General features: G+C 44.4%; 4 protein-coding genes across 11 annotated transcripts; all 4 read right to left on the bottom strand.

The window, feature by feature from the left end:
* Positions 1 to 12,193: 12,193 nt before the first annotated feature.
* Positions 12,194 to 17,200, bottom strand: VAMP1 (vesicle associated membrane protein 1). 3 transcript variants are annotated; one of them, XM_073552728.1, is made up of 5 exons: positions 17,097 to 17,200; positions 16,278 to 16,377; positions 15,257 to 15,355; positions 13,464 to 13,515; positions 12,194 to 13,231 (listed from the first exon to the last, which is right to left on the bottom strand). In XM_073552728.1, the coding sequence occupies exons 1-5, from the start codon at positions 17,183 to 17,185 to the stop codon at positions 13,074 to 13,076; spliced, it is 498 nt and encodes a 165-aa protein (XP_073408829.1). In that variant the 5' UTR covers positions 17,186 to 17,200; the 3' UTR covers positions 12,194 to 13,073. The 3 variants fall into 3 exon arrangements, with proteins under 3 accessions (XP_073408829.1, XP_073408831.1, XP_073408830.1); XM_073552729.1 differs by having other exon boundaries at positions 13,213 to 13,313; XM_073552730.1 differs by lacking the exon at positions 13,464 to 13,515.
* A 9,230-nt stretch (positions 17,201 to 26,430) lies between these two features.
* MRPL51 (mitochondrial ribosomal protein L51) lies at positions 26,431 to 35,204 on the bottom strand. 5 transcript variants are annotated; one of them, XM_073552916.1, is made up of 4 exons: positions 35,065 to 35,204; positions 32,102 to 32,174; positions 31,018 to 31,128; positions 26,431 to 26,671 (listed from the first exon to the last, which is right to left on the bottom strand). In XM_073552916.1, exons 1-4 carry the CDS (start codon positions 35,077 to 35,079, stop codon positions 26,475 to 26,477), a joined length of 396 nt encoding a protein of 131 aa, XP_073409017.1. In that variant the 5' UTR covers positions 35,080 to 35,204; the 3' UTR covers positions 26,431 to 26,474. The 5 variants fall into 5 exon arrangements, with proteins under 5 accessions (XP_073409017.1, XP_073409018.1, XP_073409020.1 ...); XM_073552917.1 differs by lacking the exon at positions 35,065 to 35,204 and adding an exon at positions 34,972 to 35,064; XM_073552919.1 differs by lacking the exon at positions 35,065 to 35,204 and adding an exon at positions 35,015 to 35,042.
* A 23,064-nt stretch (positions 35,205 to 58,268) lies between these two features.
* Positions 58,269 to 77,323, bottom strand: TNFRSF1A (TNF receptor superfamily member 1A). The gene is made up of 10 exons (XM_073552914.1): positions 77,054 to 77,323; positions 70,407 to 70,614; positions 66,120 to 66,248; positions 64,914 to 65,060; positions 64,670 to 64,751; positions 64,361 to 64,419; positions 63,637 to 63,780; positions 61,593 to 61,618; positions 60,472 to 60,625; positions 58,269 to 59,511 (listed from the first exon to the last, which is right to left on the bottom strand). The coding sequence occupies exons 1-10, from the start codon at positions 77,072 to 77,074 to the stop codon at positions 59,252 to 59,254; spliced, it is 1,230 nt and encodes a 409-aa protein (XP_073409015.1). The 5' UTR covers positions 77,075 to 77,323; the 3' UTR covers positions 58,269 to 59,251.
* A 40,555-nt stretch (positions 77,324 to 117,878) lies between these two features.
* On the bottom strand, positions 117,879 to 240,557 carry SCNN1A (sodium channel epithelial 1 subunit alpha). Of its 2 annotated transcripts, none has more exons than XM_073552913.1 (13): positions 240,480 to 240,557; positions 203,569 to 203,877; positions 198,061 to 198,325; positions 196,396 to 196,586; positions 194,546 to 194,652; positions 192,247 to 192,410; positions 188,900 to 188,998; positions 186,111 to 186,228; positions 182,489 to 182,567; positions 150,242 to 150,299; positions 144,458 to 144,501; positions 135,832 to 135,907; positions 117,879 to 122,109 (listed from the first exon to the last, which is right to left on the bottom strand). In XM_073552913.1, the coding sequence occupies exons 2-13, from the start codon at positions 203,874 to 203,876 to the stop codon at positions 121,714 to 121,716; spliced, it is 1,905 nt and encodes a 634-aa protein (XP_073409014.1). In that variant the 5' UTR covers position 203,877; positions 240,480 to 240,557; the 3' UTR covers positions 117,879 to 121,713. The 2 variants fall into 2 exon arrangements, with proteins under 2 accessions (XP_073409014.1, XP_073409013.1); XM_073552912.1 differs by having other exon boundaries at positions 240,354 to 240,556.
* Between the last annotated feature and the right edge of the window lie 9,760 nt (positions 240,558 to 250,317).

Raw genomic sequence — 250,317 nt, 5'->3', positions numbered from 1 at the left:
CACTCGTGAGAAGGCCTAAGACTCTGCAGGTTTTTCAGCCTTTGTGTGGAATCAGGAATGATAGAAAGCAGAAAAAGATGGAAAACTGAAACACGAGTTACTTTTAATAACTTATTATACATTGATTAACCCCTTCTCACCTGTGCGTGTACTGTACAGCACTGTGTCCCAATACAGCCCCCCAGAGGGTAAATAAAGCATAAGGGGTCACACCTAAAAAATGGGCCTCTATTAAAGAGTAACTATTAGACTAATTCCTCAACCCATGTGTCACCTCGAATGAGTAGCTGTGCTAAGATTGAGACCATCCGGTACAAAAGTGCATGTGAGCAATCATGTCTGGGCCCCTTCTTGTTCTTGGACCCCATAGCAACAGTTTGATTCAGACAAAACAATTCTCAGGTTTCTGTTCACATTAAAAAAAAACTAAAATGTCCCTGCTGGCCCGAGGAAACGCCACCAGGACCATGGGCTGATGACACATCTCCCGGACACAGTACGGCAGACGTTTGGGGTACCTGCTGGCTGCTGCCCCTCCGGGATACACACCTTGTTGCTCCTTTTTTCCATTTTCATATAGTACTTGCTACTGTTGCACTTCAGGTCCTCATGAATTTCCACAGTGGCCGCTCCGTCTTCTAAGGGGTTAACACCTCGGTCAATATCTTTTTCCATGTCTTCATTCCTTATGTTCACAACCTGGAAAAAAAAATAATACCGAGGCTGGGGGACGGAGACAAACTGGTGGAGCGGGAAGAGGTGATGCATCTTATGGGTTCAAGGAGAACATCCTTGTGCTCATCTTCATCAGTAGAGGCGCATCATCTGCCAGTAGAGCATGTTTTCTAAGACTCCTTAAAGGGGGCCCAAAAAAATTATATGTGTTAAAGTGGTATCATAATATACTTCAATAAATGAAGATCTTCAGATATCTTCTCCGGTCCGGGGTCCCAACTTCTCAGCTTGTGTTCGACACACGACAACTTTTACTAAAGAAGTTAAAGGACCTGGTTGCCGTCTGCTGCCGTTTTCAGCGCTGCTCCGTTCCTCTCCTGCATCGCCTGACTGCAGCTCTGAATTGCCGTTCTGAATCTAATATAATTGGATTGAGAAACTGAAGACCGGTCCACGGAAAAGACGCTGTGTCACCAGGGAGGTTACAACTGTGGTCACGGGATGAAGTAGAGAACCCCAGTGGCGCTGCAAACGGCAAAGGACGGCAATGGGTAAGTGTGTTCATGCACTAGTTTTACACACATTGCGGATTGTTAACAATGAAGACAGTAAAGAAAAAAGCCGGAGTGATCCTTAAACTACTGAAATGAACAGTCAAAAAGTCATCTTTTACATTTTAAAAATTAACAAAAAAGGAAAATTGCCAAATGCAAAAGTTTGAGATTTGTGTGCTCAGATAACTGTGACCAAGGTTTCTGACCCTAATTAGCCTGTTAGGATGATGTAAATTTTTCAGCTTCATAACAACCCAGCCTCCTTTAATCTTATGTAAAAAAAAAAAACAGCAGCCCTGGGTTCTTCTAAGCAGCTGCCTAGCACTCTGATAATGGAAAAGGTGGAGGCCCACAAAGCAGGAGAAGGCTATAAGAAGATAGCAAACTGTTTCCAAGTTGCCCTTTCCTCAGTTCGAAATGTAATTAAGAAATGACAGTTATCAGGAGCAGTGGCGGCCAAGATAAGGTCTGGAAGACCAAGCAAAATTTCAGTGAAAGCTGCTTGTAGGATTGGTAAAGAGACAAATCAGAACCCCCGCTTGACTGTAAAAGACCTTCAGAAAGATTTACCAGACTCTGGAGTTGTGGTACATTGTTCTACTGACACCTGCACAAGTATGGCTTTCATGGAAGAGTCAACAGAAGAAAACCATTCCTGCGTCCTCAAAATAAAATTCAGAAGTATGCAAAAGATCATCTAATCAAGCCTGATGCATCTTGGAAAAAAGTCCTGTGGACCGATGAGGTTATAATAGAACTCTGGGGCCACAACGATTATAGCTATGTGTGGAGAAAAAAGGGCACAGAATTTCAGGGAAAGAACATCTCGCCAACCATTAAGCATGGAGGTGGATCAATCATGCTTTATGGTTGTGTTGCAGCCAATGGTGCAGGGAACATTTCACGGGTACAGGGAAGAATGGATTCAATGAAATTTCAACAAATTCTTGATGCAAACATAACACCATCTGTATAAAAGCTGAAGCTGAAAAGAGGAAGAGGAAGAGAATGATCCTAAACACACGTCACAATCCACAATAGATGACCTCAAAAGGCGCAAGCTGAAGGATTTACAATGGCCCTCACAGTCCCCTGATCTGAACATCATTGACAATCTGTGGCTAGACCTCAAAATATCAGAGGAGGCAAGACACCCAGGAATCTCACAGAACTGGAGGAATTCTCCAAGGAAGAAAGGAGGAAAATCCCTCAGACAAGAATTGAAATAGTCTGGCTACAAAAAGCGTATACAAGCTGTGATACTTGCAAAAGAGGGCGCTACTAGGTACTAAGCATGCAGGGTGCCTAAACTTTTACATAGGCCCATTTTCCTTTTTGTAATTTTTAAGAAGTAAAAAAACACATATATATATTTCTGCCTAAAATACAAAGGAAATGTGTCATCCTTAAGCAAGTTGAAGATCAAATGATCTAAAGTTAACTGTTCACAATAACAGTAATTTTGACCGGGGGGTGCACAAACTTTTACAGCCACTGTATATAAGAATTACAGAGTTTCCTCCTCCTTCCTCGCAGGCTGCGGTGCTCTCCTGTTCTCAGCAAGGCTGTGGATGGAGGATCATGTGACCAGAGCTGTCAGTCAGCCTCCTCCAATAGAAAAACACTGCACCTTGGAATCTGCCTTGCTATTGGAGGAGGCTGACGGACAGCTCTGGTCACATGATCCTCCACTGGCGGCCATTCTGAGAACAGGAGAGCAGCGCAGCCTGTGAGGAAGGAGAACCTGTAATACTTATATCACTCAGTGCCACACTATCGTGTCCCCAACAGATTTGTTAAAAGCAAAGTAGAAAACCCCTTAAAAAAAAAAAGCATTTTGATTTGTGCAGTCACCTTAACTCTAAATTGTATAAATACACCTCCTTAGCGCATTCTTTGCCATTTTGTATAATATTGGAATAAATGAATCAGATTAAACGAATAATTAAAATAGTAAATTAAAATATGTAATTTTTCCCTGGTGTAAAAGTCGCCGTTCTCCTGAATCCGGAGATGTTTTTTTCCGCTCCTGCCCCTCTCCATTCTTTAGATATGACCCTCTCTTCCCGGAATATATGCCTAGTCATATTAGCCAAGTGGGCGTGGTCATAAAAGCCCCCAGTTGAGGACCACACCCACTTGCTTAACAAGAGTAATTATATATAGGGAAGAGGCGGCCATATCTCAGGAACGGAGAAAACCAACGCCGGATTCAGGAGAACGGCGGCATTTATACCAAGTATAAAAAAAGTATAAAGCACAAGTAAAAAAGTATTTACAAGTGATGCGTTCTCCTTACTGAAAAATCTAATAAAAAAAAATCACATAAAATAATTGGTAAATAATTAAAAAAGATTATAAAAATATAAGTTACGTCACACGAGCACAATAAGTTAAATGTTCCTTTCCCTCTGTCGCTCATTAATATCACTGACCTGCACCTCGGGGCGTCACTCCGGTCTCTCCGGCTTTGTCCGTCTCTCCTCCGCAGCCGGTTATATACGCAGCCGTGACGTCACACCAGGATCAGTGCAGCCCCAGACTGCAGAGCCAGTGCCAGGATTCAAAGCGGACGCCCAGAGCTGCACATCATCAATTCACTTCACTGACAGCAGAAGATAGATTGACAGCGCCCCCTGGTGTAAAGAAGGCACTAACAATGCACATTGTGAGATCCAGCTCTGTGGCTTCAGAGCTGAAATATGCCAGTGTTGCAGGACCAGTAATGTAATGTGTGTACACAGTGACTGCACCAGCAGAATAGTGAGTGCAGCTCTGGAGTATAATACAGGGTGTAACTCAGGATTAGTAATGTAATGTATGTACACAGTGACTGCACCAGCAGAATAGTGAGTGCAGCTCTTGGGTATAATACAGGGTGTAACTCAGGATCACTAATGTAATGTATGTACACAGTGACTGCACCAGCAGAATAGTGAGTGCAGCTCTGGTGTATAATACAGGAGGTAACTCAGGATCAGTAATGTAATGTATGTACACAGTGACTGCACCAGCAGAATAGTGAGTGCTGCTCTGGTGTATAATACAGGATGTAACTCAGGATCAGTAATGTAATGTATGTACACAGTGACTGCACCAGCAGAATAGTGAGTGCAGCTCTGGATGATAATACAGGATGTAACTCAGGATCAGTAATGTAATGTATGTACACAGTGACTGCACCAGCAGAATAGTGAGTGCAGCTCTGGGGTATAATACAGGATGTAACTCAGGATCAGTAATGTAATGTATGTACACAGTGACTGCACCAGCAGAATAGTGAGTGCAGCTCTGGATGATAATACAGGATGTAACTCAGGATCAGTAATGTAATGTATGTACACAGTGACTGCACCAGCAGAATAGTGAGTGCAGCTCTGGAGTATAGTACAGGATGTAACTCAGGATCAGTAATGTAATGTATGTACAGTGACTGCACCAGCAGAATAGTGAGTGCAGCTCTGGGGGATAATACAGGATGTAACTCAGGATCAGTAATGTAATGTATGGACACAGTGACTGCACCAGCAGAATAGTGAGTGCAGCTCTGGAGTATAGTACAGGATGTAACTCAGGATCACTAATGTAATGTATGTACACAGTGACTGCACCAGCAGAATAGTGAGTGCAGCTCTGGAATATAGTACAGGATGTAACTCAGGATCAGTAATGTAATGTATGTACACAGTGACTGCACCAGCAGAATAGTGAGTGCAGCTCTGGAGTATAATACAGGATGTAACTCAGGATCAGTAATGTAATGTATGGACACAGTGACTGCACCAGCAGAATAGTGAGTGCAGCTCTGGATGATAATACAGGATGTAACTCAGGATCAGTAATGTGATGTATGTACACAGTGACTGCACCAGCAGAATAGTGAGTGCAGCGCTGGAGTATAATACAGGATGTAACTCAGGATCAGTAATGTAATGTATGTACACAGTGACTGCACCAGCAGAATAGTGATTGCAGCTCTGGGGTATAATACAGGATGGAACTCAGGATCAGTAATGTAATGTATGTACACAGTGACTGCACCAGCAGAATAGTGAGTGCAGCGCTGGAGTATAATACAGGATGGAACTCAGGATCAGTAATGTAATGTGTGTAAACAGTGACTGCACCAGCAGAACAGTGAGTGCAGCGCTAGAGTATAATACAGGATGTAACTCAGGATCAGTAATGTAATGTATGTACACAGTGACTGCACCAGCAGAATAGTGAGTGCAGCGCTAGAGTATAATACAGGATGTAACTCAGGATCAGTAATGTAATGTATGTACACAGTGACTGCACCAGCAGAATAGTGAGTGCAGCTCTGGGGTATAATACAGGAGGTAACTCAGGATCAGTAATGTATGTACACAGTGACTGCACCAGCAGAATAGTGAGTGCAGCTCTGGGGTATAATACAGGATGTCACTCAGGATCAGTAATGTAATGTATGTACAGTGACTGCACCAGCAGAATAGTGAGTGCAGCTCTGGAGTATAATACAGGAGGTAACTCAGGATCAGTAATGTAATGTATGTACACAGTGACTGCACCAGCAGAATAGTGAGTGCAGCTCTGGGGTATAATACAGGATGTCACTCAGGATCAGTAATGTAATGTATGTACACAATGACTGCACCAGCAGAATAGTGAGTGCAGCTCTGGGGTATAATACAGGATGTCACTCAGGATCAGTAATGTAATGTATGTACAGTGACTGCACCAGCAGAATAGTGAGTGCAGCTCTGGAGTATAATACAGGAGGTAACTCAGGATCAGTAATGTAATGTATGTACACAGTGACTGCACCAGCAGAATAGTGAGTGCAGCTCTGGGGTATAATACAGGATGTCACTCAGGATCAGTAATGTAATGTATGTACATGTGGCGCCCCTGAGGGTTCAGTCGCCACAGAGGTACTGCACCTCTTCCTGAGGTGTGGTATCCCACTTCCCAGATAAGATGGTGACACCTGACCAGACTCCAGCACCTGCATCCAGCACAGACACCTTAGAACAGCAGAGCAACCTTTATGGCAGATGCTTTGGTTCAAGAAGGGTGCTGGGTGGTGGGTGGAGCTTAGAGACACTAAGAGGGGAAAGCTGACAGGAAGTTAAGTCAGAATCTCCAGAGAGAGGAGAGAGACTAGAAAATCCCTGGAAGGGGATGGAGAGAGGACGTGTTTGCAGCAAGGAAAGAGGAAGAAGGATCAGTTGTTCAGAAGGAAGATAGATAAGAACGGAATGTGAGGAGAGAGACTGGGGTCGAGGGCTGGTGCAGAGCCCTTTCCTAAGTTTAACGCGCCAAGGCCGGCGCCGGTATCCGAGGTTGTTTGTGATGATACTAATGATCTTACAGCAGAAACCGGAGGGATAGAAGTTGTGACCGCTTTATTCCAACCTAAGACTCGAAGACACAGCAGCAACGCGAGTGTATGGAGTCCCTGAAGCAGGCTACAGCTGCCTGTTATACGAGTGGAGTTTAAGTAACATCAAGAAGGGGGAACTTGAGTGTAATTCATAACTACAAGAACTTCAGATTAGCGCTAGAAAGGAGACGTTCAGAAAAGGCACATTTGGAAGGGAGTGCTGGAAGGGTTAATCCATCTGCCTGGGAGTTGGCTGAGCCCCTGACCTGGAGGCTGCAGCACTGAAGCGGGCACCTGTCTGTACCAGAACCGTGAGTAAAAGAATTGGAACTGCATTCAGCTGTGTCATTGCCTTCTTCCTGCGCCAACCCACTCAGCACTGCTACATCTCGGTGCCTAACACTACATTATCTACCTCAACATCTACTACCGCTGCCCTGGGACAACAGCTCTACCTGTGGAGAGCTATTACATCTTTGCTGCGCCCCAACATCTGTCCCAGAGGATCTGCACTGTAGTGCTGGTCATATCTGAGCAGATACCACAGGTGGCGTCACAAACTACCTACATATAAACTCTATTTCATTTCACCTATTTTACATGGACACCCAGGGCCACGGACCGTGTCACTGCCACTGTGACCTATCCCTTTTACACAGTGACTGCACCAGCAGAATAGTGAGTGCAGCTCTGGGGTATAATACAGGATGTAACTCAGGATCAGTAATGTAATGTATGTACACAGTGACTGCACCAGCAGAATAGTGAGTGCAGCTCTGGATGATAATACAGGATGTAACTCAGGATCAGTAATGTAATGTATGTACACAGTGACTGCACCAGCAGAATAGTGAGTGCAGCTCTGGAGTATAGTACAGGATGTAACTCAGGATCAGTAATGTAATGTATGTACAGTGACTGCACCAGCAGAATAGTGAGTGCAGCTCTGGGGGATAATACAGGATGTAACTCAGGATCAGTAATGTAATGTATGGACACAGTGACTGCACCAGCAGAATAGTGAGTGCAGCTCTGGAGTATAGTACAGGATGTAACTCAGGATCACTAATGTAATGTATGTACACAGTGACTGCACCAGCAGAATAGTGAGTGCAGCTCTGGAATATAGTACAGGATGTAACTCAGGATCAGTAATGTAATGTATGTACACAGTGACTGCACCAGCAGAATAGTGAGTGCAGCTCTGGAGTATAATACAGGATGTAACTCAGGATCAGTAATGTAATGTATGGACACAGTGACTGCACCAGCAGAATAGTGAGTGCAGCTCTGGGGTATAATACAGGATGTAACTCAGGATCAGTAATGTAATGTATGTACACAGTGACTGCACCAGCAGGCTAGTGAGTGCAGCTCTGGAGTATAATACAGGATGTAACTCAGGATCAGTAATGTATTGTATGTACACAGTGACTGCACCAGCAGAATAGTGAGTGCAGCTCTGGAGTATAATACAGGATGTAACTCAGGATCAGTAATGTACTGTATGTACACAGTGACTGCACCAGCAGAATAGTGAGTGCAGCTCTGGAGTAAAATACAGGATGCAACTCAGGATCAGTAATGTAATGCGTGTACACAGTGGCTGCACCAGCAGAATAGTGAGTGCAGCTCTGGAGTATAATACAGGATGTAACTCAGGATCAGTAATGTAATGTATGTACACAGTGACTGCACCAGCAGAATAGTGAGTGCAGCTCTGGAGTATAATACAGGATGTAACTCAGGATCAGTAATGTATTGTATGTACACAGTGACTGCACCAGCAGAATAGTGAGTGCAGCTCTGGAGTAAAATACAGGATGCAACTCAGGATCAGTACAGGATCAGTAATGTAATGCGTGTACACAGTGGCTGCACCAGCAGAATAGTGAGTGCAGCTCTGGAGTATAATACAGGATGTAACTCAGGATCAGTAATGTAATGTATGTACACAGTGACTGCACCAGCAGAATAGTGAGTGCAGCTCTGGAGTATAATACAGGATGTAACTCAGGATCAGTAATGTATTGTATGTACACAGTGACTGCACCAGCAGACTAGTGAGTGCAGCTCTGGGGTATAATACAGGATGTAACTCAGGATCAGTAATGTAATGCGTGTACACAGTGGCTGCACCAGCAGAATAGTGAGTTCAGCTCTGGAGTATAATACAGGATGTAACTCAGGATCAGTAATGTATGTACACAGTGACTGCACCAGCAGAATAGTGAGTGCAGCTCTGGAGTATAATACAGGATGTAACTCAGGATCAGTAATGTACTGTATGTACACAGTGACTGCACCAGCAGAATAGTGAGTGCAGCTCTGGAGTAAAATACAGGATGCAACTCAGGATCAGTAATGTAATGCGTGTACACAGTGGCTGCACCAGCAGAATAGTGAGTGCAGCTCTGGAGTATAATACAGGATGTAACTCAGGATCAGTAATGTAATGTATGTACACAGTGACTGCACCAGCAGAATAGTGAGTGCAGCTCTGGAGTATAATACAGGATGTAACTCAGGATCAGTAATGTACTGTATGTACACAGTGACTGCACCAGCAGAATAGTGAGTGCAGCTCTGGAGTAAAATACAGGATGCAACTCAGGATCAGTAATGTAATGCGTGTACACAGTGGCTGCACCAGCAGAATAGTGAGTGCAGCTCTGGAGTATAATACAGGATGTAACTCAGGATCAGTAATGTAATGTATGTACACAGTGACTGCACCAGCAGAATAGTGAGTGCAGCTCTGGAGTATAATACAGGATGTAACTCAGGATCAGTAATGTATTGTATGTACACAGTGACTGCACCAGCAGAATAGTGAGTGCAGCTCTGGAGTAAAATACAGGATGCAACTCAGGATCAGTACAGGATCAGTAATGTAATGCGTGTACACAGTGGCTGCACCAGCAGAATAGTGAGTGCAGCTCTGGAGTATAATACAGGATGTAACTCAGGATCAGTAATGTAATGTATGTACACAGTGACTGCACCAGCAGAATAGTGAGTGCAGCTCTGGAGTATAATACAGGATGTAACTCAGGATCAGTAATGTATTGTATGTACACAGTGACTGCACCAGCAGACTAGTGAGTGCAGCTCTGGGGTATAATACAGGATGTAACTCAGGATCAGTAATGTAATGCGTGTACACAGTGGCTGCACCAGCAGAATAGTGAGTTCAGCTCTGGAGTATAATACAGGATGTAACTCAGGATCAGTAATGTATGTACACAGTGACTGCACCAGCAGAATAGTGAGTGCAGCTCTGGAGTATAATACAGGATGTAACTCAGGATCAGTAATGTACTGTATGTACACAGTGACTGCACCAGCAGAATAGTGAGTGCAGCTCTGGAGTAAAATACAGGATGCAACTCAGGATCAGTAATGTAATGCGTGTACACAGTGGCTGCACCAGCAGAATAGTGAGTGCAGCTCTGGAGTATAATACAGGATGTAACTCAGGATCAGTAATGTAATGTATGTACACAGTGACTGCACCAGCAGAATAGTGAGTGCAGCTCTGGAGTATAATACAGGATGTAACTCAGGATCAGTAATGTATTGTATGTACACAGTGACTGCACCAGCAGAATAGTGAGTGCAGCTCTGGAGTAAAATACAGGATGCAACTCAGGATCAGTACAGGATCAGTAATGTAATGCGTGTACACAGTGGCTGCACCAGCAGAATAGTGAGTGCAGCTCTGGAGTATAATACAGGATGTAACTCAGGATCAGTAATGTAATGTATGTACACAGTGACTGCACCAGCAGAATAGTGAGTGCAGCTCTGGAGTATAATACAGGATGTAACTCAGGATCAGTAATGTATTGTATGTACACAGTGACTGCACCAGCAGACTAGTGAGTGCAGCTCTGGGGTATAATACAGGATGTAACTCAGGATCAGTAATGTAATGCGTGTACACAGTGGCTGCACCAGCAGAATAGTGAGTTCAGCTCTGGAGTATAATACAGGATGTAACTCAGGATCAGTAATGTATGTACACAGTGACTGCACCAGCAGAATAGTGAGTGCAGCTCTGGGGTATAATTCAGGATGTAGCTCAGGATCAGTAATGTAATGTATGTACACAGTGACAGCACCAGCAGAATAGTGAGTGCAGCTCTGGGATATAATACATGATGTAACTCAGGATCAGTAATGTAATGTGTGACGTCGGCGGCCGTGCACGCCGCCGTCCCACCAGCACCGGGTCCCGCTGCTGCGTCCTCTTACCCGGCCGCATCCTGCCGCACTGTTCCCTGCTCACGCACGCTCCCACCTCCTCCTTCCTCCCGGTCAGCTGCGGTCCCGCGCATGCGCCTTAGGCCGCGAGCGTGCGCCCTGCAGATTTCTTAACCCTGCGGTGGGCGGCTTCTGTGATCACGGCCAGCCAATCACCTGCTGGCAGGGGATATATCAGGCGTCTCCCATAATGGGAGGACGCCTGGTTATCGTGTGCTATACCCTGCGCTAATCTGACCGCCTATAGCTTGTCTATAGTCCTTTCCTCAGTCTCGTGATTCTCCTGTCCATGCCTTCGTTTTCTCTGCCACTGTGTTCTATTACCTGCCTTCCTGCCCGTCATCCATTCCGCCTTGCCTCTGTTTTTCCAGTCTGTGTTTCCTCTGGTCTCCGTCTCGGTTCTGCCCTCCAGTGCCTGTCCCGTTCCCTGTCCTGTTCTCCTGCCTGTCTGTCGTCACATTTGATCCTGGTGCTAACCGCTCTGTTCCTCCCTCCGCGCTTAGTGCACAGAGTCCTGTGCCCTAGTACTGTCACCACCTTTTGGTACCTGCCGTCTGGTTCCTCTACACCAGTCCCCGTCCAGTACTCCTTGCTCCTATACCTTGGGTCCTGTCTGGTATCTCGGTCCTGCCTGTAGCCACTCCGGTCCATTGAGCCGCCCCTCTTGGTTCCAGCTGTCGCGGTGTCTGACCCCCGCAGGCGGCCCCTAACGGTCCCTGTATAGGGGTCGGTTCCACCTGGCGCGCTCGCCCCAGGGGATTCAGTTCCTCGACCCAGAGGGTCCACTCTCGGACGCTGTCAATCCCTGAAGCGTCACATAATGTATGTACACAGTGACTGCACCAGCAAAATAGTGAGCGCAGCTCTGGAGTATAATACAGGAGGTAACTCAGGATCAGTAATGTAATGTATGTACACAGTGACTGCACCAGCAGAATAGTGAGTGCAGCTCTGGGGTATAATACAGGATGTAACTCAAGATCAGTAATGTAATGTATGTACACAGTGACTGCACCAGCAGAATAGTGAGTGCAGCTCTGGAGTATAATACATGATGTGATCAGTAATGTAATGTATGTACACAGTGACTGCACCAGCAGAATAGTGAGTGCAGCTCTGGGGTATAATACAGGATGTAACTCAGGATCAGTAATGTAATGTATGTACACAATGACTGCACCAGCAGAATAGTGACTGCAGCTCTGGAGTATAATACAGGAGGTAACTCAGGATCAGTAATGTAATGTATGTACACAGTGACTGCACCAGCAGAATAGTGAGTGCAGCTCTGGGGTATAATACAGGATGTAACTCAGGATCAGTAATGTATGTACACAGTGACTGCACCAGCAGAATAGTGAGTGCAGCTCTGGGGTATAATACAGGATGTAACTCAAGATCAGTAATGTAATGTATGTACACAGTGACTGCACCAGCAGAATAGTGAGTGCAGCTCTGGAGTATAATACATGATGTAACTCAGGATCAGTAATGTAATGTATGTACACAGTGACTGCACCAGCAGAATAGTGAGTGCAGCTCAGGGGTATAATACAGGATGTAACTCAGGATCAGTAATGTAATGTATGTACACAGAGACTGCACCAGCAGAATAGTGAGTGCAGCTCTGGAGTATAATACAGGACATAACTCAGGATCAGTAATGTAATGTATGTACACAGTGACTGCACCAGCAGAATAGTGAGTGCAGCTCTGGGGTATAATACAGGATGTAACTCAGGATCAGTAATGTAATTTTGCGGCCCTTCTGCTCCACAGGAAGCTTTGGACTTTGTTTTCTTTAATATTTTGACATTGCTTATTATCTTTTTCATCCTTTCTGTTCTATTTCTTGTATTGCTGCGTCCATACATGATCACTGACAATCACAATCATGAACTGCAAAAAGTCCCATAACATTTCCCATTAGACAGTGCAATCTCCTGAGCAGACGACAGAGGAAGAGTCGGGCAGAAGTGTTGGCACCACAGGTATCACAGGCATCGGAGGTGCAGTAGAAGATTGCATTTTTCTTCCTGATGACATCGCTGCTCCTCCTGTGAAGCAATAGACTGGAAGGGAAACAGTCAATGAAGAATAAGAGATCTCCTGCATAGATCCACCATTACAGGGAGCTCAGGAGCTTACTGTTGGTTGAGAGAGCTAATTTGCATACATGTTCTCCCATGGCGCATTGCTGTAAGACTGCCTCATTACCGCCAGTTCATTGGGTTTGAAAAAGTTTGCTGGATTTTTCCACTATTTCTTCCCTGCTTTCCTGATACACAGCTCCAAATCCCCTGCTTGGACATACAAATAACAGTATCTCTGTATGCAGCCGGATCGCGAGCTCCCCCTAGTGGATGATTCCCTACAACAAAAAATGATTATGTGATCGGGGCTCCTGGGAGACAATAATCACTAATGTGGATGGAATGAGGAGATGATGAGAACTGGTGCAAGAAGGGATGGAGGAGAGGAAAAACGACAGGAGAAGATTATAAATAGAGGCTCAAGGAGCTGGAGGAAGAAAGTTCAAAATCTTCTGTCTGTAGAAACTCAGGAAAATATTTCTTTACATGAAAGTTGTAGATAAAACTCACCGCAAATAATAATGAGCAGCACCGCAGCGATCAGCCCGATCATCATCAGCATCTGGGATGAGAGCCACACATTGTAACAGAAGAAAAGTTTTCAGGTTCCGTCTGAAGGATCCGAGTGTGGGTGATAGCCGGACGTGTTGGGGCAAAAAATTTCAGAGGATGGGGGCTATTCGGGAGAAGTCTTGGAGGCGGTTGGGTGAGGAGCGAATAAGTGTGGAGGAGAGAAGGAGGTCTTGGGAGGACCGGAGATTACGTGAGAGAAGATATCGGGAGATTAGTTCAGAGACATATGGGGGAGACAGGTTATGGATGGCCTTGTAGGTCAGTATTAGTAATTTGAACTAGATACACTGAGGGAATGGAAGCCAGTGAAGAGATTTGCAGAGGAGTAGCGAGGATAGAGATGAATTAGTCGGGCAGCAGAGTTAAGGATGGACTGGAGAGGTGCGAGGGTGTTAGCAGGGAGGCGACAGAAAAGGATGTTGCAGTAGTCGAGGCGGGAGATGATGAGGGCATGCACAAGCATTTTAGTAGATTGAGGGTTGAGGAAAGGACGGATTCTGGAAATATTTTTGAGCTGGAGGCGACAGGAGCTAGAAAGAGCTTGGATGTGCGGTTTGAAGGACAGGGCAGAATCAAGGGTTACTCCGAGGCAGTGGACCTCCGGTACGGGGAAAGCGTGATGTTATTAAATACGATAGATACATCAGGTAAGGAATATCTGTGAGATGGGGGAAAGATGATCAGTTCAGATTTGTCCACATTCAGTTTGAGGAAGCGAGAGGAGAAGAAGGAGGATATGGCTGATAGACACTCTGGGATTCTGGACAGCAGAGAGGTGACATCTGGGCCAGAGAGGTAGATCTGAGTGTCGTCAGCATAGTGTCGTCAGCATAAGGCTGTGTGCCCACGTAAGCGTTTTTGAAGCGTTTGTCCCGGTCAAAACACTTCAAAAACGCATAAGAGAAGCATCCCATTCATTTTAAATGAATTCCGCACTTTTTGTGCACATTGATGGGCTTTTTTCCGCGCAAAAAACGCTTAGCGGTAAAAAACGCAGCGTGCTCATTAATTTTGCGGAAAAGTCAGCGTTTTTGCTATTTTCTATGAGTCAGAAAACGCGCGGAAAAAACACAAACGCACGGTTTTTAAGCAAAAAATGCGCAAAAAACGCGCGGAAATAAAACGCGCGTTTTCTGGGAAGGAGTCTGGTTTTGAAGCAGAAATTTTCTGCATACGTGGGCACATAGCCTCAAGGTGGTACTGGAATCCGTGGGACTTTATGAGTTGCCCCAGGCCAAGTGTATAGATTGAGAAGAGTAGGGGTCCGAGAACAGAGCCTTGGGGGACTCCAACAGAGAGAGGGTGGGATGAGGAGGTGGTGTGGGAGTGGGAGACGCTGAATGTGTGGTTGGAAAGGTATGAGAAGATCCAGGATAGGGCGAGGTCTTTGATGCCAAAGGAGGAGAGGATCTGCAGTAGGAGGCAGTGGTCAACTGTGTCGATTGCGGAGGACAGGTCTAGAAGGAGGAGTATAGAGTATTGTCCGTTTGCTTTGGCTGTAAGTAGGTCATTAGTAATTTTGGTCAGGGCTGTCTCAGTGGAGTGATGGGGGCGGAAACCAGATTGTAGATTGTCAAAGAGCAAGTTAGATGAGAGGTGGGAGGAAAGTTCAGCGTGGACGTGCTGCTCCAGGAGGTTGGAAGCGAATGGGGGCAGCGATATTGAGCGATAGCTAGACATAGCGGTTGGGTCGAGGGTTGGCTTTTTGAGGATAGATATCCATCTCATACCTTGTTATAACCTCCCCCGGATCCGGAGTCTGCTCCCTCCAGCTCCGAGACGTCCACCTCTACAACTCTGTGCACATTGGCCTCCATAATCCTCACAACCTGGAGAACGAAGAGACAGAGAGGTGAGATTAAGGAGGAGCGGGATGTGGCGACAGAGCAGCAGGATGGGATGAGGCGGTGCGGGAGGAGCGGGACGAGGTGGTGCGGGACGAGGCGATGTGGGAGGGGCTGGACAAGGATATGCGGGAGGAGTGGGGCGAGGCAACATGAAAGGAGCGGGAGGGACGAGGTGACAATTAAGGAGCAGAATGAGGTGATACGGGAGGAGCGGGATGAGGTGATTCAGGAGGGGCAGGATGAGGCAACACGGGAGGGCCGGGATGAGGTGACACAGGAGGAACGGGATGATGTGAGAGAAGAGCAGCGGGATGAGGTGAAATAGAGGAGTGGGACGAAGTGACATGGGAAAAGCGGGGCAAGCCAATTCAGGAGCGGAATGAGCCAACACAGGAGGAGCGGGACGAGGCAATTCAGGGGGAGTGGGATGAGGCGATTCAGGAGGAGCGTGATGAGGTGACACAGGAGTGGGATGAGGTGAAATAGAGGAACGGGACAAGGCGATTCAGCAGGAGCAGGATGAGGCGATACAGAGAGGCGCAGGATGAGGAGATACAGCAGCAGTGGGATGAGGTGACATGCGAGGAGCAAGATGAGGCAATTCAGGAGGAGTGGGATGAGGTGATATGGGAAGAGCAGGATGAGGCAACATGGGGGAGCGGGATGAGGTGACAGAAGAAGCAGGATGAGGCGACACGGGAGGAGCAGGATGAGGCGACACAGGAGGATCGGGATGAGGCCACACGGGAGGAGGACGAGGTGATAGAGAAGAGTGTGTGCTGATATAGATGTGATGATGACGTCTCTTGTTAGGGCAATGGCGGCCATGCTGCCAGTCACCCAGCTTCCCAGGCGCAGATATAATGAATGCTGGTACAAGACTCGGTCCTTTGCTCTTATCCACCTCGTCTATTTGCTCCTGTGTAAGTCTGATCCTCGGATTGGAGGTGACGTCGGTCTCCGGGGAGCTGTAACATGGAGTATATTGCGGAGAAGCAGGAGACCTGGGAGACGAGGGGGAAAAGAGAACCGAAAAAAGAAAACTTCCTGATTTCCTCTATATTAACCTCCTCACAATATGTATTTATATCTAACATCAATGCCAACACTATAGGTGTGCACAGGTATCAAACATGATTGGATCCTGTTACAAGATGGGCACAATAGCCCCCCCTACAGAGCAAGACACTGAAATTATCAATGACACATGGCAGATGGGCCCAGGAGCCGTCACCCATATATCTGACCAATATGGCAGCTACAGTCAGGAGAGAACGTGGAGCATAACCCCTCAGGTCACACATTCTCTTAGGGAATTGCCTTGTAAGCAATTCTCACATATAGTCATCATGAATTGATGCACAATGATGGCGTCCAGTTTGCATTGGTCATCATCATCATCTCAAAACATTCACCGGTCTGAAGTACAGTACATGAGGTCTGTATTACGAGGTGCAACAGCAGCTGGTGTGTCTATTATGATGTTCTGCAGCAGCTGAGATATTTAAAATACCGTGTCATAGAAGAAACTTCCCTTAAAAGTGATTTATGTCAGTCTAGGATACCAGGATTTCTACACTGCGGCTTCTCATCGTTATTGGATGAAGGTCCGTGTAATCATCGTCACTTCTCTCCATAAATGACAGATGACTGCGAGCCATAGCCTGCGATGTCGCCCGCTGGGTGATCGGTGACAGATCTAGTGCTGCGATGTGTAACTCACATGTCTCCGGCTGTATCTGCAGGCGCCGTCCAGCTCTGCAGCCAGATCCATACACAGTGATGGCGGCCCCCCACCCTGCAGAGCGACATCAGAAATCAGGGCAGATGTCCAAGGAGCGGCAAAGACAGCAGAATGTATGTGTGATATTAACCCCTTTACTCCCAAGTGTTATTTGCACCTTCATGACGGGGCCAATTTTTACAATTCTGACCACTGTCCCTTTATGAGGTCATAACTCTGAAACGCTTCCATGGATCCCGGTGATTCTGACATTGTTTTCTCGTGACATATTGTACTTCATGTTAGTGGTAAAATTTCATTCATATAACTTACGTTTATTTGTGAAAAAGTCTTAGTTACTCACCGGTTAACGGTATTTTTCGGAGTCCATGACAGCACCACCTGAGAGAGGGGATCCGCCCTTTAGGAACAGGAAACCTACAGATACAAAAAGGGTGGCACCTCTCCCACGCATCAGTTGGATTACAGAGCACAAGAGGACTTCCAAGGTTAATGCATGATTTATGTACAGTATTCTTATTATTATTATAAATGTTTATCACCAGTGGGCATATACAAGAGGAAGACGTGCACACCCAAACTAAACTAAAGGGAGGGAATATACGGGTGCTGTCATGGACTCCGAAAAATACCGTTAACCGGTGAGTAACTAAGACTTTATCGGTCGTCCATGACAGCACCACCTGAGAGAATTACAGAGAGTAAAACTATTTAGGGAGGGACTACAGCCTGCAGCACCCTTATACCAAAAGAGAGGTCTGTGGAAGCACCCAGGTCTAGCCTATAATGACTATAAAAGGTGCTCGGAGAGGACCAAGTAGCCGCCTTACATATCTGGTCAATGGAGACTTCTGATCTTTCGGCCCATGAGGTCGCCATGGCCCTGGTGGAATGCGCCCTCAGCTTCCCGGGTGGCGACCTGCCCTTTGAGGTGTATGCTATTGAAATCGCCTCTCTAATCCATCTGGCTAGTGCATTTTTCGACGCTCTACAACCTTTCCTAGGGCCTTGATGGGAGATAAATAGGGCATTATCTTTCTTCCAGGGGTCGGTGACTGCCAGATATTCTATGAGGCATCTCCTAACATCCAGGGTGTGTAGTTTCTCTTCCTTCTCGTTAGCTGGATTAGGGAGGAAGGATGGGAGGACTATTTCCTGTGTCCTGTGAAAGCTAGAAACTACCTTAGGTAAGTACGCTGGATCAGGTCTAAGTATTACCCTATCCTCTTTGAACTGTATATAAGGAGGACGCCTGGATAATGCCTGGATATCGCTTACTCTGCGAGCTGAGGTTAGAGCTACCAGGAAGGCTATTTTGAGGGACAGGTTTTTTATGGAAGCCGATGAGATAGGTTCGAATGGGGTTTCCGTCATAGCAGTGAGGACTAGGTTCAAGTCCCATGGCATGAATCTATCCTTCACTATTGGTCTGGTTCTGCCTGCCGCCTTAATGAACCTGCTGACCCAGTAATTACCACCGATGTTGCAGCTAAAAAGGGCCCCCAAGGCTGATACTTGTACTTTAAGGGTACTGGTGGAAAGCCCCATGTCCAGACCTTTCTGTAGAAACACTAATATCTGAATTATAGGTGCTGAATCCCCAACGACTACTCCTGAGTTTTGAAGGAATTTTTTCCAAATTCTAACAAATTTTCGTGGTAATAATTTTTCTACTTTTAAGTAGGGTGTTAATTAGGTCTGGGGAGAAGCCTTTCTCTTCTAGCAGTGACCGTTCAAACTCCACGCCGTCAGATGTAGGCCAGCCACTTGAGGATGGAAGACTGGGCCCTGGGATAGGAGATCCGGGATGTCCGGAAGAACCCAAGGATCGGATACCGACATGGTCCTGAGGCATGAGAACCATGCCCTCCTGGGCCAAAATGGAGCGATAACTATAACCCTTGCTCTGTCTTTTCTGATTTTCCTCATCTCATCACCAGGGGTAGTAGAGACAGAGGAGGGAAGGCGTAGGCTAGCCTGAAGTCCCACTTTATCAGAAAGGCATCTACCGCCAGAGGAGACTCTCTCTGGGATTTAGGGAGCAGAATTGTCTCAATTTTTTGTTCTCCTTGGTGGCGAAGAGATCTACCTCTGGATGTCCCCACTTTTGTACAATCAGGTTGAATATGGAGGTGTGTAGGGACCATTCTCCTTGCTTTAGCTGATTGCGGCTTAAAAAGTCTGCCATGATGTTGTCCTTCCCTTTTATATGTAGAGCTGTTAAAGATAGAAAATGCTGCTCTGCTAGTTGGAACAACCGCTCTGCTACAATCATCAGGGGTATGGAACGGGTCCCGCCTTGGTGATTGATATACGCCACGGTGACCTGATTGTCGGAGAACACTCACACGTGATGGCCCTGTAGATACACAAGGAGCTTTTTAGCCGCCTGTTCTACTGCTGTCAATTCTTTTAGGTTAGACGACATTCCTAACTGATGATGTTCCCATTGGTCCTGGACTAGCAATTCACCCATATGAGCCCCCCAACCGGAAGGGCTAGCATCCGTGGTGACTATGCGGGTTATGTTATACTCCCAGGGTACCCCTTTAGATAAATTATCCTTGTCTAGCCACTACTCTAGGGACTCCCTTGTGTTACGGGACAAGGTTAGCTGGCCCTCCAAGTAACCCCCAAGGACTTTTTGATGTAATAAAACCTCGCTCTGTAGTTTCCTTGCATGAAACTGGGCCCACTGGACTGCCAGGATACAGGCAAAAGAGAGAGCCTAGAAGGGACATGGCTTTCCTGAGGGACATAGTGGGGTTATTGGAGGCGTTCAGGACCTGGTAGTGGAGGCGAACAAGCTTCTCCGGAGGCAGACGGCATTCCTGTTTCTCAGAATCTAGGATTAGGCCCAAGAATTGTTGGACTCTCATCGGTTGCAACCGAGATTTTTTGATGTTCAGCAACCATCCTAACCGCTCTAGGGCAGACATTGCCTTTTGTAGCTGTTCCAAACAATGATTCGCCGTTTTGCCTACGATAAGAAAATCGTCCAGGTAGGGGACCACCAGAATGTCTGACTCACGTAGATGGGCCATGACCTCCGCTATCACTTTAGTAAATACTCGGGGGGCGACTGCCACCCCAAAGGGAAGGGCCGCATATTGGAAATGTCGAACTGACCCATCTAACTGAACCGCCACTCTGAGAAAACGCTGATGAGCTGCATGGATGGATATATGGTAGTAGGCGTCTTTTAAATCTAACACCACCATAAAGCAGTTTTGGAACAGCAATTTTATTATGGATTTAATTGTTTCCATTTTAAACGGACGTATGACCAGAAACTTGTTGAGGGCCTTAAGGTTTATTATAGTCCTAAATGAGCTGTCTGGCTTGCGGACCAGGAACAGAGGGGAGTAGAAACCCTTCCCCCATTCTCCCTCTGGAACCTCTGTTAGGACTTTCTTGCCGCACAGGTCATGAACCTCGGCCTCCAGGGCAGCTTGTTCTGAAGTAGAAGACCTGAGTGGGGTGATTTTAAATCGATCATGGGGGATCCTAGAGAATTCTAGTCGCAGTCCCACAGCTATTACCCCCAGTATCCAGATGCTATTAGAGATCAGCGACCAGGTTGGGTAGAAGGCAGCTAGTCTCCCTCCTACCGGGGCAACTAGTCATTGGGGCGGCTTTTTCGTGTCACGAACTGGACCTTCCTGGCGCCCCCCTCCTCCAAACATGAATCCTGTACCTTTCCTTCTTTTCTCATCCCATCTGCCCTGATCTCTGGACGGCCTTCTACGGAAATATCCTTTCCTGGTAAAGGGACGTCTATAAGAAGGATTCGGCAGACTGGAAAATTTCTTTTTGTCATCCCCAGCTTTTTCTAATAATTCGTCCAGGACGGGGCCGAATAGATACTCCCCCTCGCAAGGAATGGAACAGAGACGGGACCGGGCCTGAATATCTCCCGGCCAGCACTTTAACCAGAGCGCTCTCCGCGCTGCATTAGATAGACCCGCAGCTCTAGCCGCCATCCTTGCAGAGTCTGCTGAAGCATCGGCTAAAAACGCAGCGGCATTCTGGATGATCGGCAGATTTTTTCGAATGGATGCTCTTGAGGTTCTGTCTTTTAGCTCGGAATCCAGTTGATCTAGCCAGACCATCATGGATCTGGCTGTACAGGTGGCAGCTATCGCTGGTCTTAGTGCGCCTGCTGACATTTCCCATGTTCCTTTTAGAAAAGAATCTGCTTTTTTATCTAGCGGATCTTTCAAGGAGGCCATATCGTCAAAGGATATGGAGGATTTTTTGGATGCTTTGGCTACTGCTGCATCTAGTTTCGGGGCCTTATCCCATCTGCTTACTACTGGGTCATCAAAGGGGTATCTTCGCTTGAAAGCTGGTGGCATGGTGCCCCTTTTTTCAGGTCTTTTCCATTCTCTGTCTATCAGGCTCTGGACTTTATCATTTAATGGAAAAGCCCTGCGTTTTCTGGGGTCTAGACCCCCGAACATTATGTCCTGTGCTGAGAGTTCCCGTTTTGTGTCCGCTACCCCCATGGTGGACCTTATTGCCTTCACTAGTCTGTCCATTTGAACTAAGGGGAAGCAGAACTGGCTAGAGTCTTCATCCGAGGAAGACGAGGAGTTATCGCCTTTCCTAGGGGTGACTAAGGCCTCTGAGCCTGAAACACTAGCCTCTCTTCTTCTAGACGGTTCCCCTTGAGATAAGACTTTCATCTCCGACCTGATTATCTCCCTCAGGCTTGAATTGAAGTCAGGTGTCTCTTCCGCTACCTGCGTAAACGGGGGGAGAGTATAAGGGCCTGACAATCTACCCCTGGACTCCCTGTCTCTATCAACCCCTACCGTCTGTCGTATGCATGGCTGACATAACTTTTTAGCGTGGCCATCTGGTAGGGGGCAACTACAGAGGGCACATTCCCTGTGCTTCTGTTTTCCCATAGCTTTCTTCCCCTGCGAAAAGACATAAGGGAACCCTGCATCAGGGTACATTCACTGAGATCTCTCACCCATGCAGTTGAAGCAGGTACCGGATCACGGAGGGAGGCAGGGGGATCCTTTAGTCTGGAGGAACTTCCGTGGCTTTGGTCGCTTGTTCGTCTGTTTCTTTTGCTGGCCACTCGTATGTGGTTTTGTTGTGGCCTGTTTCTGCGGGCGCTCCTGCGCCTCGTCCTGCTGGTCTATGGGGGCTTCCGTTGTATCCATCGCTGGGCCCTTCGGAAGCACCACAGCAGTGTCCCCACCTGCCTTATATGGCCTCTTGGTGTCCGGGTCAGCAGGGATCTGGCCATGGCACCACCCACCCGGGATTCTCCCGTGACCTCCCCCCCCATGCTCCGGCCCCCCCCACCTTCCCGAAGCTGCCGCCCGCGACCCCCGGACAGGCGTGCACCCGCGGCGCTCATCGGAAACCGGCCGGCACCCGACTTCTGGATTCGGCTTCCCGGCTCCGCCCCTTCCGCCGCTCACCAGAGCTTTGCGGGAGCGCGCGCCGCCATGACCACCGACCAGGCGCCGACGTCGACCGGGAGGACCGGACCCGGGGGAGCGCACCAGGAGGGCCCGGGGCATACGTACCCGGTGCTGGCGCTCTGGAGGCGGTGTCCACCAGACCCTCTGCTCCACCTTCTCCGTCCACTACTGTGGTGACCTACCCGGCCCCACCGTGGCGCTTCCAGGGACCCCGCATTGACCGAGGTAGGAGACCCCCCCGCTACCTGGGTCGGTCAGCCGGCCTGGGAATCCATGACGACTCCATGACGGACGATCTGTAGGGAGTCCTGTCCTCTAGGAACAGGAAACCAACTGATGCGTGGGAGAGGTGCCACCCTTTTTGTATCTGTAGGTTTCCTGTTCCTAAAGGGCAGATCCCCTCTCTCAGGTGGTGCTGTCATGGACGACCGATAAAAAACGGAAATTTTGCCAAAATTTTGAAAATTTCGCAATTTTCCAAATTTGAATTTTTATGCCCTTAAATCACAGATACTGCACACAAAATATTCAATAAGTAATATTTCCCACATGTTTACTTTACATCAGCACAATTTTGGAGCCAAAATTTTTTTTGTTAGGAAGTTATAAGGGTTAAAAATTGACCAGTGATTTCTCATTTTTAAAACACCATTTTATTTTTAGGGATCACATCACATTTGAAGCCACTTTGAGGGGTCTATATGATAGAAAATACCCAAAAGTGACACCATTCTAAAAACTGCACCCCTCAAGGTGCTCAAAACCAGATTCAAGAAGTTTAATAACCCTTCAGGTGCTTCACAGGAATTTTTTGAAAGTTTAAAAAAACAAAACAAAAAAAAAAACACATTTGCATTTCACAAAAAAATTACTTCAGGTCCAATTTTTTTTATTTTACCAAGGGTAACAGGAGAAATTGGACTGCAAAAGTTGTTGTGCAATTAGTCCTGAGTACGCTGATACCTGATATGTGGGGGGAACCACTGTTTGAGCGCATGATAGAGTTTGGAAGGGAAGGAGCACCATTTGACTTTTCAACACAAAATTGGCTGGAATTGAGATCGGGTGCCATGTCGCGTTCGGAGAGCCCCTGATGTGCCTAAACAGTGGAAACCCCCCACAAGTGACCCCATTTTGGAAACTAGACCCCCCCAAGGAACTTATCTAGATGTGTGGTGAGAACTTTGAATCCCCAAGGGCTTCACAGAACTTTATAACGTAGAGCCATAGAAATAAAAAAAAAAATATATTTTTTTCCACAAAAATGACATTTTTGCCTCCAATTTATTTTCCCAAGGGTAACAGGAGAAATTGGACCCTAAAACTTGTTTTGCAATTTGTCCTGAGTAGGCTGATACCCCATATGTGGGGGTAAACCACGGTTTGGGCGCATGGCAGAGCTTGGAAGGGAAGGAGCAGCGTTTGACTTTTTCAACGCAGAATTGGCTGGAGTTGAGATCAGACGCCATGTTGCATTTGGAGAGCACCTGATGTGCCCAAACAGTGGAAACCCCCAATTCTAACTCCAACCCTAATCTCAGCCCCAACGTGAAAATGGAAATAAATACATTTTTTTTTATTTTATTATTTTTCCCTAAGGGGGTGATAACGGGGGGTTTGATTTACTATTTATGGCGGTTTTTATGTTTGGCGGCTGTCACACGCTAAAAGCCGCTTTTTATTGTAAAAATAGTTTTTGCATCACCACATATTGAGAGCTATAATTTTTCCATATTTTGACCCACCGAGTCATGTGAGGTCTTATTTTTTGCGTGACGAGTTGACGTTTTTATTGGTACCATTTTCGGGCACGTGACATAGTTTGATCGCTTTTTATTCCAATTCTTGGGACGCAGAATGAACAAAAACCAGCGTTTCATGAATTTCTTTTGGGGTGGTGTTTACACCGTTCCGCGTGTGGTAAAATTGATAAAGCGGTTTTATTCCTCGGGTCAGTACGGTTACAGCGATACCTCATTTAAGTCTTTTTTTGTGTTTTGGCGCTTTTATACAATAAAAACAATTTTAGATAAAAAAAATAATCATTTTTGCATCGCTTTATTCTGCGAGCTATAACTTTTGTATTTTTTCCCTGATGATGCTGTATGGCGGCTCGTTTTTTGCTGGACAAAATGATGTTTTCAGCGGTACCATGGATATTTATATCCGTCTTTTTAATTGCGCGTTATTGCCTTTTTTGTTTGGCGGTATGATAAAGCATTATTTTTTGCTTTCGAAGGGGTTCAGTAAAGGGGTTAACTTTTATAGGGTGGGTCGTTACAGACGCGGCGATACTAAATGTGTGTACTTTTATTGTTTTTTTAATTTAGAAAAAAAGAGTTTATTAGGGAATTTTTTTTTTAAATTTAAGAATTTTAAAATTATTTTTACAAGTGTTTTTTTGTTTTGTTTTTACTTTATTACTTTGTCCCGGGGGGGGGGGACATTACTGTCCTGTGTCAGATCAGCTATCTGACAGGCGCTGCTGCAGGCTTCCTCCGTCCCTACACTCAGCAGGCACTGCTGAAGCCGCCTCTGCAGGACCCCGAAGGCCCCCGCGACCATATTGGATCCGGGGACCTCTAGGGAGGAGGATACTCGGAGCGACGCAGCACATCGCATCTCTCCGGGGGTTGCAGGGAAGCACGCAGGGATTCTTCTCTGTGCCCCGGTACACTGTGATCATGTTTGATCGCAGTGTACCAGGGGTTAATGTGACACCTGGCCGCGATCAGCGGCGCTCGCCCCGTGAGCGCCGCTGATCACGCTGGACGTACTATTCCGTCCTTGGGACTTAGGTCCCAGGTCAAATGGACGGAATAGTACGTCCAATGTAGGTAAGGGGTTAAAGTTCACATGTCGCTCTTTGTTTTCATACAAATGGATCCAAAACTCTTGTGATTAAATCCATAGCACCGTATTTTCCAGATTAGAAGATGCACCCTAAAATGTGGAGGAAAATAAGGAAAAAAAATATTTTTAATAAAATTGTGATGCGCCTCATTGTCTGCTTTTACGGTAGCTTACCTGAGGGGCGGCGGTGGTGGAGCAGCGCCCAAGGAGGCAGGGGCGCTGCTGCAGGAAGCTGCCGGCGTGAGCAGTGGGGCGATTCTGGAGCCCCCACACTTGCCATGGTTTTTAATGCGGTGGACTTCGGATTATAAATCGCACTCAGATATTCCCTTAAAATTTGGGGGAAAAAGTGCATTTTAATCTGAAAAATATGGTGTTTTGTTATGGGGTTCAGGGGGCCTCAAATCTCCTGTATTATGTACTATAGCAAAATAGTTACATAAGAAAATTATTTCTGCCCACAGCCACTACTAGGGGGAGCTCGCTGTATACAGAGATACATGATAAGATCCTGTTTGCAGCCACTACAGGGGGAGCTCGCTGTATACAGAGATACATGATAAGATCCTGTCTGCAGCCTCCACTAGGGGGAGCTCCCTGTATACAGAGGTACATGATAAGATCCTGTCTGCAGCCTCCACTAGGGGGAGCTCCCTGTATACAGAGATACATGATAAGATCCTGTCTGCAGCCTCCACTAGGGGGAGCTCCCTGTATACAGAGATACATGATAAGATCCTGTCTGCAGCCTCCACTAGGGGGAGCTCCCTGTATACAGAGATACATGATAAGATCCTGTCTGCAGCCTCCACTACGGGGAGCTCCCTGTATACAGAGATACATGATAAGATCCTGTCTGCAGCCTCCACTAGGGGGAGCTCCCTGTATACAGAGATACATGATAAGATCCTGTCTGCAGTCACCACTAGGGGGAGCTCCCTGTATACAGAGATACATGATAAGATGGCACATTGCACCAGGTAAAAGAACAGAAAACAAGGCGACAAACCAATAACTACAGAAGAAATATAGTTTATTGAGTGGGCAGCAGACTGTGGGGTCACCGGTGTTTCCCGTAGCGGTTGAACCTTCTGTACAAGTAGTTGATCCTTTTGTTCAGTTTATGTCTCTCATCAAAGAACATCCGACGTCCGATCATCACCTTCTTCCTGATGCACCTCTGCAGCTCGTTCCCCCGCCAGCCCCGGAGCCAGGAAGGGCCGACGATCAGATGTTTGGGGTGCGCTTTAAAATCACCTGGAATTTACATCATAAAACATCAGATCGAATCTTTGAGACGCTTCGTTCTAATTCCTGGTTCCCTCCACATCACCACTTTATTTCTTTTCTGCCTTACTAATATCTTCTCATTCTCGGAGATGGGTTACTTAGCGGTATAAGAATTTTTTAATAGTAAATACAGTGACATCTAAAAGTCTGTGCACCCCCTGGCCAAAATTACTGTTATTGTCAACAGTTAAACGAGCTGAAGAGGAAACGATCTCTAGAAGGCCTAAAGTTACAGATCACACATTTCCTCTTTGTATTTTTGGAAAAAAAACGTAAAAATTTTTTTTTTACAAAAAAGCAAAACAAAAAAAAAAGGAAAGATATATATTATATATATTTATATTTTTTTTTTCACCACCCTTCCCTCCTTCTCGGGGCCATATCTTGTGTTATTTTTCCGTCAATATGGCCGTGTGAGGGCATGTTTTTCTACAGGACTAGTTGTACTTTTGAACGACAGCATTGGTTTTACCATGTCGTGTACTGGAAAACGGAAAAAAAAAAAAATTCTAAGGGCCATGAAATTGCGAAAAAAAAAAAAGAGCAATTCCACAATAGTTTCCCCCCCCCGCCATGTTCAGTAAATGCTAAAACTGACCTAGAAATATGATTCCGTCTCCATTTTTTAGGATCTGGGGGAGGGCTTATTTTTTAGTGCCGAGCTGACGTTTTTATTGATACCATTTGGGTGTAGATACGATGCTTGGATCGCCTGTTATTGCATTTTATTGGAAGGCTGCAGCAACCAAGAGACGTAATTTTGGCGTTTTTTTTTCTCTCGTTATGCCAATAATCTGCGGTATACTACTTTCTGGTATCACCTGCATTGAAGATACAGCATACCGATCAATCTATTGCTCAAACTATATATTCAATTGCACATGAATAATATTTTACCAAATGGATATACCTTTATACCTTGGCCATTTACATATTCATTACGGTTTTCATGTTTATTGTTTCTATTATTGTGCTGTGATATTTTGCTGTTTTTGCTCCCTCTTCATGGAGGTTTTAGCCCTGTCAATTTTATTACTATTTGAATTGGTTATTAATAAATATTGATTTTTTTATCATACTTTTGTTGGAATCACTTCTAGTCTAGTGGCCATGATGCCACATATGGACATCCTTTTTGAAATACATTGTTTGAAGTGACTAACAATTATCACCCATCGGACATATAGATATTTATGTTAAATACCGCTGTTAGAGACTGACAGCAGCATTAACATATTAACAGCCATGGGTGGATCGCGATTCCAACCGCGGCTGTTAGGGGCACATGTCAGCTGATCAGATCGTGTTTTTTTTTGTTTTTTTAGTATGTACATATATCCATTATGTACACTAGTCAGTCAGGTCATTGAGGGATCAGTGACCGGTCAGCAGTCTGCATTAGGGTACAGTTGTGGCCAAAAGTATTGACACCGCTGCAATTCTGTCAGATAATACTCAGTTTCTTCCTGAAAATGATTGCAAACACAAATTCTTTGTTATTATTATCTTCATTTAATTTGTCTTAAATGAAAAAAAAACACAAAAAGAATTGTCCTAAAGCCAAATTGGATATAATTCCACATCAAACATAAAAAAGAGGGTGGACAAAAGTATTGGCACTGTTCGAAAAATCATGTGATGCTTCTCTAATTTGTGTAATTAACAGCACCTGTAACTTACCTGTGGCACCTAACAGGTGTTGGCAATAACTAAATCACACTTGCAGCCAGTTGACATGGATTAAAGTTGACTCAACCTCTGTCCTGTGCCCTTGTGTGTACCACATTGAGCATGGAGAAAAGAAAGAAGACCAAAGAACTGTCTGAGGACTTGAGAAACCAAATTGTGAGGAAACATGAGCAATATCAAGGCTACAAGTCCATCTCCAAAGACCTGAATGTTCCTGTGTCTACCGTGCGCAGTGTCATCAAGAAGTTTATAGCCCATGGCACTGTGGCTAACCTCCCTAGATGTGGACGGAAAAGAAAAATTGAGATTTCAACGCAAGATTGTGCGGATGTTGGATAAAGAACCTCGACTAACATCCAAACAAGTTCAAGCTGCCCTGCAGTCCGAGGGTACAACAGTGTCAACCCGTACTATCTGTCGGCGTCTGAATGAAAAGGGACTGTATGGTAGGAGACCCAGGAAGACCCCACTTCTTACCCCGAGACATAAAAAAGCCAGGCTGGAGTTTGCCAAAACTTACCTGAAAAAGCCTAAAACGTTTTGGAAGAATGTTCTCTGGTCAGATGAGACAAAAGTAGAGCTTTTTGGGCAAAGGCATCAACATAGAGTTTACAGGAGACAAAAAAGAGGCAAAGAAAAGAACACGGTCCCTACAGTCAAACATGGCGGAGGTTCCCTGATGTTTTGGGGTTGCTTTGCTGCCTCTGGCACTGGACTGCTTGACCATGTGCATGGCATTATGAAGTCAGAAGACTACCAACAAATTTTGCAGCATGATGTAGGGCCCAGTGTGAGAAAGCTGGGTCTCCCTCCCTCCCTGGGTCTTCCAGCAGGACAATGACCAAAAACACACTTCAAAAAGCACTAGAAAATGGTTTGAGAGAAAGCACTGGCGACTTCTAAGGTGGCCAGCAATGAGTCCAGACCTGAATCCCATAGAACACCTGTGGAGAGATCTAAAAATGGCAGTTTGGAGAAGGCACCCTTCAAATATCAGGGACCTGGAGCAGTCTGCCAAAGAAGAATGGTCTAAAATTCCAGCAGAGCATTGTAAGAAACTCATTGATGGTTACCGGAAGCTGTTGGTCGCAGTTATTTTGGCTAAAGGTTGTGCAACCAAGTATTAGGCTGAGGGTGCCAATACTTTTGTCTGGCCCACTTTTGCAGTTTTGTGTGAAATGATCAATGTTTTGCTTCATTCTCTTTTGTGTTTTTTCATTTAAGACAAATTAATTGAAGATAATAATACCAAAGAATTTGTGTTTGCAATCATTTTCAGGAAGAAACTGAGTATTATCTGACAGAATTGCAGCAGTGTCAATACTTTTGGCCACAACTGTATGTGCACACGTTGCGGATTCTACTGCGGTGTACAGTACCATTAAAGTCAATCTAAAATCTGAAAAACGCTATGCACATGCTGCAGAAAAATCCGCAGCATAAACGCTGAGGGGTTCACTTCTGCAGCATGTCAATTCTTTGTGCGGATCCACAGACTTAACACCTGCTCCATTAAAGGAATCCGCAGGTGTCAAAATGCAGGGGAAATCCGCACAAAATCTGCACTAAATCCGCAGGTAAAACGCAGGTCATTTTACCTGCGGATTTAGCTAAATCCGCACAAAAAAAGCAGGGTGAACCGTAACGTGTGCACATACCTTTATGAGTACCTAATCACAGCACCACAAGAAGACCCCCCCAGGCCGCCCCGGGCACGAGAATATCATTAACTCAAAACTGAAAATAAAGATTACACAACAACCACAAGACGGATTTCATCACCTGGTATCCTTTTAATCAGTATAACGGCGCCGACCTGACACTGTCTGTAGGTTACTGTGCACAATCCTGCGGACAGGTTCCCATCTCAGACATGTATTGCAAATCCCAAAGATATTCCATACATATCTGAGGGGTGCAGGTCCTAGAGGTGGGACCTCCACATTTCTGAAGAACACAGTGCTATTTTACATCACCAGAAACGTAGTGTTGGTGGCAGATTTGGTGCTCTCTCCATTCACTTCTATGGGAGCTTAAAAAAAAAATAATTAAATCCTTTCATGGCAATTTTCAGCGCTCCCATAGACATGAATGGAGAGAGCTATAAGGTCACATTTCTAGCCCTGGAGGCACAAGACAGGGCCACTCGTGCAAGAGAGGTGCGAGGCTCAGAGCAGCCGTTTTGAGAACGAGGACGTGCACTACTGTTTCTACCCATTTCTATAGGAATTCTAATAATTGCCGTGCACGCTTCTTTTTTTGCCAAATTTCAGAACTCCCATAGAAGAGAACTGAGAAAGCTGCTGGGACGTCTCTCTATTCCTACGAGCGCATTCCTGGAGAGACGTGATGGTTCCCAAGTTAGTACCCTCAGCTTTCCTAGAGCTTAAGATTAAGGGTGAGCGGACCGGGGGATATTCGGGTTCGTCAGGTCGGGTACAGAACTCTACCCAAACTCCATAGAACTCAATGGAAACCTGAACTTTAGTCTGTGTTTGGAGATCAGCGGCGGCACTAGGTGTCCAGTACGAACCCTAAATTTTACAGTTCGGGTTTGCACATCTCTGCTGATGATCTACATTTTGGAGACCACCAATTTTTTTCACCACGTATCCTTGACTTACCCAGAATCCCGATATTATCATACACCCCAAACTGCGCTCTCTTTTGGTTCCAGCGGTCTACAATCTTTGGTGGTGGCAATCCGCTCCGATTCTGAGCGAGACTGCGGCTCCCTACAAGACAGCGGAGAAAGAAAGGTTACACAGCCGCATAATAAAATCCATAAATATCTGATTGCTGCGGCTCTGTTTGGTCTACTCTTGTATGCAGCCGACACAGACCACCACAAGCTGCAAACAGGAGATCAACAGACCCCCATTCTCCTGGTACTGCATGGACAATCCCTTCTTAAATACTGTAGTCCTCCAAGTAAGATATAAAAAAAAAAAACCTTATACTCAACTCCCACAATGTCAGTGCCAGGTCTTGCGGGGCTTATACTTTCCTGCAGCCAATTAGCATCCGCCAACTGGCTGCAGCGCTCACGTGACATGCCAATGTCACAAGACCGCCGGGAGACCTAATGCCGAAATTAATGGAACACCTTAACGTTATTCTGGGGGTCAGTAAGATTACTGCGATGCTAGATGTATAAAATGTTTAGCGTCTTTGAATTTTGCTAAAAAAAAACAAAAAAAAACAAAAATAAAACACAAAAATTTAAAATTTGATTTATGTTCCAATCATCAGAAACCCAGAACTTGTTTTGTGGATCTAGCCATAGTTTTATTGTTACCATCTTGAGGTACATGTACATGGGGGGGGGGGGGGGGGGCGGCGCTCAGTTTCAGCGTTCGCTCTCTACATTGGCACCTGAATGTAAGTACCTGTATGTCTCATGCTGGGAAGGGGTTAATCCCGACTGGTGGGTGGGGGCCCTATACAATGTGAATAAAAGGAGATGAGTGTTCCCTTTTGATAACATTATGGCATACCGACATGATATTCCATAACATTATGATGAGTAGAGGAGGGTCTGACCTCTGAGACCTCTGCAGATCCTGAAAATGAAGGGAGTGAGATCTCAGCCGTATTATCACTCACAGCAGCGCTCACTCGCCCTGTGGCCCCACTTATGAGGAAGTGATATCATCTCTATACAAACCATTGACCTTATTCCACCATATTGCTTTCAGAAAAACTTACCTAAAGAGAATGAGCGGGACGATTGTGACACCAGGGGGCCGCTCCCCCAGAGCAGCCGCGTCACAGCCCACATCTGTAATGAAAAATGACTGATGGTCACCGGAATGCAAGAGAAGAAAGATTTACCTCCCTCTTCCATGTCACCAAATGAGACCTCGAAGATCGGTCATATGACTTGAAAATCAAGCAAGTAAAAAACAAAAAAGTGCAAAAAAAAAAAAAAAAAAAATCCAACAGCAATAAGTGTTGTGTCTGCAGAGTTTTACAATTTATTATTATTATATGATGATTAAGCTTCATTAGCACAGACATGGGGAAAAAAAAGTATTTAAGGACTTCTTTAGTTTTTTTTTGCTTTTGTCCTCGCCTTCCAAGAGACATAACATTGTTTGTCCACCAAAAGAACCGTACAAATAACCTGATCTATTTTTTATTTTTTGCAGATGAGTTTGATTAGGGTTATACCAAATTAACAGATCTTTGTTTTACTAGTTTCCTTTTTGTAATTTTTTTTTTTTTTTAAATAAAAAATTTTGTTTTTGTCATCATTTCCTGAGACCCTTAACACTTTTTTTTCCATTGATGCAGCTGTGTGTTAGCTTGTTCTTTTACGGGAACAGTTGTAACAGTTTAACAGGCCCCATATTGGGGTATAATATATATTAAATATTCTTTTTGCTTACTTTTGGTTTTTATATGGGTGGCGGAAAGGGGAAAGGTGAATTAAAAAAAAAGGCAATTCTGTTCTTTTTTTCAGCATGCAGCATGTAGACAACTAGCATAATGATTTGTTAGTATGCATTTTCATGGATACAGCGATACCGAATATACATGCATTATTATCTAGATTTTTTCCATGTGATGGACGTAAAAAATGTTGATGATTTAAACGTGTATATATTTGTTTGTTTTTTTTAAACTTTAACTTAGGATAGGGGATAACTGGCTGATCGCCGACTGTCGGACCGCTGGGAAACCAGGCAATCTCAAAAACGGAGCATTGGAAGTCCCAGAATGGGACTCTGGAGACCCATCCTGAATACAGTAAAGGTGCAAATGTTCAGCTGGCGATTTATTAATTTTCAAGTACAGGGATCGGCTTTTTTCTTCCGTCTCTGAGGCTGTGTGCACACGCTGCGGAATCTGCTGCGGATTGATCCGCGCGGATTTTCAAAATCCGCAGGTGATTAGCCTGTGGTTTTGCCCCGCGGTTTGTCATCTCTACAGTGGAGATAGGAAACCGCTGGGGAATCTGCAGAATGAATTGACATGTCAATTCTTTCTGTGGTTTAGAATCTGCGGAAAATTCTGCAGCGTCTGCACAGCGGTTTCCATTTCCCATAGGGAATAATGGTACTGTACACCGCAGCAGAATCCGCAGCGTATGCACACACCCTGAGACAATAAATGGAGCAGAGCGCGAGCACGCGCCCCTCCACTCACGACGAGGCTGCCGAGTCCCGCTCTCAAGGACTTCTTGGGTATGTAGGTTCAGGCATCTAGTTTACAATTATGCCAGTGAAAATATTAAAAAAAGCAACCCTGCAAACAACTAAAAATGAAAATTAAACACAGAGAAATAGTATAACAAACGTGTAAAAATACTCTACTGTTATATATTTTTGTTACAACAAACAGCAAGTGCTAGTAAAAAGATGGTAACAACACGGTGTTTAGTTGATACGTTTTTTTGCAAAAAATGTATACTAAGCTGCTCTACCAAACGTCAAAGTATACCCATCTCAGAGCAGTCCCTAACCGATGTATTTAAAACCTGACCATGTGAACAGTACCTATATGAGCAGGATTCAGAAAGATAATGTCCGATGTGGACACGGCTGTATATGTGCACGGCCCATGCGTTTGCAATAAAAAGGAAATCAAGTGTTTCCATGGTGACAGACTACAAACATACATACATAGAGTCTCATCTTCTGATGCTCATGTGCGGGGACTTTCCCAGCCCCCCACCAGTCTCTGTTTATTGTCCCCTCTAAAGGCATTCCATCAACCAATCACAGGCTTTACCACCGTGGTCCCATGTGCCGTCACAAGAGTCAGAAGTATTGGGACCGGCCTCAGGTTAGCCTCAGCGGGTCAATATACCGATATATGGGGGGATTTGTTTTTATTTCCCTTCCACATAAAACTGTTGTGGAAAAAAAAAAAGTAAAAAAAAAAAAGAGAGAACCCTGTCTGGGGTGAGTTTACTGATGAATTTGCAAATCCGACCCCTGAGTACTGCCCCTATTCCTGCACTTGGGCGACTCCCCACCATCTGTGGCTCATCAGGAAGGAGAGGGGGGATGTTTTTTTTTTTTGGTGTTCAAAAACCTGAGTTTTCTAGTGGAAACTTACCAGGAAACGCTCCTCTTTGGGGAATATGTGGAGGATTCATTCAAAGGAGGTTTTTTTTTTTTTTCCTGTTTTTTGGAGCAGTTTTCATCAAGAAAGAAAAAAAAAACAGTCAAAAACTGAAAAAAAAAAAAGCAAAAAGTGGTTTTATAATAGAACAGGAAGAGTCTTTAAAACTTTTTTTTAGGTTTTTTTTTTTTTTACACTGAACTTGCTCCAAAAACTCTGCAAGAACATCGCTTTCCAAGACTGCGGGGTCCGACGACACCGGGGCCTGTCTGTAGTCTGTTACCACGGAGACAGGCATAGGTCTGCAGAGGCGCTGCGTACACAAAATGGCAGGGCAACTTTAAATCGCTTCATTTTATTATATTACAGAACAGGCTGCAAACTGTGGAGCTGCGAGTGCATGCTGGGAGTTGTAGTCCCACAATTACTGCAGAACCGGTGGACTGTGTAATAGTAACAATAAAAGAACATAATATCCAATAAGAGCGGACAGCGGAGGCTACAACCTGCATCCCCAGCCCGAGAACCGTCCCCGCAACACGCAGCTACCTCCCTCTGTCACACAGGTCACTCGTTTCTCATGGAAGTCGCCATCTTACCTTCCCAAGATGCATCGGGACCCCTAAACCACGCCTACCCTTCAAAGGCTGAAGAGAAACGTAATTAACCACGCCCTCTGCCGTTGATTGGCCAATCACTGCCCATCGAGAAGCGCCATGCTGAGTGACGTCAGCAGTCCACGCTCCTCCAGTCATGCGATGTGGAGTAGGAGTAGTGTCGCTGCAGCGAGCAGCGTGTGGTGGTCACTGCTTGGCGGAGTGCTACTGCGCACGCGCGTGGCCCCTTCTATAGCCCGTATGGTGGAGCAGTGTGGTAGAAGAGCCCATAATTCGGAGCCTCGCACACTGCAGCCCGGGTTCATCTTTGCTTTTGCGCCTTTTTCTAATTTTGTGAGTTTTGCGCCTGTTTTTTTTTGGCGCCATTATAGTCATCTTTCCACTTGGGCCTTTTTCAATTATCTGCTCTTGTTTTCTTTTAGTTTGTCGTAGTGAGAGAGTTTTAGGCTGAGTTCACACATGGCGTTTTTTTCGCGTTTCCGCGGCGGTTTTAACCGTGAAAAATAAGCATCCCATGCATTCCTATGGGATTCCGCAATGCTGTGCTAATGCTGCGGGTTTTTACCGCGGCGGAATCGCTTCACGGTAAAAAAACGCAGCATGCTTTTTAATTTCGCGGAATCGCGGCGATCCCGCACCCATAGGAATGCATTGTTCCGCTTACTTTCGGCATGTGGCTGTGCCCACCATGCGAAAAGTAAGCAGAACATTTGCGGATGGTACCCACGGTCCGGAGGAGAGGAGACTGTCCTCCGGGCTTTGGGTACCATATCCCTGTATAAATAGAATTTAAAAATATTGTTATTCTCACCTTCCGACATCCTGCGCAGCCTTCCCGCCTCTCTCCACGCTCCCGGTCCCAGTAAGCCTTTGCGAGCGATGACGTCCGTTCTCGCGGGATCGCGAAGTCTCTCGGTCATTCGCGCGACGTCGTCGCGGTAATTGTCGCAAAGGATTACTGGGACCGGGAGCGTGGAGAGAGGCGGGAAGGCTGCGCGGGACGTCGGAAGGTGAGAATAACAATATATATATATATATTTTTTTACATTCTATCTTTTACTATTGATGCCGCATAGGAGGCCTCAGTAGTAAAAAGTTGGTCACACTCGTCAAACACTATGTTTGACTAGTGTGACCAACCTGTCAATCAGTTCTCCAAGCGATGCTACAGATCGCTTGGAAAACGCTAGCATTCTGCAAGCTAATTACGCCTGCAAAATGCTAGGTTTTTCCTCGGGAAAATAGCCGGAATTTAAAATGCGATTTTCCCGCGGAATGGAATTCCGGAATTCTCGCGGTAATGTCTGCGAGAGTTCCGCTACGTGTGAACCCAACCTTAGGCTTTTCCCCGTGTTTTGGCCTGATTTATTGTATGCAACTTAAAAAGTTGCCAAATTATTTACCCAAATTTGCTTCGGTCATCCCCCGGAGGGATTTTATTTACATTGGTGATTTATTTGCCACATTTTGCTAAATATGATTTTTTTTATTTGGGGGGGGGGGGGGCGAGAAAGGTTTAAAGACAAAAATAAAGACTTTGCGTAAAATCAATGAAGCGCCTGCGCCATGCAGAAGAATAGAAAAAGAAAAGTGACAAAAAGAACCCTTCATCAGATATTACACGCTCAGCTGGAGAGATCGTGGCGGAAAATCGGAACAAAATGTGTTTGTTTTTACCATTTCTCATCTCTGTTGAGGTTATATTAGTTGGTAAACTTTATGTTTCCGCTAAAATGGTCGTCAGCAAAGATTCTTCTCTGGGGACGGTTCATTTTTCCTTTGTATGATTTTGGCCAATAAGCAGGAGGTGTCTGGCGTTCTCTGGGTGATATGGAAAGATTCATGTGTAACCAGGTGACTGACCTCACTGCAAGTGGCAGGGATATAACCCAACTTTTGTTTCCACTTTCAGTTCCAGTTAGGAACTTTCACCTCTCCGACGCCCCCCTTATCCTCAGGTCAGTCCGGGAACTGCACCTAGGATAAATAGTCGCCGAAAAGGCTGGCTTGTCGCGTACTGGCTATCGGGCACTCTGCAGTGAGGTCGGTATGTATATCACCAGGCTGGGAAGACACACATAAACATCTGATCTGTCACTGCCAGGGTTCCCCAACAACACCAGGACGCTACGCTGCCACCAGTTCCTCGTTTGATACTAAAACCTTATATCGGGTCAGGAAACAACTCCAAAGGTAGTGTGATTTGGCGCGGAGTACATGTCGGTTCTGTCATAGAGCAAGGAGAACTAAACTAGTAAATTTATATGTTTACTCCAGAAAATATCGGCAGTGTTTACAAAACTACATACGATATTACAAAAGGAGACAAAATACAATATATACAGATAGTTATAAAATAAAAGGGATTAAAATATGAAACTTACACTATCTCAGTCACTGGTATGACGTGTCGCTAAAGGGGAGGAGAGAATCCCACAGAAAAGATTCAGTCCACAGCCTGTTGCCTGGCTGTCTCTTCGGGGGTCTGAACCACTCTCAAAATGGTTGTTCTTTTATGGTTTGCCCATAAACTTAGGAACTCCCACCTTTGTTGACCTCGCATGTGGGCTGTTTCCGGGGGGAAACACCTATTTTGAAAAGTTATTAAATGCTTCTACTTGCCATATCTTTGGCTGGAGAGCTCACAGGGTGACGACAGGGACATTATATTTTCCCCGGCGAATCTACCTTTCTTTTGAGACCGAACACGGCATGTCTGTGTTACTGGGGGGCAGATGACCCCAGAGGCCGCAAAACATTGCCGTGCGTAGTCCCGATTATCCTGATCCTGGAAATCTACTCCTGTTTCTAGGTTTAATGGGAGTTATTAAATTTGAGTTTGAGCATTTTAGGATTGGGATAAAGGAAATCTTGGGGGAAAAGAAAACCAAGACTTAACTGGCCAGTGCAATAAAAGTGACCATGTGCTGAAGGGAGGGGGGGAGTGGATAGAATTTCACAGAGGCAGACTGAGGGGGCTTGAAGCTGTGTGTCTGCACACGGAGCTTAGGCCTCTTTCACACTTCAGTCTCTTGACGTCTGGAAATCTGCCGTTTTTAGAAAAAAGCGGATCCGCCTTTTTCTTTGGTGGAATCTGTTTTTTCTCATAGACTTACATTAGCGACGGATGGCTGTCCGTTTTATCCGTCATTTGATGGCTCCGTCAGCATTTCAGCGTCTGGAGTAGACGGACTTTGTAACGTTTTTTTGTCTGCGTTAAAAAGACGGATCGCGACGGATCCTGCGCCATCCGTCTTCGGCTATAAGGGAAGCCTATGGGCACAAGATCCGTCGCTGTCCGTCAAAAATGGAATCCAGTGACGGATTCCGTCTTTTGAAACAGAGCATGCCCAGAAGATTTTCTCTGTCTATTTTAACCCCTAGATGGCTTTTTCCATTCTGGAATACAAAATTCTCTCTCTCTCTCCAATCTTCACTGGATCCCTTTTTTTTCACACTTTGATGCATTTTGACTGACGCCAAAAGACTGAAGTGTGAAAGAGGCCTTAAAGGTGGAATCCACCAGAAAAAAAAACTTTGTGTGCACATATCCTAATGCGTAAAATTGAGTAGAAAGCTCAGAAATCTCAAAATATACACAAAGATTAATGCAAAAGGAATCAAATAATTTAGCGAATGAGGGGAACATTCAGAGGCTGTAAAGTCTCAGCACCACTAGAGCCGCTGACTCCCATTCATCTAACCAAAGCATCAGTCTGTAGCCGTGATGGCGAACCTATGACACACGGCCAGGTGCAGTAGCTGAGAATAGAGATGGGCGAACTCGAAGAGTAAAGTCAGGTTAGGCTTCCCGAACACTGGGTGTTTGTTGGGCTGTCATGTGCTTGGCAGCGCGGCAAACACCGCTTCTGATTGTTGGTGAAATCATCCCTGCCAGTCGGACAGCTGCGGTTCCCACACTGTCAAAAGACAGCATGAGAGCTCAGCTGTGATCGGAGGTCAACTGCTCCCATCATCCGACACCTGCTGCCGCTAATAACAGTGACAGCAGGAGCGGCAAATGGGAGTATTCATCAGTCGCTCCTGCGTTGTAAATAAATAATTTAAAAAAAACCCTGTGTGAGCTCCCCCTGTTATGAATGGGTCACCGAGGAGGAAAACAAGACCAAGCCAAGTCACAGAAAACCAGAGAGGTTGGTAACTACGCGGATTGCAGACCCCTGATCCTAACCACACAACTAACAGCAGCCGTGGAGCATACCTACGATGATCCTAGATGCCTCGTCACAGCTGGAGGACTAAATAAGCCTAAAGCAAGAAAAGGGGAAATCTAAACTGCCGCAGAACAGACCCCAAAGGAATAGACAGCCCCCACACATGTATTGACGGTGAGACAAGATGAAAACACGAACTCAGGAAGGAAAATAGGCTGAGTAAACGATGGGGCCCACACTAGCTAGAAAGGACAGGAAAGGAAAGATACTGTCTGCAATCACGCCAAAAAACCCTGCAAAAATGTCCAACACTTCTGATAGCAAAAAAATTCCCTGAAGTCACTAGACTTCTCCCACTATATCAGCACTCTGGCATATTCTGAGAACAGAGCAAAAAGAGGCCAATCTAATAAGGGACAAAAAGCAAACTGGCACATACAGTGACATAAGAGTGGAAATTCAGCACAGCCCCAGCCGGGGCTGGCTGACACAAAAAACTGAATAGACCAAACCAAATCAAATGTGAACATTAGCAAAAACAACTTAGCTTGAGAAGGCAGGAACTGAGCTGGAAACTATGACCTCAGGAGGCAGGAAAAAATCACCAGCATGGGAATAGGGAGTCAGCTGTCTTAAATCCAGTCTGAGGCTCCAGATGTCCAATCCTTTTCCTCATTATCAGGTGACAGGTCTCTGTTAATTAGATCAGCTTCACTACCTCCTGCCACCACCAGAGGGAGCCCGGAAAGAGAACTCACAACTCCTCTGGCAGCACAACCAGCTCCCTCACCAGAAACCAGAGGCAGACCAGAAAATGAATTCACAACATCCCCCCCTATTTTTGATAACTAGCCAGACAAAACTCACAGCTGGGGGCTGCAACCCTCAGCTGTCAGCATTAGCAAGGTTGGTTATCAAGAATAGAGGGGTCCCCACGCTGTTTTTAATTATTTAAATAAATAATTTTGAAAAACAGCGTGAGGTCCTCTCCATTTGTAACATCCAGCCTTGCTAAAACTCACAGCTGGTGGCAGTGGTCAGATCTGCATGGCCCCCTGGGCTGAGTATCTTTGACATCCACCAGTGTTGAAAGCCCCACTAATTAAAGGAATAAAGGGGCAAAAATGTTCCCTCTATGTCCCGGGGGCTCATACAGATCTCACCGCTGTTACCACTTTGTCACAGATGCCACCAGGAAGATCACGCAGATGTACCCTCTGTCACCAGGTTGTCAGGACAATGCAACTCTGCTGCCTCCAATCGACAGGGAAATTACACAACTGAGTGATGAGTGATGGTCGAGGCCGCGGCTGTTTCCACTACTAGGCCGGTTATTGAGGAACTCACAGTAAATGTTGGTATATAAACCTCTGATTCCAACGCATGGAATATACGTATATATACCCCAATATGATCACTGCCAACTCCAGAATACAAAAAAAACCTCTACTAGCTACCACCACCAATTTTTTATACAGGCTGACTGGACGCCCGTTACAAGTAGCATATGGCTTCAGGCAGAGGTGTATCTAGGCTTTCTGGCACCCGGGGCAAGAATTCGGTTCGGCGCCCCCCCCCAGCACATATGCGACTTGCCCACTTAGCCATGTACCCACGAGCTGCTCTCCCTAATGCTTTCAATGTTCAGTAAAAAACTGAAAGCAGGATGAGATGCTCGTTGTCACAGGACCATAACTATGAAAATCGCATATGAGTGAAATGTTCATGTGATGACTACTGGAACCTGCAGAGCTGAATCCTGACATTGCAGCTTCTGAATTCTCACAACGAATGCACTGCACACTTTTAGGATTCTCCCTTGCCGATGTACAGTAATGTCAGCACAGGTATGTGATTTGTATACTTTTGGCCACATTCCGACTAGACGTGCCCGGCCTCGCTCTGTTCATTTTCATTGAGTGAGGCCACACATGTCTAGTCAGCATGTGATCACATGTATGTAAATCACCAGCACGAGAGAATCCTGACAGCGTTCAGTGAGCACTGTGAGAATTCAGAAGTCTGCAGTCACATAGAATGACTGCAGACTCCGTACAAACCTGGAGAACCCCTTTAATGTTCCTAACATAAATAAAAACATGAGAATTAGTCGGTATCACAAATAACATTTACATCCAGGTACCTTATATATGACGTCTCTGGAGTCGTTCTCCTTCTTTTCTTCTTCTTGTCCCGACCCAATGATGAGTTTTCTCATCCACATCTCGTCTCTGCAGACTTCCATCTTCTCCGGTCTTCTGCAGCAACTCTCCACACGATGCCCTTAAAGATAGAAGTGTCATTATAATGCTCCTGAATAAAAATGTCTACACTATATTGTGGCCTCACACTATTCCCCTCCCTCCTCTAACATCCCTCTGTTCACCATACTGTCTCCTCTAACATCCCCTCTGGTCACCATACTGTCTCATATATTTACCCCCACACTCTCTATACTGTCTGCTCATACATACCCCTGACTCCCCATACTGTGTCTGTACACATCCCATCACCCTTACTCCCCATACTGTGTCCACATACATTTACCCGTTCACACCCCTTACTGTCTGCATCCATCCCGCAAACTGTTTCCTCATGCATGCCCTCATACATACATACTCTTCATTTTGTGTCCTCAAATCTCCCCACACACATTAAATCCCCCATCCCCACTCCAAATCCCCACTCCAAATCCCCCATCCCCAATCCCCCACACACATTAAGAAGCCCCATCCCCACTCCAAATCCCTCACACACAATAAATAACCCCCCATCCCCACTCCAAATCCCCCCGCACATTGAGTATCCCCCATCCCCACTCAATAACCCCCCGTCCCTGCTCCCAAATCCCCCCACACATTATGTACCCCCCCACACATTAACCCCCATCTCCACTCATTAACCCCCCACACATTAACCCCCATCTCCACTCATTAACCCCTCCACTCATTAACCCCCATCCCCACATTAACCCCCACTCATTAACCCCTATCTCCACTCATTAACCCCCCACACATTAACCCCCATCCCCACATTAACCCCCATCTCCACTCATTAACCCCCCACTCATTTACCCCATCCCCACATTAACCCCCATCTCCACTCATTAACCCCCATCCCCACATTAACCCCCATTTCCACTCATTAACCCCTATCTCCACATTAACCCCCATCTCCACTCATTAACCCCATCCCCACTCATTAACCCCATCCCCACATTAACCCCCATCCCCACATTAACCCCCATCTCCACTCATTAACCCCCATCCCCACATTAACCCCCATCTCCACTCATTAACCCCCATCCCCACATTAACCCACATCTCCACTCATTAACCCCTATCTCCACTCATTTACCCCATCCCCACATTAACCCCATCTCCCCTCATTAACCCCCACACATTAACCCCCATCTCCACTCATTAACCCTCCATTCATTAACCCCCCCACTCATTAACCCCCATCCCCACATTAAGCCCCATCTCCACTCATTAACCCCCATCTCCACTCATTAACTCATTTACCCCCCCACTCATTAACCCCCATCCTCACATTAACCCCATCTCCACTCATTAACCCCCCCACTCATGAACACCCCCCATCTCCCATCTTCGGTGGTTCTTCAGCTCCACAGAGGAGCACACTTACCACCAGTGTTCGCTCTGGGTGCCGGGGAGTGACGTCAGCAGCGTGATCACATGACCTGATCACGCTGCTGATGTCGCTCTGACCCGGCGGTCAGAGCTTCAATTGTCCTGGCGTCTGTATAGACGCCAAGTACAATTGCTGCCTGGGAGCCGGCGCGGCCTCCTTCTCTGCATCGGCTGTCAGCTTGACAGCTGACACAGAGAACAGCCGACACACAGGACGGGGGGTGGCAGAACGCAGCCGCCAGGGGGAGACACTGCGGACCGCTAGATTAGGCGGCCCGACTGCTCCCCCCTGCTGGCTGCGCCCGGGCAACTGCCCCGGCTGCCCCCCCCCGGATACGCCTCTGGCTTCAGGGGTGCGGTTTACAGAGCAAGAGGAACAGACCCACCTGTTCCGACAAGCCTACAGCCTGCAATGATCCTCGGTCTACTGAACCACCGCAAAACCAGCTCTACCCTCTCCTAGTGTATCCTCACCCATCCCTGTAGACTGTGAGCCCTCGCGGGCAGGCTCCTCTCTCCTTCTGTACTTGTGTGTCCCTTGTCTTACACATGTTTATTGTACTTGTTTATATTTCCCCTTTTCACATGTAAAGCGCCATGGAATAAATGGCGCTATATAAATGTATAATAATAATAATAATAATAATAATAATAATATATTTATTCTGGAAAGGTAGGCAGTGTTTATAAAAAATATACAAGGATAAATCAAAATGGGAATAAAACAATTCGGTGTATACAATGACATAGAATCATAGAATCGTAGAGTTGGAAGGGACCTCCTGGGCCATCTGGTCCAACCCCCTGCTCAAAGCAGGATTCGCTGAATCATCCCAGTCAGATGTCTGTCCAGCCTCTGTTTGAAGACTTCCATTGAAGGAGAACTCACCACTTCTCGTGGCAGCCTGTTCCACTCATTGATCACTCTAACTGTCAAAAAGTTTTTTCTAATATCTAATCTGTGTCTCCTCCCATTCAGTTTCATCCCATTGCTTCTAGTCTTTCCTTGTGCAAATGAGAATAAAGTTGATCCTTCTACAATGTGACAGCCCTTTAGATATTTGTAGACAGCTATTAAGTCTCCTCTCAGTCTTCTCTTTTGCAAACTAAACATTCCCAAATCCTGCAACCTTTCCTCATAAGACAGGGTTTGCAGACCGGTCACCATTCTGGTCGCTCTTTTCTGAACTTGCTCCAGTTTGTTGATGTCTTTTTTAAAATGTGGTGCCCAAAACTGGAAACAATATTCCAGATGAGGTCTGACCAAAGAGGAGTAGAGGGAAATAATGACTTCACGTGATCTAGACTGTATGCTTCTGTTAATACATCCTAGAATTGCATTTGCCTTTTTTGCTGCTGCATCACACTGTTGACTCATATTCAGTCTGTGATCTATTAGTATACCCAAGTCTTTTTCACATGTGCTGTCACTTAGCCCTATTCCTCCCATTCTATATATGGTTTTTTCATTTTTATTGCCCAGATGTAGTACTTTGCATTTCTCCCTGTTAAAAACCATTCTGTTAGTTGCTGCCCACTTCTCCAGTTTATTTAAATCTTTTTGAATCCTCTCTCTCTCTTCTCTAGTATTAGCTATCCCTCCTAGCTTTGTGTCATCAGCAAATTTAATCAGTTTACCCTCAATTCCTTCATCTAAATCGTTGATAAAGATGTTGAACAATACAGGGCCCAGGACAGAGCCCTGTGGTACCCCACTTGAGACATTCTTCCAACTGGATGTGCAGCCATTTACGACCACTCTTTGGGTCCGATCACTAAGCCAGTTATGAATCCACCTAACAGTTGCCTTGTCCATTCCATACTTAGTCATTTTTTCAATAAGGATTGTATGAGAGACTTTGTCAAATGCTTTGCTGAAGTCAAGATATACTATATCTACAGCATTTCCTTGATCCACCCAATCAGTGATACCGTCATAGAAGGAAATTAAGTTAGTCTGACATGACTTATTAGTTACAAACCCATGCTGACTCTGTTTAATCACTTCATTCTTATCCAGGTATTGACATACATGTTGTTTAATAATTTGTTCAAAGATCTTTCCTGGTATAGAAGTCAGACTCACCGGCCTATAGTTGCCTGGGTCCACCTTCTTCCCCTTTTTGAAGATAGGAACAACATTTGCTCTTCTCCAGTCTTCTGGCACTTCTCCTGTTCTCCAAGAATTTTCAAAGATTATGGAGAGGGGTTCAAAAATTTCTTCTGCTATCTCCTTCAGTACTCTGGGGTGTAATTCATCTGGACCTGGAGACTTGAATTCATTTAGGTTAGCTAAGTGTTTCCTCACTATCTTTCTGTTTATAGATATCCTGGATTCTTCTATTCCCTTAATAGGACAGTGAATAACAGTTGATGTTACATTTCCTTTCTGAGAGAAAACAAATGCAAAATAGGAATTTAAAAGTTCAGCCTTCTCAACATCCTGTCTTACCATTTCATCATTTTCATCCTGTAAAAATCCTATAGCATCTTTGACTTTTCTTTTACTTTTGACATATCCCCAAAATCCTTTATTATTGCTTTTGACATCTCTTGCAAGCCTCAATTCATTTTCAGCTTTAGATAATCTGATTTGTGCCCTGCAGGTTCTGCAGACAGCATTATATTCTTCTTTAGATATGCCTCCCTCTTTCCATTTTATAAACATTTTTTTCTTCCTTTTTAGCATGTGCTTAAGTTCTATGTTCATCCATCCTGGTTTCCTTAAATGCTTCCTATTCTTCCCTCTTTTCGGAATTGTTAACAACTGTGCTTTGAGAATTTCATTTTTCAAGATTTCCCATCCTTCCTGGACATTTTTGTCTTTTAGGATATCCAGCCATTGGATCCCTCCAATTATCTTTCTGAATCCCTTAAAATCTGCCTTTCTGAAATCTAACCTTGACGTCTGAGTCTTCACAGGTCTTCCGCCTCTAGTTATCCAAAATTCTAAAATAGCATGGTCGCTACCTCCTAGGGTCCCAGCCACTTTTACCTCCTCAACCATTTCCTCCCTGTTTATAAGGATTAGATCCAAGGTAGCAGTTCCCCTTGTTTTCTCCCTTACCTTTTGGAAGATAAAGTTGTCAGCAAGAGAGGATAAGAATTTCCTTGACCTGTTAGTTTTGCCTGAGAGAGATTCCCAACAAATGTCTGGATAGTTGAAATCTCCCATGACAACTATGTCATATTTTTTGGAGAACTTGGCCATTTGATGCATAAAGAGTTCATCCATATCTTCAGCTTGCACAGGCGGCCTGTAGTAAATGCCAACAATGGTGTCCTTTCCATTGTTCTGTCCTTGTATTCTTACCCAAACAGTTTCCACAGAACTCCCCGTCTCTGAAGCTTCAATCTCTGTGCAGATATACGCGTTTCTAACATACAATGCAACACCCCCTCCTCGTTTATCAAGTCTGTTTCTTGCAAATAAGTTGTATCCTTCTAGTCTTGTATTCCAATCATGTGTATCGTCCCACCAAGTTTCAGTGATTCCAATGACATCATATTTCTTTTCCTGTGTTAGTAGTTCCAGTTCTCCTTGTTTGTTGCCCATGCGTTGTGCATTTGTATAGAAACACTTTAGTTTGTGATTGGTTTCTCTTTCTCCAATATTTTTATTAATTAGATTCTTTCGTCTTTGTTCTTCCTTTCCACTTCTAATAGCAGAGTTCTCAATAGCATTTGTCAGGTGTATGGCTTTTTCTGGTCTTTTGCTTCCCTTCCCATGTTGTTCTAGTTTAAAGCTCTCCTTACAAGTGTAGCAAGGCGACTTCCAAATACATGCTTTCCAGTCTTCGTAAGGTGCACCCCATCTCTAGCAAGTAGTCCATCGTATAAGTAGTTCACTCCGTGATCCAGAAATCCAAATAGTTGCTGACGGCACCATTGACGTAGCCAGTTGTTCACCTGCAGAATCTTATTCCACCTCCTTGTTCCATGGCCATCCACTGGGAGGATGGAAGAGAAGACCACCTGCGCTCCCAGTTCTTTCACTTTCTTGCCTAAGTCTTCAAAGTCTCTGCAGATGGTTTCCAGGTCGTTTCTTGCGGTGTCATTTGTCCCCACATGTAGTAGCAGGAATGGGTAGTCATCTGTAGGTCTGAAGAGTCCTGATATCCTGTCAGACACATCTTTAATTTTTGCACCTGGAAGACAGCACATTTCTCTTGAAGTTATATCCGGTCTGCAGATAGCGGCCTCTGTTCCTCTCAACAGGGAATCCCCCATGACCACCACTCTCCGTTTCTTCTTCACAACATTTTTCTTTCTCCATCCAGGACGACTCTGAAGGTGTACAAGGTTGCTGTTTGTTGGCAAAGTCTTATCCTGATGTATTTCTTCATCGTTTTCCTGCGTGAGAGCCTGGTACTGGTTTCTGAGCAGTATGGGTGCTGACTGCCTCCTGATCCTCCTGCTTCTCTGGGTCACATGTCTCCATTCCTCTGTTTCTTCAGGTGCACTTCGAATTTCTTCTCTTTCTGTAACATGAAGAGATAATTCTGCTCTGTCCAAGAACTCTTCACCTTCCTTAATGATCTTCAACGTAGCTAACCTCTCTTCGAGATTTTGCAACTTTTCCTCCAACAGGGACACAAGCTTGCATTTGTGGCATGTGAAGTTTGGCTTTTCCACTGGTAAGTCTGTGAACATGTAGCAAGAAATGCAGCTCACCAAATGGCTCCTGGCCTCTTCCATCTTGAGATTTCTTAAAAACGATGAAAGATGAGTTTTTCCGATTTCCTCTTTTCAGCTGCAATGGCCAAAACCCAGTGATCGCTGAGCTCGCGGAGACTCTTCACTTATCCCAGAAGGCACTGGGAATATGCAAATGATCTCCTCAAGACTCTTCCCCTGGTTTTCCGATTTCCTCTTTTCAGCTGCAACGGCAAAAACCCAGTGATCGTTGAGCTCGCGGAGACTCTTCACTTATCCCAGAAGGCACTGGGAATATGCAAATGATCTCCTCAAGACTCTTCCCCGGTTTTAAAAATGAAAAGGAATAACGGAAGAGAATTACTAAACCTGATGTCGTAACTTCACACACAAATCTTGGTGTGTCTTTCCCAATAAATCTCCCTGCTGTAATTACCTGGCCACCGCAGGAGATCCATGCTTCACTGGTGATGGAAGTGTGTGGTCTCTCTCACTTCTCAAGTTATAATTAGTCTCTTTTTTCCCATGATATCCATTTTGACATCCACATGATAAAGGTGGTCTCATTACGATTAGCCGTGTCAGACTTTATTGTTTGCCACTCATGTATACCACTACAATATCAACCTATAACCAAATGAGCTGCGTAAACCATTTTTTCTCGTCTTTACCAAAATTTGCTGATACATTAAAAAAAAAATCAGAAAAATACCTTTATATCTGGACCAGGCTTTTGGTGACAGATTTTCAGTCCCCCCAAATATTATCAATCCTCTTTGTGAATATCTTCCCTTAGATCACCACTGTTCTATGAAACTTTAGTTGTCATCTCAAAGAGGTTTAACTGTCTTAATTTTTGTCCCCATTCACTTCCCCATTGCTGCACACACAGGGAGGTGGGGGAAAACGGGTCCAGAATCCCAGGGTTTTTTTTTGCAATAAATGGTTATTAATTGGATTTTACCAGTAAGTTGCATCCCTCCTAGCAGACAATGACCTAGACGCTGGACCAGAGTTCTGCAAATTGAACTGCTCATCCCTAATATTAATACATTCTTTTTTTTATTGCTGATTTCCCCTGTAACTGGGGCTAGTATATTGACCTCAGTTATAGGGGATTTTCAGCCTCCTCAATGTATAGCAGAGCTGACTAGGTCTCCAAGCTAATGCTTCCTTCTTACACTCAGTCATCATATGTTCACAGGGTCCAGAGGAAAAAGTAAGTCAATGCTACTGCTTCCTAATCTATTTACACAGTGCTGGTTCAGTTCTCTGTATACAGAGATGGAGAAGGTAAACATAGTAATAAACCATGTATATCTTGTCTCTGGGAAGTCTGGCTGTGTCTGACAAGGATATTTAGTGTTTATCCACAACGCGTTTCGACGGTACCCTGTCTTCAACCTCCACCTGATACAGATGGGGTACCGTCGAAACACGTTGTGGATAAACACTAAATATCCTTGTCCTGGTCTCATTCCAGTGCTCCTACGACCGTTTTTTTATTCTCAAGTCTTTGGGAATGATTGTCAAGTTAGTGCATTGTGAGGCAAAGCAGGAAATGTTTGCATTTAAATGTCCATGCTGGTTTATTACTTCTTCATAAACCAGCCATAGGCAAAGGGAAATATATACAGACTTTCAGCACAGGAAAAACAAAGTAAACCGATTTTTGACAAAGTCTCTTTAGAGCCAGTCTTGGTCACACAGGCTGGATAGCTTCCAGTATACTGTGGGGAAGGTGACTTGACGGACAGACGTGACTGGCAGTAGGAGGGGACGATTTGTACACCAGAGACGGAGATTGACAGGATAGAAGGGTGACAGCTAGGAAAGGCAGGATAGGAGGGTGTAGTACTAAGAAGTGACCACAAGATGGCAGGGGAGAGTAGTGTAGGACTATACATCAGCTTATGGCTCAGGATATGCTTAGTCATGGGGGGCGGGGAGATAGGAGCCCGGGTGGGGAATTCCCCTGTGAGAGAGGGGATAAATAGAAGTAGGAGGGGCTCGAGTTGAGTTTAGTCCCGGGAGGAGCTCAGAAGAAGACAGGGAAGAGAGAAGAGCTCGGCCAGGGGACGGGCAGAGAAGAGACAGTCAGGGGGGGTGGCCCTGACCCGACGGACCGCAGGACAGACGAGGCCCCGGGGGTACAGACTGGACGACGACCTCAGACAGGTGAAGTGCTGGGGGTAGATTGGTCTAGGACAGCCCCAGTGAAAGATCCGCGAGGTGCGTTACTGTGACTGGAACGAAGGTGCCGGTATCCGGGCCTGGAGACAGTGTGAAGAAGCTGCGGTGCATGTTTGGTGGTCGTCAGGAGGACGACGAATAAACCCGGAACTGTTACACATGAAATCTGTCTCCGCCTCGTCCTTTGAGTCGCCTGGTGTCTGCAGCGTCCGAACAGGGTAAGCAGTGGTCCACCCCCCAACCCCGGCCCCTACCACAATACCATCTAAGTCTGGATATAACACACAGGAGTCCTCCTCCCTCCACACACAGACCATGTGGCAAGCAACAGCACAGACCATGTGGCAAGCAACAGACTACACCCAGAGGTGGGGTATGTGTGCAACCATAGCGCCCATCTCTCAGGCTGCCCGTAAACCTAGCCCAGATAGAATCATAGAATCATAGAATCGTAGAGTTGGAAGGGACCTCCTGGGCCATCTGGTCCAACCCCCTGCTCAAAGCAGGATTCGCTAAATCATCCCAGTCAGATGTCTGTCCAGCCTCTGTTTGAAGACTTCCATTGAAGGAGAACTCACCACTTCTCGTGGCAGCCTGTTCCACTCATTGATCACTCTAACTGTCAAAAAGTTTTTTCTAATATCTAATCTGTGTCTCTTCCCATTCAGTTTCATCCCATTGCTTCTAGTCTTTCCTTGTGCAAATGAGAATAAAGTTGATCCTTCTACAATGTGACAGCCCTTTAGATATTTGTAGACAGCTATTAAGTCTCCTCTCAGTCTTCTCTTTTGCAAACTAAACATTCCCAAATCCTGCAACCTTTCCTCATAAGACAGGGTTTGCAGACCGGTCACCATTCTGGTCGCTCTTTTCTGAACTTGCTCCAGTTTGTTGATGTCTTTTTTAAAATGTGGTGCCCAAAACTGGACACAATATTCTAGATGAGGTCTGACCAAAGAGGAGTAGAGGGAAATAATGACTTCACGTGATCTAGACTGTATGCTTCTGTTAATACATCCTAGAATTGCATTTGCCTTTTTTGCTGCTGCATTTGCACCAAACAATCCTCTTACTACTATGTGCACTAGAGCAATACTCCAGGATTACATCACAGAGGACAACCACCTCTGTGATACATATCTCCCATCAGCTATGTGTCCGGTAGCCGCCTTACAGGACGGATTTATTCTGTATACAATACAAGATTCTACATTTTGGCCAAAAATGATGTTTGTAGAGAGAAACTGGAAATCTCTCAGGAGATATCAAGAAGATCAGAAATGAAAAACAGCAAAGAGGGCAAGAGTGAGACGGTTACTTATTATTAAATGATCTTCCGCGGAGAGTCTCCAGCATTTCTGCAGAATTTTTGTTTTGGTTCCATATCAAAACGCACTTACTGTATATTCCATGCAGAATTTGTTGAGAATTTCTCCCATTGAATGGCAGAGTGTGAAGCCGCACATCCTGGAGTTGACTGACAGGTCGTCTCTGGCTGTATGCACACATGGGGCACACATCGTGCAGCCCGGCTGCAATCCTATGGTTGGGCAGCATGAATCGAGCATCCGGTTCTCTATTACTGATCTGATGCTGTAGATTCTCTGCACCAAATACGCAACGTTTGCATCAGACCCATAACATGGCATGTGCAGTCCTTACAGGCCGAGCCTATAAATAACGATTTGCTTTATTTATTTCCTCTTATTTTTTGTTCTAAATTCAGTTTTATATGTCTAAAGAAATCTGGGAGGATCTGAACCCCACATTATTATGTCGTAGCCTCCTTGTTATAATGTTTGGGGGTGATGGATATAGTAGTGAATGCACTGAGCCTCTCGATTCCTGGTGCCACTACCATTTTCTATTATAAGGTGTTTGTAGGTCGTCTCCATCACAGCTGAAATTACTCTTTGTATTCCCCATAGATAAGGGTGGTGAATGTGAACGGACTCTGCCAGCAGATTTTTACTACTCCATCTGAGGGCAGCATAATATAGAAGGAGAGAGCCTGATTACAGTGATGTATCACTTACTGGGCTGCTTGCTGTAGTTTTGATAAAATCAGTTTTCTCTGCTGCAGATCTAGCAGTTCTCTGAATGCTGAGCAATGTACAACTCCGCCCACACTAATGATTGGCTGCTTTCTGTGCACACTGTGCAAAGGCAGAAGCAGCCAATCAGTGATGGGGGCGGAGTTGGACTACCTGGCAGTAGATTTACTAGTCCACTAGTGATAATCTCCTGCTGATAAAAAGCAGATTTTATCAAAAACTACACTAAGCAGCTTGGCAAGTGACACATCGCTGGAATCAGGGCCTCAGCCCAAACGTTATGCTGCCCTTAGATTAGGTGGCAAGTACCTGCATTAAAAAAATGCAACAATCAGAGCAGATGGCAATTTTGGTGCCAACACCTGCAGAAAAAATGCAGCATTTTACCAAGAGAGAACATGATTTCAGTGTTATGTTAACATTATTTTTAAGTCATACCTTAGGCAACTGCCTACAACTCCTACCCCTTGCCTGGTATGTGCACATTTGCCATAGAATTGAGTACATCTTTTAAAATTCAGATTTGCAAACTTTGGCAAATTTCCTCAAAACTTTGATTTGCTGCTATTTGTGAGTACTCCAATTGTCTTGAACGGCGTGTGTAACATCCTGAAGTCTCCTAGAACTGTATCCAAACCCTTTAAAGCTCTTTCACGCAATCACAGCCTTAGGCCAGTTTCACACGTCAGTGTCTCCGGTACGTGTAGTGACAGTTTTCTAACGTACCGGAGACACTGACACATGTAGACACATTCTAATGAATGTGTCTATGCACATATCAGCGTGTTTTCATGGACCGTGTGCAAAATGCGCTGACATGTCCGTTTTTGTGCAACAGCACGGATCACACGGACCCATACAAGTCAATGGGTCCGTGTAAACACGTACCGCACACGGATGGCATCCGTGTGCCATCCGTGTGCCGTCCGTGTGCGTTTTTAGGAGTCATAGGGTTAACATTGAAACCAATTTTTTCAATACACGGACAGCATACGGATCACACACAGATGGTACACATGGACATACGGATAGCACACGGATCACACACGGATGGCCTACGTATCCACACGGACACACGGACACGGATAGCTCCGGTACCGGAATTATCTGGACGTGTGAAACCGCCCTTAGTCAAAGTGACTTCAACATATGTAGTAAGGGATAAACAGATGGTAACTAGTGATGAGCAAACATGTTGGGATAAGGTGTTATCTGAGCATGCTCAGGTGTTAACCTAGTGTCTTCGGCTTGCTCAAAAAATATGTTCGAGTCCTCGTGGCTGCATGTCTGCCGGCTGTTCAACAGCTGCAACACATGCAGGGATTGTCTGACTAGCTAAAAAGACTTCAAGAAAACTTTTTAAGTCCTGGAAAACCTTTTTTAAAGATAATCTAAGTGAAAAGTACAGACATTGCTTTACCAGACAATTGCTGTTTTAACCAGATAACGATCAAGCGTCATAAAAGTTTTGGGCTTTAATTCCTGCATCATTTATCAATTTTCGGCACGGGGTTAAAGGTCCTGCTGCTGTAATCTAGCCTGCACCCTGAGAAGACAGAACTTGTTTATTACCGCTTCTGTCTTCTTTGCTGGCTACAGCTCAGCATATGGCGGCATTTTCTGGCTGATTCAGTATCTGGGGTTTTTTTTATTGGGAAAACATCATTTAGGAAATGGTTGTCCTTGTAGTGGACAAGCCCATTCAGGTCTGGTCACTAGGAACTGGGCCAAAATCCCCCTTTAAGAAGCTAATATTGTGCAATTTGTATTGTTAAAAATGGGCAAAAAAAACAAGCACGAACCAAATGTCACACAGGTTTGGGCAGGTAGAGAACAGTACCTGTAATCTTTATGGTAAATGTTAGATAAACACAACTAGAAAAACCCTAGAAGAGAAAAAAAACAAGTTCTGAAAATGTCATTTTCTTATTGTCACCACTTAACCTCTTCCTGACACAGGATGTCATGGCTGCCATGTTGGTATTCCTGTGAATCCAGCCAGAGGTAGGCTTATTAGGAGACTGAACACAAAAATTGAGCTTGGTTTGAGTTGGTATACATGCAGCACATAAACGCATGTTCACATCGGCCATAAAACATGAAAAACGTACAAAAAAACAAAATGAGCAAAAACCCTGCTGTAAGTAAATAAGTAAAAAGCAAAAGTGCATCTAAATAACACAGAGTTCTTAGTAATACTGTTTTTGATCAAAAATAGCATAAAAGCCATCCCACCGTCGACAAGGTGACTCTGATCGGGACGGTCCTACACTGTCTAATATTAAATCGCAGGAGGTCACAAAGATCTTAAGTACGGGGCTCTGAAATTCCCATTTGGCATGTGGCAAAGGTCACGCAGGCATACAACCACTCGATTCACTGCCTGAAATGAACAAGTAGGCAGCCTCAACGACAATCGAGTGGTGGTGTGACTGCGGGACCTTTGCTCCATGCCAAGTGGGTATTTCAGAGCCCCGTTTTCAGGATTGTTGTGCGATCAACAAGTTTGTATTGAGGGTTAAGTGAGTGCCCTAATCTCGGGATAGTAGGACCCTCTGCGAACAACAAGTTATCACCTATTTTGAAGATAGATAATAGTCTACTGGTTTGTGAATAAGACTGTATTCACATGGGTGTATTTCACAGTCCGCAACGCCTGCACTGACTTAACTTAAGCCTTTTGTGTCTAAGTTCAGGTTGGGGAGACCTGTGGTCAGTCCAAGCATTTCGGGCCTTGAAATATACCTATAAATATATTTTTATCTTTCCATTAGGGTTAGGGTTGGAAAGAGGGTTAGGCTTGGAACAAGGGTTAGCGTTAGGGTTGGAAAGAGGGTTAGGGTTGGAAAGAGGGTTAGGGTTAGGGTTGGAACAAGGGTTAGGGTTAGGGTTGGAAAGAGGGTTAGGGTTGGAAAGAGGGTTAGGGTTGGAACGAGGGTTAGGATTGGAAAGAGGGTTAGGGTTGGAATTAGGGTTAGGGTTTGAACTAGGGTTAGGGTTGTGGTTAGGGTTATGGTTAGTATTGGGATTAGGGTTAGGGTTGGAATTAGGGTTAGGGGTGTGTTGGGGTTAGGGTTATTGTTAGGGTTGGGGTTAGGGATGTGTTGGGGTTAGGGCTGTGCTGGGGTTAGGGTTGAAGTTAGAATTGTGGGGTTTCCACTGTTTAGGCACATCAGGGGGTCTCCAAACGCAACCATTGATTCCAGCCAATTTTGCGTTCAAAAAGTCAAACGGTGCTCCCTCCCTTCCAAGCCCCAACGTGTGCCCAAACAGTGGTTTACCCCAACATATGGGGTATCAGCGTACTCAGGAAAAATTGCACAACAACTTTTGGGGACTAATTTCTCCTGTTACCCTTGGGAAAATACAAAATTGGGGGCTCAAAAATTATTTTTGTGGAAAAAAAATGATTTTTTCATTTTCACGTCTCTGCATTATAAACTTCTGTGAAGCACTTGGGGGTTCAAAGTGCTCACAACACATCTACATAAGTTCCTTGGAAGGTCTAGCTTCCAAAATGGGGTCACTTGTGGGGGGTTTCCACTGTTTAGGCACATCAGGGGCTCTGCAAAAGTAATGACGACCGCAGACTATTCCATCAAAGTCTGCATTTCAAAACGTGACTACTTCCATTCCGAGCCCTGACGTGTGCCCAAACAATGGTTCCTCCCCACATATGGGGTACCAGCGTACTCAGGATAAACTGGACAACAACTTTTGGGGTCCAATTTCTCCTGCTACCATTGTGAAAATAAAAAATTGCAAGCTAAAAAATCATTTTTTGACGAAAAAAAATGATTTTTTATTTTCATGGCACTGCGTTATAATCTTCTGTGAAGCACTTGGGGGTTCAAGGTGCTCACCACACATCTAGGCAAGTTCCTTATGGGGTCTAGTTTCCAAAATGGGGTCACTTGTGGGGGTTTCCACAGTTTAGGTACATCAAGGGCTCTGCAAATGTAACATGATGCCCGCAGACCATTCCATCAAAGTGAGCATTTCAAAATGTCCCTACTTCCTTTCCGAGCCCTGACGTGTGCCCATACAGTGGTCATCCCTCACATATGGGGTATCAGCGTACTCAGGACAAACTGGACAACAACCTTCGGGGTCAAATTTATCCTGTTACCCTTGTGAAAAAAAAATTGCGGGCTAAAAATAATTTATTTTGAGGAAAAAAAATGATTTTTTATTTTCACGGCTCTGCGTTATAAACTTCTGTGAAGCACTTGGGGGTTCAAGGTGCTCACTATGCATCTAGATAAGTTCCTTGGGGGGTATAGTTTCCAAAATGAGGTCACATGTGGGGGGTTTCTACTATTTAGGCACACAGGGGCTCTGTAAATGTAACATGACGCCCGCAGACCATGCCATCAAAGTCAGCATTTCAAAATGTCACTACTTCCCTGCTGAGCCTCGATGTGTGCCCAAACAGTGGTTCCCCCCCACATATGGGGTACCAGCATACTCAGGACAAACTGTACAACAACTTTTGGGGTCCAGTTTCTCCTGTAACCCTTGTGAAAATAAAAAATTGTGGACTAAAAAATATTTTCACGGCTCCTGGGTGTTCAAAGTGCTCACTATGCATCTAGATAAGTTCCTTACAGGGTCTAGTTTCCAAAATGGGGTCATTTGTGGGGGAGCTCCAAAGTTTAGGCACACAGGGGATCTCCAAACACGACATGGTGTCCGCTAACGATTGGAGCTAATTTTCATTTCAAAAAGTCAAATGGTGCTCCTTCCCTTCTGAGCCCTGCCGTGCGCCCAAACAGTGGTTCCCCCCCACATATGGGGTACCATTGTACTCAGGACAAACTGGACAACAACTTTGGTGGTCCAATTTCTCCTGTTACCCTTGTAAAAATAAAAAATAGCGTGCTAAAAAATCATTTTTGAGGAAAAAAAAATATTTTTTATTTTCACTGCTCTACGTTATAAACTTTTGTGAAGCACTTGGGGGTTCAAAGTGCTCACTACACATCTAGATAAGTTCCTTAAGGGGTCTAGTTTCCAAAATGGGGTCACTTGTGGGGGAGCTCCAATGTTTAGGCACACAGGAGCTCTCCAAACGCGACATGGTGTCCGCTAACGATTGGAGCTAATTTTCCATTCAAAAAGTCAAATGGTGCTCCTTACCTTCCGGGCCCTGCCCTGCACCCAAACAGTGGTTTATGACCACATATGAGGTATTGGTGTGCTCAGGAGAAATTGCCCAACAAATTTTAGGATCCATTTTTTCCTGTTGCCCATGTGAAAATGAAAAAACTGAGGCTAAAAGATAATTTTTGTGAAAAAAAAGGACTTTTTTTTTATGGATTAATTTGTGAAGCACCTGGGGGTTCAAAGTGATCACTATGCATCCAAATAAGTTCCTTGGGGGGTCTAGCTTCCAAAATGGGGTCACTTGTTAGGGAGCTCCAATGTTTAGGCACACAGTGGCTCTCCAAACGCGACATGGCAAGCGCTAAATATTCCAGCATATTTTCCATTCAAAAAGTCAAATGTGCTCCTTCCCTTCTGAGCCCTGCCGTGCGCCCAAACAGTGGTTTATGACCACATATGAGGTATCGGTGTACTCAGGAGAAATTGCCCAACAAATTTTATGATCCATTTTATCCTGTTGCCCATGTGAAAATGAAAAAAATGATGCTAAAAGAAAATTTGTGTTGGAAAAATTAAAATGTCCATTTTTTCCTTCCACGTTGCTTTAGTTCCTGTGAAGCACCTGAAGGGTTAATAATCTTCTAGAATGTTGTTTTGAGTAGCTTGAGGGGTGCAGTTTTTAGAATGGTGTCACTTTTGGGTATTTTCTGCCATATAGACCCCTCAAAGTGACTTCAAATGTGAGGTGGTCCCTAAAAAAAATGGTTTTGTAAATTTTGTTGTAAAAATGAGAAATCGCTGGTCAACTTTTAACCCTTATAACTTCCTAACAAAAAAAAAAATTTGTTTCCAAAATTGTGCTGATGTAAAGTAGACGTGTGGGAAATCTTATTTAGTAACTATTTTGTGTCACATGCCTCTCTAGTTTAACAGAATAACAATTCAAAATTTGAAAATTGCAAAATTTTCACAAAGAAACGCAAAAATGATCAACCTAAATTTACCACTAACATGAAGCACAATATGTCACGAAAAAACAATCTCAGAATCGCAGGGATGCGTTGAAGCGTTCCTGAGTTATTACCTCATAAAGGGACACTGGTCAGAATTGCAAAAAATGGCCAGGTCATTAAGGTCAAAATAGGCTGGGTCATGAAGGGGTTAAGTCACCCTTATTTTCTACTTAGCCGAACCCAGTTAATGAACGATTCCTTTGTGTTTCCAATTCCAGAATAAGGCACAAGGATCGTTATGTGTAAAATATGTTCATAACTTAAATTTATTTGTACTCGGCAGTACATTTTTTTGCTTTAATTTGTTTACACCTTCATTAAAAAGCCTCCATCATATAAATTCACCTATATTTATTTTATTGTAATTATCGGTCAAAGAAACTGGCAGCAACGTACAGAATTCAGCTGGGTACAAAAATATACATCTACGCTCTCAAAAATATGTACATTGGATAGGGAGATTTTGATGTGTCAAGTAAAAAAGTCTTTAGATATCAGGATTGAATGTGCTGAAAAGGAATCTATTCTGGTCCTCCACTTCCGATAATGCATCCTCCTAGGTTGCATTCACATTTTCCATAAGCTTTGCACGTTTGTTGGTTGTACTCCAACAGTTATTTGATCTCAGGAATGGAAAATGGAATGAATGGACGCAAGGTGGAACCCAGGTGAAAACTGGAAACGATGCAGCAGAGTAAAATTTCAATGTGAAAATGGGTTCAGAATATAGAGATTCAATATCAAACCAAGGTCCTTCATGATGGGTGGGAAATCTATCTTGGATGGAGACAATGAAGATTCCAGTCAACGTCAGACCAAGGTTCATCATGATGTGTTAGAAATATACTTTGGATGGAAAGAATGGAGATTCCAGTAAACTTCAGACCAAGGTTCTTCAAGACAGGATCTATCTCGAAAACTAGATTATTTGACATGACCCATTGCCCATCTGTTTAGATTAAAACTTTTTTTTTCTTTGAATTATGGGTTGACATCAATGGAAGTTGATGCAAACAGGTTCCAAAATGGTAAATGGGTTAAACGTGAAGACATGTCCATGTGCTGGTCCTTGGTTGGAGCAAGTTATATCCCATTGATAAACTGATATGTAATGTAAAAAAAAAATCTATTGAGCTTAGTATAGATACCGCCACAGATATAAGTCATGGGAATTTCGAGAAGGCCAGGAATATATGTCTTAGGTGTAAAAATGGATAACATATAACTTTGGCCTCTTGCAAAAATACAAAACGCACAAGTAAAATGTTTTTTTTTTTAAAGTCCTATGTTCGTACATCCAGATTTAGCCAAGAGAATCGTCACCAGCTCTGCTCGATCCTCTCTATACATCCTCCCAAGTTCATCTCTCTCAACACTTTGAACATTGAGTCTTTTGACTCTCTAGATGAACCAACGTTTTGGACCCAAAATGAGAGCATTGCGTACTGAGCGTCCTTGCAATGTCGGTGGTCTTGTTCGGACATCTCAATGACGTGGTTAGTGACACCCAAACGACGAATAAACTCCTTCCAACGAGCAAAGGGAATTAATTCAATGATTTTGTAAAGGACTTCTGGACCTAAAAAACAAAAATATAAAATTAAAGAAACTTAAAATAAATATCAAAATGTTGCTCATCTGTAAAGATACATACATCCACTTCGACTACAGAAACGTCAAAGAGTAAGTGCTACAGTCCTAAAACAAGGATTATACTAGAGAAATTCAATGTATCACCTCACTGCCTTAACGTGGTCAAGAAAACCTTTACAGTAAAGCATAACTCCCGAAAACTTGGCCAAATCCTAAGCAAAGACAATATTTTTATTGCTTGCCTAGTTTTCACATCTATCTTCTCATTGAAAGTCCTCTGCACACTTCAGGTCCAGTTTTTTTTTCTCTTCTTGGTCGACCCTCTAACTGAACACAAAGTTTTTTCAGATGACAGATTCATAGCCCTGATGCAGTCCTCTTTGTGGTCCACCCTCTACCGGAATTTCCTCCATATTCCAAATTCATAGATGTGCCTTCCTTCTACCTGAAAGTATTCCAGTTGTCATATTTATAGCCCTGGCGCAGTCCTCTTTCTGGTCCACCCTCTACCGGAATTTCCTCCAGATTCCAAATTCATAGCCTCATCTTCCTTCTACCTGAAAGTATTCCAGTTGGCATATTTATAGCCCTGGCGCAGTCCTCTTTCTGGTCCACCCCCTACCGGAATTTCCTCCAGATTCCAAATTCATAGCCTCATCTTCCCTCTACCTGAAAGTCTTCCAGTTGACATATTTAAAGCCCTGGTGCAGTCCTCTTTCTGGTCCACACTTTACTGGAACATAAAGTTCTTGCAGATGACAGATTCAGAGCCCTGGTGCAGTCCTCTTTCTGGTCCACCCTCTACCAGGAAGTATTCTATATTACAGACCCTTAGCCCTGATTTTGACTTTTTTCTTGCTGCGGGTCTACCTGGTCTTTTCTAACTTTCTATCTGCATGAGTTTTGGCTGACTATGTATTACCCAGACCCTCATATCTTTACTTACTGTATAGACACGGGGTTATGGTCTGCAACGTGATGTCCGGTAATGGAAGTGTAGAGTTTTGAGCTTCATTTAGTTGTTGAGTTGCCTCTTCTTCAACAGAAACGATGTGTCCCGGAAGATAATTTGATTTATTCACTGGCTTTGTGGTTTCCATCTAAAGAAAAAGAAATTACTGCAGGTAACGTTTTATTTACTTTTGATTTCTTTAAGCCTTTTATAGGTCTGTGATGGGGTAAGTAATGGTGAATATGAGGTGTGAGGACCTCTGTACATCTTATTCCTAAAGCATGGGCATTAATGCGGATGTGTCCCACCACTTGGCACAGTATTTATTCTTCGTTGCCATAGGAAGGATGTCTAACAAGATTTTGGACTTTGGTGCACAAGAGCCCTACTGTGATCAGGTGAGGACGGCCATCATATTCCAGCCAAGACCGCCAAGTATGTCTATCAAATTTCTTCATCAGTACCATAAATGGTAAAAGGAGCAGTAGCGCGCATGCATGACCATTGGTCTAATCATATGGGGAACTTAGGACCTAGGACCTTTATTTTAATGATTAGTGGGAAGGCCAATGATCAGTAACTATCCTGTACCCTTAGGGGTTGTCCATCTTTGAGGACAATTTTTGTTTTTTTACTTAAATTCATGCATTTGAGGCAAAAAAAATTATATTTTTTTCAATTATGTTTCATTAATCATTTTGCACTGTTTTACTTTTATAGGCTCAAAGTTTGCCTGCAAAATTTTTAATGAAACCCAATTGAAAATATGATTTTTAGCCAAAAATACTTGCACTTAAGCAATAGTGAAAAAAAAAAAAAATGCCCCTAAAAGTTGACAATCCATCCTGTTGAAAATTGGGGCAGTTCCAGGAGCTTTGACCTCTTGTGATCAATTGCTCTTACTGCTGGGATCTGTAAACCTTTTCCCTGCAGTGACCTCTAGAGGAGAAGTGAGGTATTACATGGCAGCTATTGCCTAACATATAAGACCTGGTCGTGTTCAGTCCTCCAGAGAAGAAGACGCTCTTTATTAGAGGATATCTGGCCTAAAGAGGAAGACACTAATGGGACAAACCCTATCATTCCATCATTAAGGACAAACGTGTCATACATACCAGAGGATCTCTCAGTTGGCCGGTTCCTAGAAAAAAAATAAAAAAAATAAATACATTATAATTAACTCTTTTCTACCACAAATTCATGTTTCTGCATTTTTGTTTTTTCCTCGCCTTCTTCCAAGAGCCATGATTTTTCTATTTTTCTGACTACATAGCCATATTAGGGCTCATTTATTTTGAGAGTGAGTTGTACTTTTCACACCATTCACTTTACCAAATAATGTATGAAAACACAGGATAAAAAATTCCAAGTGCGGTGAATTTAAAAAAAAAAGCCCCGCAATTCTGCCAAAGCCTTTTTGTTATTCTTTAATGGTGCTCATTGTGTGGTAAAAATAGCCCGACGATATGATTCTCGGGGCCAGTAGGTTTTGGCGATACCAGACTTTTATATCATTTTTTTATTACATTTAAGGCTGGTTTCATACTAGTGTTTTTTAGCGCAGCGCATCGTGCGCGTCCATGCGCATGCGTCATGCGCACCTATGTTTAATATGGCGGGTGCATGGTCTAGCGTTTGCACACGTTCATATGCGTTTTCATGCACATGCCTTTTTTCGTCATGTGTGCCTAGGCGCGCCAGATGAAAACCTGTTGCATTTTTGGGTCCGTCCAACGGCGTAAAAAAAACGCTTGCGCACGGAATGCGACAAAATAACGCATTACAGTCTATGGGAACGCATGCATGCGCATGGACATGCGCACGCCTGTGTTTGAAAACGCATGCGTTTTAAGAGTTAACATGGCTAGAAACTGGTTAAAACGCATGCGCCTAAAAAACGCAAATGCATGCAAAACGCATGATGCGGTTTTTGCCTGCATTTCTGTTGCGCAGGAAAAAAACGCTAATGTGAAAGTAGCCTTAGTGATTTTGTGAAAAAAAATATTTTTGGCTTTTGTCACCATTTTTCGGGAACCTGTAACTTTTTTATTTTTCCATTGATGGAGCTGTGTTAGGGCTGTTTTTTTGGGTTGTAAGGTGACATTTTCATTGGGACTATTTTTTGGGGGAGTACATAGGTTGTTTGGCTCGCTTTTAATGGCCTTTTTTAGTGGAGGTTCAGTGGCTGAAAAATGGCAATTCTGTCCTTTTTGATTATTATGTTTTAGCTTTATTGTATTATTATTTGGATGAAATATTTTTATGTTTGGCTGGGTGAACTTTTGTGGACGCGGCGATAGCAGATGTTTATTTTTTTCGTCTCTGTATTATGAACTTTTTTTTAAAGTTTTGATATTCTTACAAAATGTATTTTTAGTCCCCTTTATCATCCTCTTAGGGGTCTTGAACCTTGTTTGCTGTGCCCCTGTGTAATCCTAGATGTGGCTGTACCTGAAAAGTAATATTACCACCAAATAGGGTGTCACATTTACAGAACAGCTCTTCATTCTGGTACATGAAAGGGTTCCTGCTCATGGAAAAAAAACCTCTCGTGCCGCCACCTAAAAAAAAGGTTTTCAAGTGTTCCAAGAACTTGATGCACTAAAAACTTGAAGCACTAAAAATGTCCTGAGCCACCACCTAAAGAACAGTTTTCAAGTTTTCCAATAACTCAAAGCACTAAAAACTTCCCGTGCCACCACCTAAAAAAAGGTTTTCAAGTGTTCCAACAACTCAAAGCACTAAAAACTTCCCGTGCCACCACCTAAAAAAAGGTTTTCAGGTGTTCCAACAACTCAAAGCACTAAAAACTTCCCGTGCCACCACCTAAAAAAAGGTTTTCAAGTGTTCCAACAACTCAAAGCACTAAAAACTTCCCGTGCCACCACCTAAAAAAAGGTTTTCAAGTGTTCCAACAACTCAAAGCACTAAAAACTTCCCGTGCCACCACCTAAAAAAAGGTTTTCAAGTGTTCCAACAACTCAAAGCACTAAAAATTTCCTGTGCCACCACCTAAAAAAAGGTTTTCAAGTGTTCCAACAACTCAAAGCACTAAAAACTTCCCGTGCCACCACCTAAAAAAAGGTTTTCAAGTGTTCCAACAACTCGAAGCCCCAATTCCAGAGCCCACGCTTCTCTACTATTTATTACATTCAATACCTGTTTCTTCGGGGATAGGGAGCGAGTTCCTTTTCTGTAAAATGGAGAGGACCTTCTTGCGATTCTTAAAAACAAGCACAGCTACCAAAGCCAGACAGGTGACACCCAAAACTCCAGCGAAGATCATCGATATAATGTTTGATTCTGAAATGTAAGAATATAAGTGTAAATTAACAGGACGAGCCCCCAGTATGGAGCCAGATTTAATGTAAAAAACCCCAAAAATGGAAACCAGTACAGACCAAAAACTTTCAAGAGACAAATTTTACTGATGGCAAGCAGAGATCTTAAAAATGTTGAGACATTGAAACAAAAGGTTGCAGGGCATTTGATTAAACAATGATTACTGTAAACTTCAGTTAAATAAAAACACTACTATGCTATATTTAAGTTTTTAAATTTAGTAATTTTAATTTTTAATCATTTTCAAAAGATCTAACATTTCCTAATATATATTGAATTTATAGTGGTCGGTACCAGATATATCACTCAATGATGGAATTCTATCACCACCAGGGGGAGCTCACCGCCGCACACTGTATACAAGTAACTCTTGAGCTCCCCTAGTGGTAGCTTCAGGTAGTCAGAATTTTTTATTATTTAGCAATTTAGGTATGTAAGCAGGGGATTTGGAGCTTTGTATCAGAAAATAGACAATAGAAAATAGACAACAAAAAACATGGGCTGATGATTAGTGGACATACAGATGTGATTTATCGCTTACCTTCTGGCTTTTTAACAGGCAAATGGCAGTGTTTCACACAGTCTTCTGCATGATTACACCTAAAATCATAAGTAATTGTTACTTAATGTGATCAAAAAACCCACAAATCCCGCAAATATTCCTGAAATAGAAAGTCTGCTTCAATTGTTCTCATTCTTCCTTCTAATATATGAATTCTATGGCCACAGTCCCACTACAGCGTAATTTTCCAGCTGCAGTACCAATTACTGCCACTGGGTGGCGATATAAGTAAAAACTGCAGAAACTAACCCTGACCCCATGTGTCCCTCGACCTCTGGGTATACTTACTCCTCACACGGGCGACATGCTCCAGTGCGGTCCAGATAAAAGTGTATATGGCACTGACACACAGTGTTACGGTCTGCCGTGCCTAAAAAAATTATTTTAGACACGGTGTTAAAATTTCTTTAATCCGGCACCTAATAACTTAGAATATCAGAATCTAGAATACAATGGACATCCAGTTACCTAGTGTAGAAATATCTGCCGGCAAGTATAAAAATGCAAGAGAAAAGTAGGGAGTGAAACTTACAGTGGTAGAGCGCCGTCCCGTTCTTGCACACGGTGCACTGCAGACACGTGAATTTCCGATCGCTGCTAGACTTGTACTGACCGGCCGGACATCCGCAGACGGTGTCGTTTTGCGTAGTGCAGGGTTGTGACGTAATTTGTCCAAACGCTGAAAGAAACACAATTAGTCCGATAACAGTCAGAAATGTTAAAGCTGTCGGACTGGTATGCCGGAGGGCCCACCAGTAACCAACTCCAGGGTCCCACTTTTCAGCTACATGAAAATGGGACATTATCCTCAATCCCAATTTTATATAGCAATAAATTCGGTAAATGAATAAGATGTCGCCTTTGTACATAGTGATTCATGTATATAGTGCCAAGTACAGCTCATGTAAGAGGGAGGCGGCCCACCGGAGGATTCTCCTGCTCTGCTGTGGGCCAGTCCCAGCCTGTGTCTGCTCTCCTGTGTAGTGCCTTATACACTGTGTATATATAGAGGGTCTGAGTATACACTCTGTGCACAGTTATTAGGCAATTTGTGTTTCTGATGATTAGTTTTATCATTAGACATCTCCAACGCTGTCGTCAATCCAAAAAGTTAATAAATACGATTATTTAAGAACGTAAAAAGTGCAGCTTTGTCTTATGAGAATATCTGTCTGTGTACAGAATTATTATGCAGCATAACGAAAAAAGAAAATTAAATTTTGATGCATTTTTTTCTGCTCTCTTTGGCAGTAAGAAATTTGCTGCAAAAACGCAAATTTGGCTTTTTTTTTTTTTTTGCATTTTTTTGCTGCCTTTTTTTCCCATGCTATATTTGTCCCTACTTCATTAGGTTTTGGCACAAAAAAATGCAGCAAAAGCTTATACAGTACCTGCGTTTCTTTCTGCTTTTTTTTTTTTTTGCACCACCCATTGCTTTCAATGGATGAAAACCGCTGAAGGAAGTGACATGCTCCATTCTGCAAAACCCAATTATTGCACAAAATACTGAGGACAAAAAAGATCATGCGCATCAGAGTTCTGATATCAAATAAGACTTTGCTGGTACTGAAAAACGCAGGTGAAAATTTGCAGTAAAAAAAAAAAAACGCTTCAGAAAATGCAACGTGTGAACATAGGTTTAGTATACCTTGGCACACAATGAGAAAGAGTAAGAACAGCCCTAATGCAGCACAGTGTCCCCATAGACCGGCAGGCAGGCGGCCCGCTCTATACTCACTGGGTAAGCAGGGACTACACGGAGTGCAGGATTTCGAGCTGTTGGGGGTTTTCCTGTGGCGATTCTGTTCACAGGGGGTACATTCGGTTTTCATTCCTTCTCCAGCGCAATCGGTGACCACCCTGCGACCTGCAGAGATAAAGCTCCGTTATATGGACGCAGACCTGATACAGTCGTATCATACAGCGAGAGCGGATATAGTGGGGTCAGACGGATCCTATATCTCCGCGCTGATATCCGGAGTGTGAATCCTGCCCCTGTGACTCCTCTTATGCCTCATCTTTTAATTCGCATGATTGCATCTTGTTTGAGCCTCTCCTATAATTGAAAAGATCGCACTTCCATAAACTGCTCACAAACTGCTGTTGACTGATCCGGCATCGCTTTCCGATATTTGGTAACTTAGTGCACAGTTGGGTTGATAAACACGCAAATACTTAAACAGAGATTTGTCACCCCCAACTTATGACCCCAATGCAAAATCTCCGAGACCCCGACGGCTACAGGTCGTTAATAGTTATGGTCTTCTTATCTTTTGGGCCCCTCCAGGCTCCAGTCCGAGGGACAACTGTCAACCCTTGCACCCACTATTGACACCAACCCAGACATTTTCAGCATGCTCACTTTTAGTAAAACATTGTATTCCCATGAATTACCATTTCTTTAAACCTTCCTTTCCATGTCTCTGTATTTTTGCCGATCCTCTATAATTCTCCCTAAATATTTACAAAATAATTGACAGGCGTAGAAAAATCGTGACATGTCACTCCCCTTAGAATCTTCTTATTGTTCAGAAGGGTTTTCTACATGTGTTTTATATCAACAGTTCCGTAATAGCATCACCAGAAACTCTCCCTTGAGCTGCAGCAGTTTACCCAGACGACAGACTGCCATCTGAATAACATTCCAGACCAAGTTATTGCGTTATTGATGCAAGCCTTGAGGGGGCGCTCTGTGACACGGGGATATAATGAATATGCTATGCCCTGTGAGGTTTTGTCCTAAGGCTATTTATTTTGCCCATTAAAGCAGCCTGCGTTCTTGATCGGCTGACCCCACGGGAAATGCGAACTTCGAGCGGGTTATCATCGGATCCTATGCTGTATCCCGGCAGGACCCCCGGCCATTACCCTGTAGCTATACGAGGTCTTTGATTGCTGCTAATGATCATGTTCAGGTGTCTGGGCCGACGGGCGTAGCCCGATGTGTCATCAGGTGATATTAGGAAATCTTGGCGGGTGGATAATATTCGCAGCGTAACGCTCGTTAGCTCTTTGTGTTTTTATTATTATTTCAGATTTCTGTTTGTTGTCATTTACTTCTATCTGGCATTAGATCAAATGCCCGAGGGGCCCGGGCTGCACTTACAGTCTCCCTCCTCCCAATTCCCACTAATCTTGGCAATCCAGACACATCCGGAGATGGGGCCAGGCATGTAAAAGAAAACACGTTCCTCGAGACGCCTGCAATACTTCGCTTCCCAGCAACTTTCCTGACCCTTTATGTGACAACTTTACTTCCCCCACATGTATGTTTCTGATTAGACTGATTTCACTTTTAGCATTATATAAAGCTGGGGCCGGACCCCCGGGAGCTGTGATGGCTGACATATTGTTTTTCACAAGGTTCCATGGAAGTGGTTGACAGAAGACAACGCAAACCGGGCCCTGCGGTGTCTCTGTAATGAGGACCCTGATATGGGGTCACTGCGGCTGTGTCTCATTCAGTCACTGTAATAGAAGCAATGAGACTGTCTCTCTTATAAGGGCACTGATATGGGGTGATTGACTGTCTCCTCACCAGGGCATTTTACGGGAGCACTCTGACTGCCTCTCCTATAGGGACACTGTTATGGAAACACTGTGGTCGTCTTTCTTAGGGGGGATTTTCACGGGAGCAAGCCGACTGCTCCTCTACACTGAGTTATGGGGGCAAAGTGGTTTGGTCTCTTACGGGAGCAGTACTACCGTAATTACTGTAGGGCCATTGTTATTCGGCCATTGCGGCGGTCTCTCTTATGGGGTCACTTCTATGGGAGAATTGAGCCTGCCTCTTTTATACGGCACTGTCATGGAGTAAAGTAGCTTGCTCACTCGTGGCAACAGGGCAAAGTGTCGATGTGTCTCGTGACATTCGGATCGCTTTAGCCTATTGCAATGTTGCATCTAATGATTTCCTATTGTGACCTGCGACCCACCGTGACTGAGATACAGAACTGTAAATCTTTCCTAAAGTGTTTGATTTTCTGGATCTGATTGCAAGTCGCATGCAACACACTTGCCATAGACTTCAATGCAAGTTGTAAGCGACTGAGACTTGCATACGACCACAATAGTCGTGCATGCAACAGCAAGCCGCGAACAAGTTGCACAAATGGTTTTGGTCATTCAACCTGTCTGAGAAATGCTGTTGTACCCTACCCTTATTGGGAGCACCGTGATTGATGCCCTTATGGTTACACTCTAGGGCGTCTCTGTAGGTGTTGTAGGTGTCACTTGTATATTGGCGCTATTGTCACAGTTCTGTGAGCATTGTGGCATTTTGCTGCCATTTTGGTCATCGCTGATACAGGAACACGGAGGTTGTCATTACTAGTTGTGGTTGTTACGGGGGCCGTCACTGTTAGAGAGGCACTGTGGTTGCCGTTATGGGGCACTGTACCTGGCATTGGGCATTGGCCAAGAATCTTACGCCTCATCTATTGTGTCCTTTTGTTGTATTTTATCCATGAATATTCTGCTTTAAAGGTAACCGCAGATATCATGACACTGAGATGAATTCTCATAACATGCCATCTATGACTTTCATTTTCCCCACTCTGCCTTAGTCATCACCACAATGTAGAGCCGAGTTACCGGCTCATCGCTCTGCTCTGATGACTACAGTGCAGCGAACCTCACAGGTGCGAAACCTCAGACCTAAGCCTACATGTGATCATCTATGCATGACTGCTTTAAATGTGGTTGCACACAGAAGACCTTAGATCTGCCAGTTAAAATGGCATTGTGTGGGGGGTGTGATGATAGGAGGAATGTCTTACAAAGGGCAGGGTGGTTAGCTCTGGTCAATTGGGGAAAATAGAGTGTGCTGGTCCAATAAAGGTCAACAAAGTTGGGCCCTTCAAGGGTTCCTCAAGCTGCCTCTAAAACCTAAAAGATAACTCAACTGGTCAAATGGAATTTTTTTTTACATTACAATATCTCAGAATTGCAAACTCATGAATTTTAATTTGCAAAACTTTTCTCCTTTTCCAACAGACCATGTCACATTTTTGACCCACTGAGTAGTCCTCTGAACACATCAAAGAAAAAGTTGTCCTTTTTTACTGGATGTCCAATCATCTGTGACATCTTTGAAATTTGTCGAATCTTCTCGGAGTTCAGTAGGTCTCACGTTTTTCCGAAAGTGAGACAGCAAAGAAAAAAAAGAAAAAGTTGTGCAGGAGGTCTTAATATGACATATAGGGAAATTTTGCAAATCTTTTGGAAATCTATTAGGTCTCTCCTTTCTCTGAGAGTCAAAGAAAAAACTGTGCTTATTTCCAGGAGGTCCCAATGTGACAACCAGAAAATTTGTGAGCAGTGTTGCAAGTCCATTAGAGCACCACTTTTTCCAAGATTTGGCAAATATGTAAGATCTGCTTTGGGGTGGACATAGATAAAAAAAAGTTCCCCAAAGCAGAAGTCAACATGGTGCTTCCATCTGATCTTCTGCTTGTTGTCATCACTTCATCTTTCCCCCATCCAAAACCAGGACTTCACCATCTTCATTGTACATCAATTCTTTATTGGAGAAAGGATCATCTGCCCAATCTCTCCAACCTTCGGTGGTTTAGTGGTGTGCCTGTTTTCATAATTGGTCATGAAATAACTGGAACTTGACCAAGTGATGGGTACATCTCCAACCTAAAAATATTTCTGGCTGAAGATCCCAATAAGCTTGGATCTTTAGGTTTTCCTTGGTCTACCTTCTTCAAATAATGACATCTCAGTAGCTTCCTGACACATGAAGTGTGAACCAGAAACAGATGTAAATATTGAAGCAGATTTGACATTTGCACAAAAGCCATGGCCCCTTTAACAACTGAGGTGCAAAGTGTCGGATCCCCACTGATCTAACATTGATGGCCTCTCTGAATTATAGGTAATTAATTTAAAGCTGGATGAATGCTTTAATTACCCCATCCATCAGGTCCCGTATTACATGTCAAAATGTTTGAAGTCATTTTTACAACTATCACATGACTGTTTTAAGCAGAGTTCCCTTTTTATATCCACACATACTCACCCGGCAAACACTTGTTGCAGCAGAAGTTGGCCTTTTTTGGTTTGTATTCATCATCTTTGCAGGTCACAGTTTCATTTGATGTTTCAGATCTCTTGTGTCTGTGAGACGATCTTGTGAAGCCCACCGGTTCACCTTTTATTAGCAGAGCCGACTCTAAGGGAATGTCCAATGTGTGACATAGGGTGGGAAAAATCCAGAAAAGAGAGATCTGCAAAGCAATAAGATAGCAGTCATTGGTGAGAAATAATACATGAAAATCCTGCAAGAAAGGATTCTCTGGGGGGTTACTTAGTTGCTTAAAGCTTAAAGATGTGACAACAGGGTGAAGCTACACCTTAGACTGTCTCCACAAGAAAGCAGCAGATTTTTATAAACTGCCAAGCATATGACTAACCTCCCTAACCCACATACATATGTATGGCCTGGCTTGTCTAAACATTATGTGCTCTGAACTGCGGGAAATTAAGCTACAGTTGGACATCTCTACTTGCAGCTAATCTCTTTGGAAAAAAAAAGTATAGGACATATTGAACTCCAACAGTCTGATCTCATGAGATCAAGATGTTAGGAGAAAGTAGGTAGACCATCATACACATTAAAGTATTCAGCCAGTTGGGCCGAAATTGTCAGATTTAGCTGACATCAGCTATGTCCACTCTATGATTGGTGCCCTGTACCCAATCAAGCCAACGGTTACAGCATAGAAGCCAACATTTCTGGAAGGGATGAGCATTTAATTCCTGCCCCAAGCCCGTTCTGTCCCCGGAATACCTCCACTGCTTTCAGAGAAGCCTCGATCTGCTCTGCCCACTTTTTCACCAAAGTGTCTTAGGGCCTACAGCCTCTCTAGTTGACAACTATGGGAGCTGTAGGCCTTGCTCAAGGCTCCATTGGCCAGGTACAGACTCTTAAGCTTAGATGACATCACCTTTATCTGTGTTTACTGCCTCACCGCTTGTCTGTTGTGTCCTCTTTCTTAAAATATTTCTTTGGGGTTCTGCCATTCTTGATAAAAAAAAGCTCAATGCAACCAAAACTGACCGCATTATACATGATTAGAGCCTCAAAAGATGCGATTACACATGGAATTGTGGAATATGGTGAGTTGTCCCTCTGTCCCTGGAGGTTGGGGGCATAACCTGCCTTCATTTGTATTAGTCCACTCAGAACACATATAAGGTTGAATCCAATGGTGGAGCAGGGAACAGTCAGCTCCTTCCTCCACTGTTCAGTCGGCATAGAGACTGTGGGTCCAACAAGAACTTTTAGATTATGTGACATTCTGAGGTGACATGACTGTCAGCAGAGATGAGGAGCAGGACATAGGCAAGATGTGTGTATTTTTGGGAATAAAAGGGCATGATACTGTGGGAGTGTCATACTGTGTGTGGGAGGATATGAGGGCATCATACTGTCTGTTGTGACACCATACCAAGTGTGGCAAGTTGTAGATACATCATACTTTGTGTGGTGGCATTATACTCTGTACAGGGGATTAGGCTATGTGTGGGGGCATCATACTGTGTGGAGGGGGGGTTGTGGGTGTATCATGCTGTGTGTGGAGGATCTATGAGGGCATCATAATGTGTCAGGATGATTGTCGGGGCATTATACTGCATGGGAGCCTGTGTGGGAGCATAATACTGTGTGTGAAGGCATCATTCAATGTGTGGGGACATTATACTGTGTGTGTGGCTTTTGGGGCAGCATACTGTTCTGGGGAGACTGTGGTGGGCATTATACTGCATGGGGATAGTGTGGGGGCATAATACTGTGGGTTTGTGGGGAATCATACTGAGTTTGCGGGACTGTGGGGGCTATGATACCATATGCGGGGACTATGGGGGTATTATACTATGTGGTGGGAATTGTGAGGGCATTATACTGTGTGGTGGGGACTGTGTTGGAATTATATCGCGTGGAAGGCATTGTCGGTTGTCATAGTGTGTGTTGGGGTATTATACAGTATGGAGGGCTGTGGAGGAATCATACTTTGTGTGGGGGAATGTGGGGGCATCATACTGTGTGGAGAGCTGTGGAGGAATCATACTTTGTGTGGGGTGATGTGGAGGCATCATACTATGTGGGGAATATATTGCGTGGAAGGCAGTGTCTGTTGTTCTGTTGTCATAGTGTGGGCTGGGGCATAATACAGTATGGAGGGCTATGGAGGAATCATACTTTGTGTGGGGGAATGTGGGGGCATCATACTGTGTGGAGGAATCATACTTTGTGTGGGGGGAAGTGGGGACATCATACAGTATGGAGGGCTGTGGAGGAATCATACTTTGTGTGGGGGGAAGTGGGGGCATTATACAGTATGGAGGGCTGTTGAGGAATCATACTGTGTGGTGGGGACTGTGTGGGGATTAGATTGCATGGAAGGCAGTGCCGGTTGTCATAGTGTGTGGGAGCTGTGGGGGCATCATACTGTGTGGGGATTATATTGCGTGGAAGGCAGTGTTGGTTGTCATAGTGTGTGCTGGGGCATCATACAGTATGGAGTGCTGTGGAGGAAGCATACTTTATGTGGGGGGGCATCATACAATATGGAGAGCTGTGGAGGAATCATACTTTGTGTGGTGGGGGCATCATACAATATGGAGAGCTGTGGAGGAATCATACTTTGTGTGGAGGGTGGTGGGGGCATCATACAATATGGAGAGCTGTGGAGGAATCATACTTTTTGTGGGAGCTGTGGGGGCATCATACTGTGTGGGGATTATATTGCGTGGAAGGCAGTGTTGGTTGTCATAGTGTGTGCTGGGGCATCATACAGTATGGAGGGCTGTGGAGGAAGCATACTTTGTGTGGGGGCAGTGGGGGCATCATGCAGTATGGAGGGCTGTGGAGGAATCATACTTTGTGTGGGGGGGTTGTGGGGGCATCATGCAGTATGGAGGGCTGTGGAGGAATCATACTTTGTGTGGGGGGTTGTGGGGGCATCATACAATATGGAGAGCTGTGGAGGAATGATACTTTTTGTGGGAGCTGTGGGGGCATCATACTGTGTGGGGATTATATTGCGTGGAAGGCAGTGTTGGTTGTCATAGTGTGTGTTGGGGCATCATACAGTATGGAGGGCTGTGGAGGAATCATACTTTGTGTGGGGGGCGGTGGGGGCATCATACAATATGGAGAGCTGTGGAGGAATGATACTTTTTGTGGGAGCTGTGGGGGCATCATACTGTGTGGGGATTATATTGCGTGGAAGGCAGTGTTGGTTGTCATAGTGTGTGTTGGGGCATCATACAGTATGGAGGGCTGTGGAGGAATCATACTTTGTGTGGTGGGCGGTGGGGGCATCATACAATATGGAGAGCTGTGGAGGAATGATACTTTTTGTGGGAGCTGTGGGGGCATCATACTGTGTGGGGATTATATTGCGTGGAAGGCAGTGTTGGTTGTCATAGTGTGTGCTGGGGCATCATGCAGTATGGAGGGCTGTGGAGGAAGCATACTTTGTGTGGGGGGCTGTGGGGGCATCATGCAGTATGGAGGGCTGTGGAGGAAGCATACTTTGTGTGGGGGGTTGTGGGGGCATCATACAGTATGGAGGGCTGTGGAGGAAGCATACTTTGTGTGGGGGCGTTGTGGGGGCATCATACTGTGCAGGGGCACTAATGGGCATCACTAGGAGCATATTTCTGTGTAGGCATATATACAGCACAGGGCGAAGTTGAGGTACTGTGTTGACGTAAAGCAAAAATGGCTGCAGAGCACTAAACACTGGGTGTCCCTCTTTCTTATCTTTCAGATTTGGGAAGTGTGATCAAATGTCTTTTATTCAGTAATCAAACAAGAAAAAAGTATGACAAGATCTAAAGCTGTTCGGCATCCATGTTGTCTCTATGGCCGACTTTAAGCTCAGGCAACAGCTAAAGTTAAAGGGGTTGTGTTTCACTTTTACCAAGAATGAAAGAAAACAAAACAATAAAAATAAAGCCCTTGATATAGTCTCCATGACAACAGAACCAGAACCACTCACTCAGTAGTGCAGCCTCAGGCTTTCGGCCTATGATTTTACCTGTTCAGATCTCAGCAGAGAAAAAAGATATCTGCAAACGGTTTTCACATTTTCAAAGTGATCGAAATAGTGAAATAACCGCAACTGATGCCATAAAGAATCCATGTGCGATTATATACAGTTGTGGCATCATGGCGTCTGTGGTACAATCATAGTCTACATGTAGCCCAAAGTCTGAGGAAAAAATCTTTCCATCCTGTTAGTATAACATACACGCCACGGTCTTTACACCAAAAAATGCCGCAAGTCCATAATGAATCTGTGTGAAGCCACAATGAGGCCATTGCAGCAGTGGTGGAGGAGGAGGAGAGTTGTAGTACAGTCTCAGTATTATACAACCAGGCTGTGATTCTGCAGTTTCCCGTAACACAGGCGGCTTTCCTAATCCAGGAAACACATTCTTGTCGCTCCACTGCCGTCCAACTGGAATGAACCTGACACTGACACAATCACGTATAAAGGTGTAGCAGAGCTCAAGTTACCACTCAAGTATTGGCTATAACCAGCAGTCCCATGCAAAAAATATACAGATTGCACATTGACATGTTACAGACTCAGTTCTGCTGCATCTGTACGTAGAGCGCAAAATGATGTAGCAGAGCTAAACTTGTTTCCTCACTTCTTCAGTGCATTGCAAAACTACCTGCTGTCATCTGGTATATTACGATAAATTGTGCTTAAACGCAAACTCATCTCTGCTACATCTGTGCGCCATTAATGTATACAGTACAGCATGTGATATACGAGTTTTATGGAGATGTAGCAGAGCTGGATTTGCCTTTTTTTCTATGCATCGTGCTAAATGCACATTAGTATAATTTGAGAAATTGGACCAAAATGCAAACTCAGCACTGCTACATCTAGAGCACACGGTGCATGTGCCTTACTGATGTAGCTGAGCTGAAAATGTAGTTCACCTCTCTTTTCTGTGCAGAATACTATCTTATTTTACATTGTTTTCAATGGAGTCATTTCTTTTATCGTAAATGTGCTTTTAAAGTCTATAGCAAATTGCTTTTACAATCTATAACGATTTTTTTTTGCTCAAAGCCTAAAAAAAAACCCAAAAAGAAATGTTACAAATACGCCATTTAAAAAAAATAAATAACATTAAAAAACAACAGCAACTCATGGCGCTTCATTAAATAAACTTTACAAACACTACAAAAGTCGCGGGAAACATTTATTATTGCACTTGCTGCAAAATGTCTGTGAAAATTGTGACAAATGGCTTTGATACCCAGAGCAATGTTTTGATTATTATTTTTTTTTTCAATACCTGCGTCACCACTTAAAAAATGTCGAGGAATGGGGGGTAGGAAATCCGACATATTTGCTGCCTTAAAAAAAAAAGGAGGAAAATAATACAATTTATGTTCAATCATAAAAATATGCAAATTCTGCACTCACTTGTGACATTTGACAATTTTGGTCTCCGGGTCTTGTCTAACATTGGGATTAAAAAGTTCTGTTGGCGTAATTTGCCCCAAATGTATCATTAATCTGATTTGATAAATATGGAGTTGCGTGGTTGCCGCCGGCTAGTGTTGAGCGAACGTGCTGGGATAAGGTGTTATCTGAGGACCCTTGGGTGCTAACAGAGTATCTTCGGCGTGCTCGAATACTATGTTCCAGTCCTCGCCGCTGCATGTCTTGCAGCTGTTCAACAGCCACAACAAATGCAAGGATTGACTAACAGACAGGTAATCCCTGCATGTGCTGCGACTGTCGAACAGCCACGAGACATGCAACTGCGGCGTCTCGAACATAGTATTCGAGCACGCCGAAAATACTCTGTTACCAACTGAGCATGCGCGGATAACATCTTACAAGACTGGTGAGTACACTAAGAGGAAGGGGAGATTTTTTTGTACGTCAGTTTTGCTTGGGTCAAATTTATCAATGTATCACACATTGTTTGATAAGTTTAGCGCATCTTAAAGATATTACACTGTCTTCAGTCTAGAAACATTCCTGTTTGCAATCTTTTCTGTTTGACATCTTTAAAACAAGCTGCAAGTTGATAAAAAAAAAAGTGACGGGAGAAAAGAAATGAGAAAAAAAAATGCCTTTTCTTGAAGAACTCAAAATAAAAATTATGGAAAATGCATTTTAGAAAAGAGTCTAAAAAGGAAAAAAATATTGGCCAAAAAACAGGCGGAAAACAAATAATTTCCCTAAATTATACATTTCCTTAAAATCTTGCGCAAGTTCCAGCTTTTTTCCTAAATGTCGGTCGGTGTGTACAGTAAGCGTTATCGATCTGATGACATCTCTGTGGTTCTCCTTCCACAAGCTCAGCTCCGCTACCTCCGCATGCCTCCTTCTGTTCGCTAAGTGCCGTAGATAGGGACATTTTCGACCAGTCCTAAATATGAGTCCGCCATGGAAATACTGTCAGTAAAAGTCAGATATTCTAAATTTAAAGGGCAATTGTCAAAAATCATTGAAACAAGTGTCAGACAGGCGGCCAGCCTCTCATGTGTATGGTGTCGGAGATCTATCTCGAGAGATTTCGGCACTGAAGGTTCCCTTAATTTAGATTGGACCATCGTAAAATAAGTAATGTGTCCATAAGCGCCGTGACATGGCGGTGATACGTATACCCCCGACTACTCACCGTATAGAAGAATCCGGCCATTTTTTTTATTTCCGCCGCACAGTTGAACAGTCAATTTTATTCATCTTTTTCCGAGACTTGTAGTCGAATATTATCCTCAGGGCAACATTGAGCTCTGGTCTTTGATCTTCTAAAAAAAAGTTAACTTTTCATATTTCGGAGTAGTGGATCTAGTCGCTTTAACCCTTACAGTCACAGGACCCCCCCACCCTCTTGTCAGATCCTAGGAGAAGTCTGCCTGTTTGCTCTCTTCTCTCTCCAGTATCCTGGTTCTTCCCCTCTACGTCACCTGCTCGCTCCCCTCCCCATAGCTCTGTATCCCAGAAACAGAGAAAATACAGAAGTCTGCAGAGAAGCTCAGGAAGTGACCAAACTACCGAGTCACCAGATGTGGGGGCGGATGTGCTGCAAGAGAGCGCGAGAGGGTGCAGAGGAGTGGAGGAGAAGTAGAGCCTCAACAGTATTGTTAAAGTTCACCGACGGTTAAGAGTAGCAATAATAAATAATAATTTTATTTCTATAGCGCTGACATATTCCGCAGCACTTTACATTATAGAGGGGACTTCTACAGACAATAGACATTACAGCATAACAATAATCACATAGATCAAAACAGATACCAAGAGGAATGAGGGCCATGCTCTCAAACTTACAGTCTATGAGGAAAAAGGGAGACACTAAAGGTGGGTGTTATCAATTGCTTTTATTGTTTGGACCAGTCATAGTGTAATAATTGGGTGTTCCTGTTGCTGCATGAACCAGTTAACAGTCTAAATATGTAACAGTACAGACACAGAGGGCTATTAAATGCATAAAGTATGTGAGAACATGATGCGAAGAACCTGGATATGATAAAAATTTTTGAATGAGCCACACAGGAATATTAGATTAATGCGTTGAGGCAGTAGGCCAGTCTGAACAAATGCGTTTTTAGGGCACGCTTAAAACTGTGGGGATTAATCGTATTAACCTGGGTAGTGCATTCCAAAGAATTGGTGCAGCACGTGAAAAGTCTTGGAGACGGGAGTGGGAGGTTCTGATTATTGAGGATGTTAACCTCAGGTCATTAGCAGAACGGAGGGCATGGGTAGGGTGGTAGGCTGAGATGAGGGAGGAGATGTAGGGTGGTGCTGAGCCGTGGAGTGCTTTGTGGGTGAGGGTAATAAGTTTATACTGAATTCTGGAGTGGATGGGTAATCAGTAGCAATGCGCAATCTGTGGTCCGTAGGTCGCACGAAGCCCACACCGCTGCCCACATCAACCTCCAATGGAAGGAGGGATAAAGACGTACCCCACTCTACAGACTTACACCCACATCTGTTACCCTAATGGGTATACACACGGTGGCAATTGAGGCTGTCAAAAACAGCAAGTTTTCAAGTCGAAAACCAATTCAGGAAACTGTCTTTTTTTGGAGAGTTTTTGTAAGAGTTTTCTTTACCTGAACAGTTTTTCCATCCTGATTAGACAGTGCCACTTTTTCCCAGCAGACATTTAAAAAAAATGCCAATAGAATGTCCAGAAAACTCCAAAAGCTAAGACTCAGACAACCAAAAATATTTAGTCCGCAATTCATCAAAGCTTTTAAGCCAGTATTGTGGCATTAAGCTTTGAAAAGACTCAAAAGTGTGGCGCAATGCAAAGCTGCTCAAAAAGCAACTTTTGGCATTTTTACACCATTTACGCCTAGTTACGACAAAGCTGTCAGAGGTGGGGCGTGGTGACCACTACTCGTCAAATGCATGATGACTAGTGTTGAGCGATACCTTCCGATATCGGGAAATATCGGATCCGATTGGATCGGACCGATACCCAAAAAGTATCGGATATCGCCGATTCCGATACCGGAAACCAATGCAAGTCAATGGGACAGAAATATCGGAATTAAAATAAACGCTTTCTTTCCTTGTAGGTTAATTCTACATGAAGGAAAACAACTAAGAATAATGTAGAATGTATTAGGGGAGGTGGAGGAGACATTAAAGGCATAGAGGTTTAGCCCAATCAAATGGAATAGCAGGAATAAATTTTTTTTTTAAGACGTTCGGAGTTACAAAGATATTGACTATGTTAAAGGGGTTGTGTAGCAATAGAGGGAGACGTTCAGAAAAGGCACATGTTGGCGGAGTGTTGGAACGGAGTGCTTCATCTAGCTTGGAGGCTGACTGAGCCCCTGACCCGGAGGACACGGCACGGATGCGGGCACCTGTATGCACAACAGACTGTGAGTAAAGCTTTGTAACTACATGCCCTGGTGTCCTCCAGTTATTCCTGCGCCAACACACTCAGCACTGCTACATCTCTGTGCCTGGCACTGCACCATCTACGTCTCTTCACTACCTCTCCATCTACACTGCCCTGGGACTACAGCCCTACCTGTGGAGGGCCACACCATCATTGCTGCACCTCACCATCTGTCCCAGAGGATCTGTCTGCAGCGTCGGCTTAACATCTTCATTGCCGAACACCACAGGTGGCGTCACGAATCATTTACTCATAAACTTTAATCATCATCCACACGTTCAACATTTCCCTTTTACAATGGACGCCCAGGGCCACGGACCGGGTCACAGCTACCGTGACATTTCCCATTGAAACCAACGGGCCAGGTTCCGAGTACCCCACCAGCCCTGGCGGGCGATCCAACTTGGTGGAAATACATAACAGAACAGGTTGTCCGGGCTTTTCAGATAATCTCAGTGCATATCTAGGCTGCAGAATGCTGACAATAAGTAATTTACCTTCTGTGGCTAGTCTGCACGGTTTCCAAAATATCATCTCTTGCTTCTAAGATAAACGTCCGGGGGGGTGTTCTGGCATTGAAATGAGAACTGGTCGTTTTCTTCTCCCTCACTAGTTTCACTTTCCATAGATCACTGTTCAACGTGTGTCTAGGGGAGGAGCAGCTGGGTGGTCTGCTGGCAGTCAATCACAGCCATGCCATTACTTAACATGCCTACATGCCTAAAAGGATGTGCCCACACTTCTTAGGATTCCTCATTGGCTGAATCAAATCAAACTGGCTCATTGCATTATGGGAACTTCCGATTCCGGTATTCGATATGCAAAAAGTATCGGAACTCAGTATCGGAACTCCGTTACCGCGAATATCGGCCGATACCCTATATTTGCAGTATCGGAATGCTCAACACTAATGATGACCTGTGGCATACGGTACACCACAGATCTTACTTCAGTCACTGACTGGCAAGCCACATAGAGGCAGATGCCGCTTTACACTTCATCTGATTCGTTAAGAGACGTCCTCCTTTTAAAAAATTAGAGACCCCATCTCGCTTCCCCAAGACTGGAGGGAAAAATGCTTGTCTTGATGAATTGGGGCATGCCATAAAATGGAGTGTCCTAGAATACTGTGCTGTTCTATAGCCTATTCCAAGGTATATCACTATATACTGGGCTAGTAGAATCGGAAAGAACACTTTTTGGCCTCCTTCAGATTTCGGACATACTTGGGCCATTTTGCCACATCCATGAAACAAGGATCATGTTCACATCGCAACACCGTGCCTAACTGCTGGATCTCCTGCCAGGAGTAATGGCCTCTTATATGCCTATGAAACAGATCAGTCAGGAGATCCGATGGTCAGACCCGATGTTGACCTGAAAGCACAATTCGACTTTTATGGACATGTGACACTGGCCTTAGAGTGTAAATCACAGGTCTTTCCTGATGTTCATGCTAACAGAAGCCATAAATGTGAGGTCAGCAGGGCTATCTGTTCTGTGGCTGGCAGTTATGGTGGGACTTAGTGTGTTGCGGGGGCACTGTGTGGTTTGTACTAGTGTGAGAGTACTGTGGGCTTAGCAACTTTTATGGGGCCACTTTGAGGCTGGTTCTGGCATGAGGGGCATTGGGTGTCTAACATTTTTTTGGAGACAACGGTTGGCACTGTTATAGAGGAATTGTGGGGTGAGTGCTGTTATGGGGCATTGTGACTGGCACTGTTATAGTGGCACTTTATAACCCACACTGTTATGGGACCGCAGTGGATGAGGTGTAATTTGGGTGCAGTCACTGTGTGGCTGGTCCTTAGGTGGTGGTATTATGTGTCAGGCACTATAGGTACTGGTGAGAGGGCACTTTGTGATCGGCGCTGTAATAAAACCGGGGGAAATATGTGGCTGGAATTGTTATGATGCCCTGTGTGGCCGGCAATGTTAGGGAGGCATTATGTGGCTGGTTTTATTATTAGGATAGGTACTGGTTGGCTGGCACTATTGTAACACTGTTATGAAGGTGCTGTTTGGCATGCACCATTATAGGGGCCCTGTGTGACTGGCATTGTTATAAAGGATTTGTGTGGCTAGTACTAATATAGTGACACTGTGTGGCTGGTATATGCTATATGGAGGGATTGCGTTGCTAGTACTAGTATGGGTCACTGCGTGGATGGCATTGTTGGGGAGGCATTATGTGGCTAGTACTAGTATGGAGGCACTGTGTGGCAGGCATTGTTGGGGAGGCATTATGTAGCTAGTACTAGTATGGGGGCACTGAGTGGCTGACATTGCTAGGGAGGCATTATGTGGCTAGTACTAGCATGGAGGCACTGTGTGGCTGACGTTGCTAGGGAGGCATTATGCGGCTAGTACTAGTATGGAGGCACTGTGTGGATGGCATTGTTGGGGAAGCATTATGTGGCTAGTAATAGTATGGGGACACTGTGTGGCTGGCATTGCTAGGGAGGCATTATGCGGCTTGTACTAGTATGGAGGCACTGTGTGGATGGCATTGTTGGGGAAGCATTATGTGGCTAGTAATAGTATGGGGACACTGTGTGGCTGGCATTGCTAGGGAGGCATTATATGGCTAGTACTAGTATGGGGGCACTGAGTGGCTGACATTGCTAGGGAGGCATTATGTGGCTAGTACTAGTATGGGGGCACTGAGTGGCTGACATTGCTAGGGAGGCATTATGTGGCTAGTACTAGTATGGGGGCACTGTGTAGCTGCCATTGTTAGGGGGCATTATGTGACTAGTAATATTATGAGGCACTGTGTGGCAGGCACTACTGTATTATGACACAGTCATGAGGATGCTGTAAAATTTTCACTTTTACAGAGGCATTATAGGGGCTATACTGTGTGGCTGGTGCTGTTATGGGGCACTTTGTGGCTGGTGATGTTATGGGGGCACTGTGTGGCAGGTGTTGCTATGAGGACACTGTGTGGCTGGTGCTGACATGATGGATCCTAGACGCAAGAAACATAATGAGACTGTGACATAAATACTCTCTATATGTGTCTCTTGACATGGAGAAGGACTTGGGGATCCTAGTTAATGATAAACTTACCTGGAGCAGCCAGTGCCAGGCAGCGGCTGCCAAGACAAACAGGATCATGGGGTGCATTAAAAGAGGTCTGGATAAACAAGATGAGAGCATTATACTGCCTCTGTACAAATCCCTGGTTAGACCGCACATGGAGTACTGTGTACAGTTTTGGGCACCAAAATTAATAAAGGGGATGGGGGAACTACAATACCCAGAGAGATTAGCAAAATTAGGATTATTTAGTCTAGAAAAAAAAACTGAGGGGCGATCTAATAACCATGTATAAGTATATAAGGGGACAATACAAATATCTCTCCGAGGATCTGTTTATACCAAGGAAGGTGACGGTCACAAGGGGGCATTCTCTGCATCTGGAGGAGAGAAGGTTTTTCTACCAACATACAGTAGAAGAGGATTCTTTACTGTTAGGGCAGTGAGAATCTGGAAATTCTTGCCTGAGGAGGTGGTGATGGCAAACTCAGTGGAGGGGTTCAAGAGAGGCCTGGATGTCTTACTGGAGCGTAACAATATTGTATCTTACAGTTATTAGGTTCTTTAGAGGGACGTAGATCTGGGGATTTATTCTGATGGAACAGAGGCTGAACTGGATGGACACATGGCTTTTTTCAGCCTTGCTAACTATGATCTACAATTAGTCCATGCTCTGTCTATGACAAGAAGGCTCTGATTCTCTCAGGTAGAAATAAAAGTGACAAATTAAGAATAAAAAAAGTTCTTTTACTGTAAAAGATGCTACATTTTGACTTTACCAATAGACATAAACATTTTTGTCCTCCTACACTTTTTGACTTTTCGAATGGCTTTGAAGAGTTGTCCTCACACCTCAACAAAAGCATTGTAGAGCGCCGTACCAGGGGGCAGGCAGCCCTGGCATCTTCCCAGGCTTGGAGAGTGTTTTTAATTAACCGGTTCTCAGGAATTCTTACATACTTTACATTTCAAGTTTTTCATCTCTTGCAGCGACAGGAGTTCACAAGGGTGTGAGTTTGTTTGGGATGTTTGCTGTTCTAGCTAAAAATATCTTGCGGAGAGCGATGACTGATTGTACTGATTCACCATCAATTACAGACACAAACCTTGCTAACAATATATTTCCAGCACACGACCTGCGGCTGTGAAGCGATCGGCAATACGCGTTTGGTCATCGCTTGTTTAGACATGTAGACCACAATTTTCATGCGAACTGAATGATTGGTGATCGATCAGTGCACTTAGGCTGCCATTGTTCTTTGATGATTTTTAAATGATTTTTAAACTTAATCAGCGTTCTCGGCAGCAGATTATCCCGTGTACAAAGGACATCAGCTGCCGAGAACGCTGATTAAGCATAAAAATCATTTCACCCAACGAATGCAGAAAAACTTTATCCTTCGGTGTCCATTCTCCTGAATCTGTTTTATTTCTGAATGTCATTTCCTTCTGGTTTTAATCCAAGAAGCTTTTATCTCATGGTTTCTTATCACTGTTGAAAAAGCAGTTGCCTACAAATTTTTTTTTGTGTTAATCTATTTCATGGACTTTTATAAAATACATCTCTTGTGATGTTTTGTTAGAGGTGTCGATCATTTATTTTAATAGATTTCTGGCAAGTTTATGATGATGTGGGCAGTAGACATGAGATAAATTTCCTCTCCGAACATCCTTCTTGACTCCACCAGCTTCATGTTTTCTTCAGTGAATGTGTTAAGCAGTTACGAGGCACAAGAGTTGCCTTCCTTTCATGGTGGACACCAATCACATGATATTGTTGGTGGATCTCTCCAAAATTGAAAGGATCTATGAAGAAAATTCTCATATTTACGAAAGGAAGCCTCAAGGGTTAGTCATTTACTGCCTAGAGAAGATCCAGTGGTCAACGATCTTCTCAAGAGTGACTGTAGGTCACAGTTCCTTTAAAGTTTTTTTTCCCATGGTAGATCATTTTTATATGTATGATCCTTGTACAGAAGGACTACACCAAATATAATGTATGCCTACATTTGAGCATGTAGATAATAGAGGCTTATAGTGTTTTCTCCTACAGATTCACAATTAAACTGGTTTTTCACATAAGAAAGTGTTTTCCTGAAAAATTGTTCACCAGTCATCTATCTCTCCCGTCTTCCCCATACAAAGAGGATAGACATGCAATGGAAGTAGAGGAGAAAGTCACTGGCAGACGCATCTGGTAGCATCCTACAGTGTGGAAAAAAGTATTTAGTCAGCCACCAATTGTGCAAGTTCTCCCACTTAAAAAGATGAGAGAGGCCTGTAAGTGACATCATAGGTAGACCACAACTATGAGAGTCAAAATGAGAAAACAAATCCAGAAAATCACCTTGTCTGATTTGGCAAGATTTATTTTGCAATTTATGGTGGAAAATAAGTATTTGGTCACCTTAAAACATGCAAGATTTTTGGCTCTCACAGACCTATAGCATCCTCTTTAAGAGGCTACTCTGTCCTCCACACGTTACCTGTAGTAATGGCAGCTGTTTGACCTTGTTATCAGTATAAAAGACACCTGTCCACAACCTCAAACAGTCACATTCCAAACTCCACTATGGTGAAGACCAAAGTGCTGTCGAAGGACACCAGAAACAAAATTGTAGCCCTGCACCAGGCTGGCAAGACTGAATCTGCAATAGGCAAACAGTTTGGTGTGATGAAATCAAGTGTGGGAACAATAATAAGAAAATGTAAGACATACAAGACCACTGATAATCTCCCTCAATCTGGGGCTTCATACAAGATCTCACCCCGTGGGGTCAAAATGATCACAAAACCGGTGAGCAAAAATCCCAGAAACAAAAGGGGGGACCGAGTGAATGACCGGCATTGAGCTGGGACCACCGTAACAAAGGCTACCATCAGTAACACACTACGCCGCCAGGGACTCCAATCCCCTGCAGTGCCAGACGTGTCCCCCTGCTTAAGCCAGTACATGTCCGGGCCTGTCTGGAGTTTGCTAGAGAGCATTTGGATAATCCAGAAGAGTATTGGGAGAATGTCATATGGTCTGATAAAACCAAAGTAGAACTGTTTGTTAGAAACAAAACTCATCGTGTTTGGAGGAGACAGAATGCTGAGATGCATCCAAAGAGCACCATACCGACTGTGAAGCATTGGGGTGGCAACATCATGCTTTGGGGCTGTTTCTCTGCAAATGGACCAGGACGACTGATCTGTGTACATGAAAGAATGAATGGCACCATTTATTGTGAATTTTTGAGTGCAGACCTACTTCCATCAGCAAGGGCATTCATAGAATCATAGAATCGTAGAGTTGGAAGGGACCTCCTGGACCATCTAGTCCAACCCCCTGCTCAAAGCAGGATTCGCTAAATCATCCCAGACAGATATCTGTCCAGCCTCTGTTTAAAGACTTCTATTGAATGAGAACTCACCACCTCTCTTGGCAGCCTGTTCCACTCATTGATCACTCTGTCAAAAAGTTTTTTCTGATATCTAATCTCTGTCACCTCCCATTCAGTTTCATCCCATTGCTTCTAGTCTTTCCTTGTGCAAATGAGAATAAAGATGATCCTTCTGCAATGTGACAGCCCTTGAGATATTTGTAGACAGTTATTAAGTCTCCTCTCAGTTGTGAGACTTTAAGAGGTACTCCTGGAGTGGACCCACTGGACCGTGGCAAGGAACCCCCCACGGGCGAGCTGACCAGGTGGACCACCCCCTATACAGGGAGTGTTAGGGGCAGACCCACAGGAGACTATCACCACGGCAGCTGGTACCCAGGGACAGACACAGGAGTCACAATGGGAGACCGGAGGAGCTGGCGGAGGACCACCCAAGGACAGGAACACGGATGGCGGACGGGGCTGGAAACACGGACAAGACAGCAGGATCCAGGCACGAACTGGAGGACACAGCTAGGACACCAGCACAAGACAGGACGGAGCCACGGACTGCCAGGCACTAGGAGAGAGGAGAACGGAGAGAGCGGATAAGATACAGGCAGGAACACGCACAGCGGGACGTGGGGCCGGAATCACTTGTTAGGCACAAATGATAGGCACCACCAGGAGGGAGAGGTGGCCTGATATAGGGAATGTGTCAAGGACTTCCGGGTCATGACCCCCCCAAGGCAGAGTGAGGAGGGCGCGCACCCTCAGGAGGGGCGGAGAGCGTGTGCGCTCCTAAACATAGTGTGAGCGCACCCGACGAAGAGCAGGAAGCAAAGCGGGAGCGCGCGCCCGTCGGAGAGCAGGCGACAGAGCGGGAGCGCGTGATGGGTAAGTGTGCCGGGGAGCGGAGAGCAGTGGTGAGACCCGGGGCGAGCGCGGCAGCTGCGTGGGAGCCGGCGGGGACCGCGGCAGTGACCGGGGCGGCCACGGCAGCGGCGTGGGAGCCAGCGGGGACCGTGGCGTGACAGTACCCCCCTCCTTACGCGCCCCCCTCCGCAGGCTGGAAAGAAACTTAGTCAAGATTCGAGGAGCCTGGATATTCTCCCGAGGCTCCCAGGATCTCTCCTCGGGACCAAAGCCTTTCCAGTCAACCAGGAAAAAGGTCCTCCCTCTTTGCTTTTTCATGGCCAAAATGTCCTTAATTTCAAATACCTCATCAGCGGAGACAGGCAGAGGTGACTGGGTAGCAAACAAGATTTCAAGGGCAGTGAACATATAATTATAGGTGGCCCTGACCCATGGTGACCACCCCATAACATGCACTAGCTGTGGAAAAACTCCCAATACTTTGTATACAAAAACACATGGAGTAAAGACATCCACCAAGGAAAATATAAAAAAAATAGTTTTATTCTGAAAAATTAATACTATAGACAATGAAGTACATAAAGACGGGTCACATAATAAAAGAGCTCCATATGATAAGGAATTCAGGTACAGAAAAAACAAACATGTAGCAATACTAACAGCAATGGAATATGTATAATAGATATGCAGAGATAAGTAAAGTGCCAGTGCTTAAAATCTTACTTTCAGATATCCAGAGAATCCCACAAAGTGACCCCCCCATAGTAATAAACCATCACAGCATAATAGCTCAAAATCTTAGTCTGGAGGCCACATAATGAAAAACCTGTTCAAAACCGCTTACCCATAGCTAATTAGTATGCCACACGTGTAGCCCCTACGCGCGTTTCGCGTGGGCTTCGTCGGGGGGCTATGATCATAGCCCCCCGACGAAGCCCACGCGAAACGCGCGTAGGGGCTACACGTGTGGCATACTAATTAGCTATGGGTAAGCGTTTTTGAACAGGTTTTTCATTATGTGGCCTCCAGACTAAGATTTTGAGCTATTATGCTGTGATGGTTTATTACTATGAGGGGGTCACTTTGTGGGATTCTCTGGATATCTGAAAGTAAGATTTTAAGCACTGGCACTTTACTTATCTCTGCATATCTATTATACATATTCCATTGCTGTTAGTATTGCTACATGTTTGTTTTTTCTGTACCTGAATTCCTTATCATATGGAGCTCTTTTATTATGTGACCTGTCTTTATGTACTTCATTGTCTATAGTATTAATTTTTCAGAATAAAACTATTTTTTTTTTATATTTTCCTTGGTGGATGTCTTTACTCCATGTGTTTTTGTATACAGAGGTGACTGGGTAGTAGAGGCATGGAACCGATTGAGAATGACAGGTTTTAAAAGGGACACGTGAAAGGAATTAGGGATGCGGAGCGAGGCAGGAAGCCGCAGTTTGTAGGAGACATCGTTGATGCGAGCCAAGACCTCAAAGGGTCCAATATACCTGGGTCCCAGTTTATGCGAAGGGATCTTTAAGCGAATGAACTTGGAGGATAACCAAACCTTGTCACCCGGATGATACCGAGGGGAGTCCAAGCGCCTCTTGTCTGCGTGTCTTTTGACCCTGTCACAGGCTAACTCGAGAGCGGTCTTGGTCTCCTGCCAGATCCTGGAGAAATCCCCGGGCAGAAGATCAGCCGCCGGTACACCCGAGACAGGAGGAACCGGTAGAGGTACACCCAGATGTTGCCCGTAGACGACAAAAAAAGGTGACTTGGCAGAAGATTCGCTGACATGATTGTTGTAAGCAAATTCTGCCCACGGGAGTAAGTCAGCCCAGTCATTCTGGTGGGCATTAGAAAAATGCCGTAGATAATTCACCAAACTCTGGTTAGTCCGCTCTGCTTGACCATTGGACTGTGGGTGGTACGATGAGGAGAAGTCAAGGGTGACGTTCATAGACCGGCATAGGGCTCTCCAAAATCGAGAGGTGAACTTGACTCCTCTGTCCGAAACAATATGCTGAGGCAGACCATGGAGACGAAAGATATGATGGATGAAAACTTTCGCCAAGTCAGGCGCTGAGGGTAACCCAGGGAGAGAGATGAAATGTGCCATCTTGGAGAATCTGTCTACAACCACAAGGATGACGGTGCAGTCTGTAGATCTAGGTAGATCGGTAATAAAATCCATGGCGATGTGTTGCCAGGGAGCCGAAGGAACTGGGAGCGGGTGTAGAAGACCAGAGGGCAGCTGCCTAGGGACCTTGTTCTTGGCACAGGACGGACAAGAGGCGACAAAACTTTGGACATCCTGGAGAAGGGTAGGCCACCAGTAGTAGCGGGACACAAGGACAAGAGTCTTCTTAAGGCCGACATGACTGCAAGTTTGGAGGCATGCCCCCAGCGTAAGACCCGTCTCCGGTTTTACTCCGGCACGAAAGTTTTACCAGGAGGTCGCGAAATTAGCGTGACAGGTGCCACTGTGATGAGCCTGGAAGGGTCCAAGACGTGCGTGGGTTCTTCCTCAGTATCCACAGACAAGAAAGACCTGGAGAAAGCGTCAGCCTTCAGGCTTTTGTTGCTGGGACGGAAATGAAGGTCAAAATCGAAACGGCCGAAGAACAGGGACCACCTGGCCTGCCGGGGGTTGAGTCTCTGTGCCGATCAAATCTAAGCTAGGTTCTTATGGTCCGTGTAGATTGTAAACGGATGTACGGCTCCCTCCAGTAAGTACCTCCACTCCTCCTGGGCTAACTTGATGGCCAGCAGTTCCCTGTCTCCTATGAAATAGTTCCGTTCCGAAGTGGAGAATGTCTTGGAAAAGAAACCGCACGTAACAAGCTGACCGGAGGGAGATTTCTGAGAAAGCACTGCTCCGGCCCGGTTGCCGAAGCATCAACCTCGAGGATGAAAGGTTTATTAGCCTCAGGGCGATGGAGCACGGGTGCCGTGACAAAGGCTTGTTTCAGAGACAGGAAGGCGTTCTCGGCCTAGGATGGGCAGACGTGAGGGTTAGCTCCCTTGCGGATCAAGGAGGAGATCGGAGCGGTCAAAGAGGAAAAATGAGGAATGAACTGCCAATAGTAATTTGCGAAGCCAAGAAATCGCTGAATTGCCTTAATGCTGTGGGGGCGCGGCCAGTTGAGCACAGCAGACACTTTCTCTGGATCCATGCATAAGCCTGCATCGGAGATGATGTAGCCTAGGAACGGAAGGGAGGACTGTTCAAAGGCGCACTTCTCCAGCTTAGCATACAGGCGATTCTCCCTCAGGCGCAGCAGTACTTGACGGACATTTCTCCTGTGGGCGGACAGGTCAGAAGAGAAGACGAGGATATCGTCCAGATATACTACCACACAGGAGTACAGAAGGTCTCGGAAAATATAATTTACAAATTCCTGGAATACTGCGGGGGCGTTGCACAAACCGAAGGGCATGACCAGATATTCATAGTGCCCATCTCTGGTGTTGAAGGCGGTCTTCCATTCATCTCCGGAGCGAATACGGATGAGATTGTAGGCTCCACGAAGGTCTAGTTTGGTAAAGATTCGCGCCCCCCGCAGCTGATCGAATAACTCTGGGATGAGAGGTAGCGGGTACTTGTTCTTGATTGTGATTTCATTGAGACCCCGGTAGTCGATACAAGGACGAAGAGAAACATCTTTCTTTTTGACAAAGAAGAAACCTGCGCCAGCGGGTGAAGACGACTTCCGGATAAAGCCTCTGGCCAAATTTTCCTGGACATACTCGGTCATGGCTTGGGACTCAAGGGGATTTAGAGGATAAATTTGACCCCTGGGAGGAGTAGAGCCTGGAACAAGATCGATCGGACAATCATATGTCCGGTGCGGGGGAAGGCTCTATGCCTTCTTCTTCTTGAAGACGCCGGCGAAGGCCCGATAAGCCAGAGGCAAACCTGCAGGCACCGTGGTGGGTGGTGAAGTTTTGAGAGGCTGCACAGGAAGGAGGCACTTAGTCTGGCAGGACTGACCCCAACGAAGAATGTCTCCAGAGCGCCAACCAAGAACAGGTTCATGTATCCTTAACCAAGGAAGACCTAAAAGAAACGTATGGGATATTGATGGCAGTACGAAGAAGGCTATCTTCTCTCGGTGCAAGGCTCCAATCTGTGACTCCACCTCTTCAGTGACCAACGAAATGGTCTCACGCAGGGGAGCATCGTCGACCGAAGCTAACTGCTTGGGAGTCTCCAAGGACCTGACAGGTATCCGCAATTTTTTTGCCGCCTCGAGCTGGATGAAGTTACCTGCTGCCCCTGAATCTATATAGGCCACCTCAGAAAAACGTTTGGCACTCAGGTTCAACAAAACGGAGAGGGTCAAGGGTAGAGCGGTATCAGTGACACCTAGGGAGGCTTCTCTTACCTGCCCTAGGCTGAGGCGTTTCCCAGCCTCACCGGACAGGAACGCAGGAGATGAGTGGCGCTGCCACAATAGAGGCAGAGACCTTATGGGAGTCTTTCCTGGCGGCGCTGCTCTGCTGGTTTGAGTCGGTCCACCTGCATGGGCTCCGGTGCTGAAGCCGCGGTGGAAAATCGCGGGCGGGGAGGACTGCGTGTAGAGGGGGACGAACGAGGCAGTCTTCTCTCCCTGGCAGCTTTGCGGGAACGCTCCTGGAAACGTAGGTCGATACGCGTTGCCAGGGAAATGAGGTCATCCAAGGACCTAGGTGTGTCTCGCCCAGCCAACTCGTCTTTAACGCGAGCGGACAAACCGTGCCAAAAAGCTCCTACAAGGGCCTCATTGTTCCATCCTAGCTCGGAGGACAACGTACGGAACTGGATAACGTACTGACCCACAGAGAGAGTACCCTGGCGGAGATTGAATAGGGACTCGGTGGTTGAGACCAGGCGACCGGGCTCGTCGAAGACTTTACGAAAAGTCTCCAAAAAAGTTGCAAGCTGGGAGACCAAAGGATCGTCTCGCTCCCACAAGGGGTTTACCGAGGCCAGTGCCTCACCCTCTAAGTGGGATACCACAAAGGCCACTTTGGCTTGGTCGGTGGGGTACTGCTGAGGTGACAATTCAAAATGTAGCTGGCACTGGTTTAGGAAGCCCCGACACAGCTTGGGATTTCAGCTATAGCGCAGAGGTTTAGCCAAACGGGGTGACGGATGCGGAGCCGCAGCCTGAGCCAGGACTGCGGCTGCTGTCTGGAGAGCTAGCAGGCAGTTATCCACCGAGGCCATGTAATTCAAAATGTGGGAATGAGTGTCGCATTGCTGGGCAAGCTCCTGCTGGAGGCCGACGATCTGGGAGGCACTCCCCGGATCCGAGGCCTGCAAAGACGACAGACGGGACTCCATGGATTTGAGGAACGACATTATCCTTGCCTGATTTTCCCGTAGGAACAAAAGTTCCTTTTGGGTCGGGGTTGGGGTACCAGCGGGATCCACAGTCTGACTATCCTGTGAGACTTTAAGAGGTACTCCTGGAGTGGACCCGCTGGACCGTGGCAACGAACCCCGCACGGGCGAGCTGACCAGGTGGACCACCCCCTATACAGGGAGTGTTAGGGGCAGACCCGCAGGAGACTATCACCACGGCAGCTAGTACCCAGGGACGGACACAGGAGCGCGCGACGGGTAAGTGTGCCGGGGAGCGGACAGCAGCGGTGAGACCCGGGGCGAGCGCGGCAGCGGCGTGGGAGCTGGCGGGGACCATGGCAGCGACCGGGGTGGCTGCGGCAGCGGCGTGGGAGCCAGCGAGGACCGCTGCGTGACATCAGTCTTCTCTTTTGCAGGCTAAACATTCCCAAATCCTGCAACCTTTCCTCATAAGACAGGGTTTGCAGACCGATCACCATTCTGGTCGCTCTTTTCTGAACTTGCTCCAGTTTGTTGATGTCTTTTTTAAAATGTGGCGCCCAAAACTGGATGCAGTATTCCAGATGAGGTCTGACCAAAGAGGAGTAGAGGGCAATAATGGCTTCACGTGATCTAGATTGAATGCTTCTGTTAATACAGCCTAGAATTGCATTTGCCTTTTTTGCTGCTGCATCACACTGTTGACTCATATTCAGTCTGTGATCTATTAGTATACCCAAGTTTTTTTCACATGTGCTGTTGCTTAGCCCTATTCCTCCCATTCTGTATATACTTTTTCATTTTTATTGCCCAGATGTAGTATTTTTCCCTGTTAAAAACCATTCTGTTAGTTGCTGCCCACTGCTCCAGTTTCTTTATATCTGTTTGTATCTTCTCTCTCTCTTCTCTAGTATTAGCTATCCTTCCTAGCTTTGTGTCATCAGCAAATTTAATCAGTTTACCCTCAATTCCTTCATCTAAATCGTTGATAAAGATGTTGAACAATACAGGGCCCAGGACAGAGCCCTGTGGTACCCCACTTGAGACATTCTTCCAACTGGATGTGCAGCCATTTACGATCACTCTTTGGGTCCGATCACTAAGCCAGTTATGAATCCACCTAACAGTTGCCTTGTCCATTCCATACTTAGTAATTTTTTCAATAAGGATTGTGTGAGATACTTTGTCAAATGCTTTGCTGAAGTCAAGATATACTATATCTACAGCATTTCCCTGATCCACCCAATCAGTGATTCTGTCATAGAAGGAAGTTAAGTTAGTCTGACATGACTTATTAATAATAATAATAATAATAATAAATTTTATTTTTATAGCGCCGACATATTCCGCAGCACTTTACATTTCAGAGGGGATTTGTACAGACAATAGACATTAAAGCATAACAATAATCACATACAGTAGATTATAACAAATACCAAGAGGAGTGAGGGCCCTGCTCGCAAGCTTACAGTCTATGAGGAAAGAGGTAGACACGAAAGGTGGGTGGTAACAGTTGCCCTGATTGTATGGACCAGCCATAATGTTAAGTGTGTAACAGTACAAACACAAAGGGCTAATGGATGCATAAAGCATGTGGGAACATGATGCGGGGAATCTGGTTATGGTAAAACTTTTGGCTGTGCCACACAGGGATAGATTTGGTTAATGTGTTGTGGCGATAGGCCAGTCTGAATAAATGCGCTTTCAGGGGACGCTTAAAATTGTGGGGATTGGGGACTAATCGTATTGACCTGGGAAGTGCATTCCAAAGAATTGGCGCGGCACGTGTAAAGTCTTGGAGACGGGAGTGGGAGGTTCTGATTATTGAGGATGCTAACCTCAGGTCATCAGCAGAACGGAGGGCGCGGGTAGGGTGGTATACTGAAACAAAGGAGGAGATGTAAGGTGGTGCTGAGCTATGGAGGGCTTTGTGGGTGAGGGTAATAAGTTTATACTGAATTCTGGAGTGGATGGGTAGCCAGTGTAATGACTGGCACAAGGTAGAGGCATCGGTGTAATGATTGGTGAGGAATATGATCCTGGTTGCAGCATTCAAGACAGATTGGAGAGGGGAGAGTTTGGTAAGAGGGAGACCGATTAGAAGAGAGTTACAATAGTCGAGACGAGAATGAATAAGAGAAACAGTAAGAGTTTTTGCAGAGTCAAAAGTAAGAAAAAAAAAACCCCATGCTAACTCTGTTTAATCACTTCATTCTTATCCAGGTACTGACATGCATGTTGTTTAATAATTTGTTCAAAGATCTTTCCTGCTATAGAAGTCAGACTCACCGGCCTATAGTTGCCTGGGTCCACCTTCTTCCCCTTTTTGAAGATAGGAACAACATTTGCTCTTCTCCAGTCTTCTGGGACTTCTCCTGTTCTCCACAAATTTTCAAAGATTATGGAGAGCGGTTCAAAAATTTCTTCTGCTATCTCCTTCAGTAATCTGGGGAGTAGTTCATCTGGACCTGGAAACTTGAATTCATTTAGGTTAGCTAAGTGTTTCCTCACTATATTTATTTATCTATTTATAGTTATCCTGGATTCTTCTATTCCCTTGATAGGACAGTGAAGAATAGTTGATGTTACATTTCCTTTCTGAGAGAAAACAGATGCAAAATACGAATTTAAAAGTTCGGCATTCTCAACATCCTGTCTTACCTTTTCTTCATTTTCATCCTGTAGAAATCCTATAGCATCTTTGACTTTTCTTTTACTTTTGACATATCCCCAAAATCCTTTATTATTGCTTTTGACGTCTCTTGCAAGCCTCAATTCATTGTCAGCTTTAGTAATCTGATTCGTGCCCTGCAGGTTCTGCAGACAGCATTATATTCTTCTTTAGATATGCCTCCCGCTTTCCATTTTATAAACATTTTTTTAGCATGTGTTTAAATTCTGTTTTCATCCATCCTGGTTTCCTTAAATGCTTCCTATTCTTCCCTCTTTTCGGAATTGTTAACGATTGTGCTTTGAGAATTTCATTTTTCAAGATTTCCCATCCTTTCTGGACATTTTTGTCCTTAAGGATATCCAGCCATTGGATCCCTCCAATTCTCTTTCTGAATCCCTTAAAATCTGCCTTTCTGAAATCTAACCTTTCATTGAAGATGAAACGTGGATGGGTCTTTCAGCATGATAATGTTCTCAAGCACACCGCCAGGACAACGAAGAAGTGGCTTTGTAGGAAGCATATGAAGGTCCTGCAGTGGCCTAGCCAGTCTCCAGATCTCGATCCCATAGAAAACCTTTGGAGGGATTTGAAAATCCATGTTGCCCAGCGACAGGCCCAAAACATCACTGCTCTAGAGGAGATCTGCATGGAGGAATGGGCCAACATACCACCACCAGTGTGTGCCAACCTTGTGAAGACTTACAGAAAATGTTTGACCTCTGTCATTGCCAACAAAGGATATATAACAACATATTGAGATGAACTTTTGCTAATGACCAAATACTTATTTTCCACTATAATTTGAAAAATAAATCTTGCCAAATCAGACAAAGTGATTTTCTGGATTTGTTTTCTCATTTTGACTCTCATAGTTGTGGTCTACCTATGATGGCAATTACAGGCCTCTCATCTTTGTAAGTGGGAGAACTTGCACAATTGGTGGCTGACTAAATACTTTTTTTCCCCACTGTATCTCCCCAGAGATCAAAGATTGTTATTACAATTACAATTTTCCTATCCTTCTTGTCTTAACATCATCTGTTGGGGGACATTTGAGAAGCCCCCATATACATCAGATGGTCATCAAGTCCTGGGAAAATTGGTGAGTTCAATAAACTTTTTTCTAACGTGTCTGGGGCACTTCGGGAATGTTATTCCACTGTTACATTATAGAGGTTTCTTCTCCAGAATAATTTTGTTTCTACCCACTTGACTTTTTGAATGATTAAACTTTATCCTTCTTTATGTATTTATTTATATTGGGTCAATGAAATAAAAAACAAAAATTTAAGAAAAAATCTGCTACTGTTTTGTGTATTTGTTTTCTATGATCCATCGTGTACGTCTTATACTCTACTATAAACTCCTTCTAATGTCGGCTACAGGATCTGACTAGCACAGAGATTGCTTACAATGGCGTAAACAGTTTTTTTTAAAAAGGAGGATAGCGGGGGAACCGGAAGCTTCTGGGTTGCAGAATCTGTAAATTGACCATCAAGTATCATGGATCATTAATAGTTGCAAAAGGGATCTGCCTAGGAGATCACAGTCTTTATACAGAACGGTCAACCAAGTTTCTTCCTGGATGTTGTTTTGCATCAATATCGGAGAAGAAAAAGTTTGGTATACCCCCAATTGGTTGAAGGGAAAATTTGCATCTTTATTACTTGGGGGCATAACTTTGAAATGGAGGGGCACAGAATAAAAAAAGTAAATCTGTTCCATAATGAGAGGAGAGGCGTCAATTGGAGAAGGTACTCAGTTTAAATAAGAAAAAAAAAATTCAGTGAAAGATCCAGTTTAAGAAGAAGCTCCAGGAAGCCAATGCAAAATTAGTAGGGCTTCCACCTACCAGGGTCCTTAGATGACTGCTACCTCTTCACCCCTTATAGCAAGGATGGGGAACCTTTTTTCTGCCAGGGACCATTTGAATATTTTTATCATCCTTAGGGCCGTACGAAATTATCAACTTGAAATTTATCCGGCTATATCTTTGTCAAAAAATTAATTATCTTCCCCCCTAATGTGATGGCTGGAGCTGCTTCTCTTTGGTGCGGCTGTAGCATTATCTGGTTTTCATGATGTTGCTACTCACAACTGCTTTTCCAGATTTGTGTTGGTGTGGAGCACTGTCGACTCTTTGCGATGAATTTTGAAAAGCACTCACAGTAGTAAGTGCTAAGTACAGTTATACAGTATATTACAGGCAAGTCTTCTCACAGTGGGAAACTCATCAACTCAAAGAGTGGGGGATCTGCAGGATATACATCACATAGGATACACCAAGAATGCTCTATATACGTCATATAGGATACACAGACTACTGTATATACAGTACATCACAAAGGAGACACAGGGGCTGTGTTATGAACATAACACACACTCAGTAGCGTGTAATTTAAAAAGAGAACATTTATTACAGGCAGACACCAAACCCACACCCAACTGACTCAAAAACACCACTTTGGACCTGTCTCCTTAAAAGGCAATGAAGGAATCAGAGGGGAGGCCGCAACACACTGCCAAGAAGAGGAGAGGAAAATGTGTAGAAAGATATGAAAACAAAGGGTGAGAAAATTTAAACAAGTTCATATAAAGTAAAGAAGGAAAGTTAAGGAGAGACAAAAAAATAAACGGAACAAGAATTACCTCCCAGAATCCTAAAGAGGTGAAAGAAAAGAACTGGGAAGGAAAACAAACAGACTCACTGCAGGAATTAAATTGATGTTTACCATACCAGGTAAACCCTTAGCTGAAGGGCTGGAACTCCTAAACCCAAGTCCACCTACAGGTATAGCCAGCAAGGAACTGCAGTGAAAAGTGAAAATATAAAATCCAGCCATGAATGTGTTAGAGCAAACCAAAGCTGGAAAATATAAAGCACCTGGAGAACAGCAAACGAAGAAGGGAGAGAAAATACAATTGGAACCATAAGGATTTGGACATTGAAAAAAAAGGCAATACCTCAGCAGACAGAGAAACCGACCATGGAGAAACAGGTCAGCGGATCAAATCCCCAAACCAAGCCATGACAGGCTGCAGCATAAACATCACACAGTAGACACTGGGGCTGCAGAATATACATCATATAGGATACGCTGTAGCTGTGGCATATACGGTGGGGAAAATAAGTATTTGATACACTGCTGATTTTGCAAGTCTCTCCACCTAAAAATAATGGAGAGTTCTGTAATTGTTATCATAGGTAAACTTCAACTATGTGAGACAAAATCATAAAAAAGAATCTAGAAAATCACATTGCTTGATTTTTATTTTTTACATAATTAATTTGCTCTGACTACTTTACATTGTTTCAAAGTGTCATATCTTCAGTGTGTTCCGTGAAAGATATAATAAAATATTTACAAAAATGAGGAGTGTACTCACTTTTATGATATACTGTATACATCACAGGAAACGCTGGGCATTTACATTACAGGAGGGGCTGGAGCATATACATTACAAGAGACACTGGGGTACATACATCACAGGAGACGCTGGGGCATATATATCACAGGTGGGGTTGGGGACATGTACATCACAGGAGATGCCGGGGCATATATATCACAGGACATGCCGTGGCACATACATCATAGGAGACACTGGGGCATATACATTACAGGACATGCCATGGCACATACATCATAGGAGACATTAGCGCATATAGATTACAGGACATGCCATGGCACATACATCACAGGAGATGCCGGGGCAAATACATTACAGGACATGCCATGGCACATACATCACAGGAAATGCCGGGAAACGCTGGCCATTTACATTACAGGAGGGGCTGGAGCATATACATTACAAGAGAGGCCAGGGCATATACATTACAGGACATACCATGGCACATAGATCACAGGAGACACCGGGGCATACACATTACAGGACATGCCATGGCACATACATCATAGGAGACACTGGGGCATAAACATTACAGGACATGCCATGGCACATACATCACAGGAGTTGCCGGGGCACATACATTACAGGACATGCCATGGCTCATAGATCACAGGAGACACCGGGACATATACATTACAGGACATTCAATGGCACATACATCACAGGAGATGCCGGGACATATACATTACAGGACATGCCATGGCACATAGATCACAGGAGACACCGGGACATATACATTACAGGACATTCAATGGCACATACATCACAGGAGATGCCGGGACATATACATTACAGGACATGCCATGGCACATATGGGTCGCCCTCCCAGGGCTGTGGGGTACTCGGTACCGGGCCGGTCTCTCAGAACGGAATGTCACAGCAGCGGTGACCCGGTCCGCGGCCCTGGGCGCCCAAGTAAAAAGGGGAATTGCAATAGTGGAATGTGTTGGATTAAATGAATAGTTCGTGACGCCACCTGTGGTGTTCGGCAAGTGAGATGTTAAGCCGACGCTGCATGCAGATCCTCTGGGACTGGTGGTGTGTTGCAGCGAAGATGGTGAAGCTCCCCACAGGTGGAGCTGTGGTCCCAGGGCAGTGTAGATGTAGGGTTGAGGAGAGGCGCAGGCAGTGTAGAAGCTGGTACCCAGATGTAGCGGTGCCAGGTGTGTTGGCACAGGAATAAATGGAGGACACCAGGGCTTGTAGTTCCAAAGCTTTACTCACAGTCTGTAGTACACACAGGTGCCTCTGCCCACAGGACATATATAAAAGCAAGACAATGGGACCCTCAGCCACACCCAACATGCCACCCAAGCCAAGAACCAGGAGCAGGAGAAGGCAGCAGACATCTGCAGCAGCAGCACCATCAGCACCACCCCAAATGGAGCAGCATGCTGAACAACGGGAGGGGAGTCCAGCAGCAGATGAGAGACGGTAATTATCAAATCCCCCATTCCTCCAAACTAGGGCTATGGAATATCAAGATATTCATTGGCCCTTTGTTTCTCTTTATTCAACAGCCGCCCAATAGATGCAGCAGCAGCAGCAGCAATGGCAGCAGCAGAAACACCACCCACAGCCATGGAGTCTGGCCATGAGGAAGACAGCACATCTTCTTCTGGGAGCCCTCCCTCGCATCGTCAGCGTTTGACGGTAAGTTTTTATTTCCAAAATCCATCATCTCTGTAATATATGTGTATTCATTGTCTTTTATTTCAAAACAGGAATCACAAGATGAAGAGGAGCTCCCAGAAGAAGAAGGAAGGTGTGACATCGGCGGCTATGTCCGCCGATGCCCCTTCTGTAGCAGCGCGCGCCGCAGCGTTTCCTCACCTGCGCGCTCCCGTCCGGGCGCGCGCCCGTCATCCACTCTCCCTCACGGCGGCTCCTGTCTCCCGCCCCCTGTCTCGTGCACGCCTCCTCCCGCTCTCTCTCTCCAGCGGTGGGCGGCGCTGAGGGGCTGGACTGGGGGACGCACTTCCGGGGGTTGGTCTATTTCAGGCGTCCTCGCTGTTAGGAGGACGCCTGATGATTGTGTAGTTCTCTGCACCCTCTGGCCGCCACTGTTCTCCTGTACCTTACCTTTCTCTGCCTTATCTCCCTGCCGTCCTCAGTGTCGTTCCCTTGCTCTCCTCAGTCTGCCCAGGCGCTGCTTCCTTTCCATTCCTGTGCCCGTCCTCTGTCTCCAGTTCGCCCTGGTCCTTTTCCTTGCCATTTCCATATTGTGTCTTTTCCTGTACTCCCCGTCCCTGCTTGTATATCAGTCCGCTGCCTCTCCAGGCCTTTTGTCCGTGGAGCCGTCCCTCTTGGTTCCGGCTGTCGCGCCTCCGTCCTCTGTGGTCCTGCCCCAAACGATCCCTGTATAGGGGTCGGTCATCACCTGGCGTGCTCGGCCCAGGGGCTCCGGATCCGCGATCCAGAGGGTCCACTCTCTGACTTAGTTTCTCGTCAGCATTACAGTATCATCAGGCCATGGACCCCGCCGGTGCCGCTCAAAAGGAACTGCTTTTCCTAAGAGAGAATCAGACCCGTATCAGGTCATTCATGAAGTCCATGGACACCCGGCTCTCCGCCCTGCAAACCGCTGACCCAGCGCATGCACCTCTCTTAGTCAGTCTCCAGCAGGAGCTTACGCAGCAGCGCGATGCTCAATCTCACATTTTGGGGTATATGGCGTCCGTGGATGATCGGCTGCTGTCTTTGCAGTCCTCTGCGGCCGCTTCTACCCAAGCCCGGGACGCTGTCTCTTTCCCTCCTCCCCGTCTTGGTAAGCCGCCTAGGTACTCTGGGGACCCAAAATTGTGTAGGGGATTTTTAAACCAGTGCAGGTTGCACTTTGATCTTCTGCCCCAACAATACCCCACGGATCGTGCTAAGGTGGCCTTTATAATCTCCCATCTAGAGGGGGAGGCGTTGGCTTGGGTGAATCCGTTGTGGGAGAGGGATGACCCGGTGGTGACTAACATCCAGAGTTTTTTGGAAACATTCCGTAAGGTTTTTGATGAACCTGGACGCCTTGCTTCCTCTACAGAGGCCCTTTTTAACCTCTGCCAGGGGTCCCTAACTGTAGGGCAATACGCCATCCGTTTCCGGACCTTGTCCTCGGAGCTGGGCTGGAATAACGAAGCCCTGGTTGGTGCCTTTTGGAGTGGTCTTTCTAGTAAAATCAAAGACGAGTTGGCCGGGCGTGACCTTCCTACAACCCTGGAGGATCTCATCTCCCTGGCTGCTCGTATTGACCTGCGTTTTCAGGAACGCTCTAGGGAGTCAGCCAGGGAGAGGAGGTCCTTTAGGTTATACCAAGCTCCCATTCCGCGCACTGTTGCTCTCCCTAGTAACACTGCTCCCGAGCCTATGCAGGTGGATCGCATCAAGCTGTCCGAACAACGGCGTAAGGAGAGGATGACTAAGGGACTCTGTCTATATTGTGGAGGGGCCAATCACTTCGTACGCACTTGTCCTGAGAGACCGGGAAACGCATCCGCCTAGGCCAGGTAGGAGAGGGCCCCCTAGGTGATCAGACCCCCTCTCTCCCACTTACTCTTTCAGCTCTGCTTATTACAGGTCGGGGGCGTAGCTCTTTGGAGGCGTATGTGGACTCGGGCGCTGCAGGCAACTTCATCCGCCAGGAGGAGGTTGACAAACTCCAGATTCCCGTGATCGTCTTAAGTAACCCTCGAGCAATCACCTCCGTGGATGGCAAACCTCTTCCTGGGCTCATCACCACGGTTACCATTGAAGTAAAGCTACAAATTGGCGCACTTCATTCTGAGAAGATTGCCTTCTATGTCCTGCCTCAATTATCCCATGCCATTCTCTTGGGACTACCTTGGCTTAGGCGGCATGAGCCAGTCATCAACTGGCGCTCCGGAGAGATCCTGCGCTGGGGGCATACCTGCCATGCAACCTGTTTACGTACCCTGGTTCGTTCCCATCCTCAGCTTAGGCCAACTGACCTCCCCGGCCTTCCTGTTCCATACCACGCCTATGCTGATGTTTTCTGCAAGAAGGAGGCAGACTCCCTGCCTCCGCACCGGTCCTATGACTGCCCCATCGACCTGATTCCTGGAGCGGTTCCTCCCAGAGGTAGAACTTACCCTCTTTCTCCTGCCGAGACCTCTGCCATGACGGATGTTAAATATTAATAATTCGTTAAATATTTCTTATTACACCCAGTTCTGTAGATTGCTTTAGCTTATATGACATAGGCTATTTTTAAGCTTGGCTCATGGTAGAAATGTCAGCTCACTACATATTTAAGTTTAGCCTTGAGGTAAATGTCAAACTCCATATATACCGAGATCACGTGCTTCAAGAGACGTATATAATTCATGGCTAACTGTAGAGGTCGCTGTCTTCTTCCCTCACCATCATGAGAGACAGACACGAAGATGTCGCCTGTGTTGGGCCATGACATGACATAACAGCTGGTATATTACTTGACGGCGATGTGAGAAGCCGAACTGAGAGACAGCAGCTATTTGCTATTCAGGATCTCGGAGAGAAGAAGAATACATGTTGCTTTGCTATGAACAATGGACAATCTCTCTTTCACTTATTTTTATTCACCTGTTTTTTCTGTAATAACCTTTCTTCCTTGGAAGAAACCAAATAAACCACTATATTTTTATCTGGTAACTAGTCCTGAGTATTTTACAGGATAAGCATTATTTTACATTGGAGAGCCAGCCAGATCTGAATTTTTGTACTTTTTTGCGGATTTCCCTCAACTTGCCCACAAGGGGGATTGGACTTTGCTAACGTCAAATCATATGTGCAAGTTATCGGGAATTCCACTACTTACAAGAATCACACAGAACCTAGAAGTAAGAATTGCCAGATAGATTGAGAAGTACTACAAGTGCCAAAGTGCCAGACGTGCTGAAGCCAAGACGTGTGAAGACAAGAGCCCAGCGTTGTCCATCAAAGGAACAAGCTGAGAAATTTCAAGGTAAGAGAAATGGATGTAATTAATTGTCTTGCTAAGCAGAGTAAATTGAAATTTAAGTCTGTAGACAATTCTAATTCAGAAGTTTTATGGTTAAGTTTATATGCCGAGTGTGAACTCGAGAATCAAAGGTTAGATTCTAAGTTTTTCAATAGAGAAAGAGAGAGATTAAAAAATATTCTACAGATGGTAGATATATTTCATAGATCTGTGTCAGAGAAATCCAAAAATGATTGTTGTGATGTTCTCAAGATTGGCTGTAAAGTTAGGGAGATTGACTGTAATCAAGTGTCTGTAGCGGCCATTGAAGGTGACCTTGCAGACGTGGAACAAGATGGAGAAGTAGGAGGAAACTTCAGAACTGACGTAGAGGACGTACAAGGGAAAGACGTACCACTAAAAATAGACGACTCACAGGCCCAAATCCGAAGGCAAGTAAGAAAAACTTTGCTAACGATATGCGAAATAATTCCTGCATATGACAACAAAATGCATGTTTGTAGAAACTCTGAGGTTTTTGAAAGTTGTGTTGACAAATTTGATTTATCTAACGAGGAGAAGAATCAGTTGTTCAAAATGTGGATCCCTGTAACCTTTTCCAGGAGGTTATCTTTAAAGTTATCTGGTGAAACACATGAGAATTTAACTGATAAAGACAGATTAAAAATTCTCATTTTTTGTTCATCAAATGAAAATCATCCAGATATTGATATTCTTCAAAAATTAAGGATTGGTCGGAAGGAATGTATTTTTACGTTCATGTCCATATATGAACGTTTGTATAGAATGCTGAGTGAGAATGTCAAAACACCGTCCCTCATAAGGAGTTTTGTAAGCAAATTTTGGTTTTTAAATCCTGCATCTTGTGTTATTGCGTCACAAAAAGATTCATTGTTTGAATGTGCGCAATCCCTTGATTTTGCCAGAAAACACGAGAATCGTGAGAGGAAAGTAAATTGTGCTAATGTTATAAAGACAGGCAGAGTAAAATCTTATCAGAAGCCTGTATTAGCAAAACCTTCTAAAATGAGTTTTCCCCAAAATCAAATATATGAAGAACAAAGAAAAAGGAAATCACATGTTTGTTATAAGCCATATGGAATGATGCAAAAGAACACCGAAAAGACACAAATTGAATTAAGAAAAATGATGAGTTTTGATCTTCTTTCTGTAACCAAGATGGCCGAATTTGACAGACAGAAACAGGTGGTGAGTGACATCATGGCCTGTAAACTGAATACTCTGCTCCAAGAATCTATCAGCTTTAAAATGGCAAGAACCTTTCAGGATATTTTTTGCAGAGAAATAAGTATGGGTTTAGGAATTGGCTAGAAAAAGTAATTATATATATATATTTTGTATAACAGTGTTATACAATTAGTGAGTTATATGTAATTATTTTATAGAGTATAATCCTGTAGTTTTATGGTTTGTGGATATATACATATTCATACAGTATATATAGAGTGTTTGTAGAAGTAGAAATAGTAGAACTGTATTTTTTAATGAAAATTAAAATCTACATCAGTAATAATATTTAGAATTCTGAATATGATATTAACCTTATCTTTTATGTTTCCTTAGAATTTTCATTTCAAAGCAGGACTTAATCGGGAAAAATTCTCTTACAAGGATTTATGCCTTTATTTACACAGGAAGTTGCAATAATTGCATGATTTTATATATCTAACCCTTAAAAGGAAATAACTAACTGCATTTTAAAATATGTTCTGTGTGTGTGCTTTTCTGCTGCATGGCTTGAATGACAACCACAGCGGTGAAATTTGAACCTTGTTCTAATAATACAAGTATAACAGTATACTAGGTCCCTGTTCTTTAGGAAAATAATTTTTAAGGGGGTCTCAGCTTTTGCAAAGCAATGGAATTTTTTTTTCCAGGCCTAAATGTCAAGTATAGCTATACATATATATTTATGTCATGTGTATTTGGGGAATATTCAAAGAAATATTAAGAGACTAAATTGAAATAGTTTACAATGCATTGATAATTAGGATAATTTGGGTTAAAATACGTGTATTCATCACACCTTCGTATGTGAGGTATTTGGTTTAAACTTAAATATGTGACACAGTCTGAGTGACAGTGACTGAGTGTATGAGCAGCTGCTGAGCGAGTGATGTGATACGTTTGTATGAGGCCTCAGGATTCTGAATGAGAGAAAAAAAAAAGGAAAAAAAAAAACCCAAAAGCCTTTATCTTTAGGAGAAATATGCAGATCAGTTAAATTATTAGAATATTAGGATATATAATGAAATATTATCTATACAACATATATTTCTGTATTTCTATAGTAATTATTTCTTGATTTAGTTAATTGTGGATAAGTGCAAAGTGCAATCGCACATCAAAATGGTTTATGCAAATTAATTTTTCCAAAGGATAATTTTTTGATATTCAAATTAATTTTAATGGTTACACATCTTCAGACAAATAATGGTATAAGCAAGTATAATATTTACACAATTTATAAATTAATTCTTTTTAATTTTGGTTTTGATAAATGAATTATTTCATAGAACAATATTTTTTTGGTATTAAGGGGGAAAATATGTTTTTGATCCTGACTACATCATCACATTTGATTAATACCTCTTCTTCACACATTTTAATAGGAAAAAAATATTAATAAGGTACAATGGTATAAGTATTGGGTATAATAATAAGTATTATAAAGAGTCATTTCTTTACAGTAAGAGGAATATTATATGCAAAGTTGCATAATTTGAATATTTTGGTAACACAAGTTTATGACAATTATGAAATAATCCAGATCATGGAAATATTAAGGGTATATGTTACTGAAGACATAACTACTCTGCATCAACATAAAGGCCTTATTCTTATTCTTATTTTTCATTATTTTTAATTCTTTCACCAATATTTAGTAAAGTAATATCTACTGAGAATATTGCTTCATTAAATATAGCAATTATATGGTTCTATTACTAAGTAAAATGTTTCACTTCTGAGTTATATGCAACAATTCTTTTATTCATTCATTCGCTCACTCATATATTCATATTTTGGTTCATGGCTATACATTCCTACATATTATTAGTATAATAAATATATTCCTTATTAATAAAGATGAAAACACTGGTTACATAAAACACAGTGACACCTATGGGTTGAAAAAGGTAATTACACCTATGACATAAAAATGTTCTATCACATGAAAAAAATGGATAATAATGTATTATCACTTATTATTGGTTTATTATTTCAAATATTGAAATCCATATATGGTACAAATTCTGATAATAATTATATGGATATTACTGATTGCTATGGTACGCTGTGATATTATAGGATAGGGAAATTACCAGATTTGGTATAGAATAGAGAATGAAGACTTCAAGCAAGATACTGAAATTACGTTAATAAAGACTTTTCATATTAAAATTGATTCTTATCAGTTGCAAGAAGAAGAATGTCGTTATCCAGAAGTCCCAGAAGGTAACAAAGCTATGACTTCTGAGAAATGAACTGCGTTAATCACAAGTGCAGTATCCACCACTGACAGTCACAAGTGCAGTATCCACCACTGACAGTCACAAGTGCAGTATCCACCACCGACAGTCACAATTAAAGTGTCTAACCTGACAACCAGAGGACGATGATCCTATGATGCTGAGATGAACTGTGTTATCACGTTCTTATCAAGTTCCAGAGGTTTTCAATCACCTGTAAAGCTTCAATGTAAAGCTGGTGAACAATGAAAGTAATTAACCCTGACATATGTCCTGTGCATTAGGACAAGGACTGGTTATGGTGCTATGTTTAGCAAGGAAGAGTCATTTTAACCCTTGCTTTGCTGACCAAAGACGTCACACCTGTTCAAAGACCAGTGCCGATGGAGGATTCCAGAATATCCAAGGCGAGCCAATGTAAGCCCAGGTTTATAAAGGTGACACTACACAGATATTAAAGCTGCATAGACTTTGTTTTCGTATTAACATTTGAATTTATGGACTTTGATTTGATACACAACACAATTTCTACAACATCTATATGCTAGAGAAAAACTGTGTTTTTAAAAGAACCAAGAAGAAGATAGAAGACATCAAAATGAAGACCAGATGACATCAGATGATGATGACTGGACCTGAGATGCTTCAATTTAGACTTAGGGAAGTATAATTATACATATTTTATATGAATATTGTTCACGGCTTACCATAACATGAATTCACATCAATTATGTCATTGAGTACTTATAACGGTAATCTGATATTATTATTGTTATTGATATTAAATTATTTTGTCAAAGAAGAAGAAAAGAAGAAAAAGATCTTGTTATATTTGAGGGTTCCAATTAATGTCTGTCTCCCTCAAAAGGGGGAATTGTTAAATATTAATAATTCGTTAAATATTTCTTATTACACCCAGTTTTGTAGATTGCTTTAGCTTATATGACATAGGCTATTTTTAAGCTTGGCTCATGGTAGAAATGTCAGCTCACTACATATTTAAGTTTAGCCTTGAGGTAAATGTCAAACTCCATATATACCGAGATCACGTGCTTCAAGAGACGTATATAATTCATGGCTAACTGTAGAGGTCGCTGTCTTCTTCCCTCACCATCATGAGAGACAGACACGAAGATGTCGCCTGTGTTGGGCCATGACATGACATAACAGCTGGTATATTACTTGACGGCGATGTGAGAAGCCGAACTGAGAGACAGCAGCTATTTGCTATTCAGGATCTCGGAGAGAAGAAGAATACTTTGCTATGAACAATGGACAATCTCTCTTTCACTTATTTTTATTCACCTGTTTTTTCTGTAATAACCTTTCTTCCTTGGAAGAAACCAAATAAACCACTATATTTTTATCTGGTAACTAGTCCTGAGTATTTTACAGGATAAGCATTATTTTACAACGGAATATATCCATGAAAATCTGTCCAAGGGGTTTATCCGGAAGTCCTCCTCTCCTGCGGGCGCGGGCTTCTTCTTCGTCCGGAAGAAAGACGGATCACTGCGGCCTTGCATTGATTACCGGGGTCTAAACAAAATCACCGTTAAAAATCGTTACCCCCTTCCATTGATTCCGGAGCTCTTCGACCGGCTGAGAGGAGCCCGGATCTTCACGAAGTTAGATCTGCGGGGAGCCTACAATTTGGTCCGGATCCGTGCTGGGGATGAGTGGAAAACGGCCTTCAATACCCGTGACGGGCATTATGAATACCTAGTCATGCCATTCGGTCTTTGCAATGCCCCCGCTGTGTTTCAAGAATTTATCAACGAGGTATTCCGGGATCTACTCTATTCCTGTGTGGTCATCTATCTAGACGACATTCTCGTTTTCTCGCCCGACTTGTCCTCCCATCGCAAGAGCGTACGCTTGGTCTTGCACCGCCTTCGAGAGAACCAACTCTACGCCAAGATTGAGAAATGCCTTTTTGAGCAGTCGTCTCTGCCCTTCTTGGGATATGTCGTCACCGATTCCGGTCTAAAGATGGATCCCGAAAAACTCAGTGCGGTACTCAAGTGGCCCCGTCCAGTGGGGATTAAGGCCATCCAGCGGTTTCTTGGGTTCGCAAATTATTACCGTCAGTTTGTGCCTCATTTTTCTACGGTTACCAAACCCATCACGGCCTTGACCCGCAAGGGAACGAAGCCCAACAGCTGGTCCCCTGAAGCTGAAGACGCTTTCCAAGCTCTGAAACGTTCTTTTGCGTCAGCACCCATTTTGCATCGGCCTGTGACCAGCAGGCCCTTCGTCCTGGAAGTGGATGCCTCCTCCACTGGAGCTGGAGCGGTCCTGTCCCAGCAGGCTTCATCCGGACGGCTGGTTCCTTGCGGCTTCTTTTCTAAAGTCTTTTCACCTGTGGAGTGCAACTACTCCATTGGAGACCGAGAATTACTGGCCATTAAGATGGCCTTGGCTGAATGGCGGTATTTACTTGAGGGGGCTGTACATCCCTTTACCATCCTCACGGACCATAAGAACCTGGCTTACCTGCAGTCTGCCCAAAGACTCAATGCCCGGCAAGCCAGGTGGGCCCTGTATTTCTCCCGCTTTGACTTCCAACTTCACTTTCGACCTGGTAATAGGAACATCAAGGCCGATGCCCTTTCCAGGTCGTTACAGTCATCGGAGAGGGATGAAGCCCCATCCTATATTATTGAGCCTACTAAAATGATCACTGTGGCCCCTGTGAATTTTGCTATTCCTCCGCCCGGCAAGACTTTCGTCCCTCAAGGCAGACGTACTGAGGTGTTGGACTGGGGGCATTCCTCCAAAATTGCTGGACACGTTGGGACTAAAAAGACTCTCTTGCTGCTGTCCCGGTATTACTGCTGGCCCACGCTTCGCCAGGATGTGATGGACTATGTTGCCTCGTGCACAATCTGTGCCCAGAACAAGGTGGCTAGGACTTTGCCCGCCGGTCTTCTTCACCCATTGCCAGTTCCTGAGGTTCCCTGGCAGCAGATCGCCATGGATTTCGTAACTGATTTACCCCGCTCAGCCGGATGTACCACCATCTTAGTCGTAGCAGATCGTTTTTCAAAAATGGCCCACTTCATTCCCTTACCGGGACTACCGTCCGCCCCGAAGTTGGCCGAGATCTTCATCCACCAGGTCTTCAGGCTGCATGGTCTTCCTCAGCGGATTCTGTCGGATCGGGGGGTCCAGTTCACCTCCCGCTTCTGGAGGGCTCTCTGCCGGCTTATGGGTCCATCTCTCGACTTCTCTTCCGCATACCATCCTCAGACCAACGGGTAAGTGGAGCGAATTAATCAAGTGTTAACCACCTACCTACGTCACTTCGCCAACGCCCATCAGGACAATTGGGTCGCGCTCTTACCTTGGGCTGAATTCTCGCACAATAATCATCCCAGCGAATCTACCACCAAGTCACCTTTTTTTGTGGTAACCGGTCAAAACCCAGGTATTCCATTACCTATCTCTACGTCTACAGGAGTACCCGCAGCCGATTCTCTTGCTAAAGAATTCTCGCAGATTTGGAGAGAGACCAGGGACGCGCTCAAGGGTGCCAACAACCGAATCAAAAAACATGCAGACAAAAGACGGAAGGACGTGCCCCCGTACCATCCAGGTGACAAAGTCTGGCTTTCAACTCGACATATCCGTCTGAGAGTTCCCTCTTATAAGCTGAGTCCTCGGTACATTGGGCCGTTTGAAGTGATTGGACGTATTAATGAAGTGGCTTACAAATTGAGGTTGCCTGCTTCGCTCCGGGTTCCCAACGCTTTCCATGTCTCGCTCTTGAAACCCGTAGTCCTGAATCGGTTCCAACCAGCTTCCATCGTCCCTCCTTCACCTGTTATCTCAGACAACGTCTTCGAGGTCAAGGACATCTTGGCTATAAAAAGAGTCCGGGGTAAGACCTTTTTTCTTATCGATTGGGTGGGTTTTGGTCCTGAGGAAAGGTCCTGGGAGCCTCGGGAGAATATCAACGCTCCCCGGATTCTGAAAAAGTTTTTGGCCAATCTCAGTAAGGGAGGACTTAAGGAGAGGGGTACTGTGACATCGGCGGCTATGTCCGCCGATGCCCCTTCTGTAGCAGCGCGCGCCGCAGCGTTTCCTCACCTGCGCGCTCCCGTCCGGGCGCGCGCCCGTCGTCCACTCTCCCTCACGGCGGCTCCTGTCTCCCGCCCCCTGTCTCGTGCACGCCTCCTCCCGCTCTCTCTCTCCAGCGGTGGGCGGCGCTGAGGGGCTGGACTGGGGGACGCACTTCCGGGGGTTGGTCTATTTCAGGCGTCCTCGCTGTTAGGAGGACGCCTGATGATTGTGTAGTTCTCTGCACCCTCTGGCCGCCACTGTTCTCCTGTACCTTACCTTTCTCTGCCTTATCTCCCTGCCGTCCTCAGTGTCGTTCCCTTGCTCTCCTCAGTCTGCCCAGGCGCTGCTTCCTTTCCATTCCTGTGCCCGTCCTCTGTCTCCAGTTCGCCCTGGTCCTTTTCCTTGCCATTTCCATATTGTGTCTTTTCCTGTACTCCCCGTCCCTGCTTGTATATCAGTCCGCTGCCTCTCCAGGCCTTTTGTCCGTGGAGCCGTCCCTCTTGGTTCCGGCTGTCGCGCCTCCGTCCTCTGTGGTCCTGCCCCAAACGATCCCTGTATAGGGGTCGGTCATCACCTGGCGTGCTCGGCCCAGGGGCTCCGGATCCGCGATCCAGAGGGTCCACTCTCTGACTTAGTTTCTCATCAGCATTACAGAAGGGGTGGACAGACACTTGGAGTGGGCTCACAATTGGTAAGTTTTTTGCATCAAACGCAGAAACACAACATCACACTACACACAACACATAGAAAACAATGTTCTGCAGACCACACACAGCAAACAAATGCCTACATCCAAAGACATAACATTTTTTGTTTTCTTCTCTAGTCTTCCCAATCTGGTGCTCGGCCAAGAGGTCCTCGCAGTGCCTCCCAGGGTCGTCGGCGACAGCAACGCGGCGGTCACCAGCGTGTAAGTATAAATATTTTTGCTTTGTTTTTTTTGCACTTTTTATTTCATTTCTTTTGTGGAGGCTAATTATGTTATTTTTGTCTTTTTCTTTCACAGCCTTCACAGCGTGCTCCCGACTCTGACGGTGAGGATGGAGGGATTGATGTGGACCGCCTCATCGATCTCGTCAGAGAAAGGGAGCCGCTCTGGAATATGGCTGACCGCCGCCACGCTGACCTGATCGTTACCCGACGACTCTGGGAGGAAATCTGTTCACTCCTTGTGGACCGCTGGGAGGACCTCGAAGCTCGGGCCCAGATTAAAGAGCGTAAGTATATACAGTACTGGTTGCTTGATTTAAACCAGTGTTTCCCGAACTCCAGTCCTCGTGGTCCCCACGGATCATGTGTTCAGGATTTCTATTTACTTTGGAAATCCTGAAAACATGACCCCTGGGGACCATGAGGACTGGAGTTTGGGAAACACTGATGTTGTATACTAACCACTTTGTCCTTTCTCGTTTCAGGGGAGAGAATTGTGAAGCGGTGGCGGTCTGTGAGGGATCGTTTCAAGAAGGAGTTCAATAAAGAGATGCGGGCCCCGAGTGGATCTGGAGGACGCAGGAGCAAGTACAAGTACGCACGAGCCCTGTCGTTCCTCCGGGAGACAATGCTCACCAGAAGGTAAATATTACACACCACATGTGACAAAACAATGTTTAGATGTAACTTTTTTTTTTCAGCCAGGGCCATACCATGTCACTATTTTAATTGTTTTTTTTTCTCTTTATTCCACAGCACGGTGAGCAGCACTCGGGAGCCTGCACGATTGGACCCTTCTGAGGCGATCCCTGAGGAGACCGGCACCGAGGGACACTTCGACCGCCCCGGTACATCTGCACCTTCCCAGCCTTCCCACACATTCGACCCATCTGTCCCATCCACCAGCACAGGAGCATCGTGGCCGCCTACATTACATGAAGCTGCTGGTGAGGAGATCGCTTTCCCTTTACCCCACCCTTCTGCCCCTGCCACCTCTAGTACACCTGCGGGTACTGTGCGGCAGCGGCAGAGGGGTCAGGAAAAGACTTATGCGCCAGAGTTCTTGCATCTGAATGCATCTTTCCAGAACTGTCTAAAAGTCTTGTCAGAGCAAATCTCCGCAGGCTATCAGCAGATCAACTCCAGCATTCTGGAGGTGAAGACACTTCTGCAAACCATGCATTCAGAAGCAAGATCTTCGCCAAACCACACCTTTTTCAGGTCTGTTGTGGAGCGCATGGAAACGCTCTCTCCTGCCCAGCAGATGCATGTAATGCATTCATGCCACGCTGCTCTCCAGCAAGTTACCTCCCAACCTCCTCCTCCCACCACAGTAGTTCCTCCACCTGCACCCCCTCCAGCCACTTTCCATCCTCCCCCTCCTATTACATCTACACCCCCTCCAGCCACTTTCCATCCTCCCCCTCCTATTACATACCATCCACCTCCCCAGCACCAGCAACCTCCCCAGCACCAGCAACCTCCCCAGCACCAGCAACCTCACCAGCACCAGCAACCTCCCCAGCACCAGCAACCTCCCCAGTACCAGCAACCTCCCCAGTACCTGCAAACTCCCCAGTACCAGCAACCTCCCCAGTACCAGACATCTCCCCACTTCCAGCAACCTGCCCCGTACCAGACATCTCCCCACTTCCAGCAACCTGCCCCGTACCAGACATCTCCCCACTTCCAGCAACCTGCCCCGTACCAGACATCTCCCCACTTCCAGCAACCTGCCCCGTACCAAACTCCTTCCCCATACAACTTGCCATCAACATCATCTGCTCCTACAGTCCCTGCCCAACCCTCCACTCCACCACCCACCACCTCTTCTGCTTCCCACATGTCCACCCATTCTGTAGTTTTTTCCACACCTTCACCTCTAACTGTTCCTTCCCCACCACGAACCCAGTCCTCTCTCCACACTCCCAGTGTCGAAGTGTCCCGCAGCCCCTCCAGCAGTATTTCCACCACACTACACAGATTTATAATATGTGTGTATTTAAGTAAAAATGACCAGTTTTATGGTTTCAAAGCTTTATTAAACAAGTTTATTAAAATTTTAAAAAAGTTTACTAAAAAAAACATTTTTCAATAAAAGTTAAATTATTTTACACTGGTTGTCTGTCATTTCTTTCTGCGGCGAAAAAGGTTAAATACAGGGTATTTAAAAGGTGAAATGGTATTCAAAACCAGGTATATAACTGTGGGTAAATTTTAGCTTTTTGCCACAGTTGTGTTCCTGGTTGTGTTTGAAGCAAAGTATTTCACCTAAAAAGTTGTGTTTATTGTTGGTGATTTCCTAACAATGTACACAACTTTTGTTAAAAGGTGAAATACTTTGCATAAAACACAACCAGGTACACACCTGTGGCCTAAAGCTAAAAATAGAGACCATGACAAGATAGCCAACTTTGGTTGGCAAAGGTATATACTGTTGGTACAGAAGGTACACAAGTTTGGTTAGGGCACAAATCTTTCACACTCTGTCATCCTGCCAGTGTACTCTGCCTTGAGGTGACATAAAGTATAGTGCAAAATTGTCCCTCATTACTGAAACCGTCACAGAACTTCTAGTGGTAATGTCATGGTAATCTTGCAAGGTGGTTTCTTCAGAGGTGTCCTCAATGGAAATGGGTTCCTTGCAGATAACAAAATTGTGGAGTACCACGCACGCTTTGATCACCTCGTCCACAGTTTCTGTCTTGAGGTTGATCGCAGTCAATAGGACCCGCCATTTGGCTGTCAGAATACCAAAGGTACATTCAACCATTCTTCTTGCTCTTGTGAGGCGGTAATTAAAAATGCGTTTTGGTCTTGTCAATCCTCTGCTAGAGTACGGTTTCAAAAGGTGTTCTGACAGCTGGAAGGCTTCATCCCCTACACAGACAAATGGCATAGGTGGACCAGATGTTTGCGGCAGCGGTCTAGGTGGTGGGAACTGGAAGGTGTTTCCATACAGTTTACGCCCCATGGCAGACAGTTTGAAAACTTGAGAGTCATTGGAGCGGCCATAGGCCCCAATATCAACAGCAATAAATTTGTATTCCGCGTCAGCGATGGCCATGAGGACAATTGAAAAATATTTCTTGTAATTGAAATATTCCGATCCCGATCCAGCTGGCTTTACAATGCGGATATGTTTCCCGTCCACAGCGCCCAAGCAGTTGGGAAACTGACATATCTGTTGAAACTTGTCAGCAATTTCAATCCACCTCTCTGTTGTGGGCTGTGGTAAAAACTCTTCAGCTAAGGAGTCCCACAGTGCACGGCATGTGTACTTCACAATTCCAGATATGGTGGAAATCCCGAGTCTGTACTGGAAATGCAGTGACGAAAGGGATTCTCCAGTTGCAAGAAATCTGTGGGGAATTAAAAAACAATAAATTAGTTTTAAATCACAGCATTACATACCAAAACTGAGCTATAACACTTGGAGATACAAACTACCACCAACAAGATTGCAGTGAAAGTGTGCTCTGATGCGATCACATCCAATAAATGTGGCTTACCTTAAAGTCACCATCAGACGCTCTGCGGGTGAAACAGAGAAGCGGCAATAGGTGTCCGCTTTTCTTATGAGGTGTGCAATGCGCTCCACCAAGTAATCAAAATTCTCCATTTTCATCCTAACATATCCAAAAAATTTATCCGGGTTTCGTCGAAGGTCCATGCAGAGTGTAGAATAGACCCCACGCGTCATTCTCTTGGCTGTGATGGGGTGGATCCACAAACGTCGTCTACGATGCCTGATGCGCTGCTATCTCGCTCTCTCCTTCTCCAGAACAATCACCCTCAAACGATTCGCCTCCGCTATAAAATCCGCCAAATTCTTCAAAATATTTCCAATGACAACATCCATCTTCGCCAGTAACTTGCTCTTCTCTTCAACCTGCACTTTCTCCTCTACAACCTGTCAAAGAAGGGCTGTAGGAACATGCTATATATAGTTTTCCAGTAGCCAATCCCGTTCGGAAGGCCACAAGGGTCAATTTTAAAAACCGGATCCGTCGAAAAACAGATAGAAAAACGGATGAACCGGATGAGACGGATCCGGTTTTGTCTGTCAAGAAAAAGACGGATCCGGCAGAAAACCGGATCCGTCACATCCGGTTTTACTAAACATTTGCCGGATCCGGCGTTCCGGCACGACGCCGGATCGTGCCTGACGCCGAAAACCTGATGTGTGAAAGTAGCCTAACCCTTCCCGCTCTTTTATGTATTCTAACTCCACCCGCCTCCCAGCACGTTTCGTGTTCTAAGCAGGGAGCCACCAAAGGTGCTCTGCTACACTCCAAGCAGGGAGCCGCAATGTGGCTTTGTTGAACTACTGTGTTGTGTGGGATGCAAGTGTTGGAGCGTGGCCGGGAGCCTCCAACTTACCTGGATGGTGGGGCACCACACCTCGGGAGGAGGTGCAGTACCTCTGTGGCAACTGAACCCTCAGGGGCGCCACACATACATCACAGGAGATGCCAGGGCATATACATTACAGGACATGCCTTGGCACATAGATCACAGGAGACACTGGGGCATATACAGTATATCACAGGTGGGGCTGGGGACATATACATCACAGGAGATGCCGGGGCATATACATTTCCAGACATGCCATGGCACATACATCACAGGAGACACTGGATCATATACATCATAGGAAACTCTGGGACCTATACATTACAGAAAGGGATGGGGACATACACATCATAGGAAATGCTCGGGCTGCTGTTGTCGCCGTTGGTAGGACTGGAGTGCAGAATGTGCTCACTGGGTCCACATAGGACATTCTGATGCTCGCACACATCAGGACGTAAGCCTTCATTACATACGCTACAGTGTTCAGTAGTGAAAGCTGCGTGCACGTGCGCACAGTGTCAGGAGCAATTAAAGAGCTGGGGTCCCACGGAATCTGCCTAGGGACCAGTCAAAAGGATGTTGTGGGCTGCAATTCCCCACCCTTGCCTTATAGCTACAGCCCTGTGAAACTTTCCAATCTTGGATTTGCCTTAGCTCTTCCAGGATTCGGAGGGCACTCAATAGAGAGCTTCTGCCTAAAAATGTTGAAAATGAGTATGAGGTTGGTAGATTATTTTAGGCAGATGTCCCCTTTAAACATAAGACAAGATTACAGCACCACAAATCGGTTAGTGGATTTTGTCACGACATATGATATATGCAGTTATTCCAAAGCTGTGTGCGCCCTAGTCTCTCACAGCACATCGTGTGACACGTGTAATTTCCCTCCCCTCTACACCTTGTTATTATCCTTTTTTAATTAATAAACTTTACCTTAGTCATCATTTTTGGACCGACACATTGTCTTCTTTCTTCTTTTTTTTTGTTAGAGGATGCAGTACTTAGTTTAGCGCAACTATTAAATGTTTCCAAATGTATCACCACCAGAGGTCTATGGTAGCTCCGAGCCTTGAGGAACAGAAAAATCTCAAGTTCAGCCAAGTTTGAGGATCCATAGGCTCTTGCAGTCCTAGAAGATGTACTGCAGTAACAAGATTTGCACCATTCCGTATTTAATATTTATCTGCAATTTTGGCTAGAACCAGATTTGATCTTCACAAATTGGTCATTTTGCGACCTATCGAGTCTTTTGAGCATTATGTCATGAAAGGATACAATTCAATATGGTTTTCTGAAGAGAAGGTCAAGAAAAGCAAAAAGTGCCTGCAAGCTCTTGAAACAAAAGTCTTCATCTTCTGATGTTAGTATTTTTTTTTTTGCCGGAGCTTTGAGCTGCAGAAGTTTAGCTAAATGGAGACATTGGCTTAACCTGGCCACGCATATTAGACTTAAGTCAGATGAACGCTCCAATATCGATGGGTTCGGCTGATGGTATAGTGTGTATTGGAGCACCAGCCAAACCATGGTTGGGAGTGATGTTGTTCAGGTATGTTCGACTTTGGACTGCCGATCGCGTTGCTCTCCTTGAGATAAGCTGCCATGTTGGTTGGTAGTTTTCTCATAGAGAACACAGGATCGCTATGCCGAAAGAGTTCTACTGTATATAGGAGATTCGTCCATGGTGGCTGTCCGCTGAATGATCTTTCAGCCGACAGCCTTAGTTTTACGACGTACACATTAAAACCTGTTGGCTGAAAGCTATCTCTCACCAATTCTTCTCCATAAACAGGATCATTTAGCTCGGCCGAGTACTTTGTGTTCTTTATAAGAGTGCCGCTTCCAGACTCCTCCGAATGTGGCTTATCTACCCAACCAACAAAAGGAAATTCCAATGGCCGTATCCTTCTCTTCCTCCAGAATAATCTGTCTGGTAAAAGTTAAGAGGTCGTAGCTGGCAAGCCGATCCTTCCAAAATTGGCCAGTTTGGTTGACTTTTTGGCATTTTCGCTAATTTTGCAATATTTGGCCAAGGACTGACCGTGACATCTCATTCATTTTGGATCATATATCTCATTGCAGACATGAATTAGGAATCTGTTTTTTTATAGTTTTATTTCAGTGATTACATATTAGTTGTACAGAAAATGGTGAAATTACTGTTTATTTGCAAATCGGATGAAAGAGGAGGAAATGATACTTGGTTAAAAAGGAAACCTCCACCCCCATCTTCCCGTCCCCTGTTCTTCAGCACATACGAGGTCAAGAACCTCGGTGTTATTACAATCAGCCCCGCATGTATTGTTTTGGAACGAGTTTACTAATCTGGATACATGAACATTACAGCCTCGTAGGAGCGGATATCACATTAAGTTCTCGGTTATTTCACAATCACTAAAAATAAAAATTACACTCATCAAAGGGAAAAGTATCATCAATACAAATACATATCAATCATTGATTTAAAGGGATGTTACCATCACGGTCGGTTCTGCTTCAATTGTACAATGCTCAATAAATTTAGAATTTTTTTTTTCCAAATGACCCTTTAAGCTTCTGGAAGGGGGCTGAAGTCCCAGTGTTGGGATCATATACATGAGGGTTTAAAGAGGCGGAGCTGAAGACGGGTGTGTCATGTGACTACTCTCAGATCTGCTGATTGGCTGGAAGGGCTTACACAGAAGAGAGCATTTGTAAAGTTTCCTATCACTTTCTTCTCTTTATGTTCTTTACCTGAACATTATAAAAGCTTTTCTTTTCCTCGTCAAACAAGTCGGTTGGCACTAATACCACCTTATGACCATCCTTGATTTATAACAAACCTAAAATCCACTATTGCTCTAGATCTGTGTATTTTGGTATTATTTACGCACTGAATGGCAGTATTATTTGGGCATTATATGGTTTTCTGGATGAAGGATTTAAAGCATATCTCCATTGATAAGGTGTTAGAGCAGGATGTGCTGACTCCTACTGTCCATTGTTGGTCCGTGCAAAATACCATAATATATCGATTTAGAAAAACAATTACACTGCACTATAGTCATTTTTCTTTTATACTTGGATGCCAACGTCAAGCATTATAAGGTGGTATTATTTGGATACTGAATGGCAGTGACACTATATGGCTGGTATTGCGCGGATACAGTATATCAGTAATCTTTGAAAAACTATATGGTGGTGGTATTTTTTGGGCACTATGTGGCAGTATTATATTATACAGTATATTATTATAACTCTGAAAGTGTAAAATATGTCATTAACATTTTTATCAATGATAGAACAATCCCAGTGATAGATTCCTTAATATCTTGATTAATGTTAATTTAGTAATATAAATAATCAGAATATATATAACTAAGGAATGGATTTTTATGATCGTTTTCTTTTTATTACATGGATTTTATGAATTTTTAAAAAATGCCTTGTGAATGGTGCAGTGTAGATAAAGCAACTAGTATATGTTTTTCCTGCTTTTTCTTTTATGGATTAAGTTCAGGAAACGTCTTCTTGACCACATTGTTCTTTCTTCCTGTCTCCGCAATCAAATTCCCTTTCCTGTTTCCCACGCCTCTTGCTACTTGAAAATGCTTATTTTTTTTTTATTTAAATGCTGTTTTGTTGACAAGATCTTCCTGAGCGAATCAGATGTCTCCCCACTTCTGCTCCTCCTCCCATCTCACAGCATGTGATGCTTTGATCCAGCCAGATGTCTCTCCACTTCTGCTCCTCCTCCCCTCTCACAGCATGTGATGCTCTGATCCAATCAGATGTCTCTCCACTTCTGCTCCTCCTCTCCTCTCACAGCATGTGATGCTCTGATCCAGTCAGATGTCTCTCCACTTCTGCTCCTCCTCCCCTCTCACAGCATGTGATGCTCTGATCCAATCAGATGTCTCTCCACTTCTGCTCCTCCTCCCCTCTCACAACATGTGATGCTCTGATTCAATCAGATGTCTCTCCACTTCTGCTCATCCTCCCCTCTCACAGCATGTGATGCTCTGATTCAATCAGATGTCTCTCCACTTCTGCTCCTCCTCCCCTCTCACAACATGTGATGCTCTGATTCAATCAGATGTCTCTCCACTTCTGCTCCTCCTCTCCTCTTAAAGCATACAATCCTCTGATTCAATCAGATGTCTCTCCACTTCTGCTCCTCCTCCCATCTCACAGCATGTGATGCTCTGATCCAATCAGATGTCTCTCCACTTCTGCTCCTCCTCCCCTCTCACAACATGTGATGCTCTGATCCAATCAGATGTCTCTCCACTTCTGCTCCTCCTCTCCTCTCACAGCATGTGATGCTCTGATCCAGTCAGATGTCTCTCCACTTCTGCTCATCCTCCCCTCTCACAGCATGTGATGCTCTGATTCAATCAGATGTCTCTCCACTTCTGCTCATCCTCCCCTCTCACAGCATGTGATGCTCTGATTCAATCAGATGTCTCTCCACTTCTGCTCCTCCTCCCCTCTCACAACATGTGATGCTCTGATTCAATCAGATGTCTCTCCACTTCTGCTCCTCCTCCCCTCTCACAGCATGTGATGCTCTGATTCAATCAGATGTCTCTCCACTTCTGCTCCTCCTCTCCTCTTAAAGCATACAATCCTCTGATCCAATCAGATGTCTCCCCACTTCTGCTCCTCCTCTCCTCTTAAAGCATACAATCCTCTGATCCAATCAGATGTCTCCCCACTTCTGCTCCTCCTCTCCTCTTAAAGCATACAATCCTCTGATCCAATCAGATGTCTCTCCACTTCTGCTCCTCCTCTCCTCTTAAAGCATACAATCCTCTGATCCAATCAGATATCTCCCCACTTTTGCTTCTCCTCCCCTCTCACAGCATGTGATGCTCTGATCCATGCAATCAGATGTCTCCCCGCTTCTGCTCCTTCCCTCTCACAGCATGCAGCCTCATCAACACAGAAGGAGGAAAGCTGCAGCCGCATCCCCCTCCTCCTTCTACTTAATTTTTTATTCTACTTCACTGATTTATTTAAAGATTTTTCAGCAGAGAATTCCCAGGAGGGAAACAAAAAAAATTGATTGCTAGAAGGTGAGAAAGATGTCACTTTTACTTTATTGTTCAAAGTTATTTGTATTATTATGAAGTATTGATTTTTAAACGTATAAAAGTTTTTCCAAATTAGAACGAGTTTTTGAGTTTTTTCATCATTATTGGGTTTTTCTCAATATATTTTTTTGTAATAAAAATGGGCTCATGGGAATATTAAAAAAATAATAGATGCTCATCTACCAGAGCCTGTCATTCTGCCGCACTGCTGACTGTGTTACCCGCCAGTCTCCTGGCTTCCGTTTCCGGTTGGTGATATCATGTGACTGCTGCAGCCAATAAGTGACCACTGATATTCTGCAGCCTCCTCATTCTCTCTGAGCCAGAAAATAAATTGTTTGTGATTGTTTCTCCTGGCTAGGACACAATGCTAACGCCGCAGCTAATCGGTGGCCACTGTTTTGCCTCAGTATTCACAAACGATCTCCCAGCTGGGAAGAAAAATCAGGATACCGGAAGGGGAATCAATTAATGGAGCGCTAGAATGTCAAGGGTTGGGTATGAGAGTTTTTATTCTGGTTTGTTTTTATTATAAAAAAGTAGTAGAGAACCCCTTTAAATAACCTTAATTTGCCTTTTTTTGGGGGGTGATATTGCAGTAAATTTTCTTGCAGTTCTGTGTATAAATGTAAGAATCATTTTTTAATTACCTTTTAAATCAAAACATTTTAGAATCAGGAAATCAACATTTTAACTTGTTTTGGTGACATTGATGACCTCAAAGAGAAATTAGGTCACGTTATAGAAGTTTGGTCATCGTCACTATAAATTCCCATGTCTTATTTCAGCTATTACCCGATTATCCTGCTCCTTTATATACTGATTCGATTCTATTTGGACTCTTTCTTTCTTCTCTTCTTATTCATCCCTCCATGGATCTTCTGCATGATGAGAAACACGACTACGAAGACTGGAATTAAGAGAGGATCCTCCACCCACGGATCTCAAGTCAAGACTATCATAAGCCGGAGGAGGAGTGATGTCGGCTACGACTCTCATTTGACTCTGTGAGGGTTCGTCGTTTGGATTCTGGGGGATTTGGTGTTCCCTATGTCCGTAGGAAGGGTCGGGTGTTGGTTCTCTTCCTGTCTCTTCCATTGTCTGGTTTGTTTTGGTGAGGTAACGAGCAGCAAGGATCATCGCGCTGATTATGATGACATCAAAGACTAACTCTACCAGCTCTATCACTGAAAGGACTGAGGAACCGAACCAAAGACTCCATTGGCTTCCCAGCAAGGATAAAAGCATCACCATCTGAGAAGAAAGAAAGATGGAAATCACTATTCTTTCAGTAAAGGAGCAATAGTAACCGATCTAAAGTGGATTTATAAGAGCTATCACAAAGTATAAGGGTACTAAATGCCACCAACTCATAATGTATCATGAAGACCAGCATACCAAAGACACGTACTTGGAAAATTTGGAAAATCATTGACATCTCCCCACATAATTAAGTATCAGGTAAAGTTAACCACATGGATGCCCTGATGTGCTCGTGTCATCAATGGAGGATCACTATGGTCTTTCCTGCCGATCAAGTCCTGGAAGTCCACAGTACAAGGATATGCCATCAATGATTACCTATTTCCTGGAAAACCTCTTTCGTGATCCTTATTTGTCATTCAAGAGCAAGCATACTCACCCATTACCTAATATAACATTCGAAGACTTGACACAAAAGGGCAACCAAATTTTCAATCCTCCTTCCAAAGGAACAGACTAATCAGTGATCATGTCTTTCAGGGTGAGTACACCCAGTTTGATCGGCCTCCGGCAAAAAGCTGAGATTTATAGGTCAAGTAGCAATAAAACGTTCATATGACATATACATTTATATTAAGAGACGTCTATGTCATGTTGACTCGACAGGTTTCAGATCTGTAAAAGGACTTGCTTCCTCTAACCTTCCTCCGTAATGTGACAATTCCTCTATGAACTCACTGATAATATAAATAATGATTGACAGAATTTTAAACAAGTCTTTATGCAAACTAGAAAAGGAAACTTTTTTTTTCTCTGAATCATTTTTTTTTTCCTGTAAATTTTACCCTATAAAATTATTCTGCAGCAGGTTTTTATTTTTATACAGGCAAATTTGGCAATTGCCTGGTGTTTCACAGGCATAGAAAGTCAACCACTGGGGCCAGGTTTGCCCTAATGTTGCAGACAACCTAGAACCCCAGACTAGATATGTAAATTAATTCAGACCCCAGACCAGACCCCTAATCAGATATCAGATTTCCAGATCAGAACTCCATGTCAGACCCCTAAATCAGATCCCAAGCCAGACTTTTAAATCAGACCTCCAAATTAAAGGGAACTTGTCAGTAAGTTTTTAGACCCCCAAAGAAACATCATCACAGTAAACCATCTGTAATGATGATTACTTCCATATCTGCATTTTTAATATCAATGCCTCCATTGTCTCATAATCCCCGTTTTTCCTCCCAGCTCCGGTCTCCTGCCAGTGATTGACAGGTCACTCTTTCGTGTGACCTGCTCAGTTGGTTGACATCTCACGCAGGTGCAGTCATAGTGACATTCAGATGACATTGCGAGTGCTGGACTATCCATCTCCGCATATGCTGCCTCCGGGAATGACATTGCCTGCGCAATATCTCAGGAGGAGGAGCAGGTCATAGAGACTGACATCTCGGGAAAGCATCGTAACTCCTTGGGCGACTCTTGCAGATAGATAGTCCATCACTCACAATGTCATCAGGACATTACTGCCCCCGTGCCCCGGGAATAATATTGGCTGTGCAAGATGTCGACCAGGAGAAACAGGTCAAAAAGAAAAGTGACCTGCCAATCACTGCCAAAAAGCCAACTCCGGGAGGGGAAAGAGGGAGCCATGCCCTAACATAAAAATTCGCAAATGGATCACAAAAAACTAAAGACACAGACTTATAATATAAAGGTATGTAAGTAAATCAAGTTGGTCAAAAGTGTTGTCCTCTATGTAAAAGAGGATGGTGCTCGAAGGAAAAGAAGTATAATATAGAACGGTAACCCTCGGCACGCAATAAGTCACAGAGCGATTAAGTTTCAAATGATTTCCAATTTAATATGCAGCCGACAAAGTAGGATATACAGACATCAATCCATCCAACGTTTCGGCATCATTCCCTTTATCAAGGGTGTCTGTACGGGATATATGCCGGTGTATTTCCAAAGCTTCAGTGCAATAAGGTAAAGACCGTGCCGAGTTGCAATATGCAGGAACAGCTGCAGTGGGTAAATGACGGAGTGCTTACGGTGTTCAGATGCGTTGAGGTCACCGTACAGACACCCTTGATAAAGTCAATGATGCCGAAATTTTGCATTTTGCATCAATTACTTCAGCAATGCGGCATGGCATGGAGGCAATCAGCCTGTGGCACTTTTGAGGTGTTATGGAAGCCCAGATTGCTTTGATAGCAGCCTTCAGCTCGTCTGCATTGTTGGGTCTGGTGTCTCTCATCTTCATCTTGACAATACTCCAGGTCAGGTGAGTTTGCTGCCAATCAAGCACAGTGATGCTGTTGTTTCTAAACCAGGTATTGGTACTTTTGGCAGTGTGGACAGGGGCCAAGTCCTGTTGGAGAATGAAATTCCTATCTCCAAAAAGCTTGTCAGCAGAGGGAAGCATGAAGTGCTCTAAACCACTAGACCTTGGAAATCAAGGTCCCAGAGTCTGGAGGAAGAGTGGAGAGGCCACAATCCAAGCTGCTTGAGGTCTAGTGTGAAATCTCCACAATCAGTGATGGTTTGGGGAGCCATGTCATCTTCTGGTGTAGGTCCACTGTGCTTTATCAAGACCAAAGTCAGCGCAGCCGTCTACCAGGACATTTTAGGGCACTTCGAGCTTCCCTCTGCCAACAAGCTTTTAGGAGATGGAAATGTCATTCTCCTGCAGAACTTGGCACCTGTCCACACTGCCAAAAGTACCAATACCTGGTGTAAAAACAACAGTATCATTGTCCTTAATTAGCCAGCAAACTTGCCTGACCTTAACCCCATACAGTATCTATGGGGTATTGTCAGGAGGAAGATGAGTGACACCAGACCCAACAATGCAGACAAGCTGAAGGCTGCTATCAAAGCAACCTGGGCTTCCATAACCCCTCAGCAGTGCCACAGGCTGATCACCTCCATGCCACGCTGCATTGATGCAGTAATTGATGCCAAAGGAGCTCCAAAAACCCATTGAGTGCATTTACTGAACATACATTTCAGTAGGCCAACATTTCGGATTTTAAAAAAATCATTTTTCAAGCTGGTGTTATAAAGTATTCTAATTTACTGAGATAATGACTTTTGGGTTTTCATTGGCTGTAAGCCATAATCATCAACATTAACAGAAATAAACACGTGAAATAGATCACTCTGTGTGTAATGACTCTATATAATATATGAGTGTCACTTTTTGTGTTGAAGAACTGAAATAAATTAACTTTTTGATGATATTCTAATTTTGCGAGAAGCACCTGCATATTTATAGCAGCACCTGAAAGTCTTCATGAACCACCAGGAACCTTGTGCCTATCTGGTGTCCGACTCCCAACTCAATTCCCATCTGTTGTGGTGCTTTTTTCCAGTATCAGAGTGGAAGATTTTCATTACTAAGCACAGACTTGCTTTTTGAAAGTGTTATTGAATTCTTTATCGCTCAGTCTATCACAGCCGGAAATCCTCATCACATGCAGATAGCGAGGTCATCACCAGATATGATCCACACATGAAAGCTCTTTGCAACTTGTGGTTGCAGAGACGTTCAGTAAAGAGGAGTACCTGACTGCAGACCACAAACCGGCTGCACAAGATCAATGAGATAAAGCTAAGAACTCACAATCTTATAGTCAGGAAAATGTCTTTGTTTCCCGGACAGTAAAAGTGTTTATCATGCTCCTGTTTAGGATCCAGGCACCATTCATAATGCATTTTGGCCCTTTCGTAGACTATGCTCTTATGCCAGTCTGAAATGAAAGACACCATTGGAAAAAATTGCAAATGGAGGTCATTTGAACGTTGCTTGTCTCATTGCACTTTATGGCTTCTTTGGAGGTTCAAGCCTGAATTCCTGAAAAATGAGAACAGAGCCCAACGGAAGTGGCAAAATGTTATGTAAATGGTGCATTGGACAGACTGTGGAACTGCTGAAGACTCATGAAGAAGGGGTCCTCATGTCCACTGCCCATAATTGGGGATGACCCTAGAAAGGCCTTTTCTCAACATGTCCACAATTAGAGCTAAGAAAAAGGAAATAACCTGAGAATCTCCTGTAAACCGACGCTCCCTCAATGATTTGTTTGCCGTGATACTGAGCCCTGGCGTCCAGGTGCACATTCAGTGACCGTGGATTAGCATTCAGATGGAGTATGGTTATGAAAAAAAAAGCACAAATCACATATTCTGGAAAATAATTTTGAAAAGTTAACAAGTATTTCTGAGGAATAAATGTTCTTTATGCTTTTGGACTGGAAAACTCTTCTGGGCAGGATGGTGTATGGCAGTGGTCCCCAACCTTTCTGACCTTGAGAGCCACATTCAGCTTAGAGAGAGAGGGTCGCAAGCCACATCCAGCGCCCACCCCCTTCAAAGTAGTGTTAACCAAAGCCCCCATTACAGATATAATGATAACCAAAGCTTTTCCACAGAAATCACTCCAAAGCAGTACACTGAGATCCAGGGGTTCCCACAATCCCCCCATTCAGTATTCTCCCATCAAGGACTCCCAACACACTGTTGCATCCTGCTTCAAGAACCTTCTCTAATAGGTAGTATCATAACAATAATAATAAATTTTTATTTTTATAGCGCCGACATATTCCGCAGCACTTTACATTTCAGAGGGGATTTGTACAGACAATAGACATTACAGCATAACAATAATCACATACAGTAGATTATAACAAATACCAAGAGGAATGAGGGCCCTGCTTGCAAGCTTACAGTCTATGAGGAAAGAGGTAGACACGAAAGGTGGGTGGTAACAGTTGCTCTGATTGTATGGACCAGCCATGATGTTAAGTGTGTAACAGTACAGACACAGAGGGCTAATGGATGCATAAAGCATGTGGGAACATGATGCTGGGAACCTGGTTATGGTAAAACTTTTGGCTCTGCCACACAGGGATAGGTTAGGTTAATGTGTTTAGGCGATAGGCCAGTCTGAATAAATGCGTTTTCAGGACACGCTTAAAATTGTGGGGATTGGGGACTAATCGTATTGACCTGGGAAGTGCATTCCAAAGAATTGGCGCGGCACGTGTAAAGTCTTGGAGACGGGAGTGGGAGGTTCTGACTATTGAGGATACTAACCTCAGGTCATCAGCAGAACGGAGGGCGCGGGTAGGGTGGTATACTGAAACAAGGGAGGAGATGTAGGGTGGTGCTGAGCCATGGAGGGCTTTGTGGGTGAGGGTAATAAGTTTATACTGAATTCTGGAGTGGATGGGTAGCCAGTGTAATGACTGGTACAAGGTAGAGGCATCGGTGTAACGATTGGTGAGGAATATGATCCTGGCTGCAGCATTCAAGACAGATTGGAGAGGGGAGAGTTTGGTAAGAGGGAGACCGATTAGAAGAGAGTTACAATAGTCAAGACGAGAATGAATAAGAGAAACAGTAAGAGTTTTTGCAGAGTCAAAAGTAAGAAAAGGTCGAATTCTAGAAATGTTTTTGAGGTGCAGATGACAAGAGCGAGCCAGTGATCGAATGTGGGGGGCAAAGGAAAGCTCGGAATCAAGTATGACCCCAAGACAGCGGGCATGTTGCTGGGGAGTAATAGTGGAACCACACACAGAAATAGCAATGTCGGGTATAGGTACATTAGTAGCGGGAGGAAACACCAGGAGTTCAGTCTTTGACAGGTTCAGTTTCAGATATAGTGAGGACATGATATTAGACACAGCGTTTAGACAATCGCCAGTGTTTTCTAGAAAGGCTGGCGTGATGTCAGGAGAAGAAGCGTATAATTGGGTGTCATCAGCATAGAGATGGTACTGGAAACCAAATCTACTGATTGTTTGACCAATAGGGGCAGTGTACAAGGAGAAGAGGAGGGGGCCTAGAACCGATCCTTGAGGAACCCCAACAGTAAGGGGAAGGTGAGAGGAGGAGGAACCGGCAAAAGAAACAGTAAAGGAGCGGTCGGAGAGATAGGAGGAGAACCAGGAGAGAACGGTGTCCTTGAGGCCAATGGAATGGAGCATAGTGAGGAGGAGCTGATGATCCACAGTGTCAAATGCTGCAGAGAAATCCAAGAGAATTAGCATGGAGTAATGACCATTTGATTTAGCTGTTAGCAGATCATTAGAGACTTTAGTGAGGGCAGTTTCAGTGGAGTGTAAAGAGCGGAAACCGGATTGGAGAGGGTCGAGAACAGAGTTTTCTGAGAGATAGCGGATAAGACGGGAGTGGACCAGGCGTTCCAGGAGTTTAGAGATGAAGGGAAGATTAGAGACAGGTCTATAGTTAGCGGCACAGTTTTGGTCGAGGGATGGTTTTTTAAGTAGTGGATGTATGATGGCATGCTTAAATGAGGAGGGAAAAATACCAGAAGAGAGAGAGAAGTTAAATATTTTAGTTAGGTGATGGGTGACAGCAGGGGAAAGGGACTGGAGGAGATGTGACGGAAATGAGTATCATCCTCCGTACCATACCTATAACATCTCTAAACCCCTAAGACCAGTATATGTGCATCCAGAGCTGCTCTTCTGTGCAGGGCTACTCACAAAATTCACCATTTTGAGATGTGCTCTTCATACCTGTTTGCTAGACCTGGAGCTAATGCACCAAGCTGGCAGACAGTCCCGAGCTACAATTCATGGGACTGCGAGCCACATGTGGCTCCTAAGCTACAGGCTTGGTGTATGGTATGGGGAAAACGAGTAATCAAGTAAGGTGGTAAGGGAAACCTAGTTCTTCAGGGTAGTGGAGGCCCCCAGGACTTGTGCCCTCCCTCTGTACTCTCCCTGTAATCCAGGCTTGTTATCTTAGATTTCTAATTCAGATGCAACTTTTTGTATTACAATTTTTTTAAGACCCTCGTAAAGATTTATTCCTTTGTCTTCTATAATAGTTTAGTGTTCTGCTGTGCCTTGTGTGCCGATAAGCTGGATGACAGAAAATATGGCCATAATTATACATTTCACAAGGCAAGTGATTACTAAGCCTTTTTCAGTTGGTACAGTGGCATGTAAAAGTTTGTGCACCCCTGGTCAAAATTACTTTTATTGTGAACAGTTAAGCAAGTTGAAGATGAAATGATCTCTAAAAGGCCTAAATTAAAGATTACACATTTCCTTTGGATTTTAGGCAAAAAAAATATATGCAGTATATATTCATATTTTACATTTTAAAAATTACAAAAAGGAAAATGGGCTGATTCAAAAGAGATTTGTGTGCTTAGATAACTTTCAAGTTGCCCTTTCCTCAGTTTGAAATTTACTCAAGAAATGGCAGTTAACAGAAACAGTGGAGGTCAAGATAAAGTCTGGAAGACCAAGCAAAATTTAAGTGAGAGCTGCTCATAGAATTGCTAGAGAGGCAATTCAGAACCACAACTTGACTGCCAAAGACCTTCAGAAAGATTTAGAGACTCTGGAGTTGTGGTAAAGTGTTCTACTGTCCAGAGACACCTGCACAAGTATGGCCTTCATGGAAGAGTCATCAGAACAAAACCTCTCCTGCGGCCTGACCATAAAATTCAGCATCAGATATTTGCAAAAGAACATCTAAACAAGCCTGATGCATGTGGGAAACAAGTCCTGTGGACTGATGAGGTTAAAATAGAACTCTGTGGCCACAATGAACAAAGGTACAGTGGGGAAAAAAAGTATTTAGTCAGTCAGCAATAGTGCAAGTTCCACCACTTAAAAAGATGAGAGGCGTCTGTAATTTACATCATAGGTAGACCTCAACTATGGGAGACAAACTGAGAAAAAAAAATCCAGAAAATCACATTTTCCTTTTTTTTTTTTTTCATTTTATTTGCATATTATGGTGGAAAATAAGTATTTGGTCAGAAACAAAATTTCATCTCAATACTTTGTGATATATCCTTTGTTGGCAATGACTGAGGTCAAACGTTTTCTGTAAGTCTTCACAAGGTTGCCACACACTGTTGTTGGTATGTTGGCCCATTCCTCCATGCAGATCTCCTCTAGAGCAGTGATGTTTTTGGCTTTTCGCTTGGCAACACGGACTTTCAACTCCCTCCAAAGGTTTTCTATAGGGTTGAGATCTGGAGACTGGCTAGGCCACTCCAGGACCTTGAAATGCTTCTTACGAAGCCACTCCTTCGTTGCCCTGGCGGTGTGCTTTGGATCATTGTCATGTTGAAAGACCCAGCCACGTTTCATCTTCAATGCCCTTGCTGATGGAAGGAGGTTTGCACTCAAAATCTCACGATACATGGCCCCATTCATTCTTTCATGTACCCGGATCAGTCGTCCTGGCCCCTTTGCAGAGAAACAGCCCCAAAGCATGATGTTTCCACCACCATGCTTTACAGTAGGTATGGTGTTTGATGGATGCAACTCAGTATTCTTTTTCCTCCAAACACGACAAGTTGGGTTTCTACCAAACAGTTCCAGTTTGGTTTCATCAGACCATAGGACATTCTCCCAAAACTCCTCTGGATCATCCAAATGCTCTCTAGCAAACTTCAGACGGGCCCGGACATGTACAGGCTTAAGCAGTGGGACACGTCTGGCACTGCAGGATCTGAGTCCATGGTGGCGTAGTGTGTTACTTATGGTAGGCCTTGTTACATTGGTCCCAGCTCTCTGCAGTTCATTCACTAGGTCCCCCCCGCGTGGTTCTGGGATTTTTGCTCACCGTTCTTGTGATCATTCTGACCCCACGGGGTGGGATTTTGCGTGGAGCACCAGATCGAGGGAGATTATCAGTGGTCTTGTATGTCTTCCATTTTCTAATTATTGCTCCCACAGTTGATTTCTTCACTCCAAGCTGGTTGGCTATTGCAGATTCAGTCTTCCCAGCCTGGTGCAGGGCTACAATTTTGTTTCTGGTGTCCATTGACAGCTCTTTGGTCTTCACCATAGTGGAGTTTGGAGTCAGACTGTTTGAGGGTGTGCACAGGTGTCTTTTTATACTGATAACAAGTTTAAACAGGTGCCATTACTACAGGTAATGAGTGGAGGAAAGAGGAGACTCTTAAAGAAGAAGTTACAGGTCTGTGAGAGCCAGAAATCTTGATTGCTTGTTTCTGACCAAATACTTATTTTCCACCATAATATGCAAATAAAATGAAAAAAAAACAGACAATGTGATTTTCTGGATTTTTTTTTCTCAGTTTGTCTCCCATAGTTGAGGTCTACCTATGATGTAAATTACAGACGCCTCTCATCTTTTTAAGTGGTGGAACTTGCACTATTGCTGACTGACTAAATACTTTTTTTCCCCACTGTATGTGTGGAGATAAAGGGCACAGGATTTCAGGAAAAGAACATCTCACCAACCATTAAGCCTGGGGGGTGGATCAAACATGCTTTATGGTTGTGATGCAGCAAAGGGCATGGGGAATAATTCACGGGTAGAAGGAAGAACGAATTCAGTGAAATTTCAACAAATTCTTGATGCAAACATAACACCATCTGTAAAAAAGCTGAAGGTGAAAAGAGGAAGAGGAAGAGGATGGCTTCTACAAATGGAGAATGATCCGAAACACACATCACAATCCACAATAGACGACCTCAAAAGGCACAAGCTGAAGGTTTTACAATGGCCCTCACAGTCCCCTGATGTGAGCATCACTGAAAATCTGTGGCTAGACCTCTAAATAGCAGAGGAGGCAAGACGACCAAGAATCTCACAGGACTGGAGGAATTCACCAAGGAGAAATGGATGAAAATCTCTCAGACAAGAATTGAAAGACTCTTGTCTGGCAACAAAATGTGTTTACAAGCTGTGATAATAATAATAATAATAATAATTTTATTTCTATTGCGCCAACATATTCTGCAGCACTTTACATTTCAGAGGGGACTTGTACAGACAATAGACATTACAGCATAACAATAATCGCATAGATCATAACAGATACCAAGAGGAATGAGGGCCCTGCTCGCAAGCTTACAGTCTATGAGGAAAAAAGGGAGACACGAAAGGTGGGTGGTAACAATTGCTTTTATTGTTCGGACCAGCCATAGTGTATGAATCGGATGTTCCTGTGATGCTGCATGGATCTGTTAACGTCCTAAGTATATAATGGTACAGACACAGAGGGCTATTAAATGCATAAAGCATGTGAGAACATGATGCAAGGAACCTAATTATGGTAAAAAAATTTTAATGGCCACACAAGGATAGTTAGGTTAATGCGTTGAGGCAGTAGGCTAGTCTGAACAAATGCGTTTTTAGGGCACACTTAAAACTGTGGTGATTGGGGATTAATTGTATTAACCTGGGTAGTGCATTCTAAAGAATTGGTTCAGCATGTGAAAAGTCTTTGAGACGGGAGTGGGAGGTTTTGATTATTGAGGATGTTAACCTCAGGAATTTAGCAGAACGAAGGGCACGGGTAGGATGGTAGGCTGAGACAAGGGAGGAGATGTAGGGTGGTGCTGAGCCATGGAGGGCTTTGTGGGTGAGGGTAATAAGTTTATACTGGATTCTGGAGTGGATGCGTAGCCAGTGTAATGACTGGCACAAGGTAGAGGCATCGGTATAACGATTGGTGAGGAATATGATCCTGGCTGCAGCATTCAGGACAGATTGGAGGGGGGAGAGTTTGGTAAGAGGGAGACCGATTAGAAGAGAGTTACAATAGTCCAGACGAGAATGAATAAGAGAAACAGTAAGAGTTTTTGCGGAGTCAAAAGTAAGAAAAAGTCGAATTCTAGAAATGTTTTTGAGGTGCAGATAACAAGAGCGAGCCAGTGATCGAATGTGGGGGGCAAAGGAAAGCTCGGAGTCAAGTATGACCCCAAGACAGCGGGCATGTTGCTGGGGAGTAATAGTGGAACCACACACGCAGATGACAATTGGCAATGTCGGGCAAAGGTAGGTTAGTAGAGGGAGGAAACACGAGGAGTTCAGTTTTTGACAAGTTGAGTGTGATACTTATAAAAGGGGGTGCTACTAGGTCCTAACCATGCAGGGTGCCCAAACTTTTGCATTGGCCATTATCCTTTTTGTAATTTTTAAAATGTAAAAGATGAAATAAAAACAAAAATATATATAACATCATCCTGAATGTGTGATATTTAAATTCAGACTTTTTAGAGGTCATTTATTTCATCTTCACCTTGCTAAACTGTTCACAATAACAGTAATTTTGACCAGGGGTGCACAAACTTTTCCATGCCGCTGTACCAAATGACAAAGGCTTAGTAATGCAGGCCATGTAATTAGGAAGATCTGCGCAGAGGGAGAGATGGGTGTGGGACGCAGCAGCACATCCATGCCTAGATAATAATTTAGGGACAGTCGTTTCTCAGATTCAGGGAGAACAGGTTATGCCACATCCGTATGCAAATAATAATGATCTTATTCATCCAGGCTCAGCTCCACCTCGCCTCCTCCCGATGTTCTTTATGACCCACTCAGCCGTGCACTTCCCTAATTATGTTCCTTACTCTTGTGTTACAGAATGCAAATTTACTGATGTCTTTACATCGTCATGTCTCCAAAATATTCGTCCCCAGAAACTGACACATAACATACATTACTAAGTATTCATGGCTATTTCACAACTATTCCCTTTTGTGTTCTTGTCTTTTGTTTTTAATGTCACTATATTAGGATATGTACATTGGATTATATAACCTTTATTCGTTTTATTTTTTTAGGTGGGAAGGTGGTTGGAGGCCAAAAAACAAAAAAAAACTCCACAGCAATTCTGACATTACTAGTTGGAATTTGTGTCTACCATGTCCAATATATGTTATAAGTAACCCAACTTTTTTTTCTCAAGGTCAGAACTATTATGTAATATTAAATGTATATAGTTGCTATTTTTTTTTACTTTTTCACTATAGAAAAAGTATATGTAATAATTTATTTTTGTGTTGCACTGAAAAAAAAAATAAAAATTCTTGATTGTAACTTTGTCAGGACTTGTTTTCTTGCCAGACGACATGTAATTGTTATTGGAGCCTTTCTGGGTCAACTTTTATTACGTTTTATTCTATTTTTCATTAGCAGGATATACAAAAATGCAAATTCGTATGTTGTAATAGTTTGTCAGATGATGGAAAGATTAATGTAAAATATTCATGGCATAGCCTTTTGTCAATGAGAAATACAAAACTGTTCCCAATAATAATAGCATGGTTGGTGCACAGTGGCTCAGTGGTTAGCACTGTTGATTTGGGGTTTTGGGTTCAAACTTCAACAAGGACAACATCTGCATTGTGCTGCACACTTGTCCTTGGTCAGATATCTGCTCCCTTAACCCCGGCTGGCTAAATTGTCTGGTGCTCCATGTTGGACTTTACAGGTGGCCCGGCATGATCCCATGTGGTTGCCTACCTAAGCCTATATAAGGCCTACCAAGACACACACCTATGCCTTGGTATTAAGACTTTTATTGTTTCTGAGTCCTGTGTGCATGCAGCCTGTTCCCTGTCTTCCAGGACCTCTACTACCTGTTACCTGTCTTCCAGGACCTCTGCTACATGTTCCCGGTCTTCCAGGACCTCTACTACCTGTTCCTGGTTTTCCAAGACCTCTGCTACATGTTCCCGGTCTTCCAGGACCTCTACTACCTGTTCCTGGTCTTCCAAGACCTCTGCTACATGTTCCCGGTCTTCCAGGACCTCTACTACCTGTTCCTGGTCTTCCAAGACCTCTGCTACATGTTCCTGGTCTTCCAGGACCTCTACTACCTGTTCCTGGTTTTCCAAGACCTCTGCTACATGTTCCCGGTCTTCCAGGACCTCTACTACCTGTTCCTGGTCTTCCAAGACCTCTGCTACATGTTCCCGGTCATCCAGGACCTCTACTACCTGTTCCTGGTCTTCCAAGACCTCTGCTACATGTTCCCGGTCTTCCAGGACCTCTACTACCTGTTCCTGGTTTTCCAAGACCTCTGCTACATGTTCCCAGTCTTCCAAAACCTCTGTTACATGTTCACGGTCTTCCAGGACCTCTGCTACCTGTTTCTCACATGTCTCAGTTGCTTGCTAACCTGACATGCATAGCCCGTCTACCCACCCGAACCTTGGACTTTAACAAATTGAGATTGTATGTTCTCCCCATGTTTGCGTGGGTTTCCACCTGGTTCTCCAGTTTTCCTCCCACACTCCAATGAAATGCTGATAGGGAATTTAGATCGTGAGCCCCAATGGGGACAGTGACGGTGAGTTCTGTAGAGCGCAGTGGAATATGATGGCGCTATATAAGTGACTAAAATAAATAAAACTAGTAACAAAACTGTATTCTTCACAGACTAATAAAAAGCTTTCATGGGGTACAAGGGATCCTTATTAACATATTTGATGAGGGAGGTCAATTAGCCACCACGTAAAGCAAATATGGATACGGCATTTATGGATATCTCATAATGGTATTTCATTCAATACCCCTTTATAGGTCATTGGACTGATATCCTTAATATTGAACTTATAGGCACAATTGCCTTAAATACTTAAATGGTCCTTTGAAAAGTTGGTTGTGGGTCTTGAAAATAATATATTGTATATGAAAATGATCATACAGGGCAGAATGGAAGGTTCCAGCATCAATATTTCCCTGTTCTTGAATTATTAAAAGGAGCTGGTGACTCTCCTTTCCATCACCCACTCATGTCTGGGTGGGCATACGGGTCATGGTCACCAGTGCAGCAGTTGAGTGTAGCACATGGGAAACAAGATTGTAGACTACATTACTGAAGACCTCAGGCAGATTGCAGTTACTGGAAACCACAGACAAATAAAAGTGACGCTCCCTTATACCTCAGAACATATACGATGTGCCTCGATTTTAGATTTTGATTTTTTTTTAATGTATTTTCTATCAACTTACATTAATTGTAGCAGATTCCTGGATCAATTTATAATTCATTTCTTCAAAGTAAATGTTGAGTTTTGCTACTCCGTCCCTGTGAAAACGAGAAACAAAAGATGAAACTTGAGCAAGGGAAAACTATGAAACCGATAGGGAGGGCACCAGGCGATAGTGATGTGGTTGAGAAGTGATGATTGCAAAAAAACTCGCATTTAGAAACACTAGAAGTATGAAAATAGTCAACAACTACAGCGATTTCTACTTCATTCTCCGACGGTCAACTCATCCAAAACTGTGAAGAATACATCAAGAATTTATACAGTATGTGTCCCAGAAGATGTGCCATTGCCACCTCCATTTCACAAAGCTCAGATCAGACTTGGCTGTAAGACTACTGTAGCAGGAGCCCTTCCCCAATTTTCATCCTGCAATCAGGCGCACTATCCCTTACCCCCATAACAAGCTCCATCTACGTGAACATTTGGAATGGTGGTTGAGACCAAACTGATCTGTCATCAATAACTGATGTGCTTTCCAAAACGACATCCGGGCAGGAGTCCTGCGCACAAGGCATCCCATTATTATTGCTATTAACGGCTTTCGAATTGATCTCGAGCAATGGTGCCTTGATGGATGTATGCTCTGTGGGAAGATCGATCTTGTACAAGCCTAGACAGATCCACCAGGATCTTCTCCGCCATTATCTTGATAGTATTAAGCCATCAGGTTGCTGGTCTTCCTCTTCGCCTTGTTCCTTCTATTCTTCCGACCATGATGTCCTTCTTCAGTGACTGCTTTCTTCATGTGATGCGTCCAAAGTAGGCAAGTCGTAGCTTGGTGATCATTGTTTCGAGTGACATGTCTGGCTTGATTTTTTCCAAAATTGATTTGTTTGTTCTTCTTCCCATTCATGGTATTGATAACATCCTTCTCCAGCACCACATTTTGAAGGCATTGATTCTTCTTCGGTCTTGTGTCTTTATCATCCAGGTTTCATATCAGAAAAGACCAGACTATGCATGAGCTCTTCTTCGTCGCCAGTGAAATGTTCCTCAATGTGAAGATCTTGTCCACTGACTCCATTGTTTATTTGCCCACGGCCATTCTCCTATTGATTTCCGGTGTCATGGTTGCATCTTGAGTAGAGTTGAGCGATACCGTCCGATACTTCAAAGTATCGTATCGGATGGTATCGGACGATCTTTAAAAAAAGTATCGGTATCGCCGATTCCGATACCGGAAGTCCCATTCAAGTCTATGGGACTTCCGGTATCGGAATAAGAAAAACCCTTTCCTGCCCTTGTACAGCCTCTCTGGGGTCTGTACGGGCCTTTCGGGGGGCTGTGCCGGCCTGCCAGGGGGTCTGTGCAGGCTCCGGTGGTCTGTGCCGGCCTGCCGGTGGTCTGTGCAGGCTCCGGGGGGCTGTGCCGGCCTGCCGGGGGGCTGTGCCGGCCTGCCGGGGGGCTGTGCCGGCCTGCCAGGGGGCTGTGCAGGCTCCGGGGGGCTGTGCCGGCCTGCCGGGGGGCTGTGCCGGCCTGCCGGGGGGCTGTGCCGGCCTGCCGGTGGTCTGTGCAGGCTCCGGGGGTCTGTGCAGGCATCGTCCGATGGGACTACAAGTCCCATCGGGCGATGCCTGCTACCATGACAGTGATTGACACATTAGCCAATGATGGGACAGTAGTAGTCCCATCATCCGGCTAATGTGTTAAATGTAAAAAAAAAAAAAATAAAAAAAAAAAAATTACATGCTACATACATACAACATGCATACTACATACATGCTACATTCATACTACATACTACATACATGCTACATTCATACTACATAAATACTACATGCAACATACATACTACATATATACTACATGCATGCTACATACATACTGCATGCTACATACATACCACATATATACTACATACATACTACATGCATGCTACATGCATGCTACATGCTACATACATAACACATATATACTACATGCATGCTACATACATACTACATGCTACATACTACATATATACTACATGCATGCTACATACATACTACATGCTACATACTACATATATACTACTTGCATGCTACATACATACTACATGCTACATACATACTACATATATACTACATGCATGCTACATACATACTACATGCTACATACATACTACATATATACTACATACATACTACATACATACTACATGCATGCTACATACATACCACATACATAACACATATATACTACATGCATGCTACATACATACTACATGCTACATACATACCATATACATACTACATGCATGCTACATACATACTACATGCTACATACATACCATATACATACTACATGCATGCTACATACATACTACATGCATGCTACATACATACTACATGCTACATACATACTACATATATACTACATGCATGCTACATACATACTACATGCTACATACATACTACATATATACTACATGCATGCTACATACTACATGCTACATACATACTACATATATACTTCATGCATGCTACATACATACTACATGCATGCTACATACATACTACATGCTACATACATACCACATACATACTACATACATACCACATACATACTACATACATACTACATGCTACATACATACTACATATATACTACATGCATGCTACATACATACTACATGCTACATACATACCACATACATACTACATACATGCTACATGCTACATACATACTATATATACTACATGCATGCTACATACATACTGCATGCTACATGCATGCTACATACATACTACATACATACTACATGCTACATACATACCACATATATACTACATACATACAATACATTCATACAATACATACATAGACATACAGTACATATAACATAGAGTAACATACTTACCAATACTTGTCACATTGTTCCCCGAAGCCATTGTCTTTTCCGGAATAAATATTAACATAACAAACCACAAAAATACTCACCCACGATCCGAAGCAGTCCACGAGTGTGTCCCACGACGATCTTGGGTAGAGAACGGCAGCATCAGCTGTTGCTGCCGTTCTCTACGGGCTGCAGGAATCCAATGACGGAAGGTAGGTATCCTTCCGCACTGTATTCCTCCGCCACTTAAAAAAAAAAAAAGTCCCTAGTCTCACTTTATGCCATTGCTGTGTGGGAATTTCCCACGCAGCAATGGCATAAAGTGAGACTAGGGACTTTTTTTTTTTTAAGTGGCGGAGGAATACAGTGCGGAAGGATACCTACCTTCCATCATTGGATTCCTGCAGCCCGTAGAGAACGGCAGCATCATCTGATGCTGCAGTTCTCTACCCAAGATCGTCGTGGGACACACTCGTGGACTGCTTCGGATCGTGGGTGAGTATTTTTGTGGTTTGTTATGTTAATATTTATTCCGGAAAAGACAATGGCTTCGGGGAACAATGTGACAAGTATTGGTAAGTATGTTACTCTATGTTATATGTACTGTATGTCTATGTATGTATTGTATGAATGTATTGTATGTATGTAGTATATATGTGGTATGTATGTAGCATGTAGTATGTATGTAGTATGTATGTAGCATGCATGTAGCATGTAGTATGTATGTAGTATGTATGTAGCATGCATGTAGCATGTAGTATGTATGTAGCATGCATGTAGTATATATGTAGTATGTATGTAGCATGCATGTAGTATATATGTAGCATGTATGTAGTATGTATGTGGTATGTATGTAGCATGTAGTATGTATGTAGCATGCATGTAGTATGTATGTAGCATGTAGTATGTATGTAGTATGTATGTAGTATGTATGTGGTATGTATGTGGCATGTAGTATGTATGTAGCATGCATGTAGTATGTATGTAGCATGCATGTAGCATGTATGTAGCATGCATGTAGTATGTATGTAGTATGTATGTAGTATGTAGCATGTATGTAGTATGTATGTGGTATGTATGTAGCATGTAGTATGTATGTAGCATGCATGTAGTATATATGTAGTATGTAGTATGTATGTAGTATGTATGTGGTATGTATGTAGCATGTAGTATGTATGTAGCATGCATGTAGCATGCATGTAGTATGTATGTAGCATGCATGTAGTATGTATGTAGCATGCATGTAGTATGTATGTAGTATGTATGTAGTATGTATGTAGCATGCAGTATGTATGTAGTATGTATGTAGTATGTATGTAGTATGTATGTAGTATATATGTAGTATGTATGTAGCATGTAGTATGTATGTAGCATGCATGTAGTATGTATGTAGCATGTAGTATGTATGTAGCATGCATGTAGTATGTATGTAGTATATATGTAGTATGTATGTAGTATGTATGTAGCATGCATGTAGTATGTATGTAGTATATATGTAGTATGTATGTAGTATGTATGTAGCATGCATGTAGTATGTATGTAGTATTTTTTTTTTTTTTTTAACATTTAACACATTAGCCGGATGATGGGACTACTACTGTCCCATCATTGGCTAATGTGTCAGTCACTGTCATGGTAGCAGGCATCGCCCGATGGGACTTGTAGTCCCATCGGACGATGCTTGCACAGACCCCCGGACATCAGCACAGCCCCCCGGCAGGCCGGCACAGCCCCCCGGCAGGCCGGTACAGACCCCCACAGGGTGCACAGACCACCGGCAGGCCGGCACAGCCCCCCGGCAGGCCGGTACAGACCCCCACAGGGTGCACAGACCCCCGGCAGGCCGGCACAGCCCCCCGGCAGGCCGGTACAGACCCCCACAGGGTGCACAGACCACCGGCAGGCCGGCACAGCCCCCCGGCAGGCCGGTACAGACCCCGGGCAGTCCACACAGCCCCCCGGCAGGCCGGCACAGCCCCCCGGCAGGCCGGCAGAGACCCCCGGAAGGCCCGAAATGACGGCGCATCATGATGCGCACACACCGCGCATCATGATGACGTCAGTCTGTCAATCAACTTTGAACTTCCGATTCCGATGCCGAATTCCGATATTGAAAAAATATCGGAAGTCGGTATCGGAATTCCGATACAGCAAGTATCGGCCGATACCCGATACTTGCGGTATCGGAATGCTCAACACTAATCTTGAGTGATCATTGGTCAGAGTAGATTGAAATCCTTTACAGCTACCAGTTCATCACTGTCCATCTCAAATGTGTCCCAGTTGTACCTGGCAGTAGTCAATATCTTCGTCTTCCCACTTCCCTCTAATTACGCAGCAACCAATATTCTTAATGTAAATTTTCATGTGATGTGCAGTTTATGCTTTAAACATTGAGTCAATATTTTTTGCTAAATATATTTACATTCCTAAATATCCCACCCAAATATATCTCACCTGGAAAAGGTTAATCATGCATGATCCTGTAACTCCCTTCTGGCACATTAAACACCTGCCCCTTCCAAAAATTTGTTCCCGTCACCCATAACATGTTTTCACAGGAGAAAATTATTAATCTACTCATTTATAGCAAGGGTGGGGTTTATGGCATAGCAAACACGAGAGCAATCCCCCCCTCCAGGGAAAGCAATGCGGAGTCATAACTACTGAATAATAAATGGGTTAAAATACATTTTTAACCCTATAAACTTTCATTGGTGTTCAAAAGTTAGTGAAGACTTTATGAATTGTAGCTCAGCTCCATTCAAATTGACTGACCACAGATGCAATACTATATACAACCTGTGCACAGTTGTGGCGCTGTTTTGGAAGCAGCTATGTTTTTCTATTCTGGGACAATCCCCTAAATCTTCATACCCCCATTTCCATCCTTTTCAACCCTCTTTTACTGTGAAAGTGCTATCGTACATGGTGGCTCAGTGGTTAGCACTGTAGCTTTGGGTTCAAATCCCATCAGGGACGACATCTACAAGGAGTCTGTATGTTCTCCACGTGTTTGCGTGGGTTTTCCTACGTTTTCTCCAGTTTCCTCCCAGACGCCAAAGACATACATAATTTATATTGTGAGCCTGAATGGAGACAGTGATGATAATGTCTGTACAGCGCTGCGGAATATGATCGCGCTATATAAGCGAGTAAAATTAATAAATGTATTAATAAGTAGTGATGAGCAAATCAATTTGGAGGACTCTGGTCCATTGGCCATGTCAGTAGTCCGTCGTATGCCGTAAAGAAACCCTGGGAACCTCGTCTTACCTACAATGACATTGTATTAGGCTCCCGTAAATTCCAGAGATTACTGAGATTTGCTCATCTATACTTATAAAGGGGTTGACCACTTCATCTTTTTAGTGCAGCTTTCCTAAAACGGACCAGCAATTTTGTCCATAAAATGGCTACTGATGGAGGGACATGTGACCAGACCAGTATATCAGCCCCAGTAGAAAAGCAGCTTTCCCATGTCCGGTGTTTTACAAGTAGAAGAGGCTGATGGACAGGTCTTGTCACATTATCTTCCACCAGCAGCCATTGTATGGACAGAGGTGCTGGGAAGGGTATGAGGAAAAGTGCACTAACAAGAGAAATCCATCCTCAATAATATATCCTAAACGTTATAATTGTTCCTTTAAGTTGTACATACACTTTAGATTAAAGGTGACCCTGTAAACTAATCTTGATGGATTACTTCCTTGATTTAATGTACATAGCATTAACCTATGCACACAATCCCTAGATGTGTAATATCACGATTCCTCCACTCGCTGTGTCCTAGGAATGGTGTGAGTGACAGCTCAGCCACCCTATGGATAGCAGGGGAGTGTTGGACTGTCAGTGCTGTGAGTGACAGCTCAGCCACCCCATGGATAGCAGGGGAGTGTTCGGCTGTCAGTGCTGTGAGTGACAGCTCAGCCACCCTATGGATAGCAGGGGAGTGTTGGGTTGTCAGTGCTGTGAGTGACAGCTCAGCCACCCTATGGATAGCAGGGGAGTGTTGGGCTGTCAGTGATCTGTTTTGGCTTCCCCTGGGTGTTTTCCTTTCTAGATAATTACCAGGCTATTTAACTGGCTCTCAATGTTAGATCATTGTAGCATTAGCTTAGTGATGTGATTACTCTGTGCTCTGTATTTGATCTTTTGTTGTCAGAGCTAGGATTTGCCTTTTGACTACCCGTTTGTATAACCCCTTTTGCCTTTGATGTATTCTGACTTTAGTTACCAGACCCTGAGCTTTGCCCCTGCCTATCCGTTTGTCTTATCTCTCTGTCTTTGACGTTCCTTCCCGGCTTTTGATCTTGGACCTCTTGACCACTCTGACTCACGGGTAATCCATGAGTAGTGACTAACGTCACATCTAAAAGTCCCTAGATGTCTGATAGAAGGGTAAACCAAAAGAAGCTAATTAAATGAGATATGTCTAAATTTAGATATTCCTGATCCTGTTCATTCTAGTTGACAACACTTTTCCACAGGTGTCTGGCATCCTCTGTTTCCTTTCTCTTCATTCAATAAACATGCATGGCTAAGCAAATCTTGCATATTTATGAGGGACTTTGAAGCCAAAAATGGTAGATCCATTCTCATTTGCATATAGCCAAACTTTTTGTCAGTAGTATCCTGAAATTTCTCCTACATAAATAGTTGTTTGGATCTCTTCAAAGTAACTGGCATGTGGGACCGTAGTGGGGTCTACATAGACACCAATAGCAACCTAGATTAATATATCTTAATTTGTCTTTCATGCCCTTTTCCACTGATGAGAAGCTTTATAACTGGTCTCTTTGCATTTTATATTAAGGTGAACACTGGCCATTAATTTTGGTGGGGTAAGCCCATAACTTAATATACATGGGGTTAGACTAGCAGTCACTGGCTGCCTGACATAAGGAAAAAGCAGAGGTTAGCTTATCTAGTTTAGATGTGTCACATGTTCTTTCTCCCAGTTGACAGCACATTCCTAGAGGTCTATAACATTGTCTGTTTCTCTTCCTCTCATTGCAAACAAACATACACAGTTGAGCAACTTGTGCACGTTTATGAAGGACTTTGAAACCCAAAGTGTGAGATCAGTGCTCATTTGTACATGGTTAGCCTTTGTCAGTATGATTCTATAATTTCTCCATCATGGATCGTTATTTGTATCGTATGAAATTACTCAGCATGTGGAACCATAGTGGGTGCTTAGTACATGTCTGTCTAAATATTTATAGAGCCTGTATAATCTTCAGGATTAATTAACTTCAGAATAATTAATAAGTACTTCCTCATTATCAAACCTCGGTGAAAATAACAATAATGAAGGAGTACTTAAAATAACTAAGAGGAATATCTCAGGAATTTGTTATTCTATAAAATGACTGGATTTCTTCAAAGCACAGAGAAAGTACCTTGAAATAGGCTTTTCTGATACATAAAATGGGTTTTAGTAAGGCTAAGACTCTGTAATATATGTGGATTCCGTCACACTGATCATGGGCTTCTTCCACAAACATTTCATAAAAGATTTAAAAACCTACATTTCGAACGAGACCCATTTATTTAATTTCTATGTTGACCAGATCGCTATCCTTACTGATATACCTTCCGACAGATGGCCTCTGCTAGACGACATGTCAAAAAGAATAGGGGGTGCACAAATTATAAATGGGGAAATCTGTTGTTAAAGGAGCCTCATTTTAGAATGAAAGTAGTGACATGACTCAATAATGTCTTAGCAAGACCCCATGCGACTTCTATAAGATCGTCGTACCTTTTGGTCGTATTGGAGTCTGACAATGTTCGAAGCACCCAGTTCTGTAAAGAGGAAATATTTTGGTTGTTATGATACATAAAAAATATCACACGAGGGAAAAGGTTCATGTGTAGCTTGTAATCATGAAGACACATAGATTTGCATGGAAGCAACATACAAGAACACTAAGGAATGATTATAATAATTGCCATCTGTAAAAAACTAATCTATAGCAATGGGCAGTAAATCTAATACAAGACTTGACTCACAATTTTTGCATTCGAGGGGTTCTAGATTTTATTAAACACCCACATCCAAGATCAGCAATACAGAGGGAGGTAAATTCTATGCCGTGAGAAAGCATAATCTTAGCCAGTGCTATAACAGCTATAATTCCATTCAGTGAATCACTACAGTGATATAATGCTATCACACATGAAAATAGAATTCTTGTAAATAGTTGACCTTACAAAGTAACTGAATAAATGCAAATATAATGTTAAATAAATGTTATATATTCCAGCAAAATTAGAGGAATTGAAAGGAAACTTTGATTTAAATCACAGGCAGAAGAGAAAGTGATGAACAAAATATGTAGCAAGTTATTTAATAAGGAAGGCAATATTAGTAAGGGTATCTTACTTTACACAATTCCTACATTTCAGTCAGATGGCCATATTACTCACGCGAGGATCACGGTACAATCCTTGGGCTGTGGTGTAGTATATAGAGGATGTGTCCCGTGTGGTGTAGTATATAGAGGATGTGTCCCGTATGGTGTAGTATATAGAGGATGTGTCCTGTGTGGTGTATCCCATGTGGTGTAGTATATAGAGGATGTGTCTCGTGTGGTGTAGTATATAGAGGATGTGTCCTGTGTGGTGCAGTATATAGAGGGTGTGTCCCGTGTGATGTAGTATATAGAGGATGTGTCCCGTGTGGTGTAGTATATAGAGGATGTGTCCCGTGTGGTGTAGTATATAGAGGGTGTGTCCCGTGCGGTGTAGTATATAGAGGATGTGTCCCATGTGGTGCAGTATATAGAGGGTGTGTCCCGTGTGGTGTAGTATATACTGTAGAGGGTGTGTCCCATGTGATGCAGTATCTAGAGGATGTGTCCTGTGCAGTATATAGAGGATGTGTCCCGTATGGTGTAGTATATAGAGGGTGTGTCCCGTGTGGTGTAGTATATAGAGGATGTGTCCCATATGGTGTAGTATATAGAGGGTGTGTCCCGTGTGGTGTAGTATAAAGAGGATGTGTCTCGTGTGGTGTAGTATATAGATGGTGTGTCCCATGCGGTGTAGTATATAGAGGATGTGTCCCGTGCGGTGTAGTATATAGAGGAGGTGTCCCGTGTGGTGTAGTATATAGAGGATGTGTCCCGTGTGGTGTAGTATATAGAGGATGTGTCCCATGTGGTGTAGTATATAGAGGATGTGTCCCGTGCGGTGCAGTATATAGAGGATGTGTTCCGTGTGGTGTAGTATATAGAGGATGTGTCCCGTGTGGTGTAGTATATAGAGGATGTGTCCCGTGTGGTGTAGTATATAGAGGGTGTGTCCCGTGTGGTGTAGTATATAGAGCGTGTGTCCCGTGCGGTGTAGTGTATAGAGGAGGTGTCCCATGTGGTGTAGTATATAGAGGATGTGTCCCGTGTGGTGTAGTATATAGAGGATGTGTCCCGTGTGGTGTAGTATATAGAGGATGTGTCCTGTGTGGTGTATCCCATGTGGTGTAGTATATAGAGGATGTGTCTCGTGTGGTGTAGTATATAGAGGATGTGCCCTGTGTGGTGCAGTATATAGAGGGTGTGTCCCGTGTGGTGTAGTATATAGAGGATGTGTCCCGTGTGGTGTAGTATATAGAGGATGTGTCCCGTGTGGTGTAGTATATAGAGGGTGTGTCCCGTGCGGTGTAGTATACGGAGGATGTGTCCCATGTGGTGTAGTATATAGAGGATGTGTCCCATGTGGTGCAGTATATAGAGGGTGTGTCCCGTGTGGTGTAGTATATACTGTAGAGGGTGTGTCCCATGTGATGCAGTATATAGAGGATGTGTCGTGTGCAGTATATAGAGGATGTGTCCCGTATGGTGTAGTATATAGAGGGTGTGTCCCGTGTGGTGTAGTATATAGAGGATGTGTCCCATATGGTGTAGTATATAGAGGGTGTGTCCCGTGTGGTGTAGTATAAAGAGGATGTGTCCCGAGTGGTGTAGTATATAGAGGAGGTGTCTCGTGTGGTGTGTATATAGAGGAGGTGTCCCGTGTGTTGTAGTATATAGAGGATGTATCCCGTGTGGTGTAGTATATAGAGGAGGTGTCCCGTGTGGTGCAGTATATAGAGGATGTATCCCGTGTGGTGTAGTATATAGAGGGTGTGTCCTGTGTGGTGTAGTATATAGAGGATGTGTCCCGTGTGGTGTAGTATATAGAGGATGTGTCCCGTGTGGTGTAGTATATAGAGGATGTGTTCCGTGTGGTGTAGTATATAGAGGGTGTGTCCCAAGTGGTGTAGTATATAGAGGATGTGTCCTGTGTGGTGTAGTATATAGAGGAGGTGTCCCATGTGGTGTAGTATATAGAGGGTGTGTCCTGTGCGGTGTAGTATATAGAGGATGTGTCCCGTGTGGTGCAGTATATAGAGGATGTGTCCCGTGTGGTGTAGTATATAGAGGATGTGTCCTGTGTGGTGTAGTATATAGAGGAGGTGTCCCATGTGGTGTAGTATATAGAGGGTGTGTCCCGTGTGGTGTAGTATATAGAGGATGTGCCCCGTGTGGTGTAGTATATAGAGGGTGTGTCCCGTGTGGTGCAGTATATAGAGGATGTGTCCCGTGTGGTGTAGTATATAGAGGATGTGTCCCATGTGGTGTAGTATATAGAGGGTGTGTCCTGTAGTATATAGAGGGTGTGTCCCGTGTGGTGCAGTATATAGAGGATGTGTCCCGTGTGGTGTAGTATATAGAGGATGTGTCCTGTGTGGTGTAGTATATAGAGGAGGTGTCCTGTGCGGTGTAGTATATAGAGGAGGTGTCCTGTGCGGTGTAGTATATAGAGGATGTGTCCCGTGTGGTGCAGTATATAGAGAATGTGTCCCGTGTGGTGTAGTATATAGAGGATGTGTCCTGTGTGGTGGAGTATATAGAGGAGGTGTCCTGTGCGGTGTAGTATATAGAGGGTGTGTCTTGTGCGGTGTAGTATATAGAGGGTGTGTCCCGTGTGGTGTAGTATATAGAGGATGTGCCCCGTGTGGTGCAGTATATAGAGGATGTGTCCCGTGTGGTGCAGTATATAGAGGATGTGTCCCGTGTGGTGTAGTATATAGAGGATGTGTCCCATGTGGTGTAGTATATAGAGGGTGTGTCCTGTAGTATATAGAGGGTGTGTCCCGTGTGGTGCAGTATATAGAGGATGTGTCCCGTGTGGTGTAGTATATAGAGGATGTGTCCTGTGTGGTGTAGTATATAGAGGAGGTGTCCTGTGCGGTGTAGTATATAGAGGAGGTGTCCTGTGCGGTGTAGTATATAGAGGATGTGTCCCGTGTGGTGCAGTATATAGAGAATGTGTCCCGTGTGGTGTAGTATATAGAGGATGTGTCCTGTGTGGTGGAGTATATAGAGGAGGTGTCCTGTGCGGTGTAGTATATAGAGGGTGTGTCTTGTGCGGTGTAGTATATAGAGGGTGTGTCCCGTGTGGTGCAGTATATAGAGGATGTGTCCCGTGTGGTGTAGTATATAGAGGATGTGTCCTGTGCGGTGTAGTATATAGAGGAGGTGTCCTGTGCGGTGTAGTATATAGAGGAGGTGTCCTGTGCGGTGTAGTATATAGAGGATGTGTCCTCTGTGGTGTAGTATATAGAGGAGGTGTCCTGTGCGGTGCAGTATATAGAGGGTGTGTCCCATGTGGTGTAGTATATAGAGGATGTGTCCCGTGTGGTGTAGTATATAGAGGGTGTGTCCCGTGTGGTGTAGTATAAAGAGGATGTGTCCCGAGTGGTGTAGTATATAGAGGAGGTGTCTCGTGTGGTGTGTATATAGAGGAGGTGTCCCGTGTGTTGTAGTATATAGAGGATGTATCCCGTGTGGTGTAGTATATAGAGGAGGTGTCCCGTGTGGTGCAGTATATAGAGGATGTATCCCGTGTGGTGTAGTATATAGAGGGTGTGTCCTGTGTGGTGTAGTATATAGAGGATGTGTCCCGTGTGGTGTAGTATATAGAGGATGTGTCCCGTGTGGTGTAGTATATAGAGGATGTGTTCCGTGTGGTGTAGTATATAGAGGGTGTGTTCCAAGTGGTGTAGTATATAGAGGATGTGTCCTGTGTGGTGTAGTATATAGAGGAGGTGTCCCATGTGGTGTAGTATATAGAGGGTGTGTCCTGTGCGGTGTAGTATATAGAGGATGTGTCCCGTGTGGTGCAGTATATAGAGGATGTGTCCCGTGTGGTGTAGTATATAGAGGATGTGTCCTGTGTGGTGTAGTATATAGAGGAGGTGTCCCATGTGGTGTAGTATATAGAGGGTGTGTCCCGTGTGGTGTAGTATATAGAGGATGTGCCCCGTGTGGTGCAGTATATAAAGGATGTGTCCCGTGTGGTGCAGTATATAGAGGATGTGTCCCGTGTGGTGTAGTATATAGAGGATGTGTCCCATGTGGTGTAGTATATAGAGGGTGTGTCCTGTAGTATATAGAGGGTGTGTCCCGTGTGGTGCAGTATATAGAGGATGTGTCCCGTGTGGTGTAGTATATAGAGGATGTGTCCTGTGTGGTGTAGTATATAGAGGAGGTGTCCTGTGCGGTGTAGTATATAGAGGAGGTGTCCTGTGCGGTGTAGTATATAGAGGATGTGTCCCGTGTGGTGCAGTATATAGAGAATGTGTCCCGTGTGGTGTAGTATATAGAGGATGTGTCCTGTGTGGTGGAGTATATAGAGGAGGTGTCCTGTGCGGTGTAGTATATAGAGGGTGTGTCTTGTGCGGTGTAGTATATAGAGGGTGTGTCCCGTGTGGTGTAGTATATAGAGGATGTGCCCCGTGTGGTGCAGTATATAGAGGATGTGTCCCGTGTGGTGCAGTATATAGAGGATGTGTCCCGTGTGGTGTAGTATATAGAGGATGTGTCCCATGTGGTGTAGTATATAGAGGGTGTGTCCTGTAGTATATAGAGGGTGTGTCCCGTGTGGTGCAGTATATAGAGGATGTGTCCCGTGTGGTGTAGTATATAGAGGATGTGTCCTGTGTGGTGTAGTATATAGAGGAGGTGTCCTGTGCGGTGTAGTATATAGAGGATGTGTCCCGTGTGGTGCAGTATATAGAGGATGTGTCCTGTGTGGTGGAGTATATAGAGGAGGTGTCGTGTGCGGTGTAGTATATAGAGGGTGTGTCTTGTGCGGTGTAGTATATAGAGGGTGTGTCCCGTGTGGTGCAGTATATAGAGGATGTGTCCCGTGTGGTGTAGTATATAGAGGATGTGTCCCGTGCGGTGTAGTATATAGAGGAGGTGTCCTGTGCGGTGTAGTATATAGAGGAGGTGTCCTGTGCGGTGTAGTATATAGAGGATGTGTCCTCTGTGGTGTAGTATATAGAGGAGGTGTCCTGTGCGGTGTAGTATATAGAGGATGTGTCCCGTATGGTGTAGTATATAGAGGGTGTGTCCCATGTGGTGCAGTATATAGAGGGTGTGTCCCATGTGGTGTAGTATATAGAGGATGTGTCCTGTGTGGTGTAGTATATAGAGGGTGTGTCCCGTGTGGTGTAGTATAATGAAGAGATTGCATCGGATGATATCAATTTTCTTACCTCGCTGACTTTGGTCGGCCAGCGGGAATATCCGGCGTTAATACGATAGTCCGTCAGCCTGATGGGAATAAAACATTTAAAAGTATTGGAGATTTTTTCAGCAAAGACTGAATGATAAAAGTGCAGATCTTGTTTTATAAATGACCTATAAAAGTCCATCGTTGAGCAGCAGAACTACAACACTAAAAGGTTTGATCAACTTTTTATTTTTGTTCTTTTTTTTTTTGTACTCCAGGTCTGGAGTATAATACAGGATGTAACTCAGGATCAGTAATGTAATGTCTGTACACAGTGACTGCACCAGCAGAATAGTGAGCGCAGCTCTGGAGTATAATACAGGATGTAACTCAGGATCAGTAATGTAATGTATGTACTCAGTGACTGCACCAGCAGAATAGTGAGTGCAGCTCTGGAGTATAATACAGGATTTAACTCAGGATCAGTACAGGATCAGTAATGTAATGTATGTACACAGTGACTCCACCAGCAGAATAGTGAGTGCAGCTCTGGGGTATAATACAGGATGTAACTCAGGATCAGTAAAGTAATGTATGTACACAGTGACTGCACCAGAAGAATAGTGAGTGCAGCTCTGGAGTATAAAGGCCCAGTCTCACTAAGAAATCTCGGTAGCGAGATCGCTGCTGAGTCACAACTTTTGTGACGTAACAGCGATCTCACCAGCGAGATCGCTGTGTGTGACAGCGATCAGCGAGCGGCCCCCCTGCCGGTATCGCTGATCGCTGGAAGAAATCTCTGGACATTTCTTTGGTCGCTGGTCTCCCGCTGGCCAGCACGCATCGCTGTGTGTGACAGGCGGGAGACCAGCGATCAGGTGTAAAAAATAATTAAAAAAATAAAGAATATAGTTATTCTCACCTTCCGACGTCGCGTTCAGCCATCCCGCCTCTCTCCACGCTCCGGTCCCAGTGATCCTTTGCACGAATGACCGCGAGACTTTGTTATCCCGCGAGACTGTGACATCTTGCGGTCATTCTCGCAAAGGATCACTGGGACCGGAGCGTGGAGAGAGGCGGGATGGCTGAACGCGACGTCGGAAGGTGAGAATAACTATATTTTTTATTTTGATTCTATTTTTTACAGGATGGCCAGCGATGCTGGGCCCTCGGCATCGCTGTGCTGATCGCTGGTGAAGCTGTCTGTGTGACGGCTCACCAACGATCACATAGCGATTTACCAGCGATCCTGACACCTTCATATCGGTGTCGGGATCGCTGGTAAGTCGCTTAGTGTGACGGGGCCTTAATACAGGATGTAACTCAGGATCAGTAATGTAATGTATGTACACAGTGACTGCCCCAGCAGAATAGTGAGTGCAGCTCTGGAATATGATACAGGATGTAACTCAGGATCAGTAATGTAATGTATGTACACAGTGACTGCACCAGCAGAATAGTGAGTGCAGCTCTGGAGTATAATACAGGATGTAACTCAGGATCAGTAATGTAATGTATGTACACAGTGATTGCACCAGCAGAAGAGTGAGTGCAGCTCTGGAGTATAATACAGGATGTAACTCAGGATCAGTAATGTAATGTATGTACACAGTGACTCCACCAGCAGAATAGTGAGTGCAGCTCTGGAGTATAATACAGGAGGTAACTCAGGATCAGTAATGTAATGTATGTACACAATGACGGCATCAGCAGACTAGCGAGTGCAGCTCTGGGGTATAATACAGGATGTAACTCAGGATCAGTACAGGATAAGTAATGTAATGTACATACACAGTGACTGTGTAATGACCCGAAGTCCGAATAAGATCCAGTAGTTCACAAACCGAGACTGAGGCAAAAATCCCAAAAGAGTCTTTACTCAAACAGCAGATAAAGTAGAACTTAGTATACGGAAGAAACAGATTGAAATATCGTTATACAATACACTCACTCAGCCGGAGCTGAAATCACCATGCCAATCCAAGGTTCCCTGAGGAGTGCATTACACAGGGATTTGAAATAAATTTACCTATCATAAAGGTCAATTCAGATACTCAGAGAACATGTGTAAATCAAATGTAGTGATATCAAGGGACCCCTTGAATGGCACACTGAGTATAACTTACACAAATCTACAATAACAATACATATAAATATAATACAAAGGTCCTTAAGCGCTTCAACTAGGGATACCCGGGTATTTATGACTATGGTACCTTTAACCTGAGGTGAGTCTCCTTTCAGGCATATAGATTGCATCGGCTGCAACCAGTGCCAAATGTTCGGCGCCAATCAGTTGCAGCAACACAAGGTTCCTCATCTTGTTGGCCGATACCGGGTACTTATAGTTCTGTAGCCTCAAGATGCCGTCTCTCCTCCTGTAGTCCTCACAAATTCTCCTAGAAGCAATACGCCTGTTTCAGTATAAAATGTCTGTCCAATATTGCTTTTCAGCTCATCACAACAAGGACTCCACAGAGCTCCACGGTCACACATCTCTCAGGAACGCTCAGTCTTTGTTCCACAGCAAGGTCTCAGGCTCCCAAGATGAAGGGTTGCAGTACACAGTCTCTTACAGAGTTCAATCTCTTTGCTTCTCATAAGCAGCTCCACACACACACACAGTGTCTCTCAGGGCAGTCTCTCTTCTCCTTCTGGAAGCTTCCCTTACAGCTCTAGACAGCTGACACTAGGCCCCACCCCCAGCACACACAGATTCCTGGGCACTCACAGCACCTGCTCTTAGCTGCAGCAGGCAAAAAACACAGGGTTCTAGTGCTCTCCTGGTGTAATCACAGTTCACCCTCTTACATGCCAACCAACTAGAGGTTGGCGTCCCCGACATACCTCCCTACTCAAAGTCGTCCTGAGCATATCGCTGGTGTGATATTCCAGCCGTAGATTGGGTAGTTCTCCTGAGACCTACTCCAACAGGCGCAGCTCCAGAGGGAAGCCTCTTCCGTGAAGTTGCCAGAGGGCACCATTGAGGTTGCCTCCTCCTGCGGCACGGCAATAGAGGACTCACTGCAACCACTGAAGTGTCTTTTCACTTCCAAAGGGTGCCCCCTTCTCATGCGCCTCGCGAGCAACCACCGGACCCAACAACACAGGGATTATCAGTTGGTACCGGTGCTGCAGCTTAGATGGTAGGTACACCTTGCGATACAAAAGGCCCCGTTCCACACACAACTTGTCCCATTGTCACAGTAGTTTCATTCCTTCTGTGGACAGTTGAGCCTTGTCCTCTGCACTGGGCCAGACCTCGTTTTGTACCCAACGGAGCACAAATGCAATGTCCGGTCACTCATCCTGGACCTTTGCCCAATCTGAGGGCATTTTACCCAGGACACAGGGCATCCCGGTGGCAACCCCATTTGAGTGTACCACACTTCGGAAGATAGGTATCTGCCCCAAGGCTGAGTTTCAGTGTCCTCAAGTTGGTCATCAACATCTTCCCCCGAAGACCCAAGGGGTACCCTTGACAATGCATCTGCATTTCTGTTTTCTTGGCCAGAGTGGAATTTAATGCAGTAATTGAACTTGGCAAGGTGGGTGACCCACCACTGCTCCAATGATCTCAATTTTGCTTTCTCTAAGTGAGCTAGCGGGTTGTTATCTGTCATGACTAGCACCTCAGCATCTGTTAGATACTCAGCAAAGCGTTCTGTCATTGCCCACACCAGAGCCAGCAATTCCAGCCAGAATGAGCTGTAGTTAGCCGGATTTCGCTCGGAGTCTCTTAAAGACCTGCTGCCATAGGCAATCACTCACTCTTGGCCTTCCTGTACCTGTGCTAGTTCCGCCCCCAATCCATGAAGACTACAGTCTGTGTACAAGAAAAAAGGGGTGGAAAACCGGGCATATGCCAACAACGGGGCACTCGTTAGGGCGGTTTTTACTTCATCAAACGCCTTTTCCTGCTGGGGCCCCCATTAAATGGGGCAATTTCGAGGACCCAGCGCTGTCCCTTTTAAAAGTTCGTTTAGTGGACCCACCACTTGTGAGAATTTAGGCACAAACCGCTGATAGTATCCTGCTAGGCCCAGGAAAGCCCGCACTTCTCACAGGTCGCGAGGAGGTGGCTACTCTTGTACCGCCTTAACCTTAGTGGCCACAGGTAGCACCCTGTCCGGGGTCACCAGGTGCCCCAAATACTCAATCTGGCTCCAGAACAGTTTTTGGCTTTATTTTCAGGCCTTAGTTACAGATTCGCCGGAGAACTTGACGCAGCTTTTCAAGATGATCTTCAAATGAGGTCCCGAACACCACAATGTCATCTAGATATATCAGGACTGATTAAAAATTGATCGCCTAAGCAATGTTCCATCAGACGTTGGAAGGCTCCCGAGGCGGTAGTGAGGCCGAAGGGCATCCAGTTGAACTCGTAGAGCCACATTGGCAAGAAAAACGCCGTCTCGGCCCGATTTTTTTCGGCCATTGGGACTTGCCAGTAACCACTTGCCAAATCCAACGTCGAGAAATACTTGGCCCGACCCAATGCCGGCAGGGATTCTTCAATACGGGGTAAAGGATATGTGTCCTGTACCATGTGGGCATTTAATTTTCGATAGTCCACACAAAATCGAATTGTCCCATCCTTCTTCCGGACCAAGACTACAGGAGCTGCCCAGGGACTCTGGTCTCTCGGATCATTTGATAATCCAGCATACTGGCCACTATGCTCTTCACCTCTTGATAGAGCACCGGAGGGATTTAAAGATATCTTTCCCTAATGGGAGGAGTATCCTCCGTGGAGATCTCATGCTCAATCGTCCGGGCACATCCGAAGTCCTCCCCATGTCACGAAAAGGTCTCTTGATGCTTCCACAAAACTCTCTCCAACTGCACGGAGGTCTGTTTCTCCCGATCCACTCCCATCTGTTCCATGATCACACGACCATTCCATTCTATGGCAGGGGGCTCAGTCCGGCCTACCTTGACTGCCAATGTCCAGGAGGACTGTTGGTCTGGGCGCAGTTCGAATCCTGCCTTGTCAGGCATCTTCTCCACTGGCACAAACAATTCAGCCAGAATGGTCCCAGCGCGTTAATTGTAACAGCCTCATGTAAAACATTGATGCATCGGACCGGCACCTGTCCATTCTTCACAATCGCCAGAGACCGGGCCACATGTGCCTTGGCAAATGAGGACTTCTCTTGGGCTGGCTCGAGTAGTATTTCAAGCCCATTCAATCTCTGTGCAGCTCCCACTGGCAGCATTAACAGTTCCTCTTGTCTGGGTGCTAGCAGGATCGGGGTCCGCAGTTGCACTTGGACCAGGCCCACCCAGCCCCCTGGGATCGCACTTTTCAGCAAGTCGCAGCTCAGCACTAGATGGTGTAACATTTTCTGTGTGGGTCGGTGGCTTGTAGCACATGTCCAGTATCGGGTCCCTCACTGGCATACATCTGGTGGTTCAAATCTCGTAGCACGTTCATTCCGAGCGTCACCTCCATCCCTCTTCTGGAGGGGGGGTGAACCACCAGCACTATCCATTTCTGTCCCAACAATTTTAGCTGCATCCACACGATCCTCCTAACCGACAGTTGGCCATTATTAGCGGCGGTAAGTCGTATCACTTGGCCATCTTCTGGAACCACTAGTTGACTGAAGTATCTCTCATACACTTCTAAAGGCATTATAGTACATTCGGTTCGCGTGTCGATGGAATACCACGGCCGCTGGGGGGTAGCCTCTTCGGCCGCTCCAGTACTCACTGTGCTGGAGGCTGTTCCATCTCCAGGTTGCTGTTCACTTTTGAGACTCAAATGATTGCAGCAGACAGAGGCTGGAAACAACTTAAACAGTTCAACTTTATTCTCTTCAGGGCACAGCACGTCCACAACGGCTTCAGGGCTCTTTACACGGTACCAGCAATACATCTTCATCTACAGCAGCACTCTACTTCCTCTTCTGTTGGCACAACACTGCGCTTCCCTGCTCAGGATGGCTGAGAGACTCTACTACACTTCGTGTCTCAATCAGCCACACTTGACACACACATACATATGACATACATACTGCACACAAACATGTAAGGAACATAACAAATATATACTTCTACAGGGCTAGGCCCTGACCTCCTTACATCGATTAAGCACCTCATCTTCCGCCCTTCAAACTCTGCTTCCATCGCTGGACTGCATGCAAACCAATCTTGCTCATCCCGTCCAGGGCTTTGTGGGGGTGGGGCCGCTGCTGCTCGCCCTCCCAAGGCAGCGGCTGTGAGTTTAAAGCTGGCGATGGGGCCTCCAGGGGTTATGGAAGATGGTCCCCCTGCGGGGGTAGATATCGGCCCAGCTCTAAGTTTTGACACTTCCAGTTTCAGCTCCTTCAACTTGGCACGCAGAGATTGTACCACGCTTACCAACCCTTCTCCTCCTGACACTGGCGACTGGCTTCCCTCCAGCTGGGTACTGTGCACTGACCCCTCGGGCACCAGGGCAGACTCATCCTTCCTTTCCACCGTGGCTCGATAAATCTGCTACAAAGATAATTCCGATGCAGTCCGGGCCATCTCCATCAGTTTGTCTCTGAGAAGTCTATTGGCTAACCCTGTGATGAATTGATCCCGGAGCAAGCGGTCTACCTCTCTGAATGCCCCCATGGCCCCTGGGTCTAGTTGCTGCACCTCATTCAACGTCTCTTGCAAGATATTAGAGTACTGCATCATTGACTCACTTTCTTTTTGGGGGGGATTAAAGAATAGGGACCGAAGCTTGGTCACATGAGCTCTGCCTCCCAAACTCCCCTCTACTCCGGACCCTCACGGCCCAATCCTGCAACACCATGTTGCGCCCATCATATTTCGGCATGTGCTGAAGTAAAGCTCCTACAAGCACATACCCTCCTGGAGTCGCCGCAGCTGCCAGGGGACCCTCAATCCCCGAGGGGGATGCTGGTGCAGCGGGGTCATTTCTTTCCTCGCCTCCCTCCATGAAAAACACTGGATCCTGCCGATTACGCCAAAAATGTAATGACCAGATGTCCGAATAAGATCCAGTGGGTCACAAACCGAGACTGAGGCAGAAATCCCAAAAGAGTCTTTACTCAAACAGCTGATAAAGTAGAACTTAGTATATGGAAGAAAGAGATTGAAATACCCTTATATAGTACACTCTATCAGGCAGCGCTGAAATCACTATGCCATTCCAAGGTTCCCTGAAGATTACATTACACAGGGATTTGAAATAAATTTACATATCAGAAAGGTCAATTCAGGTACTCAGAGAACAGGCGTAAATCGAATGTAGTGATATCAAGGGACCCCCTGGAATGGCACACTGAGTATAACCTACCCAATCCTACAATAACAATACATATAAATATAATACAAAGGTCCTTAAGCGCTTCAACTAGGGAACCCGGGTATCTATGACTATGGAACCTTTAACCTGAGGTGAGTATCCTCTCAGGCATATAGATTGCATCGGCTGCAGACAGTCCCAAATCTTTGGCACCAATCAGTTGCAGCAACACAAGGTTCCTCGTCTTGTCAGCCGGTGCCAAGCCCAAATGCCGGGGACATATAGTTCTGTAACCTCAAGATGCCGTCTCTCCTCCTGTAGTCCTCACAAATTCTCCTAGAAGCAATACGCCTGTTTCTGCATAAAATGTCCAATATTGCTTCTCACCTCATCACAACAGGGACTCAACAGAGCTCCCAAGTCACACAGCTCTCAGGAAACGTCAGTGTTTGTTCCACAGCAAGGTCTCAGGCTCCCAAGATGAAGGGATTGCAGTAAAGTCTCTTACAGCGTTCAATCCCTTTGCTTCTCACAAGATGCTCCACACACACAGTGTCTCTCACAACAGTCTCTTTTCTTTTTCTGGAAGCTTCCCTTACAGCTCTAGACAGCCAACACTAGGCCCCACCCCCCACACAAACAGTTTCCCCGGCACTCGCAGCACCTGCTCTTAGCTGATGTAATCACAGTTCATCCTCTTACAACTGCACCAGCAGAACAGTGAGCGCAGCTCTGAGGTATAATGCTGGATGTAACTCAGGATCAGTACAGGATAAGTAATGTAGTGTATGTACACAGTGACTGCACCAGCAGAACAGTGAGCGCAGCTCTGAGGTATAATGCTGGATGTAACTCAGGATCAGTACAGGATAAGTAATGTAGTGTATGTACACAGTGACTGCACCAGCAGAATAGTGAGTGCACCTCTGGGGTATGTGATGCAGTAACCTCTGTTACAGCTAGGGGGCGCTGTGTATGCGCTTCAGGCATAATTATAATGGTAAATTAGGGACTGGCAATATTGTAAATGGCCGGTATGTGTCGCAGAGGTTCTCTGCACTGTAAGCCCAAAATGATATGGTTATGCCGGGACTTATAGTTCCACAAGTGTTTGTGTATTACTTATAAGGGTGGCTTATAGGGTTAGTTAGAGAGCTGGGTGGGAATTGACTAACCACACATGTACCGCCCATCCATGGGGGTAGTTACAACCATATAATGTGACTGAGGTCTGGTCACATGAACAGAGTGTGTGTACCTGAATGGTTCAGGGTGCAAGGTCCTGGAAGGTCTGTGTTGGAAGATCCTGGGAGTAGGATCTGATTCCTGGAGCACGTGGTGAGACCTTGGACCTGGTGGCCTGGGTGTTGGACAACTGTCCTAAATAGCATCCGGGCAGGCCACATGTGTGTGCACAGCCTGGGACGGCCACACACTGAGAAAAACGCTGTCCTGTTGAGGACCTTAGACTGACGAGGATTCAGCCTGTGGAACAGGAGCTCCTGAGAGGTAACCCCGGGTATGGGGAAAGAACTTTGTGCATTGACAATGGTCTGTTACTGAACTGTGCGGTCACCCGGTGACTGGAGAGAGTCCGGCGAGTCTAATGAATGCTTTGTAAAGCCACACGTGATGAAGTAATGGACTATGTGTAAGCCGGTGATGTGAAACCTGGCTTATGGTGCAGTTTATGACGTTTCAATAAACCGTATGGACTGTTTTGTGTGAAAAACCATGCCTGACTACGTTAATCCGCTGCCAAGCGAGTGTCCCCCAACACACATAGAAGGCGCTACGCCACAGGTATAATACAGGATTTAACTCAGGATCAGTACAGGATCAGTAATGTATGAAATATTTCTTATGACTGTAAATTACATTAAGCAACTGGCATCAGAGAAGCTATTTCTCCTACAAGATACAGAGCAGGACACTTGGGATTTCCCCAGGAAGGCTGGCAGTGCCCCGGCCGGTAAATTAATGATTCATTCCTGAGGTTTCTGTTGAAATATTTTATATTTTAGCCGGTGTGGTTGAATGATTTTGCTTTTTTGCACTAAAATTTCCCAAAATGTCTCACAGCTTGAGCTACATCAGGTTTTGTTAAGGTCGCTACACGGAAGCAAATACATTTCCTACATATCATTGTTGCAAAGTCAAAGGTTTTGACACAGATTACAGGACTCAGGCCAGTTGCACTCTGTCAACTGGGCGGATAAACCCCTCACATGGTGGCATCTGCATACTTTTCTATTTAATAGGACCAAAAAAGGACACGGTTTATGCAAAATCATTTAGGAAATGGACATTTTTTAATGTCCCCCTACAATTGAGAAGCCGCTTTCCCATGGGCACTGTTTTTCACTTGGGGGAGGCAGATGGACAGCTCTGGTCACTTGCTGCTCCATTATGCATTGTGAATTCTGTATCCGTTCATGAGCTGAATCTCAAGAGAAGGTAAGTCATGCAGCAAGACAATGACCCAAAGCCACAAGATGTTCTGTAAAGAATGGTTAAAGAAGAAAAAAGGTAAAGCTTTGAAACGGCCAAGTCACAGTTCTGACCTTAATCCTATAGAAATGTTCCGCATGGAACTAAAGCGAGCAGTTCATGGGAGAAACCTCACCAACATTACAGAGTAGAAACTGTTTTGTAGGTGACGAATTGGCTAAAATTTCTCCAAGCCAATGTGAGGGACTAATCTATAATTACTGGAAACTGCTTACATGCTGTCATGGGAATACTGCAACAGAGAGGGGCCAGAAGATTATGACGTCTCATTTTACAAACTCCTGCACTAGTTAGAAGTACTTCACCATTTTATTAAACAGTGCAGTTTTTTACTTATTGGCAGTGCAAGAGTTAATCTGTTCAGGTGAAACTCCTGGAGCATTTCTACTTAGATTGTCTCAGCTGTTCAGTGTTGATCACTCCCCTCTGCTATATATGCTCGCTTCTGACTCTTAGGAATTGCCAGTGTTAGCTCTTACTGCCTGGTTAGGAGTTGGAGGTGTAGTTTGTGATTGGAGTTGGCATTTGGAGATTTGTTCAGGAGATTGTTGCTTGGAGTTTTGTTTGTGTGCAAATCCTCATCCTCTCCTACTTGGTTTCTCCTTCCTTTTACTCCCCTGCATCCCACTCTGTTTTTTGGTGTGTGTATTTTGTATAGTTGGTATTTTCATTTATCCCAGTCCGTCTTCCCTTGTTTGTTTGGTTAGTGTTATCCTGTACATTTGAGCTTTCCACCATCCTGGGTGGGGGAGGGGACAGATAATGATTGCTATAGGAGCATGGCAAGGCACGTGAACCCGGCGTCTCCACCTTCAGGAGTAATCTGGAGGACAGGGATAAACTAGGGAGCCCCTAGTTATAAGGACCTGGTTAGCTCCCATGGTCCCAAGGTACATTAACACTGCCCCATACCTTTCTCGATCCATCATTGATCCAATGGCTGCTCTGTCAGGGCAACTGCAGCAACTCAGCCTGGAGGTGGCAAACTTGAGCACAGTTGTTTTGCAGCGCCCAGACACTTTAGTCTTAGGGCTCGCGGCTTTTCGGCATACCCTTGCTGAGACCAAGATGGCTCTACTGGATAGGTTCTCTGGCAGTTGGGATAAGTTCGGTGTTTTCACAGAGGCCTGTAAACTCTATTTTAAATTATGTCTTCACTCCTCAGGTACCGAGGAACAACGGGTGGGGATTCAGGGTGACCCCCAAGCCTGGGCATTTTCTCTCCCGTCTGACACTCGCTGTTGCTTCGGACGGTTGAGGATTTTTTTCTGGCTGTGTCATATATAGGACAACCCGGACTGCATCTCTCTGGCTGAATCTAAACTACTGTATGTCCGCTTCAACAGGTAGACTGGCCAGCGGAGGAGTATTGCTTTTAATTACTCAGCTGGTCCATGGACACTAAGTGGAATGACTCTGTGATCCGTAGTCAGTTCTGTCAGGGGCTTTCTGTGAGGGTAAAGGATGACTTTGAGACCCTGGTTTCCCTGGAGGAAGCCATGTCTCTGGCTATCCATGTGGACCACCGTCTTCACCATAGACATAACGAGACACCTCAATTTTCAGGGAGCCCGGGGTCAAGGAAACTGCTGGAAAACGAAGCAATCCGGGTTGTGGGGAGGTTAGCAACCTGGGTATACATATTTCCTCTGTGGGTATGTCACAATTTTTTTTTACCGGTGAGATCTATTTTGGCAAAAGTAAGGTGATTATTTCAGCCTTTCTGGACAGTGGGATGGTGTTTAATCTGATTGACGTCAGGTTAATGCAGGACAAGGGTCTCAAGCCACATAAACTGTGAAGACCAATACCCATATCCGCCATTGACGCAGGTCGTTTGAGTGATACATCTGCAGGTAAGGCCATGCACTCGGAATTTAACGATTGTCGTGTGCTAGAGGGCTTGCCCTCTCATGTGTTTCTAGGAATACCTTGGCTTATGATTTATGCAGAAATATGAAAAATTTTGAAGGGTTCACAAACTTTCAAGCAGAGCTGTAGATGCAGGGAGCTCTAACTGCTGATTCAACTTGCTGGCACCCAGCACAACATATTTTTCTGAAGCGTTTGATTTTTGGGTAGGTTTCGGAAGCCTTCGTCAGCAGTTGAGAGATTTTCCAGGAGTCTGTGAAGTCTCTCAGACTTCCAGGAAAAGTTGGCCAGTATGTTTTTCTGTGTTGAACCCAAGGGAACCATAATTAACTCAGAGACCACCAACTGCACTATCTTAATGGGAAATAACTGCTTTGTGTGCTAATGAGAAGTGGAAATAAGCATCTGTCTGGTAGTTTCCCCTCCACATAATGGCTGAATGGGGAGCAGGATGCCGGCTTTAACATTCCTCATTATTGCTTTTTTTTTACAAAAATCTAAAGCACAATTTTCACTTGTGTATCTTTTTTTTTAGTGTAAAGTGGCATCTTTTTCAATTTCCAGCACTTTCTAGTCTCCCTACCACCTTCCTACAGGCTATTTATAAATTAAATTAGAAAAATTACCAAAAAATGAGCTTGAAATGAAGCAATATATAATATCACTGTGTAAGGGGGTACAGAAACTCTGGTTCATTGTCTATATTTGTATAATTGTGCATAGATGGTTGGCTCGTAATAATGTGTACAAAATCTGCCATGTAGATATGTATATAATTAGGGAAAATGTAGTGTACAAGTTTGGTCACTAGATGGGGTATTATACTTGGTGTAAGTATACATGTAAATGGTTAACATTAGGAGTGGTTAGCTGTGTTTAATGCAGGGATAGTTTCTGGTAAAGTGAGGAGGCCTAGGTAGCCCGTAGTGCTCGGGTGGGCTAAATGCCCAAGCTGCTCAGTTCCCCGCAACTTTCAAGGAGGAACCCAGCCATCCAGAGTCAGTGGGACAGCGTAGCCTCAATAAGGGCCAAGACAGCATCTACAGGAACTTGGGACAGAGGTGAAGTCACAGCAGCACTGCAGGGCAGGTTGCTCGCCATGTGGCAGGTCATTGCTTGGGCTGATGCCCTCAGAACCGGGGCAAAACGGCTGAGGGAACAACTGTATGCAGTGAGGCTGACTAGGGAGGACGCTGAGGAGCTGCTGGAAATGGTTCGACCCAGGAACGTGCAGTGTGACAGGGAGAGGAGAGCAGGGAAAGATGAAGTAACGTGTAACATACAAGCTGTTGAAAATGTTGTAACAGATCTGGATGTGCTGCAAAGTCATGAAAGCAAAGTTCTACGCTATGAGTTCAACCTGGACTGTGTATTTGTTTATTCAGAGGCGGCTGGAAGTGACTATAAAGGATGAAGTACAGACCCTGATGATGCAGGGGATAGAGAGGCCAGTAAACTGCCAGTGGAGTGTGATATTCATGTATTGGGAGGCCAGGGCATACAAAATATGATGCATTCATCCACAACTATGGCCCTGACTGACCTCTACAGCCACATGTGCTCCTGGGGTTCTGCGCATGGTGCAGAGGAAGCTCGTGCCTTACATACAAACTAACTTCCTAAAAATAAGTCACATGGATTTTTTCTAGCTTGTGACACCGGCCTTGTCTCCATACTGTTGAGACACTGTTAGAAACGAGAAGTTTCTTAGTATTTGTGTGTCACTGAAGGTGTAAAATGGAGAAGTTACTTGGTTAGTTTGCAATTTATTATAGGGTGTCATAGTTGGGGGGAAAGTGTATCCACCATGGCCGGAGGCCAAGTGGCTGCCATGGGACCCTTGCCAAGAGGATGTCCCAAGTCCGCTGCCTTTGTGGACAACCTGTGCTGTGCTCTAAATGGAATCTGCCTTGCTAAAAAGTGATTAAATGGCTACAAAAGCCCTAGGGGAGGAAACAAAACACTGGAGCCATCTGTTCTGGGAAAAAAACCAGTCCAATGGATGGCTCACTGCTCAAAGTAAAACCAATAAAGCGTTATGCCTGGTAAACACCTGTGTCATTACGGCCTCTACTAAGCATCACACAGTGCATTTTTCTATTTGGAGTTTCTTTTTAAAGGGAACTTGCCATGTCTCCAAACGCTGTTAACCTGCAGATACGGGGTTAATCTGCAAGTTAATAGTGTTAGAAAGGTGCCAGGGCGCAGTACTGGGAGAAAACGAACTTTTTCCCTCCGGGGAGCAAGCACAGCTACAATCACCACCGTTCAGTACTCTGTGAGCAGCGGATGGTGGAGCATCCCGGTCCTTTGATTGACAGCTCACTCTGCACATGCACTGAGCAAAGATATAAAAGAAGACGTTACAAGTTTGGTATCGCCGTAATCGTACTGACCTGGAAAATCTTACCATACAATTAATGTAGTATAAATACTACCCAAAAAGTAATGGTGGAATTACATTTTTATGTTTTATGTTTTATGAGGCAGCATGGTGGCTCAGCGCTGGAGTCCTAGGCTCAAATCCCACCAAGGACAACATCTACAAGGAGTTTGTATGGGTTTCCTCCGGGTTCTCCAGTTTCCTTCCACATTCCAAAGACATATTGACAGGGATTCTAGATTGTGAGCCCCAATGGGGACAGCACCAATAATGTTTATCTGTCCGTCCTCCTCATAGACCTCTGTTAAGAGGTTATCTGACCTCCTCATAGACCTCTGTTAAGGGGTTATCTGACTACCTCATAGATCTCTATTAAGGGGTTATTTGTCCTCCTCATAGATCTCTGTTAAGGGGTTATCTGTCCTCCTCATAGACCTCTGTTAAGGGTTTATCTGACCTCCTCATAGATCTCTATTAAAGGGTTATCTGTCCTCCTCATAGACTTCTGTTAAGGGTTTATCTGACCTCCTCATAGACCTCTGTTAAGGGTTTATCTGACCTCCTCATAGATCTCTATTAAAGGGTTATCTGTCCTCCTCATAGACCTCTGTTAAGGGTTTATCTGACCTCCTCATAGACCTCTGTTAAGGGTTTATCTGACCTCCTCATGGACCTCTGTTAAGGGGTTATCTGACCTCCTCATAGATCTCTATTAAGGGGTTATTTGTCCTCCTCATAGATCTCTGTTAAGGGGTTATCTGTCCTCCTCATAGACCTGTTAAGGGTTTATCTGACCTCCTCATAGATCTCTATTAAGGGGTTATCTGTTCTCCTCATAGACCTCTGTTAACGGGTTATCTGTCCTCCTCATAGACCTCTATTAAAGGCTTGCCTGACCTCCTCATAGACCTCTGTTAACGGGTTATCTGTCCTCCTCATAGATCTCTGTTAAGGGTTTATCTGACCTCCTCATAGACCTCTGTTAAGTGGTTATCTGACCTCCTCATATATCTCTGTTAAGGGATTATCTGACCTCATAGATCTCTGTTAAGGGGTTATTTGACCTCCCCATAGACCTCTGTTAAGGGGTTATCTGACCTCCCCATAGACCTCTGTTAAGGGCTTATCTGTCCTCCTCATAGACCTCTGTTAAGGGGTTATCTGACCTCCTCATAGACCTCTGTTAAGGGGTGATTTGACCTCCTCATAGATCTCTATTAAGGGGTTATTTGTCCTCCTCATAGATCTCTGTTAAGGGGTTATCTGACCTCCCCATAGACCTCTGTTAAGGGCTTATCTGTCCTCCTCATAGACCTCTGTTAAGGGGTTATCTGACCTCCTCATAGACCTCTGTTAAGGGGTTATCTGACCTCCTCATAGATCTCTATTAAGGGGTTATTTGTCCTCCTCATAGATCTCTGTTAAGGGGTTATCTGACCTCCTCATAGATCTCTATTAAGGGGTTATTTGTCCTCCTCATAGACCTCTGTTAAGGGTTTATCTGTCCTCCTCATAGACCTCAGTTAAGGGCTTATGTGTCCTACTCATAGACCTCTGTTAATGGGTTATCTGACATCCTCATAGACCTCTGTTAAGGGGTTATCTGACCTCCTCATAGATCTCTATTAAGGGGTTATTTGTCCTCCTCATAGATCTCTGTTAAGGGGTTATCTGACCTCCTCATAGATCTCTATTAAGGGGTTATCTGTCCTCCTCATAGACCTCTGTTAAGGGTTTACCTGACCTCCTCATAGATCTCTGTTAAGGGTTTATCTGTCCTCCTCATAGATCTCTATTAAGGGGTTATCTGTCCTCCTCATAGACCTCTGTTAAGGGTTTATCTGTCCTCCTCATAGACCTCTATTAAAGGCTTGTCTGACCTCCTCATAGACCTCTGTTAAGGGGTTATCTGACCTCCTCATAGATCTCTGCTAAGGGTTTATCTGACCTCCTCATAGACCTCTGTTAAGGGGTTATCTGACCTCCTCATATATCTCTGTTAAGAGATTATCTGACCTCATAGATCTCTGTTAAGGGGTTATCTGACCTGCTCATAGACCTCTGTTAAGGGTTTATCTGTCCTCCTCATAGACCTCTGTTAAGGGTTTATCTGTCCTCCTCATAGATCTCTAATAAGGGATTATCTGTCCTCATAGACCTCTGTTAAAGGTTTATCTGTCCTCCTCATGGACCTCTGTTAACGGGTTATCTGTCCTCCTCTAGACCTCTATTAAAGGCTTGTCTGGCCTCCTCATAGACCTCTGTTAAGGGGTTATCTGACCTCCTCATAGATCTCTGTTAAGGGTTTGTCTGACCTCCTCATAGACCTCTATTAAGGGGTTATCTGACCTCCTCATATATCTCTGTTAAGGGATTATCTGACCTCATAGATCTCTGTTAAGGGGTTATCTGACCTCCCCATAGACCTCTGTTAAGGGGTTATCTGACCTCCCCATAGACCTCTGTTAAGGGTTTGTCTGTCCTCCTCATAGATCTCTGTTAAGGGGTTATCTGACCTCCTCATAGACCTCTTTTTAGGGGGTATCTGTCCTCCTCATAGACCTCTGTTAAGGGGTTATCTGACCTCCTCGTAGACCTCTGTTAAGGGGTTAACTAACCTCCCCATAGACCTCTGTTAAGGGGTTATCTGACCTCCTCATAGATCTCTGTTAAGGGGTTATCTGACCTCCTCATAGATCTAGATTAAAGGCTTGTCTGACCTCCCCATATATCTCTGTTAAGGGTTTATCTAACCTCCTCATAGATCTCTATTAAGGGGTTATCTGTCCTCATCATAGACCTCTGTTAACGGGTTATCTGATGTCCTCATAGACCTCTGTTAAGGGTTTATCTGTCCTCCTCATAGACCTCTGTTAAGGGGTTATCTGTCCTCCTCATAGACCTCTGTTAAAGACTTGTCTGACCTCCCCATAGACCTCTGTTAAGGGGTTATCTGTCCTCCTCATAGATCTCTGTTAAGGGGTTATCTGACCTCCTCATAGATCTCTGTTAAGGGGTTATCTGATCTCCTCATAGATCTCTGTTAAGGGGTTATCTGACCTCCTCATAAACCTCTGTTAAGGGGTTATCTGACCTCCTCATAGATCTCTGCTAAGGAGTTAACTTACCTCCCCATAAACCTCTGTTAAGGGGTCATCTGACCTCCTCATAGATCTCTTTTAAGGGGTTATCTGACCTCCTCATAGACCTCTGTTAAGGGGTTATCTAACCTCCTCATAGATCTCTGTTAAGGGGTTATCTAACCTCCTCATAGATCTCTATTAAGGGGTTATCTGTCCTTCTCATAGACCTCTGTTAAGGGTTTATCTGTCCTCCTCATAGGCCTCTGTTATCGGATTATCTGTCCTCCTCATAGACCTCTGTTAAGGGTTTATCTGTCCTCCTCATAGACCTCTGTTAAGGGGTTATCTGTCCTCCTCATAGGGCCCCGTCACACATAGCGATCTCGCTAGCGAGATCGCTGCTGAGTCACAAGTTTTGTGACACAACAGCGATCTCACCAGCGAGATCGCTGTGTGTGACAGCGATCAGCGACCGGCCCCCCTGCCGGTATCGCTGATCGCTGTAGGAAAGCCCAGGACTTTTCTTTGGTCGCTGGTCTCCCGCTGGCCAGCACGCATTGCTGCGTGTGACAGGCCGGAGACCTACGCTCAGCTGGTAAATAACGTACACATCGGGTATCCAAGGGACACATGTCCCTTGGATACCCGATGTATACGTTAGTTACCAGCTCCCTGCACAGCGCGCTGGTAACTAACGAACACAGCGACGCCGCGCGCTCGGCGTTGCTGTGCTGATCGCTGGTGAAGCTGTCAGTTTGATAGCTCACCAGCGATCACATAGCGACTTACCAGCGATCCTGACACGTAGATATCGTTGTCGGGATCGCTGGTGAGTCGTTATGTGTGACGGCGCCTCAAACGCAAAAATATTTCCCGAATCCGCTCATTCCTCAACCACGAAACCACAAAAACACTAGTGCATGCTCTTATCATCTCCCGCCTCGACTACTGCAACCTCTTACTCTATGGCCTCCCCTCTAGCACTCTGCCTCCGCTCCAGTCCATCCTACACTCTGTTTCCCGACTAATCCACCTGTCTCCCCGCTATTCCCCAGCCTCCCCCCTATGCCAGGCCCTTCACTGGCTTCCTATCGCCCAGAGGCTCCAATTCAAAACCGTAACCATGACATACAAAGCCATCCACAACCTGTCTCCTCCATACATCTGTGACATGGTCTGTAGGTACCTACCCGCACACAACCTTCGATCATCACAAGATCTCCTTCTCTACTCCCCCCTTATCTCTTCTTCCCACAACCGCATACAAGACTTCTCCCGTGCTTCCCCCATACTCTGGAACTCCCTGCCACAAACATCAGACTCTCACCATCAACAGAAACCTTCAAGAAGAACCTGAAGAGCCACCTGTTCCGACAAGCCTACAGCCTGCAATGATCCTCGGTCTACTGAACCACAGCACAACCTGCTCTACCCTCTCCTACTGTATCTTCACCCATCCCTGTAGACTGTGAGCCCTCGCGGGCAGGGTCCCCTCTCCTTATGTACTTGTGCGTGCCTTGTCTTACACATGTTTACTATACTTGTCTATATTTCCCCTTTTCACATGTAAAGCGCCATGGAATAGAGTTGAGCGACTTTTGGTTTTTTAGGGTCGCGTTTCGTTTCGTGAAACCCGACTTTTCCAAAAGTCGGGTCGAGCAAGATCGTCCGATTATAGGGAAAAGTCGGGGTCGTCCCGAAACACGAAACCCAATGTAAGTCAATGGGGAATAAAATTCGGCAGTGAGAGGAGGACAGGAAACACACCTACAGTGCCCATTTGAATGCCAAAAGCATCAATTCTTCTTACTTAAGCTTTTCAACCTTAATTAACTTCATAATACAAGTTATGCACTGAAAAATGGGGGTTATTTGGCTAAAGTTGTGGGGGGGGAGGGCTGGCTGCAGGTTTTCATGTGCCCTGGGCGAAAGAGCACCCCTTTAACACATACCACAACTCATCATGCTCCGATACGGCAGAGAAATAGCGGTATAGTACAATGAAAAATACCTCACTTTTTACATCTCATGACGAGGCCCATCTATTTCTCCATACAGAATCATTGGTCCCATATAATGTTTGAAACAGTATATGATGAGCTCCACATAATGCTACAGTATATGTTGGTCCCCATGGATGAAGCTCCACTGTCTTATGGGCCCAAATAATGCTCCAAACATAATGGGCCCCATTTCTAATGCTCTAGTGTATAATGGGCCCTGTAAATGCTGCTCCAGTGTCTGATGTCCACCTTTGGAATGTTCCAGTGTATGGTGGGCCCCATCTATCATTCTCCAGAGTATAGTGCTCCCCAAAAATTGCTGTCCCAACATTGAAAACAATCAAATAAGTCTCCTCGCTTGGGAATCCCTGTACTACTCTGGACTCCTCGTCGTCCCCATCTTCCATCTCACTGCACAGTATTTCAACTTTGCAAGTGCTGTGATCCTGAGCAAGCAGGGGGGGCCCACTCGTTGGCGATGGCACTGGCACAGGGCCCCTGATAGTACGGTGGTGTGTCTGATGGCGGGTGGGCCGAACCTGCACTTTCATCTGCATCTTCCTCTTTGTCACCGTGTAAGATGGAACTGTATATGGGAAGGGTAACCTGAGTTTCATCAGGGTCAGATTCAGGCCGGGTAGCGTGCGAGGGGAATGTAGTGGTCTGGGTCAATGTACCAGCAGATTCATCGAGCAGTGGCTGGGCATCAGTGCACTTGTGTAGCCCCCAGGAGTACGGTCGCCACAGTGGCATTACCTTCCTCCTAGGGAGTGTGATGTCATGCTTGGGAGCAACGAACGATCTCTCTAGCAGGTTAACTGATTGGGCGGCGTTATTCCCACGAGTCATGACCCTCCAAACAGCGTTCATGAAGGCAAAGTGTTTGTTTTACGTGGGCAGTATGGTTGCAAAGCTGAACCTTAAAGGAATGTCCAGAAGGGCACCACCAGGAGTGGAGCCTACGGTTAAATTCGACTCCACCTGGGAAACCTCAACCATGCCAGCTACAGAACAGATGCACACATTGCAAGCTTAATTCCGTTAACGAACGAGACTCCGTCATGCCCCGCGGTCCGAGTCCGGCTTACTAGAGGGACACGTGAGGCTCTGGCACATGAGATTGGCCAATAACTGGTGTGTCATGCCCTTACATGTCCGTGGCTGCATGTGCGCTACACTGAAAAGGCCAGCGTTTGTCGCTTACAGGTGCAGATAACCCGCTGAACAACGTTAGTGATGGGCAGGGCCGCCATCAGGGCATTACTAGCCTTACTGGTGTAAGGGGCCCCGGGAGCTGGAGGGGCCCCATCCTCAGAATTTTCATAAACCGGCGTTCTGTGTGTGTGGAGGGAGCAGGAGTCATTGTGACAGACAGCTGGGAGAGGCAGCCAGTGCTGAGCAACAGGAGGGTGGGACTTTCCAGCAACCAATCCTGGCTGAGCGCGGGCTTACTGCAGTGCAGTTATAGTATTCTCCCATCACACAGTCTGGAGCGAGTCACTGAGCAGCAGTGCAGCCCTCAGTCCCCCCCGGTGAGTGTCTGAGCCTGTGTTGTTTAAGTGTATGGCCAGTGTCTTGCCAGGATCTACTGTAGTCCAGCCCCTGTAGCAGATGGATCCTCAGTGAGTGGGCTGTGTGCTCAGTGACAGCGTCAGTCACACTATCAGCACAGCAGCCGCTCACCAAGGAAGGAAGCTGCGATGTCCTGAGTCTGACCCCTGCCTGTATCAGCTATAGACCAAGATAACAGCAGAGCTGAGTGCCCCCTTCACCTCCTACAGAGAAGCATAAGACCGCTGAGCAGCACAGCCTGCCCCCTGACAGGACACAGCAGCCCCCTCTCAGGATTCCCTGCATTTACTCTCCAAACTTATGTAAAAAAACTTCAGTCTTCAGAATGGAGCTGTGGTGTCCTGTCAGGGGCAGAGGGGGCACAGCAGCCTTATCCTTCTCTGGAGGGGACAGGGGGCCAGGACACTGCTCATCAGGATTTATAGCATCTCCCAGAGATGTTATGTAACACAACCACACACTATAATCACAAACACAGTATATGTTAGGGTATATGCACACATGGCAGATTCTGCTGCGTTGTACCCTTAGGCCATGTGCACAGATTGCGGGTTCTGCTGCGGATCCGCAGGGGTTTTGGCTCTGGAACCGCAGCTAAGCTGCGTCGTACAGTACCATTGTTTTCAATGGAAAATGAAAAACGCTGTGTGCATGCTGTGGATTTTTCCGCGGGTTCAAATCCGCAGCATGTCAATTCTTTGTGCGGAATCCGCAGTGGTTTCACACCTTCTCCATTGTGAGGTGTGAAACCGCAGGGCTAATCCACAGGTAAACCGCAGGACTTTTGACCTGTGGATTTTTCCAAATCCGCACAGAAAAATCCGCAGTACGTTTCACTACATGTGCACATAGCCCAAAAGTCTATCTAAAACCAAAACTGTTGTGCACATGCTGCGGCTCTAAATCTGCAGCATGTCAATTCTTTGGCTGATCCGCAGCATTTTTACACCTCTTTTATTATAGGAATCCACAAGTGTAAAAACGCTGTGGAAATCTGCACAAAATCTGCAGAAAATCCTCAGGTAAAACAGGTCATTTTACTGGCGGATTCAGTGAAATTTGTGTGGAAAAATCCGCAGCAGAATCCGCAACATGTGCACACACCCTAAAAGTATGCAAAAATTCCACAGTATTACAGAAAAGTAACTGAGGCCGGACTCCAGCATGAGAGGCTGATGAGAAGATCTGCAGGGGGAATGAAGGGTTTTAGTCCTCGCTCACACAAGCGTATAACATGGCTGAGCGCTATGTGATGTTTTATTGCATAACACTCAGCACAGTGTTATACTATGGGGCATCGCAGATCTGTGATTTTTTTCTACAGACCGAAATCGTCTGTGGAAAAATAATCTGCAGCATGCCGTGAGTGGCTTTGGAATTCGGATCACACGGACCCATTGAAATCTATGGATGCGTGTGAACCATCAGGCTGCACTCAGCTGTCAGCTGAGTGCAGTCTGAATCCACGACCTCAGACAATGGAGAAGATGGAGAAATTAAGTTCCCTGTCTTCTCAATGTGCTCCGATTATTTCATGCAAGAGAATCAGATGACACTTGGATGAGAGTTTGCGCTGAGTGTCAGTAGCATAATTAAGCTGATTCTCTCACATGAGAGAATCATCACTCGTGTGACCCCGGCCATACACTTTTTTCAGCTGGACAATTCTTTTATATACCTTAATAATTCCTAATATTACCAAAAACTTTATAATATAAGTATCCTTCCCAAACCCACTGACCTAAGCAGGGCCGCTATCAGGGCATTACTGCCCTTACTGGATGGGGCCTGATGAGCAGAGTGGGCCCGGAGTGGGGCCCCGGTCACTATGTGGTGGTAAAATATGGTCTGGTCATGGCGTGATGGTATTTGCTCCTTGTATATGGGATTTTAGTTCACCATGTGGTGGTAATATGGTGGCTGGTCATGGTCCGGTGGTATTTGTCCCTTGTATGTGGCATTATTGGTAATTTTTAAAAATGGAAAAATAAATAAAAATATTCCGAAATTGTATTGGATATTTTAGCAAATGTTTAGTAAGTTACAGTAGAGTAGGGCCCGACCAAAAGAGTCTACTTTGTCGTGGTGGCGGATTAAAAAATCTTTTGGCCAAAACAAAAGCTGCTGGCTATGTATGTGGTGATGGGAACTGTTAATGTGTGATTTGTGAGGACATGGTGCAGAAGTGGAGTTGTTCCAAGAGAAAGTGGTGGGACTTTGGAAGGTTCGAGGGGTGGAGACGGGGCTGGGTAGAGCCTGGGCGGAGTTTCAAGGGGCCCCGAAAATTTTGCCAGTATGGGGCCCCGAAATTCCTAGTGGCAGCCCTGGTGATGGGGATCACTGATTACAATTATTACCCGCGAACAATGATTTCCCAGTAAGTGCAGGTCAACCGCAGTTCCGGAATTAGGCCTAACCGTCATTCCTGAAAAAATGAAAAACTTACGTGTGCAAACCACAGGTGCTGTAGCTTGCTTAACAGCTCGCCAGCCGTTCTCACGCCCAATATGGATTACACGTGATTGCACAAAGGTGAGAAAGGGTACCGTATCCCCGGATAACATGTATGGATAGCGTACACATTCAAAATATATGTCTATACATCAGGAGGCAGGCTCAGACGGTGTCAGGCCCAGTATGGATTGCATGTGATTGCACAAAGGTTAGAAAGGGTACCGTTTCCCCGGATAACATGTATGGATAGCGTACACATTCAAAATATATGTCTATACATCAGGAGGCAGGCTCAGACGGTGTTAGGCCCAGTATGGATTGCACGTGATTGCACAAAGGTGAGAAAGGGTACCGTATCCCCAGATAACATGTATGGATAGCGTACACATTCAAAATATATGTCTATACATCAGGAGGCAGGCTCAGACGGTGTTAGGCCCAGTATGGATTGCACGTGATTGCACAAAGGTGAGAAAGGGTACCGTATCCCCAGATAACATGTATGGATAGCGTACACATTCAAAATATATGTCTATACATCAGGAGGCAGGCTCAGATGGTGTTAGGCCCAGTATGGATTGCACGTGATTGCACAAAGGTTAGAAAGGGTACCGTTTCCCCGGATAACATGTATGGATAGCGTACACATTCAAAATATATGTCTATACATCAGGAGGCAGGCTCAGACGGTGTTAGGCCTAGTATGGATTGCACGTGATTGCACAAAGGTTAGAAAGGGTACCGTTTCCCCGGATAACATGTATGGATAGCGTACACATTCAAAATATATGTCTATACATCAGGAGGCAGGCTCAGACGGTGTTAGGCCCAGTATGGATTGCACGTGATTGCACAAAGGTTAGAAAGGGTACCGTATCCCCAGATAACATGTATGGATAGCGTACACATTCAAAATATATGTCTATACATCAGGAGGCAGGCTCAGACGGTGTTAGGCCCAGTATGGATTGCACGTGATTGCACAAAGGTTAGAAAGGGTACCATATCCCCAGATAACATGTATGGATAGCGTACACATTCAAAATATATGTCTATACATCAGGAGGCAGGCTCAGAGGGTGTTAGGCCCAGTATGGATTGCACGTGATTGCACAAAGGTTAGAAAGGGTACCGTTTCCCCGGATAACATGTATGGATAGCGTACACATTCAAAATATATGTCTATACATCAGGAGGCAGGCTCAGACGGTGTTAGGCCCAGTATGGATTGCACGTGATTGCACAAAGGCTAGAAAGGGTACCGTATCCCCAGATAACATGTATGGATAGCGTACACATTCAAAATATATGTCTATACATCAGGAGGCAGGCTCAGATGGTGTTAGGCCCAGTATGGATTGCACAAAGGTTAGAAAGGGTACCGTATCCCCAGATAACATGTATGGATAGCGTACACATTCAAAATATATGTCTATACATCAGGAGGCAGGCTCAGACGGTGTTAGGCCCAGTATGGATTGCACGTGATTGCACAAAGGTTACAAAGGGTACCGTATCCCCAGATAACATGTATGGATAGCGTACACATTCAAAATATATGTCTATACATCAGGAGGCAGGCTCAGACGGTGTTAGGCCCAGTATGGATTGCACGTGATTGCACAAAGGTTAGAAAGGGTACAGTATCCCCAGATAACATGTATGGATAGCGTACACATTCAAAATATATGTCTATACATCAGGAGGCAGGCTCAGACGGTGTCAGGCACAGTATGGATTTGACGGCCCAGACTACACAGCGGAGGAGCAGGGAGAGGTAAAGATTGCAAATGCTGGGGCCCTGCCCAAGCAAGGGGGGCCCACTCCTGGGCGTCGGTACTGGCACTGGGCCCCTCATAGTACGGCGGTGTGTCTGACGGCGGGTGTGCACCACCACCGTCAGAGACACTTGATTGCACTATGAAGGACCCTGTGCCAGTGCCCGCGCCCAAGAGTCGGCCTACCCACCTGTCCAGGGCAACGGCACTCGCACGGTGTCGTGCGCTAGGTGGTGACCCCAGCCATGGGGGGGGGAGGCAGCACAGTTAGGGAGTTTTAGAAAGTGGCATATGTTGATGTTGGACATTCAGCTGATGCAAAAGGTGAAATAGGTCAAGTCCCAGGAAGAGGTGGACCAAAGCAAGCCATTTTTCTGTCACTCTATGTGTCATCAGGGGAAGGTGGGACAAAATCCTTGGAAACCCATGCGTGGTTCATTTTAATGAAGGTTAGATCATCCACATTTTGGGTTGACAGACGGGTCCTTTTTTCTGTCAGGATTGATCCAGCTGCACTGAAGACTCTTTCCGATAGCACACTTGCAGCTGGGCAAGCGAGCTCCTGTAAGGCATATTGTGCCAATTCAGGCCAGGTGTCCAGTTTAGCGGCCCAATAGTCAAAGGGGAATGACCTGTGTGGGAGAACATCGATATGGGAGGAAAAGTAGTTTGTAACCATAGTTGACAAGTGCTGTCTCCTGTCACTTTCCATCGATGCAGTATTACCAGTTGTGTGAGCGGTACTTGAAAAATCAGTCCACAACATTGTCATGAAACCCCTGTCTCCAACGCCACTTCTGCTGTGTGCACCACAAACACCTCTGCCAAGCTGCCCCCGGCCCGTACGGCTCGTGTGAGAACCATCACCGCTGCTGTGTGCTGGGAATGCCTCAAGCAACCGAATTACCAGAGTTGCTTGTTTATTAGCCACTATTAGGTCAAGGTTCTCCTGTGGCATGATGTTTTGTAATTTGCCTTTATAGCGTGGATCCAGGATGCTGGCCAACCAGTAGTCGTCATCGTTCATCATTTTGGCAATGCGTGGGTCCCTTTTTAGGATCTGCAAGGCATAATCTGACATGTGGGCCAATGTTCCCGGTGTCAATGATGCACTGCGAGTGCTGGTTGGAGAAGCACTTTCTGGCAAATCCACATCTCTCCAGTCACGCACAAACCCTGTACCAGACCTTGCCACGCCAACATTTTCACTTGCCCCACGAGATGCATCCTCCTCCCCTAGTAATCATCCCCATCATCCTCCTCCTCCTCCTCTTCTTCCTCCACCTCGTCCAGGAGAGGTCCCTGAGCAGACAATGGCTGAATGTCATCAAGGATTCCCTCCTCCTCTTCCTCCTCATCAACATTGGCTGCAGACGCCTGCTCCTTAAGGTGCGTCAAAGTTTGCATGAGCAGACGCATAAGTGGGATGCTCATGCTTAGGATGGCGTCGTCTGCGCTTACCAGCCGTGTGCATTCCTCAAAACACTGAAGGACTTTACAGAGGTCTTTCAGCTTTGACCACTGCACACCTGTCAACTCCATGTCTGCTCTCAAAGTGCCTGGTCGTGTATCCTCCCACAAATGCATTATGGCCTGCCTCTGCTCGCACAGCCGCTCCACCATGTGCAGGGTGGAGTTCCACCTTGTTGCAATGTCGATAATGAGGCGTGGTTGGGAAGGTGGAGCAATCGCTGCAGCTTCTGCATACGAACGGAGTGTACAGGCGACCGGCGGATGTGCGCGCACAGTCTTCGCACCTTCTGGAGCAGGGCTGTTAACTCCGGATAATTTTTGAGGAAGCACTGCACCACCAGGTTCAAGGTGTGAGCCAAGCAAGGTATATGGCTGAGTTTTGAAAGGGCTATGGCTGCCACAAAATTACGGCCGTTATCACTAACTACCTTGCCTGCCTCAAGATGTACACTGCCCAGCCATGACTCAGTTTGTCGCTTCAAGTACTCGGCCAGCACCTCGGCGGTGTGTCTGTTGCCCAAACACATCATCTGCAACACCGCCTGCTGACGCTTTCCACTAGCTGCTCGATAGGGGGACACATCATGTGCAACAGTGGCAGCTGCAGATGGAGTGCTCGTACGACTGCGCTCTGTGGACGAGCTTTCGCTTCTGGAGGAGGAGGAGGAGGAGGGTCGAACGCCTACAGCCAACTGTTTCCTATACCGTGGGCTAGGCAGCACTGTCCCACCACCGCTGTCCCCTGTGGACCCTGCATCCACCACATTAACCCAGTGCGCAGTGATGGACACGTAACGGCCCTGGCCATGCCGACTGGACCATGCATCAGTTGTGAGGTGCACCTTTCCGCTCACTGACTGCTTGAGTGCATGGACAATGCGGTCTTTCACATGATGGTGGAGGGCTGGGATGGCTTTGCGAGAGAAGAAGTGGCGACTGGGTAGGTCATAGCGTGGTACTGCATAGGCCATGAGTTCGCGGAAAGCTGTGCTTTCCAACAACCGAAAGGGCATCATCTCTAACGAGATTAGTTTGGCAATGTGGCGTTCAAACCCAGTGTACGTGGATGAGAGACTGAGTACTTTCTTGACCTACTCATAGTGTCTGGGAGGGTGAGCTGGACTTGAGAGCTGCATATGGTGGAAGTAGCGGTGGACAGGGCGGACTGAGAGAGGGTTGATGATGGTGATGGAGTTGGTGTTCTTTCTGATGGCCTAGAATCAGTCTTTCGTTGATATAACAGTGGGATTCCCTGACTGCTGTGGCCTTGCAACGACACCTCAACATTTGCTGCTGTGCTAACCGGTGGGCTTACAGTGGGGGAAACAGTGTAGCATTGCTGACTACCTTCGTTGTGATCAGTTGCACATGTGGCACTTGAGGTTTGGTGTTCTGTCCACGCTTGCAAGTGCATGCTGGTTAAATGTCTAAGCATGCAACTGGTATTCAAGTTTTTCAGATTTTTCCCTCGACTAAAGGTCTTTGCGCACTTCTTACAGATAACCTTGGCCTGATCATGAGGATTTTGGTCATAAAAGTGCCACACTGCACTCTTCCTACTTTGGCAGACATTTTGCGGCCTAGCACGCTGTGATCTTTTGACCCTCTGGACAAGCTGTCCAGCAACTCTTTTGATGTTTGCAACCTGTCTTTGGAGTGCTCCGGGCCTGCCAGATAACAGCTGTTGCGATGTCGATGTCTGCTGTGGATGCTCCTCATCTGAGCTATTGGAAGCAGCACCCTCTTCCCCCAATGGATGCCAATCTGGGTCAACAACTGGGTCATCCATCACCTCCTCTTCTATGTCATGTGCACCTTTCTCTGTGTCACCGTGTATGGTGGTATAGTGTGCGGGAAGGGGCACCTGAGTCTCATCAGGGTCAGAATCTGGCTCTGTACACTGCGAGGACAATGTAGTGCTCTGAGTGAATGTACCAGCAGAATCATCCATCAGCGGCTGTGCATCAGTGCACTCCATGTCAGATTCATCTTGGCCTGGGTAATTCACCATTTGACTTGATAATCCAGGCATGGTATGTGAAAACAGCTCCATGGAGTAATCAGTAGTATGGCCTGCGTCATCCTTCAATCTTGGTTGGGGTGAAGGACACAAGGAAAGGTGTGGTTCATGAACATGAGCCTCCAATGACGACTCAGTGCTTTTACTTTTTACAACTGAAGAAGAGGAGGCGATAGAGCTGGAGGCTGAGTGAGCAATGTAAGACAAAACTTTTTCCTGATGCTCTGGCTTTAAAAGCGGTTTGCCAACTCCTAGAAAACTAAGCGTTCGAGGCCTTATGTAGCCAGACGATGACGCAGGCTCAACACCTCCTGCATTCGGTCCTATTTTGCTCTTGCCACTACCATCAGATCCACCACCAACACCATCATTACCAGCTGCCAACCCCCGCCCAATTCCATGGCCTCTTCCACCAGCCTTCCTCATTTTTGGTAGAAATGTAGACAAAATCCAACAAACTATATAGTAATGTAAAACAAGGTACAAGGTGTCTATAGGACAGGGGAGATTTTGAATTTCTGCAGACACTTGTGGACACTGGACACTTTTGGATTGTGTGAGGCCCACTGATATCTGAGCGCTATGTCACAGGCTCGATGGCACAGCTGTGACAAAAGTGACGAGAGGATAAGGGAGATTTTGAATTTCTGCAGACACTTGTGGACACTGGACACTTTTGGATTGTGTGAGGGCCACTGATATCTGAGCGCTATGTCACAGGCTCGATGGCACAGCTGTGACAAAAGTGACGAGAGGATAAGGGAGATTTTGAATTTCTGCACACACTTGTGGACACTGGACACTTTTGGATTGTGTGAGGCCCACTGATATCTGAGCGCTATGTCACAGGCTCGATGGCACAGCTGTGACAAAAGTGACTAGAGGATAAGGGAGATTGGATTGCTTTTAAAAAAGCAGTTTGCAGAGCAGTGGGTAAACAGCAATGCCAGCCTGTCAGGAAGCCTTAAAAGGCAGCCCAACAACCAACACCACTGATACACCACAATATAGCCTCCCCTTGCACTGCACACACAGTGACTGGTGTGTTGTGCAGGCCAAATCACTAGCAGCAGAAGCAGTTTTTTTTTCTTCTCAGCAGGACAAAAAAAAAAAATTGGGATTGCTTTTAAAAAAGCAGTTTGCGGAGCAGTGGGTAAACAGCAATGCAGGAATGTCAGGAAGCCTTAGAAGGCAGCCCAACAACCAACACCACTGATACACCACTATATAGCCTCCCCTTGCACTGCACACACAGTGACTGGTGTGTTGTACAGGCCAAATCGCTAGCAGCAGAAGCAGTTTTTTTTTCTTCTCAGCAGGACAAAAAAAAAAAAATTGGGATTGCTTTTAAAAAAGCAGTTTGCGGAGCAGTGGATAAACAGCAATGCAGGAATGTCAGTAAGCCTTAGAAGGCAGCCCAACAACCAACACAACTGATACACCACTATATAGCCTCCCCTTGCACTGCACACACAGTGACTGGTGTGTTGTGCAGGCCAAATCGCTAGCAGCAGAAGCAGTTTTTTTGTCTTCTTCCCTGCGTAACGCTCTCCCTACAGAATCAGCAGTAACCTCTCCCTATACTGAGATCGGCAGAAGTAAGATGGCGGTCGGCGTGCACGCCCTTTTATACCCCCTGTGACGCCCACCAAAGCAAGCCAATCACTTGCATGCCCTTCTGAAAGATGGTGGTGACCCCTGCCTATGTCATCACGTTGCCGACAGTGTCCGTGGATCCTGATTGGCTGAAAAAGAGCGCAAAACAAACTTTTGAAATGCGACTTTGGCGCGTAAGTCGCCGACCTCGTGGCCGACCTCATCCTAGGGTCGGGTTTCGTTTCATGAAACCCGACTTTGCCAAAAGTCGGCGACTTTTGAAATTTTTCGACCCGTTTTGCTCAACTATACCATGGAATAAATGGCGCTATATAAATGCATAATAATAATAATAATAGACCTCTATTAAAGGCTTGTCTGACCTCATAGACCTCTGTTAAGGGGTTATCTGTCCTCCCCATAGACCTCTGTTAAGGGTTTATCTGTCCTCCTCATAAACCTCTGTTAAGGGGTTATCTGTCCTCCTCATAAACCTCTGTTAAGGGGTTATCTGACCTCATAGATCTCTGTTAAGGGGTCAACTGACCTCCTCATAGATCTCTGTTAAGGGGTTATCTGTCCTCCCCATAGACCTCTGTTAAGGGTTTATCTGTCCTCCTCATAAACCTCTGTCAAGGGTTTATCTGTCCTCCTCATAAACCTCTCTTAAGGGGTTATCTGTCCTCCTCATAGACCTCTGTGAATGGGTTATCTGACCTCCTCATAGACCTCTGTTAAGGGGTTATCTGACCTCCCCATAGACCTCTGTTAAGGGGGTATCTGACCTCCCCATAGACCTCTGTTAAGGGGGTATCTGACCTCCCCATAGACCTCTGTTAAGGGGGTATCTGACCTCCTCATAGACCTTTTTTAAGGGTTTATCTATCCTCCTCATAGACCTCTGTTAAGGGGTTATCTGACCTCCTCATAGACCTCTGTTAAGGGGTTATCTGACCTCCCCACAGACCTCTGTTAAGGGGGTATCTGACCTCTTCATAGACCTCTGTTAAGGGGTTATCTGACTTCCTCATAGACCTCTGTTAAGAGGTTATCTGACATTAGAAAAAACATGGCTAACTAACTAACTAACACCACACCTTACTCAGGTTCAGCCCCACGATGCCAAACTGCAATACCAAACACGACATGAGATAAGGTGTGACACTGTTTCTAGAAGAAAGGCGACGCCATGTTGTACTAATTGTAATGACCCCTTTTAAAATCTCTATTGATAGATATTTGTATCCAGAGCTGAGTCATTAGAGATTGAAGTTACAGATGGCCTCCGTGAAAGGGAACTTCCTTATTGTGAGGAAAAACAGGAAATTAAAGAGGAAGTGGAAGAAAAAAGTATAAAGTGGACGTAGATTCAAAGTTTAGTCATAGTTACCAAATACTAAGGCTTTATACTAATAGCTACGATTCATAATAAAAAAGTTGCAAACAACTTTGGATTTTTTTTTAGATGTTCACAAGTGTTCTAAATAATATATTCTTCCTATTTATACATGTACCGTATTTAATTTTTATTATCTATATATATATATAAATGCCAGGCCGCAACCAATCAGCAACAGGTGCAGTGCGCAGGCGCAGTCCGCAATTAGCAGGACGCACGCCACCGCTACCGTGCCGTCTTGAGATCAGCGGCGCAAAGCAGTACTGGAAACGGAAGATGCCGGGAACGTGGAGAGGAGGGACAGATTCCGGGGGCCGTCGGATGGTGAATATATCACATTTTTTATTTTAATCTGCCGCTGGCCATATTCTAGAGTACCCGATGCTTCAGAATCAGGCCAGCAGCTAGTTACCATATGTTTAGAATTTTTTTTTATATTTTTTCTTTTTTTTTAGTTGCAGCATGCATATGGTTTAACTCCGTGTAAACTGACCTGCGGTACATGTTTCACTTAGGCAAACGTTGGTCTCTTTAATGTGCAGACTTACCCATTTGAATTGCACAAGATGCAAAAAATCCGCAGGTAAAAAAAAAAATAAAAAAAACACGTAGCATGCGGATCAATGCACTTGATATTTGTCAAAGCCAACTATCCAGTATAAAAAAAGTAACTTTATTTAAAGTATGACAAACCAAAAAAAGAGGAAAAACCTCAGGGTCAAAAACACTAAAAATAAATGTTAGAAAAAAATCACTCAAAAAAGTAGTAAAAAAAAAAAAAACCTGATTCACTTAATAGGAGCAGAAAATCTGCAACATAAAAACTTAACAAATATTCATCATGGGAACATAGTCTAAGTCGTCACCCCCCCCCCCCAGCTCACGAATAATGCTCCTTACTGGCATGGTTTGCGGCACTTATCGAAACAACCCAGCTTGTGTAAACTGAATTCTTTATCCAGTTTGTAGTAACAGTGACCTGTTGGGACATTAACAAAACGTATACATTAATAAAAGAATGTTACCGTAATTATAGTGCTAAAATTACCATGAAAACTGCACAAACAAGCGCCGGTCAATTGAACTCGTTGTTGCACCCTCTGGTATTAAAGTGCACTGCAAGTATTTAAAGTCAGGCTCTTTCCATGATTTATTTTCTCTAACATTAAATAGATAGATAGAAATATAGATAGAAAATCCTACCATATATGAATTTTTGATTCCTAGCATAACTCTTTTTCTGTTTAGTACTTTGAATGCACAAGGGTGGTGTCATAGGGTTGTCTTAAATGGTTTTGTGTCATTTTGTTTAGTACTATGAGTACACAAGGGTGGGGTCTTAGTTTGCTTTGTGGCATTTTATTTAGTACTTTCAGTGCACAAGGGTGGTTTCTGTTGGCATATGCAATAGTTGTGGACTTCTTTATGTAAAGGAGGACTTTATGCTGATCTGACAATAGATGGCGATGCTGTGTAAAGTTTCCTTGCTTAATGTATTGTAAGAGAAAAGGTCTTTTTTGTTAGTTTCAGTTTTGTATTTACTTCTTCCTGATGCAGCATTATATGACTGTGCATTTTTCCTTTACCTCATGTTCTGACAAGTAAAAGCTTGTTATCCCATGTAATCTGCACTGTGAAGTTTTCTACAGCAACTGTGGGTATCCAGGAGCTATTCAACTAGCTGTGCAACAGTTTCAAGAGATTTTATGTCATTTTGTTTAGTACTTTGAATGCACAAGGGGAGGTCTTAATTGGCTTTATGGCATTTATTATATTTAGTACTTTCAGTGCACAAGAGTGGTTTCAAATGATTCTAAGTAATTTTGTCTAGTACTTTGAGTGCACAAGACTTGTCATAACGGGTTTTGTGTCCTTTTGTTTAATACTTTGTGTACACAAGGGTGGTCTTAATGGGCTTTGAGGCATTTTATTTAGCACTCTCAGTGCACAAGGGTGGTTTCAAGTGATTCTATGTCATTCTGTTTAGTATTTTTAAAGCATAAAGATGGTCTTAAAGGATTTTATATAATCGTATTAAGTACTTTCACCTCACAAGGATGGTCTTAAAGGGTTTTGTGTTATTTTCATTAGTACTTTGAATACACAAGGGTTATTTGAATGGGCGATGTGTTCTAGGCTCAGTAAAGGGGTTGCCTCATCTACATCATTTGTTGACCTTAATAAGAATATTTAATTTTTGAGACCCCCCTTTATCAAACATATATTATATGACCACCTTTTCATGCTAAATCCACTAAAGTCAACTGGTTGCCAGATTTTGTGGATTTAGATAAGGGGGCTATCTTGCTGGACACCATTTGCCATCTTAAATGCAGTCTATCAGCCTAAAATGACTGTTCAAACCTCGCACAAGCATTTGGGACAAGTAGTTCAGCGCACCTTCCTTGCTATCTACTCTTTATTTCTGTCCACCTCTTTCTTGATTGACAGCTCTGGTTTTACAAGAGCTGAGGTGGATGGAGATAGGTGGAAAATAAGTAGGTAACAAGGTGCAATGAGCTAGTTGGTGGAAAATAAGTAGGTAACAAGGTGCAATGAACTAGTTGGCCCTGCTGATGATGCACCAAGTGCCTGTGCTTGGTTTGAACAGTCAATAAAAGTCAGTGATATGCGGTCATGAAGGAGCGCTTAGGAAGCAACCCAGGGATGGACAGGATGTCGGGTCTCCACCGCAACTCCAGCCGAGAACCTCCGATGGAGACCTGATGAAGACGGATCCTCCGTCGAAACGTGTTGTGGTTTAATCCCATCTCTTGTCTGGGTCTCTTTTCTGCGCTCCTGTCACGATAATGTAAAATATCATGTTTGATTTTCTCTATTAACATACTTTCCAGAACTTTCTGCTGCACAAAGACCAGCGACCCCCCTCCTTTTCTCCTTGTCAGCCTGTCAGCAACTGCAGCTGTGTGCTCTCCTTAGCTCTGTAACCTGAACCTCCAGCTCACTCGCTCCTTCCTGGCTTCATCCTCCCCCCTAAGGAATGTTAATAAGTAGAGAGAATTTCCTTTGTTCAACATGTGCTTCATATATATATATATATATATATATATATACACTGTATATATATGGGAGATAGTAAAGAGGGCATAACTCGGGCCCCGTCAGTGACAGCAATATGAAAATAACATATTGAGATGTGCTTCGACAGAGCCTCACTACAGTGGTTTTTGCTAAACTATAGCTCCAACAGAGCCAGAGAAATGGATTTCTCTTGAACAGAGGTGAATAGCCAGTCCGAGTTTGGACTCATTAGAAAGCTAACTTCAAAATAAGATGATTGATGGTTCTGCCGATATTCTGCTAGGTTCTCAAGCCCAGTTATGATCATTATAAGTTTTCAGAACCAAATCTGTAACTCTGAGCTGTGGGAGGGAGCTGGAAAACCAGCCCCTTTAGTGATATCACAAGCCCAGACGTATAAGTTAATGCAACTAAACCCTCCTGTTAGTTGCTGCATGGACGCTGTTGTCTCAAGACCCCCTCATGCATGGGGATGCGTCGCCCATCCCCCCAGCCTGGCTTGCCTGAGATGATCTAAGTAACATGTGAGTTTATTTCTGTTTTAATCCTCTTTTATTTGTAATTGCTTTGTACATATTTTAATTGTCTCATTTTGTAAAATCTTGTTATACCTTCTGTAAACACTGCCTACCTTTTTTGGAGTAAAATATAAAATTATTAGTCTCGTATCTCCTTGCTCTATGACTATTTCACGTGCCTAAAAGTTAATTGCGTTACTAATTTGGGTTGACTTCGTACCCCTTTGTTAATTTAAATATTGATAGAGAAATTGGAAGCTGGTGGCAGCGAAGTGTGCACTGGGCTAGGTGGGCTAGCTGGCAGTGACGGAAGGGGTTTTATAAGCTGATTGTCTGGCTGTGGCCAGAGCTTTTATAATTCCCTTGCTGCAGCAGGCCTAATAGCCAGTGAACAACAAGTAGCCCGTCCAGCGACTAATTATCCTAGGTACAGTTCCCTGACTGACCTGAGGGTAAGGGGGGCACCGGAGAGCTGCAAGTTCCAAAGCGGAAATGGAAAGTGGGATATACATAAATCCCGGCAGTTTGTAACACATTGTGGCAGTGGTGGGATAACTAAGATAAGCCCCCCCCTGCACATGTGATAGCCGTGTGCAACCAAAGGTCATATACCCCATATACCCCCAACCGTGACAGCTCCTAAGACCTTTTCCATTTTCTCATGGTTTGAACAGTCAGTCATTTTGTGCTGGTAATGGAGAAACGAGTGGGTTAAGTCTGTGAAGCCATTTAGGAAGGATGAGAGATGCCAATCTGAGTACGAGTGGTTTATTGGTCAACGCCTTTCGAAGTATACGTACGGTACTTCTTTTTCAGGACAAATCTCTGTTATTGCGTTCATATACGGAAACATTAATTGCAAAGAAACGGTTCACAAAACGTAGTGCAAGAAATCCTAAATTGGAAAGCACAAGTATTTTGCAAACCGTTAGATTAATATCCTGCTGCTGTCATCGTCTTACCCCAGCTCGTGTGCTTCTCATAGTCGCAGAACTCTGCTCCATCAGGAAGAGGATAAAAGGCGTAAGCACAACCGCAACGCTGCACCATGATGGTCTGAAAGCAGGAGCGTACACAGACCTAGAGGAAGAGGGATGTAGTCATTAGTGATGAGCATACGTGCTCAGAAAAGGTGTTATCTGATCATGCTTGGGTGGTAACTGAGTAACCTCGGCGTGCTCAAAAAATATGTTCCAGTCTCCGCGGCTGCATGTCTCACAGCTGTTCAACAGTCGCAACACATGCAGGGATTAGCTGTTTGTTAGACAGCAGAAGGAAATTGTGCAAAAAAGTGGACTTTTTAGTCCACTTTTTTGCATAGTACTGGAGTGCTGTCTCTATCTATCTATCTATCTATCTATCTATCTATTACCTATCTATTTATCTATTATCTATCTATTTATTTATCTATCATCTATATATCTATTATCTATCTATCTTGTCACGGGGTCCTTCTCTGATATCACACAATCAACAGAGCGAGGGAAGGATGAACAATCCCAAGACCTTTATTACAGGCAAAATTAGAAGGTCCATAAACAATCCACCACACTGAGGATACAATAGTCCAGAACAAGAATGTAGTCCAGTAACAGGATAAAATGTCCAGGGAGATGAGAGTCCAAAACTCTAGCACCAGAGGTAAAATGGGTCCTTCTTTCTGAAGTGCAGTCTTTACACAATCCTCTCCACACAGGAACTGACTTGACCAGCTCCTGTCCTCCCCACCCCCTTCCTTGTGTCCAGAGGTAGTCAAACAGGTTGGGGCGGTTTCCAGGCCTCCCAGAGGAGAACAAAGGAGGCTTGGGGATTAAAGAACTACAGGGGGTCATCAAAAGACAGATGCAGTCAGGCTATAGACATACAAGAAAAACACTATGAAAATAAGTGAAATAGAAATATACACAAAATGATATCCACATAGCCTATCACACCATCACAACCTCTCCCCCCATAATAAGTGAGCACGCTATGAGGTCTACACAGACCTCTGGCCTGCTCACTTTAGTCCACATTGCTCAACCATTTATAGTTCCTTGTACAGTGGCAGGGGTAGGTCGGCCTGGGAAACCTATGGTTCTTCTTGTCGAGACAGACCATCGACGTTCTGGTGTTGGCTTCCCCACTTGTATTGGATGGAGAAGCTGTAGGGTTGTAAGGACAAGCTCCACCGCAGCAATCTTCCATTGTCCCCTGATACGCGGTTCAGCCATGTTAGGGGGTTGCGGTCTGTAACAATTGTAAAGTCTCTGCCATGCAAGTAGGGCTGCAATTTTTTTAGCGCCCATACGATGGCAAGGCACTCCTTTTCAATAGTGGTATAGGCAACTTCCCCATCCAGTAGTTTCCGACTGGCAAAAGCAACAGGATGTTCTTCTCCGGCGGCGTTCATTGGCTAAGTACTGCCCCAATCCCAAAGGTGGATGCATCTGTCTGCACGAGGAACCTGTGGTCTTTAACGCTGAAAAGGCATCCTCGCATGCAGTCGTCCTCGTCACATTCCTAGGCATGTTCTTGCGGGTCAGGTCGGTTAGGGGCTTGGCCAAGGTGCTGAAGTTAGAAACAAATTTGCGATAGTAACCAGCAGCTCCTAAAAATGCAAGTACCTGCTTTTTAGTCTGGGGTCTACACCAGTTGCTAATGGCTTCCACCTTGGCAGGCTCAGGCCTTAGGGTCCCACCCCCTATTCTATGCCCGAGGTACTGCACCTCAGCCATCCCTATTTGGCACTTATCAGGGCGAATGGTCAGTCCTGCAGTAAGGATACAGTCTAGCACTATGCCCAAGTGTTTAAGATGTTCCTCCAAGGTTGTGCTAAAAATGGCGATGTCGTCTAAGTAAGCACAGGCAAAGTCCTGACATTGTTGTAACAGTCGATCTACCAGTCTCTGGAAAGTAGCGGGGGCAGTTTTCATCCCAAAGGGCATTCCCAGGAACTCAAAAAGCCCAAATGGAGTAATGAAGGCCGAGCGCTCCCGAGCGTCCTCCGTTAGGGGTATCTGCCAGTACCCCTTGCTCAAGTCTAACGTGGTCACAAATTGGGCACTGGCCAGACGATCCAATAGATCACCAATCCTGGGCATGTTTTTTTAGGCAAAAAAAATATTTCCATCTTTTACATTTTAAAAATTATGAAAAGGAAACAGGGCCGATGCAAAAATTTGGACACCCTGCATGGATAGTACTCTCTTTTGCAAGTATCGTAGCTTGTGAACGCTTTTTGTAGCTGGACAAGAGTCTTTCAATCCTAGTTTGAGGGATTTTCATCCATTCCTCCAGTTCTGTGAGAATCCTGGGTCGTCTTGCCTCCTCTGCTATTTGGAGGTCTAGCTACAGATTGTCAATGATGCTCAGATCAGGGGACTGTGAGGGCCATTGTAAAACCTTCAGCTTGCGCCTTTTGAGATCGTCTATTGTGGATTGTGACGTGTGTTTAGGATCATTCTCCATTTGTAGAAGCCATCGTCTTCCTCTTCCCCTTTTCACCTTCAGTTTTTTTTTTACAGATGATGTTATGTTTGCATCAAGAGTTTGTTGAAATGGAATCCATTCTTCCCTCTACCCGTGAAATGTTCCCTGCACCATTAATATTTTTAAGCTTCGCACATTTTTGGTGTAGGTTTCTGTCGTTATTGACTGCAGCATCTAAGGGTTTAATCTGCAGGGATCAGTCCCATTGCATGTCAGCTGATCGCGGGGGGCGGGGGTACCATTATAGACATCAAGGGGATGAATTTTAACTTCTTATTACCTGTTGAGTGTAGTCACTATTGTATAAATTCACCACACCGACATCGCTGCCGTCTTCTGAGCAGTCACTGTAGTCTCCACCGAGGCGGCTCACCGTTTCCTGTTTTGAGAAGATAAATTAAAGACACATTTAAAGGGGTTGTCAGGACTGTCATATTGATGGCCTACTCTTCCGTACATTGCTTATATCCAGCCACTACGTACAGTAAGTAGTAATCTAGTAGTCAGCTGATCGGTGGGGGTGCCGGGTGTTGGACCCTGGTCCCTGACCCATCTCGAATTGATGACCTATTCTCTAGATAGGGCAACAATTTTTTAGTTCCAGACTACCTCTGTAACCAGAACTATGACATTGACAATGTGAACGACATATTGGAATTTCCAATGATATTATCTGTATTAGGCCACGTTCACATGTTGAGTATTTGGTCAGTATTTTAAAGCCAAAATCAGGAGTGCGTGATAAATACAGAAGTGGTGAAGTGTTTCTATTATATTTTTTGTCTCCTGATTTTGGCTTACAAATAATGATGTAAAATACTGAACAAATACTGAATGTGTGAACGTGGCCCTTATACATCAGTTTTCTTTTGTTATACAAGACAAACGGACTGATATTCGTCAGTGCTCTGGATCCGATAATCTTTCATTTTTCCTCTGCTTCCATTTTTTACCAGCCGTGAGCATTGTGTCAAATCCATGCCCATTCTTACCCACCAGTAATCTTAATGCTTTTAAAGGAATGAATTGTAAGACGATATATGATTTAAAGAGAAACCAATATTTTAGTTTTTATTTCATAAATCAATTGTGCAAGTGAAAAGAAGAAGCTTTGTAATAGATCTTATCAGAGAAATCTGCTTCTTTCTCCTCCTAGACTGATCATTCATTCTCAAAATTCTCAATTCCCAGGGAAAATCTGTATTCATTGATAAGAGATTGTTACATTACTGAAATATATGACAGTTGGTGCTTTAGAAACTCTGTGAAGAGGGGAGGAGCTAGAGGCCAACACAGACATTCTAGCGACAAGCTAGAGGCTGACACAGACATTCTGGAGAGAAGCTAGAGGCTGACACAGACATTCTGGAGAGAAGCTAGAGGCTGACACAGACATTCTGGAGAGAAGCTAGAGGCTGACACAGACATTCTGGAGAGAAGCTAGAGGCTGACACAGACATTCTGGAGAGAATCTAGAGGCTGACACAGACATTCTGGAGAGAATCTAGAGGCTGACACAGACATTCTGGAGAGAAGCTAGAGGCTGACAGACATTCTGGGGAGGAGTTAGAGGCAGGCAAAGACATTCTCAGCAGCAGCTAGAGGCAGGCACAGACATTCTAGGGAGAGGCTAGAGGCAGGCACAGACATTCTGGAAAGACGCTAGAGGCCGACACAGACATTCTGAGGAGGAGCTAGATGATCACACAGACATTCTAGGGAGGAGCTAGAGGCAAATACAGAGGTTACGGGAAGGAGCTAGAGGACTACACAGACATTTTGAGGAGAAGCTAGAGGATCACACAGACATTCTGAGGAGGAGCTATAGGGTCACACAGACATTCTGGGGAGGAGCTAGAGGAAAGCAGACATTTTGGGAAGGAGCTAGAGGAACACAGACATTCTGGGGACCAGCTAGAGGCCGACAAATACATTCTGGGAAGGAGCTTGAGGCCAACAGAGACATTCTGACAAGGAGCTAGAGGATCACACAGACATTCTGGGAAGGAGATAGAGGCCAACACAGACTTTCTGGGGAGGAGCTAGAGGCCAACACAAACATTCTGAGGAGGAGCTAGAGGAAGTCACAGACATTCTGGGGAGGAGCTAGAGGCCAACACAGACTTTCTGGGGAGGAGCTAGAGGAAGACACAGACATTCTGGGGAGGATCTAGAGGACTACACAGACATTCTGAGGAGGAGCTAGAGGACTTCACAGACATTCTTCTGCATGTTCTCCTGAAATATCAGTTACAATACTCCATAGAACTTTACAAAAACCTAATATCATCTTTTATCTCAGTAATGGGAAAATTGTTATTCATTAAGACCCATTTTGCCTCGGAATTCAGAATTTTGAGAATGAAAGATGCATCAAGGGGAAATAAGCAGATTTGTCTGATATGACATATTACAAAGTTTCTCGTTTTTACATGAACTGCTGATCTATGGAAAAAATAAAATTAAAAGATGATTACTCTTTAAAGCAGATTCTAAACCTCGCAAGACTAGGTAATTTTTCATTTTTTGAACTTTCATTTTTGTACTCCACTTCTAACAAGAGCCTGAACTTTTTCTTATTTTTCAGCTGATTTGAATGTATGAGGGCTTGTTTTTAGCAGGACAAGTTGTAGTTTTGAGTGACAGCATTCACTTTACTATATAATGTACTGAAAAAAGTGACAAGTCCTCTGAAATGTTAAAGACAAAAAAACTATTTCAACATTGTCAGTACGTTTATGGTGAAACCAAACTTTTTTTTTAGATTTTCATAGTTTAAAAAAATGTAAACTTTAAAAAAATGTGTTTTGTGTCGCTGTTTTTTTTTGCGACCTGTAACTTATTTTTTTCATGAATAGACGTGTGTGAAGGAAGGCCCATACAAATTAATTTTTGCAGGTTGAGCTGAAATCAATATCATTTCTGGGGTACATGTAACGTTTTGATCATTTCTTATTGCATTTTATAGGGAAATTACGTGCCGAAAAAAATAATTCTAGCTTTTTGATTATTTTTTCCATTTTAACAGCGACTGTATGGGAGAAATATTTTTACATTTTATTAGTTCACCATATTTAGTGTTTATGACAATAGAAAATATGTTTATTATTTTATTACTTTTTTTTTTTTTACATTTTTCTTGACAGCAGCACCTAAGAGGTTAAAATGATGCGATCAGAGCTAGAGCTGATTAAATTGGATACTGTCAACTGCCAGCTATGTAACAATGATGGTCAACAACACTGCATGGACCAACCTCAATTGCTGAGCCCACTCCATAAACTAATTTTTTTGTGTGACTATATAAGTAAAAGAATATTTGAAATATTCTAGTTTTCCTACTGGTCAATGAAATGACATTTCTATGTTCTGAAGCTAAATTGTCAGCTTTGCTGTATAGATTGTGGTGAATAAGCAGAGTCATCTCATTATTATTAGAGTATTTAAGTTAAGGAGGATATTCACTTTCACCAAAAAGTTTTCAAACAACCGAGCATGTAATTGAAAAACGGTCTTTTTGCCTGTATTTTATTGCCATATTATTAAGATTCCCCCCCCCCTAAAAAAAAAATTATGTTATATGCCTTTTTTATTTTTATAAATGTGATTCTTTAGCATTCTACCTACTTGTTTCATGCCAATAGAGGTCTCCACACCTGGCTGGATGTTAAACCCAGCATCATCCATGAAGGCTGGTTCCCTGTGACCATGGACTAGGACACGTGCTCCAGCCACAGATGACAGCAATGGAATATAATCATATTGCTCTATGCGAAGGACGAGGGTTAATCCTGAAAGACATTGAAGGACACTTTCAGAAGTGAAACGAACAATTACTGTATTCTGTACCTCACATTTCTGGTGTTTATTTTAGACGTAGTTTTTTAGTGCATTTTACCATTTAGAGAAATATTATTGATATATTCATGTACATAGGGGTCAGTATTATAGTAGTTGTATTCTTGTATATAGGGGCAGTATTATAGTAGTTATATTCCTGTACATAGAGGGCAGTATTATAGTAGTTATATTGTTGTACATAGGAGCAGTATTATAGTAGTTATATTCTTGTACATAGGGGGCAGTATTATAGTAGTTATATTCTTGTACAAAGGGGGCAGTATTATAGTAGTTATATTCTTGTACATTGGAGCAATATTATAGTAGTTATATTCTTGTACATAGGAGCGGTATTATAGTAGTTATATTCTTGTAGATAGTGGCAGTATTATAGTAGTTATATTCTTGTACATAAAGGGCAGTATTATAGTAGTTATATTCTTGTACATAAAGGGCAGTATTATAGTAGTTATATTCTTGTACATAGTGGCAGTATTATAGTAGTTATAGTCTTGTACATAAAGGGCAGTATTATAGTAGTTATATTCTTGTACATAGGGGCAGTATTATAGTAGTTATATTCTTGTACATAGGGGGAAGTATTATAGGAGTGATATTCTTGTACATAGGGGGAAGTATTATAGGAGTGATATTCTTGTACATAGGGGGAAGCATTATAGGAGTGATATTCTTGTATATAGGGGCAGTATTATAGTAGTTATATTCTTGTACACAGGGGCAGTATTATAGTAGTTATATTCTTGTACATAGGAGCAGTATTATAGTAGTTATATTCTTGTACATAGGGGGCAGTATTATAGTAGTTATATTCTTGTATATAGGAGCAGTATTATAGTAGTTATATTCTTGTACAGAGGGGGCAGTATTATAGTAGTTATATTCTTGTACATAGGGGCAGTATTATAGTAGTTATATTCTTGTACATAGGGGGCAGTATTCTAGTAGTTATATTCTTGTATATAGGGGCAGTATTATAGTAGTTGTATTCTTGTATATAGGGGCAGTATTATAGTAGTTATATTCTTGTACATAGGGGGCAGTATTATGGTAGCTATATTCTTGTACATAGGGGGCAGTATTATAGTAGTTATATTCTTGTACATAGGGGGCAGTATTATAGTAGTTATATTCTTGTACATAGGGGGAAGTATTATAGGAGTGATATTCTTGTATATAGGGGCAGTATTATAGTAGTTATATTCTTGTACACAGGGGCAGTATTATAGTAGTTATATTCTTGTACATAGGAGCAGTATTATAGTAGTTATATTCTTGTACATAGGGGGCAGTATTATAGTAGTTATATTCTTGTATATAGGAGCAGTATTATAGTAGTTATATTCTTGTACAGAGGGGGCAGTATTATAGTAGTTATATTCTTGTACATAGGGGCAGTATTATAGTAGTTATATTCTTGTACATAGGGGCAGTATTCTAGTAGTTATATTCTTGTATATAGGGGCAGTATTATAGTAGTTGTATTCTTGTATATAGGGGCAGTATTATAGTAGTTATATTCTTGTACATAGGGGGCAGTATTATGGTAGCTATATTCTTGTACATAGGGGGCAGTTTTATAGTAGTTATATTCTTGTACATAGGGGGCAGTATTATAGTAGTTATATTCTTGTACATAGGAGCAGTATTATAGTAGTTATATTCTTGTACACAGGGGCAGTATTATAGTAGTTATATTCTTGAACATAGGGGGCAGTATTATAGTAGTTATATTCTAGTACATAGGAGCAGTATCATAGTAGTTATATTCTTGCACATAGTGGCAGTATTATAGTAGTTATATTCTTGTACATAGGGGCAGTATTATAGTAGTTATATTCTGTACATAGGAGCAGTATTATAGTAGTTATATTCTTGTACATAGGAGCAGTATTATAGTAGTTATATTCTTGTACATAGGAGGCAGTATTATAGTAGTTATATTCTTGCACATAGGGGCAGTGTTATAGTAATTATATTCTTGTACATAGGGGCAGTATTATGGTAGATATATTTCTTTACATAGCAGCAGTATTATATTCTTGCTTTACATTAAATTCTAACAAACCATTTTTCATCCCCGGCATAGAGGAGTTCCATGTTTCACTTTCAGAACGATTGTGGTTGAAGGTGTAGCAGTTTCCGTAGATTGCATGGTGAAAGCGTGAGAAATTCCTAGTGATACGTAGAAAGAAAATCTCAATTTTTGAAGTCGCATACCTTTTTTGTTGCTATGCAGCGGATTATATATGACTCAGCTGTTATTGCATGGAGCAACATGATGAATAATCTCTTTAACATTTCTGCAGTCATTTTCCATTCATTGAAAATCAAAATTACCAGCAAATACAGTGCCTTGCGAAAGTATTCGGCCCCTGGAACTTTTCAACCTTTTCCCACATATCATGCTTCAAGCATAAAGATACCAAATGTAAATTTTTGGTGAAGACTCAACAACAAGTGGGACACAATTGTGAAGTTGAACGAAATTTATTGGTTATTTTAAATTTTTGTGGAAATTAAAAAACTGAAAAGTGGGGCATGCAACATAATTTGGCCCCTTTACTTTCAGTGTAACAAACTTACTCCAGAAGTTCATTGTGGATCTCTGAATGATCCAATGTTGTCCTAAATGACTAATGATGATAAATATAATCCACCGGTGTGTATTCAAGTCTCCGTATAAATGCACCTGCTCTGTGATAGTCTCAGGGTTCTGCTTGAAGCACAGAGAGCATCATGAAAACCAAGGAACACAACAGGCAGGTCCGTGATACTGTTGTGGAGAAGTTTAAAGCTGGATTTGGATACAAAATGATTTCCATAACTTTAAACATCCAAAAGGAGCACTGTGCAAGCGATCATATTGAAATGGAAGGAGTATATGTGGGAAAAGGTTGAAAAGTTCCAAGGGGCTGAATACTTTCGCAAGGCACTGTATAAATCCTCAAGTAATTCTCTTTTTTCAAGTTATTATAACCAGACTTGCGCTACTTAAGGACAATTGCAATATGTTCTCTGTGCACAAACATTACATCCCGAAGACGGGAATGCAACTTAAACTGTACACCTCCCAATGTATCCCACGAGAACACCCTTCTTGCACCACATGGCCAAAAGTATGTGGATACCTCTTCTTGACCTTATCTTATTCAAAACTATAGATGGCAAAAACCAACCTTCTCATTTCTTTGAAGACTTTTATAAGATTTTTTCTATGTCTCTGGGAAAATATGTGCCCACTTAGTCAAAAGAGCATTAGAGAGTGAATCATAAAATCATAGAATGTTAGAGTTGGAGGGGACCTCCTGGGTCATCGTGTCCAGCCTCAGAGTGACTAAACCACCTCAGACAGGTGTCCGTCCAGCCTCTACTTGGAAACGATCCGGAGCACAATGGGCATCCAGTTCATACCAACGGAGTACAGTGGCATTGAGGTTTAGACTTCTTGGCTTGGTGATCTTGGGCTTATCTGCCTGACCATGTCATGAAGCTCCTGATGCACAGTTCTTGTTCAGATGTCATTTCCATGGAATTTGGTAGTATTTGAAGTAGCGCGTTGTCTACTACTTAGTGACACTATTTTCTGACTTTTTATGATCTACATAAGCTGTGTTACTACTAGACGCCTCTACTACACAATAGTAGTAAGTACACGGCAGATCAGAAATGTTATGAAATGACTTTTGCCAAAGATGTATCATGGCATCACCTTGTCTACATCATGATCCACACCAATACTAACGCTTGTCTGTGGAAGCTACATGATTTTATGTGACTGTTTGCAATGTGGTTGAAAAGCCTAAATTCGATCATCAAAATGGTGTCCACCTACACTCGTCCAATTAATTACAAAATGTAAAGAAAGACATCCTACACATTGATAGCATTGGATTCCTTCATTACTGTGCCACTTACCTATTGTTCAGACAATGCTCCTCATTAAATCTGCAGGATAATACGAAGCTCTCCAGCTGTTCCTCCTTGATGTCTCCTTCCTTGGGCACTCTGGCCAGGATATTAATGTATTGAAAACGGTACCATTCCTGGATGGCGTCCACACCCGAGCTGTACGTCTTGAAGAAACAGTCTCCTCCTGTTTCATTACACTATAGGGAAAAGTTATTTACATTTATAGAAAAAAGTTCCTCAATATCTCAAAAAACGTTAGCTTCTTTGATTATGGATCTAAATTGTGGGAAATATCAATTGTAGTTTGCCTTTCAATTACTGCCTTGGTTTAATGACCAAGCCCATGTCTGCAGTCTTCCTAGGAAGCTTTCGGGGTTTATAAAGATTACTATGAAATATATAGGTGTAATACTTAGATTAAATTCTCTAGATTGGAGATTCTATAGATCAGATGCATTAAATTAGGTACTGTAGGTCAGATTTTCCAGATCAGACATTGATGTTCCTACAGTTTAGATCAAGCACCCAAAACCGGGCACTACAGACCAAGAACTTTAGATTAGACACTTTACATTAGGCACTCTAAATCTGATACCCTTGATCAGTTATTCTAGATTAGTCTTTTTTTTTTTTGCCATTCTCTGTACATTTGAAATTCTAGATTTGGCACCTCAGATTGGGCACTCTAAATTAAGAATTCTAGAGTGCAGATTTTAGATTAGGTGACCTAGATTTTGCACTCTAGATCAGACATTACAGATTAGGCACTTTTGATCAGGAGTTTTAGGCTTTAGGATTAGGCACTCATGATTGTTATCTATAGATCAGACACTTGAGATTAGGCACTCTAATTCAGATACTGTTGATCTGGCAATCTAAATTGGAACTTTTGATTGTATATTCTAGATAAGGCACCTAATATCATGTCCTCTAAATTTGGCACTTTTCATCAGATGCTTTATAGCAGGAATTTTAGATTAGACATTTTAAATTAGACACTCTAAACTGGACGCTATATTAGGCACAGATACTGTTCATCATCCATTCTATTAGATAGTTTAGTTTAGGCAATCTAGATCAAACGTTATAGATCAGGTTCTTTGCGCGGGGGTCAGGTGGCAGTGTTGTGGTTTTATGGCACAGTGTAAACCTGACCTGAACGTGGCCTTAAAGGGATTGTCCAGTTTGAAATGCCACCAGACTGCTGCATTAGGTATATTTTCCCTCTGCACCATCGCCGTTCAGCCACTCTGAGCCCTACGTCCCTATCAGCCACATCGGAGGCTTATCACTGCAGCTGTCAAGTGACTATCTCTGTCACTGGACTGGTGGGGGCACAAAGTGCAGACCGGCTGAACACACGTTTCAGATGTAATTATATTTATTTTTTTATTTAAAGATGTTTTCAGGTCATAAAATTAATATTGAGCTTAATTACGGTAGGTTTAATTGATTGATTCGTCCCTCCACAAATATCCCAGTTCCTCACGTGGCCCGTTGGGAAAGTTAATTGTCTACCCATTCTTTAGATCATATGCTTTATATTAGGCTCTCTAGTCAAAATTAGACATTGGATAGGGGGTAAGTCCTTGTAAAATCAGCCAAAGACAGTGCGGAAGCCAAGAAGGAGGAGAGAGGAATGTCTTTGGAGTCAATCTGGATAAATCTTACCAGCTTAAAACCGAAGTTCCAGTCTTGACGTTTGACTTCCATCTCTTCACTTTCATTCGTGTTCACACTTCGAATGTTCCTATGATGACTGTCTATAATAGGTATCTTCTCCAGAGGGTACGGGAGTGGTGCTTCAGCTTCACGTCTTCTCCTACCGGCGGGGACTCTTCCTTGGATCCCAGTACTGTTGTACCCATAGAGGTTTAATAGAGTCTCAAGTGTGTCTCTATCCAGTTTTTCCAGGTCATCTTGGATGGACTGATATCTGGGAAACCCATATAATGTTAGTTACTTATAGTTATTAAGTAAGCAAAATATCATTCACATTCATAGGGGCGGCCATAGGTACTGCTCAGTGTATTGTAGTGGTTTTTGGTGGCACTCATTGGCTTGTTTATCTTCTAGCTGTGTATGGAGTCTTATTGATAGTTCTCAAAGGAAAAAATGTTCTCAAGGTCTGTTCCCAAAGAACGCTAAAGAATAATCTCACCATGAACCCTTAGGAGATGATACTTGTCAGGAAAATATGAGTTATTGTGTAAATAACCGAAGCATCCATCCAGAGCTGCCGCTGCATCTCCTTGGTTTGTGAATGACATGCTACATTCCCCCCCCATGGAACTGCAGCCCCCCCTCCCTATTTCCCCTGTTGGAATGTCCACTTGTCCCTTCCTTCAGGTAAACAAGCTTTGTGTAATGTGAGTTCACGGTCTGTCGGGCTCAAGCAGGAAGTAACTGGCAGGAAGTAAAGTTTTCCAGCCACATGTTCCTTTGTTTATTTCAGATCGAATTTAATAACACACAATAAGCATAGAGACAGGAAATCTATATTTTTGAGATCGGCATAATTAAAGCTACACGTAGCAGCGCTTTGCGACTTCTGCATCTACCAGAAACCAAGAAAAGGGTATATGCCTCCCAGTAATACACAGACATATGATGTTTGGTATCTAAAGAAAGATAAATTCATAACCGAACATATGACACCCCTGTTGTCACTCTGCAAGCTCCCGAGCCAGAGATATATCAACTACAAGTTTTTAATAACTTTCCAAAAGGGGCAGGCCCAGCCCACCAAGTGAGGTCAGCAAGGGTGCGTCCCTTGGTTTTGGGCAAAGGTATAAAGCTCAGATGCTCAGTCTGGAGTGCATTCAGATTTGGAGAAGACAGCTATCTACCATCCATGCTGTGGACCAGGGATGAGCAATTAATTTTGTCGAGGGCCAACATGAGAGACCATGACTGTTGTGGAGGGCCGAACAAATAGCTTGAAATTCATTCTACTCAATATTAAATTATTAATATTAAGTGTATCACTTAATATTGAGCAGAATTAAGTATGCCGACACCCCCTTATATATCTTTGAACCCAAGCACAACCCCTTCTGTATATCATATGAACCCCTTATACACAGCATGAGCCTCAAACAGCCTCCCTATATACAGCGTGAGCCTTAGACAGCCACCCTATATACAGCATGAGTCTCACACAGCCTCCCCATATACTGCATGAGCCCCACAGTTTCCCCATAAACTGCACGATGCCCCGCACAGCCTCCCTATATATACCGCATGAGCCCCATAGTCTCCCCATATACTGCATGAGGCTCCACACAGCCTCCCCATATACTGCATGAGCCCCACACAACCTCCCTATATACACTGCATGAGCCCCACACAACCTCCCTATATACAGTGCATAAGCCCCACACAGCCTTCCCATATACTGCATGAAGCACCCATAGCCTCCCCATGTGCAGCATGATATCCCCATAGCCTCCCCGTGTTCTGCATGACAGCCCCATGTCTGTTGTGGAGGGCCGAACCAATAGCTTGAAATTAATTCTACTCTATATTAATATTAATTGTATAACTTAATATTGAATAGAATTAAGTATGCTGACACCCCCCTATATACAGTATCTTTGAACCCAAGTACAACCCCTTCTGTACAGTATTTCGCTTGAACCCCCCAGAGCCTCTTATATACAGCATAAGCCTCACACAGCCTACCCATATACAGCATGAGCCCCACACAGCCCCCCCATATACAGCATGAGCCCCACACAGCTTACTCCATATGCAGCATGAGCTCTAAACAGCCTTCCCCATATGCAGCATGAGCCCCATGTAAGGAGGAGTACCAGAGCAGGGGTACCTTTTACACGCTGGTTCCAGAACTGCCGGGACTGTCACCCATGTTGCAGGGAAGAAGGCTAAAAGTGCAGGACAGACCGAGTCATGTGACTAATATAGCCGAGGCGGGACTATAAAGCGCTGCGCGCAGGAAAAGTGTCGGAGCCCGTTCGGGAAAGCCAGGTGTTGGGACAGGGACTGTGACCGTTGTTAAGACAGGGCATCACGTTGGTCCGGGCTGTCCCGACAGAACCCCTGAAGAGAGACCCATCGCTGTTGGGCGACCAGTAAACAGTTCCCCGCTTCTCACCTTGACAGGAGGTGACTCAGGGCTGACACCACAGACCGCAATGCTAGTAGAACGCAGTGAGACTCTCCTGGCTAGGCCAGGTCCCAGTGATCAATGACTTGCATACACCGTGGAGTGAAGGCTCGTTCCGGCAGTTCCGCACATTGGATGCAGTACCGTGCCAGACACCGTGAGGTACGGGAAATCTACCTGATATTCAGAGACTGCGTTGAGACATCAAGTGTCGCTGTTGTTGGAGCCACCGTTGGATCCCTGCCTGTCACAGCATTCGAGAAGACGACCTGCGCCGCTGATGTCGGTGCCACCGTTGGAACCCCGAGACTATATATTGCATGAGCCCCACACAGCCTCCCTATACACTGCATGAGCCCCACACAGCCTTCCCATATACAGCATGAGCCCCACACAGCCTTCCCATATACTGCATGAGCCTCACACAGCCTCCCTATATATTGCATGAGCCCCACACAGCCTTCCCATACACTGCATGAGCCCCACACAGCCTCCCTATACACTGCATGAGCCCCACACAGCCTCCCTATACACTGCATGAGCCCCACACAGCCTTCCCATATACAGCCTGAGCCCCACACAGCCTTTCCATATATACTGCATGAGCCCCACACAGCCTTCCCATATACTGCATGATCCCCACACAGCCTCCCTATATATTGCATGAGCCCCACACAGCCTCCCTATACACGGCATGAGCCCCACACAGCCTCCCTATACACTGCATGAGCCCCACACAGCCTTCCCATATACAGCATGAGCCCCACACAGCCTCCCCATGTACTGCATGAGCCCCACAGTCTCCCCATATACTGCATGAGCCCCACACAGTCTTCCCATATACTGCATGAGCCCCATAGTCTCCCCATATACTACATGAGCCCCACACAGCCTACCTATATATCATGCATGAGCCCCACAGTCTCCCCATATACTGCATGAGGTGCCGCACAACCTTCCCATATACTGCATGAGGCCCCCACCGCCTCCCTATATTTTGCATGAGCCCCACACAGCCTCCCTATATACTGCATGAGATCCACAGAGCCTCCCTATATACTGCATAAGCCACACACATCCTTCCCATATACAGCATGAGCCCCACAGTCTCTCATATACTGAATGAGGCTGCACACAGCCTCCCCATATACTGCATGAGGCCCCCACAGTCTCCCCATATACTGGATGAGCCCCACATGGCTTCCCTATATACACTGCATGAGCCCCACACGCCTTCTCATATACTGCATGAGGCACCCATAGCCTCACCATGTGCAGTATGTCACCCCCATAGCCTCCCCATGTGCAGAATGATACCCCCATAGCCTCCCCATGTGCAGAATGATACCCCCATAGCCTTCCCATGTGCAGCATATTACCACCATAGCAACCCCATGTGCAGCATGACAACCACATAGCCTCCCCATGTGCAGCATATCACCACCATAGCCTCCCCATGTTCTGCACGACAGCTCCATAGCCTCCCCATGTGCAGCATGTTACCCTCATAGCATCCCCATGTTTTGCACAACAGCCCCATAGCCTCCCCATGCACAGCATGTCACCCCCCATAGCCTCCCAATGCGCAGCATGTTACCCCCATAGCATCCCCATGTTTTGCACGACAGCCTCATAGCCGCCCCATGCACAGCATGTCACCCCCCATAGCCTCCCAATGCACAGCATGTCACCCTCATAGCCTCCCATGTTCTGCACGACAGCCCTACAGAATCCACATGTTCTGCACGACAGCCCTGTAGAATCCCCATGTGCTGCATGTCACCCCCCCATAGAATCCCCATGTGCTGCATGACAGCCCCATAGCCTCCACATGTGCTACATGTCACCTCCATAGCCTCCCCATATTCTGCACGACAGCCCCATAGATTTCCCTTGTGCTACATGTCACCCCATAGCCTCCCTATATTCTGCACGACAATCCCATAGCCTCCACATGTGCTACATGTCACCCCATAGCCTCCCCATGTTCTGCACAACAGCCCCATAGCCACCCGTGGGCCGCACTTTCCCCAGGTTTGCTGTGGACTGAATCTTTGTCCTTGGGGACTCCCCTCCCCTCATCAACACGTCATACCAGTGACTGAGATGTAGTAAGTTCTTACTTTAATCCTCTCTTATTTGTAACTGTTGTATATATCGTATTTTGTCTCCTTCTGTAATATCGTCTGTATTTTTGTAAACACTGCCTATATTTTCTGGAGTAAATCTATAAAATTTACTAGTTTTGTTTTCCTTGCTCTATGAACGAACTGCCACGTCCTCCGCGTTAAACTACACTGTCTTGTGGGTGGGCTCCTGACCCAATATTGGCTTTAATGTCAAATGAGGAGCTGGTGGCAGCAAAGTATTCTGGGAGATTTGGGAGACCCTGGCAGTGACGGAATGGAGGTTTATGAGTGTATTTCCGACCTGAGACTGGGGATATACATACCGCCATCACTGCAGAGTGCCCAATAGCCAGTACATGGCAAGGCAGCCTTTCTGGCAACTACTTATCCTAGGTGTAGTTCCCTGAATGACCTGAGGGTAAGGGGGGGCGCCAGAGAGCTGCAAATTCCTAACCGGAACTGAAAGTGGAAACAAACGTTGTGTGGGTTTACATATCCCATGACCATATATATATATATATATATATATATATATATATATAAATAAAATAGGCACATTTTTAACCTTTGGGGGCAACCTTCCCCCTAAACCTTGACATATTTGTGTCAGCGGTGGGATAAACAAGTAAATCCCTAACAGTACTGCAGTATCAGTCACTATGTCTATTACTTTTTGCCTGACACTCGTTTATATGAATGGCCATAGCTGGCACTACTATAGGGTCACACAATCAATTTGATGCATTTTTAGGGGTAAGACTTTTGTCTTGAACAAATTTTCCACTTTTTACGCCGCTCCCCTACTTGTAAGAATTTGTGACATAAAAGTGTCAGGTCATAAATATGCCTAAAACTATGAATATGTCAGTAAGTTGCCTATTTTGACGAGAAGCTCAGCTAAGTGGTCTCCTCTTTCCTTACCTGTAGGGGTTCAGGGTGCACACAGTCACTGCCGGGAAAAGAAGTTTGTCTGAATTGACATTTACGGAGATGCTCACTGGGTAACTGAAATATTGTCCGAAGAGAAGCCCAAACTGCCAGTACAGAAGTCCAAAGGTGACCAAGAACAAGACAATCCAGAATGCAGTTTTCATACGGTTGTGTCGGGAACATACCAGCCGGATGGTGCCATGAATGGTTGTATTGTTGCAGAAGAACTCAAACATTTCCCGATATGAGGAATAGAACTCAATGAGTCCTTCCTTATCTGTTTTCTGTTCAGGCAACATCCTGGAAAACAAAAACACACAAAGAATTTAAAATGTTGGAAAATGAGTAAAATATCAATTAATAAAGCAAAGAACTTTTGGGCAAATCAGGGAGACGTTGTAGTCCTGTCCAAGGAGACATCAGGGACCACATTATTTCTACAAGAAAAACCCATTTGTGAGCAGAGCTTTTGTAAACTCTACACACCACCATATGGTGCTTGATACATGTATTTGTAAGAGGTGTACCTGGACTAGTTTATGCACCACTCCCCTTGTTCGTGTTTCTACGTCCCTGAGAAGCTGGTATATATTTAATATTTTATACTGTGAACTGTAATATATATTTAATATGTCTGATATGTGTAATATGTATATCCCTTGGGTGGTATAATTGTAGGGAAAGTGTAGTATCTAGATTAGCCCACTAGATTGGGGCACAATAGGATAAGATAAACTAATAATAAGATTCTAGCTAAGTTAGGAGGGGCCAACTGGGAGTAAGTTAGTGAGTTTCCTGGGTTTTAGTCAGTAGGGGCTGGGAGCCCAGACAGGACAGTTGAGTCCTACATCGTTTAAGCAAGGAGCCCAGCCATCCAGGGCCTATGGGCTGACAGTCACACGGTAGTGGAGGAATACAGGGCAGCATCAAGATGGTAGCAGCTAACTTCGTGGGAACAATCCCAAATGTCTGGGGCAAAACGGACAGGGGACCTCTGAAGCGGGTTAGTATGACCAGTCAGGAAGCTGCAGTACCGAAGGCGACGGTACGAACCTGCAAAACCTGGAGGAGTGAGGGACAGCACAGGGAAAGGAAAGGCTATGCTCTGTGAAGAATCTTGTGCTGTTTCTGTGACTAAACTGAACGAGCTGTGTAAAGAACTGAGTAAAGTTGTTTTGTTGGAACTAGATCTGGACTCTGACTGTCATTGCGTGGTACTTAAAGGAAGAAGGCCCCAGCAGACCGGAGTGGACTCTGATGTGCAAGTAAGTGAACCATCAAATGCACAACAGAAGGGACAATGTATTTATGTGACGGAGGGCCAGGGTGTGACCGAGCAGTCCCTGTTTGCCAAAATTACAACAGCCCTGGTCGCCGTTACATATACATCTAACCACCACAAAAGAAAACGCGGACGGCACCGCTGTTACCGTGTACTTGCTGGTAATGTCCGGCAATCAGTGAACCAACACATAGATCCCGGGTGCTTGACATCGAAGCAATCACGTCTGAAATCCTTGAAGAAAACAGGTCGCACTCCATGGGATGAATTATTCAAATTTATTGACACATATACATTACATGTCAGGGTCGGGAGGGTGACATCTAGAGTGCAAAAGACTGACAACGGCCGTTTCGCGCTGCTCAAGCGCTTCAACAGGTCAAACATTAGAAGGAAGTGAAGGATTCATATGTGAAACACGTATGACAATCCCTCCTCCTTACACAGCTGCTGTCTAATGACATGAGTGAACTAAAAACATGTGAGAGTACTTTTAAGCTTCCACAGAACATACACTATAATAACAAACATACATGAATGAATATCATGGCTATGGAGATTTATGAATGCATTACTAATTTATCGAAATAACAAATTGCGGGAGAATATCTCTTATTTTCACTCAAAAAACATGCTGCCGCACAAGGAAAAAGTGCCTTTATATAACATTATCCAATAGTTGACACTACAAAGGGAAGATTATTACTCCACACTTCACTTGCATCCATTTTTAATTGTAATTCTATTATTCATATTATGCAGAACAACCTAGAAACAGGTGTTCAATTTCTATATGATATTAGCAATATGAATACATGAATATTTAAAGGAAGATATTACTACTAAATCTCCACTCAATGAAGGTGAAGAGAATAAAGGATATGATTCATATTCCATAAGTACACCATTCACAGGAGGAGTATCTTCACAGTATATGCCTCCAATATCACCGGGTAACTTAATTGACATATTTGATAGGCAAGTTATACAAGATATTGAAGCAGTAGTATATCCGACAGTGCCCTCTAATTTGACAGTATTAGAAAGACAAGCCATGAAAGAGATCAGAACATGGTCAGATACGATAGTGAGACCTTCAGATAAAGGTGGCAATACAGTATTATTACCGAGAGAGATGTACATGTCAGAAGCACATCGACAACTATCTGACACTGTTACATATACAGAGTTAAAGGCAGACCCCACATCAAAATACATTAGAGATTTGAGGAATTAACTTAGAAAATATGTTATACATCATGTAATATCTGAGAAGAAGGCGGAGAAACTAATACCGGAATTTCCTATTCGTCCTCATTGGTACCATGTACCTAAATTACATAAAATCCCCCTCCTGTCCTCTGGGTCGCCCTATCGTATCCGGGATAGGATCGGTTACAGAGTCTTTATCACAATATGTAGAGTGGCTATTGCGACCATTGTTAGTCCAGATCCCTTCATATATAAAGGATACAAAAGCCTTTTTACATGAGATACATAACTTTACATGGCAACAAGGCTTTTGTTTGGCATCTATAGATGTCGAGAGTCTCTACACGAGGATTCCCCAGAGATTGGGTGTTGACACAATTAGAGAGATACTCGAGACGACAGGAAAAGAGCAGGGCTTTATAGAGTTTGTTTGTGATGCTATGAACTTTATATTAACGCATAATGCTTTCACATTTGATTCTACATGGTACCGGCAGAATGTAGGTACTGCAATGGGTACCCTGGTATCATGTACATTCGCGAATTTATTTTTAGGTGTTTTTGAGGAAAGATACATCTACAATGTAAAAAATTTTTTCAACACATCAGACTCTAGCTTAGATATGTAGATGACGTGTTCATAATCTGGGAAGGCTCCAAAGAAATTTTTGAGGAATTTGTTAGCTATCTAAATACAGTCAATCAAATGAACATGTTTTTCACTTATAATTTTGGGGGGGATGAAATTAGAATTTTTAGATGTACTATTAGAGATATGAAATAATCAAATTTGTACATCAGTATATAGGAAACCGTTAGCAACTAATTCTATATTACGCTATGACAGTTTTCATCCATCATATACAGTTAATTCATTACCATATAGTCAGTTTTTGAGAGTTCATCGACTAAATAATACTGTAGAGGGTTTTGAGAAACAATCTAGAGAAATGTATAATAGGCTTCAGCAACGTGGTTATCCTGATTCATTATTGAATAGCACATTGGAAAAAGTGAAATCCCAACGGGAAGTGGCTAATAAGGGAATGGTGTTTCAGCAATGTAAGAAAGTTCAGAAAGAAAAGAGATTTACTTTTTGTTTTCGTTATGGTTCTATAGATCGTCAGATAAGATCGGCAATAAGAAAGAATTGGCACATATTAGAACAAGATAGAGATCTTAGTGACACAGTATCGAGAGGACCTATTGGGACGTGTAAACGCAGTACTAGAATTCGAGATATACTGGTAAAGAACCGGTTAGTGACAAAACGCGATACTTGGTTGAATAAAGCAATCCCTAAAGGGAATTACAGGTGTGGACACTGTCCATACTGTAGATATTATTGTATTGACCGTACACTTCAGATGGCTGCAGTTCGACATACGGTTTCGGACTTAATTACATGTAAAACGGATCATGTAGTTTATGTAGTTTTTTGTACATGCCGTTTCTTCTATATAGGTAAAACAATACGTCCCCTATATGTTCGATTTCGGGAACATTTTAAATCGATTAATACAGGGAAAGGGGTTCCACGTTTGATTAATTATGTGAGGGAGATACATGGGAAGGATCCTAGTGTTCTTTCCTTTGCTGGTTTAGAAAAGGTAGTGTTACCTCCCCAGGGAGGGAATTTGAATCAAATACTATTGAGACGAGACTCTAGATGGATTATGGACACACAAGCAACAGGTCCGTTAGGATTTAATGATAGGATCGACATGGCTATTTTCTTGTAAAAATATTTTTATGATATGCACAGTTGATAGCGAGTTTGGAGTTTTCTTGCATGTTTATAGTTATCTGACAGTTTTTCTATTCACAGAGTTCGGTGAGAAGATATAGATAAAGATATTCCCATTAGATTTGTAATCTTCAAATGATGTTTTCACTTGCATTAGTTTTGTAGGTGTATGGACACATGAAGTGTTATTTGAGTGGAGATTTAGTAGTAATATCTGCCTTTAAATATTCATGTATTCATATTGCTAATATTATATAGAAATTGAACACCTGTTTCTAGGTTGTTCTGCATAATATGAATAATAGAATTACAATTAAAAATGGATGCAAGCGAAGTGTGGAGTAATAATCTTCCCTTTGTAGTGTCAAGTATTGGATAATGTTATATAAAGGCACTTTTTTCTTGTGCGGCAGCATGTTTTTTGAGTGAAAATAAGAGATATTCTCCCGCAATTTGTTATTTTGATAAATTAGTAATGCATTCATAAATCTCCATAGCCATGATATTCATTCATGTATGTTTGTTATTATAGTGTATGTTCTGTGGAAGCTTAAAAGTACTCTCACATGTTTTTAATTCACTCATGTCATTAGACAGCAGCTGTGTAAGGAGGAGGGATTGTCATACGTGTTTCACATATGAATCCTTCACTTCCTTCTAATGTTTGACCCATTGAAGCGCTTGAGCAGCGCGAAACGGCCGTTGTCAGTCTTTTGCACTCTAGATGTCACCCTCCCGACCCTGACATGTAATGTATATGTGTCAATAAATTTGAATAATTCATCCCGTGGAGTGTGACCTGTTTTCTTCAAGGATTACATATATATCTGTTCATCTTGGAAAAGTGTTTACCACAAGTTTGACTGACAGTACAGCTCCTGCAGGGATTGTCATTCAGCTATACTTGACAACTTTTATTGATGACCTTCAACTGAAAGTCATGTGCAGAGGAAAACATTTTCCCCAAAGCCACACCTGTTTTCAGCTCTGTCTCCTTTACGGTACTTCCATGCCTCCTGAATGTGCACTCGGATGACAGGTCTTCATTTTACACTTTCCACAAATGCTGCTTTTTGGGAAGTCTCAGCAGCACCCACAAGATATGCAAACTCTTCTGGGAGTCACAGGAATCTCCCTTATTTCTGGGAGTGTTTTTGGACGTACTAGAAGAGTTGGGAAATAGGTTTCAGTTTTTTCTAGATCTCTTAATGGACAACTGGCTTAGTTTTGCAATGCAACCCCAGCCAGGTGCAGGAGTTCAGGTCATTGGGGGTTGAGGCTTTACCTGTCTAAAGAAAGTGGGGGTGGGGATTTGTCTTTCTACAGGAAGTGAAGGAGAGGCTTTGGATCTATACAGGAAGTGTTGTGGGTCTTTGTTTCTCTAAAGGAAATGGGGAAGATTTTTGTCTATATACAGGAAGTGGGAGTGGGCTTTGTCTTTATAAAAGAAATGTGGGTAGGGCTTTGTCTTTATGTAGGGAAGTTGGACTGACGGTCAGACCTGCCTGTAGTGAGAGGCAGAGGTGTAGTGCGGCATCGGTGTGGAACCGCTGAGAAAAAGAGAATGGGTGCCATATTATAGTTTGACCATTAGAGGGCAGTGGAGAGTGTAAGAGTGGGGCTGAATAACTGCCATTGGTCAAAGAAACTGTCAGGTGATGGTGGGTGGAGTTACCAGGACTGGGAGTATAAAAGGCTGATGGAAGGTTCTGGAAGGTCAGTTAGTGATAGGAGCACAGTAGAGAGGAAATTCTGCTGAGGAGAAAGAGACAGTAGAAAGGCTCTGTAGGGGACTGACAGTTGAGGTGGTCACGGGGGGTGGCCCAGAGGACAGTAGCCGCATACGAAGACACCCTGGGGGTACCAAACGGACTGCGTACTCAGATTGGTGAAGCGCTGTGGTGGATGTGCCTAGGGCAGCCACAGTGAAAAGAGCCACGAAGGACGCCACGACTAGAAAGATGTGAAGGTACCCGGGCCTGTCTACAAGAGAAGTGTGAAGCTGCTGTGGTGAATTGCTGTGGTCGTCAGATAGACGGCCAATAAAAATAGACCTGTTGAATACAAATTCTGTCTCAGTCTCGTGTTTGTCTGCGGCAAGAAGTGGGTCACCCCCCATGTCGGTCACCCCTACATTTACAAGAAGTGGGGGTGAGGCTTTTCTCTTTAAAGGAAATGTGGGCATATTTTGTTTCTCTGAAGGAAAGTGGGATGGGTCTTTGTCTCTACAGAAAGTGGGGCAAGACTTTATTTCTCTAAGGGAAAAGGGATGGGGCTTTGGTTCTCTGCAAGGAATGGGGGTGGGCTTTATTCTGTCTACAGGAAGTGAGGAAAGGTCTTTGTCTCTCAAAGAGAAGTGGGTCCGGATCTTGTCTTAATCCAGGAGGTGGGGCTGGATCTTGTCTTACTCCAGGAGGTGGGGCCAGATCTTGTCCTACTCGAGGAGGCGGGGCTGGATCTTATCTTACTCCAGGAGGTGAGGCTGGATCACGTGTTACTCCAGGAGGTGGGGCTGGATTTTGTCTTACTCCAGGAGATAGGGCCGGATCTGGTCTTACTCCAGGAGGTGGAGACGGATCTGGTGTTACTCTAGGAGGTGGGGCCAGATACTACAGGAGGTGGGGTCGGATTTTGTCTTACTAAAAGAGGTGGGACCGTATCTACAGGAGGTGGGGACGGATCTTGTTATACTACAGGAGGATGGGTTGGATATTGTCTTACTACAGGAGGAGGGGTTGGATATTGTCTTACTACAGGAGGTGGGGCCGGATCTGGTCTTACTACAGGAGGTGGGGCCGGATCTGGTCTTACTACAGGAGGTGGGGCCAGATCTGGTCTTGCTACAGGAGGTGGGGCCGGATCTTGTCTTACTCCAGGAGGTGGAGCTGGATTTTGTCTTACTCCAGGATGTGAGGCCGGATCTTGTCTTACTACAGGATGTGGGGCCGGATACGGTCTTGCTACAGGAGGTGGGGCTGGATCTTGTCTTACTCCAGCAGGAGGGGTCGGATCTTGTCATACTACAGGAGGTGGGGCCAGATCTTGTTACACTACAGGAGGTGTGGCCACATCTTGTTATACTACAGTAGGTGGGGCTGGATCTAGTCTTACTACAGGAGGTGGGACGGATCTTGTCTTACTCCAGGAGGTGGGGCTGGATTTTGTCTTACTACAGAAGGTGAGGTCGGATCTTATTATAGTATGGAAGGTGGGGCCGGATCTTGTTATACTACAGGAAGTTGGGCCGGAACTTGTTATACTAGAGGAGGTGGGGCCGGATCTTTTAATACTACAGGTGGTGGGGCCGGATCTTGTTATACTACAGGAGTAGGGGTCAGATATTGTCTTACTACAGGAGGTGAGGCCGGATCTTGTTATACTACGGGAGGTGGGGCATGATCTGGTCTTCTACAGGAGGTGGGGCTGAGTCTGGTCTTACTACAGGAGGTGGGGCTGGATCTTGTCTTACTCCAGGAGCAGAGGTCGGATCTTGTTATACTACAGGAGGTGGGGCTAGATCTGGTCTTGCTACAGGAGGTAGGGCCGGATCTGGTCTTGCTACAGGAGGTGGGGCCGGATCTTGTCTTACTACAGAAGGTGGAGCTGGATTTTTTTTACTCCAGGATGTGGGGCCGGATCTTGTCTTACTACAGAAGGTGAGGCCGGATCTTGTTATGCTACAGGAGGTGGGGTCGGATTTTGTCTTACTAAAAGAGGTGGGACCATATCTTTGTTATGGAAATGTATAGGTATATGTATTTCATATAGATCTCACTTGCCTGCTATAGGCTATATACTCCATATACTGCTATATACTTATATACTCTTATATGCACACAGATACATATTTACAGTTTGAACTCTATAACTAGTTGGTGGAAATGACCTCCTGCCCCCCCATGAGAGAGTCTGGGGAGCTGATGTGATCTCATGATAGCATTGTCTTGTGACATTTGTCCCAGACACACACACAAGAAGAAGTTAGGACAGATGGTCAAAGCCGATACTGGAGTCTTGCTGACATCGCAAGTAAATCATCTGATGCTTAAGTAACCCCATGCCGGACACCCATACATGTTCATGTATTTAAACTGACCAATTAGATAAGAAGTTCAGCGTTTATGTTAATGAGTAGCCACTCCTTTGTACGAACTGATAAAACCAAGTATATTCAATAAAATTTCCAGAGTTTTGCTGGAAGGTATTGCTGCTAACCAGGTGTGGCATCTTTCCTTCCTTGAGCGCTCAATAGGACTCTGTCTAATTTGGGCAGGCCACAGTACACACAGGGGTAAATCTACCCATATAAATTTCCATGTCATCTTGTCTTACTACAGGAGGTGGGGACGGATCTTGTTATACTACAGGAGGAGGGGTTGGATATTGTCTTACTACAGGAGATGAGGACGGATTGGTCTTACTACAGGAGGTGGGGCCGGATCTGGTCTTACTACAGGAGGTAGGGCCGGATCTGGTCTTACTACAGGAGGTGGGGCCGGATCTGGTCTTGCTACAGGAGGTGGGGCCGGATCTTGTCTTACTCCAGGAGGTGGAGCTGGATTTTGTCTTACTCCAGGATGTGAGGCCGGATCTTGTCTTACTACAGAAGGTGAGGCCGGATCTTGTTATACTACAGGTGGGGCCGGATCTTGTTATACTACAGGAGGTGGGGTCGGATTTTGTCTTACTAAAAGAGGTGGGACCGTATCTTGTCTTACTACAGGAGGTGAGGCTGGATCTTGTTATACTACAGGAGGTGGGGTCAGATTTTGTCTTACTACAAGAGGTGGGACCGGATCTTGTCTTACTACAGGAGGTGATGCCAGATCTTGTTATACTATAGGAGGTGGGGCTCGATCTTGTTATACTACAGGTGGTGGGATCGGATCTTGTAATACTACAAGAGGTGGGACCGGATCTTGTCTTACTACAGGAGGTGAGGCCGGATTTTCTTATACTGTAGGAGGTGGGGCTGGATCTTGTTATACTACAGGAGGTGGGGCTGGATCTTGCTATACTACATTAGGAGGGTCGGATCTTGTCTTTCTACAGGAGGTGGGGCCGTACAGGAAGTGGGGCCGAAATTTGTCTTACTCCAGGAGGTGGGGCCGAAACTTGTTATACTACAGGAGGTGGGACCTGATCTTCTCTTACTACAGGAAGAGGGGTCGGATCTTCTCTTACTCCAGGAAATGAGGCCCGATCTTGTCATATTACAGGAGGTGGGGCCGGATTTTGTCTCTCCTGTCTGTCAAACTGCATACAGGAATAACAGAATGGTAGGCTTTTGTTTCAGAGCAGGGTAGGAAAAAAATGGTACTTAGAAGTGAGTAGAGAAGGGAGTTCCAACACCTATAGTGCTGATATAATGCAGTGCAGATGAAGAGGTATTGCTCATTCAAAGACAATGGATGTCAAGTTACAGAGGCTGAGAATTGGGACAGTTCTTGGATATATTAGACTCATAGGTACACAGGTACCTGGGGTCGATGAGGGCAACAAAACCCTGCTTCTCTAGAGGTTTTAGGTGAAAGAATAGGAACATCTTAAATAGAAGCAGGAGTATTTGTCACCAGAATAGGATGTAGGACAACATTTTCCACGTGTTGAAAGGCGGCATCTGCTACATCACAGTAAGTGGACGGGCAGGTTATTACTGATGAATCATCCAGAAGTAACGTGTTCCCAATGCAACATACGACAGAGTATATCATTACTTTATTTATAGAAACAATATCAGCTTGGCTGGAGACATCCGTCAGGCAGCTCAGGTCCCGGATAGACAATGAACACATGAATATAATCAGATTATTTCTCCGGTGTATTATCAGGTCAAGAGGTGACACCTGAAGCTCCCGAGTTCTAATTCAATATCTGATAAAGAGCCATCACCTACCATGTCCATATTACAATATGTCCCATTTGTCCCACCTCTGGCTCCAATAGGGCTCGATCACCACCAGAATGATGAGGCGACTGCGCATGCCGTTCATTTCTAGTGCATGTTCCTTTGGATATCATTTCGATAAAAATGTCCAGTGTACAAATTCCCAGGACCAGGATGCAACTACATTCCCTTCTCCCCTAATATTTAGCTTCTGGTAAAATGCCATATAATTGCCATTGATTCAAGCATTCTAGCTGCCTAGTCATCATGACAAGGGTATTGTAGAGACAGTTCCACTGCTATGACCTATAATAACCCCTCTATATTTTCTCCAAATAATAGACACCATGCTGAAAGTGTTGTCCAGGCTTTAGATAAAAGTCTGCCGTCACTCTATGTGAATCCTGTGGTGCGCACACTGTCAGGATTCTCCTGTACTGCTGTGTGACAGGGCGGTCATGTAAGAAAAGTGCTTGTCCTCTCAGTGCGCCTTTACTGAGAGAAGATGAACATATCTAATCGGCACTTGATTGCTTGCTCGCATTGGCAACACTGGAGAATCCTGACAGTGCGCACTCGGCATGCTGTCAGGATTCAGAAGTCACATAGAATGCCTGCAGACTTTTACCCCAAGTCTGGACAACCAATTAAATACTATTCATCATAGCCTCACTACTAAGAGTAAAGAACATAAAAAGTAATAAAATACTCTACAACACATCTACAACATCATACTTGTAGGTTGGAGAATCCGTCTGCCACAAAATAATGTCTTTATGCCGGCAGCGATCACTGTATCACTCCACAGTTGCACAAAACTGACCAAATATATTGGGGTGCTGACACAAAAATGTTTTGAATTTGTTTCCCTGAGAACAACGCCAACTATCAAACACAATCTGAACACCGTGGGGTCAATTCATAAGTTTTCACAAGAATTCTGGTGTAAAACATTGATAAGTTACAAAATTGTTGCACAATTCATAGTTATGCAATCATTTTGCAACTTTTGAAGCTTTTACGCCAGTCCCTTGAAGCTCTGACAACTTTTTTAACTTAGAGGGGGTATGACCGAGCACGGCCGCCACCTTCATCATCATCATCATCATCATTTAAGTGACATAAATGACACCAGAGATGTTCTCCACTCCCTGACTGCAGGATGTTTCTTGCTCGGCAGCTGAAAGATGCCCCATATTCCTTAAGAGGCGCACATCTTTTAATGAACTTGGACCATTTTACTCCAGCGCACTCTTCATCAAGATTGGTGAACAGAATGCCTCATATTTATAAGGCCGCTGTGGTTGAGAAAGTCAGTGTTACACTTGATTTGCATCATGGCCAGATCACAATATGAGATGTCATTTTCTCAGATAAACTAATTGACTCTGTACAGTTCAAGATATGACCAAGATAAGATTTTCCACAGTTACTTTCTGCTACATATATCCTGAAGCAAGTTTTGAAGTATCTTGTCAACTACCTGTTCTCATCCTGAAAGGTGGCCCTCATTGCTGTCACAAATTGTACCCAATCCAGTATTTTCCAGCTCCTCTCTCCTCAGCCACCTCCAGGGCATTTTCATCAAACTTTTCTGCATTTTTTTGTTGAGATCAGAAGTTCAGAACCCTAACACAATAACTTTATCTCTAATTGCAACAGTTTTCTGATAATCTTTTTTTTTTTTAAAAAAAGTATAGTAAAAAATATAACTATATAAAAAAAGTTTTACGTAAAAATTACCGTAGTATACTGCTGGCATCCTATGGCACAACCTCGAAACCGGGAAATATGGCAAAAGTATTTTTTTTCTTAGGGTGTCAGTATGAGGAATCATAAAGGGCGAATTCATACAACCATGTATTTAGACTTCACTATTTTCTGAATGAAAGATCAGAGACCCTTGTGTTCCAGGAATTACTTTACCTTCTGACCTGAGCACTGAGCTGTCGTTTATGCCTCAGAAGGTAATTGTGCCCAGAATGATGTCTGTTTGGCATCTTCAGTTCCTTTTGATGATATTTAAAGTTAGAGGATATCTAATATCCAACTACAGTTGTGGCCAAAAGTATAGACACCCCTGCAATTCTGTCAGATAATACTCAGTTTCTTCCTGAAAATGATTGCAATCACAAATTCTTTGGTATTATTATCTTCATTTAATTTGTCTTAAATGAAAAAACACAAAAGAGAATGAAGCAAAAAGCAAAACATTGATCATTTCACACAAAACTCCAAAAATGGGCCAGACAAAAGTATTGGCACCCTCAGCCTAATACTTGGTTGCACAACCTTTAGCCAAAATAACTGCGACCAACCGCTTCCGGTAAACATCAATGAGTTTCTTACATTGCTCTGCTGGAATTTTAGACCATTCTTCTTTGGCAAACTGCTCCAGGTCCCTGATATTAGAAGGGTGCCTTCTCCAAACTGCCATTTTTAGATCTCTCCACAGGTGTTCTATGGGATTCATGTCTGGGCTCATTGCTGGCCACCTTAGAAGTCTCCAGTGCTTTCTCTCAAACCATTTTCTAGTGCTTTTTGAAGTGTGTTTTGGGTCAGTGTCCTGCTGGAAGACCCATGACCTCTGAGGGAGACCCAGCTTTCTCTCACTGGGCCCTACATTATGCTGCAAAATTTGTTGGTAGTCTTCAGACTTCATAATGCCATGCACACGGTCAAGCAGTCCAGTGCCAGAGGCAGCAAAGCAAGGGGAACCTCCACCATGTTTGACTGCAGGGACCGTGTTTTTTCTTTGAATGCCTCTTTTTTTCTCCTGTAAACTCTATGTTGATGCCTTTGCCCAAAAAGTTCTACTTTTGTCTCATCTGACCAGAGAACATTCTTCCAAAACGTTTTAGGCTTTTTCAGGTAAGTTTTGGCAAACTCCAGCCTGGCTTTTATATGTCTCGGGGTAAGAAGTGAGGTCTTCCTGGGTCTCCTACCATACAGTCCCTTTTCATTCAGACGCCGACGGATAGTACGGGTTGACACTGTTGTACCCTCGGACTGCAGGGCAGCTTGAACTTATTTGGCTGTTAGTCGAGGTTCTTTATCCAACATCCACACAATCTTGCGTCGAAATCTCTTGTGAATTTTTCTTTTCCGTCCACATCTAGGGAGATTAGCCACAGTGCCATGGGCTTTAAACTTCTTGATGACACTGCACACGGTAGACACAGGAACATGCAGGTCTTTGGAGATGGACTTGTAGCCTTGAGATTGCTCATGCTTCCTCACAATTTGGTTTCTCAAGTCCTCAGACAGTTCTTTGGTCTTCTTTCTTTTCTCCATGCTCAATGTGGTACACACAAGGGCACAGGACAGAGGTTGAGTCAACTTTAATCCATGTCAACTGGCTGCAAGTGTGATTTAGTTATTGCCAACACCTGTTAGGTGCCACAGGTAAGTTACAGGTGATGTTAATTACACAAATTAGAGAAGCATCACATGATTTTTCGAACAGTGCCAATACTTTTGTCCACCCTCTTTTTTATGTTTGATGTGGAATTATATCCAATTTGGCTTTAGGACAATTCTTTTTGTGTTTTTTCATTTAAGACAAATTAAATGAAGATAATAGTACCAAAGAATTTGTGTTAGCAATCATTTTCAGGAAGAAACTGAGTATTATCTGACAGAATTGCAGGGATGTCAATACTTTTGGCCACAACTGTAGGGGTTTCTGAGCTAATAGTGGGTGTCCTCCCACCCTAGAGTCTTCACTTCTCTTTGTTGGACAAAACACCTTCATGATTTACTAAAGTTGAGCAAAAAAGATTTTCTGGTCCAGTGATTACTTCATTAGTCTGTGGCTGCCGAACCAGAAACGTTCAAATCTTCTCTGACCTGCTGGCATCCTCGGGTCCTCTTATTCTGATTAGTAGGTCCACTGCAAGGTCATCATTGTTTATGGCATCACATTGGAACAAATACTCATAAGAGGCACTAAGGAGTAACAGTGGGTAAGAGGAGGTTTACAGGGTTCTTGTCCAATGGTTATGGACTACCAACGTGGCCGCTGGACCAGGGTTCTGAAAATCATTTTGCTCAACTCTATGAATTACAGTGGGGCAAAAAAGTATTTAGTCAGTCAGCAATAGTGCAAGTTCCACCACTTAAAAAGATGAGAGGCGTCTGTAATTTACATCATAGGTAGACCTCAACTATGGGAGACAAACTGAGAAAAAAAAATCCAGAAAATCACATTGTCTGTTTTTTTTCATTTTATTTGCATATTATGGTGGAAAATAAGTATTTGGTCAGAAACAAAATTTCATCTCAATACTTTGTGATATATCCTTTGTTGGCAATGACAGAGGTCAAACGTTTTCTGTAAGTCTTCACAAGGTTGCCACACACTGTTGTTGGTATGTTGGCCCATTCCTCCATGCAGATCTCCTCTAGAGCAGTGATGTTTTTGGCTTTTCGCTTGGCAACACGGACTTTCAACTCCCTCCAAAGGTTTTCTATAGGGTTGAGATCTGGAGACTGGCTAGGCCACTCCAGGACCTTGAAATGCTTCTTATGAAGCCACTCCTTTGTTGCCCTGGCGGTGTGCTTTGGATCATTGTCATGTTGAAAGACCCAGCCACGTTTCATATTCAATGCCCTTGCTGATGGAAGGAGGTTTGCACTCAAAATCTCACGATACATGGCCCCATTCATTCTTTCATGTACCCGGATCAGTCGTCCTGGCCCCTTTGCAGAGAAACAGCCCCAAGGCATGATGTTTCCACCACCATGCTTTACAGTAGGTATGGTGTTTGATGGATGCAACTCAGTATTCTTTTTCCTCCAAACACGACAAGTTGTGTTTCTACCAAACAGTTCCAGTTTGGTTTCATCAGATCATAGGACATTCTCCCAAAACTCCTCTGGATCATCCAAATGCTCTCTAGCAAACTTCAGACGGGCCCAGACATGTACAGGCTTAAGCAGTGGGACACGTCTGGCACTGCAGGATCTGAGTCCATGGTGGCGTAGTGTGTTACTTATGGTAGGCCTTGTTACATTGGTCCCAGCTCTCTGCAGTTCATTCACTAGGTCCCCCCGCGTGGTTCTGGGATTTTTGCTCTCCGTTCTTGTGATCATTCTGACCCCACGGGGTGGGATTTTGCGTGGAGCACCAGATCGAGGGAGATTATCAGTGGTCTTGTATGTCTTCCATTTTCTAATTATTGCTCCCACAGTTGATTTCTTCACTCCAAGCTGGTTGGCTATTGCAGATTCAGTCTTCCCAGCCTGGTGCAGGGCTACAATTTTGTTTCTGGTGTCCTTTGACAGCTCTTTGGTCTTCACCATAGTGGAGTTTGGAGTCAGACTGTTTGAGGGTGTGCACAGGTGTCTTTTTATACTGATAACAAGTTTAAACAGGTGCCATTACTACAGGTAATGAGTGGAGGAAAGAGGAGACTCTTAAAGAAGAAGTTACGGGTCTGTGAGAGCCAGAAGTCTTGATTGCTTGTTTCTGACCAAATACTTATTTTCCACCATAATATGCAAATAAAATGAAAAAAAAACAGACAATGTGATTTTCTGGATTTTTTTTTCTCAGTTTGTCTCCCATAGTTGAGGTCTACCTATGATGTAAATTACAGATGCCTCTCATCTTTTTAAGTGGTGGAACTTGCACTATTGCTGACTGACTAAATACTTTTTTGCCCCACTGTACATGTGCAGTCCACTAACTTCAAAGAAAACTGTGTAATACTTGATTGACACTGGTTAGACGGTACATTAGAATTAAACAGTTGCTTAGGAAAGGGAAGAACCCATGTTCATCTAAATACTGCAGACGACCCTTTGACTTTATGCTTTGTTGTCCATGCAGCTTTGACCCCTCTTTTCATTTTAAGGGCAACATGATCACCATTTTGAGGAGACTGCTGAAAGAGAGAATACTTCAACCCGCATGGTCTCCTCTAGCAAGAATTTTAGGTTGCCTAATGGCTACAACAGTAACTCTACAGCACTAAGGTCCTGGATAAGTTTGCATGTTCTCCACCTATTTGGTGGGTTTCCTCCTACACTCCCGATAGATTTTGTTTTTGACTTTTATTTGTAAGTCTGAAACAGGTGATTGAGACTATGAAAGTCTGAAACAGGTGATTGAGACTATGAACCCTAAAAACACAACAGACCGATGTCAGTAGTCATGATCTGTGTCTAGCCATGTGGAAATGAGTTGGTGCCAATCAATAAACATGGTGACAGTCAATAAGTCTTTTGATTTCTTTTGTATATTTCCGGGATACTTTACTCTTTCAACAGGTTTCTCACTCGGTGGATGGACGATTGAAATTCTCTGTTGACAGTTCCCGTCTCGAGACAATGCACAGCATGTTGACAAGTAGATTATATACAAAGTTCAATTCTCTTCCTTGTGATATCACATTACCGTTTTTAGAGGTGTAGTTATTATACTTACTTATATAGCACCAAGAAAATGGAGAACTCAGAGAAAAATCCTTGTAATGTTACTACAAGAGATGCGCAAATTTGTTTGTTTTTTGTCCCCGAATATGATTTTGATATATTCGTGCCGTATTCGAACACTATTTGTGCCGAATGTATGTTTGATGACCGGTTCCGAACATATTCAGTAATCTCTACTCCTATTGACTCTAATGACGTTCGGCTGTGTTCAACAAATATTGCAAAAACAATATTCGATGCCAATCGTGTTCGGAACCGAATCCGAACAAATTCGCTCATCTCTAATTACTACTCAAACTTGACCCTGTTATCAGTCAAGGTACAAAGACCCAGTTCCCATAGACCACTATTAGAGATGAGCAAATGTTTTAAAATTCAAATTTGCTGATTTTGCCGAATTTTGCCCCCAGATTTGCTTTTTGGCAAATAAATTCACATGAATTTCAATAAAGGAAGAAGAGAGAGAGAGGACCCCTCTGTCCATAAGAGCTTACACTCTACAGGAGAGAGAGAAAGAGAGGACTCTACTGTCCATAAGAGGTTACAGAATAGAGGAGAGAGAGGACCCCACTGACCATAAGAGTTTATTCTCTACAGGAGAGAGAGGACCCTGCTGACCATAAGAGCTTACACTCTACAGGAGAGAGAGAGGACCCTACTGACCATAAGAGCTTACACTCTACAGGAGAGAGAGGACCCCGCTGACCATAGGAGCTTACACTCTACAGGAGAGAGAGGGGACCCCACTGACCATAAGAGCTTACACTCTACAGGAGAGAGAGAGAGGACCCCTCTGATCATAAGAGCTTAAACTCTACAGAATAGAGAGGACCCCGCTGACCATAAGAGCTTACACTCTACAGGAGAGAGAGCGGACCACACTGACCATAACAGCTTACACTCCACAGGAGAGAGAGGACCCTGCTGACCATAAGAGCTTCCACTCTACAGGAGAGAGAACCCCACTGACCATAAGAGCTTACACTCCATAGAAGAGAGAGAGGATCCCACTGACCATAAGAGCTTACAATCTACAGGAGAGCGGGGACCCTGCTGACCATAAGAGATTACACTCTATAGGAGAGAGAGAAGACCCCACTGACCATAACAGCTTACACTCTACAGGAGAGAGAGAGAGGACCCACTGACCATAAGAGCTTACACTACAGGAGAGAGAGAGAGGACCCACTGACCATAAGAGCTTACATTCTATTCTACAGGAGAAAGCGGAACCCGCTGACTATAACAGCTTACACTCTACAGGAGGGAGAGAGGACCCACTGACCATAAGAGCTTACACTCTACAGGAGAGAGCGAGGACCCACTGACCATAAGAGCTTACATTCTATTCTACAGGAGAAAGAGGATCCCGCTGACCATAAGAGCTTACACTCTATAGGAGAGAGAAAGGACCCCACTGACCATAAGAGCTTACACTCTACAGGAGAGAGAGGACCCCACTGACTATAAGAGCTTACACTCTATAGAAGAGAGAGAGGATCCACTGACCATAAGTGCTTACACTCTACAGGAGAGAGAAAGGACCCCACTGACCATAAGAGCTTACACTCTACAGGAGAGAGAGAGGACCCCACCGACCATAAGAGCTTACACTTTACAGGAGAGAGAGAGGATCCCACTGACCATAACAGCTTACACTCTACAGGAGAGAGAAACTTACCCACTAACTCTGGAGATGGATAACTACTTTGATGTACAAACTGTGCTCCACTGGAGACCGCTGATCTGTAATAGCCCAGAGGTGTGATAATTAGAGTTGAGCGAAACGGGTCGAAAAAATTCAAAAGTCGCCGACTTTCGCCAAAGTCGGGTTTCATGAAACGAAACCCGACTTCAGCGTGAGGTCAGCCACGAGGTCGGCGACTTTAGTGCCAAAGTCGCGTTTCAAAACATGCTTCAGCGCCCTTTTTCAGCCAATGAGGAAGAACGGACACTGTGGGCAACGTGATGACATAGGCAGCGGTCCCCACCATCTTTGAGAAGGGCATGCAAGTGATTGGCTTGCTTTGGGGGGCGTCACAGGGGGTATAAAAGGGTATGCACGCCGACCGCCGTCTTACTTCTGCTGATCTCAGTATAGGGAGAGATGCTGCTGCTGCAGATTCTGTAGGGAGAGCATTAGGCAGGGAAGAAGAAAAAAATTCTGCTGCTGCTGCTAGCGATTTTGCCTGTACAACACACCAGTCACTGTGCAGTGCAAGGGGAGGCTATATTTTGGTGGATCAGCTCTGTTGGTTGTTAGGCTGCCTTATAAGGCTACCTGATAGCTGCATTGCTGGTTTCACACTGCTTTGCAAACTGCTTTTTTAAAAGCAATCCGTTTTTTTTGTCCTGGTGAGATACTGAGCGTGCATTTTTTCACACCGTACAGCGGTGTACGCTGCTCTCTCAGTACCGTGTAACGGCTGTTATCACGGCCACAGTGAAGCTAAGGGTGTGACTCTGTAAGGATAAGTCGAGGAGTTATTCCGTTCTTACAGACCTCCACCTTATAGTTTTGTCTGTTTTTCAAACAGTCTAGTCTATTTGCTGTTTGATTACATTCAAAACTATAGAGAGACAGCGTGTGTCAGTCCGTATACTAAAAAAACACGGAGCTTGACAATTTAACATACACCGGACAGCGGTGTACGTGCACGCTGCTCTCTCAGTACTGTGTAACGGCTGTTATCACGGCCACAGTGAAGCTAAGGGTATGACTCTGTAAGGATAAGTCGAGGAGTTGTTCCGTTCTTACAGACCAACACTCTAGGGAGATTCCAATCCTGCCCTGTCCTATATAACATTTTTCACACCTGCCAAATTCTTCCTGTCATACAGCGGTGTGATATACACTGGGCCTGACACAATACATCAGTGTCCAGAAGTGTGTAAGGACATTTCATTCCTCCCATCCTATATAACATTTTTCACACCTGCCAAATTCATCCTGTCATACAGCGGTGTGATATACACTGGCCTGACACAATACATCAGTGTCCAGAAGTGTGTAAGGACAATCCATTTCTGCCGTCCTATGTCACATTTTTCACACCAGCCAAATTCAGCCTGTCATACAGCGGTGTGATATACATTGGGCCTCACACAATACATCAGTGTCCAGAAGTGTGTAAGGACAATCCATTTCTGCCATCCTATGTCACATTTTTCACACCAGCCAAATTCAGCCTGTCATACAGTGGTGTGATATACATTGGGCCTCACACAATACATCAGTGTCCAGAAGTGTGTAAGGACAATCCATTTCTGCCGTCCTATGTCACATTTTTCACACCAGCCAAATTCAGCCTGTCATACAGCGGTGTGATATACACTGGCCTGACACAATACATCAGTGTCCAGAAGTGTGTAAGGACAATCCATTTCTGCCGTCCTATGTCACATTTTTCACACCAGCCAAATTCAGCCTGTCATACAGCGGTGTGATATACACTGGCCTGACACAATACATCGGTGTCCAGAAGTGTGTTAGGACATTCCATTTTTCCCATCATATATCACATTTTACACACCAGCCAAATTCAGCCTGTCATACAGCGGTGTGATATACATTGGGCCTCACACAATACATCAGTGTCCAGAAGTGTGTAAGGACAATCCATTTCTGCCTTCCTATGTCACATTTTTCACACCAGCCTAATTCAGGCTGTCATACAGCGGTGTGATATACATTGGGCCTCACACAATACATCAGTGTCCAGAAGTGTGTAAGGACATTCCATTTCTCCCGTCCTATATAACATTTTTCACACCTGCCAAATTCATCCTGTCATACAGCGGTGTGATATACATAGTATTAGGAAGAGTGCAGTGTGGCACTTTTTTGAACAAAATCCTAATGATCAGGCCAAGGTTATCTGTAAGAAGTGCGCAAAGACCTTTAGCCGAGGGAAAAATCTGAAAAATTTGAATACCAGTTGCATGCTTAGACATTTAACCACCATGCACTTGCAAGCATGGACGGAACACCAAACCTCAAGTACCACATGTGCAAATGCTCCCAAAGAAGGTAGTCCGCAACGCTACATTGTCGTTGCAAGGCCAAAGCTGTCAGGGAATCACAATGTTATATCAACGAAAGACTGAATCTAGGCCACCAGAAAGAACACCAACTCCATCACCATCATCAACCCTCTCTCAGTCCGCCCTGTCCACCGCTAGTTCCACCATAGGCATCTCTCAAGTCCAGCTCACCCTGCCAGAGACTATGAGTAGGACAAGAAAGTACTCATCCTCTCATCCGTGTACACTGGGTTTGAACGCCCACATTGCCAAACTAATCTCGTTAGAGATGATGCCCTATCGGTTGGTGGAAAGCGCAGCTTTCATCGAACTCATGGCCTACACAGTACCACGCTATGAACTACCCTGTCGCCACTTCTTTTCTCGCAAAGCCATCCCAGCCCTCCACCTTCATGTGAAGGACCGCATTGTCCATGCACTCAAGCAATCAGTGAGTGGAAAGGTGCACCTCACAACTGATGCATGGTCCAGTAGGCATGGCCAGGGCCGTTACGTGTCCATCACTGCGCACTGGGTTAATGTGGTGGATGCAGGGTCCACAGGGGACAGCGGTGGTGGGACAGTGCTGCCTAGCCCACGGTATAGGAAACAGTTGGCTGTAGGCGTTCGTCCCTCCTCCTCCTACTCCTCTAGAAGCGAAAGCTCGTCCCCAGAGCGCAGTCGCAGCAGCACTCCATCCGCAGCTGCCAGTGTTGCACACGAGGTGTCCCCCTATCGATCAGCTAGTGGAAAGCGTCAGCAGGCTGTGTTGAAGATGATGTGTTTGGGCGACAGACACACCGTAGAGGTACTGGCCGACTACTTTCAGCAACAAACAGAGTCATGGCTGGGCAGTCTACATCTTGAGGCAGGCAAGGTAGTCAGCGATAACGGCCGTAATTTTGTGGCTGCCATAGCCCTTTCAAAACTCAGACACATACCTTGCTTGGCTCACACCTTGAACCTGGTGGTGCAGTGCTTCCTCAATAATTATCCGGAGTTAGCAGGCCTGCTCCAGAAGGTTCGGAAACTGTGCTCGCACATCCGCCGGTCGCCCGTACACTCCAGTCGTATGCAGAAGCTGCAGCGGTTGCTACACCTTCCCAAGCACCGGCTAATTATCGACGTTGCAACAAGGTGGAACTCCACCCTGCACATGGTTGAGCGGCTGTGCGAACAGAGGCAGGCCGTAATGCATTTGTGGGAGGATACCCAGACAGGCACTTTGAGGGCAGACATGGAGTTGACAGGTGTGCAGTGGTCAAAGCTGAAAGACCTCTGTAAAGTCCTTCAGTGTTTTGAGGAATGCACACGGCTGGTAAGCGCAGACGACGCCATCATAAGCATGAGCATCTCACTTATGCGTCTGCTCATGCAAACTTTGACGCACATTAAGGAGCAGGCGTCTGCAGCCGAGGTTGACGAAGAGGAAGAGAAGGAGGAAATCCTTGATGACAGTCAGCCATTGTCTGCTCCGGGACCTCTCCTGGACGAGGTGGAGGAAGAAGAGGAAGAGGAGGAGGCGGGTGATGATGGGGATGATTATTTAGGGGAGGAGGATGCTTCTCGTGTGTCCAGAGAAAATGTTGGCGTGGCAAGGTCTGGTACAGGGTTTGTGCATGACTGGAGGGATGTGGATTTGCCAGAAAGTGCTCCTCCACCAAGCAGTCGCACTGCATCATTGACACCGGGAACATTGACCCACATGTCAGATTATGCCTTGCAGATCCTAAAAAGGGACCCCCGCATTGCCAAAATGATGAACGATGACGACTACTGGTTGGCCAGCATCCTGGATCCACGCTATAAAGGCAAATTCCAAAACATCATGCCACAGGAGAACCTTGACCTAATATTGGCAAACAAACAAGCTACTCTGGTAAACCGGTTGGTTGAGGCATTCCCAGCACACAGCAGCGGTGATGGTTCTCACACGAGCCGTAGGGGCCAGGGGCAACTTGGAAGAGGTGTTCGTGGTGCACACATCAGAAGTGGCGTTGGAGACAGGGGTTTCATGACCATGTTGTGGACTGATTTTTCAAGTCCTGCTCACACGACTGGTAATACTGCATCGATGGAAAGTGACAGGAGACAGCACTTGTCAACTATGGTTACAAACTACTTTTCCTCCCATGTCGATGTTCTCCCTCACAGGTCATTCCCCTTTGACTATTGGGCCGCTAAACTGGACACCTGGCCTGAATTGGCACAATATGCGCTACAGGAGCTCGCTTGCCCAGCTGCAAGTGTGCTATCGGAAAGAGTCTTCAGTGCTGCTGGATCAATCCTGACAGAAAAAAGGACCCGTCTGTCGACCCAAAATGTGGATGATCTAACCTTCATTAAAATGAACCATGCATGGCTTTCCAAGGATTTTGTCCCACCTTCCCCTGATGACACATAGGTTGACAGAAAAATGGCTTGCTTTGGTCCTCCTCTTCCTGGGACTTGAACAATTTCGCCTTTTGCATCAGCTGAATGTCCAACATCAACATATGCCACTTTCTAAAACTCCCTAACTGTGCTGCCTCCCCCCACCATGGCCGGGGTCACCACCTAGTGCACGAAACCGTGCGAGTGCCGTTGCCCTGGACAGGTGGGTAGGCCGATTCTTGGGCGCGGGCACTGGCACAGGGTCCCTCAAAGTGCAATCAAGTGTCTCTGACGGTGGTGGTGCACACCCGCCGTCAGACACACCGCCGTACTATGAGGGGCCCAGTGCCAGTACCGACGTCCACGAGTGGGACCCCCTTGCTTGGGCAGGGCCCCAGCATTTGCAATCTTTACCTCTCCCTGCTCCTCCGCTGTGTAGTCTGGGCCGTCAAATCCATACTGGGCCTGACACCGTCTGAGCCTGCCTCCTTATCTATAGACATATATTTTGAATGTGTACACTATGCTATCCATACATGTTATCCGGTGATACGGTACCCTTTCTCACCTTTGTGCAATCATGTGTAATCCATACTGGGCGCGAGAACGGCTGGCGAGCTGTTAAGCAAGCTACAGCACCTGTGGTTTGCACACGTAAGTTTTTCATTTTTTCAGGAATGACAGTTAGGCCTAATTCCGGAACTGCGGTTGACCTGCACTTACTGGGAAATCATCGTTCGCAGGTAATAATTGCAATCCCAGATCCCCATCACTAACGGTGTTCAGCGGGTTATCTGCACCTGTAAGCGACAAACGCTGGCCCTTTCAGTGTAGCGCACATGCAGCCACGGACATGTAAGGGCATGACACACCAGTTATTGGCCAATCTCACGTGCCAGAGCTTCGCGTGTCCCTCTAGTAAGCCAGACTCGGACCGCGGGGCGTGACGGAGTCTTGTTTGTTAACGGAATTAAGCTTGCAATGTGTGCATCTTTTTTGTCGCTGGATGGTTGAGGTTGCTCGTGTTGAGTCAAATTACGCCCAGCCACTGCTCGATGAATCTGCTGGTACATTGACCCAGACCACTACATTCCCCTCGCACTCTACACGGCCTGAATCTGACCCTGATGAAACTCAGGTTACCCTTCCCATATACAGTTCCATCGTACACGGTGACAAAGAGGAAGCTGCAGATGAAAGTGCAGGTTCGGCCCACCCGCCATCAGACACACCACCGTACTATCAGGGGCCCTGTGCCAGTGCCGTCGCCAATGAGTGGGCCCCCCCTGCTTGCTCAGGATCACAGCACTTGCAAGGTTGAAATACTGTGCAGTGAGATGGAAGATGGGGACGACGAGGAGTCAAGACTAGTACAGGGATTCCCTAGCGAGGAGACTTATTTCATTGTTTTCAATGTTGGGACAGCAATTTTTGGGGAGCACTATACTCTGTAGAATGATAGATGGGGCCCACCATACACTGGAACATTCCAAAGGTGGACATCAGACACTGGAGCAGCATTTACAGGGCCCATTATACACTAGAGCATTAGAAATGGGGCCCATTATGTATGGAGCATTATTTGGGCCCATAAGACAGTGGCGCTTCATCCATGGGGACCAACATGTACTGTAGCATTATGTGGAGCTCATCATATACTGTTTCAAGCATTATATGGGACCAATGATTCTGTATGGAGAAATAGATGGGCCTCGTCATGAGATGTAAAAAGTGAGGTATTTTTCATTGTACTATACCGCTATTTCTCTGCCGTATCGGAGCAGCATGAGTTGTGGTATGTGTTAAAGGGGCGCTCTTTCGCCCAGGGCACATGAAAACCTGGAGCCAGCCCTACCCCCCACAACTTTAGCCAAATAACCCCTATTTTTCAGTGCGTAACTAGTATTATGAAGTAAATAAAGGGTGACAAGCTTCAGTAATAAGAATTTATGCTTTTGGCATTCAAATGGGCACTGTAAGTGTGTTTCCTGTCCTCTCACTGCCGACTTTTCTTCCCCATTGACCTACATTGGGTTTCGTGTTTCAGTCGGACCCCCGACTTTTCCCTATAGTCGGCCGATTTCGTTCGACCCTTTTTTTTCCAAAAGTCGGGTTTCGCGAAACCCAACTAGACCCGAAAAAAGGCAAAGTCGCTCATCTCTAGTGATAATACATAAGATGACACAGCTGCAGGATATTATGGTGAGGTTGTGCGGCCATGCAAAATTACATTATCCCGCTGTGAGAAATGGTGCCAGGTATTTTTTTTGTGAACCACAAATCGAATCTCAAAATGTTCAAAATCACGTGAAACCTCGAATTTCAGGAAATTCAACTCCTTTGCAAATCAACCCTTCATCTACAACCACTATTATACACATCGCATTGTGGCTGGGGCCCTTTTTCAGATTTTGCACGGAATCCTAGGAGTCACGTCTGCACTAAAGGGTCCTAAATTTTGCAAATGGTATACAGAAGCCAACACAATCTTTCCAGCTCACTGAACCGAAACGCTAAATTACACAGTCATAGCTTTATCTTATGAAGGGATCTTACAAATATTCCTTTGTTGCCCAATTTTCTCATAAAGCATTGACCAGGCCCTGAGGGCTTATCGCAAAGGGCCATAATTGGTCGCGGCACAATGGCTGAAAGTTTACAAATTAATTTGCAGATCTGGCTTATGGAGTTAACCAGGAGCTGAAATCATTTTTATAATTCTTGGAGTAGAAATGTTCATGCAAAACCCGACACCAAGCTAAATGAATTGTTCAAAATCACTGAAAAAGGATTTGCGATTTTCCAAAACTAGCACCACTCTTGTCAATGTGTTAACCCTCAAAACAATCTATGACAAAAATGTACAGTACGTCATAGGTGGTAGTTAACGGGTCTTCATAACACAGCTTTTTCCTAGCTTTAACTGCTGGGAATGGAGATAACTCCGATTCCGCGAGTTTTACCCCTGAGATGTTACTAGAAACCACCACTAGATGACAAAAGCAGAGCCTAGTTGACGGGCACAATACACTGAAAACATAACACCGGTTTTGGCAGATTGACCCCTAAGATAGAAAAAAAAAGTTTAACAAAATGTTATAAGATATAAAAAATATGTTAAGAAGACACCAAAAACCGTTGTTCTGTTCTTCGATAACATTTTTTTCTTTTTCCAGAAAATAAAGCAAAGAAAAAGTATAGCTATAGTTCAGGTTGTTGCGTCTATAACTACTTGAACTACAAAATAATATTTGGCCAAAATGATGAACGTCTTAAAAAATAAATTAAAAATAATGCCAGAATTACAGTTTTTAGGTCACCTAAAAAATAGAATGAAAACTAATCAGTTACATCGAAAAATAATACAGTTTTGGCTATAAGAATGTGGCTACAAAAAAATTATATTTTTAAAGTAGTAAAAATATATATATAAATTTGGTATGGCCGTAATTGTAGTGACCCATGGGAAAAAAAATGGTTGATTTAATTCATAAAAAAAAAAAAAAAACATTTTTGAATTTACTGTGCATTTTTTTGTCCCCAAAACAAAAAGTAATTAAGTAACTACCATGTACATGTACAGCACAATGATGCCATTAAAAAATAAAACTCATGCCAAAAAAATACAAGCCCTCATACAGATACATTCATAGGAAAATATAAAAGTTCAAGCTTTTGGGATACAAAATTAAATAGAAAAATATTGTCAGTTCCCAAAGGCCCATATTATTAGTAAGGGGTTAAATTATAGAACTTCAGAAATGTAGGGTGATAACAGGTGATTTTATAACAAGGTGTGATGTGGAAAACCCAGTTTAATCTATTAAGGCATTTTGAGTTAATGGAGAAAGGACCTTGTTTGAGACCACTATCAATTTGCCGTAGATGAGAACAGTTACAAAGCGCATAACTGTCCATAAAATTGTATCATATAACTACACTGTCATGGTTTGAACAGGGTTCTTGCCCTGCACTCACAGGGTTAAGTGTTCGTGGCCTCTTTCTGGATCTGGGAGGGGTATTTATGCTCACTCTTTACCAGGGTTCTCTGTCAGTTATACTGTTGTTTTGGTGTGTTTGACCCCTGGTGTGCGTGTATTCTGCGTTGCTTGTTTTCTTCCCGTGTATGACCCGGCCTGTTCCCTCACTCTGTACTCCGTCTCTCGCTTTGGTACTATTGTGTTCTCCAGTTCTGACCTCCTGGCTTGGCTATCGTTACTCCGCTACAGTTTGTCCCTATTGTACCGTCTATTGCCCGTTCTGGTTTTCTGACCTATTGCTATGTCCTGACTATCCATTCTGTATAAACCTTTGGTACTGTATTGCTATCTTGTGCTTTGACCCTGGCTTCATCTGGTTTCTGTCTCTGTCTATTCCCCTTGGTAACATTGTCCCGTAGTTACCTTTCTAGGAGTTTCCCTGCAGCTCCTAGATCTGTGGAGCGAAGGCCACGCCCCCAGCAGTCATGTGCTCAGGTCCTGATACTCTGAAGCACGCATTGTCACCGCTGCTGCCCTGCTCCACAGGTATCTTTGAGCACTGTCTTTGTACTCAGGACACCCGCACTGGCTCAGTGAGCAAGTGCAGTGCGGGGCTCCTGACATTATAGCTGACCATTTCAGTTGTTTTTTTTTCCTCTGAAGAAAAAAAAAAAGTGTTATCCTCATGGATCCCATACAAGCTTTGGCTGATCAGGTCAAGCACCTGACCCAAATGTTCCACAAACTTCCAGAGTTCCAGAGGGTGGGGGTCGTCATTTCCCTACTTCGGGGGGCTCCACAGGCATGGGCTTTCTCTCTCTCTTCCTCCGCTCCTGAACGTATGTCTGTGAATTTGTTCTTAGAGGCTCTGGGGCACATTTATGATGAGCCTGATAGAGTGCGTCTGGCAGAGGATATGGTGATGAGTGTGACACATGGGAGGAACTCTGCTGAATGGTTCTGCTCTGAGTTCAGACGCTGGGCAGCGGAGGTCTCCTGGGATGATGCTGCCCTCCGGGGTTTGTTCTGTAGAGGCCTGTCCGAACGTTTGAAAGATGTCCTAGCCCTTCATCCTCCACCGGATTCTTTGGAGAACGCCATGATCCAGGCTGTCCGTATGGATCGTAGGCTGCGGGCAAGAGGGGTCATGCTGCAGGAGACCCCTTTATTCTCCAATCTGAGAGACTCTGCATCTAGTCCTGAGCCCATGGAGGTTGGTGCCACGTCATTGGAGGAAAAAGAGAGGAGACACCGAAGAAACAACCAATTGTGCTTTTACTGTGGATCCGCTGGACATTGGAGAACGAACTGTCCTTCTTGCCTTCTTCAGTGAAGCCATCAGGAAAACGACTGAGTCTGGGTAACAATCGAGGAGGTTGCCCAGACTCCCAGGTACCCTTTTCCTCACTTACTAATATTCTGCTTCCGGTGGAACTGGAACTTACAGGCGGTCCAGTTGGGACTACCGCCTTTGTTGACTGTGGTTCTTCTATTAATCTGATCGATGCCAAAGTTGTGACTTTTCATAAGATAGGGACAGTCAGGTTAAAAGATCCTGTTAAAATCGTGGCAATTGATTCTTCTCCTATCACCCAGGAGGGAATTTGTTTCATGACTGATACCTTTTCTCTGAAAGTGGGTTCCACTCACGTGGAAAAATTAAGGTGTTTTGTTATATATAATCTGCCGGCTGGACTGGTACTGGGTATGCATTGGCTTCAACGTCACAATCCTACTATTGACTGGGTCACGGGGGAGATCATTCAGTGGGGTTGTATGGCTAACGGTCTATGTTGTAACTTGACAACTCTTGTCACCCCAGTAAAATCTGTGTCAGTGTCGTCTGTCGATCTGGAAGGTATTCCGGAGTACCTGAAAGATTTTGAAGACGCATTTTGTGAAAGTGAGGCTGAGGCGCTACCACCAGATAGACCCTTTGATTGTGCCATTAATCTAGTCCCTGGAGCCAAGTTACCCAAGGCTCGCCTGTTCAATTTGTCCGGGCCCGAACGTCTAGCCATGAAGGAGTACATTACAGAGAGTCTCCGCAAAGGGCATATTAGGCCTTCTGTTTCTCCTGTGGCAGCGGGCTTCTTTTTTGTTAAGAAAAAAGATGGTGGTTTGCGGCCGTGCCTCGACTTTCGGGAATTAAACAAAATTACTGTGAAAAATACATACCCTCTCCCCCTAATTACTGATCTATGTAACCAAATCACCGGGGCCAAGTGGTTCTCTAAACTGGATTCACGTGGGGCGTATAACCTTATAAGAGTCCGGGAAGGGGACGAATGGAAAACAGCATTCCTGACGACTGAAGAGCTGTTCGAAAACTTGGTTATGCCCTTTGGTCTCACCAACGCTCCTGCTGTTTTTCAGAATTTTATTAATGCAATTTTCTCTGATTTAATTGGTCATTTTGTGGTTATCTATTTGGATGACATTCTGGTGTTCTCGGTGGACAGTCAATCTCACTTGCACCATTTGCGGATGGTTCTCATGAGACTGAGGGAGAATCATTTGTATGCCAAGTTGGAAAAATGCTCATTTTTCATGCAAGAAGTATCCTTTCTGGGGTTGATTGTGTCAGGGGAGGGGTTCCGCATGTATCCTAAGAAGGTCCAGGCTGTTACGGAGTGGGTGCAGCCTCATGACTTGAAAGGGTTGCAGCGATTTTTGGGCTTTGCCAACTTTTATAGGAAATTTATTAAGGGCTTCTCGCAGGTGGTAAAGCCTCTAACGGACCTCACTCTCAAGGGAGCTGATGTAAAAAATTGGTCTGTAGCTGCAAAAAATTATTTCATGACATTAAAAAAGTGCTTTTCTTCAGCCCCTGTATTGGTACAACCCGACCCGTCAAGACCTTTTGTCGTGGAGGTTGACGCCTCGGAAGTAGGGGTGGGGGCAGTTTTGTCTCAGGGCCCACCTACCCTTACTAATCTGAGGCCTTGCACCTTCTTCTCTAAAAAATTTTCCTCTGCCGAGGGAAATTACAATGGCGGCAATAGAGAGATGTTGGCGGTAAAGTTGGCTTTTGAAGAATGGAGGCATTTCCTGGAGGGGGCTGTTCATCCCATTACAGTCAACACTGATCACAAAAATTTGGCCTATATCAAGTCTGCCAAGAGATTGACCCCCAGACAGGCTCGATGGGTGCTTTTTTTTCTCGATTTCAGTTTACCATCACATTCCGCCCAGGATCTAAAAACATCAAGGCTGATGCCTTATTCCAAAGCTTTGACTCGGTGTCCCCTCCAGAACCTCCCTCCTCCATTCTTCAGCCAGGAGTAGTGGTGGCCAAAATCTCATCTGAGTTACAGAGGGATTTTGGGGGCTCGGGCTCCTGGTGGTAAACCCCCGGGTAAATTGTTTGTACCGGAACGTTTCCGTCTCGGACTTATGCAGGAATTTCACGATTCTGTGTTGAGTGCTCATCCTGGGATTGCAGCTACCCGGGGGGCAATTGCGAGGGATTTCTGGTGGCCCTCTATGGTAACAGATATTAAAAAGTTTGTGACTGCATGTGGGGTGTGCGCTCGTTCTAAAAGTTCTTAGGTCCGGCCGGCCGGGGAATTGGTGCCTTTACCAATTCCGGATAGACCATGGACACATTTGTCCATGGATTTTATCACAAATCTTCCTCCTTCCAGGGACAACTCGGTGATATGGGTGGTGGGGGATAGGTTTTCAAAACAAGCTCACTTTGTAGCTCTCCCCGCGTTATCATCTGCTGAAACCCTGGCCCGCTTATTTATGCAGCATATAATTAGGTTGCATGGAGTGCCTATGAATGTGGTGTCAGACAGAGGGGTACAGTTTGTAGCCAGGTTCTGGAGGGCTTTTTGCAAAAAGCTGGGGATTTCGTTGTCCTTCTCCTCTGCCTACCACCCAGAGTCTAATGGACAGACGGAGCGCACGAACCAATCGTTGGAGCAGATTCTGAGATGCTTGGCCTCTTCCAGGCAGGAGGACTGGTGTGAGGTATTGCCCATGGCAGAGTTTGCATTCAACGGTCGTGTGAGTCAATCTACTGGGAAGTCTCCCTTTCAGGTCAACTATGGGTTTAACCCACATTTTGGAGAGTTTTCCCACATGGATTCAGGTTGTCCTGGTGCTGAGGATGTGACACAACGTCTTAGAATTCTTTGGAGGGAGGTTCAGAGGAATATTTCCAAGACCCAGGAAAAGTATAAGCGGTTTGCTGACAGGAGGAGGGGGCCAGGTCCAGAATTTGCAGTAGGGGAGAAGGTGTGGCTATCCACCCGCAATATCAAGCTTAAGATACTATCTATAAAGCTGGGCCCCAAGTTTATTGGCCCATACAAAGTTGTGGAGGTTGTTAACCCAGTAGCCTACCGACTGCAGCTGCCCACCTCCTTTAAAATTTCTGATGTCTTCCACAGGTCCCTGTTAAAGCCTGTGGGGACGGTGAGATAGGATCCCTCATCAAATGCTCCGCCAGTGCTGGTAGAGGGGCAGCTGGAGTATGAAGTAGGGCGCATTGTTGACTCCCGGTGGGTGCGCCGGAGACTCCAGTATCTGATACACTGGAAGGGGTACTCTCTGGAGGATCAGTCATGGGTTCTGGCCAGTTCGGTGCATGCCGATCGTCTGGTGCGGGCTTTCCATGCCAGATACCCAGACAAGCCTGGGGGTCCAGTGGCCCCCCGATAAGAGGGGGGTACTGTCATGGTTTGAACAGGGTTCTTGCCCTGCACTCACAGGGTTAAGTGTTCGTGGCCTCTTTCTGGATCTGGGAGGGGTATTTATACTCCCTCTTTACCAGGGTTCTCTGTCAGCTATACTGTTGTTCTGGTGTGTCTGACCCCTGGTGTGCGTGTATTCTGCGCTGCTTGTTTGCTTCCCGTGTATGACCCGGCCTGTTCCCTCACTCTGTACTCCATCTCTTGCTTTGGTACTATTGTCTTCCCCGGTTCTGACCTCCTGGCTTGGCTATCATTACTCCGTTACAGTTTGTCCCTATTGTACCGTCTATTGCCCGTTCTGGTTTTCTGACCTTTTGCTACGTCCTGACTATCCATTCTGTATAAACCTTTGGTACTGTATTGCTATCTTATGCCATGACCCTGGCTTCATCTGGTTTCTGTCTCTGTCTATGCCTATGCCCCTTGGTAACATTGTCCTGTAGTTACCTTTCTAGGAGTTTCCCTGCAGCTCCTAGATCTATGGAGCTTTGGCCACGCCCCCAGCAGTCATGTGCTTCAGGTCCTGATACTCTGAAGCATGCATCGTCACCGCTGCTGCCCTGCTCCACAGGTATCTTTGAACACTGTCTTTGTACTCAGGATACCCGAACTGGCTCAGTGAGCAAGTGGAGTGCGGGGCTCCTGACATACACATTTTAGTGTGGTTGAGAAACTTGGTGATATCAGTTTGTGTCTTAGTATGGCTGCACATACAGTTGAGTGAAAAAGTATGATTTCCTATTCTTTTGTATGTTTGTCACATTTAAATGTTTCAGTTCACCCAACAAATGTAAATTTTAGACAAAGATAACACAAGTAATCACAAAATGCAGTTTTTACATTAAGGTCTTTATTATTAAGGGAAAAAGATAACCAAACCTACAGGGCCCTGTGTGAAAAAGTGATTGCCCCCTTAAAACATAATTTAACTGTGGTTTATGACATCTTTGGGAAGCTGGGCTCAAATTCCCTAGCCACACCCAGGCCTGATTACTGTCACACCTGTTCTCAATCAAGAAATCACTTAAATAAGACATGCCTGACAAAGTGAAGTAGACAAAAAGATCCTCAAAAGCTAGTGTTTACTTGTGTTATCTTTGTCTAATATTTAAATTTGTTTGGTGATCTGAAACATTTAAGTGTGACAAACATGCAGAATATTAGGAAATCAGGAAATGGGAAAACACTTTTTCACACATTGTAGATTGTAGCCATAGGAGAAATCTGGCCATATACATAAGAGAAAAGACAACCAAACCTGTATGGAGCCTTCCAACTCTCTCTCAACAACAAATGTCAATGGCAAGAGGGATTAGGAATTTTGGATTACAACTTGCTTTCACCTTTATTCCCTCTTATGATAAACCTTAGCCAGATAGCCGCAGTTAATTTACCTCTCTTGGGAGCTCGGAGAAAGATGTTTCTTGACAGTTAATTCATCTCCATGGTTGGCTTGTTCGGAGGGTGTAGTACTAATAATAAGAAGTTATGGGTAACTGAGGGGTTGGATTAGACCCCATGGCCATCCCTTATCTCTTTTAAACACACCTAACCATAATAACAACATTACTTTATTAGTAATAATAATATAAACACAATTCCTGTAAGCCACGCCAGAGGTTAAAATATTTTAATCTAAGTCTATCCGGAGTCCCTTTACCCTCTTTACAACCCATGACATAAGTCTAGAACAGAGGTCTCAAACTGCATTCCTCAAGGCCCGCAAACAGGTCATGTTTTCAGGATTTCCTTGTATTGCACAGGTGATAGTTTAATCACCTGCACAGATAATGATTCCAGCACCTTGTGCAATGCTAAGGAATTCTTGAAAACACGCATGGTTTGCGACCCTCGAGGAATGCAGTTTGAGACCCATGGTCTAGAGTGTGTAATGGGTGAATTTTTAATAATTCATCCTTATTACACAGTATATCACAGTATATCTCCAAACTTAACTGCCAGGAATGTAAATAAATCCAATCCCAGCAGTTTAACCCCTTAAAAACCTCAAGATGCCACCATTTTGATGTCAGAATCAGGACCTTGAAGGATGGCTGAAAGGCACAATACACTACAGTATCTTACATAAGTAATTAAGTGCATACAGATTACTAAGTAGGACAAAAATGGAAAAAAGTTAAACAAAAGGTTTAACCCTTTTCCGACATGGGGCGTAATAGTACGCCGATGTCGGACTCCCTCTCTTTGATGTGAGCCCACATCTTTCCTGGCACATATCAGCTGTTTTGAACAGCTGACAAATGCCCGCAATAGCCGCGGTTGGAATTGCAATCCACCCGCAGTTATTAATCTGTTAAATGCCACTGTCAAACGCTGACAGCGGCATTTAACAAGCGCTTCCGGCATGCGTGCCGGAAATCTGCCCACCGGTTACCCGCGTCACGTGATTGCGGGTTACCGGTGTGCTGGCATGACAACTGGAGGTCTCCTGGAGACCTCTATGGTTGTCAGTGCCGGCTTGTTGTGAGCACCACAAAGTAATCGGCGCTCATAGCAAGTGAATAATTCTACTACATAGAGGCAAACTGATCATCGCCTGTATGTAGCAGAGCCGATCAGTTAGTGGCAGCTTCTAGTTCCCATGGAGACTATTGAAGCATGCCAAAATTAAAAAAAAGTTTTTAAAAATATAAAAAAAATAAAAAAATATAAAAGTTCAAATCACCCCCATTTCATCCCATTCAAAATAAAACAATAGAAAAAAAATCAAACATATACATATTTGGTATTGTCGTGTTCAGAATAATCCAATCTATCAATAAAAAAAAGGATTAACCTGATCGCTGAACGTTGTAGCGAGAAAAAAAGTCAAAATGCCATAATTACATTTACATTTTTTTTGTCACTGCGACATTGCATTAAAATGCAATAACAGGCGATCAAAAGATCGTATGTGCACCAAAATAGAATAATTAAAACTGTCAGCCCGGCACACGAAAAATAAGCTCTCAGTCAACCCAGGATCACGAAAATTGAAGACATTATGGGTATCAGAATCTGACACAATTTTTTTTAGCAAAGTTTTTTTTTCACCACTTAGATAAAAAAGTCATAGACATGTTTGGTGTCTATGAACTCGTAATGACCTGGAGAATCATAACGGCAGGTCAGTTTTAGGATTTAGTGAACCTAGTAAAAAAGCCAAACAAAAAACTAGTGTGAGATTGCATTTTTTTTTTTTCGCAATTTCACCGCACTTGGAATTTTTTCCCCGTTTTCTAGTACACGACATGGTAAAACCAATGGTGTCGTTCAAAAGTACAACTTGTCCTGCAAAAAAACAAGCCCTCGCACGGCCATATTGACAAAAAATTAAAAAAGTTATGGCTCTGGGAAGAAGGGGAGCAAAAAACGAAAGCACAAAACCGAAAAAAGCTCCGGGGGTTAAGGGGTTAAAAATATGACAAAAATTAAAAAAGCACAAAACTCTTAGTTCTTTCAAAACAATGCTTATTATGGGAAAAAGTAAAAGTATACATGTATTGTCGTGTCTGTAACAACCTGAACTGTAGCATGGTATTTGGCCAGTATGATAAACATCTCTAAAAAAAAAAAACAATGCCTAAATTGAAGTTTTTAGGTAACTCATCAGCTAAAGTATTGTCATGGTCTAATGTCGTCAATGATTATAATGATTTTTATTTTGCTTTACTACAGTTAATGGGCCTCCTTATAAATCTAAAATAGCAAAGTGCAAAGACTGGCAATATATCATGTATAGCTAATGTATTCAAAATGCACCATGGCTCAGTCCACATGGAATTTCCATGTGACATATTGGACCTCACATAATCAGCCATTAGAAAATACTAAACCTAAAGTTATAAGCTCGTAATAATACAGCAGCGTTATAGGTGGAGCAGCAGACGTCAATCACATAAATGTAAATGTCTCTGGACGTTTTCAGAACTGCAGATAGGTGACAAAACATAGTGGGTGTAGCAGGGAAGTTTTATTGACTTCCTATAGGTAATTCCTTACAATTAAGATAGCAGACTGAAAGAGCTGATAACAGAGAACAATAGATTATAAATTGTACAGCAAATAGAATGAAAACAATTCTAGGTATAGTGTTCCTTTAAATCACTATATGATAATTATCAGGCCTTTTACACGTCTCTTTCACCCTTCTACTATCCAGTCGTTCTGGTTTCACCTCGTTGCTCAAGCGTACAAAAATTCCTTCGCTAGTGTAATAGAAAATGCACGCTGATCCATTAAGAGATATGTACATATTCCGAATATGTGCTGTCACTTTGCCAGGTGTCAGGAGGGGGGAAGCGGTTACTCAAGGGGGCAAATCATTTGTAAAAAGCCCAATGTTTTAGTATTGCACAACATGACAGCTCCAGTAGCCATTAGTGTTAACTGTTAAGCAATAACCTGTAAATATAATTCTTTGAGGACTTGTATCATTTTTTAAAACATATTGTTTTTAGTTTTATGTTTTTGCAAAACAAGGGGAAAACTCTTATCATCTTATCATTAAAGTTAAGGGGGTGGTTTAGACCCCATGGCCATCCCTTATTTTTCTAATCTATCGATTATTCCAAAAGAGATATAGGAAGAAACAATAAAAAGTGCAGGTACAAGACACAGAGTCCTCACTTCTGCATATATTAAATATTAAATGTCAGCAGTCTCATTTAATAAAAGTGAAAAATAGTATTAATTGCATGTGTACATTTATCTATTTACCCATCTATCCATACTTTAGTGTTCTTTATAAATATAAGTTACTGAGAATGTCTTAGTTGTGTTTTCATAAAATAAATTTAATACCCCTTTCTCCCCCAGTACAGTTGTCGTGCTCTTTGTTTCTCAGCTTTTCAGGCCTCCTGAATGCAAATTCTACATCCTTATAGAACAATACATACCTTCATTGATGCATACTAATATAGTATTACAATTCGGGAGTCTAGAAAAGATGGGTGACAACTCAGTAGGAACTGTAACAGTAGCCACGTTGGTTGTCAGATACAGATAAAACCATGAAATGGCTATCACCTTCACTGTAGGCGACAGATCACAGTATTCTTTGGGTGTAGTATAGGAACATTTATATGAGAAGTCACAAACATGGGTCCTTGTGCAGGAGAGGAGCACTTACTTTACATCAGGGCTTTTTCAGTTTTTTAGTTGTCGGACCAATGTCCAGCTTTTCTTTTGGCGTTTTCTTGCCAGCTTCTTCCCCAGTGAATGCACCTTGCAGTCTCTACAGCTCCCCCCTCCTCACCTGTTGGCTGTTTCTCTCTCTCTTGCTCCCGTCCCCTCCCATACAGTTCACCTGGACCAGGTAGAGCTTGATCTGGTTTTTTTCCAGTTGTATCTGGCAGTCTGGTACCTGTGTACCTCCCCAGTCCCTCCCTCCTGCTGAGAACCTGGGAAATACAGCTTTGCTCACATCCTTTAACAATGGCATTGAAGCTTCCATATTTTGTAGTAGATCTCATAACGGAAAACCCACTGTCAGATTATCTGCTTATTAGTGAATTCTGAGTTGCTTCAGAAAGTTGTTGATTCAGGACCCTCATCTATTTTTCAAGACAAGAAATAACATATTTTATGCTGGAGGAACTGACATGTCCACACATTACATGGACAGCCCATTCATTTTAAGGTGACATGTGACACTTTATTTCTCCAGCAGTGGAGCTGCAAGGAAAATGAACAGCTGTTGGAGGACCCAATAATGTCCTGGGGTCCTGTGATCAAATGTTGTGGATGATCGTGTTCTAAAAAAAAGGACTGTCCCTTTAAACTGTCCATATTTCTCAACTCATAAATAAGTGATTAAGATTCAGAAACTATGAATAGTATGTGTCTGTCTTGATATATGAGATTAATTTAAATTACTTATGCAAGACATGATTCTCCAATTGCACAAGTGTATTAGCAGGGATGCCAACAGGCAATTCAGGGCCCCATGCTGGCAACATTTTCACACCCCCTTGAGACTCTGCCCAGGCTCCACCCCAGGTCCTCCTACACCCCTTGAACCTTCCACAGTCCCACTGCTCACTCTTGAAAAAACTCCACTTCTGCACCACATCCTCACCAATCACGCACTAACAGTTCCCATCGAACACCAGATCACATATATAGCCATCAGCTTTTGATTTGGCCAAAAGAATTTTTAAGCTGCCACCACGACAAGGTAGACTCTTTTGGCCGGGTCCTACTCTACTCTAACCTGTTAACCCCTTTCCAACATCGGGTGTACATTTACATCAATGTCGGACTCCCTCCCTTTGATGTGTACTCTGGAGGTGAGCCCACATCTTTCCTGGAACATGTCAGCAGTAGAGTTGAGCGACTTTGGTTGGATCGGGTTTCGTGAAACCCAACTGAAACAAAATTTGTTTCAGATGAAACTGGTCCGACTAGGGCAAAAAAAGTCGGAGTTTCGTCCGAAACCCGACCCCAATGCAAGTCAATGGGAAATAAAAGTTGACATTGAGCGGATGATATAACCTGAAAGATCAGAAAAAAGTTAGATTATACTCACCCGGGGGGCGCGGTTGGGTGCGGTGGGTGTTGTGGTCCGGTCCGGCGCCTCCCATCTTCATACGATGATGTCTTCCTCCTTGCTTCTCCCTCGACTCATGCGCAGGCATACTTTCTCTGCCCTGTTGAGAGCAGAGTAAAGTACTGCAGTGCGCAGGCGCTGGGAAAGGTTAGAGAGGTCCTGCGCTTGGGCAATGCAGATAAAGTACGCCTGCACAGGAGCCGAGGGAGAGCAAGGAGGAAGACATCATCGTATGAAGATGGGAGGCGCCGGACGGGACGGCGACACCCATCGGACCGGACCGAATGCCAGGGTGAGTATAATCTAACGTGTTTTTCTTATCTTTCAGGTTACATTGGGGGCTTATCTACAGCATTACAGAATGCTGTAGGTAAACCCCTGATGGCTGTGGCCGCATCTTATAGGCCAAAAATGGGGTGACAGACTCCCTTTAAATACCTCTGTCAAACGCTGACAGAGGCATTTAACATGCGCTTCCGGAAGTTGCGTCTGAAATCCGCCCACCGGTGACCTCTGTCACGTGATCGTGGGTCACCGCTGAGTTGACATGACAACCGGAGGTCTCCTGGAGACCTCTATGGTTGTCACTGCCGGCTTGCTATGTACCTCACCCAGTAGTCGGCACTCATAGCAAGTGAGTACTACATAGAGGTAATGTGATCGCCGCCTGTATGTAGCAGAGCCGATCAGGTTATGGCAGCTTCTAGTCTCCCATGGAGGCTATTGAAGAATGCCAAAAGTAAAAAAAAGTTTTTAAAAATATAAAAGAAATAAAATAATATAAAAGTTAAAATCACCCCCCATTCACCTCATTCAAAATAGAACAATAAAAAAATCAAACATATACATATTTGGTATCGTCGCTTTCAGAATCGCCCGATCTATCAATAGAAAAAGGATTAACCTGATCGCTAAACGGCGTAGCGAGAAAAAAAAGTGAAAATGCCAGAAGTACGTTTTTTTGGTCGCTGCGACATTGCATTAAAATGCAATAACATTCGATCAAAAGATCGGATCTGCAGCAAAATGGTATCATTAAAAATGTCAGCTTAGTGCACAAAAAATAAGCCCCACCGAACCCGAGATCACGAAAAATGGAGACGCTACGGGTATCGGAACATGGTGCAAATTTTTTTTTTTTAACAAAGTTTGGATTTTTTTTAGCCACTTTGATAAAAAAGAACCTAGACATGTTTAGTATCTATGAACTCGTAATGACCTGGTGTAACATAATGGCAGGTCAGTTTTAGTATTTAGTGAAACTAATAAGAAAGCCAAGCAAAAAACAAGTGTGGGATTGCAATTTCACCGCACTTGGAACTTTTTTTTACCATTTTCTAGTACATGACATGGTAAAATCAATAGTGTCTTTCAAAAGTACAACTCGTCCTGCAAAAAACAAGCACCCACATGGCCATATTTACAGAAAAATATAAAAGTTATGGCTCTGGGAAGAAGGGGTGCGAAAAACTAAAATGCAAAAAATGAAAATTCCTCCTGGGGTTAAGGGGTTAAACATGTCTTAAAATATCCAATACTTTTTAAATATGTTTGTATTTATTTTTATTTAAGTGAATGCATCACATACATTTTTTTAAAATGACCAATAATACCACATACAAGTAACAAATACCATCACATCATGGCCAAACCACATATTACCACCATATAGTGACCGAATAATACCATATACAAGGAGCAAATACCATCACACCATGGCCGAACCACATACAGTATTACTTTCACATAGTGACCAAATAATACCATATACAAGGAGCAAATACTGCCACACCATGACCAGACCACATATTACTACCCCATAGTTACCGATTAGTACAATACTGATCATTAATAAAAAAAAATCCACAATATTAACATTACCATAAGTGCCATTATACACAGGACCTCTGTACATAGTGTCAGTTTACAGGTAATATTGTGATTACAGCTGACATTGTGCACTGGAGCTCTGTATACAGTGTCAGTATACAGTTAATACAGTGATCACCACTGACATTATACACAGGAGCTCTGTATATAGTGTCAGTGTACAGGTAATACAGTGACCACCAGTGAAATTATATACAGGAGCTCTGTATATAGTGTATAGTGTACAGGTAATACAGTGATCACCAGTGACATTATACACAGGAGCTCTGTATACAGTGTCAGTGTACAGGTAATACAGTGACCACCAGTGAAATTATATACAGGAGCTCTGTATATAGTGTACAGGTAATACAGTGATCACCGGTGGCATTATACACAGGTGGGCTGTATACAGTGTCAGTGTACAGGTAAAACAGTGATCACCAGTGAAATTATATACAGGAGTTCTGTATATAGTGTATAGTGTACAGGTAATACAGTAATTACCAGCGACATTATACACAGGAGCTCTGTATATAGTATCAGTGTACAGGTAATACAGTGATCACTAGTGACATTATACACAGGAGCTCTGTATATAGTGTATAGTGTACAGGTAATACAGTAAATACCAGTGACATTATACACAGCAGCTCTGTATATAGTGTCAGTGTACAGGTAATACAGTGATCACCGGTGACATTATTCACAGGAGCTCTGTATATAGTGTCAGTGTGCAGGTAATACAGAGCTCACCAGTGACATTATACACAGGAGCTCTGTATACAGTGTCAGTGTATAGGTAATACAGTGATCACCGGTGACATTATACACAGGAGCTCTGTATATAGTGTATAGTGTACAGGTAATACAGTGATCACCAGTAACATTATACACAGGAGCTCTGTATATAGTGTCAGTGTACAGGTAATACAGTGATAACCAGTGACATTATATATAGGAGCTCTGTACATAGTGTCAGTGTACAGGTAATACAGTGATCACCAGTGACATACACCGGAGCTCTGTATATAGTGTACAGTGTACAGGTAATACAGTGATCACCCGTGACATTATAGACATGAGCTCTGTATATAGTGTCAGTGTACCGGTAATACAGTGATCACCAGTGATATTATACACAGGAGATCTGTATATAATATATACTGTAAATGTGGGGAGGTTGACCTGACAGATGAATCTGCTTTTGGTAAGAAGCAGAGGGAATAGCTCAGTGTAGGAATAGAAGCACTGAGATGAAGAGAAAAGGGTGCCGTACTGAGTGTGACCATTAGAGGGCAGTGGGGAGTGAAGAAGAAAGTGGTTATGTAACTGCCATAGGTCAAGGTCACTCTCATTGGTCAAAGGTGACTGTCAGGTGATAGTGGGCGGAGCTACCTAGGCTGGTAGTATAAAGGCTGAGGGAAGGTTCCAGAAGGTCCAGTCAGCCAGGGGAGCCCACAAGATAGGAGGGCCTGCTGTGGAGTGTAAGGCAGAAGAGTGTCCTCAGAGAGAACCTAACAGTAGAGACAGTCACGGGGGGGGTGACCCAAAGCACAGTACCGTCAGGCGGAGACGGTCTGAGTGGAATAAGTAACGGTGTACTTTGAATGGTGAAGCGCTGTGGTGGAAGTGCCTAGGGCTGCCACGGTGAGGAGAACCGCAGAGGACACCACTACGGTGACACAGAGAAAGCTGAGGTACCCGACTCTGTGTAAAGAGGAAATGTGAACAGTCCTGTATTGAAGTGTGAACATCGGCAGAAAGTTGGTGAATAAATACGGACCTGTTAAACTCAAGTACTGTCTCAGTCTTCAGTCTGTTTGCGCTAAGGAGTGGGTCACCCCCCCAGTTCGGTTGGATCAGCACACCTCCCCCGCCTATCAGCATCAGCAGCACCACCTAATTACCTTTCCTTGCCACCCCTACATAAGTGCACAACACACTGACTCACCAGTGATGTCTCTAGTTGAAGTCCATCTTCTTCGCTTTTCTTCATTCAGCAAAGACATCCATCACTTTATCCAGCCAGGAAGCGTTTCTGCACAAAATAACACACAGTTATCTTGAACACCACTCCAGAGTACATTCCCCACTTTTTCCCCCAACTTCTACTCTTTGTCAGATGAAAAAAAGCAACATAATGCCACCCTGCACAGTAACAGGACCCCCTTCAATTCATTATTTCCGCTGCTCTACCCTCAATTCATCATCATTTACTCACCCCACCCCGTCTCAATTCATAATCATTTTCTGTCCCCCCAGTCTCAATTCATCATCATTTACTGTCCCCTATCCCAAGTCTCAGTTCACATCATTTAATGTCCCCCACCTCCCGGTCTCAGTTCATCAACATTTGCTGTACCCCACCCCCCTGTTTCAATTCATAGTCATTTGCTGTCCCCCATCACTCAATATCAATTCATCATTTACTGTCCCCCACCTCCCGGTCTCAGTTCATCATCATTTGCTGTCCCTCACACCCAAGTCTAAATTCATAATCATTTGCTGTTCCCCATCCCACAGTCTCAATTCATCCTTATTTGCTTCCTCCCTTCCCACACCCATTTACTTAATTTTATTGAAAAAAAAAGTTTCATACTTATCTCTCATACGATACCCTGCAGGCGCAGTTCTACTTCTGCTATTTTGGTGAGTGGTGTGCGCACATGCTGGCCCATATACGATAATGTCGTGTAAATGGCATCTCCAGCACGTCACAGAAGAGGCAGAGGGAGCAATGGAGCTGCACTGCCATTTTCCTATGATGACTGTGCAGTATCAGGAAAGTTTGTTGCATTGAGATGTGCGCCGCTGATGGCAATGCATAGTACATTATTATGCCCTGGGGCCTGTCAGAAGCAAAAGAGGTGTGTGTGTGTGTGGGTCCCGGACTACTTCTGCTCTCCGGGAACCAAACAGCAGTAAGGGCAGTAATGCCCCGATGGCAGCCCTATGTATTAGTAAAAAGCAGTGCAGAACTATAGAGGAGGCTCAGGTGTGACTAATAGCTACTTTGAATATAATGTTATGTGGCAAATTTTTATTACGTATGACATAAGTAATGTAAAACCCCCAGAAACCTTGACATTTTCACATTGGCCTTTTCAGCAGTCTCATTATCATCACAGCCAGATTTACAATATCTGATAATACCTCTATGTATAGTAGATATATATTGCAGATAACACATAATAGGTGATGTCACAGCTCACCTCCTCCTCCTGTACAATGACTGATATCACCTCTATATACAGTAGATGACACAGGATCCATCATTACTAGGGAGTATTCTGATGTAGGTGCTGTGTTTCAGTTGTGACAGATGTCTGGCGAAATGTGCATCACCGCATCACTGGGAGAATGGATGGAGCTATGCACCGTAAAATCCTGAGTGACAACCCCCTTCCCTCCGCCGGGACATTAAGAATGGGTCGTGGCTGGGTCTTACAGCAAGACAATAACCCAAAACATACAGACAATGAAACAAAGGAGTGGCTCAAAAAAAAGCACATTAAGGTCATGGAGTGGCCTAGCCAGTCTGCAGACATTACTCCCATAGAAAACTTATGGAGGGAGTTGAAGCTCCGAGTCAACAAGCGACAGCCTCAATATCTTAATGATTTAGAGATGATCTGCAAAGAGGAGTGGACCAAAATGCCTCCTGACATGTGCGCAAACCTCATCATCAACTACAAAACACATATGACTGCTGTGCTTGCCAACAAGGGTTTTGCCCCCCAAGTATTAAGCCTTGTTTGCCAGAGGGATCAAATACTTATTTCTCACTGCAAAATGCAGATAAATTTATACAATGTGATTTTCTGGATTAGATCTTTGATATTCTATCTCTCAATGATAAAATTAACTTACCCTTAAAATTATAACTGTTCATGTCTGTCAGTGGGCAAACTTACAAAATCAGCAAGAGATCAAATACGGTACTTATTTCCCCGCTGTATATATGCACCTTAAACACCTATTCAAGAACAAAAGTAGGCAGGTATGATGTCACAAAGACTTTAGTGAAGTGCTGCAATAAACTCAGCACCTTCACAGACATGTAATTCACCAAACAGAGAAATGGGTCACAAAGGACCAGTTCCACATATCAATCTGGGTCGCCCTCCCAGGGCTGTGGGGTACTCGGTACCGGGCCCGTGTCAGCAGGATGTGTCACAGCAGCGGTGACCCGGTCCGTGGCCCTGGGCGCCCAAGTAATGGGGAAAATGTGAATGGTGGAATGTAGTTAGATGAATAGTGCGTGACGCCACCTGTGGTGCTCGGCAAGGGAGGTGTTAAACCGACGCTGCATGCAGATCCACTGGGACTGGTGGTATGGCGCAGCAGAGATGTAAAAGCTCCCCACAGGTGAAGCTGTAGTCCCAGGGCAGTGTAGATGTGATTGGCACGGGTGATGTAGCAGTGCGGAAAGGTAGGAAGCAGACAAGACACAGCGGGGTGCAATTTCTGTACCTTTACTTGATAACTGCAGTCCAGGGTCCTGATTACAGATGGTACCGGAGCAGGCTAGCCTGGAAGCAACTCAGGTATCTCTCTCCGCAGACGGGCTGTGCAGTCTCCTTCCTAGAGCTTGTGTGAATGATGTACTCCTAGTACTGAGTTACACTGAAGTTCCTCCTAATTCTCTTCTACTCTCACTCCTCGTATGGCAGACAGCTGTAGCCGCTATTCCTCTCCTGGCTCACTGCGTGCTGTTGTGCCTCCAAGTCTTAGATGGGGCTAGGGCATTTACAGCCTACTACTCCTCTGGTATCTGCTGTAGGACCATCAGTGTCCATACAGCCGTGGAGACCAGGCTCCAGATCATGCGCTCTCACTGTGAGGGAGCTCTCTTTCCTCAGCTCAACCTCCCGTTTTTTTCTACACGTCCGCACACTTCACCCTCCGCAGACTAACTAACTACCCCTTCCTCTTGGCCCTCAGGGAGAACTCCTCCCCTTAATTTAGGTTCAGAGTTCCCCCTGCTGGCCTGGAGTGGAACTGTGTTGGATGCATAGGTAAACTGCGAGAGAGACCCTTCACTGCCTCCAAGCCTGACATCACCCTCCCCTTGAGGAAGGCAAAGCCAGTGTGGTGACCATACTCCTGGGGGCGCCACAAATCCACATAACAGCAAATGATAAATAGCTAAAATCACCACCAAATGCAACGGTATAAAAATGTGAACGGTCTCACCCAAAACTTGGACAGGTATCGGGCGTTAAACCTTGCTGGAACCATCAGGACGGGGGCAAGTCACAAAACGCCTACGTTGGAAACTGTATTGATAATGTGGAATAGATGTGATCAGTGTAGATTCTGTGATGGTTTTAAATGAATTCTAATTGAAGCTTTAATTGTTTCAGCGACCACTGCAGCCAGCGATGAGCCGCTGATCGCCTGCAGTCTTTGTAGTGACATCTTCTCTGGCAGAATAATGAAGGCTGCAGACGATCAACATCACTTGACCACCTGCAGTCACCGAGCCGATATTGCAGGAGCGGGGTCGATCCGGTAAGTGAGTAATTTTTTTTTTATTTTATGTGGGACGCTTATGTGGGGGTTGCCCAATAGCGGATAAACCCTTGAATGTTTTATCTTTGCCTTGGAGAGTTTACGACTCCTTTTTCTTTTTGACAAGATGCAATATCCTGTTCCTTGATTGATGTGTGTGAGACAACTTTGCCCATAAAAACTACGAGTAGCTAAGATCATAAAAGAGAAAACTATAGAATGACCTGCTGAGAATGAGTCACTGACGTTATGTAAATGCATTTTTCAAAAGGTTTCTCTGTGTTTATTAGACTTCAACAAGTGCTTCCCGAGTAGAATCATAGAATCTGTAACTTTCAAACAGTTTTGATTTGTTCTGTGAAATCCCATTTACATGGGTCGCATCTGGCAGCATCGGTTACTGTCTCCCCTGAACCACAATATCCATAATGTCTGCTCTGCCAAGCTCCCTGGCGGTCAGCAAGCGCAAAGGACTCTAAGTTTCTTTTTTTTGGCGCATGCACAAAAGAGGTGGGGTTGCAATATTAAATGCTGCTTTATTGGGGGGAGATCAATTTAGGCTATGTGCACACATAGTTTTAGGTGCTGCGGATTTGGAAGAATCCGCAGGTAAATTTCAGGTCAAAAGACCTGCGGTTTATCTGCGGATTAGCCTGCGGTTTATCACCTCTACAATGGAGGAGATCGCAAACCGCAGCGGAATCCGCAGAAAGAATTGACATGTCAATTCTTTCTGCGGATTGGAAACAGCAGCAAATCCGCGCGGAAAATTCCACAGCATGTGCACAGCGGTTTCCATTTTACATAGAGTAAAATGGTACTGTACAACGCAGCAGATTCTGCTGTGGACCCGCAGGGCCAGAAAAGCTGCGGATCCGAAGCAAAATCCGCGGATCCGAAGCAAAATCCGCAGCGTGTGCACATAGCCTTACAGTGGTAATCACATTTTTTTTTCTAAATTTTTTTGGTGTTGTGGACCTGGAAGAATGAGCTTGAATATTGGAGGAGAGTGATATGATCTTACCTAAAGGCCTTGAGGCTGTGTTCCCACGTATGCAAGAAAAAACTAACTTCTTCCCAGGAAAAACGTGCTTTTTTTATGTGCTGTTTGCGCCGTTTTTGCGCGTTTTTTAGGCTGTGTACCCACGTAAGTGTTTTT

The sequence above is a fragment of the Dendrobates tinctorius genome, unplaced genomic scaffold, assembly GCF_039654945.1.
Source record: "Dendrobates tinctorius isolate UK_male_01 unplaced genomic scaffold, ASM3965494v1 ptg000196l, whole genome shotgun sequence".
Taxonomy (NCBI): Eukaryota; Metazoa; Chordata; class Amphibia; order Anura; family Dendrobatidae; genus Dendrobates; species Dendrobates tinctorius.
The sequence above is the reverse complement of the archived record's forward strand: the minus strand, read 5'-3'. Positions and strand labels throughout refer to the sequence as shown.

Excerpts from the sequence above, each read along its gene's own strand:
- SCNN1A (XM_073552913.1), bottom strand. The coding sequence starts at position 203,876 with ATGTTGCCTGAACAGAAAACAGATAAGGAAGGACTCATTGAGTTCTAT. Across the intron at positions 186,229-188,899 it reads ATAGTGACTACACTCAACAG|GTCTGTGTACGCTCCTGCTT; the intron begins GTAATAAGAAGT and ends CTCTTCCTCTAG. Across the intron at positions 144,502-150,241 it reads GGCCGACCAAAGTCAGCGAG|AACTGGGTGCTTCGAACATT; the intron begins GTAAGAAAATTG and ends TCCTCTTTACAG.
- TNFRSF1A (XM_073552914.1), bottom strand. The coding sequence starts at position 77,074 with ATGGCCGGATTCTTCTATACG. Across the intron at positions 64,420-64,669 it reads GCATGTCGCCCGTGTGAGGA|GTGTAATCATGCAGAAGACT; the intron begins GTAAGTATACCC and ends TTATGATTTTAG. Across the intron at positions 60,626-61,592 it reads GCCAACTGAGAGATCCTCTG|ATGGAAACCACAAAGCCAGT; the intron begins GTATGTATGACA and ends CTTTTTCTTTAG.
- MRPL51 (XM_073552915.1), bottom strand. The coding sequence starts at position 34,104 with ATGCCTTTAGAGGGGACAATAAACAGAGACTGGTGGGGGGCTGGGAAA. Across the intron at positions 31,129-32,101 it reads GTCCCGCTCATTCTCTTTAG|GGAGCCGCAGTCTCGCTCAG; the intron begins GTAAGTTTTTCT and ends GCTGTCTTGTAG. Across the intron at positions 26,672-31,017 it reads TGATAATATCGGGATTCTGG|GTGATTTTAAAGCGCACCCC; the intron begins GTAAGTCAAGGA and ends TGTAAATTCCAG.
- VAMP1 (XM_073552728.1), bottom strand. The coding sequence starts at position 17,185 with ATGTCGCTCTGCAGGGTGGGGGGCCGCCATCACTGTGTATGGATCTGG. Across the intron at positions 15,356-16,277 it reads CACAGGAGCAAATAGACGAG|GTTGTGAGGATTATGGAGGC; the intron begins GTGGATAAGAGC and ends TTCGTTCTCCAG. Across the intron at positions 13,232-13,463 it reads GCTGCTCATTATTATTTGCG|GGAATCATCCACTAGGGGGA; the intron begins GTGAGTTTTATC and ends TTTTTGTTGTAG.